The sequence below is a fragment of the Triturus cristatus genome, chromosome 3_2 (assembly GCF_964204655.1).
Source record: "Triturus cristatus chromosome 3_2, aTriCri1.1, whole genome shotgun sequence".
NCBI lineage: Eukaryota > Metazoa > Chordata > Amphibia > Caudata > Salamandridae > Triturus > Triturus cristatus.
The window spans coordinates 661,561,859-661,850,216 of NC_140584.1; the positions used below are offsets into that span (position 1 = coordinate 661,561,859).

At 45.8% G+C, this 288,358-nt stretch overlaps 1 protein-coding gene across 1 annotated transcript; it reads left to right on the forward strand.

Moving 5' to 3' along the window:
* The first annotated feature begins 880 nt into the window (after positions 1–880).
* Positions 881–233,455, forward strand: PTTG1IP (PTTG1 interacting protein). The gene is made up of 7 exons (XM_085648636.1): positions 881–1,266; positions 47,007–47,059; positions 95,105–95,213; positions 105,373–105,478; positions 105,613–105,678; positions 194,161–194,207; positions 230,547–233,455. The coding sequence occupies exons 1-7, from the start codon at positions 1,194–1,196 to the stop codon at positions 230,588–230,590; spliced, it is 498 nt and encodes a 165-aa protein (XP_085504762.1). The 5' UTR covers positions 881–1,193; the 3' UTR covers positions 230,591–233,455.
* The last annotated feature ends 54,903 nt before the right edge of the window (positions 233,456–288,358 follow it).

Consider the following 288,358-nt stretch of genomic DNA (forward strand, 5'->3'; position numbering starts at 1 on the left):
TTAGCGGGCGGGGTTCATGACGAGATAGTCTCGTCATGGGCACAGCGCAACCGTGCTCCATGACGAGACTATCTCGTCATGGGCACTGAAGAGGTTAAAACATTATGAGTCTCCCACCTGAATCCCATCTATTGGCATGAATATAGTCAGTAGACAATGAAAAAATCTGGTATGTTGCAGCTAAGTTGTTGGCTTTGGGTATTTATTGTGTGTTTTTGAAGAACCTACAAACCCTTTATGTCCCAATAACCCCAAGAATCTTTCGGATTTAACGATATATTGCTTTTGTAAATCAACCGTGACAAAAAATTCCATAAGAAAATCTTGCCACAGACAGTTGTTTTTCCTACACATGTTCATTGTGAAAACCTTGAGGGATTCACTAAAATGACCCCTGGCTGAATTCAGAATTTATACTACTTTTCAAAAATGTATAGCTTTCCTGGATCACCCATGGGTTCCCATGTGTCCATCACAAACTGCAAGTACATTCAAACCACAAAAATTAGGGAAAAATGGACTATGTTTAAGAAACCTGCAAAAATGGTGATAAAAAATGCTTTTTTAATACGGCTCCAGTTGTTCCTGAAAGTTGGGGAGATTGGGATACTTATAGCAAACCTTTTGTTGAGTGACTTTAGGGGAAAAACATACGATTTTTTGCGCTTCACTTTTTCCCATTTTTCTCCCCAAAATAACCCCTAGTGTTAGCTTTCATCCTCCGAAGTTTCGGTATAAACTAGTGTCCCTAGAACAAAGGGAGTGGGTGGGTACTCTTACTACAATGATCCTGTTAGCAACCGATTACAACATGGCCGACATACTGGTAAAGTCTGTGGGAGTTCCTTCCGTATTTCAGTTTCTTGTTTCTGAGCTGCGCGTGATTTGCTTGCACGCTCCCTGGGACTCAGCCGGTGCCGCGCCTCCCTCCCATTGGTCACGTGTTCGCTGTGTTTTGTTAGGGATTTTGGTGGTTGGGCAGAGTTCTCCAAACGTTGCTCTCTCTGCACCGTAGGTCCGCAACTCCTTCAGATACAGAGTTATCATCGGTACTTAATCTGTTGCGGAATCTTTGCCCGAGAGGACAGAAGTCAGCCCGCGACTTTACCCAAGTCCCAACTGAAGAGAAGTCAGTGACCGTTTAACCCCTGAAAGTTGCCAGTTTCCCCTCGAAGTCGTTGTCGAACGGAAGGATGGCTGTGGCTACATGGGGGCTCAGCTTGTTACTTCTGGCACTAGGGGGCGCCCTGGCGCAGTCCGGTACAGGTAAGATCGTCGGCATACTTTTAGACGTTAAAAGGTGTAGTGTTTGGGCGGAAATAAATGTAGGGTTGCGGTTAAGCAGGTGTTTTGGGGGAATGCTTTGATGAGTGTATATTTCAGGGGTCTCGTTCCAGTAGTAAAGTTAGTTGAAAATTAACTTTTGGGGGAATCTGAAGGAGCTACATTTTAAGGTGTATTTTGAGAGTGCACAGTCTGTTATGATGAGACCCAGGGTCTTATGTCTCAGTGGTGCATTTAACCTAGGGTGCAAGTCAGAGGTGCCCACTATATCCTAGTTGGCTATTATTACTCAACCGTAGGTTTGCATTAGAGTCTAATAGGCCCCTTTTACTTGGACGCGACGTGTTGCTTGTATCTGATTTAGGATATTCCATAGAATGTGACAATCGTGGCGGATCTGGTGTTAACATTGTTAAATATTTCAGGAGTTACTGGCGGTTAAATTGTAGAAACATGATTTCTGATATTTAGTGCTGCAAATCTCCCACAGCAGCAAATGCCAACTGGAAACCGTTCCGTAAATTAGGTAGATATGCGCGTTTGCTGTCCTACCTCCTTTCTATTTCAAGCAATAATTGTGTAATAAATAGTTGAAATATTGATTTGTGACAGGAGGAACACCCTGAAGAAAATGTGACTCTAGTATGTAATGCATTATGCATTGCGATAGGAATGGGGACATCACAGAAGTCCGCACATACTACTTTATCATTTGAATACACAAACACACACCCACTAAGCAATCTGTATCCTGTGCGCTACTCATTCCCCACACGCCAACTTTCTACTCACCTTTCACCGATCTTGAATTAAGTCTCCTTCCATGACGTACACCACAATGAACACAAACCAACTCCCGATACGGGTACGCAGTCTAACACTACAATGGAAAATATAGGAGACGAACAAACTAATTCAAAATCCAAACTATTTGAAGTAATTGAAGATACCCAAAAACAATAACCAAAGAAAGCCACCCAAATACAAGCTACCACAGCGACAAATCCTTCCAGCCTAAAAGGAAAACCCTGAACTTTAACACCAACACAAGTGCTGTTCCTCAGCTCGCAACTATTTCACTCATACCACTTCTTGTGCTTACGATATAACCATCAAAACCTCTGCTTTCTTGGTTTCGGGAGGGGACTTAATTCCCTAGTTGAGATGATCATTAGAGTTGTTTTATTTGTTATGTAGAGTATGGGTCCTACAAACATACAAATGTAAACTGCATTTGCACTGTTATAATAGACAAATATTACGCTCACGTGATGGTGAGACTCAGGGGCGTAGCTAGAGCTTGTGGCGCCCGGGGCTAACCCTCAGATTGCCGCCCCTGGGGGGGGGGGGGGGGGAGTTGCTGGGGAAAAAGGACGGCAAGCACTTGAAAGAGGACCGAGAGACACGTAGTATCGCCGCTAATAGTTACCTCGATCATGCAAGTTACATGCACATACATGACACGGTCCAAGGCTACACAGTTGAATACACTGGTGACTGGCAGTGACTGGCAGTACAAAAGAGAACACACAGACTGCATGATCTATCTGGGGACTCAGAAAAACCGCATGTGACATCCATCAGAGAGCTGCGTGAACAATTACCTGGTAATCCCCTTCACACAATGCAAACATGCACATACATGACACTGTTCAGGGATCCACCATCTACAGCTGACATTAAATGACCATTCATCATGGTCCCCCCATTAAAGCAGTGCACTTTGTGATCTGCATGGTACATGTTCTTTGCAGCAGGCATATTAACCCTCTGTGCTACCTTTCCAGGAGTCAACCCTTCCACTAGACAAAACTCGGATCTCTCTCTAGGAAGAACATTAATCACCGAAGTTATCATGACATTTTTATTGTTTCTGAAAATTGCTGGAGGCCAGGAAGGTGGCAGCAAGTTTTTTTTAAACCATAATATACTTGCAAACACTACGCACCCACCCGAAATAGGTACCCAGTGAGGTCACACCGTTCGCACCGCCCTAACCTGCTCAAGGTTCATGTGACCTCAGTGACAGAGTCACAGTGACTGGATCACTGTTGCTCTAGGGTGTGCTGCTTCGTAGGCCTGCCCGCAAGACTGGAGATGAACTTCAGTATGGATTGTGGTGGACAGGCCTTCAAGGTTAACTCACAATTGACACCACTAGGGTACACCTGCTGTGCTAAGACATCAAGCCTTCTAAGGTCTAGTGGGGCCTTCTAAGGTCTAGCATGGGAATATGCTCCCTCAGTAGAGTGGTCTGGTGGACTGGTCATGAAGGCTGAACTCAGTTCCCCAGTTCCAAATTCGACAGCTCTGGCCATAGTGCCACATCCTCTCCCCCACTGAACACCATACTGCCCCACTGAGAGAAACTCGCACTGCCTTCAGCTACAACCTAATTGTGCCCGCTATAAACACTTGGATGTGGCTCAATTCAAATTATGCACTTGATAAGAGTAATACGCTGCCTACAAAAAAAAGTAAAAGCAACCACTCATAGGGAATGCAAGATTAAGTAAAGCATGTGAAATGTAAGCAGAAACAACATGGTTACCTTAACGATCTCTCACTCACTATTCAGAAATCAGTGAGTGGTTTTACCTGAAAAGTTAAGGACATGACTGCAGGGCCCTGAAGGGAACCGTTTCAATGTCCATTGCTTATATCCTTAATAAACGTAAGCAGTATGGTTTAAAAGACCACATCCATTAACAGAGCCAAGGTACACATTTTGTTTTCCAATCCATCCATCAACCAGGTATTGCAGTACCTCCTGGAATGGTGCACTTCCCCCACCTGGGGACAACAATGCTGTTCAAAGAAAGACGAGAAAACAAAAGTAGCGCTTCACTGCAAAGTCTGTAAAGTGAGGTTGATGAGTTTGGATGTGAATAAAACCAATCTGGCCACTTTGCAATCACTCTGTCTTGCTTTATTTAGTTATGTATTTATTTTTCATATTTAAAACCTTCTATTTCTGTCCATCCCGCTGCACTTCTTTTTTGGATCCATTTCGCAGGGAAGCAACTAAATGAAAGAAGGAAAGAGGTTGTGAACCGTTTGTTCAAGTTATGGTTTTCAGTAAGTGAGGAGCAAGACAGAAAGAGAGGGAATAATAGGAAGATGGGGTGTGGGGGGACAGCTGCCAGCACAAAAAAGAAGAGGACATTGCCCGAGTCCTATTCCTTCTCTGCCCGTCCCCGAACGACCACGAAAGCAAGCCGAGCCTTATCTAAATGCCTTTGTCCGCCCCCAAAATGGTGCCGCCTGGGCCGGACTGCACCCCCCCCCCCCCAGCTACGCCACTGAAGCCAATGGGCAAAATGCCCTCTTACAATTTCATTTAAAAATCTCCCACTCCCCTCTTTGAAAACGTTGGCATGTATGCAGTGTTTAATTAGAGCCGATGGTGGTCGGTATGGGCCACGTTTTAAGAACTAGCACTTATTTTTCAGACATTGTGCGAGAGGTAGGGAGGGTAAAACACACACACACTGTAAGCAAAAAGGAAGAGAAAGATGGGAAACCTGTAATTGATGTTTTGACTGATCATAAACTAACTCAAAGGTTTATTATGCCTGCTGCAAAGAACTTATGTCATGCAGATCACAAAGTGCATATAATGTAAATAGGTCAGTGAGTTACTGCTATTAAAAGAGACATCCTTTCGTTACTTGAAGTTTATAAGTTAAAATCCTAAAATAGAGCAGTGAATTATTAATTGTCATCGAAGAACTGCATGCACACTGCAAAGTATAGGTTAGAGCATAGGTTAATGTTGCAAAAAGGATTCATTTGGGTTGAATCAATTCTTATTATTAAAGAGAACCCCTAACTTTGGTGTTCCGTTTTCAGTTTGCACTTCCCCAGACCAAGCACTTTTTAACTATATGTCACTCATACACCTTGTAGACCTCTGGCTTATGTAACATTTCCTATATGCTGATTAACACACGTATGATTGATTGTCCCTATGCAATGTGTGTGATGCAAAGTGCTCAGACACCCTACACATGCATGAGTGGCACTATATAACTAATTAAATGCGTCTGAAAAAGATTGGTTATCGAGACTTGAGGGGCTCTGTTAAAAGGTGGTGGGGAGGAAATCCTTAGTGGAGGTGGAAATCACCTTCACCATGGATGGGGGAGACACCAACAAACATTGTCACATATGGTGCCACAAGCACTAAACCGGCCCTGGACACAGATCACACCTTCCCACATGGGTTTGAGCAATGCGAGATCATATCGGCCTCAGCAGTGAAATCGGTGCCCTCTGATTCAGTTCATGTAATCCTCACACACTCAAGGCAGGCGGTTACCCCGAGCCAGGATTAGATTAGGATAACAAATCGGCCAGGGCCCCACCAAAAAAGTGGCCCACATTTACGTATTGCCTTTTCGCAAAACAGTGCTTCAGCTAAGTGTTGTCAAAAGAAAGAGGGCGGGTGGGGGGCATGTTTTATTAACTTTACTTGGATAAAAAAAAATGCATAGTTTAGTTCACACTGCTGAGCGCCATACATCATTGCAAGTGAGACCACACTTCTGCTCAGGCCCCCTGCCCACCTCAATCAGCATACGTTAATGGGCCGGCCCAGCAGGAGAAAGGGAGGACTATCACCGCCCATCTGCCTCTTACCTCACTCGTGACTCGCTCCAGGGTCTCTATGGCAGGCAGGGGCGAGGTTGGTTCGAACTTCTTTAGCCGCCAGACCTGTCTCCAGAGCCATCAAATTACCCAGGTATCAGCACTGACTGCCCCAGGCCAGAATGAGCGCGAGAGCGCGTAGCGTGAAGCGCGTGATGCATCACTGCTACGTCGTTCTCATTGCGAGGGCAGGGCTGAAAAAAAAATTCATGTATTTTTTTAATGTTTCCGACGGCGGTCATTAGTAGCGAGGAGGCTGGTCAGTGCTAAGTGCGCTCAGCGCACACTTTCAAACTGGGCCGCGCCCGCGGCACTGGTGCCCGGTTGCGGCCGCGGCAGCCGTTATAATTTATTTGGGGACACAGTGTACCCAAATAAATTATAAAGCCGCCGCGGCCGCAACGGGCGACCAGTGCCGCGCGGTCACCCCCAAAATTGTGCCGCCTGGGGCGGACCGCCCCCCTCGCCCCCCCCTAGCTACGCCAGTGGTGAGACTGTCTGTGAACAGGATGTGATATGTGGACACCACTGATTGTATACTGCTTATAAGATCTCTAATTGTATGTGCATGTCCTTTGTGTCTGATACAGTGGAAGCGGTTTTAAAACAAAAACTAGTAAAAAAAAAAAAAAAAAACAACCTACTTTCTACCATCAAATCCATCTTCATTAAACATCCACAACATTCTGCCTTGGCACCTCCATTAAAGTCTATCTATGTCCACGTTGTCTCCATCATATAGTGTAGCACAAACCACCTTATAATCAAAAGAAAATGGATATTTTTTCCAATCCGAGTTCTCTGCCTTCAAAGAGTTAATGCTGGACTTCCTCCACTTTCATGGATCAGACTATTTTACCATACCGCTGCCATCTTCTGAGGACTTCTAAAGAAATTTAAATCCAGTACTTGTATAGCGCACGTATCACCCCCGAAGGGGTATATCGGCGCTGGGGGCCGTTGGGAAGGTTAAGCGAGCTATTGCCCAGAGTTGCAAGGTGCTGGGCAAGACCCCTGCTGCCAGAGCCAGGGATCGAACCGTGATGTCCAGCGTCAGTTGCCCTGGCCGCAGCGCCACACCTCTTCCACACTTAACACCTATCCGTTGTCCCTAAATCCCCTTTTAGCTCCTAATCCCTCTTATTGGTTTCATGAAGATCTTTATTTCACTTGTTACCTAATATTTCAGCATTCCGTCCATCATTTGTTTGCGTAGCACTCTTCACCCTAAGTGTGATGGATATGCTCAGACGTGGGTCCCTTGCTCACTGTGCCACTGGATTCAAGCTAAGCTGGCTGATGAAGGGTTATACCCAGAAACCGGTCCCAGGATGCTTGTTTCCTGTCCAAGGAGGATCTGGCTTGGCAGTTTGGTCTGGACTGTTGCCATAAGGCACAGGGTCAAGACTGATTTGCATATGACTTGGTCTAAACTGGGGTGGCATGGTGAGCAAAAGAACAATGTATTAAACCCAGATCTCTTGACTGGGAGTGAATGTATGATTTATTAAGCATTCCGTCCATCATTTGTTTGCGTGACAATTCATTAACCACATAATTTTTCGTCTTTCCACTTTTCACCGAAAATCACCAAGGAAGCAACTAAATTGCAGGTTTATGAGTACATAATTTTTTCAAAAGACGATTGACAGTCACTGAATGTGGAATTATTAGGCTAGTGAAGTTGCATGTAACTGTTTCCTCCCAACACAAATTAGGTTTCAAACTAGCTACATTGATTTGTTCATAATTTGGCTTAATTTCTCAAATGTCTTTTAGCCTTTGTATGATATAATGCAGCCCCCCCCCCATGCCAGTTTAAAAATCACACATTTCTCAGCCGTAAGTTGCACTCCACTTCAGAAAACCTAGATAGACATAAGGTGTTTTAGCATGTAATGCGTTGCCCCTTAGCAATGCTAAAATAGTGCAGGAACCTATTCTTGAGTTGGAACTGGGTTCTTGGCTGGCCACAGCAAATTGTCCTTGAGCAGTTTGTCAGCACTAAGACACTTGCAGCGGTTGATACACACAGGGTTTATGTGGAACACTTTTTAGGTCTCGCCTGGCGTGGGCTGCGCACATGTGCAGTCCCGCTGGCGAAATTGAATGATTTGGGGTATTTTCTGTAAATGGTATTAAGCCCCTCCCCTCTTTTCCATTGGCTGGCGTCACTGTTTATGCTAAACGGTGGCCAGCCATTGGAAAAGAGCTGTTAGTGACGTTTTTGTTCGGCTTTTTGAGCTGTCCCATTTTGACGGGCTCGTCTGCCTTCCTTGCGTCGTAAAAGGATTCTTATCTTTATGGGGCCATGTGTTTAAACACATGGCCCCATAAAGACAAGAGATCCTCTTTCACTTTCGGGACCGCATCGTGCTTGTTCACTGCTGCCTGAGAGGCGACCAATCCCTATTTACATAGAAGAGAATCCGCGCGCCATGCTTGCACGAGTATGCACCATGCTTGCACGAGCGTGCACAGGGTCCGTATCCACTCTGAAGGAGAATGTCAACCTGCTGTGCGTCCTTTCTCCACGCCACACTTCTGTAACATCTCCTTGTCCTATGATAGGAAAATGTCTTCATTCCACTTGATGAGCGCACCTCCTTTTCAAGAAAGAGGTATAACCCTCCCCACTCGTGCACCTCTTGTGAAAGCCACGTGTGTTTCTCCTGAACTAGTGTTCATTTTCTTTTTCATAAAAAGCTGTATTTATTATTTTTCACAATGCCCTCCGCTGACCTGGAAAAGAGGTGTATGGGTGGGACCTCGATGTGGGGTTAGTGAAGCTTGGGGTCGCTCGTTAGCCGCTTGTTCTCAGTGCACATGCGCGGGGTTGCATTGCGTGGTTTAGCCTCCAATAGGGGGGGATGTGCTGTGCGCGTTGCCTTGTTTCCGTGGCGGTGGTTCGGTACAGACCTCTTGCTGCAGACAGACATGCTCTGTAATCCACAAGCCCACAAGGATAAGAGGCTCTCGTACTGCTGTAATCACCTCAAATCTTGTTAAGTTAACTTCCTGTTAGTGCTTGTGAGTGTTTTCCATTGCAGACTTCCTGTAAGATTATGCTTGGGAGACAATTCATCCATTTGAGGTCTGAGTATATCACGGTAACTGCACGCTCCCATGCCCGCCGCAGGTAATCAGGTAAAAGTGTGCTGTGGTGTCAGGAAGGAAGTGTTTGTTGCCTTTTGTGTTGGTTTACGGCTTACTGCTTTTTCTTCTACTAAATCACGTGATCTCTTAGAGCACTTCTGGGGGTGTAGAGTGATAGGATGGAAGCTGTGACTGTGGGTCAGCTAATCACACTAACGCCTCGTCCCTAATACTGTCATCGCTGCTGGAACTGTGCTGGGAGCGGGCTAGGACTGCTCAGGCGTTGTAATGACACCTCATGCAACAAGCTTTGTGCTAAAATGTTAAACATCTAGATAAACAAGCATTGACATAGGAAATAGGTCTCGCCTTTGGGATCTTATAAGTATTTAGTTATGCAGCACAATATCCTTGGTGCAACAACATCAACTGTTGCATGGCTAAACACTTATAAGGTCCCAAAGGTGAGACCTATTGGCTATGCCAATGTTTGTTCTTCTTAAGGTTTCCGTCTGGCTGCAGATTACTCACTTAATGGACAACCAAGAATTGCTTCTGTTTGAGTTGTGTGTTTACTGGGTGCAGTCGTTCGATGTCAAGTGGAGCACCCTGGAAATTCTACCTTGCTGCTAGACCATTACCTCTTCAGGGTAATAAAAGGGAAACTTCAGAAGATGACGAGATAAATATTGGTTTGAAAATGTTTTTGCAGTTCTCGTGTTTTTTCCATACAGGATAAGTCAGAGTTTAAAACCCATCTGAGAAACCGGTTTCATTTTTATTAGCATGCTTGAATGACTTCATTGTGTAATTTTCTTACAGCTATGATCTAAATATTCAACTTTATCTTTTTAATTCGAGCCTGCCAAATGGCCTATTGCACTTACACAGGGTTACATCCCTCCCATTGTTTACCAGTGGTTAGCTTTATTATTATTATTATTCTCATTTGCTTGCTTCTAATTCAGTGGCTTTGCTTGTTTCTGTTTGTCCCTATGCTGGCGTATAGCTTCTTTGCCATCTCTCTGATTGGTTAGTCTGCTCAGTTTCAGGAAACTACTGTCTTTGTTTTTCTTAAGCACTCCATGAGAGTGTATGTGTGTTCCAACCTTCCCTTGTTCTATCCCATGTGCTTTGCCCTCCCCCAAAGCCCATTCCCCCGCACTCCGTATTTCACTCTGTGTACTCTTCTCTGTACCATGCTCTGTGTTGCTGTCACTTTCACATACTTCTCCCTCCCGCGGCCCCCTTTGCCCCACGTTCTTTTCTGCCCTGTGTTCCTCTCTCCAAGTATGTTTCTCTTCCTGGAACTTTCCCCGATAAATGTGCAAACAAAAGGTGCCAAAGGTGACACAACACCCTTGATGAATGTGTGACTACACAGGCATGTGTGTCTCTTGTAGCATGATCCCTATAAGTTCAGTGACCCAAGACAAGATTGTTGTGGGATGGGGCGATTTAGCCCTTTGCATGCTTTTCATGTTGAATGTGACGTATTCGCCTAACCCAATAGACGTTAGGTTGACTGACATTACTAGACTGTATAATTCCAGGGCATTTAGATCTTTTAGTCCTGATTAAAGCTCTTGACCCTATGGCCTTTAATACTGAAGGCTGAAACATGTCATCTTCTGAATAGTGTTGGGACCATTATCTCCACTTTTATGGTTTTTAATCATACCAGAAAGACCAAAAGTAAAGAGATAACTAGGTGTTATTGTAAAGTCCACAGCAGGAAATTACTAAGTGCTCCCTGGAATATGGGTGAGCCCATCCTAGTTTTTATGGACCAGGATGAGACCAGATGATGAAGCATGACACCAATAGGGTGTGTGAGGCTCTACATATTAAACAGTCTAGATTGTGGATTTGTGAGTGGATTAGCCTAGAACTCTATAAAAATAGGGTTCTTTTTGGTATTTACTTATTGATAGAGGAAGTATCTTATGACTTTTTCCTCACTTCCCCTAGATAGCATTTGATTGACCTTCTGGTCTCTCTTGGCTGTTATATGTGATGGGTAATCAAAGGATACATATACTGGTGGCACATAGATAGGAATTCTGACATTTTGAAATTTGGCTTCAGCGTCAATCTCGCAATAGAGTAAATCAATAGAATGCAGTATTAAAGACGCATTTAGAAGTAATTCTTTGGAGAGCATTGTACGCCATCTCGTTAAGGAATGCCTGAAGAGATTACATCTCCTTCCGTGAAATTGCAAGTGAAGACAATGAGATTGACTCTGCAGCTCATTTTAATTAAACGTACACGTGTTACTGTGAAGCAAAAAGACATGCTGTCTAGACACTATAAAAGGCACATCATAATATCACAGGTTTGTTGGTGGAGCGTAATTGACCCCTATGCGGTGTCTTGTCTCTATTGAGTGTTTTTTGCTCTCCCAACTCAGTGGTACTCTTTTTTTCATCGGCCTCAGGAGGATAAAAAGGCTGAGTGGTCCCACCGGTATTCGAGATTTATTTGCTTTGTCAATATTATTATATATTTTTAATGTATAGCCATGTCCCACAGCTGCATGGTTGCTGTTCAGCTTGGCTGAAAGTTACAAACAAGCATTGGCATAGCCAATAGGTCTCGCCTTTGGGACCTTATAAGTGTTTAGCTATGCAACAGTTGCATAACTAAATACTTATAAGGTCCCAAAAGCGAGACCTATTGGCTATGCAAAGCGGCCGTGCAGCCGCGAAAGTGATCGCGATCACGATCAAACATCAAAGCGGCCGTGAAAGTAATCGCGGTAAAGCACGGCGCGCGCACATGCACTGTAGCACTAGGCTCGCCTGGTAGCACTTTTTGGAGCCTTCTCAATAAGTCTCGCCAGACCAGCGCATGCGCTGGATCAGACGAGACCTAAAAACGGGGAAAAAAACTGTTACACTGCCTTTGTCATAGTTTTTTTAGGTCTCGGCTGAGCCAGCGCATGTGCTGCTCTGCGAGACGTTTAGTAGGGGGGTTAACAAAGTGCTACCCACATTTTTGTGCTTGCTACAAGCTTGAGTGCACGATGGCGTGCACGCGCACAGCTGCTCCCCGCATTCCCCCCTCCCTTCTCGCCCAGTCATCTGCCTTTCCTGCTCCAGCCTTCAGCACCATCTCCGCCCCTCCCCCCGCTGCTGCGCGCGCATCCCTAGCGTGCTTTAGCGCGTCATCGCACTCACTTTCGCTTTCGGAGTGATCGCGATGACTTTCACTTTTACGGCCACGCGGCGTTACTTTTACTGCCGCACGACCAATGCTTGTTTGCACTCTTGCACTATTTCCTCTGTTTGTTTTCTGTTGTTTTGCCCCTTCCTTCTCTCGCTTTGCCTCTCATTTTTGCTCCAATTCGCTGTAACCCTTTTGTTGCTCTCCAGCTTTTTTAGGTCTCGCCTTGCTATCACGTAAGCGATTGCAAAGCGAGACTATTGTAAAAGGGCATTTCAAAGTGCTCCCAAAAAGCGGATTGCTTTGCTAGCACGCGCACAATCACGCGCTTGGTGCCGCCATGCACTCCGCTTTTTGGGAGCACTTCAAAGGGTTCGCTCCCCCGCCTGGAATGCGCTCCCCCGCCCCCTAGCGCGCGCCACGCTCCGCCGGGCTTGTTTTAATTAACTTCACACTATTATTCAGCGTGGCGCCCATTTCCTAAGCGCCGTGCTTTCAACTTTAAAGCTCCATCTCCCCGTAGGCTGCACTCCTTCCCACCACCAAACACAGGCTGCCTATGGAACTCTCCTCCCACCCCTGCTGCCAGGTTAAGGAGTTCATCGGTCGCCCGGCGTAGACTCTTCCGCTGTGTTTTGCTTGCAGCTTGGACGCTTTGCATTTCTCCGTAGGGTGCCCTCCCACCACTTCGCACCTCCCACCACTTCGCACTTCCCTCCCACCTGCCCCGCTCAGCCAGGCTCAGCCTCTCCCGGGATCACCTCTTGCTGCAAGAGCCATGGTGATCAGCTGCTGAGCTGATACTATCTGCAGGACGTCTTGTTAGGTCTCGCTGAGACAGCGCAAGCTGTCTCTTTGAGACATTTTGTAAGTGGGCTTTCAAAAGTGCTACCCACATGATTTGGCAGGCCTAAAGCTTGAGTGCACGATGGTGTGCACGTGCACAGCTGCTGCTCGCACTCCCTCCTCCCTTCTTCGCCTCCCTTTTCGTCAGCTTCAGGCTCCTTTGATGCTGGCATTCCCCCCTCCCTTCTTGCCCAGCCCTTGTCACTTCGGCTTGTTATTTGCACGGTCGTGTCACTTTCACGGCCAATGAATGCTTGTTTTCATTTGCTCCCGGCCCCATGCATGCAGAGTCATCGGGTAGTTCACTGACGAAGTGCGCTTTCATGACACTAAGCATATGGCTTCAGAGGATTCTTTTCAAAGGGGTCGTCCGGGCTTTTAGGAGACAATTGCTCCCAACATAAAAACTTTGCAAAGCATGTCAAGAGCATTAATATACCAGTAACTTCCCATTCTACAGTCATTCATCTATTATTTGATGTATTTTACCTACTTAGTTAATTGGTTCAGGAGGAAAAATATGAAAACGTCACCAGGAAAGGAAAAATAGGCACAGAGAATTATATTAAGTAATTCTCTCTGTCTATTTTTCCTTCCCTGGTGACGTTTTCATATGTTTTGCCTGAGCCAATTAACTGTCATAGTAAAACATATTCATGACCGAAAACCCTGTCACGTTGAATGAATCACGTCTCCCTCATCTCCCCTCTCTATGGTCCTTCTGTCTCCCTCGACCCCTCCCTTTCTACCATTCTCGCTCTTCTCCTGTTTCTCCATCAATGTTTCTTTAATCTCTTAACATTCCTGCCCCTCATCTTCCCTCCCTCCCAGATGTGTATCCCCTTCCCATATCTCTTACTGTTGCACCCACGTCTCACTCAGCCCTTCTCTTTGTCCTCATCCTTCTTGTCTCGCACACCCTGCATTTTGTTATGCCCACTCTCTCCTTTATCCCACCCATCATTTCCCATTACCACCTGGCGCACCTGTCTTCATCTCCTTCTATTCCTCCATCATATCTCCCTCACTGTCTCACCCTGTTAAATTCCTTTGCACTGCTTCTCTGCAGTTACTACCCTGTGTGACAGACTCCGCAGTAGTAGGGTACTTCGTGCTCTCTCTCTCCCTGACACAGGTGTAAGAGGGCCCATGCCACTACCTGTGCAGGGTTGAAATAAGGGCCAAAAGTAAAGAGTACCAAGTCACGGCATCAGTTTACAGAGAAAGCAAAAAAAACGAGAAAATTCCAAAACAAGCATTTGCAATGCAAAAAATGCAAAAGGTCTTGCATTTGCTTGGACCTGCAGGGCATGTCTCTCTGCATTACCAGCCTGCTTAGGGCACAAGCATTTGCAATGAAATAGGTCTCGAATTTATGCGAGTTTGAGCTATTGGCAATGTAAATGACAATGCCTTTTATTTATATTTAGTTTTTTAAAACATAAACAAAAGGCATTGTCATTTACAATGCCAATAGCTTAAACTCGCGTAAATGCGAGACCTATTGCATTGCAAATGCTTGTTTTTGGGATGCGTTTGTGTCTATTTCTTTCCAACAAACTCCGGCTTGTTGACAGGAAGTTGAATGACTCGAGTTAACGAAAGAAACTAAATAAATGCTTCCTTCACAAAAGAGGAGATCTGCGTTGTCTAATTGCGAGGTATTTTTTTTTCAGCTGTGCTCCACATCAGCGTCAGACCGGAAAAAAATGTTTACCAGTAAATCCGTTTTTTTGCTTCCTCGTTTTTTTCGTCGTGGGTGCCTTGCTCCTCTAGCAGGCACCGTGACAAATGCCAACCAATGTTGGCAGACAACTATCAATCGCATTGGTGCATGCCACTATATCGCTGTCGAAATATCGAGTTACAAAAACACTGCCTCCACAATGTTGGCTACCACTATATCGGCAACTTGCGTGTACATACTAAGTATAGATTTAAAATTCAAAAACTTCACATCTACTTACTTTGGCGATATAATAGTGGTGGGTACTGTAAATGCGGTATTTGTGATGCAATATAGACGCCTTGCTACTCACTGCACTGTTTCATGACACTGGTTATAACCACAGCGTCTGGAAAACGTAAAAAGTTGGCAAAGGAAATGCCACAGGACCTCAAATTCTGGCAACTACATAGGGACAAATTCTGAAACTTTACAAATAGAAAGCGAGACTTACACAAAGACGGAGGAAGATTGAGGGCGCCAGACTTTAATTACCTTAACGCGAGCCGCCATTTTGCGTCCATTGCCATCTTCGTATTTAACAATCCTCTCAGAAATTAAATGTTGGACTTAAAGAGACTACATTCATGTGTGGGAATTGGGTGTACTATGTGCTGCTATTCCATCTCCCACAACACACGTCATCGGCACAATTTGGATTCCACGAGCATGCACTAGCACAGCACAGTGCCCTTCTTTAGTACCTGCCATCGGTAAGAATGGGCCTTCCGAACACTCTAGAAGCATTAATCTGGAAGGAGATTCAGGCTAACAGTCAAACAAATTGCTGGGCAAAGGCAAGTGAGGCTTTAGAAGAACTGGCCTCGCAACATCTGTGGGAAACACACTTAACGCATCACACTTCTAAACTCTCAGTAAACAAACAAAGAAGGCTATTATCCTGGGCACAAGATAAGGAACGATTTCACAAGCGCAGACACTCGTGACTATGCATCAACACATTCAAATCGCCGACACAGAGGTATCTCTTCAAAAGAGAGGGAGAGGCGTGGTGCAGTGGTCAGAGTGGTGGACTCCGGACGGCAGAGCCTGTGGTTCGATCCCGGCGCCAGCGGCCTCACTTCCTGCATCCCCTCTTACAACAATTAACTTTCATTATAACTCACACCCCATATGCTCGTTCCCTCCCACCCTTCCTTTGATGTCCGCTTTTCTTGTTGTTTACAAACCACACCACACTGCTGCACGCCGCACACTGCTGCGCACACTGCTGCATTACACACTGCTGCACGCCTCACGCTGCTGCACGCCTCACGCTGCTGCACGCCTCACGCTGCTGCACGCCTCACGCTGCTGCACGCCTCACGCTGCTGCACGCCTCACGCTGCTGCACGCCACACGCTGCTGCACGCCACACGCTGCTGCACGCCACACACTGCTGCACGCAGCACACTACCGCACGCCGCACACTGCTGCATTACACACTGCTGCACGCCTCACACTGCTGCACGCCTCACACTGCTGCACGCCTCACACTGCTGCACGCCTCACACTGCTGCACGCTGCACACTGCTACATGAAACACTGCTGCACACCTCACACTGCTGCACGCCACACACTGCTGCACGCCACACTGCTGCACGCCTCACGCTGCTGCAAGCCTCACGCTGCTGCACGCCACACGCTGCTGCACGCCTCACGCTGCTGCACGCCTCACGCTGCTGCACGCTGCTGCACGCCTCACGCTGCTGCATGCCGCTGCATGCCACACACTGCTGCATGCCGCTGCATGCCACACACTGCTGCATGCCGCTGCATGCCACACACTGCTGCATGCCGCTGCATGCCACACACTGCTGCATGCCGCTGCACGCCACACACTGCTGCACGCCACACACTGCTGCACGCCGCACACTGCTGCACGCCGCACACTGCTGCACGCCGCACACTGCTGCACGCCGCACACTGCTGCACGCCGCACACTGCTGCACGCCGCACACTGCTGCACGCCGCACACTGCTGCACGCCGCACACTGCTGCACGCCGCACACTGCTGCACGCCGCACACTGCTGCACGCCGCACACTGCTGCACACTGCTGCACACTGCTGCATTACTCACTGCTCACTGCTGCACGCCGCACACTGCTGCACGCCGCTCACTGCTGCACGCCGCTCACTGCTGCACGCCGCTCACTGCTGCACGCCGCACACTGCTGCACGCTGCACACTGCTGCACTCCACACACTGCTTTTATGCGAGTTTATGCTACTGGCATTGTAAATGACAATGCCTTTTATTTGTTTTAAAACCAAAACATAAATAAAAGGCATTGTAATTTTACAATGCCAATAGCTCAAACTTTTATAAATGCGAGACCTATTGCATTGCAAATGCTTGTTTTGTTTCTGCTTCCGCATATTCTCTCATTTGTTTCTCACTTTTACCTCTTTTAGTTATGCATCCTGTTTCCTCGTGTTTCCTCTTTCACTCACACTCTTGCTTGCCTCAGTCTTGTTTTGCCTGTTCCCCCATTCCACTATTTTTTTTGTTTCCCTCACATTCTCCTACATCCAATTCCCGCCTCCCGTAACTGCCTGATTCTCCTGCCCCCAAACCTCAAGCTGACCAGTCCCGGCCACCGTATCTCCTCCCTCATCCTCCAGATCTTTATGGTGGCTGCACCACAGACACCTAGATAGCGTGCCAAACCCTCCCACTCAGCAGATGCGCGCCTCTCCCTCAAAGCAGACGCCTCTCCCCTCACTGTGCCAGGGCCTCCTCCACCCGTATGTTTGGAGCCTTGACCTGCTCCCCCTGCCTCTTCTCCTGCAGCTCGCCCGCATTTCGCCTAAGCGCACTAACACTGCATGGAACCTTGCCCTCTCACAACCCACCCCAGTCCCATCTCCCTCAGCCGCTCGCTCCTCATCATGAGGCTATCACGTGCCATGCTCCAGTGATGTGTAAAAGAACATTTATTAGGACAGGAATGCAAGCATTTAAACCGCTTCAATGTTTATCATAACATCAAAACTTCTTAAACATGATCCCTTTTTCCACCCCAGCATTCACGCGCCATCTTGCTTCACTCATTCTTTTCACTTTTCTCCCAATAACCTCCTTCGATTCCCAGACTCTTTCTCACTTTTTTCTCAATCATCCTCCAATGAAGCCGCCTTTGCCTGTGCTTCCTACCCCCCCCCCCCCCCCCCCAAAGGGGTGGATGCGCCCACATCTGACTCTCCACCCCTCCAACTTCCACCACCCAGAACAAGCATTGGCAAAGCCAATAGGCCTTGCCTTTGGGACCTTATAAGTATTTAGTTATGCAGCACAATATCCTTGGTGCCACAACACCAACTGTTGCATGGCTAAACACTTATAAGGTCCCAAAAGCAAGACCTATTGGCTATGCCAGTGCTTGTTTGTGTTTACTTTCAGCCACGCTGTATAACTTATGTTCATCATGGCTAAAACAATTGAGAATGTCAATAAGTCTTGATAGGCGAGACATTTTGTCTTTGCTTGATTGTGGTTCTGTTTAGAAAATTATGGTTTAAGAGGTCACAGGATAAATGATTCCAAAGTCTTCATCCTTTTACTTGGATGCTGTGTGTTATACTAGGATTCCCATAGTATACTTATTAGTTCTAGATAATTGTGCATTTATTAACGTTGGAGGAGTATTTAGCGACTCACTGAGCAGACGACACAAAGCTTCCGCAACGTGGGACCTTCGATTCAAATTTTTGGGACGAAGACGTTCGACACTTAAAACCCAGTGCTTTGCCGGTCAAGTGTATTTAATTTTCCTATCAATTGCTTGCAGTGGGCTTGGGAATGGAAACGTTCACCTCTGTCCGACTTTAAACAAAAACAAAAAAATAAATCCTAATCTTGTGCACTTTATTATTTTGAAATTGCACAAAAATGTGCTTAAAGCACGAAAATAATTTCTGTCCACTGTGTCAGGTTATTGGGCTGTCGAGCAAATACAATTTCTGTAGCTTGTTTGATAAATCGTAGGTCCAAGTGGTGCGCAAGGAAGATGATGGAAAACCTGGTACAAATATTGCCTGATTTCCCATAACCATTAGAGTCGTTGCTGTGCTTCCACAGTTCAGTGATCCACATTTACCGTGCTATATTTTTAAGTTGCCTGTTTGAAAATGTCCTCGTCCAAAGAAATGTAACGTGTTTTTCTGCACTGGCATGCCAAAAATGTTGATCCAGACGAACCAGTTTCTTTCTTTCAGGCGGTGGTAAAATGAAAGACAGCATTAAAGGAATTATTACACTGATTGCATATATAGTTTCACCTTGAACATTCCAGGATTTCTAGCATGTATCCAAGAGAACGGCTGAATTTGGAAAGAGCAAAGAATTCTATTGTGAAGTGCTTTTTGGTCCAAAATTGACTGATTTTACAACGTTCATAGTATTGAAGCAGGCCTCACGGTAGAGCGCGTTGGAGGTGAAGGGGCATTGTTTAACAGAGCAGTGACACAGCGAAATAATGGAAGTACATGCTGAACAGATCGAAATAAACAACTGCACTGATTTCTATATGGCCACATTTATTGATATTATGTAATCTCTAGGAACATGTCTTAGAAAACAAATATACTGCAGAAAATAACTTTTGGGAAATACAGTAGCTAATTAAAATCCCTACAGCGAATACAAAGTACTAAACACTACACATTACAACGAAAAATTAGGTACTTGTAGAACTAATTAGTCCCAAACAGGGCTGCTTTGCGGAGGCTCGGAATTATTATCAGCAAGTATTTCATTTAATACAAAGTGTAATAAATGAACAGAACAAGCACTCAATCAAAGGTAGTGAGACCAAAACAGATTGAGACTACACCAGGACAGGCCTGGGCGCTGTAATATTAAGAAAGCCATGGTTAAGTCCAAGACCATGTGTTAAAAACCTTGAAAGTGTACTAGTCAGTCCTTATCTGCCAAAACCTCACCTCTTCTTATTATATACATTTATTGCACATTAGTTAAGTGCTTCAGGCATTTAAATGTCATAATTTGCCACCATGAGCGAAAGGTAGCAATACATTTTTATGAAACATTGTAGTATAAACGCTAGTCAAGTCATGTATACCCATTGCTGCTGTTGGTGTGAAGTGCCTTTGGAAGAATATAACGATTTATACATCCTTTTAAATCCATATGAAGTGACAGCAGAAAAAGGCCACGAGACCCTCTGTTTGCTGCTCATTCCCTACCTACTTCAGTACCTCTCTTAGCCTCTGGCTTTTTAGGTCTCGCGAGCCAAAGGCTCGAAGAGACATTTTATATGTGGGATTTTCAAAGTGCTACCCACAGTCCTTTGGCTGGCCTAAACCTTGAGTGCACGATCACATGCACGTGCACAGCTGCTCCTCTGCTCATTGCATTCCCCCCTCCCTTCTCACCCAGCCCTTTGATGCTCTGCTCGATTACTTTCACTTTCGCTGCTTTGACCCTTGCATTCCCCCCTCCCTTCTCACCCAGCCCTTTGATGCTCTGCTCGCATCTCCCTCCTCCCTGGGCGTGAAGGGAGACAGAGCCATCCTGCTTGATTAATGGCTTTGAATTCCCATGTGTTCCCGTAGTGGCGCCAGCACAAGGCTCACGGAGACATTCTCTTTACCCTTGTTTTGCTTCCTAGTTAACCCACAGCATTTGTATCCTGCTCATCATCAGAGGTGTCTGGAGGGAGCCTGTTGTGTTCTTTGCACTTCGCTCCAACCCCCCCCATCTTGCATGTTTTAATAATTTTGAACATATTTGATCAGCGCTGCGCCAGTTTCAAGAGCGTTTCACACACTTGTCAGCAGTGCCACTGACTGACTTGCAGTTAGCTACCGTGAACATAGCAGTAACTCGTAATACCGAGGCTTCCATTTTACAGCGCTGTACATTAAACGGGTGCTGCAAGATGTGTCAGTGTGACGTTTAACAGCACAAGTTGCCATTCTTGAGCTTGTCAGAAATGTAAACCTAGCACCCTGCTACTGTGGGAGCCATTCTCGGAATGCTGTGTTTGTCCACGAGTCTTATGTAATGTTTTGCTATCAAACTTGTTTACCTTTATTATAGTTCAGACCGTTAATGTTAGTCTGTCTTCAAAGCAACAAGAATGCCTCTTCTGTTTCCTCCCTCCCCTCGCTACTCTACCCCCCACCCCACTCTCTCTCCTGTTCCTCCCCCTTCCTCCAGTGCTGTGTGGGGCGCAACGGCGACAGCTTGTTTAAGCAAAGTAGCAGAAAGCGGTTTTTATTAAACATTGAAAAGTGCGCACCAGACTTAAGCATTAGAGAAAAACTCCAATGTCGACTGTTAATGGACAGACAACTCCACCAGCACGAATGCATAGTTTCTTGGTAAAAAACACCTGGATAACCAGTGCGAATAGCCTGCAACATAGGGTCTTTTAAAAGTCACGCCCATTTTAATTTAACATGGTCATGAAATCGGGAGCTGTGGCAAATCTTATTCTCCCCCGAATCAAAAAGAACAAATTTGAATAAAGGACCTGGATGGGTATTTGCGAACGGTTTACAGAATGCAACCGTTTACAATCATAAAGGTATTTAACATGGATAGGAGCGACTTCCCAGGAGGTGCATGAGGGGAGCGTGGCAGGAACAACAGACGACCTCATTACCAAAAATCTTTCCAGTTCCATGTTCTTTATTCTCGGCTTTTGGCAGTTCACAATTTAAAAAAAAGGAAATTGGCAAGAAAAAATCTACATGGGTTCAAATTGCCTGCAAATGATCTTTAAATGTGGAGAACAGCGTGAAGGAAAAGAAAACTTTAAAGCCGACGTTGAACATCGGACTGTTGATTGTTGTTGCTAATTAAAAATAAAAAAGGCTGTACAGACCTAGGGTGTGGATGGGCTTTCAGCTGCATTACAGAGGTTAACCTTAGTGATGTGGGTAGTTATAAAAGGTGATAAACATCCTCGCCTCCACACACAACGCACCCCAACACTTGTTAATTGCCCTTGTCACCCCGGAATCAGATCACAAGTGGTAGCGCTGGAATTTCAACTTTTGCCAGAAACACCCCCGAATCTGTGCTTTCCGGGACACATAACACATTCTACACCCACCCTTTGCTGTGGGTGTAATTATCTATCCGACGCACACACAGACAGCTGCGTCTCTTTTTAAATAATAATATTAGCTGTTATTACCGAACTTAGCGGTGTTGTTGTTGTCGACCTAGGGCAGGATGAAACGCAGCATCAGCCCTGCCCTGATTTGATCCTGTTGCGGACAGGCTACACACAGATCGCTACAGTGGGTGAATACACCCACTTGGCTTTCTCTCCACGCTATTTATGATGCTCCCTGCCATCCTCACTGTCTGTGCCTGGGTCATGCGAGGGTATTGTTCACAGGGGACTAGATAAATTGCTGTCACTGTGCAGCTCTGAGTTATTTTTATTTGAGCTGCTGTGGGATGCTGCAGAGGCCAGGCGGCATGCACAGCTCGTGAGCCTGGGAACCCCCCCTGCCCCCTTCCTGTCCAGGCTCGGGCCTCTCCAAAGCTCCTCTCTATTTGAGTTTATTTGGTATACTTTTGTTTATATAGCGCTTGGAATATATCTCTGCCCAAGCAGTTTGGAGCTGCAAACATTGGCCAAGGTACCTTGGCAGTTTCACTTAAATGATTTGTTTATCTGCTTTATATAGCGCCAATGTGTTGTAGTACAGGTGCTTTGGAAAGCACATAGCCCTATGGAAATTTCAGTTGACCAGATTCAGGCGCTTTCTACAGTGCCAACATAGCAACTGAAACTATTAGGCGCCAATAAGCACTTGTGAGAGGTTTTCATTGTTAAATGTCACTTAGTTGTGCTATGTTATGCCTTATATTAGCCTGGCGTTTTAACCACTGCACAGCGCCTTGATGGCCTCTGGGCCCTTCTTTGCGATCTATAAAACTTAGATAAGAAATAATGGATTGATTAAGGAGGTGCGTCCCTTGCAGCCAGCGTTGCTCTTTTAGTCGCAGTATGTATTCATATGTCAGTGCTAAAGGCTAAGGAATCTGAGTCTGTGAAATGACATTTCGTGTGTCACGATAGACTGAGCAGAAATTGAAGGGCTTGTTTGATTAACTCTAGCGCTACGAGGCCATTCCAGTGATAGAATATGTATAACAGCCACAATAAGTCAGTACGTTGTGTGTTGAAAGTGTTTTTCCTACATCATATTTCTGGGTACGTTCTTTATTTAAGTGCTGGTTTTACGTATCGCTGCGGGACTGCAGAGACGTATCTTAGTGTGCAGCAGGTGCAGTGGCACCGGCGCCCACAGTTGTGAAGGGCACCCCACCTCAGTTATGGATATTTTTGCCACCCATCAGGGGGTAGCAGGGACCGTTACCCTTACTGCCATCAGGGCCCGTGGCACTCTTGCTCGGCCATTGCAGACCCGGGGGCATCAACGTGATTTATGTTAAATGAGAAGAGAAATCGGTGGGGGAGGTGGGGAGGGCTGCCTTGACAAATAACTAACCAGTGTTTAGTAAAAAAAAATACAAAAACAAGAGGTGACAGATGGAAGACAGATTATTAGATAGAGAGAAGCATGTTTCTGCTGTAAACCAGGAGGGTGAAATACTCCTCCAAGTTAGTGGAAAAAGGCAATCAAAAACTATTTTTTGGAGTGGTCGTTCATGTTTCATAGTATTTTTCAGTTTTTGAATTGTTCTGTAGACATATAACCTCAGCAAAAGAAAACAAGCATTTGCAATGCAATAGGTCTCGCATTTGCAAAAGTTTGAGCTATTGGCATTGTAAATGACAAACCTTTTATCTATGTGTTGGTTTTGAAAACAGATAAATAAAAGGCATTGTCATTTACAATCCCAATAGCTTAAACTCTCGCAAATGCGAGACCTATTGCATTGCAAATGCTTGGTTGTGTTATGTCTGTGTTTTGTTGTGTTATGTTGTGGTGTGTTTGAGTGTGGTGGGTTATGGTCTTCAGTACATTGAACATGCAAGGGCACTTGGTGTTTTTTGAGGCGCTGCTCAAATACACTCCACAGAAATGCACTCTATGCCACATTCCACCAATCAACATAAATGCACTCCACACCATGACACAATTTCACTAAGCTTAATTTCACTCAACACCACAGTTCCAGGCCACACAATTCAACTCCACACATTTCCAATACACACCACATAATTCCACTCAAAACCACATATTTCAACTCCACAACTCCACAATCCACAACGTACTTCCAATCCACACCATATAGTGGCACCACCTGAGCACCAAACATCACTCACCACCATCATTTTGCATCACCTAAGCATCACGTCACTCTGCCCTCTGAATCTGGCATCTGTTGATTCTGCATGCCGCACGCCGCTGCACGCCGCACACTGCTGCACGCCGCACACTGCTGCACGCCGCACACTGCTGCACGCCGCACACTGCTGCACGCCGCACACTGCTGCACGCCACACACTGCTGCACACTGCTGCATTACTCACTGCTGCATGCTGCACGACACTGCTGCGTGCAGCACACTGCTGCACGCCGCACACTGCTGCACGCCACACACTGCTGCACGCCACACACTGCTGCACGCCACACACCACTGCACGCCGCTGCACGCCACACACTGCTGCACGAAACACTGCTGCACGCCGCACACTGCTGCACGCCGCACACTGCTGCACGCCGCACACTGCTGCACGCCACACACTGCTGCACGCCGCACACTGCTTTTATGCAAGTTTATGCTACTGACATTGTAAATGACAATGCCTTTTATTTGTTTTAAAACCAAAACATAAATAAAAGGCATTGTAATTTTACACTGCCAATAGCTCAAACTCTTATAAATGCGAGACCTATTGCATTGCAAATGCTTGTTTCAGCTGTGCCTAGGTCAAAAATTCCCGGTTTGTGAATTTATATATAGCTTGGTTCCTTGACTAGCTATCCAGACCTAATGATGCCTTTATCATATCAAGGCATACATCGTTACTTGGGTGTCTAATGGATAACATTAGAGACCCTTTTTGCTTTGCGGCTCTTTGGATTGTTGTGATTTTTGTCAGATTGGCTTAGTATTGCTCCTGTTAAATCCGATTTCACTACTTCTAACTGAAAGATGAAAAAAATGAATACAGATGGAATGATCGAAAATGGAAAGAATCTGATCACAATGGAAGGATGTGAAATATATGAAAAGATGTTACAAAAAACAAGCAGCAGATGGATTTCTTTTTCAGCAACTTTGATTGTAATTAGTTCACGATTGCCTGGTAATGCCCATGAGTGGACCTAGAGTGTAACCTGTTTGGGGGAACTTTGCTGCACTCGGCGGTCATCTTATTGGGCCTTCATTTGAGAGCGGTTAGCGCTTCAGCGTTAATCAGACTCTATCTCATTCCCGGCATTCCTACTTAATCACAACTGGGAATCTGACACCCAGTGTTGATGGTTGGATTAGGTCTTCGTTCGATTTGCTAATTCCTGCTATGAGCAGAAAGCATCACAGAACCCTTCCAACGGCCCTTGGTTTAATGTCACTTTGCGAAAAAATTTAAAAATCTGTAAATCCCTTGAAAGATCTTGCCGTAAATCTTGCGGTGCAGAGGGCAAATTAAAAGTATAAGTCATCCCTAAAGGTATATCACCAAAAATTGTTGTGCAGCCAGAGCTTTGTTCTTCTCTGATAAAATTACTTCGCCCCATAATTGCCCCCAAACTCTTTTTCAACTTGTGAAGACACCGTCCGATCTTTCGAACACTTGCACGGTTGTTCCTATTTTACAACTTCAGTGCGACAAGTTAGCAAGTTTTTTGTCAAATAAAATTGCAGATATTTGGCATCTTTCTCACCAACATTAAACCCTAACTTTCATCAGGGACGTCTCACATTTTTGCTGTCTGAGCTCATTTCAGCTCCTGGATCTCCAGACATCTTTTTCTCTTCGTACCACCACCAAATCGGGTTCACCTCTGAACCCTTGTCCTCCTTCGGTATGTGGTAAACTCAAGCCACAATTTTTGGAGGTACTCACTCAGCTTCTAAATGCATCTCTTTCTGATGGCATTGTCCCAATGGCTTGGAAACACGTAGTGGTCATGCCCCTGCTTAAAAACCCAAATCTTGATCCTTTTATCGAACTATTGGCCGATCTCTTCCTGCCTACCCTGGCCAAGATTCTGGAAAAGCATGTGAATTAACAGCTCACTATGCACACAGAACTTATTGGCTTGCTCCACCCTTCACAATCCGGCTTTAGAGCAGCCCATAGTAAGGAGTTGGGTCTTTTTGCTATGACTGAATATCTAAGGCATCATTTAGATAATGGTGGTACCGCTGCACTGATTCATTTAGATCTCAGCACAGCCTTTGACACGGAGAACCACAACACTCTTCACCAAAGACTAGAGGCTATGGGTGTGCAAGATAATGGCCTTGTCGTGACTGTGTTCTTTCGTGCAAGATCATGTTTTCAAAGTTCAAACTCATCAGCACCCTTCAAAGACACATCCTTTACCATCTGGTGTCCCTCAGGGGTCTACCCTTATTCCAACCCTCTAACCTTTACGGAAGGCCACTTGCAGACGGGAACTGCGATCTCCCTCTCCTATCATAACCAGGCGACACTCAGATCGTTGTCTCTCTCTCATCTCAGGAGAATCGTGGTGCAGAGGCCTTGATCAGCTGCCTCACCCAAGTATCTGCCTGGATGAATGACCATTCCCTTAAGCTGAACAGGGATAAGACCGAGGTTCGACTGATGGTTAACCTCCCCCACCTTAGGGGTCCTCATCTGTGGTCTGAGGCTATGGGAACTGTTACTACTTCACTACATATGGTCAATAATGTAGGAGTCTGGCTGGATTACAGGTTGTCGTAGTCACCAAGGTGGCTTTCACCTGCTTTGGCATTTTAAGATGGCTCAAAAGTCTGGGTTGTCTTTCTGTCACCGCTAAAAAAACGTTATCTAGGCCTAGGTCATTTCCAGGCTGGATTAAAGAAATATTGTATTGCTAGGTTTCACGAAGGGCCTGCTCAAGCAGTTTCAGATAGTGCAAACCGCTGCTGCAAGTCTCCTACTTCACCCCTTTAAGTTGACCTCCACTGCCGGCCTGGTCCAGGGACTCCATTGGCTGCCAATTAAATTTTGTGTTCAATTTAAGGCATTATGCTATGTGCATAAATGTGTCTTTAATTCTGACCCATCTATCTTAGATCTCTGGTAGTACCATATTTACCTAGCTGGTCTTTTCGCTCAAGAAATCTTAATCTGGCTGTAATTCCCAGAATTAGGAAAACCCGTAAAGTAGGTCGAACCTTTTTCTTCTTGGGCCTAAAGCAGTGGAATTCCATTCCCCCTGATTTGAGAGCTTGTCGCTCTCGTTCGTTCTTCCTCAAGAAGCTAAAAACCTGGTTGGTTTAAAGCTCCTCTACTCTGTTGATAGGAAAGGCGTGTGTTTGCGGTACTGGTAACTCACTGTAGCTTAATGCTTGGAAACCCTTGTACAAATCTATAATAATAATAACCCTTGCACTTTGTTGTGGTTTGCACCATGACACCAAGTAAAAGTAACAAAAGTATACATTTGTGGGGGGGGGGGACATGAAATATTGCACTATAAAACGACATATTGGAAAAGCAATTGCTTCAGGGAAAGAAGATGAGAATAACATTTAAAAAACCTGCAGTTCCTCAAGGTTTCTTGCTTCTAAAAAGTTACACTACAGGAACAAAAAAAATGATTAATAAGACATGCGAGATTTACATATTTCTACTGCTAATTAGGCTGTGACCTTCAGGAGTAATCACACTTTAAAAATAATGATTGAGATGCTACATATCTTTATAATTGCCTACTGGTTCTCTAAATATTGGTCTCTTCTTTTAAGTCTCCATCCAAAAGGTAGTTATAAAAAATTAACATCTACTACTTTATTCTTATTCACACTGGTTTTAGCTTACGTTTTTATCTTTCAAGGCTGCTGGATTACTACCAGAAATCAGTTTGTAGCGATAACCAAATAAAAAAGTACTCATACACCGCATGTAGTACATAATCAAATCTGAAACTAACGACTGTGTAAGCACTGGTAATATTAAAATAAACATTTACATTTTCACGCCATTTTGAGAAAAACACCTTGCCATCAGTCAACTTGTAGTCTGAAAACATCCAGTGTACCTGTAGTATGGTTTAGAACTGTTTGAATAATAAAAGAAACACACCTTTAATACCTTGAGAAACGTGTATGTATCTAAAACAAGTTGTGCACCAACCTTGATATAAAAACTAAAAAGGGTGGGCTGTGTTTACATTTTCACTTCATTCTCTACCGTTGTCTTCTTGATAAAATGGATCAACATTGATACCGACAGGAGAAAGACATTGAAAAAAGAAACGGGGAGCTTAATTGTATAGTTTGATGAGATGAGGCTGCAATTTGCAAAGGTCCCAACTGTTCAGAACAAGCATTGGAATGCAATAGGTCCCGCATTTGTTGGAGTTTAAGCTATTGGCATTGTAAATGGCAATGTTTTTTTACTATTCCAATAGTTATTGTATTTGTTGGAGCTGGTTTGAGACCTGGCTCCGGCTCATTACCCTAGGGGCAATTCATTTAATCACACTAGACATAAAGCACAAAAAATAAATAACATGACCTTAAGTATTGTTACCTGGTGCTCATGTCAATTGCTCTAATGGCCTTGACTTACATGTGTGCTACTTAAGACTTCAAAAAACATAAAACAAATGTCTGAAACCTGGAGGCCCGCATTCTAATTTGTCGGTTACTTCTCCATAAGCTCCATACCCAGTGTGTCTCTTCTCCTTGTGCCTCCCTCCCCTACGATAACAAAATTGAAACTTCTCAGAAAAAAGCACATAATTGTCAAAAGCTGTTAAGAACTAACTTTCTTGTAATATTATGCCTGGCCCTTTGTGGGGAAACCAGCACTAAGAAGCTACATAAAGTTCTGCACAAGTGCAAAAAATAGAGCAAATTACCTTTGCTGCTCGTGTAAGCAGCAAATTACGAAAACAGAACTGTTTTAAACTAAAGTTTTGCACAAAGGTTACACATGAAGCACACCAACTTGTGCTGTCCAAAGCATCACGGTTTTAATCAAAATTATTCACAGACAAACATAACACGTTTTCCAAGCCATATCCTCCTGGTGTATTTTTTGCAATGTTTATCAATTTGTTTCGTCTATTGCTGCACTGGTACAAAACGCTTTAAGTAATTTCGGAAGCCAAAGGACCGGCGCAGAAAGCGGATCTTCTCTTATTAGTGCCAGTTAAAGTGTTTGTATTGTAATACGTGCATTTACCTAAGATTTAAGAGTTCACTCCGTAATTATTGAAATTTCCTGGTAAATGTCAAGACTTGGCTCGAAAATGTCATGAAAAGTTAGAAAGACGCTGATTTTTTTCCCGAGCATTTCATCAGAGTACGAAGAACAGTGGCTGTTTTCTGAAACACATATATCTTTGGTCGCCATGCTTTGCAGCAACTTCGACTCTGAACATTCTTGCTCACTATAGACTTAGCAAGATCTGCTATTTTCTGGGGCCACATTCTCACCCCTTACTTATATCATGATGTTTACCATGGCCCACCACATGACGTAATGAATATGACGAGAAGAATGAAGCTTATTAACAAACCAATTAAGTTTCACATACTTCTGCCCTTGAAGTCAGGCTTCTAGAAAAATGGGGCCCTGTGACAACTCGCAATAGGCTCCTGCATGATAAATAATACGATCTAAGCCAGGTATCAACTTCACCACCAGCCTCCCACACATTGGACGTGGAACAAACATCGATTACCCTGCTGTGCCAGCATTTTAAACCTATTTATAGCTAACAGTTCATACAGTGTTAAGTTTAGCCTCACGTTCCTCTACTGTGATGTGCATCTTTCGAGACGAGGTGTGCACAGAAAGCATCAGGTGCAACACACTTCCATCCACATAAGGTTCATGCCAACAAAGGCGAGACAAATCCGTGCCAGAAATACCCCTTGATGCTGAACTCTACCTGTCCGTCAGGCTGCACTAGCGCCTGGTGTCAGCATCCACGCGCAGACCAGAGAGAAACTGCAGGGTGAAACGCTGAACACCTACCTCACTGCACTGTCACACTAATTATCCAGTGCTCAACATGCACTGACCTGCTGAAGGGGGTTCAATAAACACGGTGCCTTTGTGATGGTTTGGAAAGGTCTCTGTAAACAAAACTGCACCCCACGAGAAATGCTCATAGCTAAATTAACCCCCCCCGGTGTTAACTGCACCTACCTGCAGGGGTTATGATTCCAAAGTAAACACAAGCCGTCCTGCTGAAACTAATCTGTGCAAGCTTCGCTTTCTGATTCAGAATGTAATCCCTCCTGGCTTCTCTGCAGAGCGGGAGACGGCGTCTCATCTAACCCATGCAGCACAACTTCAGCCCTCACTCCCGGGCTGTGGGGAGAAGACTGGAGCAGTACTGCGCAGATTCTAGGTGCAGGTAAAACCTGAAAGGCATTTAACACTGACCCCATGGTGCACACAGATGGGTGGAGCGCAGGTTGCCGTTTATGTTCAATTACAAACAGAGGCAATGCCTACAAGCTGACAAAGTACCCTCACTGCATGTTATGTCAATGCTGCCTTTTCACGGATGCATTCTAACATTATTAGTCTCTTGTTTACTGCAAATGTTAAACAACCACAAACCCTTTTGAATATTGTTTGCAAAACACAAGATAAATAATGCCATGTCATTCTAAATAATGTTTTTGTTATTGCTCCCCTCAGTCTGTCTCCGTATAGTGTTTGCAATCTAACCGTGGGGGCATATTGATTGCAGGTGTTAAGCGGCAAAGAGAAAACAAGTAACGTGACACAAGATTACAAGTTAAACAAAGTGTGGCAAAAGGCGCAGCTGCCATAATTACAGATAAAGTGCTGCTTGACACAACAAGCAAAACAGTAGTGGTGGGGTCCTTCGAGCAGTGTGGGAGCCAAGAGAGTTGAAGGGTCCAATGCTGTCTCTGCTCCTTGTCCCGGGAACGTAAAACAAGCGAAAGCGCTGCCAGTGTGAAAAATAGTGCGTCCGTCTCACGACGCGAGTAAAGCATCCAGTCCCCGCGTGCACATCTGTCCGTCCGCGTGCACATCTGGAATCCGTATTGATTCCAAAAGGCCCTCGCATGGCGAGGGCAGCGCTTTGGCGCTGCTAACGCCTGGCGAGACCTAAAAATAATCAGCACTTGCCTTTTTATCTTCTTGAAAAGGAAAGCCTTTTTGTCTTTTTATGGTCTGGCTTTACAGAGCGAGAATCATCAAAGAGATGCTTTGCCTCCACCCACATGTTGAGAACCAGAAGTACATGTTTTGATTGGGCAGAAGGTGTGTGCTTCCACAAAAAAGTGCTTGCCCTCCACGCAGCTGTGATCATTGTTTATTTATCCAGCCGCCTAACCTTGAACTTTGAATTTCACACCCATCACATTGGAATGCTATTAAAGTGTCTTAGAAAACTAGATCATTTATGTTGTTTTCCTTTGGCGGCAGCAGTGGGAGGAGGGCATTTTCCTATGTGAATATTTGGGTCTGGCATGACAGTGCAACTGTTACCTAACCTTTTAACCTACACCAATATTATTCTCCAGGTCTCTGTTTCCAGACAAATACACGTCTATTCCCATGGTATTTACTACTTGTAATTCTTCATAACACCATACAACGTTTCTTTAAAGTCAGACCTAATGGCATTGCCAATGCTTGTTTGGTCTGAGAATTAATATCATAACTATCAAAAGACCGAATTTTTTTTTCTTTCTTTCTGTTATACTTGCAGCTTTTGGTCCTCTCTTTTCAACCACTGTCTGTTTGTTTTTCGATAGCCTCTTTTAGCCATTGGCTTGAGACTGTCAGTCGGGTTTTGACTCAGCCAGGAGAAGTATTTCTTTCTCACCTGATGCTATTGGCTGTTAGGTTGTACCTTTCTTCCTTCAATGGAATGCTTGCGTTGAAGTGCATGAGAGAGTATTCTACAACTGTGTTGATTGTATGACTAAACAACTACTGCCTAAACCACTACTGCCTTAACCACGAAGGCTGAACAACGAGCATTCCCAAACCACTACTATTTAAACAACGACTTCCTGAAGCACTAACATTCTTTACATTTCTCTTTTTCATATTACGCCACTATGTGCTTTTATTTAATCCGTATAAAAGCACTATTTAACTTAGCTGAGAAGACTAGTGCACATATATTATTAGCATTACAACTCAGTCGAGAAATGCCCCTACCTGTATATAACCTATATTCAACCCAGCTTAGAATTCCTTGCGTTTACCAGTATTACAAGCCTGTTAAGAAATGTCACCGCTCGTGTGTAACCAGTATTCAACCGAGCTGAGAAGTGCTAGTGCCCCTATATTAATAGTATTACAACCCTGTTAAAAATGTGGTTGTATTTCCACCCTTTGTTCCGTGATTCGTGGAAATTCTGTGTTTGGAATGAGGTAACCCGGTCTCTGCCCTTTGGATTCTGCAAATAGTACATTCTGTTGTTCTTGTGATTGGTCCAAGTCACATTTTTTGTTCTTACACGGCAGTCGAAAAAAACTGTAAGATACTTTGGTTATCTATGATTTGACGGTTTGGTTGCTTCTCGTGACGAATCAGCTTCTTTGTGAACATTGCTCTGCTTGGAAATGCCCTGAAGTTGGATGAGTGACGTGCCGGTCTTCCTCAGTCATCGTGGGAAGTAGGATGAGTGACGTGCCTGTCTACCTCGGTCTTCGTGGGAAGTAGGATGAGGTCTTCGTTGTTGAGAAAGTCGTGGTTGAGGTCTTCGTTGTTGAGAAAGTCGTGGTTGAGGTCTTCGTTGTTCGAGATTCGTCGTGATTCAGACTTCGTTGTTAAGGTAAGTCGTTGTTGCAATTTCATTGTTCAGGATGTTTCCCACTGCGTCTCCTCCGTTACGCTTGTCCCTCCCATTCCACTTTCCCCTCTTTTGATCTAGTCTTTAATTTCTTTTGTTTGTCTGAAGTAGATGGAAAGGAAACTCTTGTTATTGAAGGCTCCCTTGCTATTGATTCTTTCTTTTTCCTAGAATTGAATGGCAGTCTGTACTGAAGACCCCCCCCCCCCACCCCCTCCTCCCGTCCTTCATTACAATAATGTTTTTGTTTCGTCATGAAATGAAGCGCTGTTGCAAGGGACCAGTCGTCATAATCCTTCATTTCTATGTCACAGAAACAAAAGTGTGCTTTGAATCTGTAAATAAAACGTACAGAGTAAGGGCGCATGTAACGGGCAGTCCTCATGGGAGGTTACAACAGTAGAAAAGGACTACTAAACAAATTAACCAAAGAAAAAGAAGCATTACCAAAAGACAGTCAAAGGAGACAATTAAAAACATGGGCAGAGCTTAAAGTCCATATTCTGAGAGCAGCATGTCTCGTAGAGACACCTCAACCGCTGCCTAGGCGAAACCTAAAAACTCTTTAAGGTTGCTCACATAGGGTCAGTCGACAGACTGCGCTGTCAAGCCAGACCTCTAAAAGGAAGTTTAGTTTGATATATAATATTTCTATCTTAGTGTCTTAGTTACCACTTGTGATAATGGTTTCATTAACCCACTGTGCTGCTCTATTTACTATTCTTCCCTCTGAGAGGCAATACAAAAACTGCAGGCCCTTAGAAAGAGGTCATCGTTGGGCAATTTGGGCACGGAGTTGGCACCTCAGGACTGCAGACTCCTTGAAAGTTTGATCTGGTCCTCAATCTTGAAGCCAGGTACTTGCCTATAACTGTTCTGTCTCTTGATCCTATTTTGAAACGTCCAGATGGTGGTTGTTCTGGCCAAAGAAAGACATGGCTAAGTCATGTGATCTGTTCTGTCTCTTTATGCGGACATAGTAATGAGTGTTATGTAGACACAGTGGTAAGTGTTAAAATATTAATCAGTATAGTTCTTGCCTGAACAGTGAGAGGTAACAAAGCATCATTTTTCCAGTTTAATCTATTCCTATTGAATATCGAGAACGTATACAAGTGTATCAATACCGCTCAATCTTTATAAATATATTATAATTGGGATCTATAATAAACGTTATATTAAACTTGTGCAGTTTCATCTTACCTAACATGGTAAATGACTGGCAGTAGCATTATTAAAAATGACAAAAGAAAAATACTATAACGTGTCAGCATATCTAAAAAGTCAAACTTGACATAATGTACGTTAATACAAGGTTGGAGAGAATTGCCCTGGATATGAAAGAGTAGCAGAGATGGAAACAAGTATGAAAGGCTGGCTTAGAGTTCGTTCCCTTTCCAAGGTCGCTACGGATTTGGTTTAGTAATATTGTCTGATAGCATGGGGTGGAGGCCGCTGTTAAAAACCAGTACACATTGTCACTTGGTGCTGCGACTATTTTTACGAGAGAAAGTAACCGATTACTTGGATTTCAGTGCTGCTCACAGGCAATAATGTTTGTTCGTTCCAACTCCCCATCGTATCTGGCACCCGGTGAATAGAGGTTGGGCTTGCGCTTGTGTGGACAAATGATTCAATTGGGTGTTTTGATCTTCTACGGCAACAAACTTTAAGCATGACAAATGGCCTGTAGCATGAACACTTGGGGAATAATCGGAGGGAGAGAAGCACAGTGTCGCCAGATCCCACGGGGGCTGAACGTGTCGTTGGGGACAAGGGCCGTACATTCCCTGGCACTGCTGGAGCCTGATCTGAGTTGTTTTCCATTTCTTCATTTATAAATAACTTCCGTTGCCGCAGACTAAAGCACCAAACTGAATACTTTAAAGGTTTTAGCTTTTGATTTTTTTTTTCCATTCGAAAGTAAACATCGAATATAGCACAAAGTCAATAGCATTGGAATCAAGTTATTTTCTGTCGTCCTCCAAGCTAGATATGGCGATTAAAAAAAACTTGTCTGATCGGCCTATGTTTGTTTATTCTATATCGGTTTTTTTTGTTGCTATTTGTGTTTTTGGACAGTTGGAATAAAACATTGCTGCAGGTGAAGGGGGTAGTATACTAGAAAACTATGAACGGCTGTTTTCTCAGACTGGTAGGGTGGCCGAGAGCGCTCTGGGAAGAGCTCAGTGACAGTTTCAATTGAGGCTTTCTTCTGTTTGTAATCATTTCAAGTAGTGTAAAAGTACATAAATATGTGATCATGTTTGAGTTCCAGTAATAACAAAAGCACAAATGCTTTCTATGCAGCAAGACCACGAAAAGGCGTTTTTATTTGGTGCGTCATTCATTCAAAATGTTTAATGACAAATAACCGAGAACTCTGGGAACATATAATTATTCCTTAAACCAGTTACAGTGAACAGTGGAGTGGGAAAAGTGAGTGTAAGGAATTTTGGCCACCAACCATGGTTTTCGTCCCCACCTGGTGAGTCTTCAGAGACCGCGCAAATACTATTGTCATTTTTAATAAAGAGCATTTCTTTAGCCACGCAGATTTGCTATAAAAGGTTATACACTCTATTTCACAGCAACCACTAAAAGATTCATTCTTCCTTCTTTATTTTTGAAAGATGCGTACACTGTGTGTAATACAGATCTTAGGCATACCTTTGAGTATGTGCCAAGAAGCATGTTCCACTCTTTAGCGGCACTACAGAAATTTGAATAGCTTGCTTGACTGAACATTTTGTTAGCGCTCCTACTGAGCAAGTGAACAATTCGAGATTGTACACAGCACCCAAAAACATCAAAGCATATACCTTTTAGTTACCTTAATGAGAACGACTTAAATATGCTGAATATTCATTTTAATTTGAATATGCAAAGACTTGTTCAAAGATGAATTCAGCCAAGTAGGTCCTGATTTCGAACAGTATTATTTAAAGCCAATTAATGTTCCTTAGAAAGACATCTGCAAGTGCTATAAAGAGCCATATTCAGCAATGTAAGCATCCATTTTAGAAACCTACTTCAGCCAATGAATAATTGTTTTAACGCTGTTTGACATAAAACGTCTTGGGTATAAACAAAAATCAGACATTAGAAATGACAGTGCTAATTTTGGCAATTTGGGGTAGTTCGCTCTTAGGCCTCTGTAACGTTTTGTCCACATAAGCTATCCGTGGCCAATGTGCATCCTTTTTTTCCAGCATTCTAGGGATTCTAAAGGTACCCAGGGTTTGTGGATTACCCTGGAGGGGACTGAGAAATGAGCACAAATATAGCTACATTTTGTGTTTTGGAGGAAAAATGGGGAAAAGTGCTGCAAAAGAAAGTGTCTGTTTTTTCCCCTGCTAATGGCATCAACTATGGGTTTGTGGTGCTAAAATTACCATCTTCCCAGCTTTCAGGAACAGGCAGACTTGAATTAGAAAACCAATTTTTTAAAACCGTTTTTGCATTTTACTGGCAGATAGCCCATTATTCCTATTTTTTGTGCTTGTACCTACTTCCAGATAGTGCTGTGAAACCCATGGTGGATCTCAAAGAGCTATACATTTCTGAATAGTAGACAAATTATGAAAGGTGTCATTTTTGTAGATCCTTCAAGGTTTATTTATAAAGAGTAACAGTTGAAATAAAATAATATTGAAATTGAGTGGAAAAAAAGCCATTTGTGTCTACGTTTTCATCTGTAACTTATTACTAAGGCAGATTTTCAAAAGCAATATACCGTTACATCCACTGGACCCTTCTGGTTGCGGGGATATGTAGGGCTTGTAGGTTCTCCAAGTACCCAAGGTACCCAAAGCCAACAACCAAGCTGTACCATGCAATGGTTTTTCATTGTGTACTGCCTATACAGAAGTTCATATGATAAGTTATAAAGAATGTAAAAAGAGTATGAAGGAAAACTCTTTGTGGGTAGGCCAAGTGCCCACGAAAGGGCACCAAACGATACCTAAGTGACGTATCACTTTTATCTGGAAACCTGGGGGTCTCCAGAATGGTAGGAAATTTGTGCCGGCCCTGTGGTACCACAACCTTCCTACACACAAAAGGGAGAAAAATTTGACTTTTTGGATTATTTGAGCTTTGCTGGGGATTCTGGGTAAAAAAACGCTGGGGGATCCACACCTCACTGGAATCTCCCGGATGTCTAGTTTTAAGAAATGTCTGGTTTTGGTAGGTTTCCCTAGATGGTCGCCGAGCCCAGGACCAATAATACAGGTTCCCAGCTTGTTTTGTGATAGTTGTGATGCCTCCACAATACATATGTTTTGGGCCCTTCCATGTTGTGGGCACTTGGCCCATCGACTCAAGTGAGGTGGCATTTTTATCGGGAGACATGGTGGAATGCTGGGTGGTTGAAAATAAGTGGTTTCCTTCTGATTCTGGAAGAATATGGCACAGAACTTCAAGGAAAATGTGTGATTTTAGTCACATTTTGAGGTACGCAGGTCATTGTGGGTAAGAAAACTTGATGGGATCCACAAGAGGCTCACCACTTTGTCCTCCCCTGGGTGTCTACTACACAAAAATATCTAGAGTTTGTAGACTTCCCTTACAAACAATGTACACCTTGGCAGAAAAAGACAGAAAAGACTAATATTACTGGACAACCATCTATTCCTCAAGTACACACACATACTGGTTGGATTTGGCAAGTGGTTGGGGGGAAAGATTCAAAATGTAAATTTTATTAACAAGAGATTTTACAAAAAAGATATACACTGTTAATAATTAAAAGTAAAAACAAAAACTGAACCAATGGCTCACAGCTCATGAGCTGTAAAGCTGTGACAAGGCACCAGCTGCTTTACATGCCATTTACACACCTTTCATGTGAGACACAGACAAAACCATTCACACCACCAGCTGTGGGCCCACCACATTATAACTATCACATCAACATACGCCATTCAAGTGCCCATCAAATTCATACACCCACATGACTGACACTGCTTTCGCACGGGTTGGGGGAGTGTGTGGACTGGCGTTTGGCTGGCAATGTGTGTAGTGACCAGCAAGTCACTTCCACACTCAGCCAGCCAAATGCCAGCTCTCACACACCGCCAGCAAAGTGCCAGTCCACGCACACCGCCAACAAAGCGCCCGTCCACACACACCGCCAGCCAAGCGCCAGGATGCACACACCGCAAGCAAAACGCCAGGATACACACACCGCAAGTAAAACACCAGTCCACACACACTGCCAGCCAAGCGCCAGTCCACGCACACCACCAGCCAAGCACCAATCCACGCACAGCACCAGCCAAGCACCAATCCACGCACACCACCAGCCAAGCACCAATCCACTCACACCACCAGCCAAGCACCAATCCACGCACACCGCCAGCCAACCGGCAGTCCACGCACACCAACCCACCAGCCAAGCGCCAGTCCATGCACACCACCAGCCAGGCGCCAGCCCATGCACACCACCAGCCAGGCGCCAGTCCACACTCAACGCCAACGCATTTTTTAAACAATAAAAATACAAACCAATTTGAAGAAAATAAAAAAACAACTATGGCCTCAAACACAACAGGTCTAACTAAATACATCAAACTACTGTCACCGGTGAAAACTGAACAAAAAATATAAAACTATACAGACCAGTCAGTTCACTTTTACGCTCACGGTTGCTCCCAACAATTATTTTGCTTATGGTATTATTTAAAACATTCAGGCATACATAGCACAGGCTTAGAAGAACACTCGGGGCCATGCATACGATTCTTGTTCCGCATGCCTCTGTGGACTCCGACTATACATCACCTACTGAGAGAGTGTTTATGGCCGTGGGAGGAATGTAATCACGGAAGTGGCGATTTGTCAATCAAGACTCAACCTCCACCACTCCAACTCTAGGAAAACTTGCCTGCTCCACTACAACAAGGCTACCTATCATTGCCTGCTGAAACTGAACAAAAGTAGTCTTTGTATCTGGGGAACACTCATTGAATACAACAAAAACATTGAAGGTTGCCAAATGAAACAGATGGACAGGCAACTTATGCTAAACGAATGACTTACGAACACCACTGTAAGGCTCCAATCTCTGATCTACTCTATCTACACCAATCGTGCTTATTTTACTCTCAAATGCACACAGGTTTGCACACTTCAGCAGCCAGACACTAAACAGTCACAGGTGAACTGTTTCATCGTGAATGGTAGACGGCATGTAGAAAGCTCTCCTGTCGGAAAATTGCATAGCTAGAAGTTAACTACGCAAGGCACTGCTCTGTCCCCTCTGACTTGTTTATGTTTTACTTTTACAAACAAGCGCTTTAGGGTAACCTTTACGGTTAGAGCGGATTATGCCACATGCAACAGTGTCCACTTTGAACAATTGCACATCAGTGTAGAAGTTATCTACGTATAAATGGTGCCCTTTGTTAAAAAGTCCTCTACCACATTTCCACACAATTTTCTCACTGACTTTAAAAGTAGACGGACAACCAGGGGGGTCAACAGTGAAATCTCTACCAGTGTACACCCCGAAATTATAGACTATATTCAGTACTACTCTGACAGCATATACATCTTGATTCCATAATGTGCCCTCCTGCTAGGAATGTACTGCCTAAAATCCAAACGGCCCTTGAACAGGATCAAAGACTCATCCACAGCTATTTCTTTCCCTGTAACATAGATCTCTGAAAAGCGATCTTGAACAGGACCAAACATTCATCCACAGCTATTTCTTTCCCTGGAACATAGATCTCTGAAAAGCGATCTACAAAATGATCCTGGACAGTCCAAATCCTGAAGAGATGGTCATAATCAGGGTGATCCAGCGGCATTGCTTAGGCATTATCAACAAAATGCAGCATCCGAAGCAGAAGCAAATACTGATAATGACTCATAGTTGCAGGAAATATAATGGTTGCCATCAAGGGACTAGTAGACCAATATCAAGCAAGCAACATCAAAAAAGTTCAACCCCACAACTTTTTCAGCTCAACCAGATTTGTGGGAATCCACCGGATAGCCCTGGATTGGAGCTTAAGTCTGGCACTGGTCTCTCTCAAAAACTGTTCAGCATAAAAATTAGTCTGTTCAATAATCGCATCCAAAAATACATTGGCCATAAACAACTGAAAGAAGTTTATAGGAAATATGTTTTCAGTTTTAAATCTATACCCAGCGATGCCACTACTGGCAACACAGACTGCACCATGTTTGGGTCAGCTCAGAGTTCAGCACTTCTAATGGGAAGCTTTTGAGCCCCAGGCTTCAATCCAGATGCCTCTTGCTGCACTATCGTCATATCAGTGTCCTCCTCTAAAAGAGGCATTGCTCTGCACCGGTGAGTGGCTTCATCATCAGATGATTCTTCTCTAACAGAAAATGTACTGCCAGAATCTTGCACTTCCTTCTCTGCCCCTGAAGCCGAGCCATGGTAAGAGGAAGATTAAAAAAGAAAGCTAACAACCTGCTGAGTGGTCCAAAAACTCGATTTTTGGCTAGCACACTAGCCAAAATCCCGTTTTTGGACCCGGGCCGGTCCTCTTGATTTTCAAGGGGTCCGCTTTTAATTCCAACTAAACCCGGTTTAACATATTTTTTTTTTCTCCTGTTAACGTCTCACTAGGATTCTTACCGTACGCAACTATGGCGAAATGATTTTTCCTAGACTTCAACTTCCTATTATGATTTAAGCATATACTACGGTAAGCGCGGTCTGGGTTGGTCCGCGAGAACGAAGGCTCACCTTTTCCCTATAACTAGGGACACTCCGGATAGATTTTGATTAGCTTCTTTCATGCCCCCTTTCCACTAAGGACATCCACAACAGACCTGATCAGTTATAAGAAAGGCCCTTTCCACAATAGAAACAGAATGCTCACACAGGCCACTACGGTTCAGACCCTCATGGAAGTCAGTTGATTCCCTTGATCACTAGATCAAGTAGAATGGTTCTTATACCAAGACGATTTAGAGGCTTGGTCTTTTAGTGCCTGTACACTGGCTATCCTACCTTATTATGTTATGTTAAAAAAATTTGTAGAGCGCTCGTACACCAAACGGTTTCATGGCGCTATAGCTACAGTGTACCTTGAGTGCGCTCTAAAGTTTTTGCTTTGTTGTATGTCTGTTTTTGTATCCCTATATGTAACATTACTCAATGATTTGGACACAGCAACTTCGTATGTATAGCTATGATTTACTCTGATAATCATGATGATGTCTCTAATGTTTCTTATAATTTAATGACATTTGGGCTATTTTTGTTAATTTATTAATCTATCTTCGTTTTCTCCTCTATCTTTCCATAACTCCTGTCCCTAGCTAACTGTTCACATCCCCATATCTGTTCCCCACTAATCTCAACTCTCCCTTCCCATCGACTTCTGTCCTTCTCAACACTCCACCTCCACTTTTCTATCTCCCCTGTTATTACCTCTTGCCAATTTTTTTCTGTGTTGCCAATTTACTCTGTGTTTCCGTGTTTTTCCTCCTACCAATTTCTTTTCCCACACCTTTTCCCCCCCTTATCTTTTCCCACCTCTCCCTGCGACTATCAAGCTCTTTCACTTTTATTCTTCATTTTCTTTTTTTCCCCTTCCTGCTTTACTCGATTATATTCTCTCAGTACCACACCATCCTGGTGGTAATGAATGTATACACATGTTTTGTTGCATTTCTGTAAATACGTATATACTATTGGATACCGGATTATTATGTTTGTTTGTCTCTGATGTACAGCCCTGAGGAAGCCCCAGGCCAGAAGGCCCAAGTGAGGGGGCGAAACACGTGTTGGCTGTTATATGATCCCTCACTTTGTCTCGGGGGAATCTATGCTCTGCCTCTGCTCTGCATGACTCAGAATCTTCTAAAGAGTCAAGCATCGTAATAGTATTAAGGAAGCAATACATTGGAATTTTCTTCACAAAAAGAATGATTACATTTACTTCTTCTGGCACATCCTGAAGTTCTGTTCCAGTAATGGGCAAGAGGTCTCCCAGTGCCAAGAACAAGTTACCTAGGATTGCTAAGGATCTGAACCTATTCCCCCCCCCCCCCCCCCTTCTCTGACCATGTGCGCCTTCTAGCCATGTGGGGTTTCTTCTCGTTCCGTGTGTAGGTCTCTGCCATGTGCTGGAGTTTTCCCAGCAAGTGTGGGGGATGGGTTTAGAGGGAGCATTTGCATAGTGTAGAGTATCTGAGGTAGAAGCTTCTTTTTTCACTGACAATATCCTACACACAGGAAAGAATTCTGGTCTCCAGTTCTGTAAACCCTGGTGAGTCGTGGCAAGTAGGTTAGCATAGTTTGGGTCGGCTGTCCTCCGCAAGGTTGGTAATAGAGCAAGGCTTAAGTAGGACACCCTGCTGCTCGTCCAGGGAGAGGGAAAATGGTGTTCCAGCAGAGGCGTAAGAACGTGCGGCAGGGCCATGGCCTCAGAGCCTCTGACTGAGTCCGGCCCAGGGGGGCGGGCCCTTCAAGTTTCGTTACGCCACTGTGTTCCAGGTGGGTCTGTTCAGCCTGATTGTGTCAGGTTTAGGATCTGGGTATTTTGAATATTCACGTTGAAGCCTGAGACTTCTCTGAAAGCCTCGATTTTGGTTATGAGAGCTGGGAGGGAAGACAGGGGCTGAGTAAGGACTATCATGCCGTCTTCGTCTTAGTGGGCAATTTTATGTTCCTGAGGGCAAAAGACACTACCCCTGATCGGAGTATTCAGGCGCATCCTCTCCGTGAATGTTGCCATACATAACGCGAAGAGGAGGGAGATGAAGGGCAGGCTTGTTTGGTGCCTTCTGCGATTGCAAAAGAGCGGGAGATGAGGCAGTTAACCCTCACTTGTGCTGTATGGTTGGTATATCCACTCCATCCCCATCTCGTGAATCTTTCCCCTAGCCCCTCTCTCCATGACCTCCCTGAGGAATGGCCAGTCTACCCAGTCAAAAGCCTTCTTGGCATGAACAGTGCCGGTTGCAGGAGTGAGCAGCTTTATCTGTAAGTTGGAGGCGGTGTTTAATGTTGATGCTACACCCTCTTGCAGGGATAAAGCCGTCCTGGTCAGAGTTGATGAGCCCCTGCTTGTACGGGTTTAGACGAGCTGCAAGGATTGCCGTGAACCGTTTGGCATCAACATTTAACAGGGGAATGGATCTGTTTAAGGAGCAGAGCTTTGTCTTTTCTAGGTTTGGTAATGACTGTTATCGCCGCCTCCCTCATCGTGGTGGCATCGCTGCAAACAAGTTGAATAGGTGTGCCAGGACAGGGACAAGCTGGGGTTCGAAGAGCTTATAGAAGCCCAGGGTAAATCCGTCAGGTCAGGTCAGGTCCTGGGGCTTTGCAGGGTTGTAGTCCAGAGATGGCGGCTAGAGGATGTCAGCCTCCAGTGAGAGTGCCTCCCCCTCGGGGTGTCATATGACTGGTGTGCAGGAGAGGAACCTATTTATCACAACAAGGTCTGTTTCCACTGCTATATATAGTGTGGCATAGAAGTGCTGAAATGTTTTGGGAATGTCGATATTGCGATATGTCGCAAAGCCTGCCTCCTTTCGTATCTCAGGGGTCCTACTCTTTTGGATTTGTGGGCTGAGAGGCATCCTACCTTATTTCTCCCTGCGTAGTACTTTTGCTTGGTGCTTATGAGAATATATTCAGCCCTGTCCCAGTCAAGGGCTTTAAGTTGTCTCCAGGCCAGAGCCAACTCTCTGCATATTTTGCCCGCTTGCCTGTGTGTCATAAGTCTAGTGGGAGGCTGAGAAAAAGATGTAACCCCTAGACACGGGATACTTGAACCACCAATCATCTGTAAGGCCTGCGTCTTGCAGCCATTACAGACAAGCTTCCGCAAGGGCCCCAATGTGGTCTTGCCGCAGAGATGACCTGTCCAGTCAGTTGTGTTGTACAATGTCTTTGTCTGGGGAGGCTATGATGGGGCCCACCGTGTCTAGCAGGCACTGCTCTTGGTGATCATTGGGAGTGTACAGTGTGGTGATCGTGAATTTATAGGCATGGAAGTAGATCCTTAACAACAGGAGTCTGCCCATTATGCAGCTTGAGTCTGTATGATCTAGCCCTGGAATCGCTACTTCTGCCTTCTTGCTGTGGCCTGGCAAGAGAAATTGCTGGTCGAATTAGTGGGATGGCAGTCCCTTCCAGTCATTTTTTAGGAGATGAGTATCCTGGGGCAGCACTATGTCGTATTTGAAGGACTAAAGGTGGGATAGGAGGACAAGGCTTCTTAGAATCTTGATCATTTGTGTGGAGTGGTGTCGCGCAGGATGGGTGGGACCCGTAGGTGGCTGTATATGCTATGAGTTGTTATGGTGTGCATTTGCTCTGGGATATGTGAAGCTTCTGGAGACTGTATCGAGTAGGGTACGGTGACGCTGAACTGGATAGGGGTTTCAACTGAAAGATGAACTACTCCCTTTAGGGGAGTCTCATGTGAGTCATTAACTTGGGCCATGTCATCTACGACAGGGGAAGGGCAAGGGGGCATTCATTTGTGGGTTGTGTGGCAGCTCCTTCAACCTGGTCAGTGGAATTGAGCAGGTGTGCCTGCTGCGCTGACTTACTTGGTTTCCCCTAGGTTTGGCTGCTGTGCTTGGGCCCTTTATTCCTTGGATCTTTCGGGAAGGGGTTGTCTTGTGGCTTTTAATGGGGAATTAGGCTCAAGTTTAGGATTGAAGAGTGTCTTGGCTCTGAATGTGATGGAGGAGTGCTGTACATTCCTGGTTGCTTTCATCTCCAGTAAGTTTGAGAGTGCCCTTTCGTGTGGGGGCACCAGTGTAATTTGCTGGGTGACTCCTGCTTCGGGCATCCCTGGATCGTGCTTTGTGTTCAGACCCCTCTTTTGGGGGGTGTATACCCAGGATAAATGAGGCCTCCGTTATGGTGCATATGAAGTGTCTTTTTTTGACCCAGATGAAAATTTGGCGAAATGGGTGCCGCCATTTGTACTTGTTCAAACAGGAATGTAATGGCTGGCTTAAGAGCGCAGTACCTCTGGAACGTGATAGGTGACCATTCTTGATATAGCCAGAGCATATTGCCCTCAAAAGAGATTGGTCCTTGGTCTTGTACTGCATTAATTATGTCTTCTTTTGAGCTGTAGTTATGAAAGCAGGTGAGGATGCATTTAAGCTGTCCTGATGCATTTGAGGGGCAACCAGCCCTGCGCATGCGGTCGAGTGGGAGGTTCTTCCCCAACAGTTCTGGGAGTATGTGGCTGAATACGTTATCATTCATACTTCAAAGACTAATATACATTATTTGCTTTTACATACAAGACCTGAGTGCTGAATCTCCATTCTATGAACCAAAGTAGGCAGCAAAAGGTTTTTTTTTAGTTGAACATTTATTATCTTTTTCAGAATTTGTCTGACACCCAGATGTCCGTGTCTGGCAATTTATGTTTCGATATCAAATCATCAAACAGTGATATTTTTATAGTTTCCTCAGATATGCCATAGACAGGTATACATCAAACAAACACCAGGATTTGTTTTACCTTGGTGACGGGGGATTTGTTGTTTTGAAGGTAGGAGGGATCGTAACCAACATCTATAGTATTCAGTTGACCCATGTCCTGAACAATGTAACCTCCATTTCCCCTTGCTTATGCCTGTTGTTAAGTATGCATATTTCAATGACTGGGACGTTTGTGCCTGCAAATATATGAAAGCTACTAAAACTACTAGAGAACTCTAGTTACAAGTAAGTAACTTGTGTCTTGTTTTCAAAGAGGTTTTCATTTGTTACCTTCTCTTTTGGGGCTTATTGTAAACAGAATTTAAATTACCCCTATCAGTAGCTATCCCGGCCTCGGGTTCACCACCCCTGGTCAACTCGCTTAACTGTCCATTACGCAGTTGCTGATACCCCATGTCCATCATAGTTTGTAGGAAGCAGAAGGCAAGGGAGTGTCTCTAGAAATTAGCACCCAGATTCAGGGTACCAGGCCCTCTGATATCCAGTGCTGACACCCCCGCCACAGGCCTGCAACCGTTTTTCTTACACCTTCAAAGCAGCATCTTGCAAAAGGAGTGCATATACTTGGTTGTAGCAAGTCTTGACAAGTCAGTACATCTGCAAAGTTATTCCCTCCATTTCTGATCTTTCTCATTAACACGTGCCCTGAAAGTAACACCTCACAGGTTCTGCATAGGCAGTAGATTTAGATTTATTTCAGACCTGGGTTGTAATGCATGCATAAGCCTTTTGATATTTAGAAATGTGAGAAATGTGATTGTCCATCAGGATTTAAGAATGCTAAGATAGGGCATCTCATATTCGGGATGAAGAAATAGAAAGTGTTAGTACTAGATGTGAACTCTCACGGGGGATCGGCAAACGTGAACGTCGGCTACATTAATATTGTTGCTGCTTAATGAGAACTATTTGGAGAATTAGCATGAGAAGCAGAGAGGTTGTGATGGTTGACGCCAGTTCAAGGCATTGAAAACCATTGGCCTGAAATAATTCTATGGCGTGTTCAGCATCGCTTATGAAAATTGAAACTTGCATGGTGAAATGGAAACTCGCACATAACTGGCTGGTAGCTCCGGAGTGGGGGGTGAAACTAAGTTCGATAAGAGTGAGGGTGTGGCCTACACCCCCCCCGCCCCCCAATTGCTATTGTCTAGTAAGGAGTGTCCTTCATATTCTGTTGTAGCAGTGTATACTTTGTAATTGCTATTGATGTGTAACTATCACATTGTTGTTAGAGGTTGCATGCTATGTGTAGCTAACAAATAGACCCAATCCCATGATTTGAAACTAATGACAGAGAGGGCACAAGACTGCATTTTCAAACCGCAAAATACTACGCAAGCGTACGAACCTTACTGCTAGACAATTAAGGTTGCTTCCTAAACTACATGTGTTTTTGATGGAGAAACTGTTTCACAATCATGCACGAACGTTCGTTACTTTCACGTTGGGACTCTCTTAAATTATTCATAATTTACTGCAATACGCCAATGTTCACAGTGTAGCAGTTTTTCATTTTTCAAAGATCAGTAGTCTTCCTGGTGAAAATAAATACAGTTGGTAAATAATTCTGTGGCGGTTCACCAGGCTGGCAAATTAGAAGACTAGATGGGTTTCAATAATGTAAACATCAGTTCAGTGTTGGAAATGCTTCACCTAATTTCATCAGAGATGGGCTAAATGCTGACACTCTTCAGTTTCATATGACTACTAAATCTCTAGTCGGTTTTCCTTCACCATGTGAAGATTACAAAAGTATCTTATTTTATGCTTTGCTTTCAACGCTCTTCCCAAATGACATGATAACCGAGAACTTTTTTTCACAGAATGCTCTAAATTTACCAATACCACCTGTGAACAGTGCCTAAAGAATGTCACAGTGAGTACAAAATCGCATGTGTTGTTTTGTATCCTATATTAGCATTTATTACCACGGGGTGGGGCACTAGAGTGCATTATCGGACAGGTAGCATGCTACCCTGTGGAAGAGTCTGTGATTGACAGAGTGTATTTGTTGTGACCAGATGGGTGTTCTGACCTTGTCTTTGGGTGCTGCAGATATCAGTGCCTTAGAGGAGTAGGTGTTAGAGGTATTTGCACTGACTGTGATTATCTTACAGTAGGAATTAACTCTTAAAGTTCCATATTACAATTTATGGTTTCAGGTCATACCCATGTTGGCTGCAGCGTTTGGGTCAGTCGTTCTAATGTTTTGTGAGTTTGAGAAGAGAGGGATGAGAAAAGGGTAAAGAGGCAGAGATCTACCTCATTGGAGAAGTGTGGCTTAATGATTAGAGCGGCAGACCCTGATGCAGAGGTCTAGCCCGGGACCAGGGTTCAATTCCCCGCCTCGGCGGGTCTTGGGCTCAAAAATTCCACGGACCTGATAATTCTCGCCTCGGTGCCTATTCCAATCATGGAGTCCCACTCTGCAACTCTGGGCAATAGCTTGCTTAATCTCCACAACGGCCCCCACAACGCTAAGGATGCCTGGCCTCCACCTTTGGGGTGCCCAGGAGTGGACGCCTCAAAGGGAAAGCCAGGATGGGTTCCACAGCGGTATTCGTACAACCGCCTTGAGACCCTTGCGGGTGAGTAGTGCGCTATACAAGTATCAATTTACAATTTACATTTACCTCATTAGTTAGGGGTAGTCCAGCTGGGAGAAGAGATTAGGTGGACTTCAGCAAATAAGCAGCTGCATAGCACTAATCTAGCCAGAGAGGCATTTTATGCATATACTCCAAACGAAAGACTGCATGTTAATAAAGGGAAGTTCTTTAGTCCATATGACAAGATGTTCAAGGGAAAGAAGCTGCCATATGAGTTACTTTATACTAAATGTAAATTGGTAACATAAACAGTAGCCATGCTGCTTTTAAAAGTCAAGGATGACCAGGTCCACCTCATGAGTGAGAAAAGAAGTGGAACCGCAATTAAGCAAAAGCTACATAATCCTAAAAGGCAAACATTTCACTAATTCTGCTTGGACTAAGGAGGTCAAAATTGGGAACAAAGGTACTCTCCTCAAGCCCCCGCTCCAGAAGGCTCCTAAAGACGTGCAAATTTTAGTTCGGTCACGGTTCAAACCCTTGTCAGGCCAGCGTCCTTCACATTTGTGAGAAAGTGACGGAATGCTTGGTAGTTTGCTGCCCTGAAAGAACACGAACGAATTGGCCTGCCTTTCTATGCTTTTGATCTTTCCTCTTCAGCCCAGTACGTTTTCAGAAATATTACTTTTTTTTCGTTTTTATAAGGATGGACTCTTCTCCTGCCCTTATAGATTTTTCTCCCAAACAACTTCCACTTTCTTTATTAGTGCAGAATGACATTTTAGGGTTAAAAACAGAATGGAAGGAGCCTTACTGTGCTTCTTTTGTTTCGACCAGTCTCATTTTGTTCAATCCTGGTGCAGTTCTTCTCTCACCTGTAAGCTTTTATGCATGTCTCCTCCACAAGTTAACTTTCATTCTGACCTCCTCTGCTTGGTCTCTTCCCACTCTCCTTCTCCACTCCCATTCTTGCTAGAGGTCTTTCTTACAAACCATCGTAGCCAAACAGGTGCCATTTCCTGTTCTAGACAACAATCAAAGTATGTTGATTGAGTCTTTTGGACGCTGCAACTCTTATCTTTCCTGGGAGAAAGAAGCTTGCTGAGGGTCTGATTTATTCAAGAACTCCTGTCATGAGTAACATTTAGGGAAAAATCAAACTACCCCTAATACTTCAAGGCTGGCAGCAATAATACTTTGTGCATTTTCTTGGGAATTTGGTTCCATTCTCCTAATACTTGCCATTGCAGGGTTATCGCCCACAGCCTGCTTTTATCATCTTTTTAACGTTGAAGACCGTGTCGGCTAGTAGTTTTTAGTCCCCCCTTCACCTTGACTACAAATGTCTTCGTGGCGAGGTTGATTGTCAGTGCCCTGGGAGAGAGGTGCTTTGTTCATACATATGGTATTGCATTCTGTTTTAGCGCTTATACCCATCCCTTTACAAGAAACCAAAAACAACTTTGCAGACATAAACACTGCCCAGGTTGGACACAGTTATCTGTCGTAACTAATAAAAAGAGGCGAAACCTCACTGTCTGGAGAATACCATGTGAAGCAGATAACATGACTTAGTGGAAGAAGAAAGGACGAGTGTAGGCAAAAGGGGGAGGAACAGGAAACGTCAAGATCACAAGTGCCCTCCAGAGGCGGTCTGGATTGAAGTGGAGATTTAAAGAGGATCAAAGTGTGTACATTACAATTGTAGCAAGCAGAAAACAAATTCACAGAAAAAATTATCCCCACCCGGGACCAACCATCAGTCGTAATTAATAAAACAAGCAGAAATCTGACCATCTGGAGAACATCAGTCTCTAGGCTCTGGTAATATGGCGTAGCAGAAGGAGAGTGGGCGATTGCTATGTGGACGAATCGAAGAAGGTCAAGATCACAATGGCCACTTGAGGGGGTAGCCATTGAATGTGAGGATCTAACCACCATCAGTCCCAGTTTATATCCTCCAAAACCTTTATTTCTTGTTAGTTGAAAACATGTTCTGTGTTAATTACTCAAAGATTACAGGCATTGTAAACCAAGGAAACTCTGCTTCTCCCCGCTGCCATCCTCCGTTTTGGGGTTGTCTGGAAATGTGGGTTTTTCAAAACATTGCAGAAACAAATTTTCAGATATGTTACAATACAGAATATTAATGGTGTCCAAAGCAATGCCAAGAATACAATACTTAGTAAAAATCGCATGAAAAGCTCCTTTAATCCACAGGGACCAACGAGTTAACAAGCCAATAAAGCAGGCAAATCATTAAGTAAATGTACCTGCATAACTAAGAATATTGTCTTCCATTTATAACAGCAGTGTGAGAATTTTTCAAAATCTGTGGTAACTGCTTATAGAAAGGGATTCAGGAACACTTTCAGTGGTAATTGGTCATTATCGTCTGCTGTACAATCCTGTCTTTATTGATGGGAAAATACTGCCTTGTAGTAAGGCCCACTGCACCGGCTTATCTTCGCTGGTATATGCCCCATCTGGAAGTATTTGCATCACTTACACTGAACCCCATTCTAAAGCAAAGTGGCATTGGAAAAATGTTGGAATCTTGGACTCAAATTAAGATTAGCTCTGAGGTTGTCCTAAAGAAAAACTCTCACCTTGTTCTTCATTTCTCTCTATCCTCCTTGCATTCAATAAACCTGAATACAGCGTAGAGCTCAATAATCTGGATCAAAAATAGCAACCACCCGGCTGAAACTTGCTGAATCGAATTTCAAAACAAATGATCACTATTTGCTCCTCAGATATTACAGAGCTGTTGACAGTATCTCTGTGATGAGGGACAACAATCCCAACCCACTGAACACATGAAGGGGTGCACCACGGAATGCCTTTTCCAATAACAAAAGACTGACCAATTCCTTTATGTAAAAAATTCATTTATTTCAAATGACATCAAAAGTGTAGGCAGCCTACACTTTTGATGTCATTTGAAATAAAGGAATTCTTGGTAAGTTTTTTGTTATTGGAAAAGGCATTCCGGTGGTGCACCGCTCCACGTTTGTCCAGTATCTAATCTGCTTTGCAGTCTGCACCCAATAGCGGCAGGTGCAGGAGTTGAATGTGCACACCTTTCTAAATCCCCATTCAATACAGTAACAAGAAAAACATAGCAGCGAGGTGCGGCTACTGTGGTCCGCTGTTGGTCTGTGCTTGTTGTCCACTGAAACCACATACTTAGCCCTCCTGTAGAAACTCTCTGGAAACCCCAAAGAACGTACTAACTGCCATCTCTGCTGTTATTAATAAGGTAATATTTCCTTGGGGCATCTTCTCTGCACTGTTTTCCTTCCCAGTATTCTCATTTAACACATTGTTTATAAAAAGGAATAACAGCAAATTGTCCAATATGCCATTGAGGAACGACATCATATTCTTTGTGAAGAGATGTTCTGTAGTCATACAGTAGGCATACTCTTATATAATGAAATTGATATTACAGGAAAAAAGGTTGGGGTTCGATTCCTCAAGGTCCTTAATGGTACTTAATCAGTTTGTCCATGATAGTTCTCTTGTGGAGGTTGTTGGGGGAGAGAGGATGCGACGGGTTGGTACCAATAATGTAAATTCAGATGAGAAATGCACCCTTATATTTGCTCTTTTTGAATGCTGCTACTTTAGGCCTGTTCTGTGCATCATGCCACGATCTTGGTTGTGATTCTCTACACACAGTCAGCAGCAGTACTTTAGACAGAACAGTTCCAGTAAATTCGTGCTTTTCACACAATTGGGTGTTCGATGATGTCTGATAAAGTCCTCCACATACTTCTGAGAAGTATGTTCTGTAACTCTGCAAGATCCTAAACCGGAAGATCACAAAGCGATTATTAGAGCACTTTGACAGTACTCGAGTAGATCACAGGACTTAATCTGGCTTCAGACCAATGAGCGGGGTTTGGGGCACTCTAGCAGAACTCAATTTCTTTTATTGTCCATTAAGATGAGGGTTTTCAATCAGTAGACGGTGGGATCCAACTGCCTTGATAATGAATGGGTGTTTCAGGAGCCACCACTTTGTTGCAAACTACAGTCAGCAAACTGGTTTAAACACCAGTCCAAAATGAAGAGGTGGATGGTTATCACACCCTAGCAATTTTCTGACTACAGTTTCAGAATGCATTTGAATTTTCCATGTTGAAGGCATACACATTTAATAATGATTATTATTAAACTCAACCAAAATATTGACACATCAGCTGTGTTTTGGGTCACGAGGGGTGAATAGTGCTAGCCGGCCTACATTTTATCCCTTCTTTCCGGCTGGATGTTCTAGAATCGTGAGCCCACTGCTGTTGCTTCCTCTAGCTGATTGCTTCTAGGAGGAAGAGGGCTCCCAGGTGCACTTCCTCTCGTTCAATAACGGAGGGTGTGTCTGTCCACTCCCCAAGCTGCGTGCAAACTGATGGCTGCTGCATCTTGTGGATACTTATAAGAGTTGAAGCCTTTTCCCCTGCATTCAAGGTCAGATTCCACCATATTTGGATAATTGTGATTCTTCTTTTTCCTCAGTGTTGTACATTAACCTTTCTTTTTGTATTTTATTGGAATCTGGCAATCAGGTTGCTTTTCGAGGCACATGGGTAGTGTGACTTGCAAGGTGTCACACTGACGCAGGTGAAAGCCTTAATGGATATTCACCCCTCGCAGGCTGAGGCAACACAACCTGAGGGACGCATATATTTTTTCCCCCTTGGCTGTTTTTTTCCCATCTTGTGTTGGAGATCTGATCGAAATATCTTGAGGCCTGCTAGACAGTGTGCTATATCCAGAGCGTGAAAGGTCTGCTCAGCTTTTTTCATATGCTTGTTCCTTGTGCAATCCTACTGATTAAACACATACCTACTTTAGTGTTTAATTTTAAGCTAAATGTCCTGTGAAACAGATCGTCTTTCATTGTCCCTGTCTAAACTTCTGTAACTTGAGCTTTGCTCTCAGTCTCTGTACGGAGAATACTGGAAACCATCATCAATTACCTAAAATTAACTTTAGCATCTAGCTCAGTGTACATATGTTGTGTCTAGCTACACACGTACTACAATTACCCTTTATGTCTTATCTTGGTCTCACTCTCATTGTGTTCAACCTTAAGAGAGTCGAGACCCACGTGGGAGCCTTTGTGGCTTTTGAACAAGGGTTTGGTACCAAGGGCCCTGGAATACTAGTGATCAATGACTGGTTATTAACAAGGAAACTCCCCAGTATTCACTAAACTATCTGCAGGTGTGCCTAAAGCGTAGTGATCTCTGCCAAACAGGTACTCTGCTGGCCCAGGAAGCGTAGGGCGAGAACCTCGTAATCCCACCCCTTATTTTGGCTCTATGTTCATGTCTAGGCTTCTCTGAATGGTTTTTGATGGCATAAGAATTTTGGCAATCCACCCTCTCTGCAAATGACAGGCTCTCTCTGTTTTTTTCGTCCTAGTTTATCGCCTCTTGAGTATATTCAGGTAATATTCTTAAGTTTGTTGCTTTGGAAAGTAGCTTTAAAACCAGACTCTTAACTCGCATCAACCCCCTCTCATCACCACCATCCTCCACAAACAGTACTTTCCTTCCTCAGTATTCTTCCTGAAACAAAACCCCTCTTGTGTGTAAAACATGTAACAATGAAGCATGCGATTGAGTTATTGTAATATGTGTATTGTGCAGTGCAGCAGGCAGGAGGTCCTGATGTTGACCAAGTAGAGTGATACTACCGGGGGTCGTTCAGATAAGTATAGCGGGGTCTCTGGTTTCTTTCTAAACACAAGTAGGTATGGCGAAAGTCACAAGGCAAGAAAAAATCTTTTCCGCACTGCTGGAGCGTGGACAGAAATAGTCACCCACTGAGTGTGCGTTGACATCTTGGAACCACCACTCTTTGGAAGAGAAGCTGTGGATGTTATCGCCGAGGCGGCTTCAGCATCTATAGTAATTAGGGGACCTCGAAGTGATGTTTCAGTGCATTGCGGTACTTGCAGTCTCTCGCATCGTATTAAAGTTAACAACAGAGGGTTGGTCGTCACTCGGACCCGAGTGTGTTCTGGTATTTGAAATCTTTCACATGCCCAGATTTTCGTATTTGTTTCTCAATGTAAAGTCAGTATGGCACTGCTTCTACGCAGGCTCCTTACATACACTGACCTTCACTGATCTACAGAGGAGCTCAGCTTTTATCCTGGGAATGTGGACCGACAAGTCTTAATGTGCGAGTCCCTCTTTGAGGCCGCCTGGCAACGTGAGAATGCTGGACTGTGACTAAATTGTGTGCTTTGAAAGTGATTATAGTTAATCAGCTTTGGAATCTGAAAGGGTGGAATTCAGAATCTGGAAACAAACAATGAAACCTTGCAGTGTACTTAATGAAAGCGAACACTTTATTTTAAGAGGCATGAAGTGTTGAATCCTCTGTTTACACAAAGACTGAAATTGGGTTTTTCCCAAAGACTGAACTCCAAAGACAAATTTCCATTTGTTGCCCCTTTTTATATTTCAAATATTGTATGCAACCTTTGCTTGTCTTCTCTTTAAGGACAGGAAATTGTGTTCAGTTCTTGTGGTATGCTGTCTGTACCAAAGTCGAGATTGCCATCCTCTGTATGCAGGTGACCTGATGACAGTTCAAATTCTTAGCGATGATTACATTTTCCTGTCGAACCATTAACTGCATTTGCCATCATGTTCAAAAGACGCACTTTTTTTCTGATTCCGATGGTAGTAAAAGGTAGAGTACTTCGCAACCGTTGGGTTGCAACAGTTCCGCTTGTTTACCACCATTGTGGTTTTAGGAAATGAGCTCCACTTCTGCTAGGATAATAGATTTCTTTTGGTTTTGTTTTGCAGCTCGTGTATGGATGTAGATTTTGCTGATAAATTCATAAAACATTTAAAGGGTCCGCAATAATTCAACGTGCACATTTTAGCAGTAAATTTCTTGGAGAAAGTCGGCGCTTATTTTGAGCCAGTAGTTGCAGGTGGGGCCCACCAGCACTTATTATTCCTCATCATACTTTGCCCTAGAAGAAGAGGAAGAAAGACACAGACGTGGGAGGTTGAGTAAGACATAAAAACTGACGAAAAAGTCAACATAGATGGCCAGGGAGTTCCTGATGATTAATTAAAGGGGGATGAAACAGACTTGCAATAATTTAAACTTAAAGACAAAGTCAGAAAACCTAATGGAGCAAAATTGAAGATTAGTGGCCTTGTAAAAATTGGGAGACATCCTTAAAAGAGCAGAGAGATCACAAGATATTATGATAAAAGTTATATTTTCAATTAATTTGTAACCTAACATTTCAGTGAGTCTGGATCTTTTGACGCGTAAAGACAGGCGACAGGCACTTGAATTTACAGAGGTTGGACGCTTGGGTGTCCTCGAAGATGTAAGCCACAATTCCGCATAGAGCAAGTACCAGTTCGTCAAAGGAAATATATAGGTATTTATAGGCTACATTAATGTTGGTAACAAGCACCATCGAAACAGAAATGCATAGTCTGTGTCTGCTGCTCCACACGCCAAATGAGAATAAATTGGTTGATACTAACCTCTGAGTCAAATGTTTGCGCTAGGAACATTTAAGTGCTCCAAGTGAAATAAAGTGGTGTGCAGAGCAGTGATTCTTCCTGTAGATTTCCGTCTTTCAATTGCAGAGATTAGAAGAGGACCAGTTTAGTACCTTCTTCAAAGCCAGGGCTTTTCTCGAGTGTGTTCAGATGTACACCGGGATGGTTACATCTTCCAATAGATTTCTCACCTTGTGAATTCTTTTTCCAGGCTTCGTATTGGTCCCAAAAAGTTTTACTGTGGCAGTATCTCCCCAGCACCGAAACATAGAGCCATGCCGCTTCTGCTGTGACTCCTCTGAGAACAGTAGAGTATATTCGGTGTGAACCAGCACACTGGCATCAGTTCCTCTTTAACCATGCCACATCCGCACCAGTCCGGAGAGCTGTTGTGATCTCACTAGCATAATTCCCCAGTACTTTGACAGTGACTAGTTCAAGTATCTCCTCTAAAAATTTAATAAAATAGGATGATGTATTTTTCGAAGGATGCCTGCATGTGGTGTCTTTGATTGGAACAGGATGCTGCGACCTGTGATTCCTGTGCCGTCCTGCACCTCAAGGCCATCAGGAAGGGGGAAGTCCGGATGTTTATAGCTGAGGGCTAAAATACTCTCCCTCACCTACAGGTAAATCCCCTGTCGGGGAGGAATGTTCTAAAAGATTCTACCATAAAAACCACAAAACAACCTCCATAGGAAGGAGAAATCCTCTTGTTCTTCAAAGAAACTGTTCTGCTTCTGGGACCCTTCAAAATCTCGATGTCATTACATGACTAAGGACTCTTTATTGTCCTCACCTAAGATCCCAACACTGAAATAGATGAGACCAGAGTCCCCTCACCTGACCCTGCACAGTTTGAGACCTGTCTGGCATTCTAGACTTGTTCAGGAAAGCTCCCGTACCATCTGAGCCACCTCCATTAAAGAGGGCACCATTCTGTTGGCTTGGTGATTCCAGTGCCTCTGGCCCAGACTCCTCTCGAGGCCACCCTTCACGGACCCCAGTGCCAAAGGAGAAGTTGAAACCTGTCAAGGCACCATCACCTGTTCAGTCAGATCCTCCTTTGACACTGCCACCCTTTAAGCCATTGATCTCTCCAAAAATTATCTGTGGTGCAAGTGAAAGTTCAATGGAAAGTTTAATGATGTGTCCTTGACCCAGCACCTTTCTAGGGCTGAGAAATTTGCTTGGATGGAGAAGTTTTTGGGTCTAAGGCTGGAAATGCCTGAAAAGGATTATGGCTGTACTGAGGATGATGATTCGTTGGCTGATAACCTCCTTCCCCATTACAACACTGATGCTAGCTTGTTCCCTCATATAAAATAGGTGAGTTTCCTAGACACGTCAGCAGAAGGGGACAACATCTATGATCCCTAAGGGCTTCCTTCAGAAGAAGCTTTCTCATTAAGAACTGTAGCACAAAAAGCAGCTCGATCTTTGGAATTGACCTTGCTCTCTGTGGTGGCAAAGACTAACATTTTGACTGAGATCTTGCAACCTTACTCAGTAGCAGGGCCCTTTCTTCCTTTTAAAGAGGCTGTCTTGGACCCTGTCCTAGTTGTATGGGAGAAATCCTTCTCCTGCACAGTGTTCCACAGGCAGTTAGCCAGTCACCATAGTGCTTGTTCCAGGGTACCCACACAATTTGTACTCTGACCCTTTCCCAATTTAGTGTGGTAATTCAAGCTTCTTTTTAAAAGAAATCCTGAATACCTTTCTGACATCTCATAGAAGATAGTTATATTAGATCTAATTATTCTGTTGAGTAGTTCTACAATTTTCCAGAGGTTCAGCTAATAAAGGCAGGCCTGTGATGGGCTTCTAGGTGGTAGGATCTGCTGGCTTACTACCAGATTTCTTTAGTAGGGGCATAGCTGGGCCTATTTTTCATTTTGGAGTCGAGCACAGAGAATTGGGTAATGGAGGCATTTGCAATGGTGAAATAGGAGTTTTCCAATAAAGGGCTATGTTTTGGCTAAGGAAGTTAGAATAAAGTCAACTACATAAAATTGAGGTTTTGTGCTCACAACAGGTTTATGGCACGAGTGTTTTAATGGGGAGGAAAGTCGAGTGTTCCTTTTATCCTGTCTTACGTGTGCAGAGATTGATTATTAATGGCAATATGCTGTCTGTTAAAAGTTTATCACACATTGTGAGACCATTAAGAGAAGTCATGAAAAGGTGTTTATTCCACCAAAAACAGTACTTCCTGATATTTTTGTAGTCTCTTACCGACGAGGACTATCGTAGTATTGAAAAGGGGCAAAAAATGGAAAACTAGACAAAAACAGGTAGAAATATGACTGTAAGAAGTTGGAGTTTTAGTTAATGGGGGTACAAACCCACCTCAAATAATAATCACAATCCTTGTCAGGGTGAACTGCAAAAGTCACTAACTACAACTGTGCTTAGCCTTCTGATAGCTTGATAGAAAAACGGTCCGCTTTAACTTCGAGGCAATATCTAGAAACAGTTATGCTGTGTTCAAACAGCAATAAAGTGAAAACACAGCCCAAACAAATCCCAAACCAATATAGAAAAATAGAGAATATTTTATTAAATGTAATTACACGAAAACAACACAAATCCAATAAATAGAACCGTACATGTCAGCCTTGTAAAAAAACAATGAGCTTTCAGTTAGGAGCTGCGGCACTCTGGAGGGGGAGGGGGCAACTCACTCCACAAAGGCCAGAAGAGGGGTCCCAGGTCTAGTCCAGGTGGGTTTGGTCAGGTGGGAAGCAGGAAAGGCGTTTGGAACTTGGTGTATCCCTGTAGTTCAGTCAGCTGACTGATCATTGGAGTTACTTTTGGGGTCTTGAGTTCAAGGCTAACAGCCCCAGTCTTGGTTCAGACAAGAAAGGCAGTTCTGTTACTGAAACTTCACAGGTCCAGGAGCGTTCTGATTTCAGGTTCTGGGGTGCCACATTTGTACCCAGTGCCAGCCTGTGCGTGAGGGACAATCCTATGTCTACCTCCTAAACCTTTCCACCTTTCTCCCATTCCCGCTGTCCTCTGGGTTCGGCTCCAGCTTGATGGCTATTGAATCAGGCTGGGGCAGGTCAAGTTTTATGGTTCTTTTGAGTGTGCCCACCATCCTGTCTGGTAATTAACCACACCAAGGACATTTTTCCAATGTCTGAGAGAAATATACATCTTGCTCCAGGGAGCTGGCACGGGTCAGGTAACATCTGGGCACTGTCAATAGATCACAGTGTTCTATTCAACATAGTAATTTAAAATGTGGCTTTACCATTACATTGAATGTTAAATTGCTATTAAGATAAGTCAAATAATTATTTTCTTAGCTGCTTTATCATGCACCCTGCCGGATGGGCATTTAGGGCCTACCTTTTGTGTGATTTACAAGTATTAAAAAGAAAGGCTTAGGACAGGTAAAAGGTTTACCAGGTCGAAATGGCAGTTTAAAACTGCCCACTCAAGCTGCAATGGCAGACCTGTATGCATGTTTTACAGTGCTACCTTAGTGAGTGGCACAAAGAGTGCTGCAGTCCACTAGTGGCAATTAATTTACAGGTGCAGGGTACATGTTGTGCCAATTACTAGGGACTTACAAGTAAATTTAATGTGACAATTGTGTCGTGTTTAAAAGATAGAGCATAAGCACTTTACTACTGGTTAGCAGGAGTGAAGTGCACAGAGTCCCATGGCAAAGAAAAAAGGGTTCAGCAACAAAAGATAAAACTCTGGGATGACCCTGCAGAAAGGGCAGATTGCAACAATGCCTAACATATAATACTTACCTAGGTTAGTCAAAACTGTCATACAAGTCTTATGAAAAAAAGGCCACAGTAGCGGTCGTGTTTAGAGCAAACACAGCTGTTTTGATTACAGAGGTAATGACAGCAAACTTATAAAGACTGAACCAAGTACTTTCACACAACCATAGAGAGAGTGAAATCTTTAACAAACTCGTTTGTGTACCCGACTCATAAGGGAAACGGCAGTGTCAAAAGAGGGTATTTGCGCTTTTATCACAAATAACGCCCAGTAGGGAAGTGGAGGCTTAGAAGGCGTGAGTTTATTTTTTAGAAACTCGCACAAAGTTGTTTCGAAAGTTCGAAGACTGTGCAAATCTGAACCAACAAAGCATCTGTGTTAATATTTTGTACTAAAAAGTAACAATGTTTGAGGCATGTGAGCTGTAGATCAAATGCTTTGCATTCTCCTGCCATCTAGTGAAGGGTCCGGTTGTTTGCAAGTTGTTTGTGTTCAAAGAAGTCTTTGCAGTCACGAGGTAAGGTGACTCCTTCTTTCGGTGATCGTGCACATGAGCATCGACTCCATTGATAAATTGGTTTTTTCCACCATCGGGTTCGGACGTGTATGGCTGCGCTGCGCTTCGGAATCGTTCCTCGGGTTCCCCTTGGAGCGCAATCCACTCTACTCTCGACTATTGTTTTTGAACACGTTTCCCTTTCTCCGCAGTTCGACTCGATCATTAAGAAATCTCCATTTCGATCAGAAGATTTGCGGGCGGCCTTTCGGCCTATCTGCGTCAGTCCGGCTCCTTGTCGATGGAACGGATGCCATTCAAATTCTGCCCCCGTGCCACACACAGTATCCGCCTATGGACTTGCTTCAGGTGTGTAACTTGTGCTTGTCTCCAGAGCACAAAGAACAAGACTGTGATGTGTGCCGATCCGTCAGATCGAAGAAAACTCTCTGTGAACGTCTGGCTCGACGTCGAGAGATGCAGCGGCAGCAGTCAGAAGACACGCCAGAAATCTTCTGCGAAGTCTCCGAGCAAGCGGAGGTCTCAGCGGCAGAAGAATATCAGGCCTCACCTCTGTGTGACTCCGAATCAGGGTTGCAGATTGTCTTCCAGGCCAAGGTCGGCACTGAGCAGAGGTTTCTATCGCTCTGCCTTCCGGCTCGGCACCGAAACACTCTGATAAGTCTTCCGGCTCTGAGCTGAATTGGCAAAATCCACTTCCGAGCCAAAACCTTCGGGTTTTAAGCCCAAACTCGGTTCGGAGCTGAAACCGAAGAAGGTCAATTAATTTCCAACGCTTCTATTAGATGTGCTCTAGATACAGACGACACTGCACCTAGAGGGGTGAATACTAGCATCCTACTCCAATGACATGCCTGGTTACGGATTTCAGGGTTCAAACCTGAAGTCCAACAATCTATTCTCAACATACCTTTAGACAAGAAATATCTTTTTGACCCTAAATTTGATCAAGCACATCAAAAATGAAAAAAGACACCAATGTACCAAAATATATTCGAGTGCTTCAATCTCCCTGAAATAGATGTTTCTTTTGTCACTCCTTTTACAGGGGAGGGTCCAAGTCCACAGGGACAGACCAAAACACTTCTTCCTATAAGGGAAATTCACAATCATCTTTTACAAGAGGATTTTTCAGAGGAGGTTATAGGGGAAATAGTCCATGGGGCAGAGGTAAAAACACCACACCCCGCAATTCCCCTTCCCCAAATAAACAGTCACTTCCCCACACGTCCCTCCAACTATTCCACACCTGTCAGAGGAAGACTTCAAGACTTTCTCCTCATTTGGGAATCGATAACGACTGACAAATGGGTGCTGAGAATTATCCAACATGGTTATTACCTGGAGCTTACCAACAATCCTCCAAACATTCCATCTCAATATCACAGATTGTCACCAGACCACCAGCACTTGCTTCAACAAAAAGTGCAATCTCTATTACTCAAAGGGGCTATAGAACCAGTCCCACTTCAGTACCAAGAGTCAGGAGTTTATTCCCTTTACTTTATAATTCCCAAAAAGGACGGCTCGTTTAGACCTATTCTAGATCTCAGAGTTAAACAAATACATACTGTCAGAGCACTTTCACATGGTGACTCTTCAACAAGTACTTCCCCTTTTACAGCAGGGCGATTTTATGTCTACTCTACATCTAAAAGACGCCTACTTTTACATTCCAATTCATCCGGCTCATCGTAAATAGCTCAGATTTGTGAAAACAGGCAAACATTACCAGTTCAAGGTACTTCCATTTGGCGTCACTGCGGCCCCCAGAGTGTTCCCCAAATATCTCACAGTAGTAGCCGCTCATCTCAGAAGACAGTGTATCCATGCCTTCCTTTACCTAGACGCCTGGCTTATCAAAGCGGGCACTTACCAGATTTGTATACTACACACTTGCGCAACAGTACACCTACTCCATCAGTTGGGTTTCACAATCTATGCACAAAAATCTCACCTATGCCCTGCACAAGGGCAGTCTTATCTGGGTCCTTCCCTCAACACTCACAAAGCTCTGTCCTTTCCCAATGTGGCCAGAATTCACAATATTCAATCTACAGTACTACAATTTCAACCCAATCAAACATTACCAGTCAGAGTTTTCATGCATCTGCTGGGAATGATGGCATCCTGCATTACAATCGCTCCTCTGCAAGAATGTCTAGTGGGTCAGTGGAATCAGTCACAGGGTCAGTTAACCTATCTAGTGTTGGTAGACTGCCGCATCCATCGCTCACAGTAGTGGTTGAACCCTCAAAACTTATCAAAAGGGCGGCCCTTCATAGACCCCATTTTACAGACTGTAATGACAACAAACTCCTCTTTAACCGGTTGGGGTGCCCAGCTCCAGTCAATCATTCATTCAATGCATTTGTAGAGCGCATTACTCACCCCTGAGGGTCTCAAGGCGCTGAGGGGGAGGGAGGTGCTGCCACTGCTTGAACAGCAAGGTCTTGAGAAGTCTTCTGAAGGTGAGCAGGTCCTGGGTCTGTCGCAGGTGGATGAGGAGGGTGTTCCATGTCTTGGCGGCGAGGTGGGAGAATGATCTGCCGCCGGTGGTCGTCCGGTGGATGTGTCGAACGGTGGCGAGGGCGAGGTCAGCGGAGCGAAGCTGGCGGTTCGGGGAGTAGAAAGTGTCTTTTGTTGAGGTATGCTGGTCCGGCGTTGTAGAGTGCTTTGTGAGCGTGGGTGAGGAGTGCTTTGTGAGTGTGGGTGAGGAGCTTGAAGGTGATCCTCTTGTTGACTGGGAGCCAGTGCAGGTCTCTCAGTTGGGCAGTGATGTGGCTGTGGATGTCGAGGATGAGGCATGTGGAGGCGTTCTGTATGCGTTGAAGCCTTTTCTGGAGTTTCGCCGTGGTTCCCGCGTAGAGGGCATTGCTGTAGTCCAGTCTGCTGCTGACGAGGGCCTGAGTGACCGCCCTTCTGGTTCCAGTGGGGATCTGTAGATCTTGCGAAGCATGCAGAGGATGTTGAATCAGGAGGAGGAGACTGCGTTGACTTGCTGAGTCATAGATAGTGATGAGTCCAGGATGAAACCCAGGTTGCGAGCGTAGTCGGTGGGTGTCGGGGCAGCTCCCAGTGCGGCTGGCCACCAGGAGTCGTCCCAGGCGGAGGGAGTGGAGCCGAGGATGAGGACCTCTGACTTGTCTGAGTTCAGTTTCAGGCGACTGTTCTTCATCCATTCGGCGACAGCCTTCATGCCTTCGTGGAGGTTTTTTGGCGGTGGCGGGGTCCTTGGTGTGGGAGAGGATCAGCTGGGTGTCGTTGGCGCATGAGACGATGTTAAGGTCGTGCGCTCGGACCATGTTGGCGAGTGGTGCTATGTAGACGTTGAAAAGGGTCGGGCTGAGGGATAATCCTTGGGGCATGCTGCAGTTGATCTTTGTGGCTTCGGATCGGAATGGAGTGAGGCGGACCCTCTGGGTTCCCTCGGTCAGGAAGGAGGTGATCCAGTTCAGGGCTTTGTCGCGGATCCCCACGTCGTGTAGGCATGTGCGCAGGGTGTGGTGGCAGACGGTGTCCGAGAGGTCCAGGAGGATGAGGGCCACAGTTTCGCCGTTGTCTAGCAGGGTCCTGATGTCGTCAGTGGCAGAATTCATATTGGGACGAGTCCAGGGTGTTGTTCTCCTCGAGGAAGTGGGTCAGTTGCCTGTTGACAATCTTCTCGATGACTTTAGCCGGGAACATGGAGATGGGCTGGAAATTCTTGAGGTCCTTTGGGTCTGCCTTGGGTTTTTTGAGTAGGGCGTTGATCTCGGCGTGTTTCCAGCTCTCCGGGAAGGTGGCGGGCTCGAAGGAGCTGTTGAGGATCTTCCGGAGTTGGGGTGCGATGATGGAGTTTGCTTTGATGAAGATGTGGTGGGGGCAGGGGTCGGATGGCGAGCTGGAGCTGATGGTGTTCATGATTTTGATGATGTCGTCGTCGTTGTGGTTCCAAAAGAGCAGGAGGCTGGTGTGGCTATGGGGGAGTGGGGGGGGGGCCTGGATGTTGAAGCTGTCGCGGATGTCTGTGATCTTGCGGTGAAAGAAGTTGGTTAGGAAGTCGCAGAGGTCTTGCGATGGCGGGATGTCGTTGGAGCTGGGGTTGGCGAGTTCCTTCATGACGTTGAAGAGCTCTTTGCTGTTGTGCGTGTTGCTGTTGATGCGTTCCTTAAAGGAGGTTCTTTTGGTGGTGCTTGCGGCTGGTGTTCTTGAGGGCGGCGTTGTTGTCCGGTGTCTGTTCGTGGCGCCACTTCTTCTCAAGTCTACGGTAGGTCTGCTTGGATATCTGGAGGTCGGTGGTGAACCAGCTGGCCCTTCTGTCGGTGCGTCTGTTTGGGGGTTTCTTGATCGGGGCAAGAGTGTTGGCGCAGTAGTCAATCCATTGCCTGAGGTTGCGGGAGGCTGTGTCGGTGGGGTAGGTAGGTGGGTCTCGGGCGAGGGTGGTGATTAGCTGGTCTTCGGTGACCTCATTCCAGCTGCGGTGGAACAACATTGCACAGTACAAGGGCTGTGGTCAGACAATCACAAGTGTCTCCACATCAACTACCTAGAGCTTCTAGCAGTGTTCCTAGCAATCAAAGCTTTTCACACTCACCTTTTAGGGAAAACTGTCCTAGTCCGTACAGATAACGTGGCAGCAATGTACTATCTACAGAAAGAGGGAGGGGCACGAAGTCTCCAGCTGTCATGTCTTGCACAAGGCATTTGGAATTGGGCAATTTATCACAAAATGTATCTCCTAGCAGAACACCTTCCAGGAGTAGACAATCAAATTGCCGACCTGCTCAGCAAACACAAGCACCAAGTTCACGAGTGGGAACTTCAGCCCGAAGTTCTTCTTCCCTACTTTCAACAAGGGGGATTTCCACAGATAGATCTGTTTGCCACAGTACACAACGCAAAATGCCCAAACTTTGCATCCAGGTTTCCACACCATCTATCCAAAGGCAATGCTCTATGGATGAATTGGGATTTTTGTCTTCGATTTTCTGCCTCTACCACTAATTCTATTACTGGTTCGGAAGCTCAGACAAACATCCCTCACACTGATCTTTGTAGCCCCCACATAGATTTGTCAGCCTTGGTACACCACCCTGTTAGAACTGTTGGTGGTTCCACATCAAAAGCTACATCTCACATCCAGTCTCCTCACTCAGAGCCATGGAAGAATCAGACTTCCACATCCCAAAGAACTCAATCTAGCGATTTGGCTCCTGAAGTCATAAGAGTTTGGTTATTTACAACTACCATCAGAATGTAGGAATATTGTCAGAGGCTAGAGAGCCTACTACTAGAGCATGTTATCCTCTTCCATGCATCGGACGTCACGGTGGGCGTGTGCATTGGACGGGCGGGGGGAATGTGTGCCACGTTGAAGCGGCTAAGCAGCAAAATGGAAATAGTTATCTATTGTAACAACAACATCAATCCTCTTGATGCGTCTGTACAGAAGATTATTTGTTATCTGTTGCATTTACAACAATTTGGATTAGCTAACACATCCATTCATTTACACCTAGCCGCATACTTGCAAAATAGACAACACATCTCTCTATTCAGAGTACCAGTGTTTAAAGCCTTCATGGAAGGATTAAAAAGGGTGATACCACCAGGAGTTCCCCCTGCACCAGAGTGGAACTTGAACATAGCTCTTACAAGGCTAATGCACAAATGTCAATTAAAATTCCTCTCATGGAAGGTTGCTTTCTTCATAGCAATAACCTCACTAAGGAGAGTTGGTGAACAGGCATTAACTATACAAGAGCTTTTCTTTCAACTTCACAAAGATAGGGTGGTTCTTTGAACCAATCCTGAATTTCTCCCTAAAGTAGTTTCTGCCTTTCATATCAATCAATCAGTTGTTACCTGTGTTCTTTCCTCAACCGGATTCTGTAGCAGAACAAGCTCTAAACACACTTGATGTTAGAAGAGCTATACTATGTTACGTCGAAAGAACCAAACAATTTCGAAAAACAGGGCAGCTATTTGTTTCTTTCTCTCCACCACACAAAGGCAATCCCATATCTAAATCAGGTATTGCAAGATGGATTGTAAAATGTATCCAAACATGTTATGCCAAAGCCCCCCTAGAGCACATTCCACTCGCAAAATAGGGGCTACTTAGGAAATATTGCCCTAGCCCTAGCCAACATCTGAAAGGCAGCAACATGCTCTACACCACACACATTCACCAAACACTATTGCATAGATGTGTTAGCGAGACAACAGGCAAATGTAGGCCAAGCAGAACTCAAAACACTGTTTCAAACAACTACAACCACTATAGGTTAGCCACGGCTTTGGGAGTATACTGCTGTATAGCCTATTCAAAGCATGTCCTCTACAGTTCACATGCCTCGAACGGCTAATGTTACTTACCCAGTAAGCATCTGTTCTTAGCATGTAGAGCTATAGATGCACATGCGCCCACCCTTCTCCCCGGTCTCCTGTAGTTGTTGTAGTTCTCAATTTACTTTCATATGCATGGACTTCTCTATTCTACACTCACTAACTCCAATCTCACCCTCTGCGGGAAAACAATCTAACAATGGATTTGATGCCCATGCGCACTATTACCGAAAGGAGGAGTCACCTTACCTTGTGACTGCAAAGACTTCTTCGGACAAAAACAACTTGCAAACATCTGGATCCAACACTAGATGGCAGGAGTATGCAAAGCATGTGAATCTACAGCTCTACATGCCAAGAACAGATGCTTACTGGGTAAGTAACATTATCCTTATAATACTGAAATTGAGGGTCGTGCTTTGCAGCATTTTTTTTTTTTTTGCCACAGCCACAATTTTGTAACCATTGTTTTTGTTAATGGTTTTATTTTTATCGCACAATTTACTTTGGTGCAACGGCCAACCGTTACTATACTTTTGATAAGTAATCTTATAATTCTCGATGTCTCTATTACAAAATCTTTGTGCACTTTGTCAATGCCATATGTTTATTGTAAAGATCATAAAAAAGCACTCCTAGCTTAAGGCAGCTCATGTGCAGTCTCTTGCATGACCTATAGTTTCTGATCAGTGGGCTTAGAGGCTGCCCATCAATTACCACTGGTTGGCTTCAATGTCATTCTTAGTGGCTTGCCCTCACCCCATTGTTCCGCCTGCCAACCCTCCACTGTCCATTGTTTACCTCCATAAAACAATGACTCGCGTACGCATTGCGAGTTACTTACAAATACACAGTAAAGGCTACTTCTTTTCTTACTATTGGTTAAATTGAAACATGTAACTCATCCTATATACTAAGGGTGGGTGGAGTTGGCGGAGTGGCATTATGCAGGATTCCGCAGAGTTGCCTAAAAACTCTGTGGAATTCCACTCCACTCTGCCCTAGTCCAGACTCTGCTGGCAGTCCTTCCTGACTGTGAGAGAGACTCACAGGGCTTGGCCTGCCACCTTGGTGCAGGATTCTTCTTCCAGTCCTGGCCGGCTGTAAAATGGAACCCCTTCCTTCTGGATGCGCAAGGACTACGCATGCGCGCACATGGAGAGTGGAGACGCATGAGCAGTCCTTGCGAGTCCTGCAGGAAGGGGTTTCACTTCCACAACCCACTGGAGGAGAAGAAGAAGAATCCTCCTGCGCCGAGGAGGCAGCGCGGGCACGGACAATGCCACGCGCCGAGATCCAAGTAAGGGGAGGACTCGCGCAGAGGCAGTCTAAAGCTAGGGGTGGGTGGCAGGGGGGAACTCTGCCACATGGCAGAATCTGAGTTTGTTTACCACCTTTGCACTCTTAGCACTGTTGGAGCGGAGTTCCCCACCCAGGGTTATTATATACCCAGCGCTTAGTTTTAACCCTGTCAAGTGGGACCATTAATTAATAATTATACAGGTACCCACTTAGGCAGTTATAATATAAACCTTTCGGCATTAGGGATCCCTCCTTTGGCGCATGCTTGGGGCACACTCCTTTTTCCTTTTGGCTTCTTTTTTTTCAAAAAGCGTTCCACCATGAGTGTCGGTCTGCACCAGGGTGTTGTCAGCGGCCCTATGATGAAGCATGCCACTACATAGTGGGTGAGGGCAGTCTTTAAAAAAAAAAAAACCCTAGGGCTTTTCCTAAAGGTTTTGGTGTTTATTGGTATTTGTTTTCCTTCTGTTACCTCCCTTTCATCCATATTTTACACTTACCTGGATAGTATCCTTTTTCCAGCTGTGTTCAACAAGCAGCTGTTCTCTGTCCTTTTTGTGAGGTCTACATTGTTTCCCTCCACCTACGGTCCCTCTGTTATCCATGTGGCCCCCACCACCCATCCTCTCTTTGTTGTCAGTATTACTCCTGCAACCTGGCCTCTCTTCGTGGTCTGTGTTGCCCCTCGTACCCCATTTGTCCCTCATGTCAGTGTCGCTCCTCTCACCCCCTGACTCCGTTGTCTGTGAAGCCCCTCCCGCCCTTGCTCTTTTGCATGTGTTGCCTCTGCCACTTATCGGCCCTTCATTGTCCATGTTGCCGCTCACTCCCATCCTCCCTACATTTTCCTTGTTGACCCTACTATCCACCCTCTTCTTCTGTTGTCCTTGATGCCCCTCACATCTGCTTTGTCCCAACACCCCTTCCCATTGTCCATTTTGCCCCACCACCAGTCCTCCCTCCTTTATCCATGTTGCATGTCTAATCGTTCCTTATGCAAGATTCCAAATGCGTCCCCAACAGGAATGTTTGGCACGTCAGTGGAACCAGGCTCCAGGTCAGCTGACAGATCTAGTGTTGGTGGACGGCTGCACCCATCGCTCTCTGCAGTGGTTGAACATACAAAACCTATCCTAGGGGCTGCCATTCGTCGATCCGGTTCCACAGATAGTGCTAGCGGCAGACAAATTGCTCACTGGTTGGGGAGCTCATCTTTAAAAACATACTATGTGGACTGCACAACGAAACAACTCCACATAAACCATCTAGAACTGCTAGCAATTTTTCTAGCATTGAAAGCCTTTCAACTGCATCTAGTAGGCAAAGCTTGTCTTAGTTCGTACAGACAACATGACAGCAATGTACTACATACAAAAACAGGGGGGACGCACTCTTTACAGCTTTCACAACTAGCTCCAAGCATTTGGAGATGGGCCATACCTCAAAAATATATCTCCTTGCAGAACACCTCCCAGGAGTAAACAACCAGATTGCAGATCTCATCAGAGACAGCAGATCCACGAATGGGACCTACATCCTCAAGTCCTCCTCCCATTCTTCCAGATGTGGGGCTACCCAGAAATAAAACTGTTTGCCACACACCTCAACGCAAAATGCCCAAGCTTTTGCTTCCGGGTATCCACACCCATTGTCCAAAGGCGATGCGCTATGGATGAATTGGTCAGGAAGATTTGCTTATGCTTTTTCCACCTCTCCCACTAATTCCGGAAACTCAAACCGTATTCCCTGACACTGATCCTAGTTCCTCCCACATGGGCCCGACAACCCTGGTTAACAGTCCTGTTGGAACTATGAGTAGTTCCTCACTAAAATCTAACTACACCTTTTCGCCCAGGTTTCTCACTCAGAACCATGGAGAGATAAGACATCCAGATCCCAGTCATCTCAACCTTGCGATCTGGCACCTGATATAATAGAGTTTGGCTACCTTAATCTTCTGCCAGACTGTATGAATGTCATCAAAGAGGCTAGACGCCCTACCACAAGAGCATTCTATGCAGCAAAGTCGAAGCGGTTTGTAGTTTACTGTAACAACAGACAGATCAATCCACTAGATGCTACAATACAAAACATCATTTGTTATCTGTTACACCTACAGCGTTCTAATTTAGTGTAGACATCTATACGCTTACATCTTGCTACTATTGCTGCATACCTGCAAAACAGACAGCACTTGTCTCTGTTTAGAGTGCCCGTTATTAAAGCTTTTATGGAAGGACTTAAAAGAATTATTCTTCCTAGGCTTCCACCTTCTCCTATTTGGAACCTCAACCTAGTTCTTACAAGACTCATGGGTTCACCCTTTGAGCCATTGCACAAATGTGAACTACAATTTCTCATCTGGAAAGTAGCCTTCCTTATAGCCATCACATCTCTAACAAGAGTGGATGAGCTTCAGGCACTAACTATACAAGAACCATTTTTACAAATACACCAAAACAGTAGTTCTTAGGACTTATCCCAATTTTTACCCAAAGTCGTCTCTGCCTTTCCCATCAATCAGTCTGTTGAGTTACCTGTATTCTTCCCTCAACCAGATTCAGTGGCAGAGCGTGCTCTTCACACATTTGATGTTAATAGAGCGTTACTATACTACATAGAAAGGACAAAACATTTTAGGAAAACCAAACTTTTTGTTGCTTTTGCGCTACCACATAAAGGCAATCCCATATCAAAAGGGGGTTTGCACGGTGGATAGTTAAGTGTATTCAAATATGCTACATTAAAGCTAAGCACACATTAACAGTTCCCCCTAGAGCGCATTCTACACGCAAACTAGGGGCTTGCATGAAATTCTTAGGAAATATACCCCTAGATGACATCTGCTGGGCTGCAACATGGTCTACACCACACACATTCACAAAATACTGTTGTGTAGATGTGTTAGCAAGACAACAGGCTAGTGTGGGCCAGGCAGTTTTACAAACACTATTTCAAACCACTGCAACAGCTACAGGTTAGCCACAGCTTGGGAGATAACTGCTGTATAGTCAATGCTAAAGCATATGATCTACAGCTCATATGCCTCGATCGGAATATGCTACTTACCCAGTATGCATCTGTTCTTGGCATATAGAGCTGTAGAATCATATGCGCCCACCCGCCTCCCTGGATACTTTTAACTGTTGCGGTACCATCTTACTTAGATACATTATACATGGACTTCTCTTTACTATTCTTACTAACTCCATCATCACCCTCTACGGCAAAACAATCTTAAGGATAGAGTAGATGCCCATGCGCATGATCACCGAAAGGAGTAGTCCCCTACCTCGTGACTGGAAAGACTTCTTCAAAGAAAAACAAAGTTCAAACATCCGAACCCAACACTAGATGGCGATCTATGCTAAAGCATATGATTCTACAGCTCTATATGTCAAGAACAGATTCAAACTGAATAAGTAGCATTTTCCTTTCCTTATATTCCAACCACTGCACTTTAAACCTATAAGTCAACCCTAGGGTAGGCCCTTCAGTCCAAGGGCAGGGTTCATGATCCTAAGCGTGTGGGCACCCCGAGCAGAGGTAAGCCTACACACCCCAGACTCCATTTTTTTGGGCTTTGTAAGTGCGGTACAGCCATTTTAAGGTATGTAGTGGACACTGGCGAGTCAAGATGTCCAACTACATAACAGCTGCCCCGAACCTGGTCATGTTTGGTATCCAACATGTTGGAATTATTCAGCTACAATGATTCCAGTGTTAGTTGCATGGTACCATTTACTGGGGGCTTCTTAGAGGACCTCCCCAATACCTACCTGTGTAGCCTTACAGGGTTGCCTGCCAGCCCGTGCTGCAGCCTACCCTAGACTGTGTTCTGCTCCCCTGCTGATGAGCTAAACTCAGGCAGGGGAAGCTAAACATGAGCAAAGGACTTCCTGCGAAGGAGAAGTGTGACAACCTCCCCTTTAAGAATTAGGAGGGTTGGTGCTCTTCCGAGCGACACCAGACTGCATTGAAGGGCACAGTTGGTACTCTCCTTGCATACACCAGTTTGGCCTAGTTCAGGAGCCCTTGGCTCCCGCTCTGGCGTAAAACTACACAAAGGACAGCGGAGTGTCCACCCCCTGTCCAGCTCCTCCCTAGGGAGGTGCCCTGAGCTCCTCCAGGTGGCCTCTTGATTTGGCTATGGTGAATCTTGGCCCTGGGAGCATCTGACTGGCTAGGCCAGCTGGGTAGCGTCCCTGACCTCCCCTGATAGGTGGGTCGCTGCAGATGTCCTTCCCCTTTAGGGTTACTTAAGGGCTCTCCTGCGGTTGGATCCTTCGGTTTGTCTGGACTTCATCTTCAAGAACTGACTGCCTGTCTTCTGAAGATCATCTAAAGACTCTTCTGCTGTTGGACACTGGAACTGTGCTGCTGGATCGAGACAGGCCCAAAGACTAGACTGCTCTTGGTGGGAAGATTCCTGCTGCAACTTCGTCTCCGTGCTCATTCAAGTTTCTACAACTTTTGGCCATGCATCCTCTTGTTAACAAGGACTCTGCATACATCCAAGCAAGAAGGAATCACCCTTGGAGAGAAGGAGTGTCTTCCCTGCATCCACCAGCACCACAGCATGCTGCTGATCCTGCTGTCCCACGGACACCTCCCGGCTCTGCAACACAGGTGATGGTATGTTTGCTCCCTGGAGCATGACCAGTCTTCTCTGTAACTTGGGAGACTGTAATCCGTCTCCAGCCAACCTGAACCACATCCATGTGGAGTTGCCAAGGCTTGTTAACTCTCCTCACTGAGGATCATCGAGCTCCAAGAAGCCCCAGCCTGCAGCATCACACAGCTCCAAGAACAACATCCTGCTTGCATCCCCTGCACCGTGGGCCTCTATCTTCTGTGTGCTGCTGGGGCTTCCCTCTGACTCTCTGTGCCCGCTGCCAGAGGGTCCTCGAGTAGGCTCCAACGATTCCAGCTGGCTCTCCTGCGTCCTGAGGGCCGGCCCTGACTTACCCTTGCTGGTTGAGTCCTACAGACCTTGCTGGTCTGCATCCAAGCATCTTTTCCGATACCTCGACTGTTGTGGTTTCCAAGCCTTATTGGTGGTCCTGCCGGCCGCTTAAGTTCCTGCATTCTTCATCTGTCTTGGGACAGCTCGGAGACGGCTCCTTTATCTTCACCTGGGATCCACAGCTGCTTAATCAAGAACGTCTTGCTACAGTAAGTACCTCTGCCAAGGGGTGGTATTGTGCTCCAGGTTCTCCTAGACTCCTTGGGTGGTTTGGACTTTGTTCCCTCTGCTTTCAGGTACTCCTAGTCCAAAATTCAAGTTTGTGATCCAGCGTCCTGGTCCATGAGTCGCTGCAGCCGCCGGACTTCCAAGATCCTCCACTGGCTTCTACGGTTGGTTCCGACACCACTTCGCACCTTTGCTCCCAGGTGTAGGTATCCAGGTACCCTGGGTATCCACGGGTGGGTGGCTCTCCAACCTCCCTTGATAAAATTTGTATCTTCGTGTTCCTTTATATAGGGACCTGAAACAAGAAAATATCAACTGCGACTTACCCTCTGTTATCCTATACACGTTTGACCCGGTGTAACCACTCTGCACCCGGGCGCCTTGGGGTCACTAGCTACTCACCCTTGGGGGTTCCCTGGGCTTATCCATCCTTGGGTATCAGTCTTGTTTTGGTACTTTCCTCTTATGCCACTTTCTTAGTATACAGTTCGCCCCCTTCCCCCCCAATAGGGCCCCATGTGTTTTTCAATGCTACTTACCTGTTCTTGAAGTATTTCTTGTGTGTATTTGTGTGGTTCTTTCTTGTGTGAAGGCTTGCTGACAGACTGTGTGGTAAATGCACCTGCGTTACACCACCCTGAATAAGCTTTAGATTAGCTGCTCTCCACAACTACCCCTTCAGAGCTTTGGTTATCGAGGATTTAAACACTATCGCTAAGGGTTGCCTGGACTTAGTGCACAGTGCCTCAACATAGGTGGACTCTATATACTTACCCAGCCTCCTATACCCACCATAACAAAAAAGGGATGATGTGGCCATCACTGGCTGCATTATAGTGCTGTATTCCCCCACACTCTGTTGTCCACCCTTCCTCTGTGCTGCCTCCTGTCTCACCTTCCATTCCAACAGCACTAAAAAACATATATAAAAAAAGTACTGACGCAGACAGCGTTGGCTACATCATATCGTGGTTTTTTTTGTTTTTAAACTTTCAGTAATGCTTCACAGCAGCCGCACTCCTGTACAACATGGCTAAAAACATTGACAAAGCCAGTACCTTGCGTACACAAGATCTGTTGGCTTTGCCAATGCTTGCTATTTCTTGCCTGTTGCTCAGTTGATTGCAGTTGTTCTTCTTGATGGGTATTTCCCTGTGGGTTATTATGTAAGCACATGGTAATCGTTGCTCTAACAGATGCCTTATACTTCAAATGTCTAGTAAGAAGAGCAAAATGTGTTCCTGAAAATAAAAATATAGTTGTCGTGTTTTAGCTAAGTGTTAAACCTTCTGATGGATACATCTGCCAGTGGATTCCTCACCTTGTGAATATTCCCTGCGCCAGCATTCCACGGAACTTTTCTTTCCCAGCACTCCACGTCGACGTGGGCGACGTCACAATGCGCCGGCTCCGCTCGCGACTCCGATCGACGTCACCGGAGCCATAAGAAGACCACGTCGGCGTGATGACGTCAGTTCCCTTTTTTCCGCGCCTTCGACGCACAACGTTTTTTTTCCAGTGCTCGTTGGCTACTTTGTAGTTTAGCCGTGTTAGTCTGTTAAATCCAGTGTGTCTTCGGCTAGAAAGTCGGGATTTAAGCCCTGTAGGGAATGTGGTCTAATGTCGATGACAGATCCACACCAGAACTGTTTATGGTGCCTCTCTTCGGAACATGATATGGAGGAGTGCGGATGCTTTAGAAGTATGAACCCGAAGGCACTCAAGGAGAGGAAGACTAAGCTCTTCATGAAGAGGATCGGTGAGGAGAAGAGAGGAAGGAAAAAGGAGAAGTCGAAGAGGGGGTCATCGACTTCGAAGTCATCGAGGTCGAAGAAGCACCACAAGAAGAGGAAACATTCTTCTCGACGTCGGTCCTCGAGGTCCAGAAAGTCGAGGTCGAGGTCGGCTTCGCCCCTTCGACGCCGGAGCAAATGCTTGTCTCCTTCTCCTTCACCTGTGAAGTCTCCGAGGTGTTCTCCTTCGAAGAAGCAGACTCCGGTTCAGTCCCCGACGCGGTCATCGGATCCGTCTAAGGAATCGACTCCGGTTCGAGTGGAGTCGGATGCTTCCATGCATGAAGATGAGCAGGAGGAGTCTGTTCCGGTGCCTGAAGAGTCTGAGGCTCCGGTTGAAGATACTGCGGAGCCGACGCCGGTGACTCCACAAGGGGATACAGGGTCTGTTCCTTTTCCTCAGTTCCCGGCTCCAGGTACAGATTCTACCAATTTCTTAAATGCTATATATGGCATTTTTAAAAGGGCGGCCTACCCATCCGGAGCACCAACTGGTCCCGTGGGTCCGATGGCATTTACACTAGGGGTGCCGCAGCAGTATGCTCAGGCCCCCTTTATGCCCTTTATGCCGATGGTGCCATCTTGGCAGTTTCCGGCGCCGTCTGGGGATCCGATTCGACCTCGGAAGGACCAGCGGACTTCGGAGCCTTCCTCGACGCCGAGGCCGACTCCATCGGCGCCGCGTCCGGCGCCGCCGACTCCACCTATGGCGCCGCCGACTCCGGTACCTTTGGCTCCTCCGACGCCACGTACGACGTCGTCGACGCCGGCTCCCCAGATCCGGTCGAGGAGGGAAGCCCAGAGGGTGTTGGAGGAAAGGAGATATCGGACAGATGTGGAAGAAGGTGAGGTTGATTCTTCCTCAGATGAATTTGAAGGCATTGATGAAGCTAGTGGTTTGGATACAACCCTAGAGTGGGAGCATGCATCTGCCAGGTCTTCTCCACCTTAGGAATTGACTCCCTATCATGTAGTGATCAAAAGGGTGGCAGAACTTTTGGATTTGCAGCTGCCTTCTGTGGAGTACAAATCCAACTTGCTTACAGAAGTGTTGCATTCTCCATCATCAACATCAGAGCCTTTGTTGTCTTTCAATGAGGCCATCTTGGAGCCGGTCTTGGAGGTGTGGAAGAAACCCCTTTCATCTCCGGCGGTGTGTAGGCAGGTGGCAAGAAGGTACAAGGTTGCACCAGGGGATCCTGACTTCTTGTCGACTCATCCATCTCCGGACAGCTTGGTTGTGCAGGCTTCATGTTCCAAGCATGCTTCTGGTGCCTTCCCTCAGTCTCCGGCTGACAGGGAATCTAAAAAGGTTGATCAGGCAGCCAAAAAGACCTTTTCCACTGGGATTATGGCATTGAAATCCACTAATGCTACATGCCTGTTGGGGCGTTATGTGCATGCGCTAATGGACTCCATTAAGTCTTTGGCCCCTAAGTTGCCTGAGGGGGATAAGTCGTCCTTTTTGGAGGTTGTGGCAGACACTCAGGCGGCTGCCAGACAAGTTATCCAATCAGGGTTGGATACTGCGAACTCTGTGGCAAGGATCATGGGGTCGTCTGTTGCTGCAAGGAGGCAGGCTTGGCTCCGTACCTCTGGGTTCTCAGCTGATGTGCAAGCTACGCTGGTTGATCTGCCATTCGACGGACAGAAGCTGTTTGGGGGAAAAGGCAGACTCTGCCTTGCAGCGATTTAAGGACAGCAGGTTGACTGCCAAATCCTTGGGACTGCAAGCTCCAGCTAGGGGTTCGTCTTTTCGAAAGTTTAGGGGTTTTGGAAGATCGTCTTTTCGCTGTTACCGGCAGCCCCAACAGCAGCAGCAACAACAGCAGCAGAATCCCCTCTATAAGTCCTATAGAGTGAGACAAAAGGGTCGGAGAGGTTCTGGGCGCAACCCCTCTTCTTCCTCCTCCTCTTCTGCTCCCAATGAAGCTTCAGGGAAGCAGCCCTAGATCCCCCAACCCGGATCATGTAAGACCTGTGGGGGGTCGGGTGTCCTACTTTCTACGAGGTTGGAAATCTGTTACAACAGACCTTTGGATTTTGAACCTCGTAGAGACTGGGTACGCCCTTCCCTTTCGGGAGTTTCCTCCCCCTTACCCTCCTTGCCAAGGTTATTGCTCGGAAGACCATCTGCTTCTCCTGCAGAAAGAAGTTCTAGCCTTGCTTCAGAAGGGTGCAATAGAGGTGGTTCCAGAGCAGGAAAGGGGTCAGGGATGCTACTCCCGGTATTTCCTGATTCCCAAAAAGGACGGCAGATTGCATCCAATCCTGGACCTCAGAATCTTGAATTTTTACCTGAAGCAGGAGAAATTCAAGATGCTGACCCTTGCGCAGGTTCTTCAAGCGTTGCAGCTAGGAGACTGGATGGTGTCGCTCGACATGCAGGACGCGTACTTTCATGTCCCAATCCTGAAGTCGCACAGGAAGTATCTCCGTTTTACGGTTGGGTCGCAACACTACCAGTTTGTGGTCCTGCCGTTTGGTCTTACTTCCGCACCTCGGGTCTTCACAAAGGTGATGGCAGTGGTGGCTGCTCATCTCAGGAGGTCGGGGATTCCGGTTTTCCCCTACCTGGACGATTGGCTTCTGAAGGCAGAGTCCCCAGAGATGGTGCAGCGTCATCTGCAGGTAACATCTCAGCTGTTATTCGACTTGGGTTTTTCGATCAATGTGCCCAAATCTCACCTGGTGCCCTCTCAACGCAACCTGTTCATAGGGGCGGTACTGGACACTTCTGTGTGTCGAGCATTCCCTCCACATCAAAGGATTCTCGACATTCAGGAGATGGTCCCTTTATTCCACAATGGAGCGGGTGTTCCAGTTCTGAAGGTCCTTCACCTGCTCGGTCTGTTCGCTTCCTGCATTCTGTTGGTCAACCACGCACGCTGGCACATGAGGGCGCTCCAGTGGTGCCTCCGCAAGCAGTGGTATCAGCACAACGGGGATCTCGGGGAGTCGATCAGGATCTCCAGAGAAGCTGCAGCGGATCTGTCTTGGTGGAGCGTGGAGGGCAATCTGTCCCAAGGAAAGCCCTTCCATCTACCTCCATCGGTGGCCACAGTGATAACGGATGCATCCACTTTAGGGTGGGGTGCTCATCTGGGGGATCTGGAGATCAAAGGTCTTTGGTCTCCAGAGGAAAGGTTGCTTCACATCAAACTTCTGGAATTGCGGGCGATTCGTTTGGCGCTCAAGGCCTTCCTCCCTTCCCTTCGCGGTCAGTCAATTCAAGTCCTGACAGACAACACGACCGCGATGTGGTATGTCAACAAGCAGGGAGGTTTTACGTCTATGGTCCTGGGCTCAGGACCATCAGATTTGTCTGATGGCAAATCATCTGGCCGGGGTGCTGAACGTGCGTGTGGACAGTCTGTCGGCAGTTCTCCGCCGACCACGAGTGGAGGCTCCATCCGGAGGTAGTTCGTCACGTCTGGACGTGGGGAACTCCTCGGGTGGATCTGTTTGCCACCTGCGAGAACGCGCACTGCCCGTCATTCTGCAGTCTCCAGTATCCGATGCAGGGGGCGTTGGGGGAAGCGTTTCAGTTGAGTTGGGGCTCACGACTCCTTTACGCGTTTCCTCCCATACCCTTGATTCCTCGGGTTCTGAGGAAGATTCGCCAAGACCGGGCCCAAGTCATATTGGTCGCCCCGGATTGGCCAAGAAGGGTGTGGTACACAGATCTTCTCCACCTCTCCTCGTGCCCTCCGCTCCGTCTCCCTCTGAGGGCAGACCTCCTCTCGCAGTCGGAGGGGCAGGTTCTACACCCCCACCTCCAGAGCTTACACCTTCATGCCTGGAGATTGAACGGGGCAACCTGAGTTCCTTCTCTCTCCCACCTGATGTGGTGGACGTTATTTTATCGGCCAGGCGACACTCCACCAAGTCCATTTACTCCTACAGGTGGTCAAAGTTTGTAAGATGGTGTGGAGAGAGGTTCATTGACCCTTTAAAGGCTCATCTTTCCAGTGTGCTCCAGTTTGCTCTTTCCTTGGCTCAGCAGGGCTTTGCTGTGGCCACGGTTAAGGGCTACCTTTCGGCCTTATCGGCATTTCTGTGCCTCCCAGATCAACCTTCACTGTTTAAATCTCCGGTTGTTCTGAGGTTCATCAAGGGCCTTACAAACATGTTTCCTCCCACTACATTTGTAATGCCTCAGTGGGACCTTAATCTTGTTTTAACCTTTCTAATGGGGTCCCCTTTTGAGCCTCTACATAGTTGTCCTTTGAGGCTGTTGTCCTTTAAGGTGGTTTTTCTTGTAGCCATAACCTCGTCAAGGAGGGTAAGTGAACTTCAAGCTCTTAGTTCCAAACCTCCTTTTCTTACCTTACATGCTGAACGGATGGTTCTCAGGACCAGGGCTGCTTTCTTACCAAAAGTTGTCACTTCATTTCATTTGGGGCAGTCTATTACCCTCCCTGTTTTCTATCCACCCCTCATCCTTCCAAAGAAGAGGAAAGACTCCATCGCCTTGACCCGAAGAGGGCTATGAGTTTTTATCTGGACAGGACCAAGGACTTTCGTCTTGATGACCAGCTTTTTATTGGCTACGTTGGTCGTTCTAAAGGTAAAGCGGTGCACAAGCGCACGCTGTCGAGATGGATAATACTGACCATCAAGATCTGCTACGCCCTGGCTGGTAAGACTCCTCCTGAGGGTATTCGTGCTCACTCTACTAGAGCTAAGTCTTCAACATCTGCTCTGGCCCGGGGTGTTCCTGTGGCAGATATTTGTAAAGCCGCGACTTGGGCCTTCCTCCATACTTTCGCAAAGCATTATTGCTTGGACTCTGAGATGAGGAGGGAGGGCCACTTGGCGCGCTCTGTGTTGCAGGACTTTCTGGTATAGAAGGGTGGACACCCTCCTCCGGGAGTGGGGACTGCTGTGGGAATCTATTCACAAGGTGAGGAATCCACTGGCAGATGTATCCATCAGAAGAACAAGTTACTTACATTCGGTAACGCTTTTTATGGTGGATACAGTATCTGCCTGTGGATTCCTCACTGGCCCACCCGCCTCCCCGTTGTCCATCCTTCTATACCTAATGTCCTGTTAATAATGTTTCAATCTACTAGTCTAATGATGGTATTTCAAGATGTGTTATTACTGTCAGAGGCATTATGTCTTTCTTTTGCCTTTTTATTTATTCTCCACACTGTGTGTGTTGCTTTGCATATTGTGTACTGTGTATACTGTGTATGTATATTGCTGTCAGTCCGTCCATGTGCCTCGAAGGCACGGAAAAAAGGGGCGGAACTGACGTCATCACGCCGACGTGGTCTTCTTATGGCTCCGGTGACGTCGATCGGAGTCGCGAGCGGAGCCAGCGCATTGTGACGTCGCCCACGTCGACGTGGAGTGCTGGGAAAGAAAAGTTCCGTGGAATGCTTGCGCAGGGGATATTCACAAGGTGAGGAATCCACAGGCAGATACTGTATCCACCAGAAAAAGCGTTACCGAAGGTAAGTAACTTGTTCTTTTCTACACCTGCCACTTGATGCTCCTGCTTATCAGTGCCTGTTTTCTTGTGTTCTTTGGACAAGTGAGCCTGAATTCATCTAGCTCTTTTGTTGGTTTCCCTTTTCCCTCCTGATAAACCTTTTTAAAAGTAGTGTAAAAAAATATTCAAATAAAATATTCGTGTACTTTCACGGTTTGACTCTCTATGCTTTCCAGAAGTTTACTCAATTTTTTCAAAATGTGCAGTGGGGTTCTGTGTGTCCATAATTATCTCCATTGTGCCAGGACCAACATTTTGTCATGGGTGCCCCTGGAGCTCCTCCCCCATATGAAGTGGGCTGCCCCTTTATGACAAGAATTACCTTCAGTATTCTTGCTTCAGCATTTTGCTGTGGTTACTCTATATTCCAAGAATTACCTCAAATGTGCGAACGCCAGTAGTAGACTTGAAAGTGTAACCAACAGACTTTTTCTCACACTCACACTGACTCACTTACACACTCCCTTACATTACATCTCACTCCCTGTGACCTTCATACTCACTTGCACTCACTCATACTCCCTTCACACTCAGACTGACCTATTCTCACTCATTTCTACTCCTTCCCATGCCTCTGCCACTTGTTTGCTCACTTTCACTCACACATACACACGCACACTCCCATGTTGCCCCTATTACCGGTCCACCCTCCCTCTCAAGCACACAGCCTTTAACAGATTTCTTTTTCACTTACCTACCTTCAGCTGACTGCACCAATATGTTTCTGCTACTCAGTTTCTGGTGCATGGACTCTCGGGCAAGCACACAGCTCCATCCCACCTCAAGCCCTGAGGAAGGAAACCGAAAGCTAATGCCTTCTCTGTGAATATATGCTTCATTATGCAGTCTTATGTTTTCAACTTCACTCTATCGCAACTTGTGACAAGGTGTGGGGTCAGGAAGGTGACAAGGTGATTGATGGATTTCTCCAGACAGTGCAAAAGCCTAAAGTGTGCAGGCTATTTGTATGGGTGATGTAGGATAGGAGTTGCATACCCCTGAGATCGGGGCTGGGACTTCCCCAATCCATACAGTGTCTTTGATGACCAGTGCAGGCGCTGCTGTGTGCATGTGCCAGCCATCACGCAGACAAACTGCATGCCTAAGACTGTTGCAGTGCGGGTCTGATTTGTTTTTTTTTTTTTAAATTATGGGCTAATACTCGCTACTGGTATAATAAAGTAGAGGCAGAAAATGGGGGGGGTGGAGCCCTGATGCTCATAAGTGACAGCTACCTTTGGTTGTGAGAAGGGCGCAGCAACTGCTGTGTGCAAAGGGAAGTGTTTTTAGGGTGTTCAGGAACGCCATGCAGACTTGGAAATGTGGTTATGCTGCAACTCTCTGGAGTATTCTAACAATCATCCAGACACCACAGCCTAAGGTATAATTAGTCACAGGTACACACATAGCTGACCTATCTGAACCCAGTCGGAATACTAGTTTAAAATATGTTGAAGAGATGTTCCAGTCACACGTCTCTTGCACAGTAGCAGCAAAGGGTTCAAGATGTTTATAATATTGGACTGCATCGGGAGTCAAACTGGTGGAGTACACAGTATCACCTGAGATCACCAGGTCAGTCAGGTTTCACAATAGCACAGATGTATTCAGGTCCACCCCTAGGTTGTAGTGTTTCATTTGTCCTATTTAATCAGGCACGCTTTTTTGCCACAGTCTTGCACCATCATAGCCCTACAGCAGACAAGCAGTACTGGGCCATGCAAGTGCAAACCAAGATTGTATATGCTTCTGTTTAGAAATAGTTCTACACCAGTAAGTGAAGGGTGGCAGACTGGGTGTGAGCTTCATCGCCATTAAGCAGCTCAGGCCTAGTGGTGTAGGTTTTCTACTCCATTCGAGAACAAACTGTGCTGTTTATTGATCTTCTATATTTGGCCTCTGCGTATGTTGCTGGGACATTTGCTGGTGCACTGGTTGAGAAATATAATTTGTCCACGGTTTACCCTCATATGCTGTTCATGCTCTATGGTGTGCACAAGAGATGGCCATTTAATGGTAATCTCAACAGAGCTGCTGTACCTATTGCATGAATCCTGACCCTGTCAATCCACCAAAAGCAACTTTGAAAGAACCCTTCACTGTAGATAAAACAATATAATTGACTGGAAGTATGCTTTAAAGTGATCATTGGTCATAGACCCAAATAAAGTTCCACATACATACTTTCAGATAACATGCTCAGTAGAGTACCACAACTTTGAGAAATGTTTGGTACAGTGGGAAACCTTGAAATGTAAGACAGATCAGTTTTAACCAAAGAAGCCTTGAACATGTTCCTCCAGACATTCCAAGCCGGCTGAGTAAAGATGATCCACAGGATTAAGAGGATCATGAAGGAAGTTTTTAGGTATGTCTTATGGAAATCAAGAAAAACCTGTTATAGCTAGGGAAAAGCATGATTGATAGTGAATTATAAACATCCTCTATGTGCAATGAAGTATAATGATTAACACAGAGAAATAGGATTGTTCTGAAGTGCAATCCAAATAAAGAACTTTTTTTAAAGTGCTACAATTTAAAAAACGGATAAAATTATATACATGTCAGCAATATGAAAGGATAATGAGAGAAGTTATATTCTTCTTGCAAACTATGTTTTGACAAATCTTGGACACAAAAAGAGAAGTTAGTGGTGTAGAACAACCTCACAGAGTAGGGCCCACAGCACCAGTTAAAGAACCAAATACACTTTGAATGTAGTCTTTTGGCCCACAATGTTCACTGAGTGAAGCAGTGTTGATAATCCTGCAAATTATTGCTCAATCCATACTGATTAAATGTAAATAAGATCCGTGATAGAGGCCCTCAACAAAAGCTATATTCATTTTAGATGTCTATATCTTAATCTGCCTCAAAGTAACTGGAATAAATTACATGGAAAAGTTTCCCTTTCCCTGAGAGCACAAGATACCAACTATACACAATATTCATTGGATTAACCACTAACCTTGGTTTCTGGAGCAGCGTGGTACCCAGTGTAAAACACTTCAATGCCTGTTCAGGGTTAGGAAGCCCTATATAGATGTATTCACAGTTACACTCAGTAAGGCTTTCATTTCCAGATAAGAAAGAAGCAATCTATCCGGTGAAAGCAGGATAAAGCTGAACAATAAGCAGATTAGACGCATGAACAGCAGTTGACTCCAACAGCATGGGTCCCCATGTGCATACATTGTGTTCTAGAACCAACCACTGACTAGCCTTTTCCTTAAGCAAGCATTCCTTGATGCAAAAAAGAGAGAAATGAATCTACAGTGAAAACAGACTACACTCCTTTATTGGAAGTGTGGAAATATGGATTTTTCTGGTCAGTTATGTCCCCTATCTTGGACCCCAACGGTTCCACGTGCATGTCACAAGTACATGTATGTTCCCTCCAGTTCCAGTTATGAAGACGCAAATACATGTGCGTCCACCGTCAACATGTCCTTTGACAGATCCGCCATGTATAGGCCGGATATCCCATTCCTAAATATGAAAGGCCATCGGCTTTATATGGTTCACTTATGCCACTTTACAGTCCAGGCAAGTAGGCCCTGATTCTGTCATCAAAACTCCTCTTGCCTTCTGCCTCTGAAAGCTCCAGTCCGAGCCTGCATCTGTGACCATGAACTTTGTCTCATTCTCTGCGCGGCTCACGAAGCCTGACATCAGCCTACTCTCTGCCAAGAACTGTATTTCACCTTCGAATTATCTGCCTCCCCCTCAGCCGATGCATTCCTGCCTAGTAGTTTAAGTAAACATTCTTCCAGTTACCAAGCAAAAAGGCCCATCTTCTCTGTCCTCATGCAAGTAATTCATAGCCCTGTTACCATGGAATATTCCTACCCCCTCGCATTCAGTGTAGACACTTAGACGCTTGTACACGCACGCACAGTCAGTATAGAATAGATTCTGTCCGAGAGTCCCTCTTTTATGGATAACATAGTTCTTTAAACATAGGATGTTAGATATGATTTGGGATTAGGTTGACTTGACCCCCCAGACTTCTCGTCTCCACATATAGAGCTAAATGTCAAGTCCCCGTCACCCCCTAGTTACACGTCAATTATACGTCATACTGCTGCGCGCGCATCTATGCCAAGTATTATCTTATAGATCCACCTATGTATTACATCATAACCAATCATGTTCCTTTTTACTCATTATTACACCCATTTTCGGTTACGCAGACCAAACGTCAATGTCCTTATCAATTGTTACGCCTACTGTATTCACTTCATTATAATGTATGTACTATAAAAGTTACTTCTTGTCAATAAAGTATGTACTTCACTTCCTGAACCCCCGTGGTGATGGAACTTGAAGCATCCGATTATAATCGATTATTGGAATAAAGCCCATTCCGAAACTCTAATATCACGGATTCTGCCTCTCATTTTACTGAGCTATTTTATAATGTTTCTGTATCAAATTCAGTCCCGGTAAAGGAATTTTTATTTACCACATGATGGCGCCCGAACAGGGACACTTTCTCATCTCACGCGCCGGCGGTGAGTAGCAGGCCCGGTCTCCTGCCACAGCTGGACGGACAATAACGCGTACCAGCAGGATTTCCTGTATCTCCCTCCGGTCAAGCGGGGGCGACTGAGACTGCGAACAACACCCAGACGAGGCGGTGAGAAGTGCGAAGTATCCCGACCAGAGCCTAGCTGAGAGAGCAAGATCCGAGGTACACAGAGACCCACCAGTTCGAAGTCAAGCCCAGTTTCCGACGAGGCGAGTCGAGTCCAGTCCGGTTCAAGTTCAAGTTACCGAGGCCTTCCGTTTCCGAAGCTACCCGGTGAGTACCATTACTGGGGAGGCATTTCTGACGTGCACATAGGTTGTGCCGGTCAAGACGGGTTTGGGTACACAAATCCGGTCTGCACTGTTTTAGCAGTGTATCTGTACTGTTTAGCAGTATATCAAGTATTCCGAAGTATCTAGTAAGTGTCAAGAATTAAGCATGGTGATTAGTTATGCAGACGATCATCATTGTTGTTTCAGTTAAAGGTTTAATGTTTTAATGTTTAATGTGTTAAACGTCCTGCATATTGTGGTATGAATGGTTGTCCATTATTGTGCTTTTGTATTTAGTGTGTTCAAGATTAAGTATCAGATCAGATTGTCAATATGCCGCTCTTCTCGAAATTAAGACAGATCACTACTAGAAAAGGGGTACTTGAAGAAGCCGTCCCTATTCCTCCTAGGGATACTCCAGGGCACTTCATGTATCACAAACATGGCTTAGACGCTATATTATTTCTTGATTTATGGGTAGACTACACCAAGGGATTACCAGAAAGTCAGAGATGGCCCGCAGCGGGAACCTGGGATGCAGAGTGCATCATGAAGGTCGAGGAAGAGTTATGGAAAAGGAAAGTCAGACAGTCACAGAAAGACGCCGTTGAGTTATGGCGTAAAGAATCTCATAGACGTACGGAAAAAGCACGTAGACAGGAAGAGAAGAGTAAAGAGAGTTCAAACAAAATTCAAGAAAATCTATTAATTGAGGAAGGTATCCGAGTGAAATCAGAACAAGTAGACAGACAAAGAAATGCCCTTATGAATGGTATGTATCCCCTTCTGGCCGAAGGATTACCTAAGGCTACTCCAGAGATACCGAAAGACTTGCCACCCCCATTATTCCCAATCAAGGTACATCCTAAGGGGCATCCTAGAACCGCAGAAGATGTTTTTCTTTCCTCATATTTAGATGACGCAGCTCCCGAGTATGCTAATTCCGCCCCACGTAGACCGCATACCAGGGAGGTCCAACGCCAAGATCCAGCACCCGTATCCCTGCAGCAACAAATCGAGTCACAAGTTCCGGCAAGCACATCTGTTTCTGCATCTGTTCCTACAGGTACTTCTATAGCTGAGTCCACACCTATAGTTGCTGTGTCACGTTCGACGAATCCTTTCACACCCGACGCCCCAGACGGGGCCACGGGAGGTGCTACCAATATTTTTTTCTACGCCACCTAGAATAAATAAACTTATTTTCCAAGAGTCAGCGCATTCACGTACACCCAAATTCGTAAGTGATCGTACGCTTAAGGAACTTCTTATAGATTGTAGATATGACCCGGTGCTCGGTAAAGAGGACGAAATGATCCTGGCATCATTACGTATCAGACGAGCCGCAGGGTATTTAGCGAAGCTACCAGGAATGACTGCGTATCTAGATAAAATATATCATTTTGTTCAAACAGGGCGAGATCCAGAATGTATTAACAGAGCTATGGAATACCAGAAAGTAGAGATACAGGGGGAACTGTTGCGTTTCCTCATAAACTGTGTGATCAGAAATCAAGACCGACCGGGGGTAGATCCGGAAGCAATGAAAATTCTTACAAAATAGAGCCAGAATATATCAGAAGGGAGACACGATAAGCAAAATTGTATAATAGCCATGTGCCGAAAGATCCGTAAAGAAATAGAACGCCTACACGAAGAGAGATTAGAGACAGACGAGTTCGAGCAAAGCGAGGAAGAAGGGTCAGGACTGCCCGCCGGACAGTCAGACACCATAGCCTATGTAGGTAGAGGAAGATCTTGTAATAGGAATCAGACTAGATGTCATACTGACCCAATACGTCCAATATGTCCAGATAATGACAGGAATTTCCAAATACCTATAATTAACATAAGGTCTAACGAGCATTCGTTCCAAACCGCCGACAAACTACTCCGAGAACGAAGGGGTTATCATTTTCTCGATTCTATGGATGAACAAGATTTAGCGAGGGCAGCTGTTCATTGGGTGGACAGTCCCGGAAAATATAGTGATGAGACAGTAGTACGCACATTTTTGAATCTCACCCCAGATGAGCAGAGGTTAGCTGGGATTTATATGATTCAACAACTCATTATACTATATCAGAGTCAGCATTCGGACCCTGGTCCCTTACCTGACATATTGACTGAATTGCTTATGAATAAATGGAGAGGTCCAGGTACCAAATTAATTAAAGAAATTCTAGTATCTAGAAAGCAGTATATTCTTTTTGTATGCTCAGAGCATGTCTCATTGCCTGTCAAGGAAAGAACGACGTATCACCTGGATAGACAGAATCCCTTACGAGAAGTACACCCAATAAAAGGCGAGGACAATCAGTTTAAACGTGTATTTGTATATACGCCTATATCGAAAATAGAATTGTTAGAAATGAAGAAAGTAGTACCCAGTCATGACAAGGACCCAGCGGGTTTTCACCGAGAAATTAAAGACATGTTACTCATGGGAGAGTATACCTACCCCGACATTATGACAATATTAAAGGTGTTGATGCCTGCTGGCATTTATGAGAAACTCAAGGAAAAAGAGTGGGAGGTAGGTGATCAAAAGATAGAATGGTCAGCATTAGAAGCAGAAGAAAGGGCCCGAGGTCCAGGTTCGGGGCTTGGGGACAAAACTAAAGCACTACCAGGTCTACTAGTACAGGTACTGCCACGTTTATTAACTACGAAAAAGGAAGACTGGGGTACAATTTCAGCCTGTAAACAGAAGCAAGATGAAGACACTAGCGATTACTATGCCCGATTCGAGAAATGTTTTGGTATAAATAGTGGCATAAAAGCAAGTAGCGAATCATACCCGCATCTGTTTGTAACAAAATTAGTGGAAAATGCCCTGCCCCCAGTAAAGAATAGAGTATTAAAATTCGAGAGTACCTGGCAAGGTAACACTCCAACACAAATGTTACAAATGTTACAGTACCACCACAATAGAATTAAAGAGGAACAAGAACATGAACACAGACGCATGAAAGACACGAAAATGAAAATGCTAGTTTCCCAGACAGTTCCAGCTGAAGGGCATAAAAAGGGTATGACACATTCCGATTCAGCAGGACCTGTAAAAGGGACATGCAATTATTGTAAAAAGCCAGGTCATTACGTACACGATTGTCCAGTGCTAAAACATAATATCGCCATAGGTAAAACACAAGAAAGATCACGGCCACTAAGACAAGATCAGAATGAACAAGGAGCTACGCAGCATGCCCAGGCCATGCCAGCCGCACAACAGCCAATACAGTTTGTGCCAGCTGCACCACCGTTGCCTGTTGCTGCCACACAGACAACAACACGACAAATGTATCAGACTGCACAGTATGAATATCCGGAGTATCAACGTTACGCATGAACTAGCCTAGAGAGGGAAGTTGACTTACCCCTTATCGAGATTCCTGTAGATCAAGAACGACCTTATGTACATAGTGAATTATTAGGTCAAGATAGAAATTTTTTACTCGATACAGGGGCAAGTCGAACAACTATAAAACGAAGTGAAGTCCCAGGGGCACCCCTCTCAGGCTCACAGAATATTTCCCTTGGTTTTTCAGGAAAACCTATTGTTAATGAAGTGTCACAGCCTCTTCCACTTACGATAGGACCTCTGACCCGAACTACAGATTTATTGCTTACTAAATCATGTCCAGAAAACTTGTTAGGAATAAAAACGTTGAAAGCCCTAGGAGCCATAATATGTTGTTCTCCGGAAGGAGTAAGGTTGTTTTTACGTGATTTTAAAGGTCACTATGTATCTAGAGACATGGATCCCCGACTGCAGACTTTACCTACACATCTATGGGCACAAAGCCCTACTGATGTTGGTTGCATGAATATTACACCATATCGAGTCACACTAAAGGCAGGAGTGGTGCTACCACGAATGCGACAATACAAGTTACCACCAGATGCTGTAACGGCTTTACTACAAATCATTGACGAGCTTATTGCCCAAGGAGTAGTTGTAGAAACAGACTCCAATGTATGTAATTCACCGATAATTCCGATTCTTAAACGAACAGATCCTACAGCTCCGCCAGTATATCGATTGGTTATTGATCTGCGCGAGTTAAACAAATGTATTGTGCCACAATTTCCTGTGGTCCCAGATATCTCGTCATTATTGACAGCTATTGATTCCGAAGCAACATTCTTTACTGTAATTGATCTCAAAAATGCCTTTTTCAGCGTCCCAATAGATCCGGAAAGCCAATATTTGTTCGGATTTAGTTTAAATGGGCGTAGCTTTAAATTCACCCGCGCACCTCAAGGATTTACAGAAAGCCCCAGCATCTATAGCCAAGCACTGAAACGAGAACTTGACAGTATCCACATGCCGGTTAACACTGCCCTGCTTCAATATGTCGATGATCTGCTGATCACCGCTAGAAGCGAACCCGAATGTGAGAAAGCATCACTGACAGTTTTACAATTTCTAGCCGAAAAGGGGCACAAGGTGTCCCCTTCTAAGCTGCAATTCTGTGTCCAGCGAGTTGTTTATCTTGGTCACTCGCTGTCCAAGGAGGGAAGGCAGCTTACACCCGACCGCATTCAGTTAATTGCTAACATGTCAATACCCAAGACACAAAAGGAGGTGCGGGCTTTCATAGGCCTCACTTCATATTGTAGACAGTGGATCCCTCAGTATGCATTTCTAGCAAAACCACTCATTCAATTGACAACACAGGAGGCAGCCACACCGACTGTTCTCCCTTGGACTCAGGAACACACACAAGCTTTTGAAAGCTTAAAGAAAGCTTTATGTCAAGCACCCGTTTTAGCAACGCCATGTTACAGAAAACAGTTTACACTCTTTGTTACAGAACGCGAAGGTACGGCCTTGTCAGTACTCACACAGGAACAAGCAGGAGCACACAAACCATGTGCTTATTTTTCTAGTACATTAGATCCCGTAGCTCAGGCTTTGCCTGCATGCCTAAAATCAGTAGCAGCAACAGCTTTAGCAATCAGACAAAGCGATGCCATAGTGTTAGGACATCCATTGACAGTTCAAGTACCACATGCAGTAGAGGTTCTTGTAAATAGAACGCAAACACAACACTTGACTGTAGCGCGACTTACAGGATACGAGCTTACATTGTTTCAGCCACATATAGAAATCAGACGCTGTAACACATTGAATCCTGCCACACTTTTACCAGTAGTCGGAACAGACCCACTAGCCCATGACTGTATTGAAGTTATTACAATAACAACAAAACCCAGACAAGACTTAACCGATGTCCCATTGTCAGATCCAGACCTGACCTTGTATGTAGATGGTTCATGCATGAGAACAAGTACAGGAGAGTTAGTAGCCGCCTACGCAGTCACAACAGATACTGAGGTCATTGAAACTAATCGTATAACTACTTTGTCAGCTCAAGCCGCAGAACTTATCGCTCTGACACAAGCCTGTATTCAAGCCATGAATAAAAAAGTCAACATATACACTGACTCACGTTATGCATTCGGAGTTGTACATGACTTCGGCGTGCTGTGGCGAGAGAGAGGTTATTTAACTTCCCACGGTGCCCACATTCAGCACGGACCCCTCATTCATGCATTATTAGATGCAATACATCTACCCACTGAAATATCAATTATGAAATGTAAGGCCCATACAAAGGTTACTGATATCATTTCCCAAGGCAATGATCTAGCCGACAGAACAGCTAAACTGATTGCTCAAACTCAAACCCCCGATATGACAAAGACAATAGTCCCGACACCGACACATTGTATGACAGTTAAAGATCCTACTCTTGACGTAATTGACATACAGACACATGCTACACCAGACGAAATAAAGAAATGGACTGAATTAGGAGAGATCCAAACGGACCAAGGATGGATGATGAAGGAAAGGTCTGTATGGTTCCTTCCTGATTCAATGGTCCAAGTCATAATTAACACTATACATAGTCCAGCACATTTAGGAGAAAAAGCTATGCTAGACAGCATTCAACACATTTGGTTCAATAAACATTTACGAGCAGCAGCAAAACAAAAGGTCCGTACCTGTATGATCTGTTGTCAGTTCAACCCAGGAAAAAGCGTTCCCGTAGAACAGGGTGGATTTCATACCCCTAATCATCCTTTTGAAGTACTCCAGATGGATTATATCCAGATGGAACGATGCAGAGGATTCAAATATGTTCTCGTAGTTGTTTGCGCTCTGTCCCGTTGGACGGAGGCATACCCGGTTTCAGATTACACTGCCCCGACTACTGCCAAACAGTTGGTTCGAGAATTCTTCCCACGATACGGTTTACCACGTGCTGTTTACTCCGATAACGGCCAGCCGTTCTCATCCGAATTAATAAAACACGTTTCACTTCTGTTAGGATATCAGTGGAAATTCCACTGTGTCCGACATCCCGAGGCAGCAGGTCTCGTAGAAAGACATAACCAGATACTGAAAATTAGAATGTCCAAAATATGCAGAGAGAAAGGTGTCGACTGGGTAGTAGCGTTACCAGTTGCACTCTTTTACATGAGAATGGTAGCACACTCTCGAACAGGGCTATCCCCGTATGAGGTGATCTTCGGTAGACCACCGAATATGTGGGGGACGCCTATACCACGCAAAATAACTGATATTGACTGTAATATGCTGACAGATTACTTGGCTTCCTTGATGTCTGCACTACAATCTTCTCGTTCACAGGTAGCTGCAGCCTTTCCCGACAACACTGAGGTGAAACCCCATGACGTTGTTCCGGGTAATCTTGTCTTTGTGAGGAATTTCGACCGAAAGACTCAGCTGGAGCCCAGGTGGAAAGCACCCAAGTTGGTCCTGTTGACCACAAGAACAGCCGTGAAGATCGAGGGCCGCAAGGGCTGGATTCATTCAAGCCACATCAAGAAATTTCATGGACTATCTTCGGATATAGACATTGTGCCCTGCACTCCCTCACAGACTGATACAAAACTCCCTTTTGTTGAACCTAACAAATCTGAAAATTACAAACTAAAGCTTAGGCCCAACCAGTCGAGCAATTTGATTGTTTAAGTCCTCTCCAAGGTGAAGCGGTTGAATTGTCTCTGACATGTATCCCTTGGACCTGAGTAGAGAAAATACCCGAAAAATGTTGAAACGACAGGCGTATTGTAAATCACTGCGTAGCCACTGCATAGTGACATTATTAATTTTGTTTTTATTGAGTCTTTTAATAATTATTACAAGTATGTTGTTGCACATATATTACCCTATTTCTAGACATGTTTATAATGTTGCTGCTGAACATTCTTTTAGTGACTTACCTCCGCATGAATTGTCTTATAGACTTGCGCTGCGCAATAACACTTTCATTAGTATGTTACATCATTCCCATCAGACTAGTAATGCCACCAATTGTTGGGTGTGTGGCCGACTCCCTCCCTATCAGAATTATGAAGGAGTCCTGCCTTTCTTTCCACATCCATTTACACATAATGGCTCCTGTGGAGCATGGTTTAGCTTAATTAATTCCATAGACTCAGACACAGCAGTTTACTAAGATCATTGGGTATGGGGAAATCTGAACCTAGCTTTACTCAAGGTCTGTTACCCTGACAAGGAGGGTCGCCCCAAAAGAACAGGAACTGATCTAGAAAATGAAGTATATGGATTAGGTAATTTTACACCTAATCTCATGATTCTAAATGTCGTATCTGAAATTGAACTAGTCTTACCCACCATGTCAGTATTCCCAGCGAGGGGTGAATTATGTGTAAGAAAGGTTGGTTCCATACATATGGGCCATAGTAAATGCACTACTATAGTAGAATTCAGTGATCAAGGAAAATCTTCATTTAGAGCTTCTCGCCACTCCTACTTTATATGTGGTCAGACTGCATATATGCGTCTACCTCTAGATTGGGATGGTACCTGCTACATTGCATTCCTTTTGCCACCTGTTTTCCTAGCTCCTCCTGATTATTACAGAAATATTCATTTAGTACACAACAGAGAACGGAGAGATCTCCCCATTGTCGATTACACTGAGACGGCATGGGACAAGTATGTAGATTTTAATAAAGGCATCTTTCCCTATATAGGTACTGTTACTAATAGTAAGCTGATACGTAGATTAACTAGAACTCTCGAAGCAGTAGTGAATGAGACTATTTCCGCCTTAGGCAATTTAACGGAAGAGCAGTCTGCTATGCGGATTGTTGTGCTTCAAAATCGTCTTGTCCTTGACGTCATCCTGGCTGATAGGGGCGGAGCTTGTAGGGTCATCGGATCAAGCTGCTGCGTATTCATACCAGAAAATTCGCCATCTGTATATAAAGCCATCACTCGCCTTCATAAGATTGTAAGCCAGATACACCAGAACCCAGGCACTTGGACTTGGTCCAGTTGGTTTTGGAATGCGGTATCAGCCTGGGGATGGAGAGTTTTATCCTTCCTAGGTATTGGCCTTCTCATACTATTCAGTTGCTGTCTATGTCTACAATGTGGACCAGCAATTTGTGGTCTGTGTGCCACATCGTGCATTCCACATCAAGATTTTCATTCAAGATCCCGGAAGAAGAAAGAAGAACAAATGATGCTATATGAACAGATCAATGGATTGATGAAGATTGATATCTCCTGAAGGGCAAGTAGGGGACAAGGAGGGAATGTGGAAATATGGATTTTTCTGGTCAGTTATGTCCCCTATCTTGGACCCCAACGGTTCCACGTGCATGTCACAAGTACATGTATGTTCCCTCCAGTTCCAGTTATGAAGACGCAAATACATGTGCGTCCACCGTCAACATGTCCTTTGACAGATCCGCCATGTATAGGCCGGATATCCCATTCCTAAATATGAAAGGCCATCGGCTTTATATGGTTCACTTATGCCACTTTACAGTCCAGGCAAGTAGGCCCTGATTCTGTCATCAAAACTCCTCTTGCCTTCTGCCTCTGAAAGCTCCAGTCCGAGCCTGCATCTGTGACCATGAACTTTGTCTCATTCTCTGCGCGGCTCACGAAGCCTGACATCAGCCTACTCTCTGCCAAGAACTGTATTTCACCTTCGAATTATCTGCCTCCCCCTCAGCCGATGCATTCCTGCCTAGTAGTTTAAGTAAACATTCTTCCAGTTACCAAGCAAAAAGGCCCATCTTCTCTGTCCTCATGCAAGTAATTCATAGCCCTGTTACCATGGAATATTCCTACCCCCTCGCATTCAGTGTAGACACTTAGACGCTTGTACACGCACGCACAGTCAGTATAGAATAGATTCTGTCCGAGAGTCCCTCTTTTATGGATAACATAGTTCTTTAAACATAGGATGTTAGATATGATTTGGGATTAGGTTGACTTGACCCCCCAGACTTCTCGTCTCCACATATAGAGCTAAATGTCAAGTCCCCGTCACCCCCTAGTTACACGTCAATTATACGTCATACTGCTGCGCGCGCATCTATGCCAAGTATTATCTTATAGATCCACCTATGTATTACATCATAACCAATCATGTTCCTTTTTACTCATTATTACACCCATTTTCGGTTACGCAGACCAAACGTCAATGTCCTTATCAATTGTTACGCCTACTGTATTCACTTCATTATAATGTATGTACTATAAAAGTTACTTCTTGTCAATAAAGTATGTACTTCACTTCCTGAACCCCCATGGTGATGGAACTTGAAGCATCCGATTATAATCGATTATTGGAATAAAGCCCATTCCGAAACTCTAATATCACGGATTCTGCCTCTCATTTTACTGAGCTATTTTATAATGTTTCTGTATCAAATTCAGTCCCGGTAAAGGAATTTTTATTTACCACAGAAGAGTAAAATGATTTGAAGAGAGCCTAAACCTAGAAGTAGTCTGTGTAGGTTTGATCTGAGAGGATAAGGTTGATCAAGTGTAAATGCAAGGGTATTGAAGAATATTTTCAACACAATCAAAGTAAGCATGTCTTACAAGAGACAGTCTGTGATGCTCTAAAAGCTGTAGGCAACAGCTGTTGACTTTTCAGAAGATGACCGTGGCCAAAGGACAGGCAGGTACTCTAGTCTCCAAAGGGTTCAAAGATAATTGTTCAACCTAAAACAAACCTATTAAGAAAAAACAATCTAGGCTGATAGTTTTAAGTCTTTGCACTAGAATTCTAAGAACAGTAAACCGTATATAAATTTCAGCTATGGGGGGGTGGTGGCAGAAAAGTTGATAAATTAAATTGAGATCTAGAAGCATTTTGAGACTTCTATCAAATAACATATGCAGTTGGGACAGCGGTTGTTAGATCAGGAAGTTTCTAGAAACCAAAGGTAGTAGTGAACAGTCTTCTCTGATCCAATGCCAATGGGAGCCTAGAGTTTAAAGACATCTTGCATTATTTCCATTTAGATGAGTGATAAACAGAATAGAATAAAAGTATGTATGTATTTTGATTTTTAGTTGGTCCATGTGAGCCAGTTATTAATCACTGTTAATATTCTACAACATGAGGTTTATGTTGTACACATTAAACACTGCAATATTAGCTGCATCATGCAGCACATCACTTACGGGACCTGGGCAGTGTGACGTCAGAGTAACTTTCCCTATCTAAAGTTTTAGTATGTCTATTGTTTGCTGGTAAGGATGTAAGTTTATTTGTCTTCAAATTTAACAGTCTGTGTTTTGTTCCTCTTTCTTCAGTGTCTTTGGTGCAGCACCTCAAATGAATGCAAGGAGTATCCAGTAAAAAATATATTGCCACCTAGCTCTCTCTGCAAACTGAGCGCAGCACGTTGGGGAGTTTGCTGGGGTAAGTTTCTAGTCTGAGCCTTAGGAGTTTAACTGAGAGATCTTATTTATTTCTCCTCCTTCACTTACTTTAAAAAAAATCGAAATCACATCGTTGTTTATCTGAAATGTCCTTGATGGGGAAGTATCAGCAAAACCCAACAGAAATAGAATACTTTGGCTTTCTGTAAGGCGGCGGTCCAGCACCCCCGATTATGATGTGACCGCCACGGTGTGTGTCTAATAAATGTGTTTCTAGTGTCTCCTCGTAGATGTTTCAAGGGCTGGATGATGTCTGCTCACTGGGCTCATGCACAGAGGCACTTAACGTAGAAGGTATTGTATGTCTACACATTTGTGACTGTTAGGATCTGCTCTGGTAGGCTAGCGTCTTTCGGTTTGTCTTGATGCTGAAGGATGACTCTGGAATTTTTATCTGCATCAGCTAATCTGTTTCTGCTGGTCACTGATGTAGCTTTTTTGATTCCCTTCCCCACCCGCAGAACTTGTAACTAATTGTGTGGCTAACCGCATCTAATCTCTTGGTGCCTTAGCCTAAAAAATGTGTGTAGTAATTAAAAACTATTCTACCTCTTGTGGGGCATAGTGAAGTAAGCTAAAGTCTACTCACTATTGTGGGGTTTTCCCACCCCAATTTGCTGCCTCTTTTCTCTGGGTTCTTCCTGAACATGCAGCAATTTACACTAGTCTCATTGTAGGTTATGTCTGTAGGGTGTTCCTATGATTCAGGCCTCTTCGTGACAGGGGGAGTAGAGATCCTTTCCCTTGCCATTCTCTTTTCTGCACAGGTGTTCTGTCTCTGCTTTCTTTTCTTCTCTTACAGTTTGTGCATTTGGTTTGCTGCTGTGTCTCCAGCTCATACTCTTCCATCTAACCAGTCTCTACTGTGGTGATTCTCTTCTCGTTTGGTCTAGGAGACCCCCTTCTTGTTGTGTGTCTTGAGTTGGTGTACTCAGGATTAGTTTTGTTGTAGTTCTAGATTTTCTTTGGAATATCTAGTTTTGCCACTCAAAAAATATATTTTGAAGAGATGAGCCCCACCTATATGGGGCCTAGTGTTCTCTCAAAGTTTGTTAAAATATAAATTATTTCCTTATCAAGAGCAATTTGTAGCGAAATCCTGGAATTTAGAAAATTGATAGGCTCCGAAGTAATATTTCTTATGTTCTCTTGTTGTTTTTGGCCTGGAGGTTGGCCGTTCTGTGACTACGATCCTGTTTAATAGGCTCAACTTCCTTCTGATCTCAGAAGTTGTTGCACAAATCCTGCAGTGTCTTTTTCTCTGCGTCAGAGGGGTTTCCCCCTTTCTCAGGTTGTTACTTCCTGGTTCGTTTTCTATATCTTCAAGTTTCTTTTGCATGATTTTGTTCTACTCATGGTAGTAGACTGTTTCTTCTGTGAGTATTTTTTTCTACTTTATCACCACTTGTTCTAGTTTATAAACCTGCTTACCCAGGTCATTTATGTCTTTTCCCACTTTTATTTTTAGGTCCACATGCAGGGCCTGAAGTCACCCCATAGTCGTTGAAGTCTTCCGGAATTGCTTCATAATGTATTGATTATCTTTTGTGTGTTGGGTTGCAGATTGTCTCGGTTTGTGGGTCTCTTGTTTTGAGTGAGACCCCCTTGCTTTTTATTCTGTAGCCCCATTTTGGACGGTGTAGGTCTGCTAAGTAACGATGATGGATTCAACCAAGATGTGTGTCTGTGGGTGTGTGTCTGAATAGTTTCAGTACTCCGTCCATCATCTCCTTGTGTTTGCTTTGTTTGCCCAAAGTTGGCAGGGTATGCCCAGACGTGGGTCCCTTGCTCACTTTGCAGCTGGATTCAAGCTAGCCAGGCTGATGAGGGATTTTACCCTGAAACCGGTCTCCGGATGCTTGTTTCTGGTCCACGGAAGACCTGGCTTGGCAGTTCGGACTAGACTGTTCCTATGAGGAACAGGATCAAGACTTCTTTGCATATAGCTGGGTCTGAACTGGGGTGGCGAAGTGAGCTAAAGAACGATGATGGATTCAGTACAGATCTGTGTCTGTTCGTGAGTGTCTGAAAAGTTTCAGCGCTCCGTCCATCATCTCCTTGTATTTTACAGCCTGATCCGGCTTATTTCTTGTACTGGCCATTACCAGGTATTTCAGTCCACCTGTGTGATGATTTTATAGATTTTGTGAGGTGCCTTGCTTTTCCAGTGAAACACCTTTGTACTTTTGCTTAACTTGGAGGCCGTCCCTTGCAGCTTTCTTCTCCATTTGATGATAGCAGCGCGTTTATGAATTTATTTAGTCGTTCTCTTCTTTCGGTCACTTATATTGTTAGGACCTCTCCCATGTTTCTTTATTCTGTATCTTATTGTTACTTTTGCCATCATCTGTCTTTGTAGCTATTTATTTTGATCTACTCACTAGCATAGTGATTACATACAAATATGTACTAGAGCTTTCTATTAAACTTCCTGTGACCTATATGTAACCTCCTTGTCATGCATGCCCCAATGCTGCCTGCTAGTCTTCTAATTAAGAGATGTGTGGCCCTCTCGGCCCTTCTTTTCCGGGCTTGAGGGCCACTCCTTGTTGCTTGACTAATGTTGCCCACTCCTGAATCACTGCCTCGCCTACTGCGTTACTTAAGTCACTACTGGGTGTGTTGGCACAACTTTCTCTCTGCTTCAGGGTCCCAAGTCTGTACTGCTTCTGGTCCTTGTCTTAGCTCTGTGTGTGTGCCACAACTAGTTTCCTCTAGAGGGCTATAGCTTCTATTTATGCACTAGTCAAAATGGGGGGCATGGTTAACCGCCAGGCATGGCGGACGCGAGTTAGAGGAGCTCCATGCCGGGCCCTGACACTGAGCCACATATCCATTGAACAGGGGACACAAGTGAGCTGCAAAACATGATTTGAGCTGCAGCAGCATAGCGGCATAAAGTGACACCAAAACGGAGATGCTGCGAGGAGAATAAAGGCAGGAACGCAATATCAGTTTCTGCCGCGTAGACTGGTGTGACTCCAGCACCGGCGTTCACTGTGGCGGAGAACTGTGGTGGGCTGTGCAGTCATATCGGAGGCGGCAGAGACAAAAGGTGAGCCCTCCCTCTGCCCGTACAGCTGATTTCCGGAAGGGCCGGGAGCACCGCGAAACTTGGGACTGAAGCGGGTGGCAGCTACGCAGCAACAATAGAACGCGAAATACAAAATGGCGGGCGGACTTCCATAGAAACCCTGCATCATCCTTGAGGCTACAAAATAAGCGGGCTGAAGCACACTTTCAATGCCTGCCGGGCGTTCAATAGCAACAGTGGTTCAGGGGGTCTGAGACATTGGAGGGCTAATAAGGGAACACAGTGAAGAAGGAAGCAGATAACAGGTGAATATAGTGCATTATACAAATGGACCGATCAAATGGTCATGCTACATAGAGTTGGCAACCGGGGGAAGCGCCAGTTCCGGTAACATGATGTATCACAGCTTGTAAGTGGGGTTTGTGCACACTGCGAGTCAGTGGATTCGAGCAGTTTCAGCTTCTGGAGGGATAGTGGTCACAAAAGAGACTTTTACAGCGGCGACACTGATTGACCAAGATGAGACTCGAGATGTTGAGACTGTAGACTCCTCTGTAGAGGATGGTGATCACTCGGACTCTGAAACTAGCTTGGCGCTGTTCCCTCTGATAACCCCGCAGACTGCAAATGACTTTATAGGGCCAAGTAATATGCTGACTATGCGACAATATATGCTGTAACAGATGAGTATGATTTATATGACATTTTTGATAAAAGATAATGCTGATGTTCCCTGTAACTATAACTGTGACAAAATAGAGCAGAAGCCGGAGCTCCCTGGCAGTGCCTGCAGTGTGCAGTGAACTGCGTCGCACGCACGTGGCGGTTGCTATCCCCCCAATGGCGACTGCTTTGAGTTAGAGAATTTGCAGAGCTCCTGTTGAGCTTTTTTCATTGTTTGGTCCTCTAGTGTTGTACAGGAGAACCTAGTATTGGGAGTTTTATTAGGACGTATTTTTACAGACTCGGCTGCAGGATGTTGGTTATTAAGTCAGCAAATGAGAATGTGGGCACATATCCCACTCCAGCATGAATGAATGGCACAACCTAGTAAATGTGTATACGCGACCTGGAATGTGAGGGGGTGCCCTCAGTACACAAAAGACATAGGGTTCTAGCACAGCTTAACCGCAGAAAGGCACATATAGTATTTCCGCAAGAATCCCACCTCATGCATGCAGAAGCTAGTAAATTGCAGAAGAAATGGAGGGGACAATTACTTCACACATCCTACTCTGCATTTGCTAGGGGAGCGGCTATATGTATAAGAAATGGCACCCCTTTTGCTTTATTGGAACAGAGAATAGACTCAAACTGTAGATATGTGATGATACATGGAACACTAGATGGGAAACACATAGTGTTGGGAAGTATTTACAAGTTCCTAGACATACTCTCTGTAGCACTGATTGGGTGGGACGCCTATCCCTGGGTTCTAGTAGGGTATTTTAATGCGGCACAGACATAGGGCTGGATAGATCACACCCCCCACTGCAAGGCACAGGTTGTAGAAAGCAAGCAGATGCGCTTAGGGGATGGGCGGAGGGCTGGAACATAGGGGATGTCTGGAGCATTAAACACCCCACAAGCAAGGAATACTCCTTTTATTCACTACCACACGGGTTGCATACCTGTATAGACAGAATCTTCTGCTCTTTACCTCGCATTGCACAGATAACAGACAACATATATTTGGGAAAAACCCTTTCGGACCATAATTCGCTTGAAGTTGTGTTACTGTGGAGGAGGATCCCAACACCGGTACCAACCTGGAAGCTGCAACCTTCGCTGTTGGAGGACTCAGTCCTTTTCAATTCCCTATCCACGGCGATGGTTAATTATTTCACGGAAATTCGGGCACGGCTAGCACGCGTCAAGTGGGTTTGGATGCGTTTGAAACTGTAATCCAAGGAGTGGCAATTAGCACCCATGTGGGGGCTCGCGCTTCCATAAACGGCAAGCTAGCGGAAGTTGAGAGCAAATTGGGTACACTAGAGCAGAAAGTAGAAACTCATAACACACACAGGGACGAATTACAAGAAACATAAATACTACATGCAGAACTCCTAGAAGAACTCTGTGTGTTAGATTACCGTTTATGTATGCAAAAACAGCATGCAGAAGCAGGGCCCACTCCTTGCTAGGATTCTCAAAGATACACCAACACAGACCCCTATTTTAGAGATTATTACTCCAGAGGGCACTGCGATTCACACTCGGAGATAAATACAGCCTTTAAAAAATACTATGAAACGCTATATGCGGCACCGGTAGAACCTAGTGTGGCAGAATATGAATCTTTCTTTGAGGAACTTCACCTCCCGCAGCTGTCGGCAGACAACCAAAAAGAATTGAAGAGACCAATTAAGGAGGGGGGAGATCAGAGCAGCAATTAAGGACCTGCCCCGCAATAAGACCCCGGGTCCTGATGGTTTGCCAATAGAATTTTATGCTACATACTCGACATTATTGGTCCCACGTCTGCGGGAGCTATATCATGCTTCCTTTGAGGATGGCTCCCTTTCTCTCACTACACTACAGGCAATAGTGGTGTCGCTGCCCAAACCAGGTAGTGACCAGTAAGATCTAGGTGGGTATCGACCCCTTTCATTGCTAAACACAGATTATAAAATATTGAGTAAACTATTAGCGGATAGACTCCAGCAGTTCATACCGCAACTAATACACATAGACCAGTGTGGGTTTGTGCCGGGTAGAGGCACGGCACTTAATATAAGGAGATTGCATCAAATTATGACTAGGTCGTCTGCGGAGGATAGTACGCTGGGATGTGTATCTCTAGATCTGCGCCAAGCTTTTGATTCACTATATTGGAGCTATATGCTCTGTACTCTACCGCTATTTGGCATCCCAGAAGAGTTCATGAAATTGGTAGCTCTACTGTATACAAATCCCACAGCACGTGTATGGACAGGGGCTCATATATCCCAACAGTATGCAGTAGCACGGGGAACTAGGCAGGGGTGCCCGCTCTCGCCATTGATATTCATAATGGCCCTAGAACCTCTGATTATTAAAATCCGCAATCTGGCGGACCAACAAGGTATACAGCTGGGAACTGATAAACACATTTATCAGCTTACGCAGACTATTTAATTCTATACTTTGACCATCTCAGAAGCTATCATGAACCAATACCCGCAATATTTCACACATTTCAAATACTGTTAGGGCTCTCTATAAATGAAACTGTCTTACGTGTTCTTTTTTACCGATACTGGGCAGTCCAAATCACTACAATTTGGCGGTTGGAAGTTCCGAATAGTGGAATCTACTTTTAGATATCTCGGTATTCAGGTATACGGAGAGGAGGTAGACCTATTAGACGGTAATCTGACCCGGGCGATCACAACGCTAAAGAGACAGATACAATTCTGGATGTCACTGCCATTGTCAGTGGCAGGCAGAGTAGCTACTGCCAAAATGGTAATGCTTCCCAGATTGCTTTACTATTTTACAAACCTGCCGATTATGATCCCAGTACATGTTTTCAAACTCCTAGACACACTACTAGTGGAATTATTATGGGGAACAGGGCGCAGACGGATAGGTTTATTAAAGCTACAATTAGATGCAAAGCATGGGGGCATGAGAGTCCCAGACTTCAGAGCTTACTGTTATGCAGGCCAACTGCAATGGCTGGCATACTGGATTGTGGGCTGCAATCTGCAAGAGATTACCATGACTCCGAGGGAATGGGATAAGGGTATGTTACACATGCTTCTATTACCAAACAGCTGGCTCCCAGTAAATGCGCCTCCACTACTGAGAGTTGCAGTGCTGTACTGGAAGAGAGCGCTGAAATATACAAAAAAGCTGACCCCTTAAGCCCCTAATATTCCACTACTGGGAATCCCTCTGCCGTTAGGGACCGTAACGCATCAGAGTATATCGGTCTGGGTGGAAGCAGGCGTTGACACGGTGGGAATGTTATTTTGCGGACCATACACTGGTGAATCGTGAGACATTTGAGAGGGAACAGGGAGTACCGAACACATTATTTCTTCTTCACGCGAGTATAGCAAGGTACATTAGGAACACATGGGCACCAGGAGGAGCGGAACCCCCGACACATGAGTTAGTACACATGCAATACCTGATGGGTGATGGCAGCGACCTAACTAGATGGTAATACCGTGGGGTTCGAACATGCGCTGCAGTATCCCTACAGGCACTCCGGGATATATGGAACAAGGACATAGGCCGCGAGTTAATGGATAAAGAATGAAATATATTGCTGGAATACCCACGAAAAGTATCGAGAAACCCGAAGTTTACGTTTATTCAACTCATGATAGCACACCGTGCTTACCTGACCCCCCATAGATAAAGCATGATGTTTCCAGACGTAGCAGACGAATGCCCCAGATATCAACACACCAACGCAAATTTAGTACATATGCTTTGGGACTGTCCACGATTGTTACACTACTGGAGAACAGTGCACACTATATTGAATGAGGTGGCCCCAGGGAGGAGTGGGCAGTCGTTTGAGTATTTCATACTAGGAATAACAGCTAGAGCCAAACGGGGGAGCCCTGTACGTAGATTCGCTAATTTGGCATTGCTTCTTGCCAAACGCACAATAACCATAGAAAGCGGCAAACGCACCAGCGTTGCTAGACTGGTACAACTAAGTGATCTGATGGGACAAAGCTGAAAGTGCAGAGATACAGAAGGAAGAATGTTGGGGGCTGCGAAAGAAGCCTATTTCCCTAGAATGGAATGTGATGCTGGAGGAATTTATAGCAACAGAGAAAAAATCATAATGGCGGGGACCATGCTGAAATGTTAACGAAGCTGACGGGAACTCTGAACTGCTGGAATATTGACCCTGAAATGATATAGTGTATGTTAGGAATTGTGTGCTAAATATATGCCACGAATTATAGCTGTTACTTATAATCATGCTGACGATCAATGCGAATATATATACGCCGCACTGAGTCTGTAGGGGAGGGGAGGGGTAGGAAATATAGTTAGTTCACGTTAAGATTGGAGGGAAATGGGAAGAGATAGAACTTTATAACACGCCTATGATAAGTTATGTATACGATAGAAATGGAAATGTGATGTACGTAACAATTAACGGAGATCAATGTGTAAAACCTGTTAAATACGACCAAGAATATCTTATCGACCAGAATGTAATTGTTTAGTTTCTACCGAGATTCCATACATGGTATGTTAATGGCGATATACATAAGGTATATCAATAATGGCAGAAATTGTAATACTGAGAAAATCAATAAAATGTTTAAAAAAAAAAATGCACTGGTTGCAATACGCTGCTCTGATCCCTTAGGCCTCTTGTTCTGTATCTTCCTTCACCTAATTCTGTTCCATTCCTGCGCCAGTTATTTGCAAGGGCACTGGCAGCTGTTGTGCACTTGTCCGAGCTGCTCGAAATGGCTGGAACATGTCTTCTACCCCTTTTGTTATTCCACCAATTTGCCTTGATGGGTCCCTGTCTGGTCGGGGGCTGTTAAATCCCTGGCTGTTGGGCTTTTCTGCGTATCTCACAGCATGCAGGCGTTGGCGCCGCTCATATTTGCACGCCTGTTTATTTAGCAGTGTTTTTTTTTAACATATTTTATTAGTTTTAAGTATACAGTACAGGGTATTCAAACGTCCTGCGACATCACATCTTTAGTTGGAAAAATCAGATATAGACCTTATTTCTCGTTCCCCTATGTGCGTTCTGAGTCAAGGAACCCCCCCATCCCCCATACAGTAACTTTAATAGAAACTTAACTCTAACTATGCCTTGTACCTGTATGTATTTATGATCTTGGTCATGCGCCCACTTGGTATATCTATGAGTGCATCTATAGACTCTCTGTTCTCATACCTTTGTTATCGCCTCGATTTAGCAGTGTTTGACTAAAGGTTTGCTCGTCTGGCCTTGCAGAGAGCATAGATTACTGTCCTACCTCTGTGCCACCGTGGCCCCACCCATTGAGATAACATTTATCTAATAATGATGAAAAGTGCCATTTTGGTGACCTTCTAATCTTAGACTTATTTAACCCTTAGACGGAATTCCTTGGTCACTGTAAATACAACACTTTTAACCATATTGGTTAAACCACAGGTTCACTATATGGCAACGAGCAATTTTAAGTAGTTTACATGGAAAATAATTTTTAGTTGCGATTACCTCCTAATAAATATTTATCATAACCATATACTGCATGGCATTAGGACAATTTCTCATCCATCTCTAAAGTCTGATTTATAAAACAAATTGACAAAAAAAGCAAATCTCAACCAAGCCTCTTCCCTTTCCTACTGGCCCACAAACTTCGGGATAGAAGATTAACTTCACAGTCTTAGCTATTTGTGAACACTGGATATTTAATTGTATTAAGACCATAAACAACAGAAATGTACCAAAATTGACACCTCAAGGGGCACCTCATGTATGTGGTCTTTCAAGCTAGCCATCAATGAATTTTAAGTCCCATCAGTGATTTCATTCTGTAACTTGCCATCCATCATAGCCCATGCACCTTAATTAGCTTTCTAGAGAGAGAAAGATACCCTATCATACAGTCGAAAGATTAACCACTGTAGCAACCCCACTTGTTTAATATATCCGCTAATGGCAAAAGGCATCTCCAACCCTGTTGCAATATTTTTATTTTGGAGACTTGCTGTTCCTATGCCATATAGGCTGGCACTGCTGTTACCCTCCGATTAGTGTCTTTCTGTATGGTGATCAAACCGGTTGGGACTATGGGCAGCGAGATCTCGATACCAATGCATTAATCACATGTTGTAGGACATACACTTTATGCCCCCTCTGTTAATGTCTCGCTCTTTCATCTATACTGTTGCGGCTCGGTTACACTAATATTTTACTAGTTAATTATTAGCATTTATATGAATTTTGAAGCCATATCATTTGGAAAATTTCCTGTATCAGCCTGCGCTTAAATACTCTATTCCTGTTTTCTGCCTATGAGAAACCTTTTCACACGTCTTCTTATTTGTATCTTTCAATAAAATCAAGATAGATTTGATGGTGTACTTTACTGCACTTGTTTTAACATGCTAATTGTAATCTTTGTTCTGTTTTTAGTGAACTTTGAGGCCTTGATCATTGCTATGTCAGTGGTGGGCGGTATAATCATCATAGGTTTGATCACCTGTTGCTATTGCTGCTGCAGGAAAAAGAAGAGCAAAAAGTAAGCATCTGTTAAGCTGCCAAATTTTCCAATAATTTATACATTGGTGAACACAGAATGTAAAATTACCAGAGAAACATGCATATCATGGAATATTCTGTTTTGAGCTTTGGTCATTATTTCTTTTCTTTCAGGCCAGATAAAGAGGATGAGAAGACTCTCAGGGAGAAAGAAGAGCGAAGAATTAGACAGGAAGAGAGGTGAATTAAGTACACTTTTAGTATTTGAGTTAGCTTGATGACAATAGTTCCAATGATTAAAAAGGTATGGTCTTGTACATATGGTGCAGGTATACAAATGTACAGTATTACAATTGTTACTCCTTGGTAGTTCAAACCTCTGTGGTCAGGGGTTCAATTTCTCCTGACTAGCTATTGCAGGTGACGTTGCCTGTATGAGTGACCAGGTTTGTATGGCTTTGAATGATCTTAGCACAACCAGGACTGATGAATGGAAACCAAACAAGACGACTGGAGATTCTAGTTGTCTTTTAATGGCCTATGACAGGTAATGTATTTTTTCAAGGGATCTGGAGTCTTAATATAGAACATTCCATTTTAAGTGCATATGGTTTAACGAAAAGTTGTTGGACAAAAGTGTGACTTTCTCTAGATCATAATGGTTGACACCATGATACAGAAAGTCAATTTCAACCTCATCCAAACTCGGTGGATTGAGGTTTTTGTCTAAACCCTTGTGGAAATAAAGGCTTTGACCTTAGTACCCGTCAGCAACTATGTTTAATAGGGACCTCCTAAACAGACTTATCCCCCCCAAAAGATGTTGAAACCAGATCAGGCTAGGCATATCTAGTATGTTCCCTTGACCCCTTCATTCAGAGCCACTCTTTCAACACCATCTACTGTGACATTGGCAAACCCTTTCACCTTCAACTCCTTTACATCAGACTTAAATATAAAGAGCTATTGACATCACCAACCAAACCGTTATCGTATACGCATCATATCTATCATCCAATGCAAACTTTGGTGCCAAACTTAGATTATATTTTCAGTACCACTTCAGTGTCATAATAACCTCCAAAGAAGCAAATCTACACCAAACAGGTTGACACATCTTCCAATCTGGCAGACACCATTGACAATTTACATACACTACACCACTGTTCACAAAGAATGTGTGTTATGTGAGTTCCGTAGCCCAGCTAATGTAAAGTGATGCAGCGGACAGTTGAGAGACCCAAGACTTCCCAGGTTACACTGCAACCAAAGAGAGCAAAGTATACAGTTGAGCACAAAAACTAAACAATTAGGGAGCTCAGGAATGCTATGCGCTCAATTGGAATGTTTAGTCTATGTGGCATTTTGCAAATACTAGCACACCTTCTGGAGACCCACATGGACTGAAGTATCAGTCTACTACAGTACATTTGGCACCTTTGGCCTGTTTCAGAACACACAATGCAACACTGAGAATGGTATTATTGATTAAGTGCTCTATTCAACATTTAATGTTTCATAGATGCATGTTTTGAATTATTCCATGTTCACAGGCTCAGTATTTTTGTTAAACTAATAAAGGATTAAACTAAATGTATTAATGCCTAAGCTGTACACTTCATTATTTGGGCTTTTCGGCTGGAACAATGCAGTGAACTGGCTACCAACCTCAACCTTCAGCGTTAAATCTAAAGGTTCTTACTGCAGGTCTTGAGTCCTTGGATACAGCTTTCAAGCTTTATTCAAAGTTTTGACCTAAAAAACACTCCACTGAACCCTTTCAAGAAATAGAAACAACTTCACACAATTAAAAATAACAGTTTGGATATGATGATGGTTTATAAAGGAAATATAACTTGCACGTGGCTCAGCTTATATGGAGATTTGCCAAAATACTTTAATACTATCATAACTACATCTCTCCAGACCTTTTCTGCTTATCATAATTATGTGAGTTAAGGTTATACCATGAAGCACTATTCGGCAGCTGCAAGTCATGAAGGCACAAGAATATATTTGTGGATGTTCTTCATTACAGATGCCTTTTTCCTTTACACCCTCATCACGTGTGATGTGAAATGTAAACACTTTGACTGCTAAGAGCTAAATGGTTATTTGAAGAACACTGGCATTCTTTTCTAAGATGGCACTGGATACTTTTCTAAAGATGAATCTGCAACAGCTTCTGGCATTTGTTTTTTGGTCATAGGGAACAGCATGACTGAGCAACCCAGGATGCCACGTGGGGTGTAAAAACTCCCTCCCCATTGATTGGTGTCTCCAGCTTTGCAGTAGATTTTACCAAGTGATATTGATTATTACCCCCATTATCAAAAGGGTAATCTGGAGCACGCACTTCTAACACTATAGTCGAAGAATTGCTGTTGGCCTCTGTCCTCCAAGCCTCCTCTTTGAGGCACCTATAGCACCAAGTCGGATACTCACATTTGTCTGTAGTAATACAGTGGGCAGAATAAAACTGGAGTGCAGTCCAGATTAATTGCCATTGGCTGAGATTATCTAAAGTATTCTACCCATCAATTTTTTTTGTTTAGCACAGATGTGCATATTAGTGCAGGGACAAGGTTACCAGTACTAAACTAATGCTCTGAATATTCGACTTTGTCAACAGTTTGGGAGTAATTCAAAGCATACAAGTCTTTGAAACAACAAATGAGAACTGCAGTTATTGATCAGTAACTTTTATTTATTACAGATGTCTCATCTAAAATATACATACATGTACACAATGAAACTCCTCCATGTTGCTTAGAGGACATCTACAATGCTTCTCTCTTCTGGGCACGATTCATTTTCTTTCTGCTGCTTGATTTAAAACAGTGGAAGTGAGAGATGTAAATGAGACATAGTTCAGAATCATTGATTTGAACACTGTGCTTAAGATCGCTTTCGTAGGGAGACTGGTAGTGCAAAATCATACTGGTCATGGACAGAACTGGTAGAGCTCTGTTGCGGTTGGTGATATCCATGATACAACCAATATTGAGTGGTTAATGGTGATTGTTGTAGGATCATGATATTTCAGGTGCAACGTTTACAAGGCTCATGTCTAAGATATCAACATAGGAGAAAGCAGACCACTTTCGTAATGGCGAGTTACAGCATCCCCAAACAGGTAAGATTAACAACACACAAGGCCTTTGGGCGTATCTTTGGGCCTATCTTTGTGCCTCATGGTGGACAAAGTGGTCATTAAGTAATAGGAAGATCGAGAAATGATAATCCTTTGGTATGCACAAAGTGTAAAGGCCAGCAAAAAAGTTTATCGCTTTTGGTCTGGGAGCACTGATAAGAAAGAAAATGAAGATCTACCACAAAGGAGTATTCAGGGAGAAAAGACTTCAGTGAATAGCAAGGGTTCGATGTCTGCAGACTCAAAGAGGGGTGGGGGAGGCGCAAATTTATCAGTGTCCCACAAAAGTCAGCATTGACGCATGTTGAAAAATGCCTCACTCATTTCTTGATTAGATTTAAGTCCCTTTTTTAACAGCTAGTCAGTTTAGGTTTGAAGGACGACACTCCATCTTGAGTTACTGACTTGTAGTTCAACACTGAACATTTTGAGTTTTAAACAGGTGGGACATCTATCAATCTTGATAGGAACAGAACAAAGTGAAAGGTCTCTCCATATAAACTAATCTTTTATAAATAGTTAATTCTCTTTCAGCTGATCCTCTGAGAAACAGTACTAAGTGGCTGAAAAGGTGAAACTACCATGGTATACCATGCTGCCTTACAAAGGCCTGAGTATAACATAAATATGGGAAAAGGGAAGAGAAGCTAGTCCCCCAAAATAAAATGTTTGTCTATCTGAGTATAATTAACAGTGTACCCCGATGCACAAGATCCATAATTAATAATTTGACGGCAAAATACAGCCGGATAGCCCATTCCAGAGAAAAAAGAATGGGACCTGTATTGTTGAGTTTATTGCAATGATGTGGAGTTACCAACTGAATTTTTTGTCAAAACAGCAGAGGAGCATTAAGTCGGAGCATTCGGTAATTTTTCTATAGGTACAGGTAATACAATTTGCTGAAATAACTTTACCTTGAATTTTCAACATTTAATCTTGAAGTACAGGCTTATTTGTTTCAATGGGGCTTTTATAGAAGACCATTATTTTTGTCCTAGAAAGCAGATGTAGCTTTTCAATAGGTGACCATACACAAATATTATCTGCTAGTTAAGATGAGACACTTGCAAAATTGGAAATACACGGATACAGAGCCATTTGTGCATTGGAACCCCTTCCAGGCATACACATCACTGGAATAAAAACATCAGATGAATGAGCGCTAACCTTAATCTAGTGGTGATTGTATAAAGCTCTCTACAGCATGATTAGCTAGGAATGAGTTCCAGCCACTAGTTTTTCAACTAAGTAGCGCAGCTGGAGGAGGTCACAGAAAAAGAGAGTTTGGATAGGGACGCATAAGTTCAGAAAGGCAGAATCTTCGTATGCCATCATGACAGGTGTTTGTAGCATGAACCTATTCTAGATGCAGTCCTTAGCCCCCAATTAAATGGTTGGGCTTGAATTAGCATCTTATTAGCGGCCATAGATGTGGTCAGAGTGACTCATTGTTGTGGCAAACTAAATTCCTCAGTGCCACACACCTTTGGTACCATTGATTTTGTTTTTCTGTGACTGAGCTAAGAAGACATGAGGGCTGTCGGGAACAAAGAAAGTCAATCCCTTGTGTCTCGGCAACCAGACTTTCCACATCAGCAGATGGTTTAGACTTCACAACTCAGCAACAAAGGGTCATTTTAAAGAGCTCCAAAGTTTCAACAAATTATGGCTTTTTTCGTCTTTTCTGTGTCAATAATGGACAAAATACCTTTTCTGATTTGCCTGCAATGCCTCTGTCAGCCTTGTACAGATATACCCAAGACATATTTAGTGTCTTCCAAGAGGGCAGACATTTGGTGTCTAACATGTGTAAAGCTCATTTCAAGAGGGCAGACTTTTGGTATCTAACTTGTGTAAAGCTCAAAATTTCATAGACTTAATAAAAATGTCACCCAGGCCTGAACAGGATCTGACCCACCTAATTTAAAAGGAAAGCCGTAGACATTAAAGAAGCAGTCCGCTCCAGAAACTCTATTTCATATTGGAACTTCACTCTGAAGCTGCATTTAACTATTCTATGGGTCATTTTGATTTTACCAGAGGCCCTTAGCTCATCTTAAATTGCCCTTTGGGCACAAAGACATCCAGAAAATGGGAGGAAAATGTATGTTAACTATATTGACGCTGACAAAAGGTAAGTGGCTATAGGGCTTAGTGACTTCCAACACAAACAGATCTGTCCTAAATCTCCTATTCATTCCATGCTGAATGCTGCTCCCCAATCCCGTGTTGCAAAGCAAATGGCTTTTCAATAGATATCTCTAGCTCAGTTATAAAAGGACAAAACTTAAAAACCTGAAAAATCACTTGGGCCCTTCTGCTCAGAAAGATCTGATGTAATGCACTGTAGTCCTGACTGAGCTAGTGCAAATTAGCGCAGTACATGCTTGTTTAACCATTTTGATCGTCCATTAACCTTCAACATTGTGGTTAGCTCACATTGAGTATTGGCTCATAATTTAATTTAGGCCCCGTAGGAGAGTTAGTTTCCACGTCCATATGATACATATCACTCTCAGATACATCACTTTCTCATCCTGATGATGACATGACCCATTGATTTGTTTTGTTTTTATTCATTTTCATCTTGGGGTCTAAATGTTGACTACATAAAAGTTGCACAACTATATACATGTTGATTGCTCTACAGACCAAATATTATTGATTAGATTAGTCTTCAACCTTGGATCTACCTTTACTTTACAAGTCCTTTTTGCACTTAACACTGCGCCATTCACACCTTAGCGCTGTATTTCTTTAATTCTTTTTGTATGGTTTGAATGGGGGTATTCCTTTGAGCTCTGTGTTCCCAAATAAATTGCTGTGTCGTAAGAGATTCAAAACTTATGTGCAATACAGCAAACTGAGAAAAAACACTAACTTTACTATATATATATATATATATATGTGTGTGTGTATATAATATGTGTGTGTGTGTGTGTGTGTGTGTGTGTGTGTGTGTGTGTGTGTGTGTGTGTGTATGTATATATATATATATATATATATATATATATATATATATATATATAAAATCTCTATCAAAGCAAATAATTACCCTTCCGGTGAGATGTACTCGCTGGTCGGTACGGCACCCCAGGCTTTAGACACAACCTCCTTGGTGTTATGCCAACGCGTTTCGGGCTTGACTCCCTTCTTCATGGGCAATTATCACCAAGAACGGCTCGCTCAGACCACGAGAATGTTCCCTCTTTATATTTACTGATTCCGCTCAGGTGAGTAAAACACACAATGCATCATGGGTCTCGTAGTCACATTTTCACCACCGATGTGGGGCGCTGCCATTCTGGATAGTTTTCAAATCAATATTTCAAGGTTTTCAAATGTCCAGCTCTGACTTGCTTGTAAATTATACAGCGCCAACCTTCTCCGCTCCTTGCTGCCCCAATAAGCAGCTTCGGACCCCCAAAGATATCGAGGCGGTGCAAACTTGTGACCTGGGCAGGCTACCAAAGCAAACCATTACCCTTCCGGTGAGATGCACTCGCTGGTCGGTACAATGCTGCTGCCGCCGCTCAAGCACCTCAGGCTTTAGACACAACCTCCATGTTAATAATACCAAGGCGTTTAAGGCTTGAAGCCCTTCTTCATGGGCAATTATCACAAAAAACTGCTCGCTCAGACTACGAGAATGTTCCCTCTTTTTATTTACTGATTCCACTCAGGTGAGTAAAACACGATACTTCATGAGTCTCGTAGTCAAATTTTCACTACCCACGTGGGTCGGTGCTGCTCTGGATAATTTTAAAATCAATATGTTCGAGGCCTATGAGCTACAGATCACACACTTAGCATAGATCGCCATCTGGTGTTCGGCCCGGATGTTTGCACTTGTTTTGTCCTGGAAAGTCTTTGGAAGTCACAAGATAGGTGACTCCTCCTTTGGATCATAGTGCGCATGGGCATCGGCTCCATCCTCAGATTGTTTTTTTTTTTCTGCCATCTGGCTCGGATGTGTTTCTCGTGCTCCAGTTCGGAACCATTACAGATTCCATTTTTGACACCAATCCTTCACCCTTTCTACGGTATTGTCTGGATCGCGAACCCTAATCGTCGCGCATCTCTCCAAGTCAAAGTCTTCGATTCCGGTCGTCGACGAAGGCCTTCGGGCCTATCTGGGCCTTAGCATCTGGCTCATGGAAAGGACGCCATTCAAGAAGTGTCCTCAATGTGGGTCGAAGTTTCCCCAAACCGATCTGCATGAGGTGTGTAACCTCTGCTTGTCACCGGAGCACGAGGCCAGAGACTGTCCAGCTTGTGCCTGTTTCCGCTCCAAGAAGACCATTCGGGATCGGCAAGCTCGGAGGATCATGGCTCGCTCATCGACATCCATCCCTGACATCTTCCAAGAGGGCGTCGATGTGCGGGAGCGGGGCCAAGAAGGCCTAGTCAGCACCTCCGAAGCCGATGACTCAGACGTCGAAGAACTCACTCCGGTGCAGAGGGTCGTAAGTAAAGACGTCGGCCCCGACCCCCTCCATACAAAAAAAGCTTCGGTCACACCTTCACCTTCGGGCCCAGGTGCACACCGACACACCGCTTCCTACGCCTCGCCCTCGGGCCCGGCAAAGAAGCCCACCAAGCCTTCTGGCGACTCGGGCTCGAGTCAGCCTGCCACCGGTGCCGAAACTCAATCTTCGGCACCCAAAAAGAAACCGCCCTCCTCCTCCTTGTCGACCGTTGCTTACACCTCAAAGCCCTCCACACCGAAAGCAACGAGCACCGACATGCCGGCACCGAAAAAACACTCGGAGCCGGCCAAGAAGCCACTCCCCAAGAGTTTGGACTCGCACTCTTCGGAGCGGAAAAAATCATCGGAACCGGAAAAGCATACAGGGACTGCAAAACAACATGGGTACAAACCCAAAGACACTCCGGAGCCGGTGCCGAAAAAGCCCCTGGAACCGAAATAGACTGTGCCGGAAAACCAAACTTCATCAGAAGAGCTTTTTCGACCAGATCCTGCACAAAAAACTCTTGTTACAGACCCTAAAACTGGTCAATTGACACGAAGTTCCAGAAAAAGACCACTGGACAAGCCTACACATGCTCCACCACCTAAGAAGAGGGACATTGCTATCTCCCCTCTTAGAGTCCCTGCTCCTCCTCCACCACCTCCTCCTCCCCCACCACCTCGTTCTCCTACACCATCTCCTACACCAGTAGACGATGATGACACCTCTGATGACACGGGGGTGCAGACAATGTGCCACTAGGGGATCGCAGTCCACCTGATTCCCCTGACCCCTGGGATGACTATAATACACCTGATGTCCCTAATCTCCCGCAAGATGACATCTACCCCTCTAGGCCTTCCCCACCAGAGGACACCATGGGCTTCAATCAGTTCGTACACCGAGCTGCCCAGTACCACGGGGTTGACAGACCCCGTGGAGGAGGATTTCTTGTTGGACACTTTCGACACCACCCAAAGGTCCACATCTACTTTAAGACAAACCAAAGTGGACAAGTTTTTTGATTCAGAGCAAACTTTTTTTGCTATCATTGTTGTAATAAACGTGAAAGGAGAGAGAGCACAACTGCTGTGAAAGAAACCCCTCACCCACCTACCTAGTAGGTGGCATGCTTCATCATCGGGGCCCAACTGGATTGTCTAGCACAATCCAGTTGTGCTACAACGCCTGGGATACAGCGGAGCAGGGTTTTGAGCAGAAAGTGGCGTGCTATGTGTGATGTGTTTAAGAGTTAAAAAAAGTCTCTGGGAGATGCCCTATGGAAAAACTTTTATTATAAGGGTCCCAGGACTAATGTAAAAAAGTTTTGCGGGATATGTAATTAGGAATGTTATTTTCCTGATATCCCTTGTAAATAAGGTCAACTAGTTTCAGCCTTCTCGATGGTTCTAGAGGCTTTCGTCAGGACCAGCAAAAAAATTGTGAATGGCCGTATAAACAAGGTATAGGCCACGTGTAAATATCAGCACACACCCTAAAGTGTGCTCTGAGTGTAGTGATAAGGTACTCACAGTAACTCCGTTTGAGATTACCTGAAAATGAAGAATTAATTTAGATATGGAGAACAGTTGTGAATCATGCATATACACTAGATGCATGCTCCTTTCAACTAAAGGCTAGTGATCTGAAGCCAAATGACTTTGTGAGTGTGCATGAACACTATAAAGGCTTGCGTGGCTACAATGTGTCCCAGAGGATCCGTGAGTGAGTAGATATCGTAATATTGGGGCACATGGTGCGCATACTCTTTATCCATTGTGTGCGTGCCTATGGCGCAGTCATACACGTATTGTTCATATTAGGTGTGACTATGCAAGTCATGAAGAAACAGGGGGCCAATATGCTAAGTGGCCAAGTGCGCGTGCAATATGGTGATTGTTTGTTGACATGGTGACGTATATTAACATGGTGTCCACTATGTGTGGAGTTCAACAAACAGACACAAATGAATAAAAATGAAAGACAAACAACAGCTTAAGTGACAAACAACATGAAACACGGTCTCACTTGAATAGAGAGGTTGTTATGCCTCTAGGATTAGATCGCCGTATGATTCTCCGCTTGACCTTAATGGAAAGGAAATGGCGGGGAGAATTGTTTGCAAACGCCTAGCGGTAATGAGCATTACCGTAATAAATTAAAGCGGCGTAACTTTCTGGGTCTAAACGGGACCAAAGGTCGATCAATATTAACCCGTCCTTGTCTTGTACTCACAGTTGTAAGGGAGGACAGGTCCGTAGTACCTAGGACGGCGCTCGGGTCCGCTTGTTCAGCGCCGATACAGAAATGGGGAGTGGTTAAAGAAGCAGGCAAACAGGAAGTTGCGTGGTGCGGCTGAGAAAGACTAGAACGCCGTGTCTGCGAGTGGTGCAGACGTAGCCTATGTTTGATAGAAATAGAAGAAATGAACTAAAAGAGTGTTACTCGATGTCACGTGTTGAGAGTTCTATGTAAAAACAACACGAAATTCAAATTTAGAAATATGTATTTCCGTCCCAGTGTGGTGCAGCTAAACAGTGTTGGTAAATACATGGCTACATGCGGACTTAAATAACAGGCATGTGTCTGTGTGATTGCATACAAGGCGATCTATGCCTGTATGTTAAAAGAGAGAGATTAGAGAAAGGATAATAGCTGCCTCTTAGAGCTGCGTTTTGAGTTATAAGTGTAGCGGTACTGTGTACTGTGTGCAGATCAGATGGTAGCTACGGTGAAAAACGTAGGAGTCTGCACAGTTTCAAGAATGGGTGCACAAGACTGAGCAAGACATATATTGCAGGCTAGAGAGTGATCGAATGCAGTAATTATTTACATTTGCTGTCATCAATACCGATGTATACTATTCCAGGGTACATTATCATTAAGTCCTGAGATGTGGGTTGAAAGTCTATATACCCAGCGTTGTTCTTTTTCGAACAGACGTTCCTGGATGTCGGTTGGATTGGGATCAAGTTGTTCAATTATGACCCACGACATGTCATTGGTGGTATGCCCCTTGGCTAGATAGTGTTCTGTAAGTTTTGTCGTGCTGCGTTTGCAGCGGATGTTACTGCGATGCTCGCAGATTCTGGTTTTGACCTTTCTGGTGGTCATCCAGTCTGACCACCAGAAAGGTCAAAACCAGAATCTGCGAGCATCGCAGTAACATCCGCTGCAAACGCAGCACGACAAAACTTACAGAACACTATCTAGCCAAGGGGCATACCACCAATGACATGTCGTGGGTCATAATTGAACAACTTGATCCCAATCCAACCGACATCCAGGAACGTCTGTTCGAAAAAGAACAACGCTGGGTATATAGACTATCAACCCACATCTCAGGACTTAATGATAATGTACCCTGGAATAGTATACATCGGTATTGATGACAGCAAATGTAAATAATTACTGCATTCGATCACTCTCTAGCCTGCAATATATGTCTTGCTCAGTCTTGGGCACCCATTCTTGAAACTGTGCAGACTCCTACGTTTTTCACCGTAGCTACCATCTGATCTGCACACAGTACACAGTACCGCTACACTTAGAACTCAAAACGCAGCTCTAAGAGGCAGCTATTATCCTTTCTCTAATCTCTCTCTTTTAACATACAGGCATAGATCGCCTTGTATGCAATCACACAGACACATGCCTGTTATTTAAGTCCGCATGTAGCCATGTATTTACCAACACCGTTTAGCTGCACCACACTGGGACGGAAATACATATTTCTAAATTTGAATTTCGTGTTGTTTTTACATAGAACTCTCAACACGTGACATCGAGTAACACTCTTTTAGTTCATTTCTTCTATTTCTATCAAACATAGGCTACGTCTGCACCACTCGCAGACACGGCGTTCTAGTCTTTCTCAGCCGCACCACGCAACTTCCTGTTTGCCTGCTTCTTTAACCACTCCCCATTTCTGTATCGGCGCTGAACAAGCGGACCCGAGCGCCGTCCTAGGTACTACGGACCTGTCCTCCCTTACAACTGTGAGTACAAGACAAGGACGGGTTAATATTGATCGACCTTTGGTCCCGTTTAGACCCAGAAAGTTACGCCGCTTTAATTTATTACGGTAATGCTCATTACCGCTAGGCGTTTGCAAACAATTCTCCCCGCCATTTCCTTTCCATTAAGGTCAAGCGTAGAATCATACGGCGATCTAATCCTAGAGGCATAACAACCTCTCTATTCAAGTGAGACCGTGTTTCATGTTGTTTGTCACTTAAGCTGTTGTTTGTCTTTCATTTTTATTCATTTGTGTCTGTTTGTTGAACTCCACACATAGTGGACACCATGTTAATATACGCCACCATGTCAACAAACAATCACCATATTGCACGCGCACTTGGCCACTTAGCATATTGGCCCCCTGTTTCTTCATGACTTGCATAGTCACACCTAATATGAACAATACGTGTATGACTGCGCCATAGGCACGCACACAATGGATAAAGAGTATGCGCACCATGTGCCCCAATATTACGATATCTACTCACTCACGGATCCTCTGGGACACATTGTAGCCACGCAAGCCTTTATAGTGTTCATGCACACTCACAAAGTCATTTGGCTTCAGATCACTAGCCTTTAGTTGAAAGGAGCATGCATCTAGTGTATATGCATGATTCACAACTGTTCTCCATATCTAAATTAATTCTTCATTTTCAGGTAATCTCAAACTGAGTTACTGTGAGTACCTTATCACTACACTCACAGCACACTTTAGGGTGTGTGCTGATATTTACACGTGGCCTATACCTTGTTTATACGGCCATTCACAATTTTTTTGCTGGTCCTGACGAAAGCCTCTAGAACCATCGAGAAGGCTGAAACTAGTTGACCTTATTTACAAGGGATATCAGGAAAATAACATTCCTAATTACATATCCCGCAAAACTTTTTTACATTAGTCCTGGGACCCTTATAATAAAAGTTTTTCCATAGGGCATCTCCCAGAGACTTTTTTTAACTCTTAAACACATCACACATAGCACGCCACTTTCTGCTCAAAACCCTGCTCCGCTGTATCCCAGGCGTTGTAGCACAACTGGATTGTGCTAGACAATCCAGTTGGGCCCCGATGATGAAGCATGCCACCTACTAGGTAGGTGGGTGAGGGGTTTCTTTCACAGCAGTTGTGCTCTCTCTCCTTTCACGTTTATTACAACAATGATAGCAAAAAAAGTTTGCTCTGAATCATAAAACTTGTCCACTTTGGTTTGTCAAATTGTTTGGGGAAGAGGACAAGTTTTTCTTTTCCTCGCTCTCTTGTTGTTCCCATTTTTCCACATCTACTTTACCCATGCTCAAAGGAGTTATTAAGCATGCTCCTGATGTATTTAAAGATCCTGTTAGGGCTCGCGTCATCAACCCTCACATAGAGGAAAAAATACAAAGCTGCCCCTACAGACCCAGCTTACATTAAGGGCCCTGTTCCATTAGACTCCATGGTGGTATCCAATGCCAGAAAGAGGGCTAACTCTCAGACATCAGGTGACGCAGCCCCACCCGACAAATAGTCTAAACTCTTGGACGCCTCTGGCAAGAGAAGAGCCTCACAAGCAGATAACACATGGCACATCGCCAACACTCAGGCCCTGCTAGCCAGATACGATAGGGAACACTATGACGAGTTAGAGTCCCTATTGCCACACCTCCTAGACAAATACAAAACAAACGACCTCATACCGGAGGGTAAACTAATTACCAATACCTCCATCTGTTGCGCTCTCGATGTGGCAGATACCGCCTCCAGAGCTGTAAATACAAGTGTCCTTTTGCGTAGGCACGCTTGGCTACGCATTTCAGGCTTTAAGCCTGAGGTACTAAGTTCAATCCTGAACCAACCATTCGACCAAGAGCACCTCTTTGGCCATAATGTAGACTCATCCCTGGAGAAAATGAAAAGGACACGGACACAGCCAAGTCAATGGGAGCCTTGCAATTGCAAGCTCCCAGGCGTTCTTTTTGTCGCTCCTCCTACAAAGACAACTCCAGAGGCTACTCATCAGACAACCCCTGCACCTCTTACAAGGCTCCCACCCAGTCCACCTTCACCAGAGGTTACCAGAGGAGGTTAGAGGCAACAATAACGAGGGCAGAGGCAAGACTAACAACACCCACTCTGCCTCCACCCCTACCCAATGATTTCCCTCCGCTTCCCCCGGACCATTCCACTCCGGTCGGGGGAAGACTACAACAGTTCCTTCCTGTCTGGACCAATATCACCACAGACCGGTGGGTGAAACAAATAGTTCAATCGGGTTACTGTCTCAAACTTACCTCTACCCCCCCAAACATACCACCCAAACAGCGTCCAATGTCACAAGAACATCTCTCACTGCTAAAGCAGGAGGTAATCTCCCTCCTACAAAAAAATGCAATAGAACTGGTTCCCCTGCGCCAACACACGGGAGTTTACTCCCTGTATTTTCTCATACCAAAGAAGGACGGCTCTCTGAGACCTATTTTAGACCTCAGACCCCTAAACCTATACATACACTCAGACCATTTCCACATGGTCACACTTCAGCAAGTCCTTCCCCTTCTTTCACAGGGCGACTTCCTTGCTACCCTAGATCTCAAGGACGCCTACTTCCACATTCCCATTCACGCAGCTCACAGGAAGTATCTATCTCAGGTTTGTAGTGGACGGGCAGCACTATCAATTCAAAGTACTCCCGTTCGGAGTCACAACAGCACCAAGGGTATTCACCAAGTGCCTAGCGGTAGTAGAAGCCCACTTAAGACAACACATTCAAGACTTCCCATATCTTGACGACTGGCTCATAAAAGCCAGCTCATACAACCAGTGTGTACATCACACTCACGGGACTATCCAACTACTCCACGACCTGGGGTTCACAGTAAACCACACCAAGTCTCATCTGCAACCATTCAACACACAACAATACCTCGGTGCCACGATGGACACCTCAAGAGCGTTAGCCTACCCCACTCCAGCCAGAATAGCAAGCATGCAGGCTCTCCTCCCCAAATTTCAACCTCAACACTCTCTTCCAGCTCGAGTGTTCATGCAACTCATAGGGATGATGGCCTCTTGCATATTTATAGTGCCTCACGCAAGACTCCAGATGCGTCCGCTACAGGAGTGCTTATCACGCCAATGGAACCAGGCTCAAGGTCAGCTAACAGATCTGGTGTTGGTAGACGGTCGCACTCATTGCTCTCTGCAGTGGTGGAACACTAACAACCTTTCCAAAGGGCGACCTTTCCTAGAGCCAGTTTCTCAAATTGTCATGACAGTGGACGCATCGCTCTCCGACTGGGGAGCTCACCTATTACATCACACCATGCAGGGCAGGTGGACACCTCAACAAAAGTTACTCCACATCAACCACCTGGAGTTACTAGCCATATTCCTATCCTTAAAAGCATTCCAAAAGCAAATATCAGGCAAAGCTGTCTACATACATGACAGCCATGTACTACATACAGAAACAAGGCGGGACACACTCTGCAGCTCTCTCAGCTAGCACAGAGCATATGGAGATGGGCTATACCTCAGAATATTTTTCTCCTAGCCCAACATGTCCCGGGAGTCCAAAACACCATAGCCGATCTGTTAAGTCATCTAACACAACAGATCTACGAGTGGGAACTTCATCCGCAAGTTCTTCAGCCGTTCTTTCAAATGTGGGGGCAACCACAGATAGACCTCTTCGCCTCCAACCAAAACGCAAAATGCCCAAGCTTCGCCGCCAGATATCCACAGCCATTGTCCAAAGGCAATGCGATATGGATGAATTGGTCAGGCAGATTTGCGTATGCTTTTTCTCCTCTCCCACTCATTCCACTGGTGGTGCGCAAACTACAGCAACACTCACTGACTCTGATTCTAGTTGCTCCAACTTGGGCCAGGCAACCATGGTACACCACATTACTGGAACTGACCGTAGTTCCGCACCAAAAATTACACCTCTCACCACTCCTCTTAACCCAGAACCGTGGAGAGATCAGACACCCGGAACCAGCTCAGCTCAACCTTGCGATATGGCTCCTGAGGTCTTAGAGTTTGGTTACCTTAATCTTCCCCCTGACTGTATGAACGTCATTAGAGAAGCTAGACGTCTCACCACTAGAGCCTGCTATGCAGCCAAGTGGAAGCGATTTGTGATATATTGTCATAACATCATCAATCCCCTAGACGTGTCTATCCAACACATCATAGGGTACCTACTACACCTCCAAAGTTGCAACTTAGCCTATACGTCTATTCGACTGCACCTTGCTGCCATAGCAGCATACCTACAAAATAGACAACACTTTTCACTTTTCAGGGTACCTGCCGTGAAAGCCTTTATGTAAGGCCTTAAAAGGATAATTCCTCCCAGAGTTCCACCCTCACCTGTGTGGAATTGAAACATCGTTCGCACAAGACTAATGGGCCCTCCTTTTGAACCTCTACATAAATGTGAGCTACAATTCTTAACATGGAAAGTTGTTTTCCTAGTGGCCATTACTTCTCTTAGGAGAGTTAGTGAGCTACAAGCACTAACTATCCAGGAACCTTTCTTGCAAATCCATTATAATAAGGTTGTTCTACGAAATAATCCTCAATTCCTTCAAAAGTCATTTCTCCCTTCCACCTCAATCAGTCTGTGGAGTTGCCTGTATTTTTCTCACAACCACAGACAGTTGCAGAAGGAGCTCTTCATACTTTAGATGTTAAAAGAGCATTGCTTTATTACATCGAGAGAACACAACCCTTTCGTAAGACCAGACAACTTTTTGTGTCTTTCTCACCACCACACAAAGGCAACCCCATATCAAAGTCTGGAATGGCTAGATGGATCGTTAAATGCATACAAATTTGCTACCACAAAGCAAAACGTACTTTATCTGTTCCTCCTAAAGCCCACTCTACACGAAAGATAGGGGCTTCTATGGCATTTTTAGGGAACATTCCCTTAGATTACATCTGCAGAGCAGCTACATGGTCTACACCGCACACATTCACAAAACACTATTGTGTGGATGTGCAAACAAAACAACAAGCTAGTGTGGGCTAGGCTGTCCTCAAAACACTTTACTACTGCAGCAGATACTGGTGGTCACCGCTAAGGATGGGTACTGCTATACTATCTATGCTAAGTGTGTGATCTGCAGCTCATATGCCTCGAACGGGAAATGCTACTTACCATTATGCATCTGTTCTTGGCATGTATAGCTGCAGATCCACACACTCCCATCCGCCTCCCCGGCTACCTTTATCTGTTCCAGTACTATGTTATTTAGATACAGCATACATGGGCATCTTTCCTGTTTCTTACACCGCTCCATCATTTCCCTGCTGGCGATAAACAATCTGAGGATGGAGCCGATGCCCATGCGCACTATGATCCAAAGGAGGAGTCACCTATCTTGTGACTTCCAAAGACTTTCCAGGACAAAACAAGTGCAAACATCCGGGCCCAACACCAGATGGCGATCTATGCTAAGTGTGTGGATCTGCAGCTCTACATGCCAAGAACAGATGCATACTGGTAAGTAGCATTTCCCTTCCAGGTTATATATATACTTATTTTTTGGGGGGTTTTTTTTTGCAGCATTATTTTTGCCATCCACTGGTTGTCAGGAGTTGTTTTTGTAGTCTTACCCTTTTTATTTATATGTTTTCCTTTCTTCCAGCATCTCTGACCAATTGGCAGCATTTTCTTCCCTTATGAGGTCAGACATACACTCCAGAAGACCATCTGTAAGGAGGGATGGAGGGGTCTCAATCCCCTGTAACATAAGGACCAGGATACAGCAGTAGATTCAAAGGATGTGAGCTTTTATTTACATAGTTCCAGCTCAAAGAAATAAGCAGACCACCCAAGAAACAGTCTCTGAAGAAGTCGGAGTTCTCGGGGAGCTCTGAGTAGTCCGGTCTGGTCGTTCTCCTTGTCAGCCAGGGACGCTTCCGGTTGAATGCGACAGGGGTCCAGAGAAGTCTCTCGGGTATAAAGGAAACAGAAACTGGGGGTTACTTCCAATATCGGGAGTTCCGTATATGAAAGGAGGGGGAGGGGAAGTGACGGGATCACCAGGGAACTTTTACCGTACGAAAACTTACTTGTGTAGGGGAGGTGCGCTTTCTCTTAAAAAAAAAAAAAAACACATAACAGTCCTGTGACCACCGTCACCCACCCCTACCTGTTCCCTCCCCGTGAGAACACGAGCCCCCTTAATCTGGCCCGTTCCTTGTGGTGCCACACTTCTCCAGAAGTGTAGCGGGGCGGAGCGTGGTCTCGTTGGCCTCCCGGCTTTCTCTGCTCCTGGGACGCCGAAGCCTCTGGATCGTCTCTCTTCTCCTCCTGCGGCGGCACTGCTTCGAATTCCTACGACTCCTGGCTCCTAAGGACCTCCGTAACTGTTCGGGACGACTTCTCCTCTCCTGTCTGTGTCGCGCCGTGTTCTTCCGGACGCCGTCCTATGAACGGCACTGAGGCTTCTGATTGGTGGACGGCCGGTGATGTCAGAGGCGGGGTCCCCTCCTCCGGGAATGTCCGCTCCGTCTTAAAGGGACCATGTCCATCCTGCAGTCGGGGCGGAAACGAATACGGATTAAAGTCCTCCCCCGGCTCGAGGCAGGTAGGGACCCCCTGACACATCCCTCCCCCGGGATTTCCCCGATCGGGGGGAAAAGGGAAATCGGGACAAGAAATCAGCATTCCCCTGATCCAGACCTTTCCGATGCCGAACTTCAATCTGAAAGGGTTGTAGAGGCAAGAACCATCTCAGAATGCGATCATTGTGACCACGGTTCCTTTGCAGCCATGTCAGCGGGGCATGGTCCGTATACAAAACAAATGGTCTTCCCTCCAGATAGTATCTGAGTTTGTCCACTCCCCAACGGACTGCCAAGCACTCTTTCTCAATAGTGGAGTAAGCCGCTTCCCTGGGGAACAGTTTACGACTGATGAAGAGGATCGGTCTTTCCAATCCCTCTGGATCTTCCTGTGAAAGGACCGCCCCAATACCCACTCCTGAGGCATCTGTCTGGAGGATGAAGGGTTTCGAGAAATCTGGGGAAATCAACACGGGTGCAGTGGTTAGGACATTCTTTAGTGCCTGAAATGCACTGGTTTCCCTGGGAGCAGGGGCTGGTAGTCTAGGTGATGACTGTGTTTTCTTTAAGAGGTCAGTGAGAGGGCCAGTCAAATCGGCAAACTGAGCAATAAACCTCCTATAATAACCCATTAGGCCCAGGAAAGCCCGCAGATCTCTTTTGGTCTTGGGATAGGGGACTTCAAGGATAGCCATAATTTTTTCAGTCTGTGGTTCTATCCTCCCGTCTCCTAAGACATATCCTAGATACTTCACCTTCCTGAAGGCTATTCTAGTTTTTTTGGCATTTATGTGAAAGCCCATTGCCCTCAAACTACAGAGTATCTTTTCCAAATGAATCAAATGTTCCTCCCACGTCTTACTGTAGACGACAATATCGTCCAAGTAAGCGGAAGAATAGTGAGTATGAGAAGACAATACCTTATCCATTGCTCTTTGAAACGTTGCCGGAGCACCGTGCAGTCCAAATGGGAGGAATGTGAAATGATAATGGCCAGAGGGGGTAGAGAAAGCGGTTTTCTCTTGATCTGCAGGGTTGAGTGGAATCTGCCAATACCCCTTGGTGAGGTCGATAGTGGTGATATAACGAGCCTCCCCAAGGCGTTCTAGTAACTCGTCTACCTGAGGAAGGGGGTAAGCGTCTTGTTTAGATACCCTATTCACTGCTCTGGAGTCGATACAAAATCGAATACTGCCGTCCGGTTTGGGGACGAGGACAGCCGGAGAACACCAGTTGCTGTGGGAGGGTACTATCACTCCAGAGCGCAACATTTGGTTGACCTCTTCTTGGAAGGCCTGTCTCCTAGCTTCGGGGATACGGTAGGGCTTTTGTTTGACCACCGTCCCGGGAGATGTAGGAATGGAATGTATTGCTATGTTGGTTTTCCCCGGTTGATCTGAAAAGACGTCTGCATACTTGAGAAGAAGTGATAGAACTTCCTCACGTTGTCCGGTTGTTATGTCAGAGTTGATGGGGGTGTCATAAACGGTATGATTGGCAAGTGTAAGGGAATTGACCGCTTGGGGAGGTGTTCCCAGCCATTTTTTTAACAAGTTTATGTGGCACATTTGTGTCTTGTTACCTTGGACTTGTAGGATGTATGTGGTTCTACCGATTTTCCTGATAATCTTAAAAGGGCCCTTCCATTCTTTTCTCAGTTTGTGCGTTGATGAGGGCAACAAAACCAAGGCCCAATCACCAACATCCATCTCCCTCCACTTCTTGCCCCTGTCATAAAACGTTTTTTGTTTGGTCTGGGCTATAGACAGGTGATCATGTGCCATAGTTCTCAGTTTGTGCAACCTGGTTTGGAGTTGTCGGGTGTAATCTAGTAAGGTTTCTGCTTCGTGTGCTCCTTCCCTTTCCCAGCTATCTTTGGTAATTTCCAACAGGGTTCTTGGGGTTCTACCAAACAATAATTCAAAAGGAGAGGTGCCTAGGCTGGCTTGTTTTTGGCTCCGGAGGACAAAAAGAGCCAGTGGTAGTAACTGGTCCCAGTTTTTACCATCCCCAGATAGAAGTTTCTTCAGGGTGAGCTTTAAGCTACCATTATACCGCTCGACAAAACCATCCGTCTGGGGATGGTAGACAGACGTTTTGATGTGAGTGATTTGGAGTTGTTTACAGTCTTGGGTCATTAAGCGTGAGACAAAAGGTGTTCCTTGGTCGGTAATGATTTCGCGAGGAAAGCCCATCCTAGCGAACACCTCGACGAGTTTTTGGGCGATTGCTGTCGATGTAGCCGCCCGGAGGGGAAAGGCCTCGGGGTATCGAGTTGCATAGTCTACTAAGACTAATGCATACAGGTGGCCCCTAGCCGACTTAGGCAAGGGACCTATAAAGTCCATTCCTATCCTATCAAAAGGTTTACCTATGATAGGCAATGGGTTCAGAGGTACCGGAGGTGTAACATAGGGGTTTCTTCGTTGACATATCTGACATTCTTGACAATAAAGTTGAATTTGTGCATAGATCCCTGGCCAAAAGAAGTGTTGCAAAATGGCCTGCCCTGTTTTTTCCACACCTCAATGTCCTGCAAGTAAGTGTGCATGTGCAAAGAAAAGTATTTGGTCCCTAAAGGCAACAGGTACCAGGAGTTGGGGCACTGAATCGGGTTTGGCCAACCTATATAACAACCCGTTTTTTTCAATGAAGGTGGGATAGGTGACTGTTACAGGATCCTGACCTGAACGGGCAATTTGCCAAGCATTAGTAAGCGAGGAATCGTTTAGTTGTGCTGTCCTAAAATGGGTATCCCTAGCCCATGGCTCAGAAGCAAGAAGATTGTTACGGGGAGTACTCTGTAAGGCATCAGACATGAGAGTGACGAAGCCCGGATTATCGGTTCCTATGATCACAGGTTCTGGTAGAGTAGGCAAAACCCCAACGACTACTTCTGTTCTGGTGCCTGCGGCAGTGCGGATGGTGATGTTAGCTATGGGATACTCCCTTACATCTTCATGTACGCATTTTATGTGAACCTGTTTCCCTGTTATGAGGCAGGAGGGGGGGACCAGTTCTTTTCTAACCAACGAATGCCTGCATCCTGAATCAAGTAAAGCGCAAACCACTCTCCCATAAATATTCACACTCACATAGAAGATTGGACAGGTTTCTTGGGCGTATAGAAGAGAATAGGGGGCGTAGCTCACATCCATAGGTTCTTCTTCCTTTTCTTTTCTGGCAATACCTTGATATATGTCCCCACTCGCCACAGTCATAGCATTGAGGACCAGGGTTGGGTTGAAAGTCCGGTTTGAGGGGACGCGGTCAGTAAGGTTCTAATGGGGGCTTCATATATTTCTTTTCGGGTTTGCCCGGGATGGTTTTATTGGTTTTCTCGGCTTCTCTTACAGGGGGTCGTCCCTGGGCCCTCGCATATGACGTAGCCATCTCAACAGCATGTTCAAGCGTTAAGCCTGCATGCTGTTTCAGCCATCGTTGTGTCCCATAAGGTAACGCTTCCAAAAACTGTTCGAGATACATTTTATTCATCACTTCTTCCATATTACCCTCCTGGGGTTTGAGCCATAGGTCGGCAGCTGCTTTTAGTTTAAAGAATAGTGTCTTTGGAAGGTCGCCTGGGGAGCCGCGTTCTTGGCGGAACTTGAGTCTATGGGTCTCTTCACCCACCCGTAGACGGTCGAGTATATACTGTTTCACCACAGCATAACCGGAAGTGCCGTCTTTATTAACTATCTGATAAGCAGCTTGCGCCTCCCCTGTTAAAAGAGGGGCAAGGTAAAAAGGCCACCTCTCACCGGGCCAAGCGCTGGCCCTAGTGGCCCTTTCGAAATTCAAAAAGAAAGCCAAAGGATCATCCCCATGAGTGAACTTCTGTAGAGGGACAACCGTTCCCGGGAGAGGGGCACTTGTTCTCCCTTATCCTAGCACTGCCTTGAGTTGGTTTTGACCCTCTGCCAACTTCAATAGGCTATCAGCCGGAGTCTGTATGGCAGTGGTGAAGGCTGTGTGGTCTGCTTCGGCTTGAGTGGAGGTTTGTCCAATTGCCCATTCGAGCTTATCCTGGCCTTCCTTCATTTGTTGAATGAGGTTTTCCATCTTGTATCAGAGGATGGTTGTTGTCTCTCCTATCTGGCTCGCCACTTGTAAGAAGGGATGGAGGGGTCTCAATCCCCTGTAACATAAGGACCAGGATACAGCAGTAGATTCAAAGGATGTGAGCTTTTATTTACATAGTTCCAGCTCAAAGAAATAAGCAGACCACCCAAGGAACAGTCTCTGAAGAAGTCTGAGTTCTCGGGGGGCTCTGAGTAGTCCGGTCTGGTCGTTCTCCTTGTCAGCCAGGGACGCTTCCGGCTTGACTGCGACAGGGGTCCAGAGGAGTCTCTCGGGTATAAAGGAAACAGAAACTGGGGGTTATTTCCAATATCAGGAGTTCCGTATATGAAAGGAGGGGGAGGGGAAGTGACGGGATCACCAGGGAACCTTTACCGTACGAAAACGTACTCGTGTAGGGGAGGTGCGCTTTCTCTTAAAAAAAAAAAAAAAAACACCCAACTGTCCTGTGACCACCGTCACCCACCCCTACCTGTTCCCTCCCCGTGAGAACACGAGCCCCCTTAATCTGGCCCGTACCTTGTGGTGCCACACTTCTCCAGAAGTGTGGCGGGGCGGAGCGTGGTCTCGTTGGCCTCCCGGCTTTCTCTGCTCCTGGGACGCCGAAGCCTCTGGATCGTCTCTCTTCTCCTCCTGCGGCGGCACTGCTTTGAATTCCTACGACTCCTGGCTCCTAAGGACCTCCGTAACTGTTCGGGACGACTTCTCCTCTCCTGTCTGTGTCGCGCCGTGTTCTTCCGGGCGCCGTCCTATGAACGGCACTGAGGCTTCTGATTGGTGGACGGCCGGTGATGTCAGAGGCGGGGTCCCCTCCTCCGGGAATGTCCGCTCCGTCTTAAAGGGATGTCCATCCTGCAGTCGGGGCGGAAACGAATACGGATTAAAGTCCTTCCCCGGCTCGTGGCAGGTAGGGACCCCCTGACACCATCTAAAGATTTTTTTTTCCCCACCATTGGGCCAGTAAACAAGTGGGAAGTTCTCCAGAAAGAATCAAGAGGTACTGCTAACCGACGTCGGGCAAAATGGAGAATATTATTGATCTGATCCACAAACCAACAAGGGTTGTCAAACTAGAGATATCTGGGGGTCAGAACCAGTGGGGACCAGTTGCTGAAAGCAGCAAGTCCCTGGGGAGGCTCACAAAGGCAGCAAGCCTTTGGAGCTTCCCCCTTAGTGGGCCCTGCCTATCCTGGGGGAGGAGGCTTGGCACCTAGTCCCAGGACGTGCATTGTTTCAGGCCTCCGAGAGCAGCAGGCTCTCAACCCAGGGGTCCTGAAACATATCTGGTGGTGGCAGCCTGGACACTAGTAGTAGGTTCGTTTTCAGGGGGCATCTCCAAGAGGGTCTCTGTGTGCATTTTCCATTAAATCTCACACTGGCTGAGAAGTTTGATACCCAACTTCTCAGTTTTCAGTGTAGCCATTATGGTGCTGTGGAGTTCGTAATGACAAACTCCCAGCATCATGTACTCTTAATGGCAGCACTGCACTTACAATGTCTAAGACTGGACTTCGACACTGTAGGGGTTCACGGCTCATGCACCTGTACCCTCACCACTGGTAAAGTGCACCGAGCTAGTGGGTTGACTGATCTATGCCAGGGCAGTGGGTTGTAAGCATGGCACACAGGGATGTGTGCCATGTCGACTCTTCACTTTGTTCTGCACCAAAACACGCAGCCTGCAAAGACAGTGTTTGAGAGTGAAGGTACAGGACCTCTAAGGGTGGCACAATAAGTGCTGCAGCCCTTAGAGGCCTTCCATGGTCACAGTGCCCTGGGTACCTGTGTATCATTTACTAGGGGCTGACCTGTGGCCAAAGATGCCAATTGGGTTTGGGCTTCAATGCAGTTTTAGGGAAGAACATAGGCCCTGGGTACCTGGTTAGAAGGAGCCCAGGGCACACTCAGTCAAAGCACATCAGCAATTCAGAAAACAGTGGGGGAAAACATGCAGAAAAGGGCACTTTCTCACAGATTCCACACTCTTTGGAAGTCACACTGATGACGAAATGGTGAGAATGGAAAGGGAAATGGAGACCCTCAAAGCAGTGAGTCTAGAGAAAACAAAAGAACAGAGAAGATCATTCTGAAACTACTAACATCTGTTTTATTCTCACAGTGTTCAAGCCCCTCAGTGGTACACAGGTAGACCTCAACAACACCACTAAAAGTCATACCAGCAACAGCAAAAACAGGCAAGAGGACGCTCTGCCCAACAGCCTGGCCAAGGGGGTAAACAGGCTTCAGGATCCGAACCATGAGTCCTCTGTCCCCCCTCTCTTCCGTTGCCCACTCCAGTAGGGGGAGCATTTCTCATTATGAGACAGAGACAACACATCACAAAAGACGCCTGGCTTCTGAATATTGAGCAAAATGGATATTGTCTCCTGTTCACCACCCAGCCACTGTCCATTGCTCCAAAACTCTCTAATTTACATCTTGCATTGCTCGAGTCGGAAGTCAACATCCTCTTACAGAAGAATGCGGTGGAAGCCATTCCCCACAGACAACGGGGAACAAGCATTTACTCCAGGTACTAACTTGTGAATAAGAAAGACAAAAACTAATTCAGACCCATAATCGGATCTTAAAATAGCCAGCAAGTGGATTTGAAGTTCCGGATGCTGGTATTACATCAAATCTATACCCAATTACACTAGGGAGATTGGCTTTGCTCCATCGATATTCACGATGCATGCTTTCAAATTCCAATCACCAGAGAGCATCAAAAGTTTTTAAGGTTCGTTGTGGAACAGGACCATTATCAGTACATGATACTTCCATTTGGCCTAAAGTCAGCACCAAGGACATTTTCAAAGTGCATGCCAGTTGACTGACTGACTGAGATATTTATTAAGCGCACTTATGCCGAGGCGTCTTGGCGCTGAGCTGGAAAAGGGTATGAGGAGAGAATCTATGGTTTGGTAAAGAGCCAGGTTTTCGCGGCCTTTCTAAACTGAAACTTGCTTGTTGTTAGCCGAAGTTCTGTTGGTAATCTGTTCCATAGGCTTGCTGCCTGGAAAGAGAAGGCCTTGCCTCCCCAACGGGCCCTTTTGAATTTGGAAATGCCGACCAGGCCCATACTCGTGGATCTGAGTGTACGACTTGGAACATACCGAGGAAATAACGTTTTCACGTCATCTGCACCTCCTCCATGTACTGCTTTGTGCACTAGGCATAGGATCTTAAATTGAATACGATTGCGCACAGGAAGCCAATGAAGCCTCTTCATGCTTGCTGAAGTGGGATGATGCTTTGGGAGGTCCAGCAGTACTCTTACAGCTGCGTTCTGCAGAGATTGGAGTTTTGAGAGTTGTCGCTCACCAATCCCAGAGTATAGTGCATTACAGTAGTCTATACGAGATAGGACCAGAGCTCCTACTACAGTTTTCCTTAAGGACGGAGGGATAAAAGGCAGGATTTTACGAAGAATTTTAATCATCAGGAAACAAGCAGAGGTGACCTGGTTGACTTGGTGGGTTAATGAGAGATCTTTGTCCACCATGAAGCCTAAGTTCTTTACTTTGTGTGCAGGAACAGGGCAAGCGCCCGCCTCTGGAGGCCACCAGAGGTCATTCCAGATGGTTGGTTTTTGACCGAATTCCAACACCTCCGTCTTTTCGGTGTTAAGCTTAAGAAAGTTTGAACTCATCCATCTCATTACCCCGGCAAGACAGCTTCTAAATCTCTCCGCAGTGGCTTCATGATTGTGTGTCAGGGACACCACCAGCTGGGTGTCATCTGCATACGACACTAATTTTAGGCCATGATTTTTAATTATGTTAGCCAATGGGGTAACATATAGATTGAACAACGTAGGGGATAGTGCTGATCCCTGAGGAACACCACAAGGGAGAGAGAGTTCAGCAGACTGAAGTCCCTCCCAGTGGATTTGCTGTGATCTCGCATCAAGGAAGGAGCGCAGGAGCGCCAAAGCAGTATCTCTAATACCTATTTCGTTCAATCTTTCCAGTAACACTCTATGGTTAACAGTGTCGAAAGCAGCTGTTAGATCAAGAAGGACAAGAGTGGCCCTGCCTCCACTGTCCATGATTTTTCGGATTTCCTCCATAGCCATAATTAAAGCTGATTCTGTAGAGTGGCGTGATCTAAAGCCGTGTTGTGTTGCATCTAGTAAATTGTTGGAGTCAATGAATTGCATCAGCTCCTGGTTGATCATTTTTTCTACAACTTTGGAAGGAAATGGAAGACAGGAGATGGGGCGATAATGTGTAGTATCCTGTGGTTCTAGTGAAGGCTTCTTTAGAATGGGCCTGATACAGGCCTTTTTCCAACTTGACGGGAAGACACCTGAACTAGTGATTTTGTTAAGCAAGGGGGCTAATGAGGCACTTATTTCCATGGGGGCCAAATGGTATATATAGGAGGGGCACGGATCAAGGGGGGAACCTGATTTTATTTGAAGTAGTGCGTCATTGACCTGTTTTATGCTAAAAGTTGAGAATTTAGACAGACCGTTTAGCAAAAGACGGTTCTCCAGAGGCTTGCCTGTGTCTTTATTAGGTTCAGTCTGTAGCTTCTGGAGATCATTGTAGACATCTTGGATCTTATGTTGGAAGAAGATGGCAAGACTATCAACAAAATTTTGATCAGGACAAAAAATGGTGTCATTAGGACTTTTGCTTAAAGTGGTGACTACTTTAAAAAGTTCCTTAGATGAATTTTTTGCCTCTTGGATTTTATTAGTGAAATAAGTCACTTTGGCTTGTTTAATTAATGATTTATATTTTTCCAAAGTGAGATTGTATTCCTTCTTTGATGTGGGGCTATAGTCTAGTCTCCATAGGCGTTCCTGTCGCCTACATTGTATTTTAGCAAGCTTAAGCTCGGCTGTATACCAAGGCGAGGTTAGTAATCGTTTTTTGGGTTGAGTGGGTTTTACAGGGGCCAGTTTATCGACTGCCTTTTGGATCCAGGAATCGAAGTTAGTGGCCCCTTCATCACTGTTCTCTAAATGGGGAGGGTAGTTAATCAGAATACCGACCAATTCCTCACTTTTTACATCCTTCCATGGGTGAGTATTTGTCAGCCGAGTACGAACTTTCCGTCCGATTGCTGACAAGGGCAAGTTCACTTTAAAATATATTACTGAATGGTCTGACCAGGGGACCGGTAATATGTCCTTCACTTCAATCTTTTGATTATTTGTGAAGATTCCATCAAGTATGTGCCCCGCTACGTGGGTGGGCCGTGATATAATTTGCCGCAGTCCGAATCCTGCCAAGTTGTCAATTAGATTAGATGAATCGGAGTTATTAAAGTCATCTAAATGAAAGTTAAAGTCGCCTAGGACCGTAAGTGTTGCATTGTCAAAACAGGATTCTAAGAAGGTCTGGAGGGATTTAATGAAAGGAGCTCTTGCTCCAGGGGGTCTATATACCAGTAGACCGGATAGGAATTCATGGTTATTGAATTTTACAGTGAATGACATAGCTTCAGCTTCTAAATTGAGTTCTTGTTTAAAAACAATTTGTAGATGGGAGCGATAAATGAGCGCAATACCTCCCCCAACCGTTGAGGTCCTGTCTACTTGTGCCAGTGAGTAGCCTAGGGGGATTGCTATTTGCCAATCTGGCGCAGAAGAGATTGTTGACCATGTTTCCGTAAGGAAAATCAGGTCCGGACTGGTTGAGGATATAAGATCCTCTAATTCGTATTTATGTTTGGACATAGATCTTGTATTGAATAAAACGCAACTAAGCTCGTTTGTGCTAAATGCAGTGTTGCTAGAAATTAGGTGGGGTGATAGAGTATCTGTGCAGTCTGTGCGGCAGGCCATCTGACTAATAGAAGTGTTGCACATGGTGTTAGTTATGCATGTAGATGGATAAAAGGATGTTCTTAGGCCACATGTTGAGCAGCAGTTGGAACCGGCTGTATCATGCGTTAGCAGCAAGAACGGCATCAAACACTTACCATTATTTAGTGACATGAGTTCATCCCGTGAATAAGTTACTTTTGTACCTCGCATATAGTCCATGGCGCTAGTCGCGGTCTTGGCGCGGACGGGCTTGCCTTAGGCGCGCCCGCTGCGCGCGTCCGCTGCGCGGTCGCGCCGTGGCGCTTTTTATAGTGGGCGTCTACAAACTAGAGCGCTAACCCAATGAGAGTGATCCCACTCTAAAATGGGCTCCGCGCTACGAGAATCGAGTCAGAGTAAAAACAATTTGTAGAAAACACAGTGCAATTGAATGTGTGCAAAATAGCAAGATTATTTGTTTAAAATCGTTAAAAAGAGTGGCAAAACATTAATTTAACAAGCAACAGTCTCTCTTTCTCCCCCCTTCACAGTTGGTGCATCCCATCTGAGAAAGGACCAGGTCTTATTCTACTGAGACCAGACGACTGGCGCATAAAAGCGTTAATGTCTCAGGAAGCCCAACTTCACTTCATTTGGACTTGCGATCTTCTTTAAGGGTTGGGAATTCATGTCAACCTCAACAAGCCCACTTCAGCTTAGTTTCAGAATTTGCATTACTTCGGAGCCTCTATCGACACCATAAAGGCAAAAGTGTGTCCTTCGGAGGAGCGACGCTTATTGATCCTTCAGAAATGTCATACTGTCATGAGGTATCTCATCCAACAGTGAGGGCAGTATCATCTCTTCTCTACTCAATTGCCTCATGCATCTTCCTGGTCCCAAATGCTTGCCTCAATGTGCGGCCTCGCCAAGAATGTCTAGAGGACCAGTGGGACCAACTGATGGGCCACTGGGAAGAGGAGATCAATCTGTCCATACATGAAAAACAGTCCCTGAAATGGTGGTGCTCTCCAACCAATCTCCTGCAAGGTATGCCGTTTCACCAACAGGTTCCCTTTCAGACCATAGTGACAGATCCATCACTACTAGGATGGGGAGCCCACATTGATCCCCTCCAGATTCAGGGCACATGGTGGAGAGAGAGACATGACTTATCATATCAGTCTCTTCAAGCTCTGCGCAGTTCATCTAGCGCTCACAGCCTTTCACCCATTATTCAGGACCACAATCCTGCTTGTTCAGACGCACAATACAACCAACATGTACTACATCAACAACTGGGGGGGGTCCAGAGCCTTATCACTAGAGGCCCAGGTGATTTGGAGATGGCTCTTGGCTAGGAACCTGAAAATCACAGCAAATCACCTCCCAGGTGTCCAAAATGTTCAGCCAGACGCTCTCAGAAGAGTTCTCGGCGAAAGCTACGAATGGTTCTTGCCTGACAAGGTCATACAAAATATCTTCCATATGTGTGCCACCCCAGCCATTGACTTGTTTACCACTGCAGAAAACAGAAAATGCAGCAGCTTCGTCTCCAGGTACTGCCATACAGGGACACTGGGGAATGACCTATTTATTGACTGGTCCGGCAGATTTCTTTAAGCCTTTCCATTGATACCCCTGATCCCGGCAGTCCTATTCAAGAGGTTTCACTCGAGAGCCAAGATGATCCTCGTAGCTCCAGAGGGGCCACGTCTATGGTAGTTAACGGACCTGTATCCCCGTTCACAGTGTTCACATCTCAAGCTACCATGCAGACCAGACCTAATAAAGAAATTTAGAGGCCAGATGGTTCACCCCAGTCTGTTCTCCTTGAATTTGGATGCATGGCTCCTGAGCTAGTGCAGTACAGACATTTTAACCTGCCACAAGACTGCATGGAGATCTTCTAAGATGGCTAAGTGGCCTTCCACCCGTTCTGCAAATGCCTTCAAGTGGAAAAGATTTTGCATTTGGTGTTCCTCTAACAACGTGGATTCTACGACATGCCAAGAAGATGCAATTCTTTGCTAGATCTGGCTTGCAGTTCACTTCTATAAAGATTCACCTGGCATCACTTACTGCCAATGGAAAATGCCCTTCACAAACCTCTTTTTTCAAAATCTCTGTGCTAAAGGATTTTTTACAAGGGTAGAAGAAGGTTTTCCCTCCCATTAGGCTTCCCTCAACTCCCTTAAAACTTAACATAGTGCTTTCGCATCTTCTGCAGGATCCCTTTGAGCCTATACACAAAGCCTCCCTGCAGCACCTTTCTTTAAGACCGCTATCCTTGTAGCAATAATATCAGCTCACAGGGTTAGCGAGATCCAAGCACCATATTCTCATTAAGCATACACAGTCTTCCCCTCCATCAAATTGGTCATGAGGACTCACCCGAAATTCCTCCCCTAGGCGATTTCGGACTTCCATTTCAACCAGACCATCTAATTTCCGACATTCTTTCAGAATCCATCTACTCCAGTGGAAATAACTCATCATTCCCTGGATCTGAGGAGAGTTTTAAGATTCAGTCTCTATATAACGTAGGATATTCGCAGATTGAACCAATTGTTTATCAACGATGGTCCGGTCCATACGGGTTTAGCCACTTGCAAAAAATTCCATTTCCAGATGGATAGTTTGCTGTATCCTGTTGTGCTCTCAAAAAGCTAACAAGACACTGTCAAAACACAAAACACCTAACGCACATTCCACTAGAGGTAAAGCGACAACTGGTGCTTTAATGAGAATTATCCCTTTTGCGTATATTTGCAAAGCAGCCACGTGGAGATCAGTTCACACATTCACCAAACACTATCGCCTAGACTCTAATGCTAGAGCAGACGCTAAAGTAGGGCAGGCTTCCCTCAGAAATCTATTTGCTTAAAGGCTACCTTAGTTGTTCCTCTGTCTTCTCCACCGCTCTTAGTGGGAATTGGCTTGCTACTATATTAAGTGCTTATGACTATAAATGGAAATCCCCTACAAGAGAAGGAATAGGTTCTTACCTGTAACTCTTGTTCTCTTTTAGGGAATTTGCATTAAATTCATAAGCATCCCTCCCTCCTCCCTGGTGGAATGGACAGAGGTATTCATGGTATCTACATATTATCATACATCGCCTTAAAAAAGAACTGAAGCAATTGCCACCTGCTGAGCATGATGGGATACTGGTGGTCTCTGGGTTCTTAAAGGCAGTGTCTCCATTTTTAACCTTTTAATGACACTGTCCTGCTCTCCTTCATCTCTATCATAAACAAGCATTGGCATAGCCAATAGGTCTCGCCTTTGGGATCTTATAACTGTTTAGCCATGCAACAGTTGATGTTGTTGCACCAAGGATATTGTGCTGCATAACTAAATACTTATAAGGTCCCAAAAGCGAGACCTATTGGCTATGCCAATGCTTGAGTAAACCCAACTCTTTTAAACATATCAGCACGAGCAACACTAAAAATTGTGATGAAACATGCAGTAGTAATGGAGCTGTGGTTCGTAAATATTTTAGCACCGTTCCAGTGGTCAAGTATACTGACACTCAATGAACATGGGTGGGCAACATTGTATTTACCAGCCTTGAGTGGCTTAATGTCAGTGCTTCCTTGTTGCAATTCTGCTCTACAGTAATGACCACTGAAAGTGCATGTGCAAATAACGAGAATGCCTGACCAGTAAAAATGTACTCTAATAGTCGTAGTGACGTTGGCGGTCTGAATCATGTTAGTGCATGTACTTTGGTCCTTCCATATTGGTTGTACCGAAAGGTGGCAAGGGTTTAACTCACGCTTTTACGTGGTGGTATTTTAGGTGGCATTTTTTTTTTTACCTTGTTTTAGCTGTTGGTGGTCCACCGAAAATGGGGGGTGTTGTTCTGTATGAGGTATAAGCAGTTCTATTTCCAACTTAATTTCTGTTTCCCAAAAAAAGTCCTTAAACTGCACCCACAGGCTTACTTCCACGTGTGGCTGTAGTTTTACAACGTTAAGGCATGCCCAAAGATTTCCAGAAGAATGCCTCATAAGCTGCAACAGTTCTGGGATTCAAGTAGTATTTCCGGAAAACTGTTGTAAATTTCTATTTGCAAGAATGTGGGGGCATTTCAGCATGCATAATTGCACATGCCTCACAGTTTTGCATAGTGAAATAACATTGCCTCTGGGCAGTGGCACGTTGTTTCCTTCCACGTAAGAACATACATATTTCCATGGACGTATCTGGATATGTGTATTAGAATTTAGGAGTGCAGGTCACCTTTTGGGAATACCTTGCAGTCGCTATTTGAGCCATTTGCATTGTAAGATCAACACCTGCAGTGGATGCAGATTTGGGCCTCGGGAGTTTTCTGAAAAGGGTGCAGGGGACGAAGACGTGGAAGGTTTTTGGGGTCTCTTGTGACACAAACTAGGAAGTGTTCTAGGTCCTTGTACCAGAGGGATAAGAACGGGTTAATCGTTCCCAAAATCCGTATTACGGTTTAGTGTAGAAAACATGTTAAATGTGAATGAAAACAGGATTGGGAATACTTGGCGTGCGTTTATACTTCTATCTATCTTTTTTTTGTTTTTTTTGTTTTTAGAATAATAAATTAGACTGCAGTTCACTTGGGAATCTTGATTTTCTTGGAAGCCATTCGAGTGGCTGGAAAGCGACGCTCCATTGGGAAGTGTGCTTGGTGCTCCGGCTTACAGTTGTTTCTGTCTTGTTTGATGAGGTATACAGCCCGCTACAGTGTTACTTCTGGGTCAGCAGTCACTGCAAGAGAGCAAAGCGAGTGACCAAAAGCAATAACTTACAAAGTAAACACTGTTTGGAACAAGCGACCCAGATTTTGTTTCTTGTTTTGCAAGTTGTGTGTGCATATTTCAGACAGATGGGGGCTCGGGCCGTTGTCTGTCTTTGGGTTAGGAAACACTTTAATGCCAGAGGCTGGGAGCGAGGCAGGCATTTTAGACAAACCACCGAATGTGTTTTGTGTGGGGGATTTTTTTTTTTTTTTAAGTACCAACGTCTTACTGAGTTGTCTCCCTCTGATAATGTCTCCCTGGGCAGTAAGTTTTTTGCATACAAGCTTGAAAACCGATCCAACGAGGCTGCCGAAAATGGACACCTTGAATTCTGGAGCCCAGGGCTGGGATCGGACAAGCAAAGGGGTCAGGGGTGGCGACGGTGGCAAGTACGCGAGTGGTGCGCGTGCCCAAAGTTAAACAAGCGCAGCCGTGGGCCAAGACATGTGCTGCTGACGAGAGAGAAAAGCCAGATGGCACCTTTGCTCGTAAACGCCCGCCCCATCCCCCCCCCCCCCCCCCGCCCAAGTAACCGCAAGCTCTAGGCCACAAGCAAAAGCGTGTGGTAGCATTTTCTGAAGCCCACTTACTAAAAGTCTCGCCAGACCAGCGCATGCGCTGGCTCAGGCGAGACCTATAAAAGAGTTTGTGGGGGAGATTTATGCGGTTTGCTAAAACATCATGAAATTATACTTTTTTGACTTCATGATGAAGAATTCGGCCGTTGTAGCCTATGTGTGTAGGCTGCATAATCTGTCTGTTTCTTAGGTGTCTTTACAGGCTTTCCCGAAGAAAAGGGGAAAGTCTACATTTAAGAAAATATATATTGAAGTAGTGCTCTGGGGTCCCCGCACGTGGACAGGACTATTTGGTGCTTATGACTATAATAGAAATTCCCCCACGAGAGAACAGGAGTTACAGGTAAGAAACCATTCCTTTCTTACCATAACCTCTCCACAAAGAGCATAAAAAGCTACAGTTAATATAAAAGGAAGAAATCAAGCATCCACATAGATTCAAGACAGACTGAAGGCAGAAAACATCTATTTGGGAGAGACCAAAATATGCTTCAGAATTTAACATGAAAAATTCAAAGTCAGCCAAGGCACTGCAGCAAATAACTATTTTTCATGGAGGGGGCGATATAGCGTATAATAAGTCATTGGTAGTATGACTCAGAACCTAACGGCAGCAGCTGCACCAGCGTTCAAAATACTTCAACCTCCTGACAGCAGAAAAATCCTGCACAAATATTTTCTTTCTAGGTACACCCAGACATCTCCTGTCCCGGACATCTAGCTGTAGAATTCTCCTCAGGCTCCAGACTGGATCCAGAAAACAATTTCAGCAGTACCTCTGCGTGCCAGTAGATTGTGTCTTGTGACTCCGCAGTGACATCGACCATCTTATATCGACTGAGTCCATATATAGCCTTGTATTCAGTCTAGCGAGGTTTTTCAACCTTCAGTATCCTTCATGAGATAACCCTCTGGGTTCGTTGCAGCTCCAACTGTCAGTTGGCCACCTTTTCCTGTAGTAGTGGACATTGTTTTCCTTGTGTGTGATGCTTCTCACACTTACCCTATTTTTTTCCAAGTTGCTTGGCTCTTTTCAGCCTAGTACTCTTGTTGTCTCTGACATAATTGTGTCATATTTGGATCCTTGTCCATATGTATATATTATCTATGAAATTGTTTGGTCACAATAATGTTTTCCTATGGCGAAGAGCTATGACTCAGTAGAGTTGTCTTCTGTCCTAGGTTCCCTTTGTCGCGGCAGAGGCTGTTTTGGGTTCTGTCATGCCTGGGCACTCATTTTAAGTTGATATGGAATGTTGTCTTCGGACATATTTCTCTTCCTCTGCCTGGAGTGCAGCTTTTTCTCTATTCTGCTTTCGTTACCTGTGGTTCCTACCACAGTTTTTGGGGTGTAGGGCAATTTCTTGCTAGCCTTCCTGCCTTAGAGCAGTCTCTTCTGTTTTCGTATGATCCAGCTAGACACCCACTAGTTCTACTCTGGGATTTTGATCTAATCAGTTTGCAGGCTCTCCTCCAGGGATGATTTTGCTTTGGTATCTAATTTTAAGGTAAGGAATCTGCGGCTAGATATCTCTATCAGATGAACAAATAACTTGCCTTCTGTAATGCCTTATCTGGTAGAGACAGGATCTAGCCGCAGATTCCCTATCCACCCTCCCCATTCTGTGAACTGATTTATTCCTACCTACAATATCCTGCTTAACATTCGGATATTCCTCCTGCTTAATATTGGGATACTCTTCCTTGCAGATACGGCTGCATTGAGAGAGAGCAAGCACGATGTCTCTGGCACACTGTTTCCACGGCCAGTTTCTGTAAGTGGCTCCATGTTTTAGGCATGAAATATAGTCACTGAAGAATGTGATGTCCATGCGTCTGGAGAGGCTATATATGGACTCGGTCGATGTCGGGAAGCAGCCTTAATAGTGAAATTGTAACTACGAGTGGGCTTAACAACGAATCCTAAACCACTACCTGTACCTAAACCATGACCTCCTGAATCACTACTGGACCTGAACCACAACCTCCTAAAGCATTAATTATAATTATATATATTTTTTATGTTTTTGCTACTTTTTTCAATTTTGTAATTTATTTTTATTAAATTGATTTGTAGATTTCCTTATTATATTTTATGTTTTCGTTATATTAGACTTTGTTTTAATTTACTTTGTGAGGCCAGTGGATGGCACTGCAGGTTTGATTTTCTTTTTTTTTTTTTTTTTTTTTTTGAAAACCTTTATTGCGAAATTCAGGACACAGCTATTCAGCCGACAGCCCGAAGGTTCGGCAGCATTGCAAGTTAGATACAGTGATGTGTCCCCAATACAGTACAAAGAGTAATGCAAAGGTCCAATTTTAAATAAACACAGAAAAAACACACAACAAACCCCAGCAAGGCAGAACATTGAAAGCCCATGGCGAAAGCCCCCAGGGGAGGCCGGACCCCACTCATCTACTAAGTATAAGACTGTGTGCGGAGGAAGAAGGGGAACAGCAGAGGCCCAGAACGGTTAATAAAACCAAACTGTGCTGGAAAGTAGGTCAGGGGGAAAGCTGTTCCTCGGGAGGTTCCAGTTCCGGGGCAAGACATATTCCCCCCCTGTATTGGTTCCACCGCCCCCAGATGGCATGCCACTTCCGGGGGCGACCTCTAGAGCAGTAGACCGTCTTCTCCCTAAACATGCTCCAATCCATGTTCTCCTTCCACGCGGTCAGTGTAGGGGGTCCCGAGGAGCCCCATAATCGCGCGATATCCCTTTTAGCTACCATGTTACCCAGAGTCACCCATTGGGTCTGCGCCTCATCGAGGTCAGTGGGCCCCCAGACGTTCAGGAGGCAGCACCGCGCCTCCGGCTGTACCACAATGCCCGTCACCTCCCCCATAACTGCATGGACTCTCCTCCAGAACTCCACAATGACACCACATTCCCAAATGATGTGCAGGAAAGTACCCACCATACCACATCCCCTTCTGCACAGGCCGTCCTCCGAGAATCCCATGTGGACCAGCCTTGGCCCCATCACATACACCCGGTGCAGTATTTTAAGCTGCACCAGCCTCAGACGCGACGGGATCGCCACCTCCTTAGGCGAAGAAACCGCTGACTGCCAGTCCTCATTATCCAACTCAAGGCCATCCCTGGTCCACTGTTCTCTCAGCCCCAATAGCAAGTCTGCCCGGACGTTTATCAACTTCTTATATATGAGCGAAATCGTGCTCTCGGGCATATGACCATCAAGGACTCGGTCCTCAAGGGGAGAGGACTCCGGCACCTTCTCACCCTCCACGAGGACTGATCGGAGGGCGTGACGCAGCTGGATATACCTAAAATACTCTGAGGGCCCTAGCTCAAACTCAGTCTGCAACTCCTCGAAGGACTTCACCCTCCCCTTATGCAACACATCTCCCACCTTGGATATACCTATCAGATCCCACTTATCAAAGCCCTTCGTATGCCAGAGTCTTCCCAATCTTTCCGATTCAAACAATGGGGTAGCGAGGGTTAGACTATTCTTCCAGCCCAGCGAGTCGGTCGCCATCTTCCATACGCGCACCGCCACACCTGTGGGCCCCGTGAGGGACGAGTCTAAGGACCGCGAATACAACGCCCTGTAGTAGTTGCCGCCGCGCAGCAGCCACCTATCCATGGCATACCCAGGGCTAAGGGCAGGGCCATAAAACCCATGGTTGATCGCGCTCAGCTGCGTGGCCCAATAGTACCGTCGGATGTCCGGGAGCGCAATGCCCCCATCGTACCATGGGAGCGTCAACTTTGAAATAGCTATTCGCGGCCGCCCCTCCCACAGCAACGTCCGTTGGAGGCCTTCGACCTCCCGAAAGTATTTGGCCGGTACCCAGTCCAAGGTGTTCTGGAGGGCGTATAGGAAGCGGGGAAGAGACATCATTTTGAACAGGGCCGCACGCCCAACAAGGGAGAGCGGCAGCCTCCGCCAACCTTCAACATCTCGCCTCAAGCGTGCCAAGGGGGGGAGCAGATTCCTCTCATAGCGCACAGCAGGATCCATGGATATAAAAATCCCCAAATACACGAAGCCCTGCTGGGCAACCTGTATCGAACATGTTCTAGGGATCGGTGGGACCTCGCCACTAAGAACGTACAAGTACGATTTGCCCCAATTAATCACCAGCCCCGAGTTCCTGCCGAACGATGCGAGTACGTCACAGACCACTATAAGTGACTTCTTAGGTGAGGCAAGATAAAGCAGGATATCATCGGCATAAAGCGAAATACGGTCCTCGTGATCAGGCGACCACCGAAGGCCCCGTATATCCGGGTGCCAACGTATCCACGCAGCCAACGGTTCGAGGGCGAGAGCGAACAACAGAGGCGACAGGGGGCAGCCCTGCCGAGTACCCCTACCAAGCTGAAACGGAGTAGATGCCCGACCATTCACCACAACATTCGCTAGTGGCCCCTCGTACAACAACCGAACCCAACTCACAAACTCGCGACCGAAACCAAACTTGGCCAGCACGGCCCATAAATATGCCCACTCCACCGTGTCAAAGGCCATCGTGGCATCAAGAGATGCCACAACAGCCGGTTCACGCAGCGTGTCCGCCCTGGCGATGACGCCATGTAGCCGCCTAAGGTTCATTGCTGTGTTTCGGTGCGGGATAAAGCCAGATTTATCCGGATGGACCAAATCGCCAAGTACCCTAATCAAACGGGTAGCCAGGAGTTTGGCCAGAATTTTCGGCTCAGCGTTGAGGAGGGAAATGGGCCGATAGGAGGCGCATCTGTCTCGGGGTTTACCCTCTTTATGTATGACCACGATCGACGCCAGCCGCTGATCCAACGGAAGGATCCCATCCCCCCGCGCCTCCAAAAACATGGCGCGCAGGTGAGGGGCGACCCTATCCGGGAACAATTTGTACAGGTCGATCGGCAGTCCGTTCGGCCCAGAGGCCTTACCCGAGTTCAACGAGCGAATCGCCCCCGCCACCTCGTCAATCGTGATGTCACCATCCAAATCGTCCCTATCTATGTCAGAGAGGCAGGGCAACTCGATATCACGGAGGAGATCTGACGAGTCCTCGGGCGGCCTGTCCGACACAGAGGAATAAACCCTATGAAAATGCTCCGCGAAACACTCCACAATCCCCTCAGGCTCCACGATCGCCTCTCCCCCCTCTCCAATCAACTCTGGCACCACTCTATTGACCCGTTCTTTCCTGTCTAACCACGCCAGGAGTTTCCCTGCCTTATCCCCAACGTCATAAAGGCGGCCCTGTTGTTCCCTGCTGAGGGTCTTGGCGGCGTTCGTCACCAGGTCCCTATACTCCGCCTGCTTCAGGCAAAGCTCATGCAATGAAGACTCTGTAACATCCTCCTCCATATTCCCCTCAAGGGCCGCAATCTCCTCCTCCACTTGCCGCACCTCGCAATCCCTCCGGTTTTTGGCAGCCACCACCAGGGAGAGGGCCTCCCCCCGAAGCACGGTCTTAAAAGCTTCCCACAGCGACACCGCCGAGTCCACGGTTCCCAGATTGTCCTTAAAGTAATTATCTACCTTCTTTACCAGGGCGCTGCGCATCTTGGGGTCTCGGAAATACCATGGGTTGATGGGGGCCACCCTCCCTCCTCCCTCCCGACCTAGATCCAGCCGGATCCACACTGGCGAGTGATCAGAGATACCACGTGCCATGTGCCTCGCCTCGGATATCAACGAGGCATGTGCGGCCAGAGTGAGCAGGTAGTCAATCCTGGAGAGGCTACCATGCGCCCCGGAGTGAAACGTGTATTGACTCTGTGTGGGGTGCCGGAGCCTCCAGCAGTCTATCAGACCAAACGTATCCAGGAAGTCTGGAAGCCATTTCTGAGCCCCCCCTGTGTCCCTGGGCGGGTATCTATCCAACATTCCGGAACCCACAGCGTTGAAATCCCCTCCCACTACCAGCATTCCCCCCGGGAGAGTCAGCAAAGCCCTGCCCAGTTCAGCAAATGTGGAGGCCTGCAGGGCCGGCGGGACATAAACCGAAACCAAAACCAAAGTCCTTCCTTCCCACCTCCCCGCCACCGCCACAAACCTCCCCCTATCGTCAACAATGGTGGAGTCCACCTCAAAAGGCAACGATGCTCTAACGAGGATGCCCACACCCCTGGACCCAGAAGAGAATCCCGAGTGTGCAATGAATTTATACCCCTTCCTATTCAGGGCATAGCACGTATTGCCTATGAGATGCGTCTCCTGCAGCAGGACAACATCCGGCATTGAACGTTTCAGAAATTGCAAAACAATCCCCCTCTTGATGCGATCCCCCAAACCATTAACATTCCAGCTTATAACACTTAAGCCTCTACCCCCCATCCTCAAACGGAAAGAGGCCCACCCCACACCCGAGGCGCCACCATGGAACAGTCCTGAGGATAATCATCATGCCTTGCAGAAATAAACCCCCCAACAACAAACTCAAAATCCCCATACCTCCCCCCACCCTGCACCCCTGCTGTAGCTTAAAAAGCCCCCCCAACTTGCAGTGTGCCTGTCGCCCTACAAAAACAAAAATCTACAAAAAGTACCCTAAGGGAGGAAAAGAGCACCCCTCGTCCTCCCGCAACCCTCCACAGTTACTGCACTCTGTTCAAATCTTCAAGTATGGTCAAATCAAGTCAGGCCCGCTTTGAGATTTCAGCCCTGTCCATCCCGGCCACTGTCTCCATGCTCGGCTGTATCGTCCCCGGTCCGTCGCCGGGGCAAAGCGTCCAGCCAGTCGTCGGCCATAACAGGAGAGTCAAAAAAGAATGTCCGATCTTCATGCACCACCCGTAGTCTGGCGGGGAAAAGCATGGCATACTTCAGGTCCAGTTCCCGAAGTCTCCGCTTCACCCCCAGGAAGCTCTGTCTCTGCACCTGCTGGGTGAAGTCCGGATAAAAATTCACCGACGCATTCTGGAAGGGGACTGGGCCCGTCACCCTCGAAGCTTGCAGGATAGCGTCCCGATCTCGAAAATGAAAGAGCCGGGCGACAATCGGCCGCGGCGGGGCACCCGCCTTGGGCCGTCCGCCCGGCACCCTATGGGCCCTTTCCACCGCAAAAAACTTTCCAAGGCCCTTAGGCTTCAGATGATTGAGGACCAAATCTTCCACAAGCAGGTCCGTCGAAGCCTCATCCGAGGACTCCGGGACCCCGATGACGCGCACGTTGTTGCGCCTGGACCGGCTCTCGAAGTCCTCCAGCCGACGGGCGGCTAGGTCACTCTCGGCCCTCAGCTTCCGGACCTCGTTCTGCAAATCCGCAACATCATCAGTGAGGCCCGTGGTCTTGTGGTCCAGGTCCTTAACGCGTTCGTTTGTCTTGCCCAGGTCCGATCGGATCAAGTTGACATCCACCAGGATGGCATCCACCTTATGCGCCAGGGCCTCGAATTGCCTCCCCATCGAGGTCTGCATCCCATCAAGCGCGCCCATGACATCCTGCAGGGAGAGCTCCGGTGTCCCAGGCGAGTCCTCCTTCTGGGCATCCGGCGCCTGGCTCGATCCACTCGGCGATGTCTTCAGGAGGGCGTAGCGGTCCATACTGTTGACTTGGGAATACGTTCCCCGCCTGGTGGACTTAGTCTTCAGCCGATCCCCTTCTGCTTTGCCCGACATAATGGACTCCAGGCAGTCCAATACAGTGAAGACCGTTCCCTCTCAGAGAGAGGAATAAGGAGTGAGCGGGTCTGCCTTGTGCTGCCAGAGTAGCCCGCCGAGTGTCCTTGGGGTTATAAAGCCACCCAGAGCTCTACAGTGTCCGGGCAGACAAAGGGAACGAAATCGAAAGTGAAAGAGCGAGGGCCTCCGTCCGACAGTTCACACCTCACCAAGCCGTTGTTGATCAACTAGGAGTCGGGCATCCTGCCAACTCTAGCCCCTGGCATCTCCGGGAGTTAGGCCGCAATCTTTCGCCAGTCATAAATCCGGTTCCCGATGGGCGATCCGACCGCGGGTAGCATCAATCGCCTCCCTGACAACTCAGCAACACGGTGCCATGCATACCAACAGGATTAGAGACAGGATAGTCGACGGAGGGCGCGAGGGTCTCGGGAGCCCTAAGCTCACGCGGCCATCTTGGTCAAGCGCTAGGCTCCTCCCCCCGTTTGATTTTCAATGACGCAATGATGACCTGTGCTCGTTGCGAATGTTCAATGTGGGTGGTTGGCCGTTTTTAATGTTTTATTCGAGTGTGAAACTGCTGGACTCCAGCAACCTTACCGCTGAAGGAGGTGTTTTGACATCGTTCTTAGCATGTTGTGACATGTTCATGCAGTTTGAAGTATACAAGGTTAGTGTTTCAGGGTCTCATATTTTCCCGGGTCTATTGAAAACCTTAAAATGAATGTGTCCTGAACATGACTTGCTGATTTAAGCTCACAGGCATCCGCGTTTTTTGGCCAGCTCGCCGCCCTCACAGCAGTGCTTCCTGCTCTTGGTTTAATTTATTTTCCGCTAAATACTCGCTACCTCGCTGGGATTTCCTCAGTTATTAGAACAAAATGCCTTGTAACGTTCAGTTTGCGGTCTGCAAAGTGTTCTTTTGCACCCTCTTACGGGAGGTAGAGCATTATGGGCCAATAAACTGAACTGACTCAAAGATCATTCCACCAGTGCTCACTGCCTGTTAATATAAAGGACGCAGTGGATTCCGGTTTAATGGCAATAGATTGATTTTCGTGGTTCAGTAAGTCGTGGTTGAATACATAGTAGTTTTTCGTCGTTTAGCCTTTGTGATTTAGGCACTTGTTATTAAAGTGGTAGTTGTTTAATCATACATTCGTCGACGTCACATCTGATGCTCAACGTCCCTCTGCCGACACACAGAGGTACCACTTAAAAACTGTGCACCTGTCTGGCACCTGGGGAGAATTCGAAGATAAAGAATCCGCGGCTAGATCCTGTCTCTACCAGATAAGGCATTACCAAAGGTAAGTAAATTGTTCTTTACAATAAAAACAAAACAAAAGGGACAGCGGACTGATCCTTGTTCATCAGGGATGTCTTTGGATTGCTTACAGTGGTGAAGGCTTTTTAGGATAAATATACATCAAAGGTGTACATATTTTGATAGACTCTACCAGCAATTTCACATAAAAAAGTGGAACCAATTCTGTCTCCACTGTCCTGTACATACAATTTGGCACTGGGTGATCAAGAACAAAATCTTTCGAGATGCACAACACATTAATGCAGAACACCACAATCTGTCACACACACTGAGCAGAGAATAAGAAAATACTTGAGAAAGGAAGTCAAATTTGGCAAATCTTGTCTGTATATGCACAGAATGAGGGTTTCAACAATTATGAAAAGAAAAAACAAAACATGCTTGTACTGTGCATTCAATTACAAGAGGTCTGGATCAAAGAGCATTGCCCACTGGTAAGTTGATGCAGCATATATTTGCGTACTAAATTTCATTTGATGCCGAAGCTAACTAATCAACAGGCCACTAATTATTATAGCGCAAACATGGACCTTTAGTTTAGTCCCCTTGTGTAGCAGGTAACGGAGCAGCCAAAATATGTCCAAACCCAATGGCGGAATAAACAAACTGAGGTAGAGACTGTTTCCGGATGCATTGTGGGTTTCATTGAATGCATCAAGATACCGCTTCTTCACAAAAAGAACTTGTAACATTCGAGCCCAACAGTAGGAGGCAGGAATGCGCACAGCATTTGAAGCAAGAATACCACAAGCTGTAAAATGATTTTAAAATGAGCATTTTCATGTTAGTACTTGATAAACATTTCACAGGCACTGCAGCAGAAGTTGCCATTTCATATACAACTCATAATGGTGCACCAGGGATAACCCTGTGAGAGCCCAAGCAATTTGCACTTAGTACATTGTGCTAAAGGCACTGAAGTTTGAATTAGTATCTTCAAAAAGGGCTAAAATGCCAGCTAAGTGTAGATGTTATTCAGGAAAGTGCAAGCAGTGTTTGGTACTGTGTGTGCAGAAATTGCACACTATTCAAAGCTTCTATAATTGACCTATTGTACTGATTTGTTTCAGTATGTATCTTGTTTGCTAGATGCACATATAAGTTACTCATGCACTAGTGTCCTTTTGAGAGGGTGGACAGTGTTCTTTTAAGTGAATGGATACTTCCGTACTTTCAAGGGTCATAGTTGTACACGTACCCAGCAAACAAGTCTTTCATATCAGCCTAACCCCAGGCTCATCATGCAATACAGTTCCAAAGTAGCACTTTAATGAAATATCTTCAAAGTACTGTCAATATTGGTACCCTGCTTGTCCATGTAAGGCTAGCAGCTGCAAGAACACAGTTTAGGACAAGCGTGCCTACATGACCAAGATGGCCGCTCACAAAAAGAGATGTGAGAACCCTGCCTAATTAAGGGCTCAAACTGAAGGTATGGGGGATCGACATTAGTAAATATGAGAGCTTCATACCCGGGAGAACCATAGAATGAAGCAGTGCTGGGAAAGAATAGCAGGAAGGTACATATCACCGCCTCCGTGAATGGATATAGCCGCAGTCTCCCAGAGGGTGCATATGGTCAGAGTAATGAGTAAGGCGGCCATGGCCTGAGCTGGGCGTATAAGGCAGTAGGAGTTTTCCCTACCTTCCCGCTGACATGGAGCACAATCGAGCTGCGAGCTTGACCCTTCCCGTAACATTAAAATAAGCTGCACAAAGGCCACAAACCAGAGTGGCAGTAAAAGAATACTAAGAAGTGTACGGGCCTCTGCAGTCTTATTACACAAGAGAGCTGTGACCCATAAACTAACATTAGAAGATAGCTTTCTGTATATTTGAACATCCATGCACCCACCATAGTGAAAAGTTAGACGGAGCACTGTGCCTGTGGCAAACAACCTAGGACAAATGGCCTTATCCATTACTGCCACAGACTGGATGAAAGGGCGTTCAGAAATAAACACCACTTACAGAAGTGGGGGACTGGGCTAGTTGAATAAAAAAGCAAAGGAAGAACAAAATGGAACTAGTAGGATATTGTTTTCACAGGTTAGCTAACGAGATACAACTGCAAGTGAGGCAGATTATTTCACAATCATCTATATCTGTGTGCCCCCAAGGAGCAACCACCTGACTGAACTACAAACATCACACAATCTTAAACACAGAGCTACATCTATATCTGTGGCAGTATGTACTACCGTCATTTATCTTTGAACCTCCAAGGTGCTACTGTATGACAGGCACCTCATAATCTGCAATTAAGAAATATGCAGCGATTCTAATAACCCATGTCATCCTGTAAGCCAGCACAACACCTGCTCTTTTCAGAAGCGCTTTTCGTCACTAGACCCCCAACACTCACACAACTAAAATGTCTGAAAGTACTTTAGAGACGATTATGAATGAAAGATCAATCATTGGACCAGCATTAGGCAATTTGGAAACCAAAATATCTGAGATGCTGGAAATTTGAAATCAATTAAATTTGAGCTTTCAGGATTTTAATACCCGTCTTGACTCCATGAAACATCGCTTGATCTTAAGATACATCTGAATTGTATTGGGAACCAGAGATCTAGAACATGAAAAGGAAACTTGGTGATTTAGAAAGCCAAAGTGGACAAGATAATATGAATCCATGGTGTACCTAAATAATAGAAGTAGCTAACATGGAGGCATTCTTGAACATTCTTCTTGACTCTCTGGAAGCTGGAGTTTGAACCATCTTGAATATTCGAGAATTTACAGAATTTGCCCCAAAACTTGAAGGGATCCTGTCCAATCATCATAAGCCTTTAAAGACCTCTGCATGCAAGACTCCTATTACAAGCAGCAAAAGCTAGCAGATGTCCCTTCAACTACAACAGCAGGGAGATATATATATCAGCAGACTATTCCACAGACACAAACCTTTTAAGACATTTCTTGCATTACGACCTCGCTTTGGGAAAAGAGTTCCAATATGGTCTTTTAGATCTTGCAGTAATGATTATCACAGTTGAGGAGAAAACCATGGAATTTGTCACCTGATGTCTAAAAAAAAAAAAAAAGCTTCCTAAACCACTTGGACTCGGACGCTATGGACATAGGCCCAACCCGATAGATGCAGTTCCCCAGGTGCAACTGCTAATTTTCAAGATCGAGGCAGGTCAGTGATGACAACAGCTGCTCCCACAGACAAATTCGGAAGTTGAAGGTCTGATGAGAAAAACTTGTGGAAAATAGTTGAAGGGCTACACTAGGAATTTGATTAGTAAAGATCTCCTCTCTAAAACCTGCCAATCAACCCAACAACTAAAACTCATGGGAGAACTGTTCGCTCTCTTAAGCAATTTATTTGCATTGTGTGACGCTAGACATGCCCAGAGACAGATGTACCTGAATGGACACAGGGTTGTGGCAAAATATGTATTCACATTGTATGGATATGGATGGCCCAATTCTTTCTGATATTTACATCTTCTTTATCATTGACATTTGGCATACTTCATTCGTGGTCCCCACACACATGAAAACGTATGATGTGAAAACGAGCACCCAAGAATTAGATCATGCAGAAATCTCTGAACTAACAATACTGATGTTGCTCTTCTGCATGAGATACACCTAGCTGATGACTCTAAATACTTTAAAAGGGATTGGGATGGGATGGTGATGAGTAATGACAGATAGATCTGACAAAACAGTGTGTAACCCTACAACAAAATGCGGAATTGCCATTCTTACACACTAGATGGTACCACTCAAAGTATTAGCAATATGGGTAAACCATGAACATTACTGTTTAGGCTTTATATATGCACCCAATCACTCTAAAAGTAATTCATTTCAAATTTTCCAGAATACTAATTGAAATTGAGACATTTATATCCAGGAATAATAATTGTCACATTGTACAGGGAGGGTTATCGGACAACAAATTGGCACAACTGGCAATAGAAAAGAGTCTTCTGAGGTGTATGCACGCCACTAAATGCAAATTTCCTGGAGACAAAGTAGGATTTTGATCCCATGTTAATAAATCTAAAAAAGAAAATGACGACCCAGATATGTCGACCCAAGTGCTTTTGGAAACTGGGAAAGCCACTTGGGGGTGGGTGCTAATAAGACCCACTCTTACATGCATTAAGGGCTTATGGAGAACAACAACAACAAAAAACTTGAAGTTTATTAAGACTAAATACTCCCCAAAATCGTCCACAGAACCGAGGGAGAAATTAGATTGAGAATGTAACGTAAAATAGCTAGTGAATCTAGAGCAGGAAAAATATTAGTAGAATTGCAGAGGCGGGAGAATAGGCTGATCAATTATTCGCTTTCCAACTAAGATAAACTAAATCTCCGATAACTATTTCTGCAATTTGAAACAGAGCTGGTCAAATATTAATTGACCCAGTAGAAATAGCAGAAGAATTAGCATCCTTCTACAAAGGAATGTACAACCCTGAGGCTAAATGAGCAGATGACGATTTTGGAAAACATTTAAAATACAGTTCTCTCCTGAGGGTACATTTCTTTTGTATGGGAAAATGACACTAAAAGAAATGAGGCTATTAAAGACCTTCCAGGATGTAAATCCCCAGAGGAAGATTCGTTTTCTGGATAATCCTGCAAAATTGTTAAAATCATTAACACTAATGTTTGCTGTATTCAAGAAGGCAGAATCATTGGGATCCTTAGGACCTCTTACTAATAAAGCAATCCTCTCACTAATTACCAAAGAGGAAAGCTCATTTGAAAAGGCACTCTGTGTGCCAACACAGTGGTAGAAGCCTTGGCTGTGGTCGAGAGAGCCCTCAGCCCCTCCAAGGGCTTCTTCTCGGCTATGTGTAGCAGATTGTTATGCAAAGAATTATGCATTTTGAAATGGTCCTTTTCTGCACTACCTTACCCTTACTTGCCCCAGCAAAGCCCACAAAGAACTTATCCACTCAATTGTCCTTGGTGCAATCAATGTAAAAATTCAGAGTTCTCATGGGGTCGAAATGATGGAATCTCTCCTATTTCGAGGGGTGAGGTGGAGCAAAGAATGCCGGAAAGGTGATTTGATTCCCGACATGAAAAGGTGTCGCAGTCTTTGGCAGGAATTCCACCCTAGTGCGTAACCCCAGTTTGTCTGAGAAGAAGGTGGTATATGGTGGATGAACAGACAGAGCTTGTAGCTCATGCGTAGATGAGTGGAGTTTTTCAAGAAGACTATTTTGTGCGCCAGTAGGTGCAAAGGACAGGACTGCATTGACTTAAAAAGGTTACCCATGATTAAATTGAGAACCAAATCAAATTCTCACTGTGCCATTACAAAAGGGTTGGGTTGAAACCTATGGACTAGACCTTCATTAAAATGCATCACATCAGGTGATTTAATGAGGACTGTTGGTGTAGTAAATGCAAAAATACAATTGTGCTAAATGGCAAGCCCTTACTGGGCTAAAGCCAACACAAAGAGCAACATCCAACAGCGTTGCCTATAATGGATCTGTATGTTGGAAATTATACAAGAATCAAAAGCGCTCTCCCAGCCTGGTAATGACATCCATTTGGTGCACAAGTGGATGGAGAACACACCCTCAAGCTCCTGGAACACGCAACCAAACATAAAAAAAACACTCCCCGAATTCCTTAAATAACATTTTGGAGTGCATTGTCAATAACTTCTGTATTATACGTTCCGTGGGAATTGTACAACACCAAATATTTATCCCAGCTTCTGGCAAAAACAGCTTTCATAGGAGGACACCTGGTCGCTAGAATGACAACCACTACTTCAGCTGTCTGCGCTCAATTTCCTTGCAATGGTGGCGCAATACAAGGCCCAGCTGCTGCAACAGAAGATGCTCCCAAAAGAAGCCTGATCTGAGGACAGATGCTCATGCCCAGATGTTTTGGGTACCACAGTCTCCTGGCCCAATCTGGAGCCACCAAGATAAGTTGGGCCTGGTTGTTCCTGATCTTCAGAACGCAGGGCAGGAGAGGTAGTGGCAGGAAGGCATACAAGAGTCCTGCGCCCCACTCAAATCAGAATGTTTCTGAAAGACCGCCTTCTTTGGAACTCCAGCACACAGATTGCATCTGCTGTCTGGCGAAGTCGACCAGCAGGATGCAGGTGGTGAAGAGGCTAAGCAGTTCTCAAGCCACTCTTGCTGAGACCCAGGACCAAAACTTGAAACATCTGAATAGTAGCCTGAATAATTTTTGCATGTGGATTGAGACCTCTGAATATGTTAGGAGATTTGTGTGATGTAGTGGAATCTACAGGCTTGAATGCATTGAGGTCATAGATGGAATGGGGTGGACTTAATGTGAGGCAGTTGAAGGGATTTGCCGTTGGATGAGGTGTTGAGAATAAATCTTCTCTTATCTGATGTTGTACTTGTCGTGTCATCGCTACAAAACATATGTTCTGATGGATACTTCTGCCTGTGGATTCCTCACCTTCTGAATACCCCCTGCGCCAGCATTCCGCGTACATTTTTCCTAGCTCTCCCACGTCGACAAGGAAATCGTAATGCTACGGCTCCGCTCGCAGCTCCGCATTACGTCACCGGAGCCAGAAAAGGACCTAGTTGGTGTGATGACGTCCGTTCCCTTTTTTCCGCGCCATCAACACGTAACGGTTTTTCTAGGGGCTCTCCATTTTCTTTAGAGAACTTTGTATCCTCGAAGATTTCCAATGGCTACTTCTAGGAAGACTGGTTTAAGCCCTGCAGAGAGTGCGGCGGTCACATGTCAATCACTGACCCGCATGAAGATTGTCTTTGGTGCTTATCGTCGGATCACGACGTCGAAGAATACCAAAGCTGCAGGAAAATGAATCCAAAGGCCATTAAGGAGCGTGAGGCTAAGGTGTTTATGGCCAAAGCCAAAAAGGAGAAGAGAGGTCGCAAAAGAGCCAAGTCGTAGTCTTCTCATACTTCGAAAATCGAAAAAACACAAGAAGTCTAAGAGGAGACATGGCTCTCAGCACCGTTCGTCGAGGGTCAGGGCTTCGAGGTCGTCTTCTCCAGCTAAGCGACTTCGAAGAAAGGACTTTGTTTCTCCTTCTCCGACTCCATCTCCATGGGTGACGCCAGTTCCATCTCCGGTTCTGAGGTCGCCGGCGTCGAAGGGTTCTTCGTCACATGAAGGATCTCCGGCTCCTGCTATGTCTCAGACGCCCAGGGAGTCTTCTCCAAGCCGCGTGGCTTCACCTGTGCAGACGCAGTCCCCGGCTCCGCAGGCTCCGGTTCAGCCTCGGGTGGTTCCGCTTCAGGAAGGTACGGATCCATATCCTCTTTTTCCTGTTCCTGGATCAGACCCGGCGCATTTTATTAATGCAATGTTTGGCATGTTTGCCAGGGCCTCTACTCCATCTGGTGCACTTTCGGGCCCCGTGGGTCCTTTGGCACACTTAATGCCATTCTTGCTGTCGACTCCAGCTTGGCTTTTTCCAGCGCCGAGGTCTTCTACTCCAGTTCTGCGGACTCCTTCGACTGTCGAGTCGGCGCCGCCTCGAATTCGATCTACGCCGAGGTTTGAGGCTGAGGCTCCTCCATCAACGGCGTTGATGTCCTCACCGGTGCCACGGTTGACGCCGCCGACGCCGATTCTTAAACAGCGCTCTAGGAGAGAGGCGCAGAGACTCCTTGGAGGAGGAATATGCACAGGATCAGGAGGAAGGAGAAATTGTTGACGAATTTGAGGGCTTACAGGAGGCCCAGTAGGTTGGATACCTCTCCTGAGTATGATCTCTCATCTCCAAAGGCTGGAGTATTGCAAGACATTGCTCCATATCATGTGGTAATAAGGAAGGCAGCTGAGTTGCTTGATCTGCAACTTCCTTCAGCGGAGGTAAAATCTAATATCCTGACTGAGGTTCTTAATTCACCTTCTACAGCCTCTGGACCTCTGCTACCCTTTAATGAGGCTTTGACAGAGCCTATTTTGGAGGTTTGGCAGAAGCTCTTGTCTGCTCCTGCAGTTTCTCATTCGATTTCAAGAAAGTACAGGCCTGCTCCTGGGGATCCTGCTTTTCTGTCTTCGCATCCGTCACCGGAAAGCTTGGTGGTCCAGGCTTTTTGTTCAAAGCAGTCTTCTGGTTCTTTCCCTACCATACCTGGTGATAGGGATTCTAAAAAGATGGAGCAGGCAGCAAAGAAGGTGTTCTCTTCTGCTAGTATGGCTCTGAAATCCACTAATGCAACCTGTCTTGGGAGGTATATCCATGCTTTGATGGACTCAGTCAAGCAGTTAGCTTCAAAATTGCCTGAAGAGGATCGAAATAATTTCTTGGAGGCCCTTTCTGATTCTCAAGCTGTGGCTCGTCAGGTGATACAATCTGGTCTGGACACTGCTGTCTCTGTGGCTCGTGTGATGGGGTCTTCTGTGGCGACAAGAAGACAAGCCTGGCTTAGATCGTCTGGATTTTCTATCGATGTTCAAGCAACTCTGGTGGATTTTCCCTTTGATGGGTCAAGACTGTTTGGTTCTAAGGCTGACTCTGCTTGCAGCGTTTTAAGGATAGCAGGGCTAATGCAAGGTCTCTGGGCCTCCAGGTGCAGTCCAGGGGATACGGCTACAAGCGGTATCGTGGTTTCGGAAGAGGTGCTTCCTTTTGTGGCCACCAGCAGGCTCAACAGGGCCGGCAGCAGCAGCAGAACCTTTTGTACAAATCGTACAGAGGGAAGAATAAAGGGCGTCTTAGGGGAGCCTCGCGGCAGCAATCCTCCTCCACTTCTCCTCCCGCCACCGTTGGTACTTCAGGGAAGCAGTTCTAGATCCACCATCTTAGAACATGTTGGTCCGGTAGGGGGTCGGGTGTCCCACTTTCTACAAGATTGGAAACTGATCACTTCAGATCGTTGGGTTTTAAATCTTGTAGAGAATGGGTACGCCCTCCCTTTTTTAGAGTTTCCTCCTCCTTACCCTCCTCGCCAAAGTTGGTGTTCAGAGGACCACTTACAACTTTTGCAGCAGGAAGTTCTTACCTTGTTACAGAACGGTGCGATAGAGGTGGTTCTAGAGCAGGAAAGGGGTCAGGGATGCTACTCCCGGTATTTCCTGATCCCCAAAAAGGACGGTCGATTTAGGCCGATCTTGGACCTCCGGATTGTGAACCTTTACCTCAGAGAGGAAAAGTTCAAAATGTTGACCTTGGCTAAGGTTCTTCTTGCGCTGCAACAGGAAGACTCGATGGTGTCCATCGATCTGCAGGATGCGTATTTTCATCTTCCCATCCTGAAGTCGCATCGGAAGTATCTCCGGTTCACGGTAGGATCGCAACACTATCAGTTTGCGATTCTTCCGTTCGGTCTCACTTCCGCGCCTTGAGTCTTTACGAAGGTGATGGCGGTGGTAGCGGCACATCTCAGAAGGTCAGCGGTTCCTGTTTTCCCCTACCTGGACGACTGGCTGTTGAAAGCAGAGTCTCCGGAGTTGGTGTTGCCACTTGCAAGCAACAACATAACTGTTGTTCAACTTGGGTTTCTCGATAAATGTACCCAAATCTCACCTGGTACCTTCTCAGCGCAGCCTGTTCATAGGGGCAATACTGGACACTTCTGTGTGTCGAGCATATCCGCCTCCCCAGAGGATTCTCGACATACAGGAAACGATTCCTTTATTTCAGGATGTAGCGGTTGTTCCAGTCCTGAATGTTCTACGGCTGCTCGGTCTGTTCGCTTTCTGCATACTGTTGTTCAGTCATGAATGCTGGCACATGAGGGCACTCCAGTGGTGCCTCTGCAGGCAGTGGTATCAACACAATGGAGATCTCGGGGAGAAGGTCAGAATCTCCACAGAAGCTGCAGGGGAGTTGATTTGGTGGGGTGTGCAGGGCAACCTGTCTCAAGGAAAGCCCTTTCAGCTTCCTCCACCTCTGGCCATAGTGATCACGGTTGCCTCCACTCTAGGGTGGGCTGCTCATCTGGGGGATCTGGAGGTCAAAGGTCTTGGGTCTCCAGAGGAAAGGTTTCTTCACATCAATCTTTTGGAATTGCGGGCGATACGTTTGGCACTAAAGGCTTTCCTTCCTTCCCTTCGCAGTCAGTCAGTTCAGGTCCTGACGTACAACACTACCGTGATGTGGTACATCAACAAACGGGGAGGTGTAGGGTCGCATCGTCTGTCGAGAGGCTCTGCGACTCTGGTCCTGGGTTCATAACCATCAGATTTGTGTGTTTGCAAATCATTTAGCCGGTGTGCTGAATGTTCGTGCGGACAGTCTCAGTCGGCATTCCTCAGCCGATCACGAGTGGCGGCTTCATCCAGAGGTGATCCATCACATCTTCCAGATGTGGGGGTCACCTCGGTTGGACCGGTTTGCCACCTACGAGAACGCGCACTGCCCGTTGTTCTGCAGTATCCGGTGCAGGGAGCGCTGGGGGACGCGTTTCAATTGGATTGGAGCTCACAACTCCTTTACGTGTTTCCTCCCATACTCTTGATTCCTCGGGTTCTGAGGAAGATTCGCCAAGACCAGGCCAAGTCATATTGATTGCCCCGGATTGGCCAAGAAGGGTGTGGTACACAGATATTCTTCACCTCTCATCGCACCCTCCGCTCAGTCTCCTCTCAGGGCAGATCTCCTCTCGCAGTCGCAGGGGCAGGTTCTACACTCACCTACAGAGCCTGCACCCTCATGCCTGGAGATTGAACGGGGCAACCTGGCGACACTGCACCAAGTCTGTTTACTCATCGAGATGGTCTAGATTCGTTAAATGGTGTGGAGAGAGATCCATTGATCCTTAAAAGACCCACTTGTCGGATGTTCTTCGCTTTTCGCTGTCCTTGGCCCAGCAGGGTTGTGCTGTGGCGACTGTTAAGGGCTATGTGTCGGCGTTTCTATGTTTGCCATACCAGCCTTCTTTATTTAAGTCCCCCATTGTCATGAGCTTCATTAAGGACCTTACAAATAAGTTTCCTCCCACGCCTTTCATTATGCCTCAGTGGGATTTGAATCTCGTTCTTACCTTTTTAATGGGTTCTCCATTTGAACCTCTTCATACTTGTCCTTTGAGGCTTTCGTTCTTTTAAAACGGTCTTTTTGATTGCCATTACCTCGGCTAGGAGGGTAAGCTTCAGGCTCTTAGTTCAAAGCCTCCATTCTTGACCATTCATGCAGATAAGTTGGTTTTAAGGACCAGGGCTGCTTTCCTTCGCAAGGTGGTTACCCCTTTCCATATGGGACAGTCCATTTCTTTACCCACCTTTTATCTTCCCCCTCACACTTCCAAGGAGGAGGAGAGACTTCATCGTTTGAACCTTAGGAGAGCTATCAGCTTTTATTTGGACAAAACAAGTGATCTGAGGCTGGATGATCAGCTCGTTGTGGGCTACGTTAGGAAGATGAAAGGCAAGGCTGTGCACAAGCGGACTCTTTCCAGGAGGATTATCTTGTGCATCAAGATTTGCTACGCCTTGGCCAAGAAGGACGCTCCAGAAGGTATCGGAGCTCATTCCACTAGAGCACAATCTTCTTCTATCTGCTTTGGCTAGAGGTGTTCCTGTAATTGATATTTGTAAAGCAGCAACTTGGGCCTCCCTCCATACTTTTGCAAAGCATTACTGCTTGGATTCGGAGGTTAGGAGGGACAGCCATCTTGCTCGATCTGTGCTGCAAGATTTTTTGGTGTAGTCAGGTGGACTCCCTCCTCCGGTAGAGTTACGGCTTTGGGATTCTATTCAGAAGGTGAGGAACCCACTCAGAAGTATCCATCAGAAGACCAAGTTACTTACCTTTGGTAACGCTTTTTCTGGTGGATACAATATATGCCTGTGGATTCCTCACTGTCCCACCCGCCTCCCCGTTGTCCACCTGTTTCTACCAAATAGATGCTTTAACTGTTTAACGAGTTCTTTAAATATGGCTTTATCATGCTTATGTTTTAATAGTGAGAAATGTTTGATCCTTTACTATTTCTCCATCCCCTTATTGGGTTATGCATTTGTGTGTGTATGTATGTATGTGTGTGTATATATATATATTTCAAAAACATGGTAGCCCCATGAGCTGCACTCGAACCAGAGAGAAGGTTACCAGCCTTTGATCACGGTATGGACCGGAAGGTTCGCCAGTGTGATGAACAGCCCTTCCTTCGCCTGACGCGTTTCGATGGACTTTCACCATCTCTTCAGAGGCGTTTAGGAAAGGTACGCGCTTGGCGGGCAACTACTTCCTTTTATGATGTCACAACGAGTGTCTTATGGGAGTCGTAGTGCCTTCCTGTCCATACCGTGATCAAAGGCTGGTAACCTTCTCTCTGGTTCGAGTGCAGCTCATGGGGCTACCATGTTTTTGAAATTTTGAGGCGGACGCCCATCTGCCGAGTCTGCACCACCCCATGATTCCCAGGGGGCCACGGGAGAGGATACACCACTCTCAATGTGGAACAGAGAGCCTGGATTAAGGACTGGCAGGCAAGCTGGGGCTCACGTTTGGGCTCTATTTTTTACAGGAATCAGCGCACCGTTATTAAGGTTGGAAATAATTGCGGCACTACGACTCCCATAAGACACTCGTTGTGACATCATAAAAGGAAGTAGTTGCCCGCCAAGCGCGTACCTTTCCTAAACGCCTCTGAAGAGATGGTGAAAGTCCATCGAAACGCGTCAGGCGAAGGAAGGGCTGTTCATCACACTGGCGAACCTTCCTGTCCATACCGTGATCAAAGGCTGGTAACCTTCTCTCTGGTTCGAGTGCAGCTCATGGGGCTACCATGTTTTTGAAATTTTGAGGCGGACGCCCATCTGCCGAGTCTGCACCACCCCATGATTCCCAGGGGGCCACGGGAGAGGATACACCACTCTCAATGTGGAACAGAGAGCCTGGATTAAGGACTGGCAGGCAAGCTGGGGCTCACGTTTGGGCTCTATTTTTTACAGGAATCAGCGCACCGTTATTAAGGTTGGAAATAATTGCGGCACTACGACTCCCATAAGACACTCGTTGTGACATCATAAAAGGAAGTAGTTGCCCGCCAAGCGCGTACCTTTCCTAAACGCCTCTGAAGAGATGGTGAAAGTCCATCGAAACGCGTCAGGCGAAGGAAGGGCTGTTCATCACACTGGCGAACCTTCCTGTCCATACCGTGATCAAAGGCTGGTAACCTTCTCTCTGGTTCGAGTGCAGCTCATGGGGCTACCATGTTTTTGAAATTTTGAGGCGGACGCCCATCTGCCGAGTCTGCACCACCCCATGATTCCCAGGGGGCCACGGGAGAGGATACACCACTCTCAATGTGGAACAGAGAGCCTGGATTAAGGACTGGCAGGCAAGCTGGGGCTCACGTTTGGGCTCTATTTTTTACAGGAATCAGCGCACCGTTATTAAGGTTGGAAATAATTGCGGCACTACGACTCCCATAAGACACTCGTTGTGACATCATAAAAGGAAGTAGTTGCCCGCCAAGCGCGTACCTTTCCTAAACGCCTCTGAAGAGATGGTGAAAGTCCATCGAAACGCGTCAGGCGAAGGAAGGGCTGTTCATCACACTGGCGAACCTTCCTGTCCATACCGTGATCAAAGGCTGGTAACCTTCTCTCTGGTTCGAGTGCAGCTCATGGGGCTACCATGTTTTTGAAATTTTGAGGCGGACGCCCATCTGCCGAGTCTGCACCACCCCATGATTCCCAGGGGGCCACGGGAGAGGATACACCACTCTCAATGTGGAACAGAGAGCCTGGATTAAGGACTGGCAGGCAAGCTGGGGCTCACGTTTGGGCTCTATTTTTTACAGGAATCAGCGCACCGTTATTAAGGTTGGAAATAATTGCGGCACTACGACTCCCATAAGACACTCGTTGTGACATCATAAAAGGAAGTAGTTGCCCGCCAAGCGCGTACCTTTCCTAAACGCCTCTGAAGAGATGGTGAAAGTCCATCGAAACGCGTCAGGCGAAGGAAGGGCTGTTCATCACACTGGCGAACCTTCCTGTCCATACCGTGATCAAAGGCTGGTAACCTTCTCTCTGGTTCGAGTGCAGCTCATGGGGCTACCATGTTTTTGAAATATATATATATATATATATATATATATATATATATATATATATATATATATATATATAGATAGATAGATAGATAGATAGAGATAGATAGATAGAGATAGATAGATAGAGATAGATAGATAGAGATAGTGTATATATATATATTTAGTATACTATGTATAAATGTGAAAATGTGTCGGTCCGCCCGTTTGCCTTGGTGGCACGGAAAAAATGGGTGGAACTGACGTCATCACGCCGACGAGGTCCTTTTATGGCTCCAGTGACGTCATGCGGAGCCGTAGCATTAAGACGTCCTCGTCGACGTGGGAGAGCTAGGAAAGAATTTCTGCGGAATGCTGGCGCAGGGGGTATACAGAAGGTGAGGAATCCACAGGCAGATATTGTATCCACCAGAAAAAGCGCTACCGAAGGTAAGTAACTTTTTTCTTTGACGACAGGATGGGATTGGAGCTTAAACACAACACTGCACCCTCAACAAGGCATTGCTGTTACAGAGACTCATTGGTGAATCTGTATTTGAGTGTGACCCGGCATCCTGGATCATAGGAATTCACTCCGTCAGAGAGCATAGCAGCTTGATGTACGTGCTGTCATTTATTACAGCAATGTAAACCTGTGACTGAGAGTGGCGCAGGATTGTACTAGCAGTATTTCTGCTGCAGAACTCTACTGTTCTTGGTATCTGATAGAGACTTCTAGCTGCAGAAAGGCGTCCGGTTGGATTCGGAAACTTTTGCTGAGCAATACCCCTTGCGTGTGTCTTCGGGGGCTCCATTCGGCTCCGCGTGTCGTCGATGACTTCGGTAACGTCGGTTATGACGTTGTGGTGCCTACATGGGTGCCATCCAGGCGCATGGACGTCAGTTCTTTTCTTTCCGCATCAGTTAAGCGCTGATCCAGGAAGAGCTGCCCCTCTGCCTCGTTTTGGCAGGCTTTTTCTCAACAGTTGTCGTCATTTTTGAAGACTTCATGGGCGATGGATGTCTGGTAGGAAGACCGGTTTAAAACCGTGTGGGACTTGTTCCCGCACGATGTCGGTTACCGATCCCCACCACGTTTGTCTATGGTGTCTTGAACGCGACCACGATTTGAAGTCGTGTTCAGACTGCCGGGCAATGGCTCTGAAGACCTTGAGGGAGCGGGCATTGAAGTTACTCGCGGCCCGGCAGTCGACACCGTCGAGTGAGACTCCGAGGAGATCACGATCCCGTTCGAGAAGGTGGTCGCGGGATCGCTCTCGGAGCCCTAAGGACTCTTCCTCCCATTCAAGGTCATCTGGACACTCTGGGAAGAGGCACAAGAAGTCGTCCAAGCGGACTTCAACTTAACCTCAACTGGCGTCCGTCGTCGAGAGAGGTAAGGTTCACCGATCCTCTAGGCAAGGTTCTGCAGAGCCAGAGTCGACTTCACGCCTCCCTCCATTTCCGGGAGCCGGAGCAACTCCCTCTCAAATTAAGGAATTTTACGAGGCCATGCACTGAGTATTTGAGTGGAACTACCCCGTTCGTGAGAACTCTGGGCCCCGCTGGGTCGGATGGGGCCCCATCGGGTTCAACGTAGTCTGCTTCAGCCACGGCGCCGGTGGGGCCTCTGGGGTCCAATCTCGGATCCTGTTCGACGCCGGTCGTACCAATGCCACCTTCCCCGATGTCGAACCCGAAGTCGGTGCCAGCGGCGTTGCCGGCGGCTGTCATCCCCGACAACACGGAGCCGGAACTGCATCGTACGACGCTGATTCCGACTTCAACAGAACCCAGGGGGTTCTATGTTGTCACCTGAGCACTCTGTGGACATGCTAAGCTCGGGAGAGGAATGGGAGGAGTCTAGCGACCCTCTAGAGAACCAGGATGTCTCTGAGGAGACGATGGACTGTTATGGGGAACTTGGGGAAGCCAGTGCCGATACTTCCCCAGATTCTGGCATGCTCGCCACAGTGGCTACGGAGGAGGAGGCGTCATATGCTATGGTGGTTAAGAGGGCAGCTGAGGTCCTTGGACTGGAGTTGCCCTCAGTGAAGGTCAGGACTAATCTCCTGACCGAAGTGCTTCAACCTGGGGCTTCCACCTCTGAACCCCTTTTGCCCTTTAATGAGGCACTTATGGACGTCCTACTAGGAACTTGGTCCAAACCTAGCACAGGGGCTCCTATGAACAGGACGATGGCACGCTGCCATCGCCCAGCACCGGGCAGCCCAAAGTTCTTCAGCCAACACCCTACCCCAGAAAGGTTGGTGGTGCAGGCCTCTACTTCCCAGGGCGCATTCACTTCCACCCCTCTGGATAGGGAATCCAAGAGACTGGACTCTTTAGGAACAAAGTTGTTTTCTTCACCCAGTCTAGCATTGCGGTCGGTGAATACCGCATGCTTACTGGGCCGTTTCTCCCATTCCCTTTCGGAGACGGTTGCGCACGTACTGCCACAGGTCCCGGAGGAGGCCTGGGCTGTGCTCTCCAAGGCTGTCGAGGACGGGAGAGATGCAGCAAAGTTGACCATTCGGTGTGGTTTGGATACAACCGATTCGCTGAGCAGGTCTATTTCCTCGACAGTGGTCTTGAGGCTCCACGCCTGGCTTCGTACAACTGGCTTCTCGGGGGATGTCCAAGCCAATTTGATGGACATGCCCTTCGATGGAACCCACCTTTTTGGGGGAAAGGCTGACTCAGCCCTGGTCAGGTTCAAGGACTCTCGAGCTACAGCCAGATCCTTGGGCCTCTTCTCTACTACTCGTGGCCAGTCTTCCTTTCGTGGCAATGGAAGGGGTTTCCAGGCGCGTCCGCCCTATCCTAGCCACCGTCCTGCACAGACTTCCCAGGCTGTGTGTGGACGTGGACGCGGTACATTCCGTCCTCGGAATGGAGATCAGAAGTCATCCATCACACTGCCCCAAGAAACCGCAGCCTCCAAGCACTCCTAAGCTGATTCTGCAGGACCGCACTACTCCAGTGGGTGGGAGAATTCGTCATCATCTCACCCGCTGGAGATCTATAACAACAGACAAGTGGGTCTTGCAGATCATCCAGGAGGGCTATTCTCTTCCTTTCCTTTCTTTTTCTCCTACTATTCGGCTAAGTCCGGAACGGCTGGCGAAGGATCACTTAAAACTGGTCCAAGAGGAAGTTACAGCTCTTTTGGCCAATGGAGCTATAGAAAGAATTCCAGTTTCAGAAGTAGGCAGTGGTTGTTATTCCCGCTACTTTCTGATTCCGAAGAAGAACAAAGGTCTTCGGACCATCAATCTCTTCCTCAAAAAGGAGAAATTAAAAATGCTCACATTGGCTCAAGTCTTGTCTGCCCTAAACCAAGGAGACTGGATGGTAGCTTTGGACCTGCAGGATGCCTATTTTCACATTCCCATCCTGCCTGGCCACAGACGTTACCTATGGTTCAAGTTAGGCCACAAGCACTTTCAGTTTACTGTGCTACCCTTCGGCCTTACCAGTGCCCCTCAGCTGTTCACCAAGGTGATGGCGGTGGTTGCAGCTCATCTGCGCATGTTAGGGGTTTCAGTCTTCCCCTACCTCGACAACTGGCTGTTGAAGACGTCCTCGCCCCAGGCAGTCGTCTCCCACCTTCAGACTACGGCGGACCACCTGCATTCGCTGGGGTTCTCTATAAATGTGCCAAAGTCGCACCTGACTCCTCAGATGCTCCCTTTAATCGGAGCTGTTCTGGACACAATGCAGTTTTGGGCTTATCTTCCCGAGCAGCGAGTCCAGGATATTCAGGTTATGATTGTGATATTTCAGCCTCTATCCTGAATTTCAGTGAAGTAGACTCTGAGGCTGTTGGGCCTCATGCATCCTGTTGGTAAGACACGCGAGATGGCGTATGCAGGCTCTGCAGTGGGACTTAAAGTTCCATTGGGCACAGCATCAGGGAAATCTAACCGACTTGGTTCAGATCTCGGAAGGAACTGCAAAGGATCTGAAGTGGTGGTTAACAAACCACGATTGGGTCAAAGGAAGACCTCTCTCCCTTCCCCAACCGGATTTCACAATTGTGATGGATGCATCACTTCGGGGATGGGGCGGCCACTTGGGAGAGATGGAGATCAGGGGTCACTGGTCTCCGGCGGAGACGGGGCTCCACATAAACGTGTTGGAGTTCCGGGCGATTCGCTTGGCATTGAAAGCATTTCTTCCTTCTGTGAAGGGGAAGTTGGTGCAGGTGTTCACGGACAACACCACCGCCATGTGGTACTGCAACAAGCAAGGCGGGGTGGGGCCGTGGAGCTTTTGGTGAGAGCCCTGCGTCTCTGGACGTGGCTGGAACATCGGGGCATAACCCTGGTGGTTCAACACCTGGTGGGTTTTCTGAACGCCAGAGCAGACGATCTCAGCCGTCAATGCCTAGCGGATCATGAATGGCGTCTTCAGTCTGAGGTGGCGCAAGGTCTCTTTCAGCAGTGGGGAGAACCTTGGTTAGATTTGTTAGTCTCTGAAGAGAACACGCAATGTCTGCAGTACTGCGTGTTGGAGTTTCCAAGGCGGCTATCGCTCAGCAGCGCGTTTCGTCGCGAGTGGAGCTCAGGTCTGTTGTACACCTTTCCGCCACTACCACTCCTGCCCTGGGTACAGAAGAAGATCAGGAGCGACTGGGCCCAAGTCATCCTTGTGGCACCGGACTGGGCAAGGAGAGTCTGGTATCCAGAGCTTCTGAGCATGAGTGTCGATCCTCCGATCAGGCTGCCCCTTCGGGATGATCTTCTGTCGCAGCAGCAGGGGAGGGTTCTATACCCGAACCTGTCAACTCTCCGCCTCCATGCGTGGAGATTGAGCGGTGGCAGTTGATGGCTTTTGACCTTCCTCCCGAGGTCTGTAATGTTATTCTGGTGTCCAGGCGTCCCTCCACTAAGTCTGTATACGCCTGCCGTTGGCAGAAATTTGTATTATACTGTGTAGAAAGGTCTATTGACCCTCTTTCTGCTTCTCTTTCTACTGTTCTTTTATTCATTGTGACCCTTGCCCAGCAGGGCTCTGCTTTGGGAACTCTTAAGGGTTATCTTTCTGCTCTGTCTCCTTTTTTGCGGCTGCCAGACCAACCTTCTCTCTTTAAATCCCCTATTGTTAATAGATTTCTAAAAGGGCTGGTTCACTTGTTTCCACCAACGCCCTTTATTATGCCTCAATGGGACCTTAATTTGGTCCTCATGTATTTGATGTGCGCTTCTTTTGAGCCTTTGCACAATTGTCCCCTCTGGCTGTTGACCATCAAAACAGCCTTCTTAGTGGCGATTGCATTGGCCTGAAGGGTGAGTGAGTTACAGGCGTTAACCAGCTCGTCTCCTTATTTTACGACCTTTCAGGACAAGGTGGTGCGTCGCATCAGGGCTTCTTTTTTTACCAAAGGTTGTGATCCCATTCCATCCGGGTCAGTCCATCACTTTGCTCACCTTCTTTGCTCCCCCACATCCTTCAAAGGAAGAGGAGTGTCTCCCTCGACTGGACCCAAAAAGAGCATTGTCGTTCTACCTTGACCGCACAAGAGTTCTGGGCGGATGACCAACTCTTTGTGGGGTATGTGGGAGCAAAGAAGGGAAAGGCAGTGCAGAAACCCATTTCTTGCTGGGTTGTTCTTTGCATTAAATCTGATAACTGACGTCCGCGCGCCTGGGTGGCTCCTATGTAGGCACCGCAACCGACGTCATCGACACGCGGAGCTGAAGGGAGTCACCCGACGTAGCACCCAAGGGGTAATGCTCAGCAAAAGTTTCCGGATCCAGCCTGACGCCTGGGAAATTCAAAGGTAAGTAATCTGCAGCTAGATAGTCTACCAGATAATGCGTTACCGAAGGTAAGTAACTTGTTCGCCAGGGTGAGTGTTTTTCACTTTTCAGCAGTTGGAGGAACAGCACTTTTATTACCACATGTTCCGTTTCTCATGCTATCTGTGCTGCTTAGGGAGCGCAACAAGACCACAATTTTTGGGGGAAAAAGTCTCACTTGCCACTACTTAATCAAATGGTTACGGGGCATGAGTACAGTGGAGAGCGAGCAGTGGAGCGTAAGCACAAGCCAGGCTCTTATGCGCTTACCTTGAGTTCCAGCCTCTCTCCGTCAGGGAGGAATTGCAGGAGAACCTGTCGGCTCATTGTTATGTGTGTGTTGGAACACACAAATACTGTGTTCTCTGGCCCTGTAAGCTATGAATTTCATTGACCAGCCGTGGTCACATCACGGGTGCGTGGTGGCCATTTTCAATTGTATCAGTGTTTCAATCCGGAACTGGAGTTCATTGTAATTATCATGTGAGAGCAGTGGCCATCTTTAATTGGGACATTGTGTTGATCGAAAACTGGAAGTATCTTGTTAAGTCGTTTTGTTTGGTGTTTCTTGACAGCCCAACAAATCTGTGGAGTCACAGCCCTGACTGCCGAGGGACTGGTTTCTTTTAATCTTCTCTGCGTATTTGTCTCTGCTACTCAATAGGTTAAATTGCTCTGATTTTGTTTTCTGGATATATTGGATATAATTTCCTTTGCCCATTTCACTCATTGGACAGCCAAGTTACTCACACCTTACTCTTCATTTTGTCAGTGTGTTCATCTATACGACGGTGATTCACACACCTTTTTTTGCATGTAATTAAGGTTGGCTAGTTTTATCTGCTATTTAGAGGAGAACTGACGTAAGTAATTAGTATGCAAAACGTCACTGCGCCCTCCTGTTTTCTACCATCTCTAGCCGAACCTTTGATTAAATGTCCCAAATGGAAGAACGTTTTTGGGAATTATGTAAGAGTATGTGGCACAAACCTCAGTGCAGAGAGGAAACATGCTCTTCTGTTACATTGTTTGGATGCTCTGGGACAGGATGTATTTGAAAACTTACCTGAACTTAGCTCAGCAGAAGAGCGTGAGCTAAATGAATTTGAAATCGCTATTGCGAAGTTAGATTGCCATTATATACCATATGTTCGTACCATACTAGAGAGGTACCATTTTGGGTCGAGTCAAAATCAGGAAGAGTCTGTGGAAGATTTTGTCATGAGCCTGAGGAAACTGGCTGCAATGTGCAAGTTTGGTGGTACTGTTGAGAAGAGAATAAGGGACTAGTTTGTGTTGCTCTGTAATAGTGATAAAATATGTGAGAAGCTATGGATAAAAGATGGACCTCTGCTTGAGAAAGTTTTTTATGGTTACAAGCATGTGGAACACATGTTGAGATGTGCGAGTGAACTCAAAACGGAGAAGGATGTGAAAGGTACAGAAAAAGATGATGTATCGGAAGTGTGTGTAGTGAAGGTGAATAAGGATGTATCAAAGAAATCAGAAACAGAGGTCAGGAGTCAAAAAAGAGTAGATTTTGATTTTAGAGGGACATGTTTTAGATGTGGGCTTGGAGGCCACAAGGCTAATGACAAATCGTGTCCGGCGTGGTTTCAAGTGCGTAACTCTTGTAGTGTCAAGGGTCATTTCAGCAAGAGTTGCAGAGGCAGGGGGAAGAAACTGAGCTAGAGCAAAACTTATGAGGTGTGCCAAGGAGTGGTCTTACAAGTAGGTGAAGCTAGAAAACATTTTCCTTCTGAGATTACCATTGACAATGCGCAAATTTCAATCAAATTAGACTCCTGTTCACGTATTTCTACAATTTCAAATGTTACGTTTGTCAAGAGTTTTCCGAAATGGAAGAAATTGCTAGTGATTGATGTAAAACCAGGTGGCTATGGTGGAACCAAAATAGAAATGCTTGGTAATTTTGACGCTGATCTAGGAGTTGGAGGGAAGCATACTAAGGTGAAAGAATATGCCTCTTGTCATGGTGATGATTTGTTGGGATGGGCGCAGCAAAAGGAGTTGTGGTAAGTCTTCATCCAAACAAGGTACCACAGGTGCAAGTGGAAGAGGTAGGTCTTGGACAGAAAACGCTTGTGAAGGAATTTGAAAGTCTGTTTCAGGAGAGATTAGAGAAATAGGAAGGATTTGAACATAAGCTCAAGTTGAGACCGGATGCAGTGGCGGTAGTAGCAAAGGTCAGGAGGATACCAATAAATATGGCAACTGAGCTGGAGCGGTTAAGTGAGTGTGGGGTAATTGAACCTGTGTAGACAACGGAATGGGTGGCGCCCATAGTGGTGACACACAAAGGGAATGGGAGTCTTCGCCTGTGTGTGGACTTATGTGCTCTGAATAGAGAGGTGGTGGTAGATAAGTTTCCACTACCACACATTGAGGAGATGGTGTTGACCTTTTCAGATGTGAGGATTTTCACTACTCTGAATTGGTATCTGCATATCATCAGATTGAACTAGAAGACACTTCATTTGGAGTATTTTGTTTCAAAAGAATGCCCTTTAGATTGGACTCTGCGGCCGCCATGTTTCAAAGAGTTATGGTGAACATATTGAAAGGGGTGCCTGGGGTAAAATATTATCAAGATGGAATTTTTATGTTTGGTACTATGGGGAGCAATCATTATTGCAGGGTAAGGGAGGTGCTGGGCAGGTTGCAAGAAGCTGATTGAATACTCAGTTCAAGCAAGTGCAAGTTTGGGGAGCGTGAGGTTAGTTATCTGGGTTACAGAATCTCTGAAACAGGAATAAGACCACGTACTGAGTTGGTTGAGAAAATCAAGTCCATGGAAGAGCCAAAGTCAAAGGAAGTGTTGTTGTCATTCCTGGTAGTGGTGGAATATTACAGCATGTTTAGCAAATATTTTGTTAGTAAAAGGTACAACATGAGGACGTTATTAAAAAGAGTAGAATTCCTGTGGGATGGTGTGTGTAGGGATGAATTTGAGAAAGTGAAAAGGGAATTTAACAATGCACCTTCTTTACAGGCTTACAATGTGACACGAAAGTGGTGTGTGATGCTAGTGCTAAAGGCTAGGGAGAACTTCTTCTCTAAATCAAAGATGATAAGGAGAACTTAATAGCCTGTGTTTTATGTACGTTGAAAGAGGCAGAGCTTAATTACTCTGTCTTTGAGAGAGTGAGACTTTGGTGGTGTTTTGGTTTAAGATTCAGACTATTTCTCTGGGGTGTTAAGTTTGTTGTTCAAACTGATCACAAGCCATTGGTGGAAGTGCTTGCAAGGAAAGGATTGGATTCCATCTCATCAAGGATTAGGAGGTGGGTTGTAGGTTTGCAAGATTTCTGCTTTGGTGTGCAATATGTTCCAGGTGCTAGTAATTACTCGGCAGACGATCTGTCAAGATTAGTGGATATGAACAGGGTGGAAACAGTAGATATAGAAGATATAGAAGAAGATGAATCAGTACGTTTATGTGAGATTACGGAATGGAGTTTAACGGAGGATGAATTGATACAGGGGTAGCAGGAAGATGATGAACTGAAACGGGTGATACAGGTGTTGAAGTCAGTCAACCCTGTGTCAGCAGATAAGGGAACATGGGGGAAATTGATGGATAAATTGTCAGTGGACAAGGGATTTTTACTTGAAGAAATTAAATTAGTCCCACTGGTGTGTTTTACACAAAAGGTGTTGCAACTTGCCCATGAAGGTCAAATGGGAATTGTAAAAACAAAGGGGCGACTTCTACATGATTTCTGGTGGCCAGCTCTTGATCATGATGTTGAATGTATGATTAGGGAGTGTGTAGAATGTGTGGCATGTGACAAAGGGCTTAGGACAAGTCAACCGCCTATAGTGTTCAGAGAATTACCTACGTATCCTTGGGAGGAAGTTGCTATGGATGTGTTAGGACCTGTGAGGGATGAACATGCCACTCCCTATGTTTCTGTACTCTTGGGGGATAGATGTGTTGTGTGTACATGATATCACTTCCTCTGCTGTCATAAGATTCTTAGATATAACCTCTTCAAGAGAGAGAGAGAGAGAGAGTTAGCCAGCTAAAGTATCTACTCTCAAATAATGGGGTACAGTTCTGTTCCCAGAAGAAAGAAACATATCTGAAAGAATGTGGGATTCAACACAAAAACTAAGCTTTATACCATCCTCAAACTAATAATGAAAGGGTGATAAAAACGTTGAAAGGGGGAGCTTGCAGAGGCGAATGGTCTGGACTGGAAGATAGATTTGTCGAAAATAATTTCTGGTTACCATGTGTCTCCACTCTCTACCACAGCTCGGTCATCGTTTTAAGTTATTCAAGGGCAGTGCTGCTTCCACAAAGGTGTGTCCAGGATGGATGTTTTGTAACAAGGGTGGTGTTGAAAATGCTTTGGGTGCATGGAGGGTGAAGGAGTTGTTGGCTCAGAGTAAAAGAAAGGAGTATTTTGATTAAAGTAATTGTGTGAAAGAGATAGTGATCAGAGTGGGGGACTACGTGAAGATGAGCGCCCAAGGTTTGTGCTCTTTGGTCCAGGTATACTAAGAAACCGCAGGTGATTAAATGTTTTGAGAATGCGATTAAAAATGCATGCTGGTCGGATCTGGAATAAGAACAGGGTGGCGGGTCTCCATGATGTCCCTGGATGTGATGTTCCATGTGGTTCTGGATCTGAGCGAGTGAATAAGAACACGGTTTGTGTGCATAATGGTGCATCAAGTTGTGATGTATCTAGTGCACTGAGGAGGAGCGTTCAAATTGTTAAGCCTTCTATCTCGAAAGCTTTATTGTATAATCTACTGAATTCTCTCTGTTTCAAAAGAGTTGTATTGTTTTATTTATTGTGGGATCGCACTGCACTTGTAGTGTATTATTTGTTTAGCTTTGTTTTGGGGAGGGGGAAGTGTTATGAAGTGGAATCTACAGGCCAGAAAGGACTGAGGTTATAAATGGAATGGAGTGGACTTAATGTGCGGCAATTGTAGGGCTTTGCCGTTGTTTTAGGTGTTGAGAATAAACCTTCTCTTATCTCATGTTATACTTGTCATGTTAACTATGGTTTGCTACCTTCTAGAATTGGTGTGCGATTGACTAGTGGGGCTGCTTTTAACAGCCAGTGGTTGAGGTAGGGAAAGACTGGTATCCCCAGCCTCCGAACAAGTGGTGCAACACCTGCCATCACTTTCATGAAACCCCGAGGGGAATTTTTGAGGGCGAACGGGAGCATTGGAACTGAAAATGCACTTGGCTCACCTTGAGCCGTAAGTAACGCCTGTGGGACTGCAGGACAGGAATGTGAAAATAGGCGTTCTGCAGATCCAGTGCTACCATCCAGGCTCCTGGAACCATGGCAGACAGAAATTAGGGCAATGTAAGCATCTTGAACTTATTCTTCAGTAAGAAATTGAAAAAATTTAAGATGAAGATCTAAAATAGGACATAGGCCTCCGTCCTTCTTCTGCACCAGAAAATAATGGGAGTAATTAATGGGATAGTGAGATTTTGCAGTTCCAGAGGAGATTCAAGCAAAGTTTGTGAATATCACCCAAGAAGGCCAGGATGCAGCAAAACATGTGATTTGTTAGACTGAATACTACCGACTGCATATATAGGGCATTCAGTACCAGCATGGTGCTTCTGTGCCATGCGTAAATAAGATCCACAGGCTTCTAGGGTGATGTCCAATTGTTATTAATGGACCTATCTGACGGCACCTGTCTCTTTAAAGATGAGGCTCACTCAGCATTGGAGCACTTCAAGGAAAGAAGAGCCAGAGCGCGCTCTCTAGGCCTTTCCACTCCTGTGCAGTATCACAAGCAATTTCATCCCTTTTGAGGGTTTGAAAGGGGTTCAGCGCAAAGACCATGCCAAGACCATCCACTCCAGTAACAGACCCCTCTACCCCCAACAGTCCTTTTGAGTCCAGGGTCAGGGTTGTAGCCGACAGCGTTGATGCAACAGGGACAGCTCCTGACCCCCCACCTTAATCCCCAAGCTGCTTTAGTTTGCCCTTAACAGCATGTGGTCACCCTGGAGGCCTCCTTCCTAGGTCTTCATCCTCTGGACTGATTTTTTTTTTTTTTTTTTAAACAAACTTTATTAGGTCACAGAACACAATGCAGTCAATCCCCGTCCCCCATAGTCCTCCCCCCAGCCAAATCAGGACATCTTGCAATAATCACCCCGGCACATAAGCTACCTCTGTACAGCATTCACCCCAATAATGTCCGTGCTACTAGGTAGTGCATCCACAGGAGTAATCCACCATGAGTGTGCGAGACAGCCAGAATACCCCCACCCCATCTCCCAACATCCCCCCCAACGAGCCCCTCCTCCCTACCCACCCACCCAAGCATGTCGCCCGTATCTATCAGAAGTACATGTACATCAAACCCTCAGCTACCACCCGTCGAGTCCGCCTCCCAGCAATCCCAACAGACAGTACCGCAAGAGCAGAGGGGGGAAGCCCTGTATAGTGCACTCAAGGAACCGGGGTCCCGTCATCCCCCACCGGATCACCCCCATCCCCCATAACCGAACCTTTGAACAAGTCCAGGAGAGCCATCCATGCCCGGGCCCCTTCGTGCGATCTTTCATTGTCACTGCGTCGAGCCAAGCACAATCTATAAGTCCCCTCACTTCCCGCCCATTTCTCCATTTCCCTAGCCCACCGTAAGAAATTAGGGCCCTGCCGCGCCTTCCAATGAGAAGTAATCTCCCGCTTGGCCAGGACCATTCATCCTCTGGACTGATGATCCAGTTCTTTGTCCTCAGCTCCTTGGATGATTGTATGTTCTGACTTAGAATGTAGTACTGTTTTGATGTAAATAGTTGTCAGTTGAGAGTCTGGTATCTGTGCCCTTTACATTGCTTCCTGCTTGTTTGTGTAACTCTAATAAACTAGAGTCTTTTGGATTTTATGAACTCTCAAAATGTGGCGACGAGTTATCTGAAGGCACTGTGTTCCTGCAAATATTTTTTTGTTTCCGATTCAACTTCTTTTTTGCATTTTCACACAATTTAGTTATCTGGAGCCCTAACGGTTCGGGTGATGGCTGTATATGCATTCTACCTCGTGCTGCTGAAGAACCTGCTTGTGGTGTGCTCATGAGTGCATCAGGATCACGAGTACTGACTCCTTTCCTTTTGTCGGCACTTACTCATCATTCCAATATTACACGCACATCGAACAGCACTAGCCGATCATTTGAGTAGGCGATCATTTACCAGCACTCATTCTTCATTCATTGTGTCGATTTATAAAACCCCACAGGCTAAGGGCTTCTCACAGAATTTGTTGTTCTCAAATAACCAGATGAATAAGTTACTTACCTTTGGTGACGCCTTATCTGGCAGAGGCTCTATCTAGCCACAGATTCCTTACCTTAGAATATTCCACAGTCATCAGACTGGATCTGTAAGTTTTCAAGCAGTACCCCTCACGCCAGTAGGTGGTGTCCTTTTGGCTCTACATTTGCCACACCTGAAATGATCTGCACAATGCCCATATAGGCACCACCCTAACACTCTGACGTCAGTTCCTTTTGCAACTTTCCTTGCCAGCAGCTATAAGACTCAATGAAGACTGACAACTGGTGTGAAATTCTAAGGCCTGTCGATGGGTGAACCTCATACTGTAATCAGTTAATAGAGCGAGGAGGATGGGAGGGTCGTTGAGTAATCTGCAGCTAGATAGTGTCTAACAGATAAGGTGTTACTGAAAGTAAGTAACTTGTTCATCTGATGGACTTATAACTGCAGATTCCTTACTTTAGAACAGATACCCAAGCAATTCCTTCCCGGGGGTGTGTCTGCGAAGCAGATTTAAACAAATAAGACGTGCAGGACAGAACGGCGAAGTGCCTGTCACAAAATACCTGATTGTGCAGACAGTAGTGCTTAGCAAAATGTTTGCAGAGATGCCCACATTGCGGGCTGACAGATATACAGGACAGGTACTCTTCAGGTTAATGCAGTGGTCCTAGCTTTGTCTCTGGTGGAATGACCACGCAAGTCCTCCAGGGGTTGCTTCTTGGCCAATGCGTAGCAGATCTTGAGAGTTGTACTTTTCTGCACAGCCTTCCTTTTCTTGGGACACTACGTACCCCACGGGCAGTTGATTGTCCATCCGTAACTCTTTTGTTCAATCAAGGTAGAACAAAAATGCTTTTTTTGTGTTTTGGTGGTGGAGTCTCCCCTCTTCTTGTGAAGGGTGAGGTGGAGCAAGGAAGGTAGGCAGTGTGATGTTCTGGCCTACTTGATAAGGTGTTCCACCTTTTAGCAGGAAGAAGGCACGTGTCCGGAGTAACAGCTTGTCAGGATAGAAGGTGGTGTAGGGAGTGTGTACAGAGAAAGCCTGCAATTAGTTGTCTCTAGTGGCCGATGTAATGGCCATTAGTAGAGCAGTTTTGTTGGGCAATAACCGGAAAGGGAAGTTGTGCAGTGGCTAAAAGAGCGTGCACATTATAAAGGTCAGGATGAGGTTCAACTCCCACAGGGGCATGATGAATGGCCTTGGGGTAGGAAACATATGTTGTAAACCTTTGAGGAACCATACCACAACAGGTGACTTGAAAAAAGAAGGTTGATCCGGTAACCGAAAAATTCTGAAATGGCCGATAAATGGCCTTGAGCAGGTCCCTGCTGGGCCAAGGACACACCAAACAGAAGAACCTGAGAAAGTGATGCAGAAAGAGGATTGATGTTCCTAGAAGCACACCATGCCACAAATTTATCCTAGCCGCAAGCATATACCAACTTGGTGGAGGGACGTTTGGCTGCCAGGATAACATCACAGACTTCGGGAGGAACTGTTACCACTCAATCTCCACGCATAAAGGTGAAGGGTGCTCTGGTTCTGTTCCCCTGTTGCTGTGACAGAAGATCCTCTTGAAGATGCAGCCTGATCGAGGTACTGATATGCTCATGCTCAACAGCTCTGTATATCTGACTCTCCGTGCTCAATCCAGAGACACAAGAATGACATGGGCCTGGTCGTTCCTGATTTTCTTGAACACTGTGAGCAGGAGTGGCATTGGCAGAAAGGCACACAGAAAGCTGAACCTCCACTCAGGACAAAATGCTTCTCCAGGTGATACCTGCCTTGGAAACTCCCAACGCAAAAAATTGCAGACCTTGTGTATTCTTGTGGTTGGCGAACAGATAAAGCCTCTGGGCTCTCACCACTTTCGAAAGAGACCTTTTACTACCTCCAGATGGAGACTTCATTTGTGATCCACTCTGCATCATCTGCTAAGTTCGTCCGTCCTGGCATTCTGCGAGCGTGCCAGGTGTTGAACCACCAGGGAAATGCCTTGAGGTTCCAGCCATGTCTAGAGATGCAGAGCCGCTTGCCAAAGTTTGATAGCCCTATCCCACCATGGTTTTTTGCAGTATCACATGGCACTGGTATTGTTCTTGAACACTTGCACCAGCCTTCCCTTGAGCAAAGGAAGAAAGGCTTTCAATTTCAAGTGGATCGCCTGAAGCTCTAACAGGTCGATGTAAATGTGGGACTCCTCTGGGGACCAGAGTCCTTTGATCTCTACCTCTCCCAGATGGCTGAACCATCTCAGGAGAGACACGTGTTACTACAGCCAACTCTGGTTGGGGTCCCAATTGCAGTAAGCCACAACTGCAGGTCTTTTTTTTTTTTTTTGCCTTTCCCTCTGAAATCTGGACCATGTCATGGAGATTCCCCTGATGCTGTGCCCACTGGAACGTCCGGTTCCAGTACACAGCCCGCATATGCCAACGGGCATGTGTTACAAGCAGAATGCAGGAGGCCATATGACCCAACAGCCGCACGTTCATTCTCACCAAAATCCAGGATAGAGGCTGAAACATCGGTATAATAGCCAGAGTATCCTGGACTCACCACATGAGAGGATAGGCCCGAAACTGCACTGTGTCCAGAACAGCTCAGATGGAAGGTAGAGTCTGACGGAGCCAGGTGTGACTTCGGCACGTTGATAGTGAACCCCAGTGAGCCATTCTTCAACAGTCAATTGTCGAGGTAGGGAAAGACTGGAACCTCATACTTCAGCAGAAGAGCTGCAACTACTGCCATCGCCTTGGTGAACACGTGAGGGGCGCTGGTATGGCCGAAGGGTTACAGCAAACTTAAAGTTCTCTTGGCCCACCTTAAACTGCAGGTCTGTAGGCTGGCTGGACAGGGATGTGGAAATATGAGTCCTGCAAGTCCAACGCTACCATCCAGTCTCCTGTGTCCAAGGCAGACAGTACTTGAGCGAGCATGAGCGCTTTGAATTTCTCCTTTTTCTGGATGAGATTGAGAAGGCACAGGTCTAAGATGGGAAGAATGTCTCTGTCCTTTTTGGGCACCAGAAAGTAGCGGGAATCGCAACCACAACCTACTTCTGATGCCTGCACCCTCTCGATGGCTCCCTTGGCTAAGAGAGCAAACACTTCCTAACGGAGCAAGAAGAGGTAGTCCTCAGTCAGTTGGTCATAAGTGGGTGGCATAGGTGGAAGGGGTGGTCAGAAGGGGGAGGGAACAGTCCCTTTGGACTTTCATTGGGGCAGGTGATGGTGTATTCTGCACCACCACTGGATGCCCATGATGTTAGGATGGCAAACCTAAAGGGTTTGAAGGCAGCGGCTGCCAGCGAGGTGGTGAAATGTCCCGACCTCTGGCTACCAGTCCCACGTGGTCTATGGAACCCCTATTTCCTCTGCCAGGAATAGGATGGGAAGCTGTAAGAAAGTGCCCTATTTTTGCATGGTTGCCTCCACTTTTTGCCAAAGTGCTGATGTACTTTGACTGAGTGTGCCCTGGGTTCCTGCCAAATAGGCTCCCAGGGCCTATGTTCTTTCCCTAAAACTGCATTAAGACAAAACCCAATTGGCACTCTTTTGCCACAGGTCAGTCCCTTGTAAATGCTACCATAGGTACCAAGGGCACTGTGGCCAGGGAAGGCCTCTAAGGGCTGCAGCACTTATTGTACCACCCTTAGAGGCCCTGTACCTTTACACACACACACACACACTGTCATTGCAGGCTGCGTGTTTCGGTGCAGAACAAAGTGAAGAATCAACATGGCACACACCCCTGTGTGCCGTGCCTATAACCCACTGCCCTGGCATAGGTCAGCCACCCCTTTAGCTGGGTGCACTATACCAGTGTTGAGGGTACAGGTGCATGAGCCCTGTATCCCGACAGTGTCTAAGCCAATTCTTAGACATTGTAAGTGCAGTAATGCCATTAAGAGTATGTGGTGCAGGGAGTTTGTCATTACAAACCCCACAGCACCATAATCGCTTTACTGAAAACTGGGAAGTTTGGTATCAAACTTCTCAGCACATTAAACCCACACTGATGCTAGTGTGGGATTTAATGAAAAATGCACTCTGATGGCATCTTAGAGATGTCCCCTGAAATATGACTTCCTACTAGTGTCCTGGCTGAGTGGCTGCTTGCCAGCTGCCACCACCAGACATGTTTCTGGACCCCTGGGTCGAGAGCCTGCTGCTCTCAGGGGTCTGAAATAATGCACATCTTGGGAAGAGGTGCCAAACCTCCTCCCCCAGGATGGGCAGGGTCCACGAAGGGTTTGCTTCAAAGGCTTGCCGCCTTTGTGAGCTACCCCCAGCCATTTGCTGCTTCCAGCAACTGGCCCCCACCGGTTCTGACCTCCACTTTGGGCAAGCGAATTGGCGGAAAAAACAAATAAGGAAGGGAGGTGTGGCCACCTTTACCAACCCCACCTCTCAGGTGGCAGAGACGAGGTGAAGCACAAGTCTCAGTTCCCGCCATCTTGCAGATGGGGGGAACCCAGGCAACCAGAGAGAGGCCTATGTTGCAGATAGGGGGGAACCAGCCAACCAGAGAGAGGCCTATGCCCCCCTCCCACTAAAGGGTGGTGTAATAGGGGCTGTACCCACCCCAAGGAAGGACCTTTGTTCCCAACCTTTACTTACCTGTAATAACCCAAAATCTAGTATTTAGGGGCAACTCTGAACCTTGCCTCCTCAGACAAGAACCGACCAGAAGAAGGGAATAAGGACTGAAGAAGTCGTTCTGAGCTAAGAAGTGAAGGACACCCACTGACTTGGCACCAGCCCTACCGGACTGTCCGCACCTCAACCTTGCTCCAGCGAAATCCAGGTGTGTCCTGCAGCCAGCAGCCCTCAAGAACCCGAAGGACCTGCCCTGCCTTCCAAAACCAAGACTTTGTCCCCTGTGAGCACCGGATTTGCTCACCAACAGACTCTGGCCCCAACCAAAACCGCGAGTCTGCACCAGATGCCCACGGCCCAAATTCGAGTGACCCAACACCATGAGGAGAGCTCCCCAGTGATCCTAACCTGCGATCTGGTGATCTCTGACCTGCCTTACATCTCCAATCGGCACCTGCAGCGTATTTCTGGAGGATTCCCGCGACCGGAGCTGGTAAGAAAACCCGTTGCCTAAAGACACCCCTGCCCCCGACGTCCCACGGCCTTCGGTGGCCCAACCGACTGTGTCCCAGCATCCCAACTTACCTCTCCAACCGGCGTTCACGTCCAGAATATCTTCGCCCCCGAGCCTGCAGTCTTTGTTGCAACCGGAGAATCCCCATTGAAAACAACAGGACACACGATGCCAAAACAGCACCCTGCACCAAGATGCCCGTGCGCCGCTGCAGGTGTACTTTGGGTGCTAACTCGGATCCTCCTTTGCACTGAGCCTAACCCCAGGAGCTTTGCTCCCACAACATTGTGGCCTGCTCGTGAGCAGCCACCAACCGGAGGCCCCATATCCCCCGTTGGATAATATTGAGACTCAGCACTCTGCTCCAGGCCGCCCTAGTGCCCCTGAGGGTGCTTTGAGAGTGCATCCTTGACCCTGGGGGAACCCTGTTTCTAACCCCAGAAACCAACTCCCTAACCCAAGTACTTACCTTGAAACCGATGACCTCATTGCCTCCCATAGGACTGCTTTGACTGCTTTCTTGTCAAAATTGTTTTGGATGGAGTTGGTTTTGTATGAGAACTTGAAAAACTGCAAGTATCTAAAAACTGCTTTACAATCCTATTCTCTTGGAAATGTCCCAGTGCGATATCTAGGCATATCACACTGAGTAGATAAAGCAATCCATAAAATAATCTTAAAAGTAATCTAACAGTAATTTCCACTGTATTGAAATATTTACAAACCTGTAACAACGTCATTTTCATTTAGCTTGCTTGTATTGTTCAAGCTGCCTTGAAAAGTACCCTTTACACTTACCTGTACCAGGCCTGGGTCTAGAAATAACATAACTTAATATTTATACAAGCTTAATTGGTCTGAGTTCAGTCTTTGAGTGTGCGACATCATTTGCTGATTGAGTGTATACAGCAAATGCTTAACACTACCCTCTGATAAAACCTTACTGCTCGCCCACACTACCACTAAAAGATAGTAAGGTGCTATCTACTTTTACCTCTGCCTACCTTTGGGGTTCTACTGGACTCTGTGCACACTATACCTCATTTTGGTATAGTATATACAGAGCCAGCTTTCTACATAAGCCTGTTAGCCCTGCTGGCTGGGAGGGTATGGATGCAATCAAAAACCCCTTCTATGGCCACGAAAGGGGCAGAAGCTGAATGGGGTTTCCGAGGCACCAAAGTGAAGCGCAAGGACCTGGCCTTAGCTCTGCTATCCTTTAAGTGCTCCAGCGCCCAGTCTGCCTTTTCTCCAAAAAGACAAGAGCCATCAAAAAGCAGGTCCATAAGCAAGGCTTAAACATCCCCTGAAAAGCCAGTGGTTCTCAGCCAGGTTTGGCGCCGAATGGCCACCGACTCCGAAATCGTTTTACCCAGCAAGTCTGTTGTGTGCAGTCCACATCGTATGGTAAACTTTGCTGCGTCTCTCCTAACAGCAATAGCTTGAGAGAATAGGGCTGGAACCTCTTCCAAGACAATTCTCCGGATTCCTGCTCAACTCACCTCTCGACTATCACAATATACCAGCATGACTCATCTCATACCTCCCAACACTTATGGATGAATAGACGTCTTGTACCCTGACTTTTAACCATATTACATGTTGTTGGTAATAGCTAGCTGCAGCTGGTGTTCCCCGGTTTGTTTGAAAAGGCTTAATAGCTTTTACAAATGTTTTATCATGCATATGCAAGGACATGTTTCAGGTGCCAATAATGTGAAACTCATTTTGAAGCGAGAATTAACCTGGTAGTGCATTGTCATAAATTTTTCACAGGGGCACAGACTCCACATGAATCTATAGCCTCTTATATAACTGCTCTAAAAGTGAAAATTACACTTCTCGATTGATTCAGGACTAGTTGGTATCTTGATGTTATTCAGAAAAGGTCCAGATAGGATTACTAGCAAGCAAGAATCCTTCAATAATTGAGGCTGTTGACAAAAAGCATCAAACGTCCTGAAGAAAATGCAAGGCAGCTTGAAACACACAAGTAGCTTAAGTTACATCCATGAATAAATAGCAAGGTTACATAACTTATAGTAAAACTAGACAATCCACACACACATCATCTAGAAGCATTTGTTTTATGTGTGGTTCCCTGCTCATTTGTCTAATTTCAAAGGGTCCCCCGCTGTAGGGCAGATGTGCTGGAAGTATGCGAAGTCAGGTCATTTCTGACAAGTGTACACAGATGGCAATCATTTTAGCATAAATAGAATTGCTGATCAAAAGGTTCAGCATGAGAAAGAACTCTGTGGTAATAAATTGAACAAATTAATGTTGTCAGTTGATGTTCTTGAGATGCGAAGTGTACAAATCAGTAAACAAAGTACTGATCCATGCATCATGGTCACGATTGATGTAATTGGTATACAATTAGAGGTTGACTGGATCGAAGATTACCATTATGTGGTTACAAAAATGTGATTTGATCTTCAGTGATAGGGTCAGGAAAATAGAAAGATTACTCGTACCATTAAAGTTAAAGATGGGTGCAATCCCATTAAGAATAAACTTTGTAACGTACCTCACAGCGTGAGATATTAGTTGCCTACATTTTCAGAGAGATGCAGGAAGGTGGTATTATTGAACCTGTTGATGCTGCCTTATTGTTATTACCTGTTGTATTGGCAAGAAAGCGATAAGGAGAATTATGCCTCTTCACTGACCTCTGGGGGCTTAACAATGCCATATGGATTGAAAACTTTGCACTTCCTCGCGTAGAGGTTTTGATTACTGCTGTAGGTCAAACCAAATGGTTTTCCTAGTTGTATCGGTTATCAGCTTACCATGAGGTAGAACGAGATAAAGATTCACTTAACCTTACAGCTTTTGTTATACCTGATGCTACTTTTCGGTTCTGCCACGTGCAATTTGGTTTAGTCTCAAAAGCTTGTATTGCAGAAAGTTATGACCAAGTTTCTGAGGGTTAGTGCTAATGTTATTGTTTTTCAAAACAATATTCTCATTTTCTCCAAAACTGAAGTGGAACACTACATTTTGAACAAGGTGTTAACCATGTTGCAAGATCATGCGATTAATCTGAGGGGAAAAATGCTATTTTTGTGTTAATGAATTTGAATACTTAAGAAATGTGTTGTCGGGTGGAGCAAAACCTGGTTTGGTTGATGCTATTGTGAAAGTTCTGTTCCCCTAAGATAAGAGTCCAATTATATTAATTCCTGGGGTTATGTTAATTTTATTGAAAGTTCATTAAAAACAAATCTTTGATCTTACAGAGTGCGATAGACATTTTTTAGAGAAGAACAGAGATTTTGTCATTCTGTAAGGGAAAGAAAATTTTGATTTGATTAAGCAGAGTATGTCCTAAGCCCCTGCTCTGCAATCATATGTTGAAGGTTGTGAATCGTTTGTAACTGTGGATGCCAATGCCTACAGTATTGGGCGGTACTATCTCAGCTTGTTGGACTAAAGGAGGGTATTGTTGGATTTGCTTCTAGAAGGTTGGATGGTAGAGAAAAACTACTTGGTTATTGAAATAGAAATGTTTGCATGTGAGAGGAGTTGAATCATTCAAACCTTACTTATGGAGGAGAGGGGAAATGTAGTTTGAAAACTCATAAACCAGTAGTGGATATTTTATCTGGAGATCAAATTAAGAAATGTACTGCTAGGTTAGAAAGATGATCATCCAGATTACTAGAACTGAATTTTCAATCAATCAATCAGGGGTTTATAAAGTGCGCTACTCACCCGTGAGGGTCTCAAGGCGCGGGGGTGCAGCTCCAGATCAGTCGAAGATCCAGGTCTTGAGGCTCTTCTTGAAGGTGTGCAAAGTGGGGGGTGTCTGATGTGGACTGGGAGCTTGTTCCAGGTCTTTGCTGCGACATAGGAGAAGGCTCTTCCTCCTGCTCTGCGGATGTGTGGGGTCTCTGCCAGGGCAAGGTCGGCAGAGTGGAGGTTCCTTTTGGGTATGTGGAAGGAGACTCTTTCATTGAGGTATTTGGGTCCGATGTTGTGGAGGGATTTGTAGGTGTGGATGAGTAGCTTGAAGGTTACTCTCTTCTCGATGGGGAGCCAGTGGAGATCTCGTAGGTGCTTGTTTCATGGGGTTCCGAGGACGAGTCTGGCTGAGGTGTTCTGTATGATTTGAAGCTTGTGTAGCAGGGTTTTGTTGATTCCGGCGTAGAGGGCGTTGCCGTAGACCATTCTGCTGGTTATGAGTGCATGAGTAACTGTTTTTCTGCATTCTGGGGGGGATCTACTTAAAGGTCTTGCGGAGGATGCACAGGGAGTTGAAGCAGGTGGAGGCGACGGCATTGATCTGGCGGGTCAAGGTGAGAGAGGAGTCTAGAATGACGCCGAGGTTCCTGGTGTGGTCCGTCGGGTTGGGTGAGTTTCCGAGTGTAGGGGGCCACCAGGAGCTGTCCCACGCAGTGAGGGAGGGTCCGAGGACGAGGATTTTGTCTTTTCCGAATTCAGTTTTAGGCAGCTGTCGCTCATCCAAGCGGCAACATCTGTGATTCCTTCTTGGAAGCTGAGTCTGGTGTCTTTTGGGTTCTTCGTGAGAGAGAGGATGAGCTGGGTGTCGGCGGCATAAGATACTATGCGGAGTCCATGTTGCCTGACTATGGCGGCTAGAGGGCCATGTAGATGTTGAAGAGCATGGGGCTGAGCGAGGATTCTTGCGGTACTCCACAGTTGATCTCTGTAAGTTCAGAGAGGAAGGGAGGAAGTCTGATCCTTTGGGTTCTGCCAGAGAGAAAGGAGCAGATTCAGTCGAACGTGGTTCCTCGTATACCGGAGTTGTGGATTCTGCCTGCGAGTGTGCGGTGTGAGTCGGTGTCAAAGGCTGCGGAGAGGTCTAGTAGGATAAGGGCCACAGTGTGGCCCTGGTCAAGTAGCATGCGGATGTCATCGATGGCTGCGAGGAGGGTGGTCTCGGTGCTATGGTTGCTGCAAAATCCGGACTTGGAGGAGTCGAGGGTGGCATTCTCTTCTGGGCGTTGATGAATCTCTCGGTGATTATGGCTGCGAAGGGAAGAAGAGAGATGGGCGGTCGTTTTTCATGACCATCGGGTCGGCCGAGGGTTTCTTGTGGAGGGGCTTGATCTCTGCCTGCTTCAAGTCGTCGGGGAAGGTGCCCGATTGGAGGGAGGCGTTGATGGTCCGGCCTAGTTCGGGTGCTATGGCGGCGGCGGCTCTGTGGTAGATGTGCGGAGAGCAGGGGTCGGTAGGGGCTCCTGAGTGGGTGTTCTTCATGGTCGTGGTGGTGTCTTCAGTGGTGTCAGGTTTCCAGGTGGTGATGGTTGGCTGGTTGTCGGTGGTGGAGAGGGAGGTGGTGTCCGGAGTCTGTTCGTTGAAGTTGTTTTAGAGGGCCTTGATTTTCAGGTGGAAGTAGGAGCTGAGCTTGTTGCAGAGGTCCTGAGATGGTGAGACGTCAGTTGCTTCGCTGGGGGGTTTGGTGAACTGCTGTATGATGTTGAAGAGTTCTTTTGCGTTACTTGCATTGGTGTGGATTCTGTTGTTGATAAAGGTCCGCTTGGTGGCTCTTATGCGCTGGTGGTATTCATTCATGGAGTTCCTGTAGTTGTTCTGGTCTTCGGTGGTTTTCCTGTTCCGCCAGAGTTTCGCGAGGCGTCTGCTGGAGTGCCTGGCTTCTTCGAGGTTGGTGGTGAACCAGGCGGCCTTCAGGGTGCGTTGTTTGATGGGGTGGCGAGCTTGTCAGCGCAGTCGGCGATCCACCGGTGTAGTTCTTTGGCTGCGGACTTGGCGTCGGTCGTGGTGGAGGTGGGTTGTGGAGGAGGGTGGTGTTTAGGTGTTCCTCTGTGATCTTGCTCCAGTTCCTTCGTTGTGGGTGCGGGGCAGTTTTGGTTGCGGTGGTGGTGGTGAAGGTGCAGTGTACGCAGTGGTGGTCTGTCCAGAGTGGCTGCGTGGTGTGGCTGAAGTGGATGTTTATGCCTCCTGCGAAGATGGGGTTAAGGGTGTGTCCGGCTCTGTGGGTGGGGGTGCTGACGAGCTGCTTCAGTCCGAAGTTGGTGAGGCTATCAAGGAGGGGGGTGGAGTCTGGGTCACTGTGGTTGTCGAGGTGAAAGTTCAGGTCTCTGATGAGAATGTAGTCCGTGGAGGCGATGACATGGGGTGTGACGAGGTCGGCAATGGTGGTGGCTGAAGAGGCGCAAGGGCTGGGGTGGGGGTCTGTAGATGAGGGTCCCACGCAGCGTGGTTCTGGGGCTGGGTTGGATATGGAAGTGGAGGTGCTCTGTGTTGGAGTGGGGGTTGCTTGTGCTGGAGGTGGAGAGTCGGAGGAAGCTCTTGTGTGCGGTGGCAAGTCCTCCTGGGCGGTGGGGGCGGTCTTTTCTTTGGATCTTGTATTCGTCTGGGATGGCGGTGGCGATGTCGGGACTTAGGTGCTGTTGGTCCATGTTTCCGTGAAGAAGACGACGTCTAGCGAGAGGGTGTCGAGCAGGTCCCAGATCTCTCTGGCGTGTCTGTGGAAGCAGCGCACATTGAGGAGGATGCATGTTGGGGCTTGGTGGTGCAGGAGTACTCCGTGGGTTCCGCGGTGGTGGGCTGGTGATGGTGAAGGATTGTCTGTGTAGGCAGGAGAACTGGCCGTTGGTGGTGTTCGGCGTCAATTTCTGGCAGTTGTTGTTTCTTCCGGAGTTGAGTGCTAGGAGGGAAGCGGAGTTGTAGGGAGGGGGGGGGGGCGGTCGTAGATCCAGGGTTCTTGGCGCGGGACGGGCGCAGACAGGCTTGCCTTAGGCGTACCGGCTTCACGCAGCCACCATTAAGTAGGGGAGGGAAGCGCAGCTGGGAGGCGGGAAGCGGGAACCGGCAGGGGGTAGGGGCCGCGGGGGGCAGCAGCAGAGTGAAGGGCATAGAAACAGAAAACGGGCACAAGAGAGACAGAAGAACAGAAAAAGACACAACCACAGACACAGGCACAGAGAAATAAAACCGCAAAGCGGATTACTTCTCTCTTCTACCAGTACTTAATGACCCACAGCAATATTTTTCTGGAAATAAAATTGAAGAATGCATATTTGCCATGGCTGAAGATAAGGTTATTTGTTATGACATAAATTAATGCATCAATAAGATGAAATGAGATCAGATATTAAAGGATGTGGTGAATATTTAGTCAGGTTGGCCTAAAGGAAAGTCATTAGGTTGTGACCTAGAACCAGTTCACAACGTTTCTGATGAGCTTTCTTTCGAAGGTGACTTATTGATAACTGGGATACATTTATTCCTCCTACTGTTCTAAGCTCAAGAATGTTAGAAGCAGCTCATGAAAGTAACTTGGCGATGAGTGCCACTAAATGGAAATTTATTCCTAACTTTTGTGTGGCCTTGGACTGAGAAGTTGTGGAAGTAGCGCGCAGCTGTGTACAGTGCAAGCTGGATACCTTCAGAAAGAGGATTTCTTTCTTCCCCCAGCTGTGCACTGTGGTTCATGTTAACTACATCCTTATTGGGCCGTTATTCCCATACTGTCTGGAACACGGTTGCGCAGGTGCTGCCTATGGTCAAGGATGAGACCCGGGCCACTTCCCAAAGCTATTGCTGACTGGCGAAACGCAGCAAAGTTCACAATCAGATACTGTTTGGATTCACCTTGCAGGTGCCATTGTTTCTTTGGTGGAGTTAGACATCGCGCTTGGTTGAGTAATGCTTGCATTTGGGGGGGATGTCCACGTATTGCTTATGGACATGCCCTTTGATGGAACCCATCTTTTCGGAGACAAGGCAGATTTGGGCTTCAAGGATAGTAGGGCCACTGCTAGGTCGTTGGGGCTTTCTGTAGCCCCATGACAGCTGCATTATGCCTTAACCACTTTGGTGGCTACCGTAGGGGCTATCGGCCACGTTCCCCCCCCTCCCCCAAGCCACCATGGCTAATTACGTGGCACCCACAAACGTCATGGGGCCCAAAGCTAGAGGTCAGCCCAATCTGACACCCTCCCCTCCTGCAGCCATTCACCCAAAGCCTCTTTAGCTTGCCCTACGTCCAGCATGAGCACCAGGTTGGGGGCAATGATACTGTCTTCCTCAATACAGAAGTGGGTGCTCCAGATTGGTGGAACAGGAGGGCGTTCGTCCATTGGACAAATCCCACAACCTCTCCCTCTATCCCCCAGATTGGCTGACAGAGGACCACTTTGCGCTCTTGGGACATGATGTACTGGCCCTTCTGGCCAAAGGAGCCGTCGAGAGGATGCCGAAGGACAGAACAGGGGAACCCTACTCACTAAGGAACCAGGGTAGAAAGAAAGAAAGAAATTTGTTAAGCGCGAACAGCTGCCCTGAGGCGTCCAGGCGCTAGGGAATAGAATGAACCTTCTACTGAAGTTGATCACAGGGAGTACGTTTGTTTTTAGTTAAAGAGGAAGGTTTTTAATTGTTTGCGAAAGGTTAGTAGGTTGGAGTTGAACCTTAGATGTAGGGGGAGAGAGTTCCACAGTTTGGATGCATTGTAGGAGAAAGATCGACCTCCTGCTCTGGATCTTCCTATCTGCGGGACAACGGCTAGGAAGGCTTGAGAGGAGCGAAGCTCTTTCTTGGGGTGGTAGGGAGTGACCAGGGAGTGGTTGATTACAGGGCCGGATTTCCAAAAGGCTTGGTGGGTGATGCACATGGCCTTGAACTTAATTCTTTCCCTGACAGGGAGCCAGTGCAGAGTTTTTAATCCCGGCCCTATCGGGGTTCTGCGGGGGATTCCAAGAAGTGTGCGGGCTGCACAGTTTTGGATCTGCTGTAGTTTGTTCAGGCAGTATTCAGGAGCCCCTAAATACAGGGCGTTGCTAAAGTCAATACGGGACAGAATCAAGCCCTGGATGACTACCTGTTTGGCCTCGAAAGGAAGAAGTGGGAAGATTTTTTTCATCATCCTGATGAGACCAAAGTATGTTGCTGATAGTTTGGTGACTTGTGTATTGAATGTTAGGGATTTGTCTAGCCATATTCCGAGACTTTTTATGTTATCTCTGGGTGTAGGGGGGGCACCTAGGCTGGGGAGCCACAATAGCTCTAAGGTGGAGGGGGCAGATGGACCGAGGAGCATGAGCTCGGTTTTATCCCCATTGAGCTTTAAGCATGACTTCGTCATCCAGCTCTTTACCTGCTCCAGACAGGGAATCAAGCTGATCTGTGCTTGCTGACTGTTCTTATGCGCAAGGGAGACCACTAGCTGGGTGTCGTCCGCATAAGTGACGATCTTAATGCCATGCGGACGGACAATCCCTGCCAGTGGTCTCATGTATGCGTTGAATAAAGTGGGGCTTAATGAGGAGCCCTGCGGTACCCCACATTCCAGAGGCTTGCTTGAGGAGACTGAGGCTCCTTCAAAGACTCGGAAGGTGCGGTCTTTTAGAAAGGACTTGAGCCAAGCTAGGGCTTCTCCTGATATCCCTAAGCGAAGGAGGTGGCGAAGGAGGATTTTATGGTTCACCGTATCAAAGGCGGCGCTCAGGTCAAGGAGGATCACTGCCACTGATCCCCCCCTGATCTAGGATCCGCCTCGCTTCCTCTGTGACTGCCACCATGTTTGGGACGGAAGCCCGTCTGGGTGGTGTCAAGCAGATGGTTGCTCTCGAAAAACCTGGTTAAGAGGTGTTGATGTGTTTTTCGAGGACTTTGCTTGCCCAGGGGAGCAGTGAGATAGGGCGATAGCTGTTGAGGTTGCCAGGATCGAGGTTGGGTTTCTTCAAGAGTGCTCGGACCCTGGCATATTTCCAGGTTGGTGGAACTGTGCTAGTCACTATCGAGGAGTTCAGTAACTCCAATAGTGTGGGAAGAATCACCTGGCTAGCCGAGACTAGCGTATTCGGTGGTGCAGGGTCGCATGGGGAGCCAGATTTTATTTGGTGCATCAGAGACTCGAGTGTTACTGAGTCTAACTGTGGAAAGTGGGCTAGGGTGTTATGAGGCGACTCCTCTACTTCAGCTGCTGGATAGTGTCCTTGGGGGAGTGGGTAAGAGTCAATGTCCGGAAAAGATGTGTAGATTTTGTTTACCTTAAGGTAGAAGAAATCAGCCAGATCGTTAAATCGGGAGGGCACATTGGGGTTGGCGATTGGTGGGGGTGGAAGCGTAGTTAGACTTTTTACCGTTTGGTACATTTCTTTGGGTTTACATTTGGCCGACATTATTTTGTCTTTGTAATAAATCGATTGTGTCAGTTTTATTGCCGATTTGTAGGCTCCAATGGCCTCCCTGTAAGTGGCTTTGTCCGTAGCAGCGTAGCTCAGGCGCCACTTCCTTTCCAGCCACTTACAGATGCGCTTTTTGTCTCTAAGTTCTTCTGAGTACCAGGGCGCTGTTTTCTGATGTCTTTTTGAGCTAGTAGTGCAGAGGGGTAATATGGAGTCTAGTGAATTTGTGATCCAATTGTCGTATTCACTGTTACCTTTCGAGGGATCGCCGTTGAGCACAGGCCTAGTTTTGGTAAGAATGTTGGTCCAGTCGTCCAGACATAGTTTGGACCAATTCCTCATTCTGCGGGGTATGTGGGAGGGTGGGACGCATTTGTGCGTAGTCCAGGTGAGTGGGATCAGGAAGTGATCAGTCCATGGAAGACGACTGATAGTGCCAATTGTTAACTGTGTGCAGTTGCTGAATACAGAGTCTAGTAGGTGGCCTTTTATGTGCGTAGGGGAGGAGACCAGCTGCTCTAGTTCGACTGCCTCTAAGCTGGCCGTCATCTCTGTGGCGACGCTGTCCTGTGTATTATCGAAGTGTATGTTGAGGTCGCCCAGAAGTGTGAAATTTGCCGGTGAAGTAATTAGTTCGGCCACAGCAGAAGGTAGCGCTGTCTGGAACTGGAGTGCTCCAGGAGGGCGGTAGATGAGAATGCCAGTGAAGCTTTTGTTAGGGGAGAATTCGATGACAAAGTGCATGCTCTCACAGTCTGCAATGGACTCCGTAGGGCAGTGACAGGAATAGATGTCTTTATAAATGATAGCAAGCCCCCCGCCTTTTCCCTGGACGCGGTCCAAACGGGCGATCTGGTAGCCTGATATAAGGGCTTGTACCAGGTCAGGCTCTGAGTCCTGAGTGAGCCATGTTTCAGTCAAAAAGACTATGTCCGGCATGTGCTCACCCAGCAGCATTGATATTTCCAAACTGTGTTTGGGTAGGCATCTGCAGTTTAAGAGAAACATGTGGTAGTCCCGCAATTCATCTTTGTGAGGAGGGCTAATGAACTCTGTCTTACAATGAGGGCACAGGTGAGGGATCTCCAGAGGGTGAAACTCTTGGCAACATTTAGTTGTTGCAGTGTTCCTCAATTGGTAAAGAGAATCAAAGCTATAGTGCCTCTTTATTCCCAGTGAAAGGGGGGAAAGGGTTGGGGGGGTGGCCCCTAGCCGCGGACGGGCGCAGGCGGGCTTGCCTTTGGCGCGCCTTCGGCTCGCTGGCGGCGCGTCCGCTGCGCGGCCGGGGGAGGCACATTGTTTTAAGGGAGGGGGAGGTATGGCCTCACGGCAGTGGGCGTGGCCTGTGGGCTTTCCCAGGAATGGCGGCAATCGATTATCTGACCCGCAGCAGCGCTTTAATCGGGTGCGTGGGGAGAACCGAACAGGTTAGGAGGGGGAGTGTCCAGGGGCAAGTGAAACACCACACAGATTAAAAAGCAGTCACAAACACAATTTTTAAAAAACGAGCGTTACTCCCGGCTTTCCGCCTCAGGAGTTGGTTCCAACTAATGCGCGCGTCGAAGAGGAGGCGCGACTTATATAGTTAAGAGGGGCGTGGCCTCACGACAGTGGGCGTAGCCTGTGGGATTCCCCAGGAATGGCGGCAGTCGATTCTCCGACCCGCAGCAGCGCTTTAATCGGGTGCGCGGGGAGAACCGAACAGGTTAGGAGGGGGAGTGTCCAGGGGCAAGTGAAACACCACACAGATTAAAAAGCGGTCACAAATACAATTTTTAAAAAACGAGCTTTCCGCCTCAGGAGTTGGTTCCAACTAATGAATGATTATAAAGGTAAAACGACGGTTCCTGTGGAACAATAAAATCTGTATTTATAATAATACACAATCGCAATAAAGAGGGTTTGGCTATTGTCAGAGGGGGAAGAGACCACATAGGCCAAGGATTCAGTATAACACAGTTTATAAGTTTTTTTTTAAAAAGTAGAGAAAAAGGATATGTTCAATGATACAGATTCATTGAAAAATATTTGTTGTGCATAGTGTCCCAAGTGAACAAAGGAACCTAAAACATAAGTGAGAGTGTAATAATTATATACACGGATTCCACAATTTCATACAAGTCGATGATTATAAATTATATTCAGTGTGAACAGCAGCTATATACAATGATGTGCGCTGGGTAATGGATCGCCTCTATTGTGTGTCGACGACGTTTCGACCCTCTAATCAGTGTACAGTCTATTCAGGACTGACTGATGTTGGGAGATCTGTGTGTTCAATTGCGCAGCCTAGTGAAGATGATGTGCCACACGTGGAAATGAAAGGAAAGAGGATACTCACATGAGGACCCAGCCGGGTACCCAATGTGAGGGGGGGGAGGCTGACAATCGATGGATGAAACGGCCTTGATGGCTGGTCGAGGGCTCACTACAGCTGTAGTGGTCCAGGGCAATGTCGGGAGCAGATGTACGTTATTGTGTCAACAGTGTTAATACACTGGAAATGGTTCAGAATAGTAGAATCGTCTCCATTAGCGTGACGGTGCTACGCTAGGGCATCTACAAAGCTGCGTGAGTCAGCTCCGTATGACCCGTATATCATTGTATATAGCTGCTGTTCACACTGAATATAATTTATAACGGTCGACTTGTATAAAATTGTGGAAACCGTGTATATAATTATTACACTTCACTAATGTTTTAGGTTCCTTTGTTCACTTGGGACACTATGCACAATAAATGTTTTTCAATAAATCTGTAACATTGTACATATCCCTTTTCTCTACTTTTTTTAAACTTATAAACTGTGTTATACTGAATCATTGGTCTATGTGGTCTCTGCCCCCTCTGATTAGCCAAACCCTCTTTATTGCGATTGTGCATATTATTACAAATACAGATTGTTTTATTCCACAGGAACCGTTATTTTTCCTTTATAATCAAGAGGATGCCAGCATCATAAATAGAAGAGGAACAAATGATGGACGGAATGCTGAACAATGCAAATATTCACCCCCTGTCACAAACATCTGGGTTTAATCCATCGTTCTTTTGCTCACCACGCCACCCCAGTTTGGACCCAACCATATGCAAATCAGTGTTGACCCTGATCCTCATGGGAACAGTCCAGCCGGACTGCCAAGCCACGTCCTCCCTGGACCAGAAACAAGCATCCTGGGACCGGTTTCAGGCAGCACCCCATATCGGCCAGGCTAGCTTAAATCCAGTGGCGCAGTGAGCACAGGAACCACGTCTGGGCATACCCTTCCCACCCTTAGGGCAATAAAAGCAAATGGAACAAATGATGCCCAGAATGCTCAGCAAGGCAAACATACACCACCAGTCACAAAGATTTGGGTTTAGTCCATTTTTCGCTCACCACGCCAACCCAGTTTTGGCCTGCCATATGCAAATCACTCTTGACCCTGCTCCTCATGGGAACACTCCAGCCCAAACTGCCAAGCCAGGTCCTCCCTGGACTGGAAACAAGCATATTAGGGCAGGTTTCGGAGTATCACCCCTCATCAGCCAGGCTAGCTTGAATCCAGTGGTGCAGTGCAGCACGGGACCCATGTCTGGGCAGTCAGTAGACAGTTTAGTAAGGTATGAAAGAGACCTCGCCCTCATACTGGTTACATTTTCCTTCACAGACGCTAGCAATGTCTGTTAACAGAATGGCTTAAAGGTTATTTTAGATTTACTTAACTTTCCTCCACAAACCTGATTTACAATTCATTTGTTTTTGGGTTGTTCTGCTGTTTGTGGTTTAAAAGATGTTTTGACTGAAAGATTAGGTAAGCTATTGTTGTTTGCATCTTGCTCCTCCAATGTCATGATGGATATGGTATGTTGCATTGCTTCACTTTTCTTGTAATCTACGATTCTATGCGGCTTCATCTTTTTAATTTAAGTGCTAATTCTATTTTTACACACTAACGGCTCTGGACCCCAACTTCAAAAAGATTGCTTTTTAGGGTGAGATAGACTTCATTTATAGTCCTTGTTAAAATGCATGTCTATGATTTGTAGGTTTCTGATTAATGAAATGTATTGTGAGATCATGAAATCAATACTAACATTCACGTTTTTGCTTATTTATAGGCGAAGCGAAATGAAGAGCAGACATGATGAAATTAGGAAGAAATATGGTATGTTTAATTCATATTTGGTTTTCTTTATAATTTTTTGTAGCAGACCATTTCTGACCGAAGTATTTTGCATGACTTGTGCTGGCATGGTAACCTCTTGTTTGCATTTGTATCTAATGAGTGCAGCGCCCTACTGTTTGGCAATGCCTTTCCTAAATGCCCCTCTATGCTTTTTTCTGGTTCAGGCTGTCTACAGACATATTTGCAAGACAAATAAATGCAGTTACTGTTTTGTACCTGAATCTAATTGTGAACCAATTTGAAGCTGATTAAGTTAACCACAGTGGCATAAAGTGTTTTAAAGATTATTTGTGTAGTGCAAATGCTGAAGATGGGCTGCAAGCTTGTTAAATCGTTACTCATATTTTTTTGTTCCGTTTTGAATTTTCTTTTTTTGCTTCAGTCTTCAAGTTTAAGGCTATTACCTTCCAGTCTGCATCTATAAACTATATACATGTATCAATCAATGCATTTGTAGAGCGCACTACTCACTCGTAGGCACTAGGGGGATGGAGGGGGGGGACGTGCTGCTACTGTTCGAACAGCCAGGTCTTAAGATGTCTCCTGAAGGTCAGCAGGACCTGGCCCTGTCGCAGGTGGATGGGGAGGCTGTTCCATGTCTTGGCGGAGATGTGGGGGAATGATCTGCCGCCGATGGTCGATCAGTGGATTCGTGGAACGGTGGCGAGGGTGAGGTCAGCAGAGCGAAGCTGGCGTTCGGGGTGTAGAAGGTGAGTCGTTTGTTGAGGTATGCCAGTCCGGCGTTGTGGAGTGTTTTGGGAGTGTGGGTGAGGAGCTTGAAGGTGATCCTCTTGTTGACTGGGAGCCAATGCAGGTCTCTCAGGTGGGCAGTGTTGTGGCTGTGGCAGGGGATGTCGAGGATGACGCGTCCAGAGGCGTTGAAGTATTTTCGGGAGTTTGGCCGTGGTTCCCGCGTAAAGGGCGTTGTCGTGGTCCAGCCTGCTGCTGATGAGGGCCTGGGTGACCGTCCTTCTGGTTCCGTTGGGGATCCATCTGTTGATCTTGCGAAGCATGCGGAGGGTGTTGAAGCAGGAGGTGAAGACGACGTTCACTTGCTGGGCAATTGAGAGTGCTGAGTCCAGGACGAACCCCAGGTTGCGTACGTGGTCGGTGGGAGTCAGTGCAGCTCCCGCGCTGCCGGCCACCAGGAGTCGTCCCAGGCAGATGGGGTGGAGCTGAGGATGAGGACCTCTGTCTTGTCAGAGTTCAGTTTTAGGTGACTGTTCTAAATCCATTCGGCGACGGCCTTCATTCCTTCGTGGAGGTTGGTTTTGGCGGTGGCGGGGTACTTGGTGAGGGAGAGGATCAGCTGGGTGTCGTCGGAGTATGAGACGATGTTGAGGTCGTGCGATCGGACGATGTTGGCGAGCGGTGCCATGTAGACGTTAGAGGGTCGGGCTGAAGGATGATCCTTGGGGTATGCCGCAGGTGATCTTGGTGGCTTTGGATCGGAATGGAGGGACGTGGACTCTCTGGGTTTTGCTGGTGAGGAAGGTGATCCAGTCCAGGGCTTTGTCCGGATCCCCACGTCCTGAAGGCATGTGTGTAGGGTGTGGTGGCAGACGGTGTCGAAGGCAGCGAAGAGGTACAGGAGGATGAGGGCCAAGGTTTTGCCGTTGTCCAGCAGGGTCCTGATGTCGGTGGCGGCGATGAGGGCGGTTTCGGTGCTGTGGTTGCTGCGGAATGCAGATTGGGACGAGTCCAGGGTGGTGGTGTTCTCAAGGAAGTGGGTCAATTGCTTGTTGACAATCTTCTCAATTACTTTTGCTGGGAAGGAGAGCAGGGAGATAGGCCGGAAGTTCTTGAGGTCCTTTGGATCTGCCTTGGGTTTCTTGAGTAGGGCGTTGATCTCGGCGTGTTTCCAGCTCTCCGGGAAGGTGGCGGTCTTGAAAGAGCTGTTGAGGATCTTCGGGAATTGGAATGTGATGATGGAGCTTGCTTTGTTGAAGATGTGGTGAGGGCAGGGGTCGGATGGCGAGCCAGAGCGGATGGTGTTCATGATTTTGATGGTGTCTTCATCGTTGACGTGGTTCCAGGAGAGCAGAAGGCCAGTGTGGCTGGGGGGCGGTGAGTTAGAGGTGTCTGGGTGGGGGGATCTGGGTGTTGAAGCTGTCGTGGATGTCTGTGATCTTGCTGTGAAAGAAGTTGGCTAGGGAGTCGCAGAGGTCTTGTGACAGCAGGATGTCGTTGGAGCTGGAGTTGGCGAGTTCCTTCACGATGTTGAAGAGCTCTTTGCTGTTGTGCGCGTTGTTGTTGATGCGTTCCTTGAAGGAGATTTTTCGGCGATTCGAATGAGTTGGTGCTTGCGGCTGGCGTTCTTGAGGGCAGCATGGTTGTCTGGTGTCTGTTCGTGGCGCCACTTTTTCTCAAGTCTTCGGCAGGTCTGCTTGGATGCCTGGAGGTCGATGGTGAACCAGCTGGTCCTTCTCTTTGTGCGTCTGTTCGAGGGTTTCTTGATCGGGACAAGAGTGTTGGCGCAGTCGTCAATCTATTGCCTGAGGTTGCGGGTGGCTGTGGCTGTGTCTGTGTCAGAGGGGTCTGTTGGTGGGTATCGGGTGAGGGTGGTGATAAGCTGGTCGTTGGTGACCTTGTTCCATCTGCGGTGGGGGTTACGTTGAGGGTGGTTGTGCGTGGTGTGTTTCCCGAAGGAGAAGTGGATGCAGCGGTGGTCGGTCCAGTGGAGTTCGGTGGTGTGGCTGAAGGTGACTTGGTTGCTGGCGGAAAAGATGGGGTCGAGCGTGTGTCCGGCGGAGGGGGTGGGTGTCGTGACAAGCTGTTTGAGTCCGAGGTTGGCGAAGTTGTCGAGCAGGGTGGTTGAGTTGCTGTTGTTGGCGTTCTTGAGTTGGACGTTAAGGTCTCCGAGGAGGATGTAGTCTGCGGAGGCCAGGGCGTGCGTGCTGACTATGTCGGTGATGGAGTCGCTGAACTGTGGCAGTGGTCCGGGGCGTCTGTAGACGAGGGTTCCTCTGAGGGTGGTGTTGGGATCGATGTGGATCTGAAAGTGCAGGTGTTCGGCGGTGCTGAGGGTGTCTTCAGTTCAGCTCAAGATTCTGAGGGTATTCCTGTGGACGATGGCAATTCCTCCTCCCAGTTTGTTGGTGCAGTCCCAACAAACCGGAAGGAAGAATCGACAATGTCTGGCGCTGAGGAGGGGTTCATCCAGGTCTCGTCAGGAAGGCGACGTTCGGGGAGGATGAGTCGAGTACGTCTCCGAGTTCGACGGCGTGCTTTTGGACGGAGCGGGTGCTGAGTAGCATGCATATGAGATGGTTGCAACCTGCCCTGCTGGGGGGGGGGGGGGAGGCAGGTCGTGCAGGTGTTCGGTCGCTGGTGAAGCTGCAGCTCCGGAAGGAGAAGGGTCTGTGAGTGAGCTTCGGGGTGGCCTGGAAGCAGGTGGATGATCTGCCGGCGTTGAGTTCGTGGAGAATGTTTGTGTCGTAGCGGCGTCGTGGCGTTCGCGAGGGCCAGGCGGTATGGTGCTGGGTGCAGTCCAGGCATGGACGAAACGCACACGGGTTTTCCTTAGGCGCGCCTTCGGCGTGGCCGCCATTAAGAAGGGGCAGTGGGAGGGAGGTGCAGCTGGAAGGCGGGTGCGGGGAGCGAATGGGCGAGCGAGGGGGGCGGGGCCGCAGGGGACACAGCGGCAGGAAGGGGAAGTGGCAGAAATGTCAATCAAGAGTCGCATATAGGTAAAAACTTGGAAAGAAAGGCGGCAGAATCAGGCAGAAGGAGCAAATAGGCTAAAAAGTGGAAAGAAAAGCGGCAGACAGGCAGATGGGCAAAAACCTGAGACAAACCTGGGAGCAACAGAGGACAGGACTGGCGCGAACTCGCGGCAGCAGGAACACGGGCACAATCAGGTGGAGCTGTGCGGCGTGGGGAGTGACCTGCCTGGAGACAGGGTCAAGGGTCGCTGTGTATGAGTAAGCATTTAAAAAAAAAAATAGGTTGTTGCTTAATAGTGCAACATATTTGCTATATGTTTCACAATCCTTATCATAACATTTTTGTTATGGCAATTTCAAGGTTTCTTTAAAAAAGAAATATATATTTTATTTGTTTTTTCTAGCAAATGGTGCCCAACAGTGCTCTCATAACAGTAATACTTTGGAGTGAACAGGTCTTTTCTCAATGTTACAACGACATATGATAAAAACAGGCAACGCATCTCGTTCAAGCAATCATCAAAGAGTATATCATTACAGTCAGTTTTGCGCAATAGTTAATTGGGGCTCTATTGGTGGGGAAGCAACCTAACTATCACCATCGTCTTTGCCATAGTACTTGATCCACAGACCCCTAACCTTAAAAAATTTCCTCAGGCATTCCCTTGCTTTATATGTAAGATTTTCTGCCACCATATACAGGTCAATCCCGGTTTTCCATTCCTGTATGGTTGGAAACTCCGGTGCTTCCCGATGTTTGGCTATGTTAGTTTTTGCCACCACCAGTCGCAGGTTTCTTGCAGAGGAGCTTGGCTCCTGGGAGGTCTACGTCTGAGGGTATGCCCTGGAGGACATGTATCGAGTCAACGGGAAGTGACTTCTGCAGGATCTTACCTAACTCCCCCAATACTTCACTCCAGTCTGATTGTATATTAGGGCAATCCCAAAGTGTGTGTAGGAATGTACCCCTGTCTTCCATACACCTCAGGCTGTGGGGGGGTGATTCTACTCTTCCAAATTTATGTAAGCGAGCACGGTCGTAGTAGACCATGTAGAGGGTTTTACATTTGATGAGCCCTCTCCCTCAGGTGCATCAGGGCTGCCCCAAGTCAGTGTCATACAGGTTACCCACCTCGCTGCCACATCTTTTTCTCAGTTTCTTTAAGGAATCGGGTATGTTATTATTAATTGTTTTAGATGTCCAGGAGATCGCCTTCGGCTCTTGTTCCCCTTGTTGTAGTCTACCCTCTGTAGGCGCATATTCAGGGATGTCGGTCATGTCTAGCCCTTCCGCCCTCCAGGCATGTCTGAGTTGTGCATATTTAAAATATTGTGTGTCATTAAGCTAGTAGTCTCATTGAAGGGAGCTAAAAGGAACCAGGTCCCCATCTTCCAAGTGATCACCCAGTTTGGACATCCCAATAAGTTCCACCTCTCTAAAGCCTCTTAATTTTCTAATTTCTGTCAGTCTTGACCCGAGCCATAACAGGGGTTTCACAGGTTATCCTAGTTTTCCCAACCCATTTATTTCCCTGCCTTTGTCCAGGTCTCTATTGTCATCTGAGTTGCCAGTAGCAGTTTCCCTATTCTCTTACCTCCATATAGATAGTGCATGTAGGGTCTAGAATGGAATTGACTTCTCTCTAGTACGTAAGTGGGATGGTGTTAGGGTGCATGGCCCCAGTCATTGATTACTATTAAGTGTGTTGCCCAGGAGTATGCCCTGATGTCCGGGAGAGTGATGCCACTGTTATACTGGTCGTGCTATAGCATCCGCAATACCACTATAGGGTGTCTCCCATTCCATAGTAGTTTCCAGACCTCGCCCTCTGTTTTGGTAAAAATCTCATCTGGGATCCTATGATTTGTGTTCTGGAGGACATATAGTAGTTTTGACAGGGTTTTCATTTTAAACATAGCTGCCTTCCCCTAGCAGCGTTAGAGTAAATACCCTCCACCGGACTACGTCCCCATGTAAGTCTGTCCGTATTCTCCATAGATTCCGATCTAAGCTGCGCTTCCTGTCTGACGTCACATATATTCCTAGGTATTTTACCCCTTCCCTATCTATACGTAGGCTCCCTGGAATCTCTAACGAGTATGGGTCTGATGGTAGCCCTTGTTCGTCCCCCTCTCAATAGGGAACTCCGCTGACAATATCTCAGTTTGACCGCGACTACTGGATTCCTATACAGCAGTGCTTTCCAGGCCAAAAACTTGTGCCCAAAATCAAATCTCTTCAGGACCTGCGTCAAGAAGGGCCAGTGTACTGTGTCAAAAACCTTTTCGGCATCTAGGGATAAGATTATTTGTGTCTCTCCTCTCGGCTGGATCATCTACAGGGAAATTATGGACCATTAGGAGATTGAATCTGGTTGATCTCTTTGGCAAAAAAACATATTTGCCCTTTTGTATTATGAAGGATATGACTGCAGTCAGCCTTGTGGCTTAGACACTTGCCAGTATCTTGGTCTCTGTTAGGGAGCAAGATCGGGCGGTTAGAACTGCAATTCAGGGCTGGCTTTCCTGGCTTATGCATTACCAATATTGTGGGCCAGCAAAGTTCTGGTGGCAGAGTTCACTTCTTTCTTGCCTCGATGTGCATTTTGAGTAGGTTGGGTCCAAGGATACCAGCATTTCTTTTATAGAACTCTACTAGTATTCCATTGGGGCCGGGCACTTGGCCCGCCTTTAGTTTGGCGATCACCGCCAGTATCCCTGAAAGTGTAATTTCTCCCTCTAGGGTCGCGTGATCCTCTGTCGTAAGAGTTTGTACATTTAACTGCGGCTAAAAATTCTTCTATATGAGGAGCCTCTGCAAGTGGTCATGCCCTATAGAGGTCTTCGTAGTAACATGCAAACTCATCAGCTATCTCCTGGTCTGTGTCATATATGATTAGATTGCTACCCTGTATGCTGTGAAACCAGCGCATTTCCTTCGTGGTTTGCTGGCCTTATTGCCCATGTCCTGAATCTGGTTTTGTGCTTCATTCTGCGCCAGCATTTGGTATTCTGTTCAGAAAATCATAATCCTGCAGAGGGTAAAGGGGTCTGATCCTGCCCCAAGGGTCTCTTCTAACTTCGCTCGGTCTCAGAGTACCGTTTTGAAGGCCTCCCAGAGTGTGACTGCAGACTCCACTGACTCCTTGTTTTCTGCAAAGTATAGCCAAGGGTCTATCCTAAGCTTCCACAAAACTGTCTTGTCCCATAGTTCTCAGGCATTCAGCCTCCACCCGGAACCCAGGCGATGAGGTTGTTCCCTTGAGGGTGAGACAGAGGGGCGGGTGGTTGGACAAGCCTCTGTCCATATAGTCAGCCCTGGCTATCTCTCCCACTTCTACTGCCGGGGCAAAGATATAGGCTAATCTGTAGCACATCCTGGGGGTGCCAGAGGAGAATGAGTATCTTTGGTCACGTGGGTGGCATCGACGCCATAGGTCCGAGAGACCCAGAATGTTCTCCAAGCGTGTCAATTGTGTGTGTCTCATCACTAAAGCCCCACCCTACTATGTGAAGTGAGGAGTCCACTTCTAACAGGATCTCAGCCATCTTATCTAGGGTTTGTTGTAGTTGTGGACACACACACACTGATAAGGCTGACCTCCCCCCTTCCACACATACCTCATACTACGTCATAAGTCCCATTGGGTTCTATCCAAGTCTTCTGGATCTGAAATGGGGGTGTTTTCCTTAGTAGTATTGCTACACCCCAGGAACCCTTTAGAAATCCAGCATGGTGTATGCCCCTCCATTTAAGAATCTACCCTGGGAGCCCAGTAGGTGGGTCTCTTGGAACAATATCGCATCTGGCTTAAGTAGTCTGATGTAGGTGGCCACCAGCCCCCACTTGACCTTGTTCCCAAGCCTGTTCACATTCCAGGTCATTATGGAGTACCCACATCTTTCCGGTGTCTCAACCCCTCCCATCTGTATGTCGTAACAATGTCTGAATGCACTCCCTGATGTGTTTGATGTCTGTCTCCTTGTTCGTGTCCATTTCACTCCTTAAACTTAACCACATTTCCCTCCCAAAAAACTGAACCGCAATAACCCATCTCCTGTTGCCCCCTTCATTCCCCCTCCTGCCTCTGGCGCTCATATCCCCATATGTCAACAAGACAACTACATCGCAGAGAGGGCCATAGTCTCTCCCCCGTGTTTCAAACTAGGTGTCCTCCAATTAAACAATTAACTGAACAAATCGCTCCTCTCTTTCAAACATTCACACTAGCTGTACCACTTACGTATCCGGGTGAAGAAAAACTCGCAATCACACACTCTCTCAATCCAAACACCCCAGCTATTTACCACACACGCCACTCACTGCTCACACAAGTCTTTTGGTCCAGGGGGAATAAAAGGAAGGCGGGCGAGTCTTTCTCTAACTGGACTAGACTGTACCTTGCTTGGCTCCCTCCTGGGCCACAATCTCCTTGCTTCTCCTTCCGAGTCACTCCTCAGCGCCCTCACTCATCCCCATCAGGATTCGACGTGTTCAGAGTCATGGTCGGTGTCTGTCTGGTCAACGTTCGATGTTCTTTGTCGGGCCATGTCTTAACGCATCTTCCTTCCTCTCTTCATGGTTCGTCCCTTACTTTCCATCAGTTTGGGATTTACGGCTTCCTTGCCATTGTATGTCCTCATCCAAGTCCGAGGATCGACCACCGCTTGTTCTGTTTCTATTTAACCACCCCAGTGAGCTGCCCCTTCCTTTTCTTGAGTAATTTTGCTTCTTGCTTGTCAAAAACCAGAGTTTGGGTCTGTTCCTCTCTGAGTGGGGCTGTTCCATGTTTTGCATTGTCTTAAGTTGTCGTCTCTCTTCAAGCCAGCTCCCCGCCTCTTGTGAGGAAAAATGTGTGACTTTTTACTGTATATTACTTTCAATTTAGCGGGGAAAAACTGCATGTCGGAGAGAGCGTATCTTGGCTATCACTGCAACACAAGTCTGCTTCTGTTTCTGGATTTCATGTGAGCAATAATGGAATATGATGGTGGATGATTCAAATTTGATTTCCCCCATTTGCCTCGACTTTCTAAGGATCATGTCTGTATCTTGAAAGTTCAATAGGCGGGCAGTGATTGCTCGTGTGGGTTTCCCTGTGGTGATCTAGCTTTTAGTGCCCTGTGTGCTCTCTTGATTCCTAAGCAGTTGGAGAGGTTCTCATCTGTAAAGGTGGCCCGAAGCCACTGTCCCAGAAATCCCACCATGTTGGTTTTCTCTACTCCTTCAGGGAAGCTCACCAGTCTGTTTCACCTTGCATCATCAACTCTATAGGGAAGATCTTTGGTCACCTCCCGTAGTCCTTTAACGTCCCACCCCATGGCCTGAGTCGCATCTTCTAGTTTGGACACTCGTCCCTCTGCTGCCGTCACTCAGTCAGCCACTTTGTGGACATCTTGTCTTAATAGCGACACTTCGATCGAATTTGTGCGATCTTGGTCTCTAGTGCCATCCTTGACAGCTGCATTGCAGTGAGGAGGGGCGTGTTGTCAGGCATTGTAGATGATGTATCTGAATCTGGCGTATTCTTCACTACCTTGGTGTATTTGTCTAACTTGCATTAGCAGGGCGTGTTTGGGTTTTCGTCATTCGCCATTGCAAAGTGACAGTTACCTTCTTGCCTCCTCCCTGTTTGGTTGACTATGCTATCCTCGGGCCTAGTGTCTCGCCCATATTGACATCTGCCTTATTTCAGGCCTGGTGCATATCCAAAGGAGCCACTGTTGGGTTTATGATCTCGACTGGGTCTGCCTGTGGATGCTCAGCCTCTCATCTCAGATTTGCCTTCATAGATCTTTATAAAGATCTATTGGCGTTTTTCTCTTCTTCCGACCTAGGTGTTTAGACCACGGGGTATCCAATCCCTCTATGCCTTTGGCTCCCCCAACGCGGCCTCTGTGCGGTTCAGGGATTCCCAGGATTAAAAGCAGGGCTCAGTTGGCTTAACCTCTTTCACTTCTACGAGTCTGGTCCCCACCACTCCTTAGTGCAAAGTGTTGCGTGGCTTATTCTAGACCGCGCCTTTCAGCCGTGTCCTGGTCACCTCCCCACTGTCTGCCACTCTCCTGGGCCCCGGCCCTCTCCCCGATTCTCCGCCGCTTCTCTCTCCCACCATCTCTGATGCCAGTCCATGCCTCTTTGAGCTGGGACTAGGAGGGGAGGGGGGTTTCATTCAGCTGCCCCCTCAGACTGACTTGGGCAACCTTCCCCTTTGCAGCAGTACTGGGCCTGCAAGGAGATGACACCCCATCTACCCCGTACCCGCCTCTGTCACACCAGGACGGGGCCACTTTGTCTGGGTGCCGGCATGCGCCTTCATCTCCTGGGCACTCAGGGAGTGCTCCTTTCTGGGGTCCGGGCCTGGCGACGAGTTGCTGGAGCACTTTCAAGCCAGACTGCTCCTGGTAGCGATTCGGGCTCAGCCCCTCCTCTCATCACTCTGGATTCGAAGCCTGGCAGCTACCATTTTGCCACGATTCCTCTATTCACAACGCTGTCGATTCCGTTGCAGCTGGAGTCGCCTCCCAGTCACACTAATTCACTGAGGTGCTAGGTATTATTGGACAGTGATTTTGGGGGTCCGATGTGGCTCGGTGGTACTGGATGTTAAAGGCCCTGAGAGGACCGAAGACCTCTGGCGTGGGGGAACGGATCGGTAAGGAGAGGAGGGTGCACAGAAGTATTATGGAGGTTTGCGGCAAAGAGCCCACCGCTTCCACCTTCTCAAAATGATCAGTTTGTGCTTCTCACGGTGCTCACTGTGCCCAAGGAGGCAAGCTCCTTGCGCTGCTTCTGTGACATCTGTCGGCTCCAGGCGGTGCTTTCCAGTGTACGCGCCCCATGAGACCCACTGGTGCCAGCATGTGACCGACCCTAGTAGTGCCTTCTTCTTACAATGACATGATGTCCGCTTTGTATACTGCCCATCTTTGCTGTCTTTTCACAGTGCCTCCTTACTGTCTTGCCCCAGTGCCGTCTTCTCTTGCTGTCTCTGGCTTCCTTCACTCACTTTTCACTAATTACTGTACCAATTACTGTACCTCACATGGTCTGTCATTGCCAACTTCTCAAACTGCCCTCCAATGCCAACTTCCTACACTGTCCACGGTGCCAGCTTGCCACGCTGCCCTCCAATGGAATCTGCTTGCTCTGCCCACCAGTGTCAGCTCTTTAAACTGCCTGCCAGTGGCAGCTTTTCACATTGACCCGCCTTGCCAGCTTCTCCCTTTCCCCAGACACTTGCATCTGAAGCTGCCCACCAGGGCCATCTTCTCATGCTGCACGTCACAGAGTTTACCTTGTCGCCAGGACACTATGGTGTGAGCCCTGGGATTTTAATTGTTATTCTAATGGATCCTTGCAGCTGCAGGCTTGATTCACTTCAATTTAACCTATTAGACTGACACACCTTAAAACAACCATTTGCAAAAGGAAGGCCCAGGACTGTGATCTCTGTGCCGTGTTGACATAAAGCCAAGTAGGGCAACCACGCCACTCTGGGCCATTAAGGACACGTTCAATGCAATAGGTCTCACATTTACGAGAGTTTAAGCTATTATTATTATTCAGCTTATAGAACGCCTGGTTACTCCAACTGAGTGTCCCCGCGCTAGAACTCCAACCGTGTCTTGACAGCTGCCCTGAGCCTCCCACCCTCCCTCCAGCCTGAGTCCCTAGGAGAACAGGTACAAAACTTCTGGCTCCCCCGGGGGGGTGCTGGAAGAGCCAAGTTTTTACTTTTTCCGGAACAAACTCTTCGACTGGCACGTCCTTAAGTCAACAGGTAGGTAATTCCAGGCCTTAGCCACAAGGAAGCCAAAAGAGCTCCCTCCAGCCCGTACCTTCCGCACCTTAGGTACAATCATCTTTGCCGTGCCCAACGACCTTAGGTAACTAGCAGGTCTATATGCGGTGAGAAGGGGGTGCAAAAAACTTGGACCTTTCTTATTGAAGATCCTGTGGCCAAAACACAGGGCCTTAAAGGTGACTCTAGCCTGTATGGGGAGCCAATGTAATTTTCTCAAGGCCTCCCCCACCGAGGCCCGCCTAGGAATATTCAGAATTAACCGAGCTGCAGCATTCTGAACTTTCTGCAGGATGTTCAGATTTCTTGTGGTCACCCCTAAGTACAGGATGTTGCAATAATCTAGACGTGACATGACAAGGGCCTGTACAGTGGTTCGTTTGGCATCTAATGGGAGTAAGTCCAGGATTTTTCGCAGCATTTTAAGACTGCGAAAGCAGGCTCCAGCCATAGCTGATATCTGCTCTGAATAGAAGAGGGTGACATCGAACCATACTCCCAGATCCTTAGCCTTAGGGGTCGGAGTAGGTCCCAGCTCCTCCGGCCACCACAAATGTGACCATAGAGAGGGTAGCTTACCAACTACCATCACCTCCGTCTTTCCCGCATTCAACTGCAGACAGCTGAGCTTCATCCAGTTAGCAAGCTCCCCCAAGCAGACCTTAAAATCAGATGCCGTTCCAGCCTCCTTTTGATCCAGGGTAACAATCAACTGTGTGTCAGCAGCATATGATACCATTTTTAACCCATGTCTCACCACAATATCTGCCAAGGGGGGCATATAGATATTAAATAGGGTAGGGCTAAGAGCCGAACCCTGAGGCACCTCTTGCGACAGAGGACATAGTCATTGTAAATGACAATGCCTTTTGTTTGGGTTTAAAAAAAATAAAAATAAAAACATTGTCATTTACAATGTCATTAGCTCAAACTAATGTGAATGCGAGACCTATTGCATTGCAAATGCTTGTTATGTTTATCTTTAGTACTCAGTGGGAGCACTTTCATTGCTCCCCATGTCTCCTGCCTGCTTGTTTACCCTCACATCACGCTCCTGCCTCCAACCTCTGCTCGTCCGTTGCTGTCCACTCCTCTCCTTTCCCTGCTTTATTGTTAAGTTTACTTTTTTTCTGTGGGCCCAACAGTTGCACACTATTACTGGCTGTCTCATTTTTTTCTTTTTGCAACTGTGCTCAGTTCTGTCATTGTTAAACAAAAATTAAATGTGCGTGTGCCGTCACAGAGGGTCATCCTTGGAACTAACCATAAAGCATTTTGTTTTTATCAGAGGTATGCTATTGGAGCACTAGAGAATTAGGTGCATACTCAAGCCGTAAGATAGTACAGGGTAAAGCTGGGGACCAAGCATGCTACAGCAGGATTAGGGGGCAGACAGGAGAGTTCGAGTTCATCTCATCTACCCACAAATCATATACCAGTCTCTCTCTAAATAAAATCAAACATTTCAATAAAAATAACCTTTTACACTAACTTTCATTTTCAACAGCCCATACAATCAAGTGTGACAGCCTAGAACGGTACATGTGCAAAGTATAATATTCTATGCATTACCACTACTGTGTGGGGTTGAGGAGCCACGACTCACTTGAAGCAAAACTTATGTATAACTCTGTACCGTCTTCTTGTTGGTACTGGATCACATAAATGACAGAAGTTGATTGGAATGTAAGATGTCTTATGGTGCAGGTTCTTTCGATAGTGGGCGTATTTCCAGATGATGACCCTTTTAGACCCTGCATTTGTTACATATATTTTTATTTCAGCTCTTACACCAAGTGCTCATAAACTTGGAGCTCTGCAATGATCGTGGGCTTTGGAAAAACATGTGGTTTTTCAGAAATAAGAAAAGTAGGAAATGTTTAATGCATGTTTTTATAGATAGAACCGGGTGGATGACAGTTTATCACAATTAGTAATCTACCACTTAATTTACGCTGTTGGTTTTCCAGTAGATATTCTTTACAACTGTGTACATGGCTAAATATGCGTCTTATTTAGACTACTTGCCTGTTAATGATGCACCTGTTGGCTCTTTGTACAGCTTTCACAATTTCTTATTCCTTAATGCAGAGGTGCACATCCCGAAAAGGAAGATAAGATTTATGCTTATTATTGCTAGTGGTGAATTTGATGGTGGAATTGATGCTGTTGGTGTAATTCTTCCAGTTTTCTGGGCCCTGCATTCATTGTAGAAATGAGTCATTAATGTTTCTTGGCCACAACAGGGATTTGATACTTGTCCATGAAGATATCAGCATAGGATGGAGTGACCGGAGTACTAATAAAAGTGCCCTGCACAGCAGACCACATTTACTATTGAAATTAAAGTTGTTGCATTTAAGTATGTCTTGTCTCGTTAATACGCACTTTGGCTGATGGCCTCTTAATAGTTCTATCACTAAAAGCTTCAGATAATGGCATCTGCTTGTGGCATACTGTCGTACAGCGAAATAACATCCAATGTAGATGGGAGGTTGTCATACTCCAATTCTCAGGTTTGGTTTATTTTTTCTATAATCTGAGGCGAGTGACTGTACCCTTAACAAATGATGGCTGTTCAAGGAAAATATGTTAAAGGTCAACAAATATTTTCTCAGTGGATGTGTGAGTTATTGAGATGGTTTGCAGGAAAGGGGTGTTAATTACGTTTGCAAGTATTTAAAGCCTCCAAGATCTAGGTCTCAGATGGATAATTATTGCTACTGTTGAGACTTGGACTTCTGATTTTACAACCACATTTTTTATTGCATTGTTTAATTCTTATTAGGATCGTTTCTCAAGGTTTGCAAATCTGGTCTCTGTTACTTGTCTCACTCTCTCGTCAGTATAATCATGTAATTCATTTAATTTACTGGCAACCACTTTTACTTCTTCTTCTGTAATAACATCCATTCTTAAAATTGGGAGAATCTTTTCTGTCTGCTCTAGTCACGATACCAAAATTCCTTTTGTGTCGATTTCCTTATAAGCTTGTTGATAGACATAACGTGCATTTAAAAAACCGTGTTCCTTTTTAAAAAACAGGATTCCTACCATATAGCGGGGCTGTTGAATGGATATGAAATATAGATCGGTAGAGCAATTTGAGAATTGTAGTTGAAGTACTGTGCAAGTCTGTGTTCCCTCTTGGAGGTTTTAAAGTCTCTCAACAAGTTGGAAGTATTATGTTCTATAAGTACAGTATAAACAGCGAGTCCCTTGCTCAGGAGTTCTGATGGATACATCTGCCAGTGGATTCCTCACCTTGTGAATATCCCCTGCGCCAGCAACATTTGGAAACTTTTGTAGCTCTCCACGCCGATGAGGACGACGTCACAGAAGCACAGCTCCGCTCGCGGCTCTGCTGACGTCACTGGATCCATAAGAGGAACTCGTCGGCGTGATGACGTCAGTTCCCTTTTTTCCGCGCCGTCGACGCTAACGGTTTTCAGGCACTCTCCGTAGCTTTGGCTAGTTACTTTGTTTTTCTGCTGGTGTCTCTCTTTCTTCTTGCTTCCTGTTTAAAAAATGTCGACAAAGAAGTCCGGATTCAAGCCGTGCAGGGAGTGCGGTAAGCACATGTCCATCATGGATCCTCACGAGGACTGTGTCTGGTGCCTGTCGTCGGATCATGACGTCGAGGGTTGCTCTTGCTGTCGAAAGATTGAAAAAGGAGAAGAGAGGTCGAAGACGATCCAGATCAAGGTCAAGGTCAGCGTCTAAGTCAACGTTGGCGCATGCTTCGAAGTCCAAGAAGCACAAAAAGAAGAAGAGGCATGGTTCTCAACACCGTTCGGATAGAGAAGTGGCTCAGAGATCGACCTCACCTATTCGATGTCGTAAGGACTTTGTGTCTCCTTCTCCTGTCTCTGTTCCTGCCTCTCCTGTTGGCCTGACCTCGCCTGCGGCTTCACCGGAGCATGCTCCGGCTCCATCTCCGACGCCGGCTCATTCTCCGGCTCCAGTTGAAGAAGATCCGGCTCCTGATGAGTCTTCGACTCCGCTGGCTCCACCGTAGGCGCCGATCGGCCCGAGTCCGGTTATGCCTCCGTCTGAGCCATATCCCCCCTTTCCAGGCCCGGGTCAAGATCCAACGCATTATTTGAATGCGATGTATGGAGTCTTCACTAGAGCGATGAACCCCTCTGGAGCACCTTCGGGTCCCATGGGTCCAATTGGCTTTCAATCTGGGAGTTCCTCAAGCCTACGCTCGGGCTCCTTTTATGCCTTTTTTCCCGGCGATGCCGTCTTGACATTTCCTGGCGCCGAGGACATCGACGCCGCTTCCATCTTCACCGGCTCCAGCTCGACCTCGTTCGACTCCGGCTGCTCCTCCGGATCCGTGTTCGAGGCCGGCTCTGGCGCCGTCAGTCAGTTACGGCGCCGCCGACGCCAGCTGTGAGGAGTCCTGGAAGAACAAAGGTACCACCAGGTTGAGGAGATGGAAGAGGGTGAGCTCATGGAGTCTGATGATTTGTTTGAGGAGTTGAAAGAAGCTAGTGGCCTGGATTTATCACCAGAGTGGGAGATTACTCCTCCAACTGATACTCCCTCTAAAGATGTGGCACCCTACCACACGGTTATTAGAAAAGCAGCGGAGCTTTTGGATCTACAGCTACCAACTGCTGAGTTCAAGCCAAACATCCTCACTGAGGTTTTACATTCTCCCTCCACTGTGTCAGAACCCTTACTACCATATAATGACGCCACCACTGAACCAGTCATGGAGGTATGGCGTAAGCCCTTTTTAGCTCCTGCGGTCTCTAAAACTGTGGCTAGAAGATACAGGGAGGCTCCAGGGGATCCAGACTTTCTTACTTCCCATCCTTCGCCGGAGAGTCTGGTGGTTCATGCTGCTTGTTCTAAGAGGTCTTCAGGTGCCTTTCCTCAGGTCCCTAGTGACAGGGATGCTAAAAAACTTGACCAATCAGCCAAGCAAGTCTTCTCCTCGGCCAGTATGGCCTTAAAATCGACAAATGCCACCTGTCTTTTGGCCGTTATATCCATGCTCTCATGGATTCCGCTAAACAACTAAGTTGTCTGAGGAGGACAGACAGAACTTTAATGAGGTGCTTTCGGACACTCAGGCGGCTGTGCGTCAGGTTATCCAGAGTGGCCTGGATACCGCGGACTCTGTAGCCAGAATTATGGGCTCTTCTGTTGCCACAAGGAGGAGTGCGTGGCTGAAGTCATCTGAGTTCTCCCCTGATGTGCAGGCAACGCTTCTGGACTTGCCTTTTGACGGTTCTGGGCTTTTTGGTAAAAATGCTGATGCTGCACTAGAGAGATTTAAAGAAACTAAAGCCACTGCCAAATCTCTGGGTCTGCAGACACAATCTAGGGGCTCCTTTAGAAGGTACAGAGGCTTTGGAAGGTCGTCGTTTCGGACCTACAGGCAGCCCCAGCAGCAGCAACAACAGCAACAGAACACCCTGTATAAAAGCTACAGGGGCAGAATCAGAGGTCATGCTCGAGGTCGGCAGCTCTCCTCCTCCTCCTCTTCTTCTTCCTCCATCCCTCCCACCACTGCAAAGCAGCCCTAGATCCACCATTCTGGATCATGCTGGTCCTGTGGGGGACCGGCTTACCCATTTTCTACAAGATTGGGAATCGGTCACTTCAGACCTCTGGGTTCTAGATCTTGTAGAAAATGGGTACGCCCTTCCCTTTCGGGAATTCCCTCCAAATTACCCTCCTTGCCAAGGTGCTTGCTCGGAGGACCACCTTCTTCTCCTGCAGGAGGAAGTCCTTACATTGCTAAAAAAAAAAAGGGGTCAGGGATGCTACTCCCGGTATTTCCTGATTCCCAAGAAGGATGGCAGGCTTCGTCCAATCCTGGACCTCAGGATCTTGAACCTTTTTTATGAAACAGGAGAAGTTCAAGATGCTCACCCTTGCGCAGGTTCTTCAAGCGCTGCAACAGGAGGATTGGATGGCATCGATCGACTTGTAGGATGCGTATTTCCACATCCCCATTCTGAAGTCGCATAGGAAGTATCTCCGTTTTACGGTAGTGTCGCAACTTTATCAGTTTGCGGTCCTTCCGTTTGGTCTTACTACTGCACCGCAAGTCTTCACCAAGGTGATGGCAGTGGTGGCAGCCCATCTCAGAAGGTCGGGGATTCCAGTTTTCCCCTATCTGGACGACTGGCTGATCAAAGCGGAGTCGCCTGAGAAGGTGCTTCATCATCTGCAGGTTACAACTCAGCTGTTGTACAAATTGGGTTTCTCGATAAACGTGCCCAAATCTCACCTGGTGCCCTCACAGCAAAACCTGTTCATAGGGGTGGTACTGGACACTACTGTGCATTAAGCATTCCCACCTCCACAAAGGATTCTCGACATACAGGAAATGATTCCCTTGTTTTACAACGGAGCGGTCGTTCCAGTCCTGAAGGTCCTTCGTCTGCTCGGTCTGTTTACTTCCTGCATTCTGTTGGTCAACCATGCACGCTGGCACATGAGGGCGCTCCAGTGGTGCCTCCGAAGGCAGTTGTATCAGCACAAAGGAGATCTCAGGGAGTCTGTGAGGATCTCCAGAGAAGCTGCGGCAGATCTGTCTTGGTGGAGCATGGAGGGCAATCTGTCTCAAGGAAAGCCCTTCCATCTACCTCCATCGGTGGCCACAGTGATAACGGATGCATCCACTTTAGGGTGGGGTGCGCATCTGGGGTATCTGGAGATCAAGGGTCTTTGGTCTCCAGTGGAAAGGTTGCTTCACATCAACCTTTTGGAGTTGCGGGCGATACATTTGGCTCTCAAGGCCTTCCTCCCTTCCCTTCGCGGTCAGTCTGTTCAAGTCCTGACGGACAACACTACCGCGATGTGGTATATCAACAAGCAGGGAAGAGTGGGGTCGCATTGTCTTTGCAGAGAGGCTCTGCGTCTCTGGTCCTGGGTTCAGGATCATCAGATTTGTGTGATGGCAAATCATCTGTCCGGAGTTCTGAACGTGCGTGCAGACAGTCTCAGTCGGCAGTTCTCTGCCGACCACGAGTGGAGGCGCCATCCGGAGGTGGTTCGTCACGTCTTTCGGACGTGGGGAACTCCTCGGGTGGACTGGTTTGCCACTCACGAGAACGCTCACTGCCCGTTATTCTGCAGTCTCCAGTATCCGATGCAGGGAGCTTTGGGGGACGCGTTTCAGTTGGGATGGGACTCCCATCTCCTTTACGCGTTTCCTCCCATACCCTTGATTCCACGGGTTCTGAGGAAGATTCGCCAAGACCGGGCCCAAGTCATATTGATCCCCCCGGATTGGCCAAGAAGGGTGTGGTATACATATCTTCTCCACCTCTCCTCGTGCCCTTCGCTCCGTCTCCCTCTGAGGGCAGACCTCCTCTCGCAGTCGGAGGGGCGGGTTCTGCGCCCCCACCTCCAGAGCTTACACCTTCATGCCTGGAGATTGAACGGGGCAACCTGAATTCTTTTTCTCTCCCGCCTGATGTGGTAGATGTAATATTGTCTGCCAGATGTCATTCCACTAAATCTATCTGTTCTTATAGGTGGTCTAAATTTGTTCTTTGGTGCGGAGAGAAGTCTATTGACCCTTTGAGGGCTCGTTTATCCAACATCCTTCAGTTTGCTCTTTCTCAGCAAGGCTTTGCTGTAGCTACTGTAAAGGGATATTTATCGGCTTTGTCGGCTTTCCTTTGCTTGCCGGGTCAGCCGTCTTTACTTAAGTCACCTATTGTATTACGATTTCTTAAGGGCCTTACCAATAAGTTTCCGCCTACTCCTTTTATTGTGCCTCAATGGGACTTAAATCTTGTCTTAACTTACCTGATGGGTTCTCCTTTCGCGCATTTGCACAAGTGTCCCTTAAGGCTGTTATCTTTCAAAACTGTCTTTCTCATTGCTATTACCTCGGCAAGGAGGGTAAGTAAGCTTCAAGCTGCGAGTTCAAAACCCCCGTTCTTGACCATTCATGCTGAATGGTACTCAGGACCAGGGCTGCTTTCCTGCCTAAGGTGGCAACTCCTTTCCATCTGGGGCAGTCCATTACCCTTCCTACCTTCTATCCTCCCCCTCACCCTTCCAAGGAGGAGGAGCGACTTCACCGCTTGGACCCTAACAGTGCGGTGAGCTTTTACCTTGATAGGACTAAAGACTTTCGAGTGGATGACCAGCTCCTCGTGGGCTTTGTTGGCTGCAGCAAAGGCAAAGCGGTGCACATGCGCACCCTTTCCAGATGGATTATCTTGTGCATCAAGATCTGTTACTCTTTGGCCGGCAAGGAACCTCCAGAGGGCATAAGGGCTCATTCTACCAGAGCAAAGTCTTCTACATCTGCCTTGTCTAGAGTGGTTCCTGTGGAGGACATTTGTAGGGTGACAACTTGGGCCTCCTTCCACACTTTCGCGAAGCATTACTACTTGGATTCCAAAGTGAGGAGGGACGGACACTTTGCTCGTTCCGTCCTTCAGGACTTTTTGGTATAGAAGGGTGGACACACTCCTCCGGGAGTGGGACTGCTGTGGGAATCTTTTCACAAGGTGAGGAATCCACTGGCAGATGTATCCATCAGAAGAACAAGTTACTTACCTTCGGTTACGCTTTTTCTGGCCCATCCTCCTCCCCGTTGTCCACACATGTATACCTACAATAGTGATGTTTCAAGATTCATTTATTTCTGTCAAGGGAAGTGTGTTATTTATTTTGCCTTCCTGTATTATCTTCACACTGTGTGTGTTGGTTTGTATATTATGTACTGTGTATATATTGCTGTCAGTCCGTCCGTGTGCCTCGAAGGCACGGAAAAAAGGGCAGAACTGACATCACGCCGACAAAGTCTTATTATGGATCCAGTGACGTCAGCGGAGCCACGAGCAGAGCCGTGCTTCTGTGACGTCATCCTCGTCGGCGTGGAGAGCTACAAAAGTTTCCGAATGTTGCTGGTGCAGGGGATATTCACAAGGTGAGGAATCCACAGGCAGATACTGCATCCACCAGAAAAAGCGTTACCGAAGGTAAGTAACTTGTTCATTTGTTTCAGTTGGTGATAGATGCTCTCCAGTTAATCAGTAAAGTAGTCTTGTGTTTGGAAGGGCTAGGGAGTGGTACTTTGCAGAATAATGCATCTTTACAAACCTTCTGTTTTGTGAATTCTGTTTATCTGTAAGACTTACATTGTCATTCTAAATAATTAAATTTTGAAGTGGTGATATGGTAGAGAAGATGTATAAACTCATATTGCCAATAGTGTCAATCTGGGCTTGGCGGGGTGAAACTCACATAAATCTACAAGTGTTCTGCAACATTGAAAATATGTTACCACTGTCACCTCACATCAACAAGATTCCTCGATCAGTGAATTTTGGCTTACACTCACATGGACTACTGGCAACTAACTAGTTGGAAAACATGTGGTCATGCCTTGATTGCTAAGCCTGGGCAGTGAACTCTGCTCAGTTTGCAGAATTTTTCGCAATCCTCTGAGTTTGTGGAGTTCTGTAAAACTCAGCTCCTTGAGGTTTAGCTTTTTCCTCGCTTGTGTTCACCAACGGTAAGCTGGCGAGCACGAGCGAGGAAAATCCAATGCTAGACCACTTCCCCCAGCTAGATTTCGCAACACGGGTGGTTGCGGATGGTCGCTACCGTTCGTGTTGAGAAACCCTGTACTCGTTGAGGAAGCTGCCGCTCAAGTATAACGCACTCTTTTACTGTGTGTGATGTTGTTCACACTGATTTTACAGCACGGGACAAACATCCAGCACTAAAAATCAGTGTGAACCGCGTGTGGTAACCTACTCCGCTGCTCGCCGAACTCCACGTAGCTTGTCCGTGAACTCCGCCTAGGCTTACTAATTGCATCCTGATTAGACTTCAACAGTTCCATTTTAGCTCTTTTTCCCAGTACTCTCTGGTCCAAAAAAGGCTGTGTTGCATGCAATAGCATATTTAACCTCTGCAAAAAGAAAATGTGATCATTCCTCTCTGACGTTAAGTGACCTATATTGCTGCTCAGTCAAAGGCCCAACTCTCCCATGCCGCTGCACCTCTCTGCTTCCTCCCCATTTTTCTGAGTGCTTTCTCCTGCTTTTGCCTCACTTTTTTTACCTTTCTCCTTTCTTTCCCCTCGTTTTCCTGAATGTTGTCTCCTGCTTTTGCCTCGTTCTTTATCTTCTTTCTCCTTCCTTTTTATCCTCATTTGCTGCTCCTGCCTGCTGCCCGTTTTCTCACCTTGCCCCACCCACAACCTCAGAGCGCCCCTCCCGCCTCCAAGGACTTAGTTAAAGTAGGCTGCAGCACAGGCCTGCAGCGGACATGCCACAAGTGCGCCAAGACAAGCCCATCACACCCGTCCGTGCCAGCACTGCACCCAGCACCAGGAATCCCGGTGCTTCCACCCCGCGCAACTACACCGCCGCAGACGTCCGACCCCTGGTGCATCGACAACTGCTGCAGCACATCCCCACGCACCACCAAAGGACCTTTCTCCTGCCAGCACTGCCACTTCACCTGCAACCCTGAAGCAACCAACAACACTAGAGGCACTGCAAACATGACTGCGCCCACCACGCGACTGAGACCGCCACGGCACAACTCCATTACATTTCTACTCCATGCTTGATTGCGCGGCAAACACACCACGGAGAACTAAGACACTATCTCATCCCTCACCCTGGACGTCATCTTCCTCAGATACCTGGCTGAACCACACCTCTGCACCAGACATCCCCGTCGCCACACCCAAAGGCTACAAGATAACACACCGGGACTGAATCAACAAACGCTGAGGTGGAATTGCCATCATCTACAAGGACACCATATGCTGAATAACCTCCTCAGACAAGCCACCCTTGATAGTGGACATCTTAATTTCCAACTTCACACAGACGGAAACAGCACCATCAGAGGCCCCCCTCACATACTGCCCACGCCTCAGCTTTTCCAGCGCCATCGCCATAGACTCCGAGCACTACATCTTCCTAGGAGACCTTAACTTCCCCTTCGATCCCGACGACACCAACAAAACCGATCTCTGGAAAAGCATGAGCAACATCTGCCTCCAACAACTTGTCATCGACCCCACCCACATCGCAGGACACATGCTCGACCCCATTTTTATGTCCAACAGATTCAAGAACCAACCACGTATCACAGCTCACCAGGACCAACCACTACAGCTTCCACTTCACCATCACTGGATCTACCAAGACTGGCACCACACCCCCAGCTCCATACACAGAACCAAGAAATAAATATCAGAAGACCAGTGACATTACGCTCTCAACTTCCACCTCCCAGACACATCACCTGACCTAGAACAGGCTGCTAAGTACTTCTTCCACTGGATCACAGAATGCACTGATACAATCGACCCCATTAGGCCAGCCAAACTCAAAGTACCAGCTAAAAGAGCCAGCTGGTTCTTTGCAAAGTTTAAATCTTCCAAACGCAACTGCCGGAAACTAGAAAGGAAGTGGCGTACTAGCAAAAAAGAAAACCATACCACCTTCAAAACGGCACTCGACCAGTACCAACGCCTCCTGTGAGAAACCAACAAGAACGCTCTTGCAGACTGCATAGAAGTTGGCACAAACCACAGTAAGGAGCTCTTCACCATCTTGAAGGAGTTTTTCAACCCTGCAGCCACCAGGAATGTGGTATTCTTATATCCCAACGCTCAGGACATATTGTTTGGGGTCAAGGGCAACAAGTTTTCATGTATATTTTGTTCTTGTGACAAGTAGGCCCAACCCCCTGCAGCACAAACCCTTTGGCTGTCAGTTTTCAGTAACACATTATGGATCAGGGAAGGACACTGTCTGCAGTTAAGGTAATATTTTTGTCCATATCTTAATGCTGTTTAAACTTTAATTTGTGGTTCATTAATTGACAACCTTTATTATTAGGGTGAGCGCTCTAAGTAAATGTTGGAAGCTCTGACTGACAGTGGTTCAAGTATAAAAATGTGTACACACGTTTTCAAAGTTTAGCAATATGAGGCTATGTATAATGCTCCCTGAATGCTGTCAGATTTTGATGGAAATATTTGCAGAAGCCTGAAAGCAAAATTGATGATTATTTGCTTTCAAAATTAAATGTTCATAAAAAATGAAAGCAGGGAAAAAAAACATTTTGCTAATCTACTGTAAAATTTCAGGTACCATTTCTTTGCAGCATCATTTAGTAACTTGTGCTAGTATTTCCCAAAAATATTCATAACGGAAAATCAGTGTAACTAGTTTCAATAAGATAATGGGAAACAAAAATAAACAAGCGTTGTCAAAGCCAATAGGTCTGAAATTGGTGGTCAGCTTTTTATTTTTGTCAATGTGTGACTTGTTTTGGCATGGTTTTTGTAAAACCTTATTGATGTGGGAGTTGCCGGGCCTTCACCATTATAACATACTTTGGCAAAATCAAAAATCGTTTTTGGTCTCAAAAACACACCTTGCCACAGTAGTTACTGCCACTGAATAAACTACTCTGTGCGCCGATATGCTGCTTGTGAACAAGCAGAAAGCTGTCACTCACAGTAAAGCCAGCCGATACAGAGAGAGAAAGACCGAATTTTAATAAACACAAAAGATCATGGTCAACGCCAGACCAAATTAGGGGTCCAATTATTAAAGAAAGTCTCAAAGTGCTCTCATGGTATATGTCCTTGCATTAAGTGCAGCTATACAGCTTTCGTGAATTCCCAAAAATTTACAGAAGTAGGACAAGAAATAGTACTCCTAGAAAATATTTGTGAACTGCATTTTAGCATATGCAATTTATGCATGTGTAGATTTGCTAATGCGAGTGTTTGCAAGTTCACTTCCACCTTTTTCCCAAGAATAAGATTTACGCCTGCCATTGTCAGGAGTAAATTTCCAACAATTCTCAGTATGAGAAAAGATTAGAGAGGAGTTGTTGAAAACCCATAAAACATGCAAGTTAGTAGGTTTGCACAGACTCAAAAGGGCATTCTAACCCTGGAACTATTGCTTACCACTACCTTCAGCCCCAGTATGTAGATCTGTGGAAACGTGGCAACATAAGAAGATTGCAGGTATTCAAACTCTACAATGGTATGAGCCCTGGCAAAATCAGAGAGGCTATATCAGAGCTCTTATATAATGAGATTGCCGCCATAATTTGTCGCGCACTACATGGCACCAAAGGGACAGGTGGAGTTTGTTACAAGACAAGTAGATTTATAAAGGAACCTGCCCCATGGAAAAGTAGATATTTTATTAAATTCCACTCCCCTGGGAATGACATTACCCCATCCCAAGAACTTTGTGACACCCTGGTTTACTTCTTCCACAACAGGATCTCAGCCATCTACGAGAACTTCAAACCGCCGACAGCATCGGCCTGCTCACACTGACTAACACAAACCCCAAAAACCTGCTTACCCACTGGGACTCTCTCACAACTTAAGCCACTGTCTCCATCATGAATTCCATACACTCGGGAGCACCCAGGGACTCATGTCCCCACCACGTCTTCAGCTTCTGTAGCAAGACCATGGCCTCCTTCCGTGAGGACTGGAAATAAGATGAAGTGAGGCCCCTCCTGAATAAACCATCCACTGACCCAGCAGTTCCGAAGAACTCCCTGCCTATCTTCCTGCACCCCTTTCCAGAGAAGGTTCTCAAAAAGGCAATCAACTAGCAACTCGCCAAACACTTGGAACAGCACAACCTCCTGGCCCCCCTCTCAATCCATATTCCAAGTCGCCCACAGCACAGAGTCAGCCGCCTTTGGCATAGTCTCCCACCACATCTTGATCAACAGACTCCACTAAATTGGCATCCAAGGAGACAGCCTCAAATGGATTGCCTCATTCCACACCAGAAGAACCCAGAGAATTTGTCAACCACCATTCACCTCGAAACCCAAGGAGACCATCTCCAGCGACCCACAAGGATTGTACCTCAACCCCACCCTCTTCAATACATGACCCCCCTGGCCAACACCATCAGATCACATGAACTCAACATCATCTCCTATGCTGACAATGCCCAGCTCATCCTCTCACTGTCACAAGACCCCCTCCACCACCAGAACCGACTTCCACAGATGTATGATGAATGTCGCTGACTGGATGAAGGATGACTGTCTCCAGTTCAACTTGGGGAAATCCTCATCATTGGGAACAGCACCTCGCCATTGAACAACACTTAGTGGCCTGCTGATCTCGACCCTTGCCCTGCCCTGAAAGACCATGCCTTCACCCTCAGTATCATGTTGGATAGCAAGTTATCTATGCAGAAATAGATAAACACATGCGAAGCTGGCTGCTTCCACACCCTATGCATGCTCCGTAAGATCTTCAAGTGGTTCCAAATCAACATAAGGATAGTCACTCGAGCCCTCGTGTGAGAAGTTGGCCTGGTATATGATGCTCACTAGTTAAAGTGATCACCTTGTACCATGCCAAGCAACCCTTATGGTGTGGTTGTAAGTCAACCTTTTCGGACTAGCTGCCCTAATGGTAGCGTAGGCTAAGCAGTCTTTGAGGCTAAACTCGTGAAGCGTGTTAAGCCAGCTGTTTTACCAAATGCAACCCCCTTTTATACCAATGAAAGGACACCACACAGATATATATTCAAAATATATATGTATTTATTTCTCAAAGTAACCCCTAGTCTCTTTATGAGCACAGGAGCACAAATCGTCAAACAAGATTACAGTAGAATACACAGAAGTTGCACTTTATATGGATAGGCCCTGGTGGCCGCTCAAACCATATACTAAAATAGTGGTATAAGTACCACGAACAGAAAAGGGAAAAGGCCTAGGGCCTCTAGAATCGCTGGGCCTACAAGGAGCTAACGTCAGTTAGTGACCAGGAGGTCCACGGGTGGCGTGTGCAGAGCAAATAGTCACACGCGTGCTCCCATAGGTTTCAATGGGTGCGTAAAAAGTACAAAGTTACTGCAAAGAGGATCTTCCGGATGGACTAGGAACTCAAGATTTGGAACACAGGCACTAGAGATGTAATACTACACTTGGGCACAGGTGTGCCAGCTTTACCTCACCCACAGGAAGCGGGTGCATAGGCCTCGAAGTGCGTCGGGTTTCTTCTATCTGTTCCGTGGAGCCTGAAGATAAAGATGCTGCAGGCGGTTGGTCCGGGAGAGATGCAGTGGATCCAAGAGTGGATCGGAGATGTTGAAGACCTGTAAGCAGAGGGGACAGTGTTCACAGTCACTAGCCAGTGACCAGCGTGGCACCAGGTGGGTACCAGGCAATGTCGGGTGCAAACAGGAAGAAAGGTGTAGCTTGTCTCTGCAGCCACGTGGTCCCTGGAGGTCGACGACGTCCAGGAGTCGGTTCACGAGCTGTCCCACGCAGGCTCTTGCTGTCGGCGACTTGATCGAAGCAAACAAGCCTTGGCAAAAGCAATTGTTGTAGGAGATGAAATAAGCTGATGGTTCTGACCAGCAAGGTCAGAAGGACTGCTCCTTTGGAGGGGAGCAAGGGCCAGTCTGGAGCAACCAGACCAGCGGTGTATTTCGTAAAGTTCGTCGCCAAGATGGCTACTAGCCAGCGGGCCAGCAACCGGTTAGGCGCGTCGAGTGGCAAAATGCAGAAGGGCCCCACGCAGATCGTGGAGATGCTGGAGGGCTCACCTTTGGTGCAGATGCTGCTCGAGGGTTGGGCTTCTCAGATCCCAAAGCACAACTTGGAGGGAGCCTCGGTTGTTGCACTGGTCAGCTTGTCGTGGTCGTTTCAAGATGGCTGGCTCCACGTGTCTCGGTGCCTCCACGGGTCTCCTCTTTTCAGGGACTGTGGATCGGGCGGTGAGAGGTCTGGAGGTCCAGGTCTTGTCAGTCTCTGGGCTCGGGCTCCGGCGGGAGGCGGCGGCAAAGCAGACGTTGATTCGCTGGATGGTGCTTGCGTTAGCAAGGTGGTCCCTCCCTGACCACAGGGGAGATTTCCTTCAGTCTTCTGTGCAGCAGAATGTCGAAGTTCCCGTCTTCTTCTTAGTTTCAAGTTGATTCCAGGATGTCTGAAGTCTTAGGACACAGCTCCTACCTTTAAGCGGATTCTAGGGGCCGGACTACCTGCTAGGTCCCTCCCTATGGGTGGGACCAGGAAGGGGGGTGGTTACACCCCCAATCCTTTGTCCAGCTCGCCCCAGGCCCGGGACTGGTGTGCCCCAGGACCGGTTTGAACTGGCATATGCACCGAGGCTCCTTGTGAGCCACAGGCATGTCTGGTTTCTTTCAAGCCCTACCTGACCAATACACAAAATCCTGTCTGGGGTGGTGCATGCACCTCCCCTGGCAGGAAACCCTTTGTCCACACCTCCCAAGCTGGAAGGACTCCCAGCAGCAGGAGGGCAGACTTGTGTCTGTGGTGGCCGCATCCATTTTGTGGAGCTGAGGCTATGTCTGATTTTACCCGGGTTTCAGGTACTGTACATGTCGTGTCCCTCTAGAAGGGTGGAATGCTAGCCCCGTCGCCAGAATTGGCGAGGGGTTAGTATTCCAATTCGTATGACACCTTACTCGACATGTTTTGATAAAGCCAAACCAAAGTTAGCATTTAACCGCGAGGTTCATAATGCACTTAAGAGTATATGGTATGACGATATCTGGAAACAGTAGAAGGAAGTTGTTCCGACCACTGCAGACAGGCTCAGCTCATGCCAGAGCACCATCTCACATGGAACCAAGCACTCTGCCTTCAGGATTGTTAAGGCCTGCCATAGGAGTGACTTATAGGTTACCAGGTGTCCCATTTAAGGTTAGGTATAGGTAGACTACACCTAAGTAAGAGGTGATTACACCAACTTACCCCAGCTGAGTGATCAGCCAGTTGTGTCAAATTGTTAGGCCAAGCCTGGGGTGGCATAATACATGCTTCAGCCCCTGGCAGGCCTTGGGTACACCAATGCCCTGGGTACCTAGTGTACACTGGTACAGGGGCTGACAGGGTGATCCAACCAATTGGGTATGTACCTAGGGTACATGGAGTCCATTTTAAAGAGAGAACAGCCAGGCTGAGATCCTGAATAGCAGGATCTCAGGCCAACTAAGTCGAAAAACCAGCTAGACACTAGGCAAAAATTTGGGGGTAACCATAGTCAGATATCCACCTTCCTACACCTCGTCACCAGCATGCTGGACTACAATAACACTGTTTACATAGTAATCACTGCACACCTCCTAAAGAGACTACATATAATACAAAATGTAGCCGCAAGACTTATCCTTAACCTCCCCTGACATTCACATCACCCCGCACCAGAAGAAGTTACGCTAGCTCCCTATCCAGAAGAGATGCCATGTCAAGATGCTGACCCTCGCATACAAAGATCCTGCACGACCAAGGACCAGCGTACTTCAACAAACGAATGGCCTTCCACCAACCAACCAGACACCTGTAATTCCCCTCCCTTTTCCTCGCAGACACCCCCCAGATCTGCCGATTCAACAGCAGAGGGCGCTTTGTCTCTCACCTGGCAACCAAAGCCTGGAACGACTTTCCCCTGCACCTGAGGAACGCCACATTTCCCGGAGAATTCCGAAAAGGACTCAAGACATTCTTGTTTGAATGAACAGAGCATCACAAAGCAGCTAGCAACAACTCCAGCGCCTTGTGACACTTACAGGTGATTAAAATCACATTGAAGTCACTTGTGCACTGCGTTGTTGTTTATTAGATCCTAGTGTGTGCCGTGCTCCTGGGTATCACTCCCTGCTAGGAGTGTCGAAAATATCAAAAAACTTAGCAGCCCCACCTCTGTGGGGTGTCTCCCTGGGCACTGGTTTGTGGCCGTGTTGGCCTTACTTAGTTGTGAACAAAGTGCGTCTTTCACTCATTCGATTTTTTTCCAAGATTGTTCTTTATTTTCACAATCTTCTTACTAGTTGTTCAACATACTACATTTCCCAAAATGCAATATCAAAGCATCATCTTGTTCGGTGTTCCAATGCATTTCGGCTTAACGCCTTCCTCAGGGAACATCTAAAATACAAATGTTTTGTGTATAATACAAAAACGTATTTGACAATCCATTATTCTAATTGCCTGGTGATATAATTACAAAAAATGCATATCTCTAATTGATTTATGGTGATGTAGTTTAAACGTTGGCCAGTGCAATAGTATATCGGTTAATAAAATGTGACTATGATGCTGACACAATATATAGTGATTCAAAGTGCATGAATGCTCTACGCAGTGCGGTTTTAACGGGGGAGTGTAAACAGTGTGTTCAAAATCACTAACGTGGTGACGGGATATTGGTAAATGTTGACGTAGGCGTCGTGCTTAAATAAAGATCTATGGTGCCCCCTTGAAAGCGGTTGCTGGCCTATCCGTAATCTTACCGTTGCTGATGACTGACGCGTTTCCCTGCGTGGGAATCTATCTTCTGTGTAATGGTGTTTCCAAGTTCCCCATTATGTGGGTGATCACGTGAAATGACGCGTTTGCGTAACTGAGCTAAACATAGAAATGGGCTAGAAATATCGAGACCCGTTTCTTATGCTAAATAAAGTTTCGTAGAAACAAGTTAACCGAAAAAAATAAACCAGAAAAGGAGAACATTGAGTGCGCGGTGGTGTGTGTAATAACCTATGTGGGTGATGCCAGTGTTACATGAAAATAATATTAAATATGACACAATTGCATTAATGAAGGTGATATGACGACTTTCTGCGAGCAGTCCGATATGATCAATATAGTAAAAATTTACATGGCTAACTGCTGTACATGGTTTAAAGATAACAAGAAAATTCCACTCTGTCGTTCATCCCATGAGGCTGTAGAGTACTTAAGTGGTATATCCAAAAGTTTTCTCTTTGTAGCAACACATTGTGGTTGTCTTTTCCTTCTCGTTTTTCCACTACCTCTAAGATGCAAGCTTTTAGTTGGCTGTTGTGGTGTCGAGCCTCTATAAAGTGTTGGGCTTTTGTGGATTTCATTTGTTTGGTTCTGATATTGCTTTTATGTTCATTCATCCGCACCTTTAGTTTTCTCTCTGTTTGGCCAACATAGGCTTTCCCACATGGACATTTCAGTAAATAGATTACATTAGATGTATCACATGTAGCCGTTACTTGAAGTTTGATTTTGTGACCTTTCATTGGATGCGTAATGTAAGTCCCTTTAATGATATTGTTGCAGTTGCTGCAGTTCAGGCACGGGATGGTGCCTTTATGTTCTGTTTGAATTTTTTCTGTGGGGTGTTTGATGAGTTCACCAATGTTCTTGCCCCGGGTATAGGCGAATATTGGTTCCTGAATGAAAATGTTCTTGAAATCTTGCTCTAGTTGTAGTAGTGGCCAATGTTTTTTTATTGATCTTTTGAGTTGTAGACTCATGGTGGAGTATTTGCTGACATATGTGATTCTTTCTGTCTTGGTTTTAGACTGTAATGACAGTAGTTGTGTTCTGGTGGAATTGTTTGCTCGGTTCTTAGCTTGTTGGAGTGTGTGTTCTGGGTGTCCTCTTGTCCTGAATCTTTGAAGCATTTCTTCTTGTTGTTCTGTGTGCTTGACGGGGTTTGAGACGATTCTTTTGACCCTCAGAAGTTGAGAATATGGTAAGTGGAGTTTGAGCGGTTGAGGATGGAAGCTGTCGTATCTCAAGGTGTTATTCCTGTCCGTGGTTTTTCTGAATAGGTTTGTTTCAAAACCCCTCAGGGTTTTGGTTATTTTTACGTCGAGAAAGTTGATGGTGTGTTCATTGATCTCATGGGTAAACTGTAATCTATCATCAATGAGGTTGAGGGAATTGATTTGGTCCTCTAGTTGTTTCCGTGTGCCTTTCCAAATTAGAAAAATGTCATCAATGAATCTTAAATATAGCATGATTTGATCACTCCATGAGTGGGTGTTTAAGATGTATTCTTCCTCAAAGGTATTCATGAAAATATTAGCATATGTGGGCGCGGCACAGTTGCCCATCGAAGTGCCAGTCTTCTGTAGATACCATGTGTTTTGCCATTCGAAGTAGGAATGTAGGAGGGTGAATTCTAGGAGTTCCATGAGGAATACCTTCATACCATCTTCATATTCAGTATGTAGTAATGCTTTTTCGACCGCCTCTTTTCCTGCTTGATGTGGGATTGATGTATATAGGGCTCTTACATCTATGGTACAAAGTAATATGGTTTCTTCTTCTGTGATGTTTATGTGGTTGAGTTTATTCAGAAAATCTGTGGTGTCCTTAAGAAATGATCTCATTTTTAGTACACAGGGTTGTAGGTAGGTGTCCAAAAATTTACCCACCGGTTCGTGTATGCTTCCTCGTGTCGAAACTATGGGTCGGCATGGTGGATGAATAGGGTCTTTGTGGATTTTTGGTACCATATAAAACTTGGGACTCCTGGGATGTTTTTGAAGTAAATATTTTTTCACCTTTTCATTAATGATGCCTCCATCCACTGCTCTTTGTACAATGTGTTCTAGTGTCGCTTTGAATTCCTTTGTGGGGTTTGTTGGCAATTCCATGTAAGTGTTCTCGTCCTTTAGGTGTAATTCTGCCTGTTGTAGGTAGTAGGTAGTGTTAAGGATCACAAGGGCTCCTCCTTTGTCCGCCTTCTGACATGTAATCGAAGTGTTGTTGGATATTGACTTTAAAATGGCAAATTCTTTGGTGTTGAGGTTCCGGTGTTTCGTCTTTTTCTGAAAATTGATTTTGCTTAGGTCTTTTTTGACCAATTGTTCAAATAGATCAATAGTTTTATGACTTGTGGGGGCTACATATGTGCTAGATGATCTCAGTCCTCTTAAAGGGTCTTCTGTTGTTGTAGCTTGTTCCATAACTATGTTCTCAAAGAAGTGTCGTAAGCGTATTTTCCTCATGAATTTATAAAGGCTGACATGGAATTCCAAGAGGTTTGATTGTGTTGTTGGTACAAAAGATGTGCCTTTTTGTAGGGTTTTAAGTTCAACATCATTAAAGTGATAATCAGATATATTTATCACTAAATTCTCTCTTGAGTCCCCTTCTTGTTCTTGTCCCTCTTGGCTGTGACAGTTCTTGTTTGGGGTAAATCTTTCCCCTTTGATTTGTTTTTTTCTTTTTCCCCGCCTGGGTCGTCCTGTTCTTCGCGGCCTGATTCTAAAAAAGGCGTTTCTTGGGAGGTGGAAGCTGGCACTTCTGGTACAGTAAGAGGTGTCTGTTTTCGTCTTTGTGTTGCCGTGGTCTCACTTTCTGAGGATGACGTGTCAGTCTGTGTGGTGTACGGTCTGTTTTGTCGCCTTCTCGCGTAAATTTCAGCCCATGTGTAGACTTCCCCCATTTTGTAGTCTATTGTGTCTCTTCGATATTTCCGAATTTTTCTGTCATTGACTTCTTGCGTATGTTTACGAAGTTGGTTGTTGATATCTTCAAGAGTTTTTGTGAGTTCTTCCGCTGACATGGAGTTGTTTAATTCTGTTTTTATCGATGTTATTTCGTGGTTCAGTTCTTCCAATATGTTCGAAAGCTCTTCTATAATCAATAAAATTAAGTCCAAAGAACACTTGTTTAAGATGGCATACCACCTCTCTGTGAATTTTTGCGCGTTCTTGCATAATGAGGGTTTTAGAGATATCCTCAGACCCCTTGGGATTCTTTGCGCCTTATGGTATTTTATCATCGTGCTAGCATGAAGTCGTTGATTGATTTCCTTTTTTGTTAGATATAATAATTGCCTTATGTTTTGTTCTTTACTGCGATTGGTGGTATGTTCCGAGGTTTCTTCTTGTATTAATGAGTATATTCTGGAAATTTCTTCATCCGCAAAGGCAAAAGTCTCTGCCCTGGATTCTGTCAAGTTTGTGATTTCTTCAAATGACATCTTGAATTTTATATGCGTGCTACAAATGTGGAAGCAGGAGAGTTGAATAAAATCACATTGAAGTCACTTGTGCACTGCGTTGTTGTTTATTAGATCCTAGTGTGTGCCGTGCTCCTGGGTATCACTCCCTGCTAGGAGTGTCAAATATCAAAAAACGTAGCAGCCCCACCTCTGTGGGGTGTCTCCCTGGGCACTGGTTTGTGGCCGTGTTGGCCTTACTTAGTTGTGAACAAAGTGTGTCTTTCACTCATTCGATTTTTTTCCAAGATTGTTCTTTATTTTCACAATCTTCTTACTAGTTGTTCAACATACTACATTTCCCAAAATGCAATATCAAAGCATCATCTTGTTCGGTGTTCCAATGCATTTCGGCTTAACGCCTTCCTCAGGGAACATCTAAAATACAAATGTTTTGTGTATAATACAAAAACGTATTTGACAATCCATTATTCTAATTGCCTGGTGATATAATTACAAAAAATGCATATCTCTAATTGATTTATGGTGATGTAGTTTAAACGTTGGCCAGTGCAATAGTATATCGGTTAATAAAATGTGACTATGATGCTGACACAATATATAGTGATTCAAAGTGCATGAATGCTCTACGCAGTGCGGTTTTAACGGGGGAGTGTAAACAGTGTGCTCAAAATCACTAACGTGGTGACGGGATATTGGTAAATGTTGACGTAGGCGTCGTGCTTAAATAAAGATCTATGGTGCCCTCTTGAAAGCGGTTGCTGGCCTATCCGTAATCTTACCGTTGCTGATGACTGACGCGTTTCCCTGCGCGGGAATCTATCTTCTGTGTAATGGTGTTTCCAAGTTCCCCATTATGTGGGTGATCACGTGAAATGACGCGTTTGCGTAACTGAGCTCAACATAGAAATGGGCTAGAAATATCGAGACCCGTTTCTTATGCTAAATAAAGTTTCGTAGAAACAAGTTAACCGAAAAAAATAAACCAGAAAAGGAGAACATTGAGTGCGCGGTGGTGTGTGTAATAACCTATGTGGGTGATGCCAGTGTTACATGAAAATAATATTAAATATGACACAATTGCATTAATGAAGGTGATATGACTACTTTCTGCGAGCAGTCCGATATGATATCCACAATCGCCGTGGATATGTATCAATATAGTAAAAATTTACATGGCTAACTGCTGTACATGGTTTAAAGATAACAAGAAAATTCCACTCTGTCGTTCCCACATAGGTTATTACACACACCACCGCGCACTCAATGTTCTCCTTTTCTGGTTTATTTTTTTCGGTTAACTTGTTTCTACGAAACTTTATTTAGCATAAGAAACGGGTCTCGATATTTCTAGCCCATTTCTATGTTTAGCTCAGTTACGCAAACGCGTCATTTCACGTGATCACCCACATAATGGGGAACTTGGAAACACCATTACACAGAAGATAGATTCCCGCGCAGGGAAACGCGTCAGTCATCAGCAACGGTAAGATTACGGATAGGCCAGCAACCGCTTTCAAGGGGGCACCATAGATCTTTATTTAAGCACGACGCCTACGTCAACATTTACCAATATCCCGTCACCACGTTAGTGATTTTGAACACACTGTTTACACTCCCCCGTTAAAACCGCACTGCGTAGAGCATTCATGCACTTTGAATCACTATATATTGTGTCAGCATCATAGTCACATTTTATTAACCGATATACTATTGCACTGGCCAACGTTTAAACTACATCACCATAAATCAATTAGAGATGTGCATTTTTTGTAATTATATCACCAGGCAATTAGAATAATGGATTGTCAAATACGTTTTTGTATTATACACAAAACATTTGTATTTTAGATGTTCCCTGAGGAAGGCGTTAAGCCGAAATGCATTGGAACACCGAACAAGATGATGATTTGATATTGCATTTTGGGAAATGTAGTATGTTGAACAACTAGTAAGAAGATTGTGAAAATAAAGAACAATCTTGGAAAAAAATCGAATGAGTGAAAGACACACTTTGTTCACAACTAAGTAAGGCCAACACGGCCACAAACCAGTGCCCAGGGAGACACCCCACAGAGGTGGGGCTGCTACGTTTTTTGACTTACAGGTGATTAGCCACGCTTTATAAATCCTGATTGATTGAAAGTCCTAATAGCATTTATATGTTGTCTTTCATACAAGGCTCTGCACCGGGAATTCCACTTTTATCTTCCAAAAATCCTAGTCATTTCCTGCGGACTGAGGTTCCTCAGCAGTAAATACTCTGCAGCTGAAAACCTGAAAATCCAAAACCTCCTTCGCACTGAAACAATACTTCACTGGCACTATAGCCTGTATCTGGAACACCCTATCGCCTTTACTAAGAACCAAACTGAGCCTCCTTTCTTTGCAGGAAACTGGTGGTGGTAACTGTACACGCTGGGGGGGGGGGGGGAGGGGTGGAGAGAAACAAGAGGGCAGATTACCTTGCCACGGCCATCTGCAAACCTTCTGCTGCATGCCACTATCGGGATTAATGACCAAATGATTGAGCCAAATGTTGTACTGTAATCGTAGCACAGATTAGACATTGTACCTAAGCTGTATTGCATAGATAATGTTTGTGCTACTGTCCAAATTCACATACGTAGAATACTCAGAATGCCTCTGGTCCTTCCTGTAGTATGTCATTACTACTGTACGCTTTATGACTGAGCTTAACTACATTAAAGGTCCTGCATTGTTTAACAACACTGACTGGAAAATACAGTTCATTTATGTCTTGCCAAGCACCACGTGAAAGTGGTTGATTATTTCCTTAGTGTTCCTTTGAACCTGTGCATTTTTAACAAAGTCATGTTGGAATTGTGCTGTAAAATGTACGATTGGCCTTGTTTTTTCCCAAAAATTTCTCATAGGAGGTTAGGGCAGAACCAGTCCTTCCGCACCCCTCACAGACCTCAGTGGCTAGCCAATGCGATTTCATGAGTGTAGTAACACCAACAAATGAAGACCAACTTAGTACTCCTGGCCATTTTAATACTGATTGTTACATGGGTGAATAATAGAATGCAATTAATTTCTTACAAGGTTGTGACTAATTATTCTTGTTTAAATGATGTACTATGCACATTTGTCTCCCTAGGTTTGTTTAAAGAGGAAAATCCTTATGCCAAATTTGACAACTGATCTACACGTCTACCATGCATTCAACATTTTGGAAAATGTGTGACTTGAAGATGCATCAGAGCTTACTAATGCTGCAGATTTTGCAATCCGAACCCAGTGAAATGTTTGTCAAAGATATCAGGTTACAGAATTACACATGATTGGTTGTACATTGTAGTCTTCAATATTTTTCCTTTCTAGGGTTACGGCTTGAACTAAAAAGCAGTTCAAAGCTACATAAGCACTCAATGCTTGACCAAGCATGGTCTGGCAGTTCAGTTGTAAACATTTGGTATGCACCTTTCTCTTAGGCTTATTCCGATCTTGCTTAGTCATATGCTGATGATCCAATTATTCTGTTCTGAAATTGAGAAAGCATGAGTGCATATTGTGCATTATGCATACAATTTCTGTTTTGTCTGAGTAACTATAGTCGTTGAGGCAAATGCCAAATTTTTTACTCTGTAATCCCGTTTCTAACACTTAACAGATTGGTTTCAGATACCCATTCACCAAAGAGATTGATTTAGCTAAAAAGATGATTTTTTAAGGTGCCAGTTTATTTCCATTGGTTTCATTGCTTAACCCATATGGTACTAATTTAATTCAGTGGCTCAATGTCAAGCTTTTTAGCAATGTCTCAGCTGTAGATTGAGAATTTCTTTTGCAACTGTTCACTATGAAGAGCCTGTGTGTGTTTTCATGCCAAAGATCTTTTTTGTATTTGTTCCAAAAATAACTGATTTATAGCAAAGTAGCTCAATATTGAGATATTTTGATTATCAATCTTTGCAAAAAATGTTCACCAAATTAAAACGGAACACTGCAAGTACTTGCTGGAGTAGGAAATGATTGGCTTTTGTAGTTGAAAATGTAAGAAACCTAAAGCATGGACTTTGCTTAAAAGCAATGATTAATCATCGTGTTGATCATGTTCTTTATAACATTCAAGTATACACTTATACACGTTTTCACTTGTTTCATCTACTAGTTGATACAGCAGCAGGGAAGTCAGTATCTCTTTGACTTGTATTCTGGTAGGGTGCAACAATAGATAATGTCAGGAGGTAGCATATGGTTTTCTACAAAAAGTCAATACAAAAAATACTGGTTTATAAACTATTGTTATATTGTCTCACCTTTTTCATTTATCTATAAACATGAATCTCTATGCTGTAGGAGTATGAGCTATGATCCATTCTAAACATTAATCATTGAAGGATAGGTCTCAAAGGAAACAAAGTACAATTTACATTCTTAAACTTCAAGACATAAACTACTTTATGCCTTGGTTTATTTTTCAGTTTGTTCACGTACATAGACCAAAGAAGTAGAAAGTCATATTTTGTGATTGGTATTTTTTTTTAAAAACTGTATAAGGTGTGCCCTTATAGCCGTTGTTGAAAATCAGAGTGTGTATGTAGTATGACCACTTCAGTGTTTCTAGGTAGGCACGATTTGTTTTTATGTCTCTGCAAACATTCTTTACTTTCTTTGTAGCCTCCCATTTAGTTAGGAGTTTAAAGAAACTTTTATGACTTTGTGGCCTTAATCCATGCAACTACAAAGATCTAAATCTCACGGATGACTAACTTCATAGGATAGGGAATGTGGGGCTTCAGTACCATAGTAATTTTCATTTTATATCCAATTTGTGTGACCAGGAGAGAATAACGTTTTGCGACTACGGACAAAACGAAATTGTAAACAACTGGGCTCTGTGTGCATGAAGGAGAGGCCACTCTAGATCCTAAGAGGTACAGCCTGGTCTAATGAAATTAAAATCCTGCAAGGCGCTCACAATAGACAAAGCATGCATAGTGTTCAATTAATAAACAGTAACCTAAGAAAAATACATGTTCTACCCAGCAGTGACATTTCTCAAGGATGCAATGGAGCGCCTTAATTCACTACTGACCACATAGGTTGTTACAAAATTTCGCCAATTACGTTTTTTAATTTTTATTTTAAACATCGTTTCAAAATACAGCTTTTACATTTTTGTTCAGTGCTTCCAACGTAATGAAGAACACACATGCTAGGAATCTGGGCCAATGGAGCCAACTAAGCACAGAGGTCTCCTCTTCTCTTTACTTCCCTCTTTTAGCCGTTACTAATAGTTGCCCCAACATAAACTTTGTTTTATTTTCCGAAACCTAACCACTTTCCACCTGGATAGTGTCTCGGCAATCCACACCTTCTTATCCACAGGTTTCAGCTCAAATCTTTGTTTACTTTTTTTTATGCTACCTTTCACTGAAATAATTGCGTTCTCTCCCAGTGGCGAATAAAATCACTTCTTCAGATTGGATTGAGTGTTCTGTGTTGTTCTAAAGAACTTTAATGAATCAGTGAACAATTTCACCCGAGTTTTGTATCGTTCTTTTGCTGATTTCTGTTGTACTATGTACTTGCCTGTCTCATCATAAAATGTGTTCTTGGTATTTTCCACCTAGTTATGCAGCCTCTATAGTGAATGCCATATATACTGCAGGGAAACCATCTCGTTAAATGGAGGCAGTTTTACCAGTATCACAATTTGAGTTTGGGCCAACTCAAAATGGAGGAGTATTTTTGCTTTCAAAACGCAGAGGTACTGCTTTTCAAAGTACCTTTTAGTAGATACCTACAGTAGATCTGGCACCCCATACCAATAAGACTATTTTTCTTCCAAGAGAGTATGCAAGTTTTTTTGCAGCTTTGTCAATATACTGTTGTAAATGATAAAATCAACTAGTAAACTGTTGTAACTCTATTCTCAAGCTTTGTATGCTGTCACTTGTATGTAGATAACAGTAACATTACTTGATTACTTTTTAAAATGTGAATGAATGAGCTCACTTTTATTTGTTTGGTATGTTAGCAGTAAAGCTTTGCCAAACAAAACCTGTCTCCAGAGTTTTTATTTTCAGAAACAATAGCGTTTTAAAGTATATGCATTTGTAAATGTGTTTAGTTTTGAGCCTTATGGCAATGTGAAATACAGTGTTCGGGGGCGTGGGGAACAGGGGGTATGAACTATAACAAGTTCTAATCTTTACCAACTTCCTAGTAAAATGTGAGGGGCTGGGGCAGGAGTCTGCCAATATATCAGACCACAAAACTCATTAAGCATGTATGAGGGCAATTACATTGTGTGCAGCTAAGCATCACTGTAATCCCCTTTGATCTTATGATGCCCCGCCCTCCCAACAAAGGCTTTGATATTTATAGTAAAAATATTCCAGAAATAGCCCTTACACCCAATGAACCTCGGTTATGCATGCATCAATATAATATTGATTCCTCCGGATTCATTCAGAGAAATGCTCAGACCTGATTAAAGCCTATTAATTTGATGTCAGACACATCAAAAACTTGTCAATCAATCCACAAAGAATTATTCACAAGGAAGACCCGTTCATTTTCAAGAAATATACTTTGTATGAATGTCTGCGTGCGTGAGCTCCATAAGACAAAACAACATGACTGTTTAGATCATGGGTACTCACAAACTTTCTCCCGGGGGCCAATTTTACAGTGTGGTTTGTGGCCGAGGGCCGCACCGGTGGGTGTGGGGTCAGTGGGGGAGGGCGGTGGGGCTAGAGCAAGAAAAAAAAACTGACCATGAGGTTAAACACAGGCCCCTGCAGCAGACTCATTCGTCCACTGAGCCACCAGACCCGGCATACACACATCTATCTATCTCTCACGCTGTCTCTCTCTATGTCTCTCTCTCTCTCTCTGTCTCTCACTCTGTCTCTCTCTCTATCTCTCTTTAGCTATCTCTCTCGCTATCTCTGTCTCTAGCTATCTCTGTCTCTAGCTATCTCTGTCTCTCTATCTCTCGATCTTCTATCCCTCTATCTTCTATCCCTCTATCTATCTCTCTATCTGTCTTTGTCTCTCTGTCTGTCCCTGTCTGTTTTTGTCCGTCTGTTTCTGTTCCTGTCTGTACCTGTCCCTGTGTCCCTCTCTCTGTCCCTATCTCTCTCTCTGTCCCTGTCTGTCCCTGTCTGTCTGTCCCTGTCTCTGTCTGTCCCTGTCTCTGTCTGTCCCTGTCTCTGTCTGTCCCTGTCTGTATGTTCCTGTCCCTGTCTCTGTCTGTCTCTCTCTGTCTCTGTCCCCGTCTCTGTCTCTGCGCCGCTATCTGTCCTTGTCCAAACTAGGAAGCTTCCCAGAAGGCCCTTTTAAAAGTCAGCTGTGAAAGCGTTTACAGCTGACTTTTAAAGGGCCTTTTGGGAAGCTTTCTGAAGGTGCCCTGACATCACATAGGCAGGGAGTAAACACAGAAGATGGCCGCAGGAGCATACGTAGTGACTACCTATTCAATAGGTAGTCACTGCGTATGCTCCTGTGGTCATCTTCTGTGTTTACTGCTGGCCGTGGAAACTGCAAGGCAAGGTCCGTGGGCTGCCAATGAAGGCCTGCCGGGCCGCTAGTGGCCCACGGGCCATACTATGAGTACCACGGATTTAGATTAACATGCAGACGGCGTAGTGCTAAATGAAAAGTGAGATGAATATTAATTGCAAATAATATTTAACATTTGAGGTATTTCTGCTCGGTCATTGTTTGCATTTATAAAAGAGCAAAGGGGGATAACAATGAGTTAATCAAGAGATAATCACAACCGTCGATTCACCAGTGTTATGTTCACCATCGCTGGAAATTTCATAATACGACAGGCCTGTGTCCATGTCCATCACTACGCTGCCAAACAAGTTCCAAGGGTGGACATTGTATTTACAGTCCTTGAGGCTGTAGCATCCCCTGGAAACCAGGCAACTTTGAGATTACCTTTAAATTTTTACGCTAACGTTAGGTTGCACTTGTCATTGAGTGAGTGATTCGTTAATTTAAATATTTATAGTGTCCTTAATCAGTTGAACTACCTCTATGCATGGGTGGACAACCATGACTGCAGTCCCAAATTAGCAAACCATTTTTCTCCCGTAGGGGATTTGCCTTTATAGTCTTAAACACTGAATAGTCCCGCCCATTTGCGGGGACCCTGGAGTACTTCAATATATATCTTAAGTGTTGACTTTCGCCTTTCTATGGGAAAGCCTGCAAAGACACTTAAGAAAGAGACAGATCAAGAAGTCAAAAAAGGACCAGACTAAAGTATTTGTGTACAATTTTAAGATGTTTTAGCAAACAGCATAATTTTCCCTCATAAACCGTTTTTTATGATAGAGATGGAGAGCAGGATAGTGAAGCGTCACAGGTTGGAATTATATTTATAAAAATAGAGACTGTGGGCCCGATTCACAGAACTAACTTAAGACAAAATCCTAAACTTACTACCATTTTCGTATTCACAGAAGGCACTTACTCATTTTGGTATTCACAGAAGGCACTTACTCATTTCGGTATTCACAGAAGTTAGGAGTCCTAACTTTAGGACTCCTAAATGCCTTCTGTGAATACCGAAAGTCTTAAAATTAGGATTTTTCTCAGTTTAGTAGTAGTATAGTTAGGACTCCTAACTTTAGGACTCCTAAATGCCTTCTGTGAATACCGAAAGTCTTAAAATTAGGATTTTTCTCAATTTAGTAGTCCTAAGTTTAGGACTCCTAACTTTAGGACTCCTAAATGCCTTCTGTGAATACCAAAAGTCTTAAAATTAGGATTTTTCTCTATTTAGTAGTCCTAAGTTTAGGACTCCTAACTTTAGGACTCCTAAATGCCTTCTGTGAATACCGAAAGCTTTAAAATTAGGATTTTTCTCAGTTTAGTAGTTGTAAAGTTAGGAGTCCTAACCTTAGGACTCCTAAACTGAGAAAAATCCTAATTTTAAGACTTTCGGTATTCACAGAAGGCATTTAGGAGTCCTAAAGTTAGGACTCCTAACTTCTGTGAATACCAAAATGAGTAAGTGCCTTCTGTGAATACCAAAATGGTAGTAAGTTTAGGATTTTGTCTAAAGTTAGTTCTGTGAATCGGGCCCTGTGCCTTTAAGAACCCAGAGACCACCATTATTCCATCATGCTCAACGAGTGGCAGTTGCTTCAGTTTTTTTTTCCGGCTCCTTCGGACAGGACCCTGGAGCATCGAGCTTGGCCTTTTTAGCATTTGTCTCATCAAAATTCTTCACTATAAATTGGTGACAACACCTTTATTCAACATTTTTCATCTCTCCTTGCCTTATTCAGTTGTTTGGTTTCTGACTGAAATGTGAGATGTTTTGCCAACACACAGCCTGAAGGTGGGACCTCAGAGCGAGGGGAAGGTCAGTCTTCCAACAGGGCTCTTTCTTCAACCTCCAGAGGATGTGGGAGTTCTGAAAAGAGGTTTTTTTGGGCTAAAGGAACATTGGTCCCAGTCGACATTGAGAGGCTTAAACGTTGTTGCAAGGTATGGCTCCAACTTGTTAGCCATCAAGAGCTTGATCGACATTGAGGAAACAACAACGTTGTCATCGAGGCGACCCTAGTAAACGTAGAAAGGCCATACACCGTCGACTTTTAGGCTGTGGTCAACGTCGAAGAGTGGAAGGACTTAAAAACGTAATAGTGAAACTTTGACGTCAAGGAGACAAAGAATAGGAGAAGAATATATTCATCACCAGACTCAATATTCAAGATCGTATTTACCCTCTCCCATTGTGGTGCCATCATCTCCATCTACATTTGCTGCTCCATCTCCGTCTCCACCACCGGCACTACCTCATCCTCCACAACCAACCTCACCTCTTTGAACACCCCCTCCACCAATAGTGCCTCCTCTAGTGACTCCAGTTCCACCTAGAGACACTTCAGCTTCAAGGAATAGGTCACGCTCTCGAACGCGCCACCGTTCTTGCCATCAGGCCCATCATAGTCAGAGCCGCTTATTAACATCTTCACGTCATTCTCATCGATGACGTAGGTCTCACCATACAAGTTCTAGATCAAGATCTCATCGTAGGCTTACAGATAGATACTTCTTCCACAACTACAGGAGGATATTCTCCAACATTATTGGACTCCCTACTGACTCATTTTTCCCCTGTGGATGACATTACAACCTTTTAAGAGGTCCTGGTACGAGGAGCGGGCAACTTAAATATACAAATGTTGGTTCCAACACCTTCCACATATGTGATATTCAAGACACTACACCAATGTACAGATTCCAGACCTCTACTAATGTCGGTCCCTGGCCTCCTAGAACCTGCCATGGAGCTGTTTTTAACACCAGCCATAATTAAGCCTGCTCCGTCAAGGATTCAAAAGAAATTCCGGCCTCTGGATCAGGACCCTCTTACCTCTGCTCTGATCCGCCAACATACTCTGTGGGAATATTAGCAGCGAAGAAGTACCACGCCACATCTCCATCTTCTGTTCCTCTGGATAAAGTGAACAAGAGAGTATACTCTGCAGGCTGTTAAGTCTGCAGCACAGCAGCAACATCAATGAAAGCAGTCAACGCTACAGCTCTATTGGACAGATGTGACACAGCCCTCTGGGACTCCAGCCAGCGTTTAGCGGAACATTTTCCAAGAGAGAAGATTTCACAGATCTAGTCAATGAGGGAGCAACGGTATCTAATTAGGAGATTAGTGTTGCGGTGGATTCTTCCCTGCTAGTCGCACATGGATACTGTCACGGAGTGGCCTTAAGGAGGCATGCTTCGCTCCGGATGACATCCCTCAAGCCAGAGTCGCAACAACGCATACAGAACTTGACATTCTCTGGTTCCACACTCTTTGGAAGTTACACTGATTATGAAATGGCGAGAATGAAAAGCTAAATAGAGACCCTCAAAGCAGTGGATCTAGAGACCAAAAGAACAGAAAATCGTTCCAGCCCTACCAACGTCTGTTTTACTCTCAGAGGATTCAAACTCCTCAGTGGTTTACATGTAGATCTCAGCAAAAACACCAAAGATCGTACCAGAAACAGCAAAAACAGACAAGGATGCTCTAACAGCCTTCCCAAGTGGGTAAACAGGCAACAAAATCAAAACCATGAGTCATCTCTTCCCCCCCCTCTTCCATTACCCATTCCGGTAGGAGAAGCATTTCTCATTATTGGACAGAGTGTCAACAAATCACAAAAGAGAGGAGGAGCCAAGATGGCGGACGGACAGGACGTCTGAGCTCCCGGCTCCGCAGCCCGTCTGCTGTTTACATGACATCCTGATCTTTAATCCTGCCTACAGCGCGAGCAAATGTAACCACGAATGCGCTGACACTTTCCGCATTCCTCCGATGTCCCCGCCGGCTTTTTTGGTCGAGGATTCATAGAGTTTGCCGACTTTGGACTTTGCCCACGCACTCTGGCCCGACCACCGCCACCGGACACCGCTTATCACGTACGGTGAGACGACCTGGGGCCGGACCGGCGCCTGGGGAAATGTGACCGGCTGTGGAGTGGGCGGCTTGGCGGAGCCTTCTTCGCGACGGAGAGAATTCCTGTATGATTGGGTCCGGGCTGGCGAACCTTCCTTTGTCATGCTACCAGCGGTCAGAGCGGTATCCGTTTTAGAGCGCCCACCACCCGCATTGTTATACAGCCGAGGGCTCTCACATCGTGTGAGCCCCGTATAGCGAGCAGTATCTCTTCTTGCCTTAAATGCTATTCCTCCGTCCAATGGAGTCGCCCTCACCTCTCCGATGTGGGCTGACTGCAAAAATGGTGGCGGTGCCGGTCTACCTCGCCGGAAAGACGGAAGCCTCCATATCCCTGACGCAAGCTGCCCTGCCTACTGTCGAGCTGGAGGGTGTCCCGGCGGCGCCTTTGCATACTGCCGACATGCTGAAGCGGGGAGCAGACCTGACCTATGGTGATATCCTTCTAGCCCTGGAAGACTTGAGGGCGACACTGTGGGAAAACACTCGAGAACTGGAGCGGAAGATCGATGTCGCTATGCCATCCAGGGAACTACTGCGGTTGTCTTACCCCCCAATGCCTCTCATTCCCTTCGAGGCGGATACAATGTGGCGACAGGGGGATACTGTGGAACGTCCTCTCCCTGGCTACAGTGTCGAGTGTTCTTTTAATGACAAAGTTGCAGATACAAAGCTCCCTTCCACTTTACAAGCTGAGACTCTGCCTCTGCAAGTGTTGCCACGGCTTCCTCAACATCGCCGGAGTGTGTGCCGTTCTGTGGGGAAAACTGTGTTGGTCACTATCGATGTGGTGATGGTCTATGATTGGGAACTCTCGCTTCCTCTTCCTCTGCGTCTTCTGTGCCGGGAGCGGCCATCTTGCTCCTTTGTTCTGCCTGAGGTACACTCCCAGCGGTGGCCATGCTTGGTGGGGTTTCAGCGTTCTGGCCAGGGCTGATGTTGCCTCCCTTGATGATCCTGCCTGACCGCCTGGCATGACCCGGACTAGAATATTTGTCTATGTATCTGATGTGCCGCATGCGTGTAATTTGCTATTGTTGATTGCGGGGGTGGATCTGTGGGGCCGCTTAGGATCGGGCCGGGGCTGGGCGATTTCCTTTAGTTTGCTGTACGTATTGGCGGGCGGGGACTAGGATGGGACTGCTAATTATCTGATTTATTCGCACATTTGGAATGGAGTCTCCCCACCTGCTGCTTTGCTTGCTACTTCAGTTGTGCTGATGATATTCAGGGTGGGGGATGCTTATGGGGCTGGTGGTGACCGGGAGTATGTAAAATTTCCTCCTCCTGTCTTCTCTGGGAGTCGGAGACTGGGATGTTCTTTCCCACTCTCCGGACTCTCTTTCCCACTTGGGGTTCTTTTGGGGCGACAGGCATGCCTATTGGGGGGGGGTGGGCCGTGGCCTTCCGCTGGTATGCAGGGTGGGGGGATGGGATGTGTTCTATGTCTTTTCTTTGTCTCTATGGCCCTCTTTCTCATTCTTTCTCTCTTCTTCTTCGGTTTCTTTCTCTTCTACGTTTCTTTGTTTCTTCGGGGTCGGGGTTCAGTGTTAGTAGGGAGTTTATTGTGCTCTATCATTCTGTGGTATAGCGTTTGCTCTCAGTTCCTGGATGGTGGCCACCTGTTTCCTTACAAATGCCTTCCTATATAACGCCTCCTTCTGGGTGCTCCGTGAACGGTGATGTCTCTCCTGGTCAGTGATCAGCTTCGACTCTTTTCGTAGTTCACTACATTGTACTCGACAAAATCATAAAATTAAACCTTTTCTTATCCTGACATTATTGTTCTATGTTCTACACGGTACTTTTCACTCAGAGATTGCTTTAACGGCGCTCTGCCCAATTGGTTTTTTTTTTTTTTTTTTTTTTTTCTTTTATCCTTTTCTGATATGTCATAGCGGCCGGCCCCGAGGGGTTGTAGGCAGACGCTGTGTATTGTGCATTTACCAAAATAAAGGTTTTAAAAAAACAAAAAAAACAAAAAAAAAAAATCACAAAAGACGCCTGGGTTCTGAATACTGTGCAAAATGGATATTGTCTTAGGTTCACTACCCTGTTGTCCTCATTCATCTCTCTTACCCCAAATGCTCGCCTCTACATGCAGCCTCTCCAAGAATGTCCAGAGGACCAGCAGGACTAACTGACGGGCAATTGGGAGGACTAGATCAAGCTGTCTATACTTGCAAAACAGTACACCAATTGGTGGTGCTCTCCAGCCAGTCTCCTGCCAGGCATGCCGTTTCTTAGACCATAGTGACAGATGCATCACTAATAGGATGGAGAGCCCACATGGATCACCGCCAGATTCAGGGCACATGGTCGCAGAGAGAGACGACTTGTATCAATCTACTAGAGCTCTGCACAGTTCATCTAGCGCTCAAGGCCTTTCACCCATCATTCACTACCACGACCTTTCTTGTTCAGATGGACAATACAACCACTACCCGCTCCCCTGATTCCGGCAGTCCTAATCAAGCTGTCCCACTCGAGAGCCAAAATGATCCTCATAGCTCCAGAGTGTCCACGTCAATGGTGGTTCATGAACCTGCTTCACCGGTCACAGCGTCCACATGTCAAGCTACCATGCAGACCAGACCTACTAACTAAATTTGGAGGCCAGATGGTTCACCCCAATCTCCCCTCCTTGAATTTGACTGCATGGCTCCTGAGCCAATGCAGTAAAGACATTTGAACCTGCTACAAGACTGCATGGAGATCTTCAAGGAAACTAAGTGGCCTTCCACCCATACCGCATATGCCTTCAAGTGGAAGAGATTTGGCATTTGGTGTTCCTCTAAGAAAGTGGACCCTACGACATGCCTAGAAGATGTAATTCTCCCATACCTTCTACACTTGGCAAATCTGGCTTGAAATTCTCTACTGTAACAGTTCACTTGGCAGCTCTTACTGCCTACAGAAAATGTCCTTCACAAACCTCTTTTTTCAGAATCCCAGTGATAAACGATTTTTTCTTTTTTAAAAGGGTTGAAGAAAGTTTTCCCTTCCATTAGACGTCCCTCGTCTCCCTGGGAACTTAACATAGTACTTTCACGTCTTATGCAGGATCCCTTTGAGCCTATTCACAAAGCCTCCCTGCAACACCTTTCTTTAAGACCGCTTTCTTTGGAGCAATAATATCTTGCAGGGTTAGCAATATCCAAGCACTATGTTCTCATGAGCCATACACAGTCTTCCACTCTAACAAAGTGGTCATGAGGACTCACCCAAAATTCCTCCCCAAGGTGATTTCGGACTTCCATGTCAACCAGACCATCTCATTACCAACATTCTTTCAGAATCCCTCTACTCCAGCGGTAAGAACTCTTCATTCCCTGGATGTGAGGAGAGTTTTGAAAATCTATCTTTATAACACACGGGACATCTACAGATCGAACCTATTGTTTCTCAACTATTGTCCGTTCTGTACGGGTTTAGCCACTTCCAAACAATCCATTTCCACATGGAGAGTTTCTGGAATCCGGTTGTGCTATCAAAAAGCTATCAAAACACTCTCAGCTAAACCTAAAGCACACTCCACTAGATGTAGAACGGCTACTGCTGCTTTAAGGAGAAATATCCCTACAGCAGATATTTGCAAAGTAGCCACGTGGAGATCGGTTCACACAGTCACTAAGTACTATTGCCTAGACTCTGATGCTAGAGCAGATGCTCAAGTAGGGCAGGCATCCCTCTGAAATCGATTTGCTTTAAGGCTACCTTAGTTAATCCTCTTTCTTCTCCACCGCTCTTAGTGGGGATGGGCTTGCTACTCTAGTCAGTGCTTATGACTTCAAATGGAAGTCCCCTACGAGAGAAGGAATAGTTTCTTATCTGTAACTCCTGTTCTCTCGTAGGGGAATTTCCATTATAGTCATAAGCAACCCTCCGTCCTGCCCAGTGGATTGGACAGAGGTGTCCATGGAATCTACATATCATTCAGAGCCTTAAAAGAGAACTGAAGCAACTGCTACCTGCTGAGTATGATGGGATACTGGTGGTCTCTGGGTTCTTTAAGGAATAGTCCCTGTTTTAGCCACACAATAACAGCCTTTAACATAATCCATATTTGTTAAGTGCAAACATATCACCCCTTAAGGTTTCAAGGCGCTGGGGGCCGTTGAGGAGATTAAGTGAGCTCTTGCCCAGAGTCACACGGCGCTGAGCTGCCACCAGCGATCGAACCGTGAGCACTGTGCTCCGGAGTCAGCCGCTCTGGCTGCTGCGCCACACCTCCCCTGACTGTCCTCCTCTACTCAATCTCTATCTTAAAAAAGGGTTTGTGAGGGAGATTTATGCTGTTTACTTAAAAATCTTGAAATTATACACAATTACTTTAGTGTGGCCCTTCATGATGAAGAATCTGGCCATTGTAGCCTATGTGTATAGGCTGCATAATCTGTCTCTATCTTAAGTGTCTTTGCAGGCATTCCTGAAGAAAGGTGAAAGTCTACACTTAAGAAATATATTGAAGAAATGCTCCAGATTCCCCGCACGTGGGCATGAATTTTCAGTGCTTATGGCTATAATGGAAAGTCCTCTATGAAAGAACAGGAGTTACTGGTAAAAAACTATTCCTTTTCTTTCACCTGTCACTGAAACGAACCACACCTTAACACACTGAACACTGCATTACCTATACTTTATAGAGCTATTGTCGACGAAAATGTATGAAGAGAAAAAGTACGTTTTTCCCATCACAGGATCCGTGCTCATATTCATGAACAATGAATACCTCTGCCTTCCAGTGGTATCCTGGAAAAGCTCTAGGGAGATTGGGGGCATGAAACAGCAATAAGGGGTCAGAAGCGCAATTTCATGTAGAAGCTGAAGTGTTAAGATGTTTCACATTAGAAGTAGTTACAAATATCTACATCAAACCTATCACAGTGCTAAGAGGAGTGTTCGAAAAACCGCTCCAAAAGATTCCAAATATGTAAAATGGCAAAAATACTTTTAGGAAAAAAGGCAGAGGAAAAGTTATTATCTATTGGTCACGAACAAACAAAGAAGCAGTACAAATATATAACTTGAGAAGCTAGAAAAAGTTATAATAAGATACAGGCAACTATCAATTGAACCAAGTCACTGGCCCCAAACTCATATGCTGAGCTCAAAGGCAGATTCAAGTTCAGAAATAAATGCTGATAAAAGGGGAAATTGAAGAATGAGCCTTCCTGGGATCGTAACAAATATAAAGATAAGGCATATGCACTGTCTGGCTCTGGAGGATGGGTTCCAAAATCACCCCTGGAAAGCAATGAAGATGAACCAACCAAGAAGAAACATGTCAATGAAGACGTTTTCTGTGTTAAGATGGAAGTACAAATTCAAATAACTCTGAATCTATTCTCCATAATGGAAACAATAACAACAAACCAGAAAAAGAGACAAGTGGTGGTGTTAAAACTATTTACATGGCCCAGCTGGTAGTGATGCAGATGTATACATATGGACGGATAAGTCATGACAACATGGAATTTCATGAGGTTAAAAGACCACAGATGAGATATAAGATGGGCTGCAAGAATTAGAAGAAATCACAATAAAGATAGCAAAAACAATAAAGAATAACAAGTTAAGCATGTCTCAACTGATGACCAAGACAGAAAACATTTCTTAACAGATGAGCCTGAACTCCATTGGAATAGAGGGAAGAAGGAGAAAACTGTAACTCTCTTTGAAAAACAACTTCCAGTCCCTGTAGGCTGGGACTTGTCATAGGATTCCATTTAGAAGGAACTAAAGTGAGCACGCCCTTGGGCACCTTTTGTAGAGTTCAGAAGATCTGTTCTAATAACATTTCTGCAAAATAGAATATGACTAGCCAAACTAAAGTACCCAATACCATGCCCATTAAAAGGCATGTTCTTATATTTAGATCGTTTTTCAAACAGTTAAAATAATCCCCATAATTATGCCTAACCCATTAAATAAACGATCTGCTGATTTTTTTAAATGTAGAAAAAATTAGACAACCTTCATGCCAAATACATGAGAGAAATACCTTTACTGTAGACTACAGTCTGGCTTAGGAAAGTAACAACCCCGGGCATTTGATTTCATTTAATCTTGACGAATATATCAAAGTAGTGCACAACTTTGACCATAGCCCTGGCAATGTCTTTAAATCCCAGGAGGAACTAGGGTTGCTCGTGAATTCAGCAATGATTCCTAGAATGAATAACCAGTGTTTTACAGGTAAGAAAGTTTTTCTTCTCAATCATTGGACCTTCGATGATATTGAGGAAGACTGAATACAATAGCAAGTTCCCTTGAGTATGAAAAAATATATGAAAAGCTGAGTGGCAAGCTTATAGCGTGAGTAAGTTGGTTGAAAAGAATTTGCCCGACGAAACACATTGGCTAGTATTTCCCTTAAAATAATCTGGACTATGATGCTTAATCTTTGTGGAAAATAAAATATCATGAAATGTACCACATACACGTTTTATGACCTTTTATGATAACATTAACTATGTTGATTCTCAACTTTGGAGTGTACCCTTGTGGAATATTTGGGGATCGATCTATATTACATGGACATTGTCCTCCTTGGGAAACATTAGTGGCACTTCCTCTCTTTTTGGCACTCTATTACTTTTCATTTGTATATATTGATTGTGATATATGATTTTTCTTTTGGGACTGTTAGAAATGGTATGTTCGAGGCATATGAGCTGCAGATTACACACTGTGCATAGATCGCCATCTGGTGTTGGGCCTGGATGTTTGCAGTTGTTTTTCCTCTTGGAAAGTCTTTGGAAGTCACGAGGTATGTGACTCCTCCTTTGGATCGTATTGCGCATGGGCTTCGGCTCCATCCTCAGATTGTTTTTTTCCGCCATCGGGCTCGGATGTATTCTCCGCGCTCCGGTTCCGAACCGTTTAAAGTTCTAATCGGCGCGCAATCCTTCCCTTTCCGCTGTATTATTTTCGATCGTGATCTCCACACTCAATGCGACCCATCGATCGAAGTCTTCGATTCCGGTTGTCGACTAAGGCCTTCGGGCCTACCTGAGCTCCGGTCCTGGCTGATGGAAAGGACTCCATTTAAGAAGTGTCCTCGATGTGGGTCCAAGTTTCCCCACACCGATCTCCATGAGGTGTGCAACCTCTGCCTCTCACCAGAACACGAAACTTGAGACTGTCCGGCGTGCAAATCCTTCCGGTCGAAGAAGACCATTCGAGACAGAAGGGCGAGGAGAACCATGGCACACTCGTCGACAGCGATCCCCGACGACATCTTCGGAGAAGGCGTCTATGTCCCAGAACAGCAGCACACCGAAGAGGGCCTCGTCAGCGCCTCCGAAGCAGACGACTCAGATGTCGAGGACATCACTCCGGCACAAAGGGGCGTGAGTACTGACATCGACCCTCACCCCCCACCCTCGACGGCACCGAAAAAGGCTTCGGTCACTCCTTGGCCCTCGGGCCTAGGCAAGATCAAAGACACTGCTTCCCATACCTCACTTTCGGGCCCGGTTAAGAAGCCCACCAAGCCTTCTGGTGGCTCGAGCCAGCCTGCCGTCGGTGCCAAGGAACACTCCTCCGCACCGGCGCCGAAAAAGAAAATGGCCTCCTCCTCCGCACCGAGCTCCACACCGAAGCACCTGGCGCCGAAGACCAGCACTAGCTCCTCGGAAACAACCAGACATTCCTAAGCCGCACAGTTCTAAAGACTACAAGGCTAAAAAACCTACGGCTCCGACACCTTCGGTGCAGACGGATCGGCCATTCACAGAGGAACTATTTCGTCCCGATCCACCACAAAAAACACTGGTCAAGGACCCTAAAACTGGACATTTGATGCTCAGCATCAAAAAGAGAACTCTGGACAAGCCTTCCCCAGCTCCACCTCCAAAGAGAAGAGACTTTGCTACCTCCCCTTTGCGAATACCTTCACCCCCTCCTCCTCCACCTCCTCCCTCTCCTCTGCCTCCCCCACCTCATCATTCCCCCACACCCTCTCCGAATGAGGATGATGACGATGTCTACGATGACACAGGGGACGGGCCCCATGACCAGCCCACAGGGGACCCCACACCTACAGGCTCCCCAGACCCATGGGACGACTACAACATTCCAAACGTCCCCAACGTCCCACAGGACGACCTTTACCCATCAGGACCGTCCCCCCTGAAGACACAATGGGGTTTAACCAACTACTCCATAGGGCGGCACACTACCACGGAGTTGATCTCCATACAAACCCCGTGGAGGAGGACTTCCTTCTCGATACCTTTGATACGACGCACAAAACCACTTCCATCCTGCCCATGCTAAAAGGGGTTATCAAGCACGCGCCTGAGGTATTTAAAGACCCAGTCAGAGCCAGAGTCATCAACCCTCGCATCGAGAAGAAGTATTAGGCAGCCCCTACAGACCCCACCTACATCAGAGGGCCCACACCACTAGACTCCCTGGTAGTCTCCACTGCAAGGAAGCGTGAAAACTCACCACCTGATAAGGAGTCCAAACTCCTAGACGCCTCTGGAAAGCGCACTGCATCCCAAGCTGCCAAAATATGGCGCATCGCAAACACACAAGCGCTCTTGGCAAGATATGACAGGGCACATTATGACGAACTAGAAGCCATAATGCAACACCTCCCTGACAAATACAAGAACAGAGCCAACGAGCTAATCCAGGAGGGTAAAACCATTACCAACACCTCCATTCGCTGCGCCCTAGATGTAACTGACACCGCCTCTAGGGCAATTAACACCAGCGTCGTCCTCCGCAGGCATGCCTGGCTACGTATTTCAGGTTTCAAACCAGAGGTGCAGGCCTCCATCCTCAACCACCTTTTTGACCAGAAACATCTGTTTGGGCCAAACGTTGATGTTGCCCTGGAATAAATGAAAAAAGACACCGATACGGCAAAGTCTATGGGAGCCTTACAATCGCACACTCCCAGGCGCTCCTTTCGACGCTCTTCCTTTCGAAGCACCTCCAGAGGCTACTCCTCAGACAGCACCTCCACTTCCTATAAAACCCCTACCCAATCCACCTTCACTAGGGGTTACCAGAGAGGCGGCTACAGGGGAAACAACAATAAAGGCAGAGTCAAACCTGACACCTCCCGCTCTGCCTACACCCCTGCCCAATGACTTCCCTCCACTACCCCCAGACCATTCCACTCCAGTCGGGGGCAGACTCCACAATTTTCTTCCTGTCTGGACTACTATCACTTCAGACAAATGGGTAACACAGATAATTCGGTAAGGCTACTGCCTCGAACTAACATCTACCCCTTCAAACATTCCACCCGAACAACGTCCAATGTCACAGGAACATTTGTCACTTCTAAAGCAGGAAGTAATCTCCCTCCTACAAAAGAATGCGATAGAACTAGTTCCTGCCCACCAACAAAATATGGGAGTTTACTCCCTATATTTTCTCATACCAAAAAGAGACGACACTCTACGGCCCATCCTGGACCTCAGACCCCTAAATCACTATATACACTCAGACCATTTCCACATGGTCACACTCCAGCAAGTATTTCCCCCTGGTTTCTCAAAACGACTTCCTTGCTACCCTAGACCTCAAGGACGCCTATTTCCACATTCCTGTTCACAAAGCTCACAAGATTTCTCAGGTTTGTAGTGGACGGTCAACACTATCAATTCAAGGTGCTCCCATTCGGAGGCACCGCAAGTGTGTACCAAATGTCTAGCGGTAGTGGCAGCATACCTAAGAAGACAACACATCCACATCTTCCCATACCTAGACGACTGGCTAATAAAAGCCAGCTCATACAACCAGTGTGTACAACACACTCACGCCACTATCCAGCTACTTCACCAACTGGGCTTCACAGTAAACCACACTAAGTCCCATCTGCAACCGTCCCATGTAAAACAATACCTTGGTGCCACCTAGACACCTCAAAAGCGCTAGCCTACCCCAGTCTGGCCAGGATAGCAAGCATTCAAGCTCTACGCGCCAAATTTCAGCCGGAACACTCTCTTCCAGCTTGAGTGTTCATGCAACTCATAGGAATGAAGGCCTCTTGCATATTCATAGTACCCCACGCAAGACTCCAAATGCGTCCTCTCCAAGAGTGCTTAGCACGCCAATGGGCCCAGGCCCAGGGTCAATTAACAGATCTGGTGTTGGTAGACGGTGGTGCCCATCGCTCTCTGCAGTGGTAGACCAACAAAAACCTTTCCAAAGGGCGACGGTTCCTGGACCCGGTTCCTCAGATAGTACTGACAACGGACGCATCGCTCTCCGGCTGGGGAGCTCACCTACTACATCTCACCATGCAGGGCAGGTGGACACCTCAACAAAAGTTACTCCACATCAACCATCTGGAGTTACTAGCCATATTCTTAGCCCTAAAATCCTTTCAAACACAGATATCAGGCAAGGCAATCCTAGTCCGCACAGACAACATGACAGCCATGTACTATATACAAAAACAAAGGGGCAGACACTCTCCGCAGATCTCTCAGCTAGCACAAAGCATATGGAGATGGGCCATACCCCAAAAAATCTTTCTCATAGCACAACATGTCCCAGGAGTCCAAAATACTATGGCCGATCTGCTGAGCAGACAAACACAACAAATCCACGAGTGGGAACTTCATACACCAGTTCTTCACCCGTACTTTCAACTGTGGGGGCATCCACAGATAGACCTCTTCGCCACCCACGAAAACGCCCAAGCATCGCCGCCAGGTACCCACACCCATTGTCCAAAGGCAATGCAATATGGATGAACTGGTCAGGCAAATTTGCGTACGCTTTTCCGCCTCTCCCACTAATTCCATTAGTGGTGCGCAAACTACAGCAACACTCCCTAACTCTCATCCTAGTTGCTCCCACTTGGGCCAGACAGCCGTGGTACACCACATTGCTGGAACTATCCGTACTACCGCACCAAAAGCTACACCTCTCTCCACGCCTCTTAACCCAGAACCTTGGAGAGATTAAGTACCCGGACCCAGCTCAGCTGAACCTTGCGATCTGGCTCCTGAAATCCTAGAATTCAGTTATTTAAATCTTCCCCCAGACTGTATGAACGTCTTTAGAGAAGCTAGACGACCTACCACTAGAGCTTGCTACGCAGCCAAGTGGAAGCGTTTTGTGGTCTATTGTTACAATAATAACTTCAATCCCCTAGATGTGTCCATTCAACACATCATAGGCTATTTGCTACACCTACAAAGAGGCAATCTAGCCTACACGTCTATTAGACTACACCTTGCAGCCTAAGCAGCTTATCTACAAAACAGGCAACATCTATCACTCTTTAGTGTACCTGCCATAAAAGCCTTCGTGGAAGGCCTCAAAAGAATAATTCCCCCCAGAGTGCCACCCTCACCTGTGTGGAACCTAAACATCGTTCTCACAAGACTGATGGGGCCTCCCTTTGAGCCTCTACACAAATGTGAACTTCAATTCCTAACATGGAAAACTGCTTTTCTTGTAGCCATCACTTCCCTCAGACGGGTCAGTGAGATACAAGCACCCACCATTCAAGAACCTTTTATACAAATGCACCATAACAAGGTTGTTCTCCGTACTAATCTAAAATTCCTCCCTAAAGTCATTTTTCCCTTTCACATAAACCAATCTGTGGAACTACCCGTATTCTTCTCGCAACCACAGACCGTTGCAGAAAGAGCTCTCCACACATTAGATGTGAAACGAGCCTTACTCTACTACATCGAGAGAACACAACCCTTTCGTAAAACCAAACAACTGTTTGTTTCTTTCTCTCCACCACATAAAGGCAACCCCATCTCCAAATCTGGGATAGCAAGGTGGATTGTCAAATGCATACAGATTTGCTACCACAAAGCAAAACTAATTTCTATCTGTTCCCCCTAAAGCCCACTCTACATGTAAAATAGGGTCTTCCATTGCATTCTTAGGGAACATCCCATTGGATGATATCTGCAATGCAGCTACATGGTCAACACCGCACACTTTCACTAAACACTATTGTGTAGATGTGCAAACTAAGCAACAAGCTAGTGTGGGCCAGGCTGTACTCAAAACATTGTTTCAAACCACTGCAACAGATATACTGGTGGTCACCGCTAGGAGCGAGAACTGCTATATAATCTATGCACAGTGTGTAATCTGCAGCTCATATGCCTTGAACGGCAAATGCTACTTACCAGTATGCATCTGTTCTTGGCATGTAGAGCTGCAGATCTACACACACCCACCCGGCTACCTTTATCTGTTGCAGTTTATCTTATTTAGATATAGCACACATGGGCATCTTCACTGCTTACCAATACGCTCCATCATTTCCCTGCTGGCGAAAAACAATCTGAGGATGGAGCCGAAGCCCATGCGCAATATGATCCAAAGGAGGAGTCACATACCTCGTGACTTCCAAAGACTTCCCAACAGGAAAAACAACTGCAAACATCCGGGCCCAACACCAGATGGCGATCTATGCACAGTGTGTAGATCTGCAGCTCTACATGCCAAGAACAGATGCATACTGGTAAGTAGCATTTGCCTTCTGGTTGGCTGAGGTATGCACCCAGGCCAGGCAGGAACCACCACTCCAGTCAGGGTAAGCTAGACACACACTTAAAGATAACCCATGCTCACCCTCTGGTAGTTTGCACAGAGCAGTCAGGCTTATCTAAAGAGGCAATGTGTAAAGTAATTGCACAACACACACACAGTAACACAATGAATACACCACGACTCCACACAGTTTTAGAAAAATAGAGAATATCTGAGACCAAAACAACAAAAATCCAATCAGTAGAAGTAGAGATATGAATTTTAAAAGATTAAATGCAAAAACCGTGCTTAGATGTCACTAGTGGTCAAAACGTTACTTAAGGTCACGAGTGACCAGTGCAAATCCAAAGTTCAGGCTGGCTACAGTACCTACACAGGGCCCACTGAAAAAGTACATTGGTTGGAGCAAAACGTCAACACTGAAGGCTCAAGGAGTCTATCTTTGCCATGCAGTCAGGTCACTGCGTCGTCATCAAGCTTCGCTGACATAAAGGTAATGCGTCGTCGAGCGACACAGTGTTGGTGTCTGGCTGTGCAGTCTGTACAACTGATGTCATCGAACAGCCTCTACATCGGCATCAAAGGGTGATGCGTCAGTTCAGATCGGGGCAGTGGTGACGATGCATCTGTTTTGTAGAAAACAGCTGCAGAACCCATTTCTGAGGCCCAGATCTTGAAGAGGGCACCTCAGGCAAGAGTAGGACTCAGAAGGCAGAGTCCATCAGGACCAGCAGTATTACAGGAAGTCTTTGCTTTCCCAGGTACTTCAGAAAACAGGAGGCAAGCCAATAAGCCCTTGGAGAGATCACTTGGAGGGAAGGCGCAGAGTCCAGCTCTCCATCCAGCAGAGTCAGGAGGCAGCAGAGCAACAATCAGAAAAGCAGTCCTTCTAGAAAAGCAGTTCAGTTGAGTCCTTTAAACAGTGCAACAGTCCTTCTTACAGAGGTTCATTTCAAGATCTAGAAGTGTCTGATCTTGATTTTTAAGGCATCGGAGACCCAGTACTTATACCCAAAAGTGCCTTTGATGTAGGGGGTGACTTCAAAGCAGCTCTCTGAGTTGCACAAGCATCCGTTTCAACCCAGTCCTGCCTGCCAGGCTAACCCTGGGAGGGTAAATCAGTGCTTTGTGTGTGGACAGGACACTACCTATTGAAGTGTCAGCCCCTCCTCTGCCTCCCTGCCCAGGAAGACTCATCAGAATACAGATGAGTGCTTAGGATGCAGATGAGCCTTACCTTACTGTGGTTGGGGCTGTCTAGAGGGAATGCACAAAGTGAAGCTGTCATCCAACCTACATGTGTATTGGAGACTGGCTGTATGGCACAAAAGAGCATAGAGCAGAGAAATGTCCCCTTTCTAAAAGTGCCATTTCTAAAATAGAAATGTTAAATCCAGCTTCACCAGTAAAGAGGATTTATCAACACCATTACAAACATATGAAAAAGTGACTCCTCTGATCAGGAATTACACCTTTAAAGTGCATTAAGGAATTCCCAATGCTGGCCTATGAGAAGGGTAGGCCTCACAGTAGTAAAAAAAACAAAATAGGCTGTTTATCACTACCATGGAGGACCTGGCTTGGCAGTTCGGGCTGGACTGTTCCCATGAGGCACAAGGTCAAGACTGATTTGCATATGGCCAGGTCTAAACTGGGGTGGCATGGTGAGCAAAAGAATGATGGATTTAACCCAGATCTCTTGACTGGGGGAGAATGTTTTGATTTGTTCTGCATTCCGTCCATCAATTATGTGTCTTTTGCCAAGAAGAGGAAGGCAGGTAATTTAACAGCATGCTAACCCATCTCATAGCCCTCCTCACCATACATGGATTTTGATGGGGACATCTCTGCAGACACACTGCACCCATATCAAGATCCAACCCCATCTGAACAAGATGAAGACATCTTGCACGATTATAATCCTGACAACTAATTTCTAGAGGCATACCCCAAAAAGGCTTATCCTCCTGATGACATGCTCATCCTTTAAAGGAATGTTTTGCCAGACAGTGCTTACTAATGAATAGGGACCTCAAGATCTAGTTTTGGAGCTTAGTCAAAACAGTGATGGATAGATCCTTGAATTAATCTCAGCCACTGGTAATCACTTTGGCCGCATCCCAATCATCCTTATTTTGCACACCATGCCAGCTCAGTTTGACCCAGCTATATGCAAATCAGTCTTGACCCTGCTCAAATAGGACCAGTCCAGGACAAACTGCCAAGCCAGGTCCTCCCTGAACACAAGCAGCCAGAGACTGGGTTTTGACCAAGTTATGGGCTCATAAGCAGGGTACAGCTTTGTTCCAGTGACAAGGTGTACACGGGACCCACAACTACAGGTCTGCCATAGTCTGGAGGTGGGAGACGACCGCCTGGGGCGAGCCCACCTTCAACAGCCAGACATCAAGATAGGGGAAGTCTGCCAACATAAATCTCCACAGCTTCGCTCTAATCAACACCATCACCTTTGTGAACACCTGAAGGTTGTTGGTAAGGCCAAAGGGGAGCATGGCGAATTGAAAGTGCTCGTGACAAACCGCAGGTAACACCTGTGGCTAAGCAGGACAAGGATCAGAGAATATGCATCCTCCAATTCCAAAACTACCATCCAGTCACCTGGGTCCTGGGCAGACGAGACCTGAGCAAGATTAGCATTTTGAGCTGCTCCTTCCTGTGGAAGAAATTGAGAGTGCACAAATCTAGGATAGCACAAAGGCCTCCATCCTTTTTGGGCACCAGAAAGTAGCAGGAATAGCGACCACAACCCACTTCTGGCATCTGCACACCTGCGCTCCTTTGGCCAAAAGAGCCGTCACTTCCTTGTGGAGAGGGGAAAGATGGTCTGTCAGCTTGTCATAAGTAGGTGGCATGGAGAGAGCTGTAGTCTCAAAGGGGAGAGAGTACTCCCTTTGAAAGGTTTGCAAAACCGACCGGTCTGGTGTTACGGTGGGGCAGGTGATGGCAGGTTGGAAGGTCACATGAACATCCGGACCATTCAAGGTCGGTGCCCCTGATAAAAATACTTCCTATTCACCAATGTGTTGGAGCTCATGTTGGTGCAGGTAGCTCTAAGCATATTTCAGACTAGACAACTGGTCGTGCTAATTCAAACAAAACAATATTACCACCATGTACTACTTGCAGAAACAGCAATTACCCATGATGGCTCAAGCAGTATGGCACGGAGCTCTTTGTCATACCATAATTGTTAGCAGAGCGCCTTGCCTAGGTGGAGAATGACTTGACAGAGCTCATCAAGAAGCTCATGAATGGGAGACCAATTCCAGGTTCTCAACCAATACTTTCACCTTTGGGGAACCCCCAACCATACTTTCCTCACCCACAAAAATCAATATGCCTAAACTTTGCCTCCACATACCCACACGAGAGTCCCTGAGCAATGCTTTATGGATATTTTTGTCAGGAATATTTGCAGGAACCCTCGCTCTGAATGATTCCTTATTTAGTGCGGAAGATGGGAGTCGGGTCAATGACACTCATTCTCATTGCAACGCATGGACTTGTCCTAATACAATCTCATTCATCCATACAAGAAGCAGTTGCATCCAGACTTGCTCGGTCAACATGAAGTCAACTACTGCATCCTAATCTCAAGTCACTGAACCTTGCAACTAGGCACCTGAGCTTTTAGAATTTGTATATTAGCAGCTCCCCCAAGAATACATGAAAATTATGAAAGGACTAAAAAACCTTTTATGCATGCTATGCAGCAAAATGGAAACATTTTGTAGCTTGCTTTACTAGTCACAGCATATGGCCTCGTTTCCCACTGTCTTCTACCTAAATTTACAAAAACAAGGGTTAGCTTTCACTTCCATAGGTCTGCATCTATCCTGAGGCAATAGTTTCATACCTGCAGAACAGAGAACATCAGTCTACCAAATTCTGGCCATTAGTACTTTAAGGAAGGCTTAAAAAGTGTAAGAGCGTGGCCAAATGCGTTTGGCCACAGAGCCAGGATTATGGCCAGTCCATGAACCCAACCTGCCCAGGGTGCAAATCACCCACTTCGTACAACCTTTGGCCGTGTGCTGCATGGGTTGAATGTAGGGTCAAGCCTGCGGCTAATTCCCGCACCCAACCCGCTGCAGGCTTCCAGCCACCGTTAATGCACAGTCCCTGCTGCACACTGCTTTTGGCTACCCTGAACTGTTATTTTTTCTTTCTCTACATCTCCGTTTCATACTACCGGTCTTTCTCACTTTCTTAATCCCTTTTAGAAAATAATTAATCCTATCTGATTTGGGATTTGTTTTTTTTCCAGTTAACAAAATGGCAGACAAATCCACTACTTGAAAATGGATGCTTGCACGATTGTGTTTTGACTTGCAAATCATATGCTGTTATATCTGTTTTTCCTGATCTGTTACTCGAGTTTTCTTGCCTCTGGATTCTCCAGCTCTTCATCTGGGGATTTACAAAGCACATGGTACTGCCCTCCCATTGTGTTTTTTCTCACAACGGGCAAGTCGTACAGTTGCAATCTGGAATCTAGTCGCTATTTTCACGATGACAGTGAAAAAATTCCACAGAGTCCTTCTACAGCCAATTCTATTTGTTGAAAAATTCAAATGTGATCGGTAAGAGACGTGCATTGTGACTTATAACAGCATAGATGCAAAAGGGTTAACTCTTTAAAGACCACCCAGGACCTTCTTTTAATATTTTGGCTCAAAAACAACTGAACCGATTTACACCAAACCAACAAAAGCTTACTTTCTATGTAAAGTTCTAGGTTTGTCAAGTTTGGTGTAAATGTTTTTTGTGATTTGGTTGCAGGCCCAATCAACATTTCCTTTGGGAGCTAAAATGGGAAAACACATTTCTGATCCCTCCCTCCCCCATTAATTTATTTTTTAGACTGCGCAAACTTTTGGTGTGCCAAACCTTAGCTGACTATACTAAGGGATTGTCATATTTTCTGCTGATAAGTCCATTGGGTCAAAAGTTATTAACAGAATAAATAATGTTCAAAGGAATGCGCAGCGAACCAGACATTTGTAACTGCCACTGTTGTAATGTGTGTGTATAAAGCGTTGCAAACAATCTTCCAGTGATGCCACTCCAAATACACACAAAATGGGAAGAATCTATCTATCTATTCCCAAAAAACACTGCATTCTATACACAGCACCTGTGCGACTTGCACCAAGGCGAACATGCTACAAATAGTCTAGTATTGTCCTTTGCTGGCGCCCTACTTGTGGGAGGTAATAGAACAACTTAATAGGGTCACTGAATGGACAGTCCAGCACACACACAGCTAGGTTCTGCTGGTCCTGCTCCCCTCTCCAGAAAACAAGAAACGTTGCCGGAAATTCATATTAGTCTTTCTTCTGTTGGCGAAACGCTGCACAGCTATAAAGTGGTTGGCGGAGGAGCCCTGAAGTATGCGGACTGGCTTAGGGTTTGTCCGAGTGGGCAGTGGAGGAAGAGGTACGCATGAAACATGTCAAAGGACGAAAAATCTGAGGATGACTCGAGGGCGTGGGCAGCTATGCTGGCTGATCCGAGGGAAAGAGAGTGCAGAAGTGGTGCGAGAGTGGCTACCGACTTACAGGGGAAGTGGGATTGACTTGGATAGCCATGGGCCAGAATTAAGTTTGCCATTGCAAGCCCGGAGAGGGTGAATGTGTGCGGCCTGACGGGGGAGCCCGGTCACGAGACACCAACAGGATAGAAACGAGAATGGGGGAATGAGAATTGGGTAGGGACAGAGCGACACCGTAGAGAATATGTTTGATTGTCATTTGCGATCACTGTCGAGCAGGGGGAGATGGGGGTAGTTGGGGAACTGTAGGACGCTGTATGACCAGTGGCGTAACAAAACATGAGGGGGCACCCCCTGCAAAGTACATGGAGGGCCCCTCTCCGGACTCACTCGGGAGCTTTCAGGCCGGGTCACTGACCTGAACGGGACCCTTGGAGCTCAGGGGCCCTCTGCACTGCAGAGGCAGAGGGGCATTGTTACGCCACTGCCACAAGCCTCTCAAAAATATTCCCCCGGTCTTTACAAACCAGTTCTGATATGGCAATGTCGGGCCTGAATGTTCATCTTAACCTCCACCATTTCCTCCTTGCTGGAGGAACGTTCTATTCTGGCCTCCAGAAAGGACATCTCCTGGTCCTGGGAGACCTCATGTTATGGCTGGAGACTTCTGATTGTCCTGGGAGACCTCATGTTATGGCTGGAGTCTTCTGATGGTCCTGGGAGACCTCAGGCTATATCTGGAGTCTCCTGATGGTACTGGGAGACCTCAGCGTATGGCTGGAGACTCCTGATGGTCCTGGGACCTCAGGTAATAGCTGGAGTCTACAGATGGTCCTGGGAGACCACAGCTTATGGCTGGAGTCTCCTGATGGTACTGGGAGACCTCAGTGTATGGTTGGAGTCTCCTGATAGTCCTCAGAGACCTCAGCTTATAGCTGGAGTCCCCTGATGGTCTTGGGAGACCTCAGGTTATGGCTGGAGTCTCTTGATGGTCCTGGGAGACCTTAGGTTATGGCTGGAGTCTCCTGATGGCGCAGCTCTTACATGTTCACATGATGTGGACTCTGTGATTTTGCATTCATTGAACAAGCCATTCATTATGCCTCTCCCTTACTAGGCCTTCATCTTTGTCTCTCGTCACTTATTTGTGGCAGAGACACTCTCCCAAGTGCTTTTTAGATTACATCTCTCCATCTCTGAACCTCTCAAAAGAGTCGTTTCATTTATTAGAGGGATTGCAATCTCCCAATATTTGTTCAGGTACTCTCTAAAAGTCTCAACAACTTTGCAAAGGTTTTGCACTTTCTTTTTAAGATTAAACAAATACGTGAAAACATTCAGACTGAAATAATGCCTACACCCAACAACCTTTCTTTAAGATCTTACCACCTGTACCTCCTTTGTACCTGTTGATGCAACCAACCTTGATGCCGCCCTTGCAGGCTGTGCCCACAGGACCCCCTTCAGATTCTGCCCAGAGAAGCTAAAGGAGCTCTGTTTCTGCTTCTCAAGATTCCCTTGTTGGAATTGTTGGGCCTCCCTTTAGGACAAGGCACCTTCCTCACTGCCTGGAAAAATGCCGTTGTGAAACCCCTCCTGAAAAATGTTTGCTGCACCCTCGGGATATTATTAACTTCAGTCCAATCTCTCTCACAATTCTGGATCAGTTAATTGAAACACTACTTTTCCAAGATCTTCAAACATTTGCGGGAGAAAACAATATTTATACCTTTCTCAACTGGATTTGCAGTGTTGCTGGAAATACTTGAGAGTTCCTGGAAAGCTCCACAGCCCCCTGCAAAGCATGGCCCAGAAGTTAGATCTATCACTGGAGGCAGACGGCGGCACCCAGCTCTCAGCCCTGTGGCATGTTTGAAGCCCTTGACTGGATAATTGTCTACTGTGTGGAACAAGCTGCGCCTGCCTGCTCCTGTCAGATCCTGACTGCTCCTGTCTGCCCCTACCTGCTCCTGACTGCCCCGGTCTCATCTGCCTGCCCCGCCTGCTCCTGCCTGCCCGCCTGCTCTTGTGGGACCCTGCATGTGCTGCCTTCTCCTGTCTGCCCTTTCTGCTTCTGCCTGCCCTTTCTGTCAGACTCTGCCTGTCCCGCCTGCTCTTGTTAGGCCCTGTCTGCCCCTGCCTGCTCCTATCAGACCCTGCCTGCTCCTGTCAGATCCTGACTGCTCCTTTCTGCCCCTGCCTGCTCCTGTCTGCCCCTGCCTGCTTCTGTCAGACCCTGCCTGCCCCGCCTTCTCCTGTCTGCCCTTGCCTGCTCTTATTAGGCCCTGTATGCTACTATCTGCCCCTGCCTGCTCCTGTCTGCCCCTGCTCCTGTCTGCCCCTGCCTGCTACTTTCTGCCCCTGCCTGCTCCTGTCAGATCCTGACTGCTCCCGTCTGTCCCAGCCTCTGTCTGCCTGTCCGTGTCTGACCTTGTCAAACAATTCCTGCTCTGCTCCTGTCTGCCCCTGCCTGCTCCTGTCTGCCCCTGCATCCTCCTGTCAGGTCCTGCCTGCTCCCGTCTGTGCCTGCCTCTGTCTGCCTGGCTGTGTCTGACCTTGTCAGACCATGCCTGCTCCTGTCAGACCCTGCCTGCCCGCTCCTGTCTGCCCCTGCCTGCTCCTGTCTGCCCTTGCCTGCTCCTGTCTGCCCTTGCCTGCTCCGGTCATCCCCTTCCTTCTCCTGACAGCCCCTGCCTGCTCCTGTGTAACTCTGCCTGCTCCTGACAGGTCCTGAAAGTGCCCCTCGGCTTTCTGGCCTCCGCTTTGTATCAAGTGGAATCTGGGCCAGTCCTGCAATCGTGTGAATCTTTGCCTCTGACCTCAGGAGGGACTAAACATTTATTCCTTCTCATGTGGTGAACCCCAGGCCTCCTTTGATCAGTTCCTTTCACTTGCATGTTGCTTCTTTTTCTAAGGCCTCTGCTCCTTTACTGTTGGATACTTCTCCCCTCCCAGCTCCACTTCTCTCTACATCATTCTTGGGGGCTCTTCTTGACCGTCTTCGGTGCGAGCACAACCTACCCTGCTACCTTCCCAGGTTCTTAACTAAGAGAAGCTGCGCTGCTACTAAACGAAACACTGCTAAAATGCTCTTTTTCAGTCACTCATTTCCAACCAGGCTAGTAATCGGCATGGATTGTTCTCATCAGTGAATCCTCTCATTCTTCCTTAACTTCCTGAAGCTTAGATTTATTTCCTATTTAGAGCTCATGATTTCCTCTCTCTTTCACCACTAAAATGAACAACAGATCTATTCTTTCTCTTCTCAATAAACTCTCTTATATTCTTATCCTGTTATAGCTTTCTGCAGTGCTTGGCCCATGGGTCGCCCACTAAAATACCTCACTACTACCGACCACCATAACATTATCATTCACCAGCAAATACAGTTCTACCTCTCAGAACCACACATTTACTCCGGCACATCTTCACCCGCAAAGCATTGCACTACCATCACATACAACTGAAATATCACTACTCACACTGACACTGTCAAACACACAATGTGAGTATTACCATGCAACCACTGTACAGCGCCCAAAAACCACACATCCAGGCACCAAATTCTCCTGCTAGCACCATACGACAAGAAATAGCAGCACGCTATAAACCCCACCATGGGATTGCCATCCTTCAAACACATATCCCAGTACCATGAGTTCACCCATCAACTTTACACTACCACACTTCATAGTTGTACTATGAACCCAATAATCTATTACCACTTAACAGAACCACAGTACTTCCCATCATCGCCAATCTACCAAACCCCCACTACCATGCTACCACTTCCCTCCATTGCCCTCCCACCCACCATGAAGGTACTTTCACCTAACCTAGTTTATCAACTCCCTTAAACTAACTGCACCCACAGCCACTCCACTGCCAATGCAGTAAAAAGTCATAGCACCACACAATCTCCACCATTGCTCTATTACCTCTAAGAGTCACACTGTAACCCCACACTGTACCTCTTACCCACACTGCAGATGGATCGCAGTGGAGGCACAGCACTGTCTAAATTCAACAACATTATCACATTATAGTACCACAACATTATAATAACACAGTAGAACAACATATCGTCATAAACAGAAAACCTTAACAACACATTCATTACAACAACACTACGTAGAAACCAAAGGTAACACAGAAAAAACCACAACAACCATAGCACTAAAATAACACACAATAGCACACAGACACTAAACCAACACACACGCAATGTATCAACACAAGACACATAACTCAACCAACTACAAAAGCACAGCACAAAAACACAACAAATATGAGACAAAATGCAAGCATAACTCCAGAATGACACACCATAGCAGACATACAATAACATCAAATTCAAAACAAAAAACATTTGGAAAACAACATAATAGAATAAAAATGCAACAAAATACCAAATGCACTAAATAGTGCTATAACAGCAACACAGTATATCAAAGAACTTGATATAGCAACTCAGCACAGTGCTACAAAACTAAAACAAAAGCTAAACAATAACATAAGAGTCATACGACAAAGTAAAAGTAATCAGTAATTTGTATTGTTATTCTGTTATGTTTGTGATGTTTTGGTATATTGATCTTGCGGTGTACTGTTGTTTTGCTGTGCTGTTTTATTGCAGTGGTGTTGTATTGTGTTGTGGGATCAGCTGAGATTGCGTGACCATTCTAAAAGGCATACTAAATCATGGTCTCTGTGTTGTATCAAATCACCATGAGCCTCTAACATTGCTATAAAAAAGGGCATTGGCAAATGAGTATGCATTTGCTCCTTATAGAAAATTCACTTTGTAGTGTATATTTTTGATAAGGTAAACATAATTATTTGCCTGTATGTGTAGCTGAAAGTGATGGGCAAAAGGACTATAGGCTATGTACGATAGGTGTAATGTTGGCATTCAAAGCATGATGGAAGCCACCCGTAGCAAAATGCAGGCCGTAGCTTAATAGTAACAGTTCTTTGTATATACTGTGGACACCATGACATGATGGTATCCACTTTAGTATATTTCTGTCTATGGCATTATGGTGGCAATTCTTGTCATAATGATGGCAATTTTGACAGAATGTGGAAATCACTGATATGTTCATACCCACCTCAAACACAATGGGCCCAATTCAAAAAAGGCAAAGTTAGACTTTTGGTCTAAGTTTAGACCAAAAGTACAACTTTACTACTTTTCAGTGTGCAAAAAGGTAAGTTGCGAGTAAAATCTTTACGACTGCAGAGTTTCCGCTCTCCTAGCAGAGTCACTGCACTCGGAGTGGAATCTCCGCACTTGGGGCAGAGGTCCACCCAAGTGCGGAAACGCCTCAATCATAAAGATACTACTCGTAACTTATCTTTGTAAATACCAAAAAGTAGTAAAGTTAGACTTTTGTTCTAAATTTAGACCAAAAACCTAACTTTACCTTTGCCCAATGCTGGCTATGCCTTAGGGCTGCAATTCTTTGGAACAGCTTTGACTCCCATGGCATGATACTGCTCACTCCTATGAGATGACTGAAATGGCATACTTGAGGTTATTCTTTATATATTGTGGACACTGTTGGTATAATGGTGCCCATGCTTGGTGTAATGCTTGCACTGGCATAATATTGGCAATCCTTAGCATTTTAATAACATTATCACTTCTGCCATTAATTGGTTTAACCTCTCTGCACCCATCCTTGCCATCACACATTTATCCATATTTAATTTTTTTTTTTTACTATTCTTTCAAGCAATTACCCATTCAAATATCCATACATGCATTCATTCGCTTACCTATCAATTATCCATTCATTGAAACACTCATTTATCCATTCTGTACACACCCATTCAACTTTTTGCACATTCTCAGATTCACCATTGAAGCCACTATAACACAGCACAAACTCGGCAATAAAGAAGTAATGCCAGTGAAGCATATACCCAGACGTATTGGCTTCACCAATGCTTAAATATTTTTGCCGAACACAGAGGTATTTTGTTTTGCTGTGGCAAATACCATTCTATTGATTTAGTTTGATCCTGAGAGCTAGCTTCTAAGTGTGAATATTTGAACACTCATTTCCCATAGTTTCGGTGACGGGGGAATGCTTGGCAGATCAGCAGATAGATAATGCTAGTTGCATGAGCATGGCATTTGTGTTTTTCTTACTCAACAAATGGGAGTATTTTCTTAAAAACTTGGACACATGCATATTGTGCTCGCTGTAGTTTTCTCTTCGGTTCGATTACATCAACGATAGATTGTGAGGGCGCCCCCGCTCTGGATTTCATCCAGAGCTCTACTAGTGCTAGTACTGTGCTGAGGGCGCCCCCGCTCTGGATTTCATCCAGAGCTCTACTAGTGCTAGTACTGTGCTGAGGGCGCCCCCGCTCTGGATTTCATCCAGAGCTCTACTAGTGCTAGTACTGTGCTGAGGGGGCTCCCTGCAGCTGGGGGGCCCTCGCACCGCGGGGGCCTGTGTTACGCCCCTGTGTATGACTGTGAGCAATTGATATGATATTTATATGCCAATGTGATTATATGTGCTTACAAACCTTAATAAAAACGATATAAAAAAATTGTACATAAAATGATGCATCCCTCTAAAATTAACATGAATGCAGCACACAGCTCAAATACACCAGTGCTTGCTGTGGGGTTTAGATGATTAGAAATACAAATTGCTGAAAGAAGATACGACACCCCCCACACCATTCATCCCTAAAAAAAATACATAAATCAATTAAATCTTCTAGGACGGCTGGGAATAGCATCGACTGGTTTCTTACTTGAAAAGACAGCAAAGAATATTGATCCTATCTTAGCCCCACTAGTCAAAAAAATTATCTCAATTTATAAAAGACCATAATTAAGTTCCTGAAACAGATTCAGAATAAACATGGAGGCCTATTTATAGATTATTTATGATTAGGGCACTAGGATTTGTGGCATTTATTTTTTACACATTTCCATCTGTATTTATCCATATTTATTTTTGGGCTATCTTATTAATATTTATCTATATTTATTTTGTGTTTTGAGGATAAATGAATTTATAAAATGGTATATTAAACTGATAAACTTCCCCTCATACTTTAATGCATGTCACGTTTTAGCAAATTAAGCAGCCAAATATGATAAAACACTACACCCGCAGGTAAATATTAGCATAATATACAAATATACCTTAACATATGCCTGTATTTAAGGAAATCAAGTCCTTTTTTTTTTTAAACTGCTCATGATGTCTATCTGCTCATTTGTTGGCCTGGAATTCATGAAGGACCGCTTGGAGCGTCACTCGCATGAAGCACACTTTTCTAAATTTTTACGCTTCGAAAAATAAATACAGACGGTAAAGACATTGTTTTCTGTCTGTATTTATATGTAAAAAAAACAGTAAGAACGGAAAACCGAGAGCCTTCATTATGATTGATGTCGTTTTCCTTTATACCATAATATCAACTACATGAGAGATAGAAGCTTGGGAATGCTTTCTGAAAGAAAAGCTGCTAGGGAAGTTGGAACATGCAGAAATGATTATGGAGATGCTCTCAATCTGCTTGGATAGCAGCTATTTTCTTTTCAACACACAGATATATAGGCAAACAATTGGTACTGCAATGGACAGTTGTTTTGCTCTTAGTTGCATTATTCTGGCAATGGGCTGGCTGGAGAAGGTCTTGTCCAAAACGAATGAACTATTTCGTGAGAAAACAATATGTGACTGAGAGATACGTAGACAATCTCTTTTTTTGATATGGAATGGATGTGATCTTAATCTACCTATTGCCTATGAAATTAGTAGTTTGAAAGTGACCTTTGCACATCGAGAGGCCAAAACCACTGTATTTTGTTAGGAAAACGAGGACCAATCCCAATCTTCATGCACAAGGTTTTCATCAGCCATCCTTGATGAGGAGCGTACCCTACAGGGAATTGTTGAGTCATGAACAGAGAGAATACGTTACAAAATGTACCTAAACCAAGCTTGATGAAAAAGTATCTAAAATCAAATGCTCAGCAATATTACTTTTTAAAAAGTAGAGTATGCTGGCAAGTATGACTTATTAATACAAAATAGAGTGCTGTAGACGTGATCAAGATGTTGCAGAAACATTGCCCAGTAATATCAAATGATGAGGATTTACAATGTTCACAGGTCCATTATCACTAATGAAATTTGCAAGAGCTACAATAACAAGCATTTGCAATGCAATAGGTCTCGCATTACGCGAGTATCCGCTATTGACATTGCAAATAACAATGCCTTTTATTTTTGTTTTCGTTTCTAAAACAAATAAAAGGCATTGTCATTTACAATGCCAATAGCTTAAACTCGCGTAAATGCGAGACCTATTGCATTGCAAATGCTTGTTTGTTATTCAGAGCAAGAGGAAGTTCGGTCAGCTTGCGACTGTGTCACAACTCGCCTTTACACCTCGAGAAAAAGCAAGGCAGGAAGCGGCCTGCGTTGCACCCTGGGAGAGGCCAGGTTCAATGACCATTATGTCTGTTGTGACATCTTACTTTGTTCTTGTGTCCAAGAGAAAACTAGATGCAGACATTTAGGGAACAAAGGTAAATTTACTAGGCCTACGAGCCTGAAATGTTTGAACTGGAGACATGTAAAGTTGTGTAGCCTGGAGTTGTTTTGTCAAGTTGTGTTGCTGAGTGAGAAATGTCGGGATGCACACGGCCATTCGAGATGACCAATAAAAAAGCTGTTCTCCATGACACGAGGAGACTTAATTACTGAATCAGTGGAGCTTTTGTTGCGCCACATGCAAGCAAGTGGGCGCCTGGTGGCCTGGTGATGACGCAATCATGCTTGTATCTGGATAATCGCGCAACCTGTACAGAAGGTCTGATCTTCAAAATACGTGGACCAGACTCCAAATCGCAGTGCACTTTACATCTCATTGTTAACAAGCCCGGACAGACGGACATCGTGCGCCTGACCTGGGGCTGGCGCCGGTTGTACACCGTGACCTCTATTGGCCCTTGGGATGGGAGGAGGGGGGAAGAGTCCTTTCTCTTTCCGGATGTATGACAAGGAATATCCCGGATATGGCAGGGTAAATAACCATGGCTTAGTAAACTGTGAAGGCCCTCTAAGGTGCGCACACGCTTATGTGCCAGTGACGCGCCAGCAAATGCACGGGGGCAGACACGCAAACTTCATCTCCTGAGTGTGTGTGTGGGGGGTGGGGGGGGGAATGCAGCTGGCTGATAAAAGCACAATGCGGGGGGAGTGTGTGCACGCTCCCGCCCCTCTCACGCTGATAGCAAGTAGTATAATTGTGCGTGACAATGCTCTGGGCCACTTGTTAATTAAGGAGCCCTCCCTCTGCATGGGAAGGACGCGCCTGCTTTGGGGGAGGTGCGCGAGTCCCGACAAAAGACGCGCGAACTCTTGAATTGTTTTTCAGGGGAAGAAGGAGCCACAAGCATTGGCATAGCCAATAGGTCTCGCTTTTGGGACCTTATAAGTATTTAGTTATGCAACTGTTGCATAGTTCAACACTTTTAAGGTCCCAAAAGCGAGACCTATTGGCTATGCCAATGCTTGTTTTAATCAGGACGTGTGAGATCGATGTTGAACAGGGTACTAGATGTTATTATGCTTGCCAACAAGCAGGCGTCGGTTTCTATCTCGCTTCTCGAGTGCCTTACCCATGTGATCTGGCTAGTGATGAAACAAAACTGAAACTTTGATACCCATTCAAATACGGCTGCAGGGAAAGCATTTGTTGGAGATCGGTCTCGAGGCGGATGGCTTGAAGAGGACTGTAAAGTACGTGTTCTTTATATTATATGTGTTTTTTTTTTTTACGAAACGCTTCAATACTGCACTTCATGCGCCGACAACCGGGAAACGCCGGTTCACCCACATTCCCATTCTAAGGATGAGGGAAATGCCTCTCATAATGTTTCCCAGCGTCCAACTCACTTTCATTCCAACACGGATGTGGCATAACAGCTTTAGTTGCCGGTTTTGGAGCTGGGGAACCCGGTTCGAATCTCCGTGTCAACTATTTTGTGATTCTCCGTAAATCTCTTAATCTCCCCGTGCCTACAAAAACATGAATCCGTCCTCGTGTAATGTAACTGGTGGTCATGTAAAGCGCTCGAATACCTTCGGGTCGAGTTGGCGCTGTAGAAAACTGAATTGCTGTAATTGCTGGTGAGGAAATAGAAGGTTCTCAAAATGGTTATGCAATTGAGAGGAGTGTGAAAAGGCGACGTTTGAGAACATTAGAACGCAATTAAAGAACAGAGTTTGTCATGCAGAGTTGAAACACGGTTCGAATCTCCGTGTCAACTATTTTGTGATTCTGCGTAAATCTCTTAATCTCCCCGTGCCTACAAAAACATGAATCCGTCCTCGTGTAATGTAACTGGTGGTCATGTAAAGCGCTCGAATACCTTCGGGTCGAGTTGGCGCTGCAGAAAACTGAATTGCTGTAATTGCTGGTGAGGAAATAGAAGGTTCTCAAAATGGTTATGCAATTGAGAGGAGCGTGAAAAGGCGACGTTTGATAACATTAGAACGCAATTAAAGAACGGAGTTTGTCATGCAGAGTTGAAAGTACATGTAGGATAGATAAGGCAAGAGTGATAAAAATAGAAACCCCTCACTAAAGTACTCACATTGCTTCCAAAAGTAAAGGAGCGCCGCTTCAAGGTAATAACAAGCATTGGCCGCACGCGCGCCTCGCGCTTTAAGTTTAAAAAAAAAGACAAGCCCGGCGGAGCGTGGCGCGTGCGCGCTTGGGGGCGGGGGAGCGGACCCTTTGAAGTGCTCCTAAAAAGCAGATTGCATGGCGGCACGATGCGCGTGATTGTGCGCGTGCTAGCCATGCAATCCGCTTTTTGGGAGCACTTTCCAGCCTGCTCTCTATAGTCTCGCTTTGCGATCGCTTACGCGATAGCAAGGCGAGACCTAATAAATGGTGGCAAGGAGCCATTTCTAGGTAACAGCTAGGTCAACCACGCATTGTGACTGGGTGGCCGCAACCTGAAGGAAAACGTGCAGCCGCATCTTAGGACTCGGTCCCTGAGTCCTAAGAAATAAAACAAAATACGAATAAGGAAGCAGGATGGTTCTTGTGGGGTGGGCCTCACACGGACCCTCCCCCCGTGTTTAAATAAAAATAAAGGGGGTACTATGCATCCGCGGATCCCTCGTAGCACTCATGCCAAACACCCATGGATAATCGCAGCAGATCCACCATGACGCTCAGCGTGACACCCTTGAAGAATCATGGGGAATCTGTGGATCAGAAGCACATACAAAAATAACATTTTAAAAATTAGGTTGTGGGTCTGCGGGGGGTTGGGGGCGGACCCTGTGCCCACCACACACTGCACATGGTGATGGGCATACAGAAATTCACGGGGGAAAAAACATAGGTTAAAGTGACGTTATAGTTAGGAATTGTCACATTTACATTACTTAAAAACAATAACTGAAAACTTCACTGGAAAAAACACACAATTCTTAAAGGACGTCAAAGTCAAGTGAAAATGTCAGTTAAAACAATGTATTAAACTACAAATCCACTGAAATTCACCAATTATAGTTATCTTAAGTAACTATAACTCGTACCCTAAAGTAACTATAACTCGGGACCCCATTCTCCAGGGCCCATAAAAATAATTATGTTGGTGAGGGGGTGTAGTGCCCTACTTCCCAAGCTATACGTTTTTTAATTGTTTAATTAATAGCGCACAGTCATCATTCCAATAGGGACATCCTGGCGCTAGATCAAACACCCAGAAGCTCTGCAAATTCAAATCCACTAGAGAGGGTAAAGCCAGGTCTGAAGCACTTACAAAATGCAAGAAGATCCTCTGTGAGGCGAATTTCCTAAAGTAGGGCGTTCCAATGTTGTGCTGCTAGATGACCAAATGAACAGCTCTGGAGCTCCGTAGCCTGTATCCTGCCACTGTCCTGCTGCCCCATTCCCTGGGACACTGTATTGTTTTGAGCCCAGGAGAGCGCAGGCAAGAAACTGAAATGTAAGTCCCTGCCCAGGCTGTCCCAGACAGGGAACATAGATTTGCTCCCGTGTGGCGGGAGCGTGACGGAGGCGTGTACAGAGCTTAAATGAGTCCATGGATCTGCAGAATAAAACGTGGTTCCACCTGCACTTCCTGAGTGAGCACATCCTTTCTTTTCTACCTTTGAGAGGTTTTCTTTATTTAATTGACGGGGTCCACTCTCTCAGCAACTGCGCTACACCGCCGGCAGGGCTAGCTACCGGGAACTTGGACTTTGTTGTTTGATTGTTGCTGCAGACAGGGCCGGACATAGCTGCAAAATCGGCCGAAAACCGACCCTGGCAAAGAGCTCGGGGGGCATCCCAACCCCTGGGAGGGGGGAACCTGCCGAGCACTTTGCCAGGGCCGGTTTTGGTTCCCAGTCCGGCCCTGGCTGCAGATACCCGCCAACCCGAGAATATCCGACCCTAGAGCTAGGAATCGCTCCATTCAACCTGGCCTCTTTTTCTCTTGAATATGTCTCATCAGTACATGATGTGAAGGCCCAGGAGAGGAGGTCTTTGAGGATAAAGAGAAGACTGTCCATGGTGGACATTATTTTGTATATAATGCATTTGCCGAGAAGCACCAAAATTCACCAGCCACTCGCGGCTATGAAGCCCTGAGCAGAACCAGGTCGGAGGACGGCAAAGTGGAAAAGGCTGGGTGAGTAGTGCGACTGAATCAATATATTAAAAATGCCTGGTTCAGGCGTCAGAAAAAATGTAATGATGTGTGCTTGCTGACAGACGTGGCAAAATGAAAACATTTACTTGCAATAATATAACCGTGGCAGTAGTGCGATTCGAACCGGTGAAATGCTACGCTACTGATTCAAGCATCAACCTCTGCACAATCTACTTAGCCATTAGTAATGTTTTCCAGCACAACGTGATGTAAGCATATCTTTCAAGAAATACACTCTAAACAAACAAATTTAGCTGCATTTCACCTTCGTAATCTTTACAGCCTTTCTGCTGTGGTAAGAACAGAAGGCCACGAAGTACAGATAAGTACCCTGGATAACACAGTTATATTACATTTTCAAAACATAAACACAGTAATACTACATCACCTTCCCCTCTTTAAAAACTAAAATGAAACCACCAAAAACTTAAATAAGATAAAGAACAAAATACATTAAATAATGATTAAACTTACTTGAAACCTTTATACAGCAAGACTCGACAGATCTCCTGACGCCACCACCAGCAACTTCACCATCCCTCCTTCCTTCCTTCGAGACCTGCTGCGTGCCTTGAAGCAGAATCATTGACCTCAGCCTGTGCCTGAAACCCCTCCATGGGTTTTAACAAACATGATCAATCAGTCAGCATTAGAACAAGTTCACCTTCCAATGATTTCAGCTTGTTGCTGAGTGAACTTCACCAGCTGTCTCTTGTCTCACCCCCTCCCCCCTTACCCTCAAGCAAAATGGCGCCTCTGCCAACTTTACTTACTGATTTATGGCAGCATTAGTACTTGTTGAATCCACAAAAGTAAAATACATCCACTTTGAAAAATAATCATCTTACAGAATCAGATACTTCATATTGCTTGCGAGCGTTGAATACTGGCCAGAGAAGTCCAAACCTAGGTTGTCCCATGCACCATCAGGGAAAGGAACAGGATGCAAAGATGGCTGAGTGGGCTTCCAATGTTTATCTGAAAGTAAGCATTCAGAGCACTTGTCAATAAAAATATATTTCTTGGTTGTCCAGGGAAGGCCACCAATACTGTTTCATTCTCAAACAAGTCTTGGTCCCCCCCAAATGTCCTTGGTGACCCATAGAAATGATATAATTAAGCAACTTCGCTGATGGGACATACTGGTCACCCCTCAATATCATACTGTTAGAAATTGGCAAAGGTTTGCACTCTCTCTAAGTAGGGAACACAATCCTAGTCAGGGTAAGTCAGATACACAACCTAAATTAGCATGTGTTCACCCTCAGGTAGCTTGGTACAGAACAGCCTGGCTTAAGTTAAGAGGCAATGTTTAAAGTATTTGTACAACATATCTGAAAGATACTATTATGTTATGGATTCCCCACCTTAGAATTACCCCCAGGTGTCAGACTGGATCCGGATAATTTTTCTTAAGCAGTACCCCTGACCATCGGTTGGTGGCGTCGGTTGACTGTGTTAGTCGTTGGAGTAGTGATCACCGGAATGACGTCGCTGCATCTACTTAGACGAAGCCCCTACGCGCTGACGTCAGTTCTTTCTTTTTCCGTGCCAGCCAGCGCAGATACGGATAGAGCGGTACCTAGAGTCACTTTTTTACTCTCTTTTTGCAACTTTTTATCGACTTCTTTTTGAGTCGTCACGACTCCTGGTGCACAGAAATGTCATCTCGTCAGACCGGCTTCAAGCCTTGTGGCTCCTGCCACAAGCTGATGTCGGTAACGGACCCCGATCCTGTGTGCCTATGGTGTCTGGAGCGCGACCATGACCCGAAGTCGTGCTCCGAATGCCAGGCCATGGCTCGAAGGCTTTGCGGGAGCGTTCCTGAAATGCGTGTTGCAGATGGTAGTCGCCTGCGGAGCCTGTTGGGTCGGCTCCTAGCCTCCCTCGCTTTCCGGGAGCCGGAGTGACCCCAAGCCAACTTCGTAGCTTTTACGAAGCCCTCCATTCCATCTTTGGGCAGCCCGACTCTGCTGGCACGCCTTCAGGCCCGCAGACTTGGCTGGAGGATTAGGCCTTCGATGCCGGCGGCTTCGGCTCTGGCACCACAGGGCCCCCAGCGATCAGGCCTGGATTCGTATCGGCGCTGGTCAACCTCACGACACCTCCTCCAGTGCCGAATACTCCACCTCCTCCGACGCTGGTTGTGCCCCCAACCAACGTCGACCCCAGCCTCCCCCTCGATATGGACACGGAGGCGGACCGGCGTCAACCGACAGCGGGACTGGCGCCAACCGGTACCTTTGTACCCTTGTTCTCCCCTGGTGTTACGTATCGCCCTGAGTGGCTACCGGAGGAGGGTGAGGAGGGGTCTGTGGACCCTCTGGCAGACCAGTTAGAAGAACCGAACAGGAGAGAGAAGTTTGGTGAGGCCAGTGATCTGGACACCTCCCCAGACCTTGGCATGCTATCTACCCCTACCGTGGCTACGGAGGAGGGTGCCTCATACGCTGCGGATTCGGCCTTAAACCTTGAGCTTCCTACTGTGGCGGTCAGGACTAACCTCCTGACCGAGGTGATCAACCGTCAGTGGCTTCTTCGGAGCCCCTGCTGCCGTTCAATGAGGCCCTCACGGACATCCTTTTGGGCACTTGGTCAAAGCCCAACACAGGGGCTCCTGTGGATAGGATGATTGACCGACTCCACTGCCTGGCCCGGGCGACCACATTTTTCTCTCCCAGCACCCCACCCCGAGAGCTTGGTGGTCCAAGCCTCGACTTCCAAGGGTGCATTCCCTACCGCACCACCAGATAGGGAATCCAAGAAGCTGGACCATCTTGGGAAGATGATGTTTTCTTAGGACTGCGGTCAGTGAACACTGCATGTCTCTTGGGCCAATACTCCCATTCTGTGCGGGACACAGTTGCGCAGGTGCTGACACAGTGCACGGAGGAGGCTCGTGCAGAAGGGAGAGACGCAGCAAAGTTCGCCATAAGATGTGGGCTGGACACCGCCGACTCGCTGGGCAGGATGATTTCAACGTCAGTAGCCCTAAGACGCTACGCCTGGCTGAGGTCCACTGGCTTTTCGGGTGATATCCAAGCTATACTTTTGGACATGCCCTTTGATGGCCGTCGCTTGTTAGGTGGCAAAGCTGACAACGCGCTTGAGCGTTTTAAGGAGTTCAGGGCTACGGCCAGGTCCTTGGGCCTCATTTCTTCCTCTCGCCATACGCAGTCTGCTTTTCGCCCCTTTCGTGGCTACGGAAGGGGTGCCCGGCCACTGTACGTCCGAGGCCATAGGCATGTGCAAGCTGTCCTGCCTCTGCACGGCCGGGGACGTGGGACACACCACTGTGGGACTGAGGACCAGCGGTTGGGCCATTCCCCCAGCGCCCCCTCTGCAGCAGCCTCCAAGCCCTCCTAGTCCGACCTTTCAGGGCAACCAATCTCCAGCGGGTGGGCGGATTCGCCATCACCTCCCCCACTGACTCAACATCACATAGAACATGTGGGTTTTGCAGAAGGGGTTACTCCCTCCCCTTTGAGACTACCCCTCCATCCATGCCATCTCAATCCCATCGCATTTCGGACGACCACTTGGCCCTCCAACAGGAAGTTACGACTCTCTTGGCCAAGGGAGCCATCAAACGAGTTCCTGCCCCAGAAGTAGGTCGTGGCTGTTATTCCCACTACTTTCTGGTGCCCTAGAAGGACAAGGGCCGGCGTCCTATCTTGGATCCCAGGAACGCCAACCGCTTTTCCAGAAGGAGAAGTTCAAAATGTTGACATTGGCTCAGGTCCTGTGTGCCCTCGACCCTTGAGACTGGATGGTAGTGTTGGACTTGCAGGACGCTTATTTTCACATCCTCGTCCTGCCGGCCCATCAGCGTTACCTACGGTTCATGGTAGGCCACGAGCACTTTCAGTTTACCATGCTCCCCTTTGGCCTTACCGTTGCCCCCTCGGGTGTTCACAAAGGTGATGGCGGTGGTCGCAACACATCTGTGCAGATCAGGGGTTCTAGTCTTCCCCTATCTCGACGACTGGCTGTTAAAGGCAGGCTCACCCCAGGCTGTCGTCTCCCGCCTCCAGACTACGGATGATCTCCTGCATTTGCTGGGGTTCACCATCGATGTGCTGAAGTCACACCTCATTCCCTCTCATAAGCTCCTTTTCATCAGAGCGGTTCTGGACACAGCACAGTTTCGGGCTTATCCTCCCGAGCAGCGTGTCTGGGATATTCGGACTATGATTCTGATCTTTAAGCCTCTATCCCGGGTTTCAGTCAGACTGACCCTGAGGCTACTGGGCCTCATGGCTTCCTGCATACTGCTGGTAGACTATGCCAGGTGGCATATGCAGGTTCTGCAGTGGGACCCGAAGTTTCAGTGGGACCTGAAGTTTCAGTGGGCACAGCATCAGGGGAATCTTTCTGATTGCGTCTAGATCTCGGAGGGCACTGCACACCAACTGCAGTGGTGGCTTACGAACCAGGATTGGATCAACGGCAGATCCCTCTCCCTTCCCCAAGCAGAGTTCACAGTGGTGACAGATGCATCACTTCTGGGGTGGGCGTCCACATGGGAGAGGCAGAGATCAGAGGCCTCTGGTCTCTGGCGGAGTCCGGGCTCCACATCAACCTTCTGGAGCTTTGGGAGATCCGTCTTGCACTAAGGGAGAGTAGTACAGGTGTTCACGGACAACACCACCGCCATGTGGTACTGCAACAAATAGGGCGGGTGGGGTCATGGACCATATGTCAGGAGGTACTTTGTCTCTGGAAGTGGCTGGAACATAAGGGCATGTCCCTGGTGGTTCAACACCTGGCAGGTTCTCTGAATGCCAGGGCGGACGAGCTCAGCCACCGGTGCATAATAGATCACGAATGGCATCTTCACTCGGAGGTGGTGCAAGGTCTCTTTCAGCGGTGGGGAGAGTCTTGGTTAGATCTATTCGCCACCGAAGAGAACGCACATTGTCAGCAGTTCTGCACGATGGAATTTCCAAGGCGGCACTCGCTAGGCGACACTTTTCATCGCGAATGGAGTTGCGGTCTTCTATTTACTTTTACGCCTATACCACTTCTGCCCAGAGTGCTGAAGAAGATCAAGCGCGACCGGGCCCTAGTCATACTTGTGGCCCCGGACTGGGCACGAAGAGTCTGGTATCCCAACCTTCTTCACATGGCCATCGATCCTCCGATCAGACTGCCCCTTCAGGAGGATCTTCTGACGCAGCAGCAGGGAACGGTCCTCCACCCGAACCTGTCCAGCCTCCACCTCCTTGCATGGGGATTGAGTGGCGACAGTTGACACCTTTCGACCTTCCTCCCAAAGTCTGTAATGTTATCTTGGCAGCCAGGCGTCCCTCCACCAAAACGGTATATGCCTGAAGATGGAACAAATTTGTGGAATAGTGCGTAGCAAAGGCTGTGGATCCCCTTTCTGCACCTCTTTCGGAGGTTCTCCTCTTCATTCTTTCTTTGGCCCAGCAGGGCTCTGCTCTGGGCACTTTAAAAGGCTAGCTTTCGGAAATTTCGGCCTTTCTTCGGCTTCCTGATCAGCCTTCTCCTTTCAAGTCCCCTATTGTAAATGGCTTCCTTAGGGGCATTACTCACTTGTTTCTTCAACTTCCTTTCGTAATGCCCCAGTGGGACTTGAACCTGGTTCTGACCTAACTTATGTGCTCTTCTTTCGAGCCGCTTCAAAACTGTACTCTCAGACTTTTGACTCTTAAAACTGCCTTTTTGGTTGTCATCACCTCTGCTCGCAGGGTGAGTGAGCTTCAGGCTCTTTCTTCCAAACCTTCTTTCCTGGCTGTTCATCCGGACAAAGTTGTCTTTCACACTAGGCCTTCTTTCCTTCCCAAAGTGGTTACCTCTTTCCATATAGGACAGACCATCACTTTGCCCACCTTCTTCCCGGCCCTGCATCCTTCTAAAGATGAGGAGAGTCTCCACCCTCTGGATCCAAAATGTGTGATTTCCTTCTATCTGGATCGCACAAAGCAATTCCGGGTGGATGACCAGCTCTTTGTTGTCTATGTGGATGCCAAGAAAGGTCAGGCCATAAAAGAGCGGACCATCTCTCGATGGGTCAGTCGTTCTGTGCATCAAAATCTGTTATTCATTGACGAAGAAGGAACCTCCAGTGGGGCTACGCGCCCATTCCACCAGTTCGGCGGAAGCCACTACTGCTTTGGGACGTAGAGTCCCTCTTCCTGACATCTGCCAGGTAGCCACTTGGGCTTCATTGCACAAGTTCACCAAACATTACTGTTCTGGACAGCCAAGTCCAGAGAGACAGGTTCTTTGGCAGTTCAGTTCTCCAGGACTTTCTGGTGTGAACTTAGTTCGTAGACCCACCTCCGGGGTTGGTATTGCTGGGGTATCAATTCTAAGGTGAGGAATCCATAACTAATAGTCTCTTTCAGATGAACAAGTTACTTACTTTCGGTAACAATAGATCTGTAAGAGACATATATTAGTTATGGATTCTTCATCGCCCCTCCCATCCTCCCCGTTCTGCATACTGACTTCTAGGGTGAGGGACTCCCTTTCAGGGCCCTAGTTTTGTGCACCAGTGGTCAGTGTCTTGCATGGCTCTGCGGTTCTGGCGTAGAATGTCGTGTAAAGAACTGACGTCAGTGTGCAGGGGTGGCGTCTAAGTAGATACCGCAACGTCATTCCGGCAATCACGACGCCAACGACAAATGCGTTTCTCTGGATCCAGTCTGACTCCTGGGGGTAATTCTTTTGAATTCAAAATATTTTATTGAAGTTTTTAAATGGACAGTAAACATGGACATACATAAAAAAAAGTATTGAGCAATAATATCTATTACAATATATAAAATACAAAATCATCATTTTGATTACAATAGATATGAAACTATTCATATTAAAAGAGAAATAAAAAGGGAAGGAGGGGAGGGAAACATCCAGAAATAATTAATGCGTAAGCTATAAATAGAGCTACTATATCTTATTATTTAATGTAATATATGAACAATAAAAAGGGAAACAAGCAATAAATATACCATTAAGATGAAAAATGATAAATAAACATCAACAGGTATCCAGAATGAATGATAAGAGTTAGAATTATGATTAATCCCAGACAAGGATAACTGAGCACCTCCTGTTGTAAAAAGAACCCATGAGCACCAAGCATGAATTGATAATATAGAAACATCTTTCCAACAGAAAGTAATGGATTTTAACGCAGATGAAATTAAGAAATCAAAAAGTTTACCTACAAGAACATTTAAACTCTGTGATTAAATAACAGATTTGCATATTAACAATTTGTATGATATATCCTCATGAATATTAAAGATCTTTTTAATAATGTCCCAAACTTCATTCCAGAATTTAAACACTAAAGGACAATCATAAAGCATATGTTGTAACAAACTAGGATGTAAATTACAATGCCAACACGTTGCAGATTGAAGAAGTTTAGCTTGGAATAAACGTAATGGAGTCCATAAACAATTAAATAAAATATAAGAATTGGTTTGATAAAGTGAAACAGGTAAACATCCAGATATATTACTAAGCCAAATATTTTCCCATGTATCACTAGATAAGGAAAGTGAAAGCTCATTATTCCAAAACGTTGAAATCATATTTATGTTACTTCCTAGAGTATTAGATAATTTTTTATACAAAATAGAAACCCCATAAGATGACGCTGATATAGTTTGGATATAAATTGATAAATCAGCTTTAATATTAGATGGAATATCTTGAGATAAAGAATCTAGAATCGAATTATATAAATATTCTTATTTAATAAAATCAGATTGAGGTAAACCAAATCTTGTTTGTAGATCCTCAAATGGTATGAAAGTATTGTTGGAATATACATCTTTAAGATAAAAAATACCAGCCTTAATCCATGAAAACTAGAAACTGATATTTCTATTCAATTTAATAACATTGCTATACCATAATACAAGTCTTCACTATTATACATGGGAAATAGAAAAATTGAATCAAAATCGTTAAAAATCATTTTAGTGGATTTAAGAATAACAGATTTATGAAGAAATGATGATTTGTTCGACATAGTTAACAGAGTGGGTAAAGGAAATGGATTTACAATAGATTGTTCAATATGGAGCCAAGTAGGGGGATTATGTAAAGAGGAATGATTAAACCATATGGAGCTTTGTATTAAAATAAAAGCTTTATGATAAAGAAAAAAGTCAGGGATACCAAACCCAGTATTACATTTAGACATTTTTAGTTTTTTTATAGCTAATACGAGGTGATTTGTTGTTCCAAAGAAATTTGGAGAGAAGTTTATCAACATCTTTATAAAACTTTAATGAAAATTGAGTAGGAATCATGGCAAGGGTGTAAAAGATTTTAGGGGCAATCGTCATTTCAATAGAATCCATTCTACCCCACCATGAGAGATGTAACGATGACCATTTGGATGTTTTTTCTTTAATATACTCTAAGATAAATTTACAGTTTAAAGATATTGTTGATTTTATGGATGAAGAGAATAAAATACCAAGATATTTTAATTTATTCTTTTGCCAAATGATTTCATTCATGGGAATCATATCAGCAGTACAATAAATGTTTAAGGGAAAAAAATTAGTTTTGTTAGTGTTTAATTTGTATCCAGAAATTGTAGAATACTTTGCCACAATCTCAAATAAGGAAGGGAATGAGGATAAGGGATCACTGATAAATAAAAGCTCAGCATAAGCTAAGGTTTTAATAATAACATCCTTTATATTGATTCCTTTAATATTATCACAATTTCTTATAGAAGTAAGAAAAGGTTCAATACCAATTAGAAACAATAGCGGGGAAAGGGGACACCCTTGTCTTGTACCTCTAAAAAGGGAGAATTGAGTTGAAACTTGGCCATTAATAAATAAATGAGCTGTAGGAGCAAAATATAAAGCTGAAATCATGCGGATAAAAGTGGCACCAAAATTAAATGATGATAAGGTATGAAATAAAAATTGCCAATGAAGTTTATCAAAAGCTTTTTCAGCATCTAAAGCCATAACTCCTGAGGGTAGGGTTAAAGAAGAACCTTGTTCAATGATATGTAACAAAGTTCTTGTATTATTAGCAGAATATCTATTTTTCATAAACCCAGATTGATCTGGATGAATAATAGCATCTAAGACAGGGGCTAATCTAGTGGCTAGTATTTTAGCATATAATTTACAATCTTGATTAATTAAAGATATAGGACGATAATTAGACACAAGTGTGGGGTCTTTATCTGGTTTGGGAAGTACAATAATTAAAGCCTCAGTAAAAGAACCTGAGGTCATTCCTGAAGAGCCAAAATATGTAAAAAGATTAAATAAAAAAGGTAAAAGTTGGGACTGAAATTCTTTGTAAAATTCAGCCGGGATACCGCCAGGACCCGGAGATTTATTTTTTTAAGAGATTTTATGGCAGATAAAATGTCATCTTTAGTAATGGACGAATCAAGTCCGATTTTATCTGAGTGAGAGATCTTAGGTAATCTACATGAATTTAAAAAAGAATCAATTAAGGAGTCATCCTGAAAATCGGGCTTATTATATAAATTAGAATAAATATCCAAAAATCCATTAACAATATCTTTATGAGATACAGCAATTTTACCATTAGGGCCATGAATTGAGTTGATTTGAGTTTTATCTTTTTTTATACGTAAGTAATTAGCTAAAAGTCTTCCAGATGTATCTGCATTAAAACTAAATTTGGCTTTGGCCCTAGAAATCTGAATGCCAGCTCTTTTACTAAGAAATATGACTGAATCATGAACTTTAACTTTAACGATTATATATCTCCCATCCGCATTGGAAGGTTTACTCAAAATTTGGCATTGCAATTTTTTTGCAAAAAGGATAGCCACACCACTTTTTTTACCAATAGCAGGAGAAGATACAATATTGTCAATCCACTTTTTCTTCATATAATCTAAACTTTTGTCATCTATATGAGTTTCCTGTATAAAACATATCAGCTTTGCAACCACCTAAATAATCTAAAATTTTTGTACGTTTAACTGGATGGCGTAAACCTTTAACATTTAATGAAACTACTTTAATATTAGCCGTAATGGAAGAAAAAGAGAGAAAAGGTTAATAAGAGGAAGGTAAGAAAAAAGCACAGATGATGAGAAGAAAGTAGCTCCAGAACAAGTAATAGGGAAAGGAGAAAATAAAACATACAAAAAGAGGCAAACAGAATACATAAATGTGAAAAGTGAAACGCACACACGCTCTACAAGCGTGACCAGAACCGTTGGAGCCCAATATAAGAAATATTAATGAATATGTCAGAAAAGACAACATTTATAGAAGTCAAGTAGTAGGGTCATGAGTATCCATTGAATGCTGTTGATCTAAAAAATGTCTCAGTTCCTCAAGATGCTGAAAGGATTTTGAAAAAGTTATCTTTCCAAATGCGCATTGTCGATGGATCAAAAAGGCCATATTTGTATCCAAGACTTCGTAATTGAGGACGAAGATCAGTGAATTCCTTGCGGGTTGCAACAGTTTCTTTGGCAAAATCTTGATGAATAACATTTTTATTCTCATTGACCATCAAGGAGGGAATTTCTCGAGCTGCTTTCCTGATCAAAACCAAATGATGGTGACGAAGAACTATGAAGATCATTTGAAGTGGTTTTGTAGGTTGAGGATTGCGATGAGAAGGAATCCTATGAGCTTTTTCAATTTAAAAATTTTCAGGAAATTTGATATTTAAGAGACCAGGAATTAAGTTCTCCAAATATAATCTACAGTTAGCTCCCTCGACCTCTTCTGGTAAATTGAATATGCGTAGATTATATTGTCTATTGCGATTTTCCAAATCCAAAAGAAGCGAGCAAACAGGTGATATTTTCGCCACAAGTGGGGTAAAAGCATCCACTTTAACTTTATTATCTTGTATTTTAATTGAGTTATCAGATATTTTCATTGACAAACATGCCATTTCTTTGTGCACGTTTTTAACTTCTGTCGCAATAGTATCAGTATTCGCACGAAGTGCCTGAATTTCTTCCAGAATTAAAGATAGCGAAGGTTCAGATGACTCTACCACTTTAGATTTAATTGGAGGAGGTGAAACCTGCTGTCTCCTTTTAATGTGAAGAGGATTTTTATTTTCCATTTTCTTGAATAAAGAATTAAATTTGAAGAAAAATGAACAGTTTATGAATAAATAGAGTGAAAGTTGTAAAGAAATCCTTAAAATGACTGGTGCAGCAGCCAAAATTGACTGTGGGAGTGGCTAGGCCCAAGCCAGGCCCTTTCCTGAAAGTATTCTCCGCCCCCTTGACAGACAAGCCTGGCAGTACCTGAGAGCAGAGCTGGGAGCAGGAACCAGAAATTGAAAAACACCACTTCTGACTTCCAAAAACACTGGAAACCTCCTCACATTGCAGGTACAGCCTTTATTGAAGCAGCGACCTCATTTCAGAAAACTTTCTGACAAAAATTCGTTGTTTTTGACGAAAAACTGGCAAAAATGCAGTGGAGCTCACCGGGTGGCGGCCATTTTCATTTGGCGCTCACGCGTCTCCCCTGGGGGTAATTCTAAGGTGAGGTGTCCATAACAAATATATGTCTCTGACAGATATATTGTTACCAAAGGTAAGTAACTTGTTCTTTAATTACAGTCACACAATGAAAACACCATAAAAAGACTCCACACCACGTTAGAAAAATAAAGAATATTTATGAGTAAAACAAGACCAAAACAGCAAAAATACAATAAGTAGAACCTGAGAGATGAATTTTTAAAGAACAAACTGCAATATAGTGCTTAAAAACAAATAGGGTTTAGGGGTTACATGTGGTTGCGCTGGACCGGCGTAAATCCAAAGTTCAGTGACTGCTGTGTAGGGCAGGCTGGCTTCAGGAGCCACGTAGGTCCTGCTGAAAAAGTACCTTGGATGGAGCAAGCGTCAACATCGAAGACTTGATGTGTCGGTTCCAATCCATGGAGTCTGGTAGATGCGTTGTCGTCGTGCTTCGCAGTATGGTCCTGCATCATCGAACCCCTTACGATGCAAGCGCTCCATCGTCGTCGAACCCCTTTTGATGCAGGCGCTGCGTTGTCTTCGCAGTCTGGTCCCGCATTGTCGTCGAGCCACTCGGGGATGTCCTTGAAGCTGCGTTGCGTCAAAGGGCACTGCATCAGGTCCAATCGGCACAAAATAGTCAGTGCATCAATTTTTGTAGAGCAGCTGCAAATTCCACTTTCAAGTCCCAAGACTGGATTGGAACTTCATGGCAGGGCAGGATATGGTTCACAACTGGAACAGTCCAGCATCTGAAGCAGAGTTAAAGGAAGTCTTTAATGGTCCTGAGCCTTGAAACAGGTGGCAAGCCATCAAGCCCTTGGAGTCACTTAAGTTCTTGGAGGATGTAGAGATGAAGGTCCAGTCCTTCTCACTCCCAGGGAAGAGGTAGCAGACCAACACAGCAAAGCAATTCAGCAGAGTGGCAGTCCCTCCTGGAAGCACAGCAGTCCTTATTCCTGGCAGAATGTCCACCGGTCCAGAAGTGTACCTAATTGATGGTGTCAGGGTTCCAGCACTTCTACCCAGTTGTGCCTTTGAAGTGGGGAGACTTCAAAGAGGTCCCTGCTTTTCCTGCCCTGGCTCCAGACTCACTACATGGGGTATGCATCTTTGTGTGGGGACAGGCAAAGCCCTATTCAGGTGCAATTGTTAGCTCCTCGCACACAATCTAGCTCAGAAAGGCCCATCAGCCTGGTGATTGGTCATCAGGATGTGAGTGTCACACCCCCTCCCTTTGTGTGGGACTGTCTCGTGGGAATGCACAAATCCTATCTGTCACCCACCACAGATGTGTATACAGAGACAGGCAGAGGCACAGAATGGTTAAAGTAAGAACATTTTAACTTTCTAAAAGTGGCATTTTCAGACTTACAATTTAAAATCCGACTTCACCATAAGTTGTGATTTTAAATTGTGGGTCCAGAGACACCAACCCCTAAATTCCTATCTTTTCCCAATTGGAAATTGCACTTATAAACTGTAACAAGATAATCCCAATGTTAGCCTATGGGAAAGATAGGCCTTGCAGTAGTGAAAAATTGAATTTGATAGCTTTTCACTACCAAAACATGTAAAACTCAAAGTACATGTCCTACATTTTAAATGCACTGCACCCTGCCCATAGGGCTGTCTAGGGAGTTTTGCTGCTCTTGCACACAACCTGAAAATTACCCATTTTGCACAATAAACATAGTTTGCCAATTGCTAGACATCCTGTAGAATTAACAAGGTGGTTCTTTGAACCACACCGGTAACAAATGCATGTAGATCTTTTATTGGTGTTCTCAATTTTTTCCTGTGTGTTAATTACGCACACACTGTCTGTTGTTTGTGATGTGAAGTAGAAAATGTATGTTCGAGGCATGTGTGCTGTAGATACACATGCTTTGCATACTCCTGCCATCTAGTGTTGGGTCCGGATGTTTGCAAGTTGTTTTTCTTCGAAGAAGTCTTTCCTAGTCACGAGGTAAGGTGACTCCTCCTTTCGGTGATAATGTTCATGGTCATCGACTCCATTGTTAGATTATTTTTTTCTGCCATCGGGTTCGGACGTGTATAGCTGCGCTCCGGTTCGAAACCATACTTCGGGTTCTCGTCAACGCGCAATCCTCTCAACCCTCAATGGTATTTTTTCAGCGTATCGCTGCAACAACGGAACCAACATTTAGATCGGAAAGCTTTGTGGACGGCCTTTGGGCCTAACCGCGCTGTCACCTCTCTGTCGATGGATCGGACTCATTTTAAATTCTGCCCCGGGTGCCACGCTAAGTACCCTCGCACCGACTCACATGAGGTGTGCAACTTGTGCTTGTCTCCAGAGCACAAAGAAGAGCACTGTGATGCTTGCAGATTGTTCTGATCAAAGAAAACTCTTCGCGATCATCGGGCTAGATGTCGAGAGATGCAGCGTCAAAGCATCGAAGACACACCGGACATCTTCGGTGAAGACTCCGGTCAGGAAGACGCTGGGGCATCAGCGGCAGAGGAGGAGTGAGCCTTCTCCGAACAGGACTCAGAATCGGAGTTCGAGATAGACCTCGAAGCCGAAGAACTGCCGCAGAGACAAGGTGACGTGAGTACCCAAGGCCCCTTGCCCCCACAAACTATTCCAAAGAAACACAAGGCTTCGGCACCACCTTTGCCTTATGGCCAAGGTTGGCACCGAGACTATGTTTCCGACGCCCCACCTCCAGGCTCTGCTCCAAAACACCAAGTCAAACCTTCCGGCTCGGTACCCAGTCATCAAAAGTCTTCCTCGGAACCGAAGCCATCCGGTTCCAAACACAAGTCCGGCTCAGAGCCGAAATCCTCAGTGCCGAAAGTCCAACAACTTTCAGAGCCGAAATCTTTCACGCCGAAAGTCCCGCTTCCACTGGCATTGAAAACGCCGGCACTGAAAACTTCTGCGCTGAAACAGAAAGACGCCCCTTCGGATCCAAATATAGACATATATCTTCTTTTGCTTTGGATCTTGTGTTAATGGAACAATATTAACCCTGAGACTTGCCATATTCACACCAAGCCGCCTCACAAACGCAAGCTTCCTGATGAGGACCCCCCTTACAAGATCCCTTTAAAGAGGAAATCTGTTGCTACAAGTCCTTTGCAACTACCATCACCACCTCCACAGCCTCCTTCTCCACCTGGGAATCCCTTGCAAATTACACCTCAGGATTCTCCACAATCTCACCATGACGATAACGATGCAGATGATGGGGGGGATACATCTCCCAATAGATACATGGACAGATTATACAATTGATCCCCCAGCAGATAATGATCCAGACCTTTACCCAGCCAAGCCATCTCCTCCAGATGACAATGCATCCCATCAAGAACTCATTGCTAGGGCTGCACAGTATCATGGGGTGGTATTACATAAAGATTCACTAGAGGAAGATATTTTGTTCAAAACTTTAGGATCCACACACATGTCATCAAAAACACTTCCCATGCTTAAAGGCGTGATAAGGCACACTGATGAGATTTTTAAGGACCCAGTAAGAACACGCATATTGAATCCTAGGGTTGCCAAAAAATATAAGGCTTCCCCTACAGACCCCATATTTATCAAGGGTCAGTTACCATTAGATTCTCTGGTAGTGTCTAACGCTCGTAAGCAGGCGAATTCCCAGACATCAGGAGATGCTCCTCCGCCAGATAAGGAGTCCAAGTTAATTGATGCTACTGGCAAGCGCATAGCTGCTCAACATTGCGAATACGCAGGGTCTTTTAGCCAGGTACGACAGGGCCCACTGGGATGAGATGGAGCAATTGCTTCAATATCTCCCAGATGAGCTTAAAGCTAAGGCTTGGGACTTAGTAAATGAAGGTAAACCCTTTTCTAATTTCTCTTTACATTGTGCCCTAGATGTTGCAGACACCGCGGCTAGAGAGGTTAATACTAGCATCGCACTTAGGAGTCACGCTTCGTTAAGAATTTCTGGGTTCAAGCCAGAAGTTCAACCATCCATCCTTAATACTCCCTTAGATAAAGAACATCTCTTTGGTCCAAGCGTAGATCAAGCATTAGAGAAGATAAAAAAGGACACTGAAGTGGCCAAGTCAATGGGAGCGCCCCCTTCTCCGTCCAACAGAGGCTCTTTTCAACGCTCCTTTTACAGAGGAGGGTCTAAAACCCCATCACCAGACCAGAACACCTCAACATATAAAGGTAACAACCAGTCATCTCCCTCCTTAGGATTTTATCAAAGAGGTATAGAGGCAACAACTTCTGATTTTTTTTGCTTAGCCCTCTAATGTTCCACGTTAACAAGTTCAATGGTTTTGCGTGAGTGTATCGAGACAAAATCCCGCAGCGAGGAGTAGGCACTCAGTGTGCATAAAAATCAAAACATAGAGTGTGTACAGTGACCAACATCTAGTACTCATCGAACAAGCAAACAATCCCTGCCCCCCACCCCTCACCCACTCCAACCCCCCAATCAGATTGCAGAATAACCCCCCCCTAGCAAACTAAAACATAGCAGTCTCCTGAAGCTGAAAGGAAAACTTCCCATGGGGGCGTAGTGGCACCAGCAATCACCCCTGAATGAACAGGGTGGCCGGGAATTCTGCAGTGTACGCTACAAGCCCCCCCCCCCCCCCCCGACATCCCTAGGCAAAGCTACTAATAGAGAAGATACAACATGAAAATCCACAGTTACATTTATAAGGATTACCACGCAGTTCGGCGTCATGTTGAATAGGCACTTAGGACAGCAGAAACAGTGTCACAAATCAGTCATTATCCCTAAGCTGGCCAGTCGCTGATGCTGCTGCTCCACGAGGGTCACTGCCTTTCCTCCCCCTGATATGCTTGGCGAATTTTAGGGCAGATTTCACATCAGTGAAGTAGTGCACGGTGCCATCATATGAAACTTTTAACTTGGCAGGGTAGAGCAAGGAGTAAGGGATTTGCGCCTGAAGAAGTATACGCTTGGCCTGTAGAAATTCGCGTCTCGCCGCTTGAACAGCCGGGGTAAAGTCCAGATAAAACGATATATTGTTAGCTTGGTAGGACAGTTGACCTTTTTTCATCGCCATTCTCAAAATATTATCCCGATCCAGATACTTCAGCAATTTGGCCAATATCGGTCTAGGCGGCGCTCCCACCGGAGGCTTTTGACCCAGGGACCTGTGCGCTCTTTCCACCAAAAAGACAGGGGAAAGCTGAGTGTCAAACAGCGTATGCAGAAGGTCCGTCACAAATGTTTCCATCTTGGCAATTGCAGTGGTCTCCGGAATGCCAGTAATACATAGGTTGTTTCTGCGTGACCTCGCCTCCAAATCGTCATTCTTGGCGCCGATGACCCCCAAAAGTTTATCCATATGTAACAGTTGTTCTTTGGTTTCCACTTGGAATTCGTGGCATTCGGTTTGCCGGTTTTCCAAGACATCCAGGCGAGTGTCATGGACATTAACTTGAGCCTTGACCGAGTCCAGCTGCGTGGTCAGGGTGTCTAATTTAGAGTCGATGTTTCTCAGGCTAGATCACATTTCTAACATGAGGGTGCGCAGAGCCTCTCCCTGGTCCTCAGAGTGCATCTCCTGTTGCTCATCCGTTTACGTTTCAGAAGGCGACTCAGTTTGGCGCGTAGAGCGTTTATCAAAATTTAGCTTCAGCTGTTTAGCATCTTGTTTGCCCATGATGAAGCAATCAGGCAACGTCCGGCAGATACTGAAACAAAGTCAGAGACCTTGGCCTCAAGTATGTCTCCGGGCTCCCCAGCCACTGATCTCCTCCCTGCGGTTAGCTCAATTCGAGGCGTGCGGTGCAGTGTGTCCCAGCTCAGGATCTCTTCAACTTCCCAATTGCGCGTTGTACCTGTATCCACTCGTTCACCTTCGACAAGCTATGGCCCCAGCGTCGACCAGGTATGGTAGGGGAGGTAGGTTAGCAGACCACTTCACTACGCTGGGTACAGAGGGAGAATCCCTGCCCGGGCCGCACCAGGGAGCAGAATCAACCCAGCAGAAAGGCAGGCCCAGCACCGGCAGCAGCACTCAGACTCGGTCCGGGGCACCACTCAGGGGAGCGCAGATACACCACAGCGCCCTCGGGGGTCTCACTTTCAAGGCGCCTCGATGGCTGTATGTATAGGCCCCTCGCCTGCACCAGCAGAACCCAACTCCCAGCAGCGTAGTGATCGGGTGGCAGGGCAGTGACACTGCCGCCGCTGCTGGGACCACGGCGCCGGGGTGCTACAAAGCGACTCTCAGGGCATATGGAATGAAAGGAATGGCCAGGGGCGCTCAGACTCTCCGCAAAGGTATGTTCCTTTCTGCCCCACTCCTGCCGCTACCGCCTCAAAATGGCTCTTCTCTCCCAGCAGCGATTACCCTCTCCTCTTAATTAGGGAATTGGGCGCAATTGCAAATCCACACCTAACGCGACATGTGTCCCAGCTCCACAGAGCACTCCGCAAGTCACTTCAGCAAGGAGGGGGGGTAGAGACATCCCCCAGGTGTGCGCCTGCAATCACCCCCTCTCCGATCACGGAGCTCTTAAAATGGTGACGGCAGTCCTTCTCGGTCGCACCGAAGCTCCCTCACTCCGCAACCAAAGCCGTCCACCAGCAACAAATGGGGCCAAACACAACGAATCTCAAGCGCCTCTCTGCGTCACGCTACTGTCGCATCCATCGCCGGTAGCAAGGCTAGCCTGCACAAGGCCTCCACATCTCCGTCTTCAGATCTAGGCCCGTAGCACCACGGCAACCCCGGGCTCACTTTTCAGGACAGCCGGCCTCCTCACTCACATCGGACAGGGGCCGCGCAGGCAGCAGGCAGCACCTCTGCTCCTACGCCTCAAAGCCCGCACAGAGCACGAATCTTACGCCGCTGCAGTCCACAGCGGGTCAGCAAGTCAGGGATGTCAGTTATGGGCTCGTCGCGACACCATATGCCAGGATAATTATAGGATTATAAACCCAGCCGGTGGAGCACACTCAGAGAGCGGCCATTCCGCTGCTCGGCAGACCACGCACCACCATAGAGGCAACAACTTCAAAGGTAGGGGTAAGGACAACATACCACGTAGCTACCATTCCCCTAATAAACAGTGACTTGCCCACGCTTCCCCCCCGACTACACCACTCCTTTCGGGAGAAGACTTCAACAATTTCTCCCTGTTTGGCAATCCATAACAACAGACAAATGGGTGATTGGAATTATCCAACATGGTTATTGCCTGGAGCTTACGAGCAATCCCCCAAACATTCCACCTCTATCCC

What these genes read in the sequence shown, in the direction of transcription:
- PTTG1IP (XM_085648636.1), top strand. Translation starts at nt 1,194, where the DNA reads ATGGCTGTGGCTACATGGGGGCTCAGCTTGTTACTTCTGGCACTAGGG. An exon ending in AGAATTAGACAGGAAGAGAG is followed by an intron (nt 105,679 to 194,160) that starts GTGAATTAAGTA and finishes GCTTATTTATAG; the next exon opens with GCGAAGCGAAATGAAGAGCA. An exon ending in TGAAATTAGGAAGAAATATG is followed by an intron (nt 194,208 to 230,546) that starts GTATGTTTAATT and finishes TTGTCTCCCTAG; the next exon opens with GTTTGTTTAAAGAGGAAAAT.